General features: G+C 43.6%; 1 protein-coding gene across 4 annotated transcripts; it reads right to left on the bottom strand.

The window, feature by feature from the left end:
* Nucleotides 1–168,632: 168,632 nt before the first annotated feature.
* On the bottom strand, nucleotides 168,633–278,652 carry LPIN1 (lipin 1). 4 transcript variants are annotated; one of them, XM_048498772.1, is made up of 23 exons: nucleotides 278,159–278,652; nucleotides 236,139–236,195; nucleotides 202,770–202,970; nucleotides 201,725–201,820; nucleotides 200,427–200,755; nucleotides 198,989–199,096; nucleotides 197,396–197,503; nucleotides 192,262–192,391; nucleotides 191,001–191,316; nucleotides 188,490–188,583; nucleotides 187,197–187,387; nucleotides 185,425–185,518; nucleotides 185,128–185,197; nucleotides 182,249–182,326; nucleotides 182,014–182,106; nucleotides 180,670–180,725; nucleotides 180,076–180,220; nucleotides 178,347–178,495; nucleotides 176,776–176,862; nucleotides 175,285–175,437; nucleotides 172,655–172,769; nucleotides 171,703–171,806; nucleotides 168,633–169,602 (listed from the first exon to the last, which is right to left on the bottom strand). In XM_048498772.1, exons 1-23 carry the CDS (start codon nucleotides 278,216–278,218, stop codon nucleotides 169,443–169,445), a joined length of 2,994 nt encoding a protein of 997 aa, XP_048354729.1. In that variant the 5' UTR covers nucleotides 278,219–278,652; the 3' UTR covers nucleotides 168,633–169,442. The 4 variants fall into 4 exon arrangements, with proteins under 4 accessions (XP_048354729.1, XP_048354702.1, XP_048354711.1 ...); XM_048498745.1 differs by lacking the exon at nucleotides 182,249–182,326; XM_048498754.1 differs by lacking the exons at nucleotides 182,249–182,326; nucleotides 197,396–197,503.
* Nucleotides 278,653–288,358: the final 9,706 nt, after the last annotated feature.

Here is a 288,358-nt window from a genome sequence, read left to right as displayed (position 1 = left end):
ACATTTTATTTCTCCTGTGCCATTTTGAAGCTCTCATTTTCATTTGTCTTCCACTTGCCACCCACCATTTTCTGCCACTTCTTCATGCTGTCCACCATTTGCTGAAGTATCTTACAGATGCTTTCCTATACCTATTATCATGGCTGCCCACCATTTCTGTCATTGCTGTGCACTAATAAACTCAATATTACCTGCCAATTTCCATTTTTAAAATTTTCTTTGAACCTATGAAGACATGAGAATCAGCAAGGCTGAAGAGAATTTGAGTCTTTGAAGCTTCAAAGATATGATGTCCTTTTTAAAAAAGAACCATTTTCGCCTGAAACGCTGTATTTGTTGTCTGATCTGTGGACAAAAAAAGCCAAAACAGTTATTTCCAAACCATTTGCACAATATTTTAAATGTTCCGTGCGGAAAAAGCCACAGTCAACTAATGGGACACACAATAAACAATGCACTGGGGTTGTAGAACCTTTCAGATACTCTGTGAAACAAGATATATATCGTATCTAGATGCTGAAAGATGTGCCAGCAATTCTTTCTGTAATGTTCACCTTTTCCTTTCATCAGCTTTCTTAAAACTCTTATTAACTGCTGTGAAAGGTGTTCAGACCAACTGACCACTCACACCCCTTGAATTACCTCCAATGAAAGTTTGTAAGTGCTGAGCCAATTCCAGTGCTCAAGAGGAAATGTGGTGGGTCATTTAATGAAATCTACAAGTTTCTCCCTGAATTTTAACTCCTCCCAGTAGTCCTAATAAGCCAAATACATCAACTCTCTTGCTACAAGATGCTGTTCTTGTAATTGTGACATTATTATGATCCTGGTTTATGGAGGCATATGCACAATGATCAGAAAAGTGCCTCGGAATCTTATGCAGCAGTGAGGTAATTCATGTACATATGTAGGCTTCAGTTTCATGCACTTCTGGGAAGAGCAGGTGTAACCTCAGCTTGTGGGTTCTGTGGGGCAGAACTTGGAATTTTAAAAACAAAATGGTTTACTTTCTTAACATATAACATCAACATTTAACATCACACTTCAAGGTCCTGTTCAGGTTGCATTTTCAAGTCCTTCTAGTTACAGTCTTGTAATGCCAAGTCCATTTCTTCTTGCAAGTGGGTTGGCTCCTGAAGACTCCAAGGGCTTGGTGAACAGGATTCAACATGGTGAAGGTTTCCAGGAGAACTCTCACCCATTACAAACATAAAAAACCCCTGAAACAATAAACTCCAACATTTACAACATAGCAAAAACAAACAACTACCTTCCCAGTAGTTCCCAACAACATTGCAGTTACCTTAACAAGGTGTTAAGGGCTTATAGAAATCAAGGTCCGAGTCTGGTAGCCTTGTCTCCTCCAAACTACATGAGCTCTGCAGCCTCTTGCTGCTTTGAGTCTCCACCCCTTACTGGGTCAACCCATTCTGAGCATGGGGGTTACACAGGCCTGAACTGGACTCCCTCCAATGTCCCACCTTCTGTCAAATCTTCATCCTCAGCACAGTGTGAGCCAAGTATCAGTTGTAGTTTGTTCTGCATTTAAACAAATTTGCCTTCCTACCAAGATGCTGTTTTATGTCTTCTAAGTCACCATATCAGCAATAGACACAACACAAGATGGGGATATAAGGCAGGGTTGGTTGGTACTAAAGAATGTTTTCTTCCTGCTGAGTCTAGAATAATAAAATCAAAGTTGACTATCCAACTGGATGCAAAGAAGGGTGTTTTCCCCCTCCAGATCAACTGTGGGATTGGAAAGCGGGAAACTGGCTTGTCTTCTGCTTTTGACATGACTCATGTGTTGAACCATCTGGGATTATTTTCTTAAACGATTTCCCTCTTTATCTGGCATACTGTACTTTGGTTTCTTCTGCTTTTTGCCTGTGAAATTATAATAGGTATGACATAGCATAATCTTCTAGTCATAAAGGGTGTGCTCTGATTCTGAATCCAATCTTTTGTTCACAAACATATATATTGTATAATGTTATTAATGAAATAAAACTGGTAAAACTGGAAGACAAATACCACCATCTTTGAATTGCTGTTTCTTTGTTAGATGTTTCTCTTCGGACCTCCTCGTGTATAAGTTCAACTCTGTATCCACTATACCACCACACTGCTTTTTTAAAACCTAATTTTTCAATCACCAGTACATAACATCCAGGCCCCTTCCGCACACGCAAAATAATGCGTTTTCAAACCACTTTCACAAATGTTTGCAAGTGGATTTTGCCATTCCGCACAGCTTCAAAGAGCACTGAAAGCAGTTTGAAAGTGCATTATTCTGCATGTGCGGAATGAGCCTCAGATTCAACAAGCCTCACTAAGTCACCGTCCCAGATAGAGATATCCCTGGCATTTTTAAAAAGGAAGAAAAAGAAAAGAAGAAAATCTGTCTGGAATCATTTTACACTTCAAATCCCCAGAGTAGGCTCTGAAAGGAAGAATAAGGAAATTGCTTTCTCCGTTTTGGCATGTCATGACCTTTTTGTTTGAATAAATTCCATACAATGAGAAAAAAGAAAGAAAGGAGGAATCACATTTATTTAAACAGGAAGTAAGTGAAGCCAGTTAAATATACACAGAGCAAGCAATTCAATGGTTTCAAGGGCATGGATCTGTGCCTCAAATGTAATATCTATTTTTTCTGTCACTGTGAGCAAAAAATAGCATGCATTCTTTTATCAGCACACTATTAGTAATGAAGATGCCTCTTGGGAAAGAAAGGGCACTTAAAATAGGGAGATTTCTGTATCTCTCCGTGTTTTTTCATGCCTTCTGATAGAAATGAACACTATTGGTGGGTTCCATTAAAAGTTGCATTAGAGTTATTTTATTATTTGCTACTCAAGTTCCATTCACAGCTTTTCCCTTGCTTTCAGCCTACAGATTACTGAATCAATAGCTATTAAAGCAGATGAGACTTTATAGGAGAAAATGAAATGCCTTTGCAGAAATGTGTCTTGGCTCACTGCATTCAGTGTAAGTATATCTTTAAGGGAAGCTGGATTAAAAACGAAACCTGGATTCTGTGGAGACCCTTCCCCTACCAAAAAAGGAGCAAGCCTTCTTTTGTTTCATTTGGCAATCCCTAATCTTTATGTACGTATTTTAATTATTTCATGTATGCATTTCAACTCTGTTGTCAATACTGTTTTTAATTGTTTTAGTGATGTGTGTTTGGGAAGGGGTTGATTTCAGTGGTTTTAAAATGTAATTTTATCATGTATTAAATTGTTAGCCATCTTAGTGGCCCTTGCGAAGGCAGAAAGGCGGAATAAACATTCTGTAGATAAATATTATGGTTTAGTGGGAAGATTCTAGAGAGGTTTTAGGGACAGGTTCAAGGTTTACTCTAGGGGTCATTCCGCACATGCAGAATAATGCACTTTCAAACTGCTTTCAATGCTCTTAGAAGCTGTGTGGAATGGCAAAATCCACTTGCAAACAGTTGTGAAAGTGGTTTGAAAACGCATTATTTTGCATGTGCGGAAGGGGCCAAGGTTACATCCAAAACAGAAAACCAAAAACAGAAAAACTAGACCAACAAACACACAAACAAGCAAACAAAAACCTTCAGAATATAGTGGAACAGAAAACAAAATAATGTAAAGTGCTTGTCAGAAAAAAGGTATACATACGTTAAAACTGAACAAATAAATAAGGACTTTTGAGGGGAAGTAGTAATTGGAACTTGGATCTCCCCATGCCAAGCATTTTGTATCCTTTCCTTTTCTTCTCCATAAGAAAAAAAATAAGAACATTGAATAATATTCCAATATATATTCCAATGGCTATTTTTTAAAAATATACCAAATTTCCTGACTTCTTTCTTAAACCATGGACTATTTATTTCATCTTCCTGCTTACCATTTAGGTTTAAATTTGCATTAAATGATAGTTCTGGGAAGTTTTACAGAGCAAAACTCTGTAGTCAGCAAAAAGGTCTTGGATGGATGTAGTTCAGAGTATAATGGGCAGAAAGTCTGAAATCACTCATTTTTTTGCTCCAGGCAACCAGGAATAAGTAATGATATGGAAGTCTAAATTGATGGAGAGACTGCTTGTTTTACATATAGATATTAATTACAGTGCAGAATGAAGCAAGTGACCTAAAAATAATTCAAATTAGGAAATTGCCCATTGTACATGTTCCACAAACTGTGACTAGAATTATAGGGAGACTGTGTTTTTTGAGCAATTTTGTTTTATTTATGCAAAGGAAAGAGAGATCCATGGTCTGCTGACTGCTGGGCTTTTAAAAGGCTTATCATGTTCAGTGGGACCACATAATTAAGGTTGGGGGTCCCTGCAGAATCGGAACTCAAAAGCAGAACGAGGCAGATTGCCATGAATAAAACAGTGATAAGAGTTTCCCCTCGTTTACTTGTTCTTTGAATTTTCTTAGGCCATCAATTACTGCTTTCCATAAGACATTTTTTTCCCCTTAATTTGATTGGGAAATTGTGGATTTTGCTCATTTTTTAAGCCTTGTGGGCAGTGAGCAGGGTGGGAAACGGTCTGTTATTGTACAGGTTTATATATAAGTATTCTGATAACATCTCAATTTCAAGTGCTCCTGGCTGATTATCACTGCAGAGAGCCAGCTTTTGCCACAACATGTAACTTATGTAGTTTTCACATGTTATGTTTTAATAATAATTCTGGTTTTTTTTAGAAAGAAGAAAATCAAGCTCCATATACATAAGATGAGCATAATCTGATATACCCTGTTGCACATGATAATAGCAGCTTGTACTGTAGAACTCACAGGAAAAGACAAAAAAAATTGAAGGCAACAGGAAAAAAGAAAGACTTATCAAGGGAGGGATTAGCTCAGAACTTCTGGTGGAAGGCATTTTACTCTAGTTGAGCCTTCCAGTGCTCCCAGAGTACACGTTGCTGATAGGGGCTATTTTGCCAGCTGCACACCACGTTTTTCTTAGCTCTCACCTCCTCAGATATTAGGGACGTTAAAATTTGGCAGGTGAACTGCAGAGGACTGGATTCAGACCCACCAGTTCTGGAAAAAATCTAGAATCAGCAGTGTGAGTGAGCTACTGAGCTTTTGGAAACAGCTTCCCCTCCTCCTCTCCCTTTTCTTTGTTTTTATTCTCATTAGCCTTTCCTTTCCTTAACTTTTCCCCTTTCCCCCCTTGTTTGTTTTTTAATAACAAGTGGATCTGCATCACAAAAGATGGATTGACTCTATAAAGAAAGCCACAACATTCACTTTGCAAGGCAGAAGTAAGGCTGTTAACAATAGGACATTTTAGAGGTCATTGATTCAAAGGATTGAAGCACTTAACACAAAAAATACTCTCTGGAATCACCAATCCAAGTACAGTTTTCCCAGTTGACCCAAAGTAAACAACAAATTGCACCCAAAGGCTTACTTACAATTGTCTTAAAGAGACAGTGGCACGCAGGGCTAACAAAGGTAGTTGACCTATGAAGTCTCCTCACTACGTGGGAAGTTTACAATCAATGTGTCACACAGTAAATTAACAGACAAACAAGTATGTAATATGAATAATCATACATAAAGTAAGACAATGATAGTATTAATAAACACAAACATATAATGCCAAGAATAAAAATAAACAATCAATTGTCATTACACAGAAATCTCTATCATGAACCCAAAGTTGCACAAATAGTTGAAACTGACCTGGATAGACTCTTCCAATCTGTGAGCCAATAACTTTAATACACAGAAATACCTACAGATAATATCAGTGAAACTAAGTTATTGAAATGCAGCTTGAATTGCAAGCAACGGATCCACTGCCAGTTCACAGCATGTAGTCTGGTCTAACCAGAATCTGGTGTACTCCGGTCTTGGGCTTGAACCCTTCCAATTGGCCCAAGATTCTGCATTCACAATGTAAAGAAAACTAGAGTGTGCCCCCACAGAAATTAACGAAATACAAATGAAACTTTAGGAATTTTTGCAAGTTTATTTCAAGGACCCATTTCACTTACATCATCACAGTTCTAACACTTTTCTAAGTATCAATTGCCCTTCAGGGACTGCAGATTTCTGTGGAGAAAATAAACTAAGATAAATTCTACTCTATCTGTGAAGTGTGCAAAATCCATATCGTAGTTCAAACAAATATGAGAAATGTTTTACCTCTGGGGACAGCTTGCTCAGTTAACCTTCAATTCAGCTGACGTCCTCCACTCCGCTAACTGCTCGCATGCATGGCTGTCTCTCAGGTGTGTTTAATTGAACTTCCAGTTCTTGAGTCATAGAAAGGCCCCTAGTTCTAAAGACTGGTTTAACCCTTTGAGTTCCTTCATCTGGAACCTAAATATTAATTAAGATTCTAGATGTTGTAGTTTTTATTTTGTATTCACTTGTGTGCTTTTTTTCTTCCACAGTGGCATGTACCAGAAAGCACAACAAATCTTCTGGATGTTTGTGTTCAATAAAATGATTAACGAAAGATGCTTCCCTGATTTGATGTTTTATGAGTGCTCTAATATTTTTGTTTTTGTTGGAAGTTTGTCCATGATAATATTTGCCACAGGGACAGGTAATAAGATACACAGAATTGCCGGGAGTACAGTTTGTGAATCTAGAAAGTTTTCATTCCACCCCTGTGGTAGGGAAGAAAAAGGATTTACATTCAGGAGTCAATTTACAGGCAGCACAATTACCATACTTGTAATGCCCAATTATAGATTGCTTCTTAAGTTCCATTTGTTAACATCTGCTTTAGTAATGATGTTGCCTGAGAGCCACTGAAAAGGACCAGAAGACAACTGAACAGAGAGCAAAAGGTGAGCTCAGTTTTGGGGGAGTTAATCTTCATACCAAATCTTTAACTTTGGGTATTTTTGATGGCTTGGGAGGGCTTTTGTTTGTGTAAGTTTTTTTCCCCTCGGTTTTTTTTTGGGGGGGGCAGTGGTGGGATTCATATAATTTAGCAACTGGTTCCAGTGGTGGGATTCAAATAATTTAACAACTGGTTGTTTACAAGCACCACTTTAACAACCAGTTCTGCCAAAGTGGTGCGAATATGCTGAATCCCACCACTGGGGGGGGGGGCGATGTGCTTGCCCCAGGCTTCTGAGAGGTGGGACTTCACCAGCTCTTTTTAAGTGCCATTCAGGTCTTTTGAGCAGTCTCTGAGAGCTTGGTGGATTCCGCATGGGTCAAAAACAGTGGTGTGAAAACGATGTAAAAGGGTTTACAACAGTGTAAAAAAAGTTTACACCATTTTCACACTGTTTTCACACTGCTGTTTTTGGCCCAAGCGGAATCCACCCTTGTGGAAGGGGCACAAAAGGTAGCTGAACAGAGAGCAAAAGGTGAATTCTGCTTTTATTGGGGGGAGGGTTAACTTTAAAACCAAATCTTTAACTGTTTGTGTTTCTGGGGGCCTGTTGTTGTTTTTTGAAGACTTGGGAGGGCTTTTGTTTATGTGGGATTTTTTCTTTCTTTTATATTTTGGCCATATGCTTGCCTCAGGCTTCTGAGAGGTGAGACGGTGCAAGCAGTTTTATCAGTAACAACCAATCTTTCAGGGGAGAGTAGAAGGTAAGTTACATTGGGTGCGGAGGTTTCATCGGCTAGGTCTCAGTCCCTGCAGCTCAGTGAACAGGGACTTTGCTAAATATGATATAATGTGCATCACTGAAACCTGGTGAGATGAGCCTCATGATTGAAATGTATTGAGGGGGTATAACATATATCAGAGAAATAGACCAACTGGATTAGCTTTATATGTCAGGGATGATTACACCTGTGAGCAGGCCGATTACTTAAATCCTGGAAGCTAGGTTGAGAGAATCTGGGTAAAAGTGAAAGAAACAACAGTAATCTTGCAATAGACCTCCAAGCCAGACTGAAGAGTTGAATGATGTCTTCCTGGGACAGATGACCAAACTTTCAGAGAAGAGAAGTGGTAGTAATGGGAGATTTCAATTATCCTGATATTTAGTGGGAGTCAAGTTCTGCCAAGACTATATGGTGCAACAAATTCCACACTTGCCTTGCAGACAATTTCATGGTCCAGAAGCTGAAACAGGCAACAAGAGAACTGACTATTTTAGATCTTCTAACCAACAATGATGACCTGGTTAATGAAGTGAAAGCGGTAGGATCATGCTGTCCTGAAGTTTATTATACAGTGGAAAGGAGAGGCCAACAGTAGTCAGACCCACATTCTAGACTTTAAGAGAGCTGATTTCAGTAAACTTAGGAAAATACTGGGTGTGATCCCATAGCTGAAAATGCTAAAAGAAAAGGGGAGGGAGGGAGGGAGGGAGGGAGGGATGGAGGGAGGGAGGGATGGAGGGATGGAGGGATGGATGGATGGATGGATGGATGGATGGATGGATGGATGGATGGATGGATGGATGGATGGATGGATGGATGGATGGATGGATGGATGGATGGATGGATGGATGGATGGATGGATGGATGGATGGATGGATGGATGGATGGATGGATGGATGGATGGATGGATGGATGGGAGTTTCTTAAAAGTGAGATTTTGAAAGCACAATTTTAAACAGTTCCAATGAGGAGGAAAAATGGGAGGTGTCTAAGGAAAACAGGATGGATGTCTAAAGACCTTTCAACTGAGCTAAGATTTAAAAGGGACATATAGTAGAAATAGAAAAGGAGGGAAATCACCAATGAGGAATTTAAACAAATAGCAAGGATGTGTAGGGAGAAAGTCAGAGAAGCTAAAGTACAGAACAAGCTCAGGCTTGCCAAAGAGGTTAAAAACAATTTTTAAAAGGCTTTTAAAGTCATGTCCATAGTAAAAGGAAGAAAAATGATATGATCGGGTCACTGCATGGAGAAGATGGCAAAATGCTAATCTGGGACAGAGAAAAGGCAGAACTACTCAACACCTTCTTTGCTTCAGTATTCTCCCAAAAGAAAACAATGCTCAATCAGGGAGAAATGGAACAGAATATGCAGTAGCGGGAACTCAGCACAGAATAAATATAAAGAGTTAGTACAGGAATCCCTGGCTACTTTTAATGAATTCAAATCTCCAGGGGCTTGGACTTTCCACCATGTTATTACCATGGCAGCACCCCTCCACAGAGGAGAGACAGGCTTGCTGTTTTTTTTTCCACGTAGATTGTTATTCTAAGGTGAAAATGCAGTTCTGTGGGTCAACAGAGCTGTAGAGGTCAGCACTCAGCTTTGTTTAGGTGAATTTGCAGGACAGGGAGCTGGGAGAATCCCAATATCAATCGTACCTTCATCCACCACAGAGGCGTAGCTACAAGGGGACCGGGGTGCACGTTGCACCGGGGGGGGGAGCAAACATTTCAGGTTTGTTTTTTGTATTTTTAGTGTTTTTCCATTTTTGGCCTGCAGGGGGCACAGTTTTTAGGCTAGCAGCACCAACATTTCAGGGAGTTTTTGGGGGACTCTTCTGATGATATCACCACCCAAGTTAGGTAAGGTTTTATTCAGGGGGTCCAAAGTTATGGACTCCCAAAGGGGGTGCCTCATCCCCCATTGTTTCCAATGGGAGCTAATAGGAGATGGGGGCTACACCTTTGAGAGTCCATTGCCCATAATCAGGTTGAGAGTTAAGAGGGTTTTCTTCCCCTGTCCGTACATTCTTTTTTCTTTCATGAATAATCGTGGCAGATCTGGTCCACAAATTGGTTCACCGTCACCACATCCAGTTTTAAGACCAGAAGTAATCCTTTGAAGTTAATTGCTGGTACATTGAGTTAAAATTAGATGAAGTGAAAGAGACAATCAGATATTTTATGCTGGAACCAATCCCATGTAGATCAGCGTCTTGATTAAATCCGGTGCACCTGTTCCCATTTATGCCAGTGGAAAATCTTGACCATTACAGTAAATCTTATGTGTTGGTATTTTTCCAATAGCTTGAGACAGAGCGTCAGTTGTACAGCTTGCAAGCAAAATTGCTTTTAAAAAAGGAGTCGTAGTTCTGCTCCCACTCCTGAGGAAGAGACTGTTACTATTCCACTCATCCTCTCCTCTCAGCTAACGACAAACCGCTTGAAGTACAATCAAAAGGCTGCCCACACATGTACTGGCTGACTTGCTTTACATAGACCCAACATTCCTCCTCCACATTAGCAGCAGCAGCCTCTTTTTAAATGACTAAACGTGAGAGAACTCCACAGTGCACAGCACTTAAATTTGAAAGCACTGGTATTTGAAGGAATCAAAAATTTACTCAATAGGTTTATTACCTGAAGATCTCTGTATGCTGTCATCCAGAGAGATTTTCCAAACCTTTAAAAGCAGACTTTTAGAATAGGAATACAATATCTTGTTGGAGCAAGCAAATAAATCATGCTCACCCCGCTCTGTCGGAATAATACCGGAACAGGGGCACATAGCCAAATATCTTGAATTGTGGCAGGGCCCCAACAGAGATGGATTATCTAAGGAGCCAGAACCAATACCTTCCCATCGGCCATTTCAAAGATTCATTACGCGTCCATCCCTCTCCAGGATTCGAGGTTTGTCCACACTGTAAAATGAAGTGGAGACTCTTTGCTCACATTATTTCGACTGTCCGGGAATATGTGACGTGAGGAATTTCTCTCCGGGCTGGCCCTGAACGAATCACTAGAAGAGATTCTGACAGTTCTGTTGTGGAGCTTCTGTTAAACAATACAGATGTTTTGCTCTTGGAAAAAGTAGCAAAATTTCTTTTTGACAGAACTTTCTAAGTAATGTATACGGCTATATACAGTCTTTCTGTCTGCGTTTTGAATGTACTCTAGATTTGTACTTCATAAATGTCTGGTAACGCTCTAGTGCCTATTTAAAATGCCTAATAAAGGTTGTTGTTGTTGAAAGGAATAGTACAGGCAATTTTTAAAAAATTTAAAAGTTTTTTAAAAATAGTTTCATTTTTTATTTCTGCCATTGTATGTGTCCTATCGAATATCCCCTCAATAGAAGTTTAGCACATGTAGGTCGAATCCCCACTACCGTCTTAGCCAGATTTCAGAACACAAACTAACCAGGTTTGAGGGATGACCTCCCCGGTAGAATCCCCACTACCGTCTTAGCCAGGTTTCAGAACACAAACTAACGGTCGTTTGTGTTCTGAAACCTGGGTAAGGCGGTAGTGGGGATTCGACCGTAGAAATAAAATTAAATGCAGCATGGCTAGATTGAAATCAGTAGGGTGAAACCCTTATGTCTGGGATGTGATTTATGATAAACATTTCATGGCTGGGGTGTAATTTTGTGATTTATGATAACTTTTAATGATTTGTGATAAGAAAGTAAATGGTGGTGGTTAGTTATCCTGGATTTTTTGGAAATAGAAAAATAATGTACTGGTCATATTAAAAAAAACAAAGCACTACGGCTGTGTCAGGTGTGATCTGGCAGGGTATCATGGCTTAGGGTACAAACTATGACACCCCTAATTCAAATCACAACTCTGGCATGAACTCTCTAGGTTGCCTTAGACAAGCCATCATCCCCTCAGGGTATACTGTGGAGGTGATGATAATAACAACAGGGTTGACCTGACTTACAGAGCAGTTGAAAGAATCACTATGGAAAACTAGGGTTGCCAGCTCAGCACTGGCACCCAGTGGGAGATTTAGGGGTTGGACATGTTAGTAGGCATCACTGTTATACCACAACAGAGTTTCAATGGTTGTTGTGGGTTTTCTGAGCTTTGTGGCTATGGTATGGTAATTTTATCAGACCATGGCCACACAACCTGGTAAACCCACAACAGCTTCCTAAGATGTTCTTTGGCTATATGTGTTTTGCATTGTTTTGGTGTTCATTAAAAATTTAATTTTTAAGATTATTTGTATTTCAGCATGCATATCTTTCCGGAATTTTTTTCACTTATCTACATAATCATCTCAGGTGATAGGAGGAGGAGCTATCCACTTCTTTACATTTCCAGGATTTTCCTTTATTGTCCTTATTTATCTTCTCATTGTCCTTTGGAACGATGTACCAATGATTAAAAAAAATCTTATACCAATTTTCTCTCAATGTTTGGCAGGCTGTAAATTTTATACTTTTGTAAATGTTATACCTTATTTGAAAAGATATTTCTTCTTCCTCAAAGTTTCTTCCTCAAAGTTTCGCATCCACTTGACCATACATGTTTTCACTTGTTCAGTTTCTGTATCAAATTGACACAAAAGTTTGTATATTCATTCTAATAAATGTTATTCTACACAGTTTCCTTTTCACATTCTGTTAATTCTCTTACATACATCTCTTGCTGAATTAATTTCCCTTTTTAATCTTGGAACTAATTAATATAAAAGCCACTGTAATTTTTATTTACCTTCATCGTTTATTTTTTTGCCAAGATTTGATTTCTCCTTGAGTATCTATTCATGTCTCCATATGGTATAAAATATGTATTTTCATCACTTTCTTATAATATGCTTCTACAGGTGACCAGATGCTTGATTGTATAGCTCAGTGGTGGCAAACCTCTGGCACGGGTGCCAGAGGTTGCACTCAGAGCCCTCTCTGTGGGCATGTGCAAACAGAGTCCCCCCCCCCCACATCTAGGCTGGCCTGGGCCACTGGGCTCGATTATTAGCATTAAACCTAAGACCTAGTTTTGGGGAAGCAGTGTAGGTAACCCTGTTAAGTGCTGGTAAACCCCACTGATTTTCATGCGAAGAACTAAGCGCAATCCTTTATCTGGGAGTAAGCTCGGTTGCTGGCAATGGGACTTGCTTCTGAGTAAACCCTCCTAGGGTCATGATTCGCCCGTTGGAAGAGTTGCATGGTTGCTTCAAAGCAAAGCCACCGACTACCACCACGCTTACTCCCGAGTAACACATGCCTTGGAGTCAACTGTTTTTTCTAAACTAAAACTTCAGTATTCAGGTTAAATTGCACTTCGCGATAAATAAGTGGGTTTTGGGCTGCAATTTGGGCACTCTGTCTCGAAAAGGTTTGCCATCACTGGTACAGCTTGATATTAGGTACTGCCAGTCTTCCTCTCTTTTTCTCATCTTTTAAAACTTTAAGGACCAAATTCAGATAGGGGAGGGCAAACTGGCTTTTGGGAGTGGCAGAGGCCCATGTTGGTGCATTTGCCTACTCCACTGGTGTAAGGGGCACCTACACCAGTGGCAAGAGCAATAACCCCAGCATACAGGTACAGTACAGGTTTGCAATGTTCAAATCTGGAAGTGGCCATTGTGTGAAAGCTATGCTGATGTTCAAGGGCATGCTGGTGCAGTGGAGGGTGGGATGGGGGTGTTCCCAGGGGTGGAGCCAACTGTAATCAACTTTTACTGGGGTTTCAGCCTGGGAACACCCCCCTTTGTGCCCACAGACTTATGCCACCAGAAAGTGTGGTGTAAGTCTTTTTTTTTTTTGCAATGGGGCTTTTTGGATGGCAGGAGGGTTTTTAAAAATTTTCCTTCTCACCACGCTGCTTGAAGCCCCTTTGGAGACAGCAAAGGCACGGCCTTTGCCATACTGTCCTTGGCCACCACAGAGCCCCCCTCCAAATCTACCCATCTATTCTTAGCTTCTTACCATCTCAAATGAATTTGTTTATCTGTTTCTGCTGTTCTTTCTGGACTCCCTGCCCCACTGCCCCTCTTGTGCCCCCCTGCAACCCCATTTACTGTATTTAAAAGACTTTAAAGCTGTTAAAAAGCCATTTAAAAGTTAAAAGAGAAGCCTGGCTGGGCCTCCGCCGGGCACCCAGCCTTTGCCAGGGTGCTCTGGGCTGCAGGGCGGCCCGAGGGGGAGGAATGTGGGGGAACAATTATCCGTTCCTCCCCCATGCTGCCACCCAGGGTATTTGTCAGAGGTGGGATCCAGCAGGTTCTCACCAGTTCCCGAGAGTGGGTTACTAATTATTTGTGTGTGCCGAGAGGGGGTTACTAATTGGGTCTGCTTTTCCGTTAGAAATTCCATTAGGTCCAAAAATCATAAAGTCCTGTTGTTTCCTATGTGGCTGGTTAGCAAAGGTAGAAAACGGGATAATTCTCCCTGTTGGGCTGTTTTAAAAACATGTTTTAGGAATATGGTAAAGTTCCTTGTTTAAGGAAAGTATCCTTCTTTTGATTTCTAGAAACAAAATTAAGTATTTGAAAGTATTAAGTATTTGACAGGCAGTCAATTAGAGAACTAGTTGTTTCTGTTGGCAGTAGACAATAGGACTTGCTATAATGAGTTTAAATTATGGACAGAAAGATACCAGCTGGAAATTAGGAACTTTTTTTTACAGTAACAGAGAAATTATTAATGCCCCGCCCCCAGAATGCCCAGCCATGCCCCATCGTGCCCCGCCCAGCCCTGTTACTAAAAATTTTGGATCCCACCACTGGTATTTGTCCCCCCCTCCCCATGGTAGCTCTGCCTATGCAGTGATGTAAGCATGTTTTGGCTGTGGGGCAATTCAGGTAGCAAGAGGGGTTTCAAATTTCTTTCCTTTCCACACCACCCAAAGCCCCCTTGGAGGTGTCTCGGCTCCCACAGCACCTCCTTCCATCTGGACTGTGCTGTTAATTATTGAGTCTGCTCTGATTTTAGTGGTCAATATTTCTAGTACGAGAATAAATAAAAATAGCAATAATGGACAGCCTTGACATGCTTCTTTTTCAATTTGTAATCTTTCCATTTACTCAATTTACCAAAATCCTTGCATGTTGGTTTGAATCAATACTTTGCATTTAGTTCAGAACTCTTGAACTGTGCTTTTAAGTTTTCGAGGGCCTTTAATAAAAAGGCCCAAGCTGTATTATCAACGCTTTATCTGCATCTAAAAAAATAAATGCTGCTTTCTTCTTTCCCCAACTACATGTTCTATTGCATCGGCTAAAAAAAAATGAGTGTTGTATTTCATGTATCTTTTCTGAACACGCCTTCTCTGATCCTCAGGTATTAATTTTGCTATACTTCTTAATCTTTTTGCCATTATTAGAGTTTATAATCCACATTTAATTATGAAATGGGTCTACAAGGTTGTGATAAGGTTTCCTTCTTCGTAAACCAGTGTTATATGAACTTTTTGTCAGGAAGGCAGCAATATTTTCTCTCTGCTAATTCTGTTCATGACTTTTTGAAAAGGTAAAACTGAGTTCTCTTCCATGCATCTGAATATATGTTGCTGTAAGTCCATCTGGGCCTGGCGCTTTGTCTTTTTTCAGTTCTCTTATGGCTTGTGATATTTTTTTGATTGTGATAGTTTGATTTAATATATCCCTACATTCAGTTATAAACTTGTCAGAAGGTATCCCTTTTATCTATTCTTTAATTGCTTCTTCAGCTGAACTTTCTTTTTTTATTTAAGTCCAAGAAAAAGGATGCAAATTGTTCCTGTATTTTTTCTACAAGTGTAATTTTATCTCCCCTTTTCACTGCCTTTCTGCCCTAATCAAGGCCACTAATAGCCCAATCCAGTTCTCAGGGGTGGCCGGGGATGGCTTCCGGGAAACTTGAAGGGGAAGAAAGGGGGGAAGCCCCACCACCCAGAAGCCTTCTATAGGGCTTCATGGGGTCATGCCACCAAAAGAGTGGCATACCTCTGAGTCCTGGGCCATAGTGTTCATGGCCCTAAAATCCTGGGTGGAAGCCAACTGAAGTCAGCTCCTCCTCTGGGAATGCCCTGGGCTGCCCCACCCCCAGCATCTGAGCAGATGCCAGCATTGCTCCATGGTGACATGGACTTCTGGGTTTCACTGTCCCAAAATTGAGGAGCAGTCGGGTGCCATAGTCACTTGAGAAGGGTTGGAAGCAGTAGATGACAAGGACTTCCTATAGGCTTACCAGAGTACCAAGAGTACCAGCTATGACATTTCCTTTGACCATTCCCTCCACTCAGAACTCTGGATTAATGTTTCCTAAGTGGTTGCAAAAAATGGACTGGAAGGAACAGATGACAAGGGAAAGTGTCAGGAGAGGGAAGAATTAAGCATCCTACCTGCTATTGGCATTAACATTACCTGAGACATAGATTCTCTGGAGTGACATAGTCGATTTATGGCTACCAATCTTGATCCTCTTTGATCTGAGATTGCAAATGCCTTAACAGACCAGGTGCTTGGGAGCAACAGCCGCAGAAGGCCATTGCTTTCACATCCTGCATGTGAGCTCCCAATGGCACCTGGTGGGCCACTGCGAGTAGCAGAGAGCTGGACTAGATGGACTCTGGTCTGATCCAGCTGGCTTGTTCTTATGTTCTTATGTTCTTATGAAATGGCCAGAAGAAATTGGTTCCATTTTATGTATCAGCCAGACAAGCACAAAACTGAATTTCAAAATTAGGTGGAGAAATTTGCATTGCAAATGTTTGAATTGGGGATGCTGCTTCAGTAATTTTAGTGTGTGGGGGGAGGGGGGTGGAAGTCAGAGCAAGAATCAAAAATCAGCCATTGGGTATGTTTAAGAATCAGTTATCAATAAACAATGTGTTTTCAAGGCATTTATTTCTTATTCCTCATAAAAACAAGAGGTTACGGAAATAATGCTAAGGAATTATTTCACATGGCCGGAAACATGAGGTGAGGTAGAATTCCCCTGCCATTTCTGTAATTAACTCTGTGAATTTTAGCACATAGCATGAGTAGGGTTGCCATCTCAGAGCAAGGAAGTTTCTACAGATTTGGGGTCAAACTTGATGTGGGTTAAGGAGGAGAGGGAACTCAGCAGACATAATGCCATAGAGGCAATCCTTCAAAAGTCTGAAGTCCTGTTGTATTTCTGGGAGATTTCTAGGCCTAGCCTGGTGGTTGGTAACCCTTTGGAGTTATTTATTAAAAATGAATTGCTTCTCCAAGATGCATCACTGACCAGCATCAACTCATAAGCTATCATGCACTCTTCCTCAGAGCACTTAACTCTTCCTCAGAGTATTTATTCAGGGGTAGCTATCACACAGACAACAAATATTTCCCTATGAAAGGAATTAAGCAACCAAAGTTGCAGTTTGGAAGTCTGGAAATTCTTTCTTTGAAATTTTTAAATATAAGCAGGTTTCAAAAAAAAAAGTATTTGTTCAAATGCAATTTAATATTTATTCTCGTTTTTCCATAAAGCAATGGTTTAATATTTTGCTGTATGCCATGTACAAACCATCCTCTGATTTTCATGGTCACAGCTTTCTGATACCACAAGAACAAACAAAGCCCATTTGCATTCTGTACAAACCAGTACAACAGATTTGCCAAAGAAGTCATACCCTTTAGTTTGTGCTGCAGTTACTGATGAAATGAATCAATAGGTGGAGTTAACATTAACATTTACAGGCAGGAAGACCAGGAGTCAAATGGCTTTTAGTTTAAGCAGATCTAATTGTTCTGTGGGTAGCTCATTACCACTCTGTCTGCATCTCAGTTCTAAGGGTTAGAGGCTTTGAAAACTATCCTGCTGTATTAAGCACTACTAGAGGGAAACATACCGTTTTTATTTATGCCCTGATTCTAAGAATGCAATCCTATCGGGGAGGGAGCTGAATTGAGCAGTGGAGCATGGGACTGTGCTGACACATTTGCCGCCCTCCACAGGCGCAAGGGCACCCCTACCAGGAGAGGGGGCAGAGGCTCTGGCATCCAGCCACCCCTCAGCTCTGTGGCAGCGAAACCAGGTAGTCAGGGCCGCTGTGGAGCTATGCTGGCATCTAATCAAATGCTGACACAGGGCGGGCAGGCCAGAGTGTATCTGGGGGTGAAGTTGATGTTACTCAGCTTCCACTTGAGCTTTGCAGCCTGGTACTCCATGGCACAGGTGTTACCCAGAATGCTGGGGTCTGCAGGGGAACTAGTGAAGGTCAGACTTTGCTCAGCTAGAGGTAGGCAAGCTCAGAATCTTGACTGCCAACTTATATGGAGAGTTGCTTTTGCCAGAAATCCATAAGAGAGTAAAGTAAAATTAACAATTTTTTCGAGGGGGGAAATAGTAAAAATACAAGCACACAATAATCAAAACAGCAGAACACATACAGAGTTTTAAGATGTATATAGAGTTGGGTGGATTTGTTTGGAAGAGCTGAGAGATTTCTGGGGGAAAGGGTTATACTACCTTATCTTAGAGCAGTCTTTTGTTATGTTTTCAATGAGGTGCCACATAAACAAAAGAATGGAAGTGAACATAGAGGTTCTCAACTAAAAAAGATGTCTACAATGTTAGTCCCGAGTTTTTTTTCCCAGAAAGGGAATACTGCTGCCCATTCCCCATTGCTGCAGCATACTTACCTTTTCTGGGGAGATTCAATTCAGCTCAGTGTTATTCTCTGAAATACTGGAGGAAAAAGTATTATTCTCTGAAATACTGGAGGAAAAAGGAAGTGGATATTCAGCTTCCTTTTTATCTCTTTCTTTGCTTTTTTCTTGTTGGGGGAAAAAACCTAGAAGGAATTTCCATGTTTCCTTGTGGTTAAAAATGTTGTGGTTCTTGTGGTTAAAAATGTTCTCGTGGTTAAAAATGTTGCTATATTCATCATCCAAATATTCAATAGCTCTAATATTTTAATGCACAAAAGGAATGAATATCAAAGCATTTCTTTTGAAATATAGCAGATATATTAAAGTTCAACATCAGAAAGTGAATCAATGAAAACAAATCTTCCTTTGTCACTGAAAGCAAATCCCCATCCTAAGACCTAGCTAATTGTGATGATATAACTTGTCTTGCATCTATGATTTGATGCATAGAAGGTTTTTTTCTCAACTATTAAGATGCCAATCCTCATGTGATTAGTGTGTATTTGCTGTGAGTTATTTGTCTCTGTTAGATCATTCTTCACATGATCATTTTTTGGAGAGAGATTCTATCACAGGGCCCATTGCTGTTCACCCAAATAATCATTGTCAGTTTTTCATTATCTAACTTTTGAGGTCAATGGGGAGGAAGAAAAAACACACTGGACACCAAATAAGGAATGCATTTTGCATATAGGAGGAGTTAGTTTGATCTCCAATTTAAAAGTATCTCAGCCTAAGACATTCAGGAACCTTGGAGAACCACTGCCAATCAGGGTACTATACTGGCCTAAGTGATTCAATATGTTACAAGGATGCTTCATAGGTCATAGATATGTTCAATCCTAACACTGATGTCACTCAGATAAAAAAAAATCAATGAAAATTTGGTCAATGAAAGTGAATTCAACCTCAGAATTACAGAAAACAGTTACTTTGTTCTGCATGCCACAAGGGGAAAATTTTGGGATTTTACAAGTGTCTGTCACAACTCAGTTATAAAAGGGTTACTGGTAACTGTTCACATGTAAATAAGTTGCTGAAGTCACTGTTTATGACCTGATCTATTGATTAGCTATTGGTCAATCAGATAGCCATTGCTTACCTCTTAGTGAGCATGTGCATCTGAAGTTATAGAGTTAAATCTGTTTCTTCATTTGAGCAGACACGACACCAGAGAGGAGACACGAGGTGGACGACATCATGTGAGACAGCAGATAGGTAGCAAGATGTAACCAAACATACAGTAATGTAGATGTGAAACGGGAAAGAAAGCATTTCTTATTTTATCTCCATGTAACCCTCCCTTATAGTTAGTAAACTCACTTGTAAAAAGCAACTGAGAATCTGTCTCTTCTGTTCTACTCTACTAATGTACCCAACAAAAAATGAGCTATTCCTAATAGCGCAACGGGCCACACAGAAGAGTAACATTCCAAACCAGAACATCTATGTAGGATATTCTTCTGATGAAAAGAAGGGATAATCTTCTGAAACATAGTAACAGCCTGCTGCTTATTACACTGTCAGGAAGTCAGGACTGTCCCTTCTGATTTCAAGTGTAACAAAAGGTTGAATTAAGAACTTTAATCTCATCTCTTTGTCCGTGAACAATTTAACCAGGCAACATTTTCTTTAAAAAGTAAGAGAAATTTCAAAAAAATTAGTAATATCCAATCCAAAAATCCATGCAAGTCTTATAGGATGGTGGGAATTGAAAAGGATATCTGGAGTGAGTTTGATAATTGCTTTTTAGTGTCGATGTTTCTTCCCAGAGCTAACCCATCCTGCTTTATCAGTGCAAATCCTACTTCTGACAGTAACATTCAAAGAGAGCTGAATGCTTTATATATGATTCTAACTTCATTCTAAGCCTCTGTCAAGCACTATTATTTCTTTTTTGCATTGCACATCATGGTTCTTAGCAAATTTGCCAGGCAACTCCATAGAAATCAGGAAAGTTACTGAAGGCATGAATTTGCCCTGACAGTGCTTTAATGGCAAATCCACATGAATGTTCAACTCTTGTGTCTTCATGATGACTCATGTTTCTTTGTTTTAGCCGTTGGACTAGAGTAAAGCATGGAGAAGGTGTGCCCTGAGGAGAAGGAAGACCACATAAACATGAAGCTTGTTAGCTTGTAGAAAAGCGCTGTTTTATCTAAACAAATATTTTAATGAGCAAGAGCGGAAAAGTCATACTTTCTGTATTAATTCAGCCCATTCGCCCAACAGTTGGATGCATCAACAACTGAATTGCACATCTGCCATATAGCAGATGTTTTCCATGCATGTGTTAAGGACTCTTGTTTTCAAAATCAACTTTGGTTCCAAGTAAAAACAGCTTTAAAGAAATACGGCTTTTTTTCCTTACACTGCATCTCTTTTGACTTGTGAGAATTAGTGATTGCTTTATCGAATTAGCTTATTTTATGTGACTTTACTTTCTTTGATGGTGCAAAGTATATTCCAGGGTTTTTTCACATTCCTGTCAGCAGTGACACTGTAGGCTTTCCTGGAGCTTGGCAGTAGCATTCCAGCTATAATTTGAAAAGCCATACGGTGATATGGAAAATAATTACCTGCTGCCATTACCCTCATGCTGAAAAGTAATTATTACTTTTGAATTCTCTATTTGATTCACTAATTGGCTCTAAAATGTTGGTCGGATGTCCACATCTTGAAACACAACTTGCATTCCCATAAACATAGCTGTCATGCCCCTAGAGACACCCTTGATGTTTTCTTTATTTAAGCTTCGGTTATACCAGGGGTAGGGAACCTGCGGCTCTCCAGATGTTCAGGAACTACAATTCCCATCAGCCTCTCAGCATGTAGCCAGTGGCCCATGCTTTGGTGAGACTGATGGGGCTCTCCCCTATTTGTCTACTTTAGTTAGAATGGGCTTAGTTGTTTTTTGTACAGTTTTATGTGGGAGGGAACCTTAGTTAGACCCTGTCCCTTTAAGAAGCCCTCTAGAGGCAAAGTACTATAGCATTCTTATTGGTTAGTTTTGTTTTTAGTTCAGCTGTCTGGGAAAGGCTGGAGACAGCAATATCTCAGGCATTTAAGGTGTAAAAGATCCATGATATTTTAAGTAATCCAGCTTCAACACAATTGCAAGGAAACAGAGTCCAAGTAGAGGACACCGGGAGATCTCAGAAGCAGTACAAGCAGCACAGGTTTCCTTAGGGTGCTTCCGCATTGTCGTGCTCGACCTGAGATCGACTAGAGTCCGACCCGAGTCCTCCGCACAGACGTAGCGTCGGACTCGTGTCTGACTCGACTCACCTCCCTCTCACCATTGAATTTCTCGACTCTACTGGGGAGTTGAGTCGACTGGCGGACTCGGGTTGCACTCGAGCCGAAGCCGACGGAGTGCGGAATCTCCGTCACTCGACTCTGCCATGTAGCCAATCACAACTAAGTATTTCGCCCATGCGCAGAAGGGGAGACTCGTGGCGGCGCGAAAAGCTTTGGGCATGCGCAGAACGGGGGACACAGCAACCAATCGGAACGCAGCACAGGGAGGTGGTCCCGCCCTCTGAGCTCGGCTCCGGAGACACGAGTCGGCTGCTGTGCGGAGGAACGGGAGGACTCGAGTCAAGGTAAGACTCCGCCGACACGAGTCAAACCTGAGTCAACTCGTGTGTCCGGAAGGGCTCTTAGAAGCAGTTAAGGAAAGAGTTGATGATTGCAAGTTCTTCAAACCATCTCCAAATGTTTCCAGCATTGCAAGTATTTTTTTAGCATGCCGTTTCTGCACTGGTGACAGAAGCAGCTGGCCACTGGCATAATTCATGCCGGTGGAGCAACGGGACCATTTGCATCGGACCATGCGGGCGGCCCTGAAGCTGCTGCAGGCTGCAGAGATGGCTCCACATGGAGTTGCCTCTGCTCTGTGTTGTTTGGTTATCTTTTCTTCCCTCCAAGGCTACAGAGGGAGGAAGGGACACCCCCAGGCTGTCCTCTGACCCCAGGGGCCAGAAGGCAGAGGGGGCATGTTCCTTCTCACTCTGGAGCCTTGGAGGGAAGAAAAGGTAAGTAAACAACACAAACAGGCAGCGCCTAAAAGTGGCACTGTCATGCCCCCACAGAGGCTTTTGTTATTTCCCCATCAAGTTTCAGTTTCCCCATAGTTAGCATGGGTTTAGTTCATTGTTAAGTCTTCTAAGGGAGGGAATTTTAGTCAGCCCCTGTCCCTTTAAGACATTTTCCCAATAGGCAGTCTTCCCTTTTTACCCAGCAACCCCCTGTTTTAGCTCTAGCCAGTCTGTCAGAGCGAGGTGCAAGGATAGCTGGAGACTGGAATATTTGTGATGTATATGGTGGTCCATAGTAGTCTATGGTGTTAAACAGAACACAAGTTAAGGTTATCTGCAATTAGAACCAAAGACTGAAAGACTGAAAGGAAGCAAGACACAGTGGACTTTCTTGAAAGCAGCCAAGAGAAGACACAGGGTACAGCTTCAAAGCTGCTCAAGACAAGCAAGTACTCTGATTTAGACAGATCTAAGGGAGGAGTTAGGGTCTTAATTCTCCTAAGTAATTCAACCTATTGTTGAACTGTTGAACCTGGCTTGTGTCTCCCCCACTCTGTCCTAGCCAAGTACAGGGCACCAAAAACAGATTCACTTGGGGGGCAGAACAGGCACCCAGTGGGAAGATGCAGCTTTCCAAATAACTCGTTCATTTAGCAAGTTAGGAAAGGAGCGTTTTCCCACCGTTTTGCAAACAGCGCCTTAGGGATAGTGTTTTTGCCGTCCCTAGGGCGCTGTTTTTAGCCTGTGCAGAAATGGCCTTAGATGGACTTCATGGGAGGAGTCAGAGTCCTAAACTTTCAATATTTATTAAACTGTTTTTGAATTGTTACTTGTTTGTCTGTGGGTCTTACACTCTGTTCTGGCCAAGTGCAAGGCACCTGATTTTTCATTTGCTTAAGGAACAGAACAATAGCCTAGATCACAGTTGTCAAACTTGCAGCCCTCCAGATGTTATGGACTACAGTTCCCATCATCCCCTGCCAGCATCATTCTGGCAGGGGATGCTGGGAACTGTAGTCCATAGCATCTGGAGGGCCGCGAGTTTGACACCTATGGCCTAGATGCATGGGTTACAATCCTCAAAACTTACCTTGTACATCTGGGACAGCACTGCATACACAGTCAGGATTTAAAGGTTTTTCTCCAGCCACTTCTGTGACTGAATGTATATGCCTATTTTAAACTAAAAAGTACTTTTCCTGTTCAGCTGTGAAAATGGATGCAGTAAATTTTTCAGAGAGCTTAGTTTACATGCATATTGTTATTTCAGATGTGCAGATATCATTTTCAAGATTATATATCCATTTTGTTTAGAAAATGATATTTATTTAATTCGAAAATATTTGTATACCCTGCAGCTCTGTGCAGCAGTTCTGGGGGCAACACCAGAGGCAGATAGCCAAATGATTTGATTGCCACAGACAGAAGGAAAGCTCAATGACAAAATGTAAAATTAGTATCAAGAGCTAATTATATGATTTCCTTTCAGTTGTTTTCTCTTTTTCTCCTTGCATATCTTGAAGCTTTTGTATTTGTTTGTGTGTTTATCAGATTTTAACTAGTTTATCACAAAATAAACACACCAATTTGCCCCCCAAAAGCCTGGCAGCGAGATAGTCATCATGTTAAATGTTCAAAAAGATTATTTACATTAAGTAAATAGCTAACTGTAGCAATGTCCATTTATGGAACAAAGGATATTCTTCACCTGACCATTTAATCAGCCATGGTTGAAATGTAAGCACTGCTGTCTCTTACCAGCAAAGTAGCGTTTCTGGAACAGCAATATTCTTCCTTCTTCCTCAGGCGAGACCTTAGGGGATGATGTCAGAATACTGTAATGTCCTTGTTCATAAGTGATAGTATGGATGTCAAAATATACGTGTAGTCACTGGGCAAAATTATGCAGGGAGAGAGAGAAAGAGAGAGCTCAGTACCCACAGGGAACTCGAGGACATACTGAATATAATCCTCATTAAAATTATGCTGTAGAGTAGAATGTATTCTAAAAGCCATTTGCAGTCTTAAAGCACAACACTTTTGCATACACAAATCTAAATATTACTGAAAATTACCTTATATAGTTTTGCCTTGAAAGAACTGCTGTTGAAGTATTTTTTGACAGCCGTGCGGTTTATGCTGCACTTTTTAAACATTCGATCTTACGGTATTTTATACACTCAAGGCCATACTTCTTTGTCCTTTATCCTCCTAAATAATGCAAGCATAAGACATTTATGCATCTGAAGGATTTGGTCTGTTTAAATTAAAAGACGAGTGACCCTGATGAGAAAACGATGCTGCCTTTGGCATCTGTTAGGGGACAGGAAGAGCAAGTCACCCGTGTTTCCTCTTTTGCCCTTCTCTTGGGAAGCCCTAGGTGGCTTTGAACTTGACTTGTATTAAACTATCTGATGTTGTGGGATTGCTAAATCCAAGAATTATTGTGTGACATATATTTTTATTCAGAAAAATCAAATAACTGTGTGTGTTTTTGAAAGATTTGCATGTATCTTTAAGACCCAGTTCTTTATTGACACAGTTATTCATGTTAGGCTGGAGTGAATGCTTGTCCATGAAGACTGCCAAACAGGATACTTTTCTTAAGTTTGGCGTTACTGGAGAAATCCCAGACCCCAGATTTCCTGTGTAATGGACTAGTCATGAATAGATACTAGTGGAAATTTTCTAGAGTTATTGCCTTAATTCAAAAATAAATGGCTACAGATGTAAAACCTATCATAGATTGTGGAAAATGTGTTATTTACATTTTACATCAGTAATGTTTAATGAATCTTGGCACTGGCTAGGAGAATAAATATGATTTCCACAAAATATATTCTCAAGAGTTCTGAATGACCCCAGTCATATATTACCTATTCCATACCATTTCTTGATGCCTTGAAATATAGGGACATAATAGCAAAAACATTCGCTACTACAGAATAAAGCTGTTCAGTTAAAAAAGAGATGTTCAAATGCATGTGATCAAAATGTGGGACTTGCTCAATTATGTATCTGCATGCAGAGACCTTCTCTAAAGTTGTATTTAATGCTCAGAAAAGGCATTTAAAAAGCATGTACTGCAGGCAAACTACATAGTCCATTCTGCACAGCACAAATAAGATGTTTTGAGGACATACAAATTATGTAGGTAAGAACATAAGAACAAGCCAGCTTGGATCCAAGCCAGCTTGGATCAGACCAGAGTCCATCTAGTCCAGCTCTCTGCTACTAGCAGTGGCCCACCAGGTGCCATTGGGAGCTCACACGCAGGATGTGAAAGCAATGGCCTTCTGCTGCTGTTGCTCCCGAGCACCTGGACTGTTAAGGCATTTGCAGTCTCAGATCAAAGAGGATCAAGATCGGTAGCCATAAATCGACTTCTCCTCCATAAATCTGTCCAAGCCCCTTTTAAAGCTATCCAGGTTAGTGGCCATCACCAGGTTAGTGGCCATGTAGGTAATATATAGGAATGGCTTTTGATCCCTTCCAGTCCGGCTTTCGTGCTGGGCATGGGACGGAGACTGTTCTCGTCGCTGTCACAGATACGCTCCGTATGCAGCTCGACCGAGGCGGATCAGCGCTGCTGGTATTATTGGATCTTACCGCAGCGTTTGATATGGTCGATCACGACCTTTTGACCCACCGCCTGGCCGCTTCCGGGGTGCGGGGTACTGTCCTTCAATGGATTGCCTCATTTCTCCGGGACCGGGGTCAGCAAGTGTGGTGTGGGGACCAAGCCTCTCAGAGGTGCCCGCTTCATTGCGGTGTGCCTCAGGGAGCGCTGCTGTCCCCGCTGTTATTCAACATCTATATGTGACCCCTTGCTCAGCTGGGACGGAGCTTTGGGCTGGTGTGTCATCAATATGCTGATGATACCCAGCTCATTCTGTCGATGGAGTGGGGAGCAGCCACCGCCCCTGCGGCTCTACAGCACTGTTTGGAGGCGGTTGCTGGTTGGTTGACACAGAGCAGGTTAAAACTGAATCCAGCAAAGACGGAGATCCTTTGGCTAGGCCGTGGGGGGGGGAGGATTTCACGCTGCCGGTGTGGGAGGGGGTCTCATTGGCACCGACCCCCTCAGTTCGCAGCCTGGGGGTCCACCTGGATTCGTCTCTTTCGATGGAGACCCAGGTGGCCCAAGTAACCCGGGTTGCCTTTTTCCATCTTCAGCAGGCCCGGTGGCTGGCCCCCTTCCTCTCCCAGGCGGATCTGGCCACGGTGATCCATGCAATGGTCACCTCCAGACTAGACTACTGCAACTCGCTCTACACAGGCCTGCCCTTGAGGTTGATTCGGAAATTGAAACTGGTCCAGCATGCGGCGGCTCATCTGCTCGCGGGAGGTGCCATCAGAGACCATATCATGCCCGTGTTGCGCCGCCTGCACTGGCTGCCAGTTGAGTTCCGAATCGTCTTCAAGGTATTGGTGTTAACCTTTAAGGCCTTACGCCGTCTGAGACCTTCGTACCTAAGGGACTGTCTGGCCCCACATGTCCCACGTCGGTCTCTGCGTTCGGCAGAGGCCAACTTGCTGGAGATTCCCGCCCCCTCCATGATGCGGCTGGCCTCTACCAGGGCCAGGGCTTTCACGGCCCTGCCTGGTGGAATGCTCTCCCTCCAGCTGTCCGGCCCCTGCGGGACCTAAATGAGTTCTGCAGGGCCTGTAAGACTGAGCTATTCCGCCGGGCCTTTGGGGAGGCCGGCTGCTGATTATGCCCGTTAACAGCTTGGACCCGCTTTTCCCCCTCTCAGAGGCGTTTAAATGGTCATACGCCATCTGTATTTTAAATGGTTAAGAATTTAAGCGCTGCATTTTAATATTTAATATTTAATATTGTATTTTATCCTTCCACTTGTTTGTATTAATGTTGTAAACCGCCCTGAGCCCCTCGGGGAAGGGCGGTATATAAGTGGAACAAATAAATAAATAAATAAAATAAACATTACTTTGCATTTTGTTCCACTTTAAAAATATATGTAGATTTGGTGGTATGAATGTTCAAATTTGCAGTAGCATGGTAGCACTTCTCTTGATTATATTCCCAGAAGATGCAGCATGATGACTCATGCCTTTTACTCCATTCTGTGGGCCTGTAAACATCACCCTTACCCTTGATGTCTGGACTAACCAACAAAACCCACAGTTTATTGTTCATCAGATCCCTCCCATCTCTCTTGCTACAAAACGTCCACATATGGAATGGCTGGTGATCTATGGCTGCAGTCTCATAATCTATGTCTGCATCCTCCTTTGCCTTAGCAGTCCCTGTGACCTATGGCACATGGCCTGAAAAACCCTGCCCTAGGAATGTGTGGTTTTAGGCCTACATCAGCTCTGACAAGAGCTGCCACAAGACTGGGACAGTTGCTGAGCTGCAAACCCTGTGATGTAGCCCTTCGAAAAAATCTGAAAACAGCTGTTGCTCCTGCAAGTGTTGCTAAGGGGGCAGCACAGTGCAAGCCAGATACCATTCTCAAGAAGAATTGGGAGTTGGATGCCCACATAGCTGAAAAAACTGGCACAGCTCCTTTGAGCCCTGAAAAGGGCTCTTGGTTTAGCCAGGGAGAGGCAGACAAAAGCGGAAGGCTCTCCAATGCCTCCACTGGATACCATGGCTCCTTCACCGCCACTACCACTGAAAGCCCCAAATGTCTGCTGCCACATATTGCCTCCTTCAGCTTTTGTTATGGTCCACCCAGTGTTGTCTTCTCTTCCTAGATCCCTGAAAGTCTGTATCTACAACAACTGATACATAATGTGATTGCCATGCCAGGGAAACAATTTTACGCTCAAGGGCAGACAGAACAAAGAGGAAATTCACCATCTGAGATTAGGGTCCTCAACCTGTGGCTCTCCAGATGTTAATGGACTACAATTCCCATCAGCCCCTGCCATCATGGCTGTGCCAGGGGCTGATGGGAATTGCAGTCCATGAACATCTGGAGGGGCGCAGGTTGCAGACCCCTGGAAGGCCTTCATCAAATCCACCCAGCCAGCTTCTTGATTGGTTGATTTGGGAGCAAGGGCACAGCATAAATATTACATACCCAGGAAGTGGTGTCCAGCCCCAGCTCATTGCTCCACTCATGCAGGGTGCAAAAGCAGCTCCAGGTAAGTCCAAGGCTCTGAATTTATTGCAGATATGGTCGGATCTAGAGGGTTTCATCCTCTAATGCTCATGTCATCCTTTGGGACAAAGAGTCTTCCTTCAGCACAAGGAATCTTCTACCAGTGGAGCACCATTCTTCCACTGGAGGAAGTCTCTTGCACTTGCCATATAATTATTTTTACTGGACTCACATAATATCTATGAATATTGACTCTGAAGTGGGTCACACTTTGTTCCATGGGGGATTTCTGAGGAAATTTGCATGGAGTTGTTTATGAAAACTTTCAGAGCTTTTGACTGGTTAGCCCTGCAAAACTGTGTGCAACAATGGTTGAATTGTGTTCAGTTGCTAGACTAGTCAACTAAAGCTGATGCAACTTAGCATCTAAAACTGTGAAGACCAACTGTAATGGATGGGTGTTAGAGTTTATTTTTTTCATATTTTATGCAAAGATATTGTCACTGTGCTTTTGGTATAACCAGTTGTCAAGCCCCAAAGCTGAAGGGTTGATTTTACAAGATTTGTGACAAGATTTGAGAGATGACAGAATCAATCGCTAATAATTAAGGTAAAACGTTAAGACCATTGTCGCATATGATCTGCCTTTTCCTGTCCTTGAGTAAATGCCAATGTATTTATCCAAAATCATTTTGCTAAGACTGACAGGAAAAACAAAGGGGGAGCAGAGAAGTGTTTCTGCCAAATTGCGTTACGAACACAATAGCATTTTTTTCCAGAGGAAATGTAGAGACAATCTGATTCTCCACTATCCCATTTTGAATTAACACCTGCACAACCCAACTTACTTCAGTAGAACAAAATCAGGATAAATCTCCCCCCCCCCCGCCCCGCCGCCCCCAGTAACAGGGAAATGTCTTGTTGTATATCGTCATTCATTAATATATGCCACAGTTCATCCATGCATTTTTAATTTTTTTGCAAAATGGCAAATTTTTGTACCCTCTCCGTCGGAAACAATATATTTGGCTTCCTTCATTATTGCTGTCTCATGCCATTCTTGAATCTAGTTCATGGACTGAATTATAAAATGTGGAGGTTGTCATGCCCCCACAGAGCCTTTGTTTATTTCCCCTTTAGTTTCCCCACAGTTAGTATGGGTTTAGCTATGTTTTGTACAGTATTCAGTGGGAGGGAACCGAATTTAGTTCTGTCCCTTTAAGAAGCCCTAGGGCTGGTGTTCTATGGCAGTTATTACCCAGCAACCTGTCTGATTTGGCAGTTAGGGGCCAACGGAAGCTGGGTGACAGCAGCAGTTAGGTGCCAACGGAAGCTGGGTGACAGCAACAAGTTAGACAGTCCAAGATGTTATAGGCTCACAGTATTTAACAGTCAAAGATGTTATAGATTCACAGTATTTAAGTTAAACAGTTATAGATGTTATAGTCTCACAGTATTTACAATAAATTCCAGACTCCAGAAAGTTTCTGCAACAAAGTAACCTTTATTTAGTTAGACCCGGGAGGAGTCAGGGTCTGTCAACATTGTTACAATTAAAGCTTTAAGTATTGAACTGTTAACTGAGTCAGTGAGTCTTACATTCTGCTTTGGCCGGGTGCAGGCACCTAAATAACCACCTGGGGAGCAGAACAGTCTAACTTGAATGTTTCCAGTTTCCAAAAGGCCGAATTGAAAGTTTCAGTCGGTGAGAAGCAAGGCAGGGAGCCTTTGCAGTAAAGGAACAAAGAAAGTCTGCCTCGCAACAGTAAGAGATTGGTTCCTATAAGCCCTAAAGAAGCTGGGCATAGGAAAGTTGAAGTCTTCTTTGCTAGGAGCACTGGCAGAAGAGAGAGATTGGTTCCTATAAGCCCTAAAGAAGCTGGGCATAGGAAAGTTGAAGTCTTCTTTGCTAGGAGCACTGGCAGAAGAGAGAGATTGGTTCCTATAAGCCCTAAAGAAGCTGGGCATAGGAAAGTTGAAGTCTTCTTTGCTAGGAGCACCGGCAGAAGAGAGAGATTGGTTCCTACAAGCCCTAAAGTAGCTGGGCTTAGGAAAATTGAAGTCTTCTTTGCTAGGAGCACCGGCAATGCAAGAAAGAGAAGAAACTCACTCAGAGTCAACAAGCTCTATTTCACAAAGCAATGCTAGAAATAAAAAGCCCACTACCAAAATGTTAGCATCTTTGCAAGATCAGGTGAATGTATTGCAGCTCAAATGCTCTAAGGCGTGGCAAGACCTCCTAGCAAGTTATCAATCTGGAAAATGCCTTGTACAAGAAGAAGAAATATTAAGTTGTAAGGAGACCTTACAACAACGGTACCTTTTATGGAAAGGTCAGCTAGGAGATACGATTTCCCTCCTAGAGCGTATGAATACATCAGAAGCCTTGAATATCAAGACAAAGATGGAGAAGGATCAGAGAGAAAAGGCAAACTTCTTTAACAACATTATGTGTGGTTTATCCAGCAAGTTTCAGGGATTGCAAGCAAGTCAACAATCAGAGATCCAGCACGCGCAAGAAGAACAATCCACCAAACCAACTGTAGACACTGCATCCCCACGCAGAGGAATAGGAAGAGGAATGTCACCTCACATTCCAAGAAAGGTTACACCTGAAGTGCCAAGCAAGTGTGGCAGTAAATCTGCAACTAAAACCTCGTCTTCCCACACATCCCACAGAACAAGAAGCACTAAGTCAGGCTCAAATTATAGCAGTGCCTCTTGTCGTTCCCAAAGAGTGGCTATGGAAATGAAGATCCTGGAAGCCAAAGCTGATGCAGCGGCGGCTGCAAAACAAGTAGATTTCTTAAAACGAAAAGAAGAAATCATTGAAGAACAAGCGGCTCGTCAGGCACAGTTAAAAGCCCAGGAAGCGGCTCGTCAGGCACAGTTAAAAGCCCAGGAAGCGGCCCGTCAGGCACAGTTAAAAGCCCAGGAAGCGGCCCGTCAGGCACATCAAGCCCAGTTGAAAGCTCAGGAAGAGGCACATCAAGCCCAGTTGAAAGCTCAGGAAGAGGCTCGACAAGCAAAAGTAGAAGCAGCCTTGTCAACACTAAAACAAAGAGCAAAGGCAGAAAAGCTGATAATGAGAGCTCAAGTTTTGGAGCAAGGCCTTAAAGAGAGTTTATTTACCTTCCGCTCTGAGGAAATAGAGGAAGAAGACCCTAAGATGAAGGTATCTTCCTATTTAATCCAACAGACATCCAACCTTGAAGAAGTGACTGCTGATTCAGAAGAATTCAGAGTGACAGAACAGCTGGCAGCCGCAGAATCAGCAGAACTAGAGTTCCAGAGGTCCAACGTGCAGCAACCAGCTACATTGATGTTCCAGATGCCTAAAGTACAGCAACCCGTGCTGGTGTTACAGATGCCCAAAGAGCAGCAACCTGTGCAGATATTTCAGAGGCCAGAAGTGCAATACCAAGCAACTTACTTTCAACCACAGCCTAGTGTGGTGATACCAGAGGTGACCAGCCGACAGGCAGATCTGTGGAACAGTCTACCTCAAGCCAAAGAGAAGCAAGATTGGCCAACAAGCTCACACAGCGTGACAAGGTCAACATACACCACTCCAGTTGCAGCACATACTTTCAATCCTGCAGTTCCTAGACAGGGACCAGAATTGCCTAAGATGACAACTGTTCCTGCAGTAGCATCAACTCCACAGCAGGCTTTTACCCAGCCAAGAAGCAAGTTGCCAAATAATCACGTTGTGGCATTACAGCACCTGAAAGTTCCGGAGAGTGAACTAGGAGAAAGGTGTAATGAGAGGTTTGATGTACCCTTGCATAGTACTGCTATGTCAGTGTATGAAGATGAAAAAACCCAGTATTTAGAGCATGATGAATCCATCAGTAATTCATCAGATAACAGTGGACCTGATGCTCCTGTGACCATCAGCAGGGCAGAAAAACAAAGTCATGCGTACAGAAAAGCAAAAATCAGCCTGGCGAAAACGCAAGGCGCGTGAGAAGAGATGGTACTGAATCAGAACTCCGAGATAGATGATTTAATGCTCTAAGTTGATTAAGTTGGCATCCTCTGTGCAGCAAGAGGAGAGATGTGCACCAGGAAAGGAGATAGAAAACATCACAGATCCAGCGACATCTCATAGTAAACAGTTGGCACTCCCAGAGTATGCGTTCCAGACATGTCACAGAATCGAATGTTGTTCTGGACAAGCCCGGTGAAAATAACAGGTCAACACAAACAGGAAGTAAAAATGAAAATATCTTCTCTCAGAAACACAAAAGAATTTCTAAAGCAGGAAGGCTGCAAATGGCTTTTCAATCCACCACATGCGTCCCATATGGGAGGAGCATGGGAGAGAATGATAGGGATAATAAAAAGATTCCTGGATGCTATGCTTTTGAATGTTAGCAATCTTTTCACACGAAGTCTCCAGTTTACATTGATGGCAGAGGTAGGCTCTATAGTCAATAGTCAGCCTTTAACGCCAATTTCATCGGACCCAGAAAATCCAAGCATTTTTTTTTAACACTAGCAACTCACATCCTAAAACTCTAGAGTGGACCGACATAACTATATAGCCTTTAGATTTAAAAAGGAATACACACTACAAACAATCGCAACAGGTGCAGTCTTTGCATAACGTATTCTGGAAGAGATGGAGGAGAGAATATTTACCATTGTTACAAAAAAGAAGCAACCGGGAAGAAAACCCTAACCAGATCTTTCAAGTAGGAGACGTAAGCCCGATGAAGGAAAAAGCAGCACCACGGAGGTTCTGGGCTATTGGACATTGTGGTAGCGAAGTTCCAGGAGAGGACCACAGAGTGCTTAAGGTTAAAATAAAGCGACAACTAAAGCAACAGGTGAAGAAGAGACTTTTAAGGAAATCGATAAGCCACAGTTCAGCTTTCCAGGATAGGTCGGAGATGGCTGCCTTCCTCATACATGCGATGCGGCAGCTCAACTCAACAAACATATTCTGTGAAATAACTCTGAAAGCTTTAGGACTCCCCACAGTGTGGCAACAGACAACGTGAAAGGAGAGACTCCTCTCTTTGTAGCGGTGGATAAATGTCTTGTGGAAAACGTCCATTCTCTTAAGTTACCTAATGACTTTAACCCTGATTTTAAGAATGAAGATGGAGATTCTTCTTTATTCAGAGTTCCTGAATGTTGAACTTCAGTGAACCACAAGAAGTTTGAATTCTGCAATCAAGATTGTTAGTTTATAGTTAGCATAGAAGTTTATAGTTATAGTTAGTCTAGAAGTTTACAGTTAGCATAGTTGATATTATGTATTAGTGATAGAGAAAGAATAAGAGTAGCACAGTAAGAATAGTTAAGCATAGTTAATGGAAGTTGATAAAGGAAAAACTTCCAGAGGAAGTTTTAGGCGGGAGGTTATGCCCCCACAGAGCCTTTGTTTATTTCCCCTTTAGTTTCCCCACAGTTAGTATGGCTTTAGCCATGTTTTGCGCCAGTATTCAGTGGGAGGGAACCGAATTTAGTTCTGTCCCTTTAAGAAGCCCTAGGGCTGGTGTTCTACGGCAGTTATTACCCAGCAACCTGTCTGATTTGGCAGTTAGGGGCCAACGGAAGCTGGGTGACAGCAGCAGTTAGGTGCCAACGGAAGCTGGGTGACAGCAACAAGTTAGACAGTCCAAGATGTTATAGGCTCACAGTATTTAACAGTCAAAGATGTTATAGATTCACAGTATTTAAGTTAAACAGTTATAGATGTTATAGTCTCACAGCCAATAAATTCCAGACTCCAGAAAGTTTCTGCAACAAAGTAACCTTTATTTAGTTAGACCCGGGAGGAGTCAGGGTCTGTCAACATTGTTACAATTAAAGCTTTAAGTATTGAACTGTTAACTGAGTCAGTGAGTCTTACATTCTGCTTTGGCCGGGTGCAGGCACCTAAATAACCACCTGGGGAGCAGAACAGAGGTGAATGTACAACCCATCATTAGCACTGCAAGACTAAACTGTTTATCATGGGATGAATCTCACTCGCTTAGTTCTGGGCCTATCCTGCTTCATTTGAACAGGGTAATCAGGGTGATCTGCTCTTCAAAAGGGTTGTGGAGTTTCTATTTCCAGATGTTCAAAATCAACCCATAGTTAATGTCACTGCTGTTGTACAGTGCTAGTACTATAATTTATTGAATTTATACGCACTCTACCCGCTGAAGCAGGCTCAGTGCTGCTACCAACACATACATACAATATCAATACAAACATAAAACCAATAGAACAATAGAAATGCCTTACAGTCAAATTCAGTGTGGTATGTAACTATCCATCATGGAAAGAGATGAAAACTTAGGAAAGAAGAGGGAAGGCAAGGGAGGCCAGTAAGGTGACTGAAATAGTTGCAGCCCTCTGCTATGGGCCTGGTGGAACCACTCTGTCTTTCAGGCCCTGCAGAATTGAAATAAATCCCTTGGGGCCCTGGTCTCACTTCCAGGATGGGGATGGGGCTGAAAAGGCCCTGGCTCAAGTCAAGGACAGCTGGACACTTTTCAGGCCAAGGATCATCAGTAAGTTGTTATTAGCAGAGTTCAGGGCTCTCTGGGGAACATACTGGGATTCAATGGTCCCAAACCATTAAGGGCTTTTTATTATTGTTGTTGTTGTTGTTGTTGTTGTTATATTGATACAAAAACAGTTATACACAGCAAACAAGATCAATATGCTGGATTTTGTGTTACATCACACGTCGGATACTTCCCTGCCATCTAGGACTGTGTGATGTATCGACGAATAATGCATGCAGAGCCGAGTAGGGTGGCCTTTTGCAGCTGACATATGGTGATTTTGTCAGCGCCGATTGTTTTTAAGTGCCGTCCAAGGTCTTTAGGCACTGCACCCGAGTAAAAGTTTATCACCACTGGGACCCCCTTTACTGGTTTTTGCCAGCTATTCCTTGTAGTTCAATCTTTAAATCCTCAGATCGTGTAAGTTTTTTCCCTTGTTGCTTCTCATCAATTCTGCTGTCACCAGGAATTGCAACATCAACTATCCACTAATTTCTTCTACCCACAATCGCGGAGGTTTCAGGAGTATTGTGTTCCAAAACTTTGTCAGTCTGAATTCGGAAGTCCCAGAGTAGTTTTACTTGTTCATTTTCAGTGACCTTTTCAGGTCTGTGATTCCATCAGTTCTTTGCCCACAGAGCAGATGGTAGTTGTGGCATAATGTCTCCAGTGAATCATCTTAGCAACAGTATTTCATGCCTCTGCTTGTAGTCCGCTCATGCTAATCTTCTTGCAGCAGCTAAGTATGTGATCTATTGTTTCGTCTGCTTCCTTGCAGAGTCTGCACTTGGGATCTGTAGTCGACTTTTCAATTCTGGCGATTATTATTATTATTATTATTATTATTATTATTATTATTATTATTATTATTATTATTATTATTATTATTATTATTATTAATTCGGACAGATTAGACCGCCCCCACCTCGGCTGGGCCTGTTGTGGCGGTTTATGGCAGGCAACTAGACACAATACATTGTACCTAAAACAATTGAATAAATCCAAAAATGCCTAAATGCAACAGCCAACAGTAATAATAGAACCTTGAACTGGATCTGGTGCTCCACTGGAATCCAGTGCAGCTTATTGTGCTACAGTCTAATGTGGGACCTCTTCAGTATGCCTGTAAGGACCCATGCTGGAGTTTCTGGATCAGACCCAAGGCCAACCCTGCATAGGGTTACAGCAATCCAATCTGGAGGTGACCATTGCATGGATCATTGTAGCTAGGTCGGGGCGAGACAGGTAGGGTGCCAGTTGCCTGATCTGGCATAGCTGGTATGCCATTCTTTTCTGGTTAAGCTGATGCTCCAGAGTCTAGATGAAATTGTCGAAAACCAAGACACACTATTGGGTCATCTGAACTGGGTTACCTCTTCAACATTTTCAGAGTGGCTGTTTCCTGGCCCTTTGAATTAAATATTAGAACCTTTGGGTCAGACAGCATGTGCTATTCTTAGTGGGACCCAGTTACTAGAAGTATTCTGGCCATGATGATGTTTTATACAACTACCTTGAAATCATTTTTCTAAAGAAAATTTTCTCTTTACTCATTTAAAACTTCCACATCAAACATTACTCTCACACTATGGTATCCCTCAGGAAGCATCTAGTACAATAAAAATGTAGTTCTCTACAAAAAACCTCAATCTCATTAACATCCTTTGGATGAATACAGGCTTAAGCTTTTATCTTACTCCATGAAGATTTGTCTTGCATGTTACCCCTGCATTCCCATGGCAAACAAAAAATACCAATACAGTGGCATAGTTACTACAAAGTGACTTCCTTGGTTTATTGATCCATGCTCACTAGAATTCCTTGGAATATTTCTATAGAAAGAACAACACAATCCCAATGATTGATAGGCTATTTTCTGCAGAACTTGAAAAAGTACAGAAGACGTTGCTCAAAGCGATTAAGGAGTTGGAACAACTTTCTTATGAGGAAAGGCTGAAGAGTTTGGAGCTTTCAGGTCTGCCAGAAAAACAGTGAAGGGAGGATGTGACCAAGGTTTATAAAATAATGCATAGAGTGGAAAATTTGATAGGGGTAATTTTTCTCCTTTCCTGTATAATTTGGGAGCACATAGTGAAGCTGATGGATCATTTTTACACCTAGATATGTTCCCAATTCTGTACTCCTCCCTTCACTACAAAGAACACACATGAATCTGCCACTTGTCTTTCATGATCAGTACTGTCTACTTCCATGGGCAGCAACTCTCCAGAGTATCAACTATGTCTTTCATATCATCTGTTAACTGGAGATGGGGACCATTGAACCTGGAACCTTCTATATGCAAGGCAGATACTCTGCTACCAAACCATGTCCCATCACCAGAGCACTATTGGGTTTTTTCCCTTTAATACAGCTTTTTGATCCCGCAGCAGTTTCAAATTATATACCTATATATTTTAATTTACTTTTAAAAGCAACTGGTAATATTATTAGATCCCAGTTAGTGTGGGCACTTTAGCATGTTTACCAAACAGGTTTGCCAAAACACATGCAATCCCATGTAGTGCGTAGGAGGTTAAGAGCTCGTGTATCTAATCTGGAGGAACCAGGTTTGATTCCCAGCTCTGCTGCCTGAGCTGTGGAGGCTTCTCTGGGGAATTCAGATTAGCCTGTACACTCCCACACATGCCAGCTGGGTGACCCTGGGCTAGTCACAACTTCTCTGAGCTCTCTCAGCCCCACCTACCTCACAGGGTGTTTGTTGTGAGGGGGGAAGGGCAAGGAGATTGTAAGCCCCTTTGAGTTTCCTGCAGGAGAGAAAGGGGGGATATAAACCCAAACTCCTCTCTTCTTCTTCTTCTTCTTCTTCTTCTTCTTCTTCTTCTTCTTCTTCTTCTTCTTCTTCTTCTTCTTCTTCTTCTTCTTCCTCCAAAGCACAGACACACAGCCAAGCTGTTTCTTGTTCATCCTTGTCCCACACACCAAAGTTGTGCAGAGGGACACTGCCTATCAAGGTCATATCCTGACAGCATGACTGCACCTAAAATGTCTACTTTGGTTACATCTCCCTATCCCAAAATAGCTCAAAGTGCTTACCAGTTAAACAAACTTAACTACCAGCTCACACTAAATATGCCGTCTCTATTAGGGTTTGCCTACCCACGCTTATCAGGTCTTTGTAAATAAACCTCCACTCACTGAAACTGTATGAAGCAAGTGAAAAAAGGACTTTCACAGACAGTTCCAAACAAATTCCTGCTCAGCCTCAAAACAACCGGCTAATCCCACAATGTAAAATAACTAATACATAAACTTGATAATATCCAAATAAATGTTCACAATCAGATCAGGTGTCATGATACTGTAAGCCACCTTAAGTTTCATCCCAAAAGGCAGCTAACAAATATTTTAAATGATGATGATGATGATATTTTACACCAGAACAGTTTAACACCAGTTGTAGAAGTTTAAATTCAAAGTCTTCACTATACAGACTTGAAGGCTCTGTTCCAAGGAAATCAAGGACCGCCTGACTGCTGTAATCCAATCCCATGTGTTCTCAGTAGGGCTGAGTTTTACCTTTGATTGACAACAGCCAGCAGCAAACATCAAGAACAGCTGCTAAACTCTGGAGAACTGGTTTCAGATTTTTTCCAAATTCTTCTAAGGTTTAGCTTCTGAACAGTCTGCCTTCTGCTCTCCCAACTTCAGGCCATAGTTAGTTACTCTTTACTGAAACAAAAATATTAATCACATAACTTAACAACCCATTGTGCATGGACTACTTGCCTCATGATTTGGAATCAGTCAATTTGCAAACTTTTATTTGCATTCTGTTTTGTTTTTTTTCACCATCCTTTTTTCTCATTGGTAATTGTTTCCTGTATTGAGGTGTATTTATTTTGTGTATCTAGTGAAAAATCAGCTTTTGTTTTGGGGGTGTCACTGGTGACCTGGTAAGAGGGACTGTTCCTTGTTTTGGGTGCTGTGTGGTTTCCAGGCTGTATGGCCGTGTTCTAGCAGCATTCTCTCCTGACGTTTCACCTGCATCTGTGGCTGGCATCTTCAGAGGATCTGATGGTAGGAATGGAAAGCAGTGGAGCAGAGACTGTGAGGTCAAAAGGGTCCTCTCACCTTCCAGAGGAGCCTTCACCTTTTGGACCTCACAGTATATACTCCACTGCTTTCCATTCCTACTCAGATCACAGATCGTAGGGATCTTCCGAGATAAATTAGGACCATAATTCCCATCAGTTTTCGTCAGCATGCTAAACCTCCAGCTTAGGGCCGATGGGAATCTGTAGTTCCCATGAACATCTGTTTGACAATTGTGCCGTGCTGTGTTGGGGCAGTCTGGAGGCTCAGCCCCTGGTATCTCCTAGGCCCCTGGGTCACCAGAATCCCTTCCTGAAGATGCCAGCCACAGATGCAAATGAAACTGATCAGGTGGACAGGAATGCATCTGTAACACGGCCATACAGCCCGGAAACCACACAGCATCCAAGTGATTCTAGCCATGAAAGCCTTCGACAATACATTGTTCCTTGTTTTGTTTTCATGCAAAGGTTCTATTGATGCTGCAATGCTGCACTACGATTGGACGTTTGCATCTTCTTGGCTCAGTGTAGCCCCATACGTGCTTGTGTTCCCCTGTTCATTGTTCATCCGTCTTCCATTTTAGATGTTTCCCTCCCCAAGTTTTCCCAGTAGAAACATCCATTTGGGGCAGTTTTCCTTTGTAGTTTTAATTTTTTAAAAGAAAATTCGCTGGCACCAGACTAGCAATAAAACTCTAATCTTAGAATGGAAATTTACAGGGCTCGATTCATAGGTCACACAGTCAGGTCCCTCTCCATCTTACTTTCCTCTTCCTCTCCCTTTTCCTCTTCCTCTTCCTCTTCCTCTCCCTCACCCCCTCCCCCTCTCTCTCTTCCCTCACAAAGGTAGCAGTGGACAAAAGGGAGAGAGGGTGCCCAAACAATGTGGCCTGCAACCCTAAGAATACTTCCTGGGAGTAAATGACACCAGATAAAATGTGCCTTCCTTCTGAGCAGACCTGTTTAGAATTTCTTCCACAGTAGCTGAGTACTGGGATTTCCCTGCCACAGAAGTGCTGACTTGTGATGGGGGTGAGGAGAGGTTTCCCATGAGAAAGCAATTCACAAGAGATGATTTAGAAACAAAAGGGGGAAAGGGAAAGGGCTTCCAAGATGCCTGCGTGACTGAGGAAGCCCCCCTCCCCCAGTGCAGGTAGGATCAAAGGGAAACAGCAAGCGGAAAAGGCTCCAAGAAAAATAAAACTTCATACGGTCAGGTGTTGTGGACAAATTTGCTCCCTGAATCGAGGCTTGTTAATTTCACTGAAGTTCGGCATTCTATTGCTAGTCTGCTGCTAAAAAATAAAATTCAAAACGATGGTGAAAACCTCCAAAAACCTTCCGAGCATCCCAAAACAGAGTGGAATGGCAATGAAGGGGGTAGGGTGGACAGGAAAGAGCAGTCCTGAATCAACGGGGCCCGCCATTGCTGCCTGGGATGGGCACTGCAAAGAGGCCCCACCATGCCTCACCTTAGAAGAGCAGAAGGCAGGCGGTAGCCATGTCCATTATGGGCATCAGCGTCATCAGGAGGGGCGGCCTGGAGCCTAAGATGAGCAGGGCTTCTAAACGCCACCCTAATTGGCCCCTCCCTGGAGGCAGGAGTGAGCCGAGTTAGCTCTCACACTAATCTCCTCCAGCCTTTGGACAATGTTAATGCATGCGTATGCTGTCACAGTCGAGCTGGCGGTTGCGCATGGGAACTAATCTGATGGTGAGGGGAGTTGCTGAGCTAACCCCCTTTGGCGGAACCTCCTTAAGAGGTTTGAGGTGGAGCAAGCCGTGGGTCAGGACGCCCAGCTGGGGGCTACTGAGGCTTGCACCCCTTAGCAGTAAAATGGATCTTCAGACAGGGGCTTGGTGCCCACCTCAATTCCACTATCGCTGCGCTGTACAAAACGGATCCCCAGAAAGTGGCCTCCGCCCGGCTGGGTTCCACGGTTGCTGCACAAGGTTAACGGTTTCCTCTCCAACAGGTGGGTTGGAAGAAAGTTTTCACTGGGGGACAGCACTCGGGCTGCCCAGTGTTCAGATCCGATCCCATGCTGCGCCTCACGCTTCTTTTCATCCTTTGTCAATAAAACTGTTTGGCTATGGCCAACTTTTTTAACCCACAGACAAGAGTGTGGTGTCGTTATTTTGGTTGGGAACTCTGAGCAGTGCCAGCCCCGCCCTCGAGTGGCAATGACTGTAGTGTGGGGCAGGGGAAGATGTGGCGGGTGGAGGGAAAGGAAGGAAGGAAATCTTTATGCTTCTGAATTTCCTCCACCTTCGCAGTGAAGGAAAATAAAGTGTGTTTTGTGAGCATTCACAAAATGAAGGGAATAACAGTACTGAAAGTGGGATCGGTGCTGAAGAGGGGAAAATATGTGTATATATATATCTTATGGAAAGCCAAATGGGAACGTACGCTGCAAGCAAAGGAGAACACACATACCTAAATGGCCAGTGTTGCTTACATGAGCTTCAATGCTTATGTTGCTCCCCTGTTGCAAGCCTAGTTATACTTCCTGGATTAGGCTATGCCAGAGGTCCATGAAAAATGGATAGGGAACAAATGCACAGGCAGCGCAACACAATAGGGATTGGCTGGTTACTATGGCCCCTTTCAGCTAAGCAATAAATAAACACATCATACAGTTCCTTCTGTGAGGCTGAATTAATGTTAGCAAGACAAAGAATAACTTCAAGGGAACTATGCATCAATTGATTATTTTTGCCGGTGCACTGCTTCACTCTTATTGTACTGCTTATTGCTTTCTATAAAGATAAATGTTTCCTTCCTCCTTTGCAAGAAATGTAACACATTTGTCTTATTGAAATCAGCACTGCTAACAGCCACATTTGTTTTCCAATTAAAACCACGAGAGCAAAGGCAAAGCAATAAAAAAAATGTACTTCTCTTTTTGCTGTCTTTAAGGGAGGTATGAATAAGTGATCCTCCTCTGGGGGGAAAAAGAATACAGGTCCATTCACATAGTTCTTCAAGGCTATTATAATCACAATTCTGTCTGAGATTTCGTAGAATTTGCTCTCCTATATTTAGATCTCTCACTACCCATCTGGTCTACTTAGCTATGGAAGAACCTGCAGCCATGTTCTTATTCTTATCATTTGTTCTTAGAGAAAGGAGGGAAAGAAGGCTAGAAAACAGGGAAGACATTATATCCCACATGTCTTCTGCTTCAGAAACACAAATACGTTTCCCAAAATAGACATCAAAACTAATGAAGTAACAGTAAAATGCAGTGGGAAAGTGCAACATAGGGTTTTTGCTGATAGAAAGAGGGGTGAATTCCCTAATTTCCTCCTCTTACGGTTCCAAGGAAGTCCCCATCCCCAGGAACAGCAGAGGAGAGGAGACATGGAAGCCATACAGATATTCTCCCATCAGTGGACATTTTCAGCAACATCCAACAACCCATATAATTTGAAGGTCCACAGGTAGGTATATCCACACAAGACTGGTAGGAACATTTATATATGTATGTGGTGAAGAAAACTAATCTAGTGCCATTCATAATTTTGGAAACCTAAATTATACCCTGCATAATCTATATATATAAAAATTTATCAGTTCGTTTTTCTGCTGACAGGTAATCTCCCAAACTACTGGACCGATTGCTTTGAAATTTTCACACAACTTCGCATTTGCGTGTGGCCAGGTTTCCATACTGTTTCCACACCTCCTGTTGTGTACATGTCACAACTGTGCCAGTTATTGTGTACATGCCACACCTGTGACAGTTGGAACCACAGTTCTGTTCCGCAACAGCGCCATCTGCTGGCCGTCAAAGCAACACCCTCTTATACAAGGGAAACAACCATGCCTTCTTTAAAAACTGCTGCCATCTGGAGTGAAAAGGATAGGGTCTGCCATCTGGACATGGTCCACCCACCCTAGCAGAGGAAGGGGAAGATGAGGGAGGGTCTGGGGGTTTGCTGGACCAAACGCTCTGAAATTTGAACACAACGTACCTCATGCCTCCCAGAGGTTTTAAGCTACTTACCTAGCACATGTACCACACTGGCCAAGGTAAACCATGATAACAAGCCACGTTCCGCCCAGTTCTCCCCTCACACACACACATAGGAACCAAAAGCCAAGTAGAAATGGATAACCTTTCATACTCACATCTCTTAGGGGTGCATTTCAGCCAAACTGTGAGAGGTATTGTGTACCTGCCACACCTGTGACAGTTGGAACCATGGTATGGTTCTGCAACAGCACCATCTGCTGGATGTCAACAGCAACACACTTCGCCTGCAAGGGAAGGGAGTGAAAGGGACAGGGTTCACCATCTGGACATGGGCCACCCACCCTAGCAGAGGAAGGGGAATGTTAGGGAGGGAGGGTAATGGACAGAGGGGCTTTCCATGAGTGAGGACCCTGTGCAAAACAATCAGCAGAATGCCTCTGGAGGGTCATGTATAACAGGGAGGGTCAATAGATTACCAGTAATCACTTCTGTGTAGAGTTACCATGTGTCCGCTGGGAGGTAAGGTGAGAGATCTCCCACCCCCAGCATGCCAAAGCAACTTACAAACTCCTTCCTTCCTCTCCCCACAACAGACTCCTTGTGAGGTAGGTCTTCGAACTGAGAGAGTTCAAACTTAGAGATCTGTGACTAGCCCAAGGTCACCGAGCGGGCTTTGTGTGGAGGAATGGGAAAACAAATCCAGCTCACCAGATTAAAGTACATCGCTCGTGTGAGGAAGTGGGAGATCAAACTTGGTCCTCCAGATCAGAGTCCGCTACTCTTAATCACTACACCACTTTTTCTAAGAAGCTATAATATAACCAATCAAAGCAGGGTGTGAAGGAATGGATGCAGTCCCTCCTCTCACTGTCAAGTTGCTGCTGGGCTGGATTTCTGCCCAGCTGCTGTGGATGTACTCCATCAGACTGGGTACATTATCATATCCCTTGTTTTCCTCACCAGCAAGGAATGCTGCGGAATGCTGCATGAATTTGAACCTCGAGTAAAATTAAGGCATGTCTGCAGTAGCAGTGAATTTGACTTTCATGTCCTTGAGTCAGGCACAAAATACATCATTTAAAGCTGAATGTTGCTGCCGTGCCATTCCTTGGGTAACCAGCTGCCACCCTCACTTTGGAAAAAAGAAGCTGAAGCAATCATTTAAATTCAAAGAATCATTCATTTTGTCTGTCCAACAAGTAATCTCTTCTACAAAACAAATAAAACCGAAGCAAGCGATGACATTACCTTTCAGGGGACCAAAGATAAAATTGGTTTGAGAGCTTCTGAAAGAAGAAAAAAAGCTTCCCAAAGTTAGGTAAGTATATAGAAAATGTTCTGTGAGCCTATAGAATCCAGCCCATTTTGATGCTTATTTATTTATTTATTTATTTATTTATTTATTTATTTAATTTCTGGTCTGTTCCGTTGTGCTGCTGCTAGTTCTTGGATTTTGATGCCGTTTTATGGTTTTGAAAATTATTTTTAATATATGTTATAAAGAACTGCAAAAGCATGATTATATATATGTAAATCTGTATGGTTTAATTTAATTTAAATTAAATTAACCCCCCCCCCCTTTATCAACTGATTATATCTTAACATCCTACTAGCGAAGTCGGCCAAATCTTTAGCTACTGAAACCCAGTCACCGGAGCTGTGAATAGACAAGACAGACCTTTCTGCAAACCTGAAAATGGCCCTGGGTTTGCAGAAAAAATGTGAACTCAAAAAAGTGGGGGAGGGTTTAAAAAATCCTAAAATGATAAAAGGAGCACTTGTAGCTTTAAACGACATGCTCCTTCAGTGACTGTTGCTAGAAAACCACAGCATTACAGGCTTCTGTGTCTGTAAGTAAAAGGCAGGGGAAACGGGCAGAGCTCTTTCCAGGCCAATTTTGACCTTTGAAGGATGACTCACTGGCCAGACCTAAGGTTGCCAACTCCAGGTTTGGACATTCCTGGAGATTTTGTGGTGGGTTTGGGAAGGAAAGAGCCCTCAGCAGAGTATAATGCCATATCCATACTCCAAAACAGCATTTTTTTCCATGGGGGAAATATCACTGTTTGAAGTTCAGTTGAAATTCCAGGGGATCTCCAGATCCCACCTGGAAATTGGCAATCCAAGGCCTGGCAGCAACCTCTGGGTGTCTTTACACCACCTGACTTGCATAACTCAACTGGACCTGGTTGCTTGCTAGTATTCAACTGCAACCACCCTATGAAAGTCAGTGCCGTGCAGTAGTAAGAACTTCAGAATATGATCTGGGAGACCCCGATTTGAATTCCCATTTTGCTGTGGAAGCTCACTGGGTGATTATGGACCAGTCACATATTTTCAGCCTACCAACCTCACTGAGTTGTTGTACAGATAAAAAGGTGGAGGGGAGACTAAAATCAACTGCTTTGCCCCCCCCCCCCCCGGTGAAGAAAATCTGTTTTCCAAGGTAGAGGCTGCAGGGGTGGGGGAGGTGGTGGAACTCTTCAGACATTGGGACAGGTAAAGATAGACTGGGTGTTGGGTGGGGAGGAGATAGAGTTGCCAACTCCAGGTTAGGAAATTCCTGAAGATTTGAGTGGTGGAACCTGGGAAGGGTAGGGCTTGAGTATGAGGAATACCTCAGTGTGGTATGATGGCATAGTCTCCACCTCCCAAAGCAGCCATTTCCTCCAGGGGAGAAACTAGCATTGCCAACTTCCAGGTGATCAATGGAAATTATAGTTGTTCTGCAGATGACAGAGATCAGTTTCCCTGGATAAAATGGTTGCTTTAGAGCACAGGTGTCAAACTTGCGGCCCTCCAGATGTTATAGACTACAGTTCCCATCATCCCCTGCCAGCATGAGGCTGGCAGGGGATTATGGGAACTGTAGTCCATAACATCTGGAGGGCCGCAAATTTGACACCTATGCTTTAGAGGGTGGATTCTATGGCATTACATCGTGCTGCGGTTGCTTCTCACCCCAAACCTCACCCTCAAAAGGCTCCACTCTCTAACCTCCAGAATTTCCTCAACCTTATGGGGGAATTAATCTCTGTAATCTAGAGATCTGTTGTGATTCCAGGAGATCTCCAGACCCCACCAGGAGAGAAGGTAGCAGGAAAAGGGGAGAAAGAGGCTATGGAGGTTTTAAGGAAAGCAAAAGAAGAAATGGTGTGTGCGGGGGGGAGGGGAGGTTTGGTAGGTTCTTCTTGTAGGTTCCCAGTTGTGTGCTCTCTAATAAGTTACTACTTGGTAACTGACTGACTGTATCTGCCCTGTAATCTAAGAAAAGTACTGTGCAGCCCTAAGCAAAGCTGCATCATTATAAATCCATTGACTTCAATAGGCCTTGTAAGGTACAACTCTGTTTGGGATTGCACAGTTAATGTACTGTATTAACTGTCCTTTGGAATATGGCTGATTTTTACGTGTATCACTAATAACTATTTGTGCATGCCTTTGCAAATACAAGACAAGGAGAGAAAGGTATATTTGGATCAAAGAGGCATTTCCCCTAGTGTCCAGTAACCTTGAGGCAGAGACCATTTATGCCCTTGCGGTATGCTCCACAATGACACCACATTCCTTTGTGTCAGATTCTTGGTTGAACACATGTCCCCACTCCAAAACTCACTTCTCTGCAGATCAGAGAATCTCCATGGTTTTAGAAAGTGGGTAAAGTGTAACTTTCCCCCCACCTTTGAAGGGACAGTGAAAGAGATGGCTATGTGTTACTCTTTGGGTTTTCTAGCTCCTTCCCTCGCCCTCCCAACAGCTCTTCCAGCCACACTGTCCTATTTATTTTCACGTTGTTGATAATTCAATAGACCAGTGAAATTGACATGATCCGGTGAATTGTCAGTAGATCAAAGACCCTCCCCCCCCCAAAAAAAAAAGGCTACAGGAAACTTCCCCAGAGGGAGGTTGCATGGAAAGGAAAGGAAGTGGCATGTGGGCAAAATGGCAGATTGGATTGATGCGGCTGGGGACACTTTGCAGCAGACTTCCCGTTTAAATGGAAAATTACAGAAAAAAACCCACTGCAAAGCACATAAATGACCTCTGTGTTTCTTAACTTACAGGCTATCAACATTTTACTAGCCTTTTTATCTCTACCTGTAACTGTAGTCGACCCACGTGGTCAGCGCAAGAACGAGACGAGACGCGGAGATGACATCTGGTGGAGATCGCCAGCAGCGGGAGCGCGGAGGTCCGTGTTCCTAGCGAGTCTCCCGCGGGCTGGTTCCTGGCACCTTTTATTGTGATTCTATCGGGGGCGTGTAGAAGGGAGGAACGGGGGGAGTTCCGGGAGAGCGGGAGGTCGGGAGATCATCATGTGATGCATGATCTCACCTGGCTACGTGCGGAGAGGAGCGTAAGCGTCTGAGCCTAATCCTCACCTGGGGGCAAGACCATTGTCCCTGCGCCCGGTGACTGAGCCAGACAGTTCATGACCCATGACTCATAGGGGGATGAGGAGTGGGGGTGCGATGCGACCAGAAGGCCGTAGGAGCGTAGGTGTTCCAGCGCTCGACCACGGTGCTGCTGGGTCAGCGGTGCATTACTACATCTCCTCCTTTTTTACATTTTAGAAAGGGAGGCCGAAATGCTGAGGGGCGATTTAGGGGGACGCTTGTCTCCTCCGCTGTTTGGTCGAGTTGACCGAGCTGCTTGTGCAACATTAGAACTTGGTTGCGGGGCAGGGGAAAGTCGAGGGGCTTCTTACACATGTTACAGGCAATATTAGATACACATTGAACGAAACAAGACCCGACGATGAGGCATACAATCAAACCAATGCAGAGCTGTATGATAGCACTCAACCATCCTCCCGGCAGCCAGCTCCAGAGGGCTGACCACCAATGGGGCAATACGTCATACTTCAGACTGGATACAACTTTTTGCAATTCACGCACTTTCATATGAATCAATTGGGAGTTATCAGAGAGATTAAAACAACACATATTATGTACATTCTCACAACCTTGGTGATGTAATAACAATAAGTAATCAATAGCGGCACGATTATCTAGGGTCGCTTGACGAAGTTCCTGCTGCTCGGAAGCCAGGGCATCCAGAGCGATGGAGGTAGAGTTGATGGACTTCGCAAGGGCACAGGCCAGCCGGCCAATGGTCTTAGCGTTGTAGGAAGCGAGTCCGGGGACTCCCACTAGGGAGGTTGTGAGGGAGACGAACTCCGCTTCAGAGAGGGCAACCGCATCGCTCCGGCAAGAGGGGTCGAGGGGCAGGGTGGAGCGGCGGCGGCGGCGTCCGGGCTCCTGGGGTGGAGCCTGAGGCAGGACGATGGTGAGGCGACTAAGGCAACAGAGAGTCCCGGCAGAGAGCCGAGCAGGGATGTAGCTGAAAGTTCTCTCCCCGCAAGTCCAGAACCAACCCTTCGGGAGCAAGATGTTCCCCATACACGGGGGGAATGTCCTCTGTGTGCGTGCAGTTCCAGTTGGCTGAACCGGTGAATGGGCCCGGGTCGGTTCCTCGTCTCGTCGCGCCGGAGATGCGGGCGCAGGTGTTGGACTCGTGATTAGCAACAGTCTTGGTGACAAGGGAGAGAGCGCCGGTCGGGAGGGTTTGGACGACGGGTCCCCAGTCAGCGCTCATAGAGTACTTGATGGATGAAGCGGCCTTAGAGGGGCGTAAGCCAGACTCCGCTAGGAAGTCTCCAGGGGCTTTGCAAACGGGGAGCAGGCAGGAGCTTAGCAGGCTCCCGACTCCTAGGTACTGGCCCAAGCAGAAGGACGAAACGTTGGCAGCGGCAGCAAATTGCTCCCAGATGTTGGTCTGGTCAAATCTCGTCAGGGGGTGGCCGACTGCCACCGGCAGGAGGCAGCAGAGCAGGCAAAGGATGGTGGCCGTCGAGTTGGCAGTGATGATTGCGAAGAGGGCGGCACAGAGGTTCTCGGGTGTCTCGGGGTGGCCTTGCTGGCGCAGCAGCTCTTGAGCTTGGCTGGCGGTTGCTTTGACGTTTCCCCAGGTCATCCGGGTCTTTGGACCGTCTGGGCGTCGGCGTCGGCGTTCCCGTTGAGGCCGCTGGGCGGGATCCTTCAGAGAGATGTGTTCCATCTCTGGGATGGGGTTGGTTTCCTCCTGGCGCCATTCCATGGGCTGGCCCGTCATGGCGAGTCGGAATCCACAGGAGCCTGTAGGAATAAGGACTGAAACACACCCCCTTCCCCAGGTTATGGGAGGGGGCCGGGTCCCGCCAGGCTCGGTTCTAGAGCGGGTGGCGGGAGATCAAGATCGGGTTTTTTATTTGAGTTGGAGTTTAATGTGTGAGGCTATTTTGCAGACTGCGTGTAGTTGAAGGTTGCTTTTAATGCAATTCTGCTGGGGGCCGCCTATCCCTCTTTCTTAAAATTATTTGACAGGGAGGGCAGGGGGTGGGCGGACCCTGGGGGAATTGTGGGTATGCATGCTTAATCAGTAGTACGAAAGGGGCTTTTGGAGCTCTTTTGGGGGGATGGGTGCGTCAGGGGAACAAAGCATTCAGGCGGTTGGAGGCAGAGGACTCCACATGCAGAGGGGGGGGGGTTTCCTTGTAAGGGAAATGTACTTACCGTGACCTTGGTGGCCAACGCAGGGGGGCTGGATGGTGCTAAAATTTGTGATCGAATTATCTTGGGGAAATGCCGCCCGCTGAAACCACTCCTTAAGGGGCGGTTTCGGCCAAGCGTCTTAGAAGTGATGATGGTGCTATAATACCATGACCACTGGAGGCGCCAAAACTGGTTTGTGAGTGAATTTGGTGCGGCAGCCTCCTTTTTTAAACTGGGGCCTGTCCTGGCAGTGCTGCGGTATCAGGACGGGCCCAGATTTTAATCCAGGGAGGGCCAGTCAGCCAATTGGCCCTCCCGCCTCTGCTGGTTGAAAGATAGAGGGAAAAGAAAAGAGAGAAAAGGGGGTGGTTTCCCTGCGGAAGTTCGAAGGCAATTCGGAGGTACAATCGGGATTAGAGATCTGCGTGATGGATTTATCCATCCCAGACTAAGGTCGTTTTGACCTGGCTCATGAGGTCTCTTCCCCAGAGATTAACATGGATGTCCAAGACGATGGGACGTACCGTGAGCTGTCGCTCCAGTCCTGGGCTGTGGACCGTGAGCGGGTGGATGCTCCGTCTCGCAGTTTGTTTCCCCCCCACCCCCCAGATGTGCGGGCAAGCTTCGGTCGGCCATTGATCAGGCCACTCGGCTGTCCTGATGACAGTCACATCAGCGCCGGTGTCTACCAGGCCCTTAAACATGCATCCCTCTATAGCGAGCTCCAGGTACGGGCGGGAGCTTCCGATGGGTGTTTCCACCGCCGCGATGGTGGTGCTGGCTGCGCCATGTTGGCTGCCGGGGCTTGTCGCCTTTATTGGGTCGGCAGCGGGCAGCGTGTGGGGCAGGAGGATCAGCTGTGCGCAGCTGGTTCCGGTGGGCAACTCCTGCGGGATGTTCGTCCAGATCTGGAGGTGGATGGGTCCCTGGTGCGTGGAGTCGATTACTCCGGGAATGATGAACACTCCCTGCTCGGCGGCGGAGGCCTTAGGCAGCACCAGCCCAATAGTCCTGGTAGGGATGGGGTCGCCATACTGGGTGGGGGCGACAAGGACCTCGTGGGGGAACTTGAAGGAGATGGGCTGGGTGCACGTGAGCGAGATGCCACGAGTGGGGGGTGGTTTGGGCGTGGGCCTTGGTGTCTGGGTCTGTTCTAATATTCTCCTCCTTGGTCCTGGGCTGGGGAGACGCCCGGGCCCTTGAAGTTTCCCGACGGGCAGTCGCTTCTCCAATGGAAGGCTCTCTGGCATCGTGGGCATCGGGTCTTGGGCGGCTTTCTCCTCTTGGGGGAGGACCCTCCTCCATCGGGGTTGTAGGCCCCCCCACCGGGCTGCCTACATTCCCTTCGGAAGTGTCCGGGTCTGCCGCAGTTAAAGCAGTCATCCTGAGGCTGCCTCCCGCCAGTGGAGAGTGCTGCGGCGAGGAGGCTAGCTTGGTGGGCGGAAGATCCGATGTCCTGGCAAGCCTTAAGCATGTCGGCCAGTTCAGGATCTTTGCCCAGGCCCGTGATTGCTCTGCGGCACTCCGTGGAGGCGTTCTCCTTAGCGAGGCGCATGAGGAGCTCGTTTTGGGCCTCTTCGCTATCTACCTGCCTCTTGAGCGCTTCCTGGAGCCCTGTTCACAAACTCGGCATAGAGGCTCTTGGGGGGCTTTTGCCCATTATGCATGAGAAGCTCTGTGTGGGCTGGCCAGAATTGGGGACCTTGACAAACGCCTTGTAAGCGCACTCAGAAGGCGACCGCAAGGGTGGCCTCTGGCAGGACAATCTGATTGTTGGGGTTACTGAAGGCATCTAAGCCGTAAAGCTGTGCTTGGTGTAGGCGCCGCCGGAGGCGGCTGCCCTGCTAAAGCATTGCTGGCGGAACTCGCTCTCCCAGATCACAAATTGTGCAGGGAGCTCAGGAGCATGCGGAAGGTGGTCTTCCAGTCGTCCGGAACCATTAAGTGATTCCTAGCGATTGCCTCTAGCATGCCTCTCACGTAGGAGCTAGTGATTCCTACCGCCTCGCATCGCTTTGCGGAGCTCAGTGAGGATGTTATAGCTTAAGGGGCGGTACTCGACAACCAGCCGAACAATGCCATCCTCCCCTCGGTATCTGTGAAATGGACGGGGCACAATGCGAGAATATCGGCATCGTCTTCCGTCCAGGGTTTCTTTCTTTGCAGATCGTGGCTAATACGCTCTGCGAGGTTTTGAAACCCGCCATTACGATGGCGCTTTGACGGAGGTGCGGTGGCTTCGAAAATGAAGGCGGAGCAAAGGGAGGGGCTGAGCAGCTGGAGAATTTGAAATGGGCGGAGGAGCAAGGGGGGCAGAGGGATGACAGGCGTCCAATTTAGCGGATAGAGAAAATTCCGGGGTTGAAATTGAAGGTGAAAGATCGAAAGGAGGGCGGCCTACCACAGGGAGCCATAGGTCTGCAGGCTGATACGACATAACATTGTCTCCACGTCAGTAGCAGTGACATCGGCGCTTGAGGCTCTGTAAGAGTGCGCCCGATGTTTTCCCAGTCCTTAAGATTCAATGTCCCCCCTTCTGGGTACCATGGACATTGAGCTTCAATCTCCTCAACCAATTTGCGCAGCTCCCCTCTCTTTACGGAGACCCTGCCGCATTTCGCTAACGCTTTCAGTTCGTTAACGTGCTTGTCATAAGCCCTGCTTTTGCAAGCTCCCATACTCACCGGTGTTCCGTCGGACGAGAGAGTGTCCTAGGACGCGTGTCTCTGGATGCGCCGATCCAGAGGACAGGCGATACCGAAACAGTGGTCCCTGGATGCGCCGATCCAGCGGGACTTCGGGTACCACAGCCCTTTCCCAGGCTGACGGTGAGCAGGGTGGAGGTTCGAGGATTCCCGGGTTTCGGCACCAGCTTGTAGTCGAGCCACGTGGTCAGCGCAAGAACGAGACGAGACGCGGAGATAACATCTGGTGGAGATCGCCAGCAGCGGGAGCGCGGAGGTCCGTGTTCCTAGCGAGTCTCCCGCGGGCTGGTTCCTGGCACCTTTTATTGTGATTCTACCAGGGGCGTGTAGAAGGGAGGAACGGAGGGAGTTCCGGGAGAGCGGGAGGTCGGGAGATCATCATGTGATGCATGATCTCACCTGGATACGTGCGGAGAGGAGCGTAAGCGTCTGAGCCTAATCCTCACCTGGGGGCAAGACCATAGTCCCTGCGCCCGGTGACTGAGCCAGACAGTTCATGACCCGTGACTCATAGGGGGATGAGGAGTGGAGGTGCGGTGCGACCAGAAGGCCGTAGGAGCGTAGGTGTTCCAGCGCTCGACCACGGTGCTGCTGGGTCAGCGGTGCATTACTACATGTAACAACAACCCAAGATTTTTAAAAAATAAAGCGAGGTTTCCCCATCACTTTATGCTAAGGAAGCTATATAATTTCTCTCTTTTTTAAAAAATGCTTTATTTAATCAATTTTACTTAGAATATTACACAATTAAATAAATTTTAAAAAGAAAGAACATTCAGTGATATACAAGCTATATAATTTCTTAATGGCAGGCCTAGATGAATGGCCAGGGGGAATGTTGGCAATCCTATATAATGAGTAAGAATGACTAGGTCGGAATGGGCATCTACTACAATGTGACTTATGTCCAGGGCAGCTAAACTCCGATTGGAGTTATTAAAGATTGCTATGGTTTCATTAAATCTATTTCAAGTCAGCTTGTAGATCCTGTCAAACACTGATACCATGTGGTAGTTGTCAGATACAATCAAAAGTTGGCATCTTTTGTATGTCAGCTGTCATGTACTGCCTGCTAGCTGTCACGTACGGTCTGCTGCCATATTCCAGCTCCCAATACTCTCAGATGATATTTTATTTATTTTATATGAAAAGATTTATATGCTGCTTTTGCTGCCTTATAAGCTTGAAAAAAGGCATAGGATAAAAAGCAAATTAAAATTAAAACAAAATAATGCCATGGATTAAAAAATGATACATTCAGAAAAAGAAAAGGGCTTGCATCCTATGACTTCATTCCCCTTGTACTTCTCTCCAACTGTTGCAGAGGCATCTTCCGCTGAGGCCCGTGCTTCCCCTGCCTCTAGTATTTCTGCTTGCACAACATTCCTTGAAATTCAAGACCTTATGCAAGCAGAAGGGCTACTAGGCAGTAGCAGAGGGGCTGAGTGCTCTAATGGAGAACAGTTTCCACTGTGGCTGAAGAGAAATGCAAAAGGGGAAATGGGATAGGATTCAAGCTGGGATTTAATGAGATTAAAATCCATTAAAACTGGCAGTAATTAGTGAAAAGATTGCTGGTAACTTCATCATTAAAAAGGCTCAGAGAATAAAAAGGTTTTCATTTGGCACCAAAATGACATCAAGCTTGATGCCTTCTGAACTAACAGGGAGAGCTATCCTTGATAAGGGAATGAGAATAGTTCCAGTAAGGGTGCTAGCACAAAAATGTGATTAGTACAGCAACATTTCTGGATCTCAAATATTCACAAAATATTTGCATATGAAGTCAATATCTGGGCAACAATTTTGGCATCAACAGTTAGAAAAGGCAATTTCAAGAGAAATCTTTGCGGAAAATTTCAGTCAAGTCTAATGTTTATTTCCCCCAAACCCAGAAGAAAAAGCCTTTGGACAACCATTCACAGGCCACATAGACTATGTTGTAAAGAATAATTCCCACCTGAGCATCATAACTGATTTTCGATTTTATCTACTTTGATACAGCAAAGAGGTTTTCAGATTCACTTTATGTGTTTGATCTGCATGCAAATTGTGCTTCTGCTCTTGGGTATTAGCAGCATAATTCATGTTGACCATTGTTTTAGGAACTGCTCTTGAAGCTAATTTGAAAAAACGATACAAATTCCCCATGGGAAGATTTGTTGTTCATTATTTGCTGTCTGAAATAAATCTTAGGCACAAAAAATTAGCTGATTCCAAAGGAAGGCAGGAAGCCATATCCTGCTGCAATTATTAAGAATTCTTCTCCATTGGTATTACATATTCAATTATTTTTCACTTCATATAAATAGCACATTTTATAATAGTGCTGTTCTAGAGATTCAGCAGTTCATATCCCCACAGAAGTGCAACTTGTTTTTTCCATAACTGCTGATAAATATTTAAGATGTGATCCAAGGTTGGGAGGCCTTATGAGAGCAGGGGGGTTTTGCTGGGAAATTGGGCATGGGGAAGGAAGATGGCATGCTCTAGCTAGCCTGATCTAATCAGGTCTTGGATAAGCAGGATTGATACTTGGATGGAAAGCCACAAAGGAATGCTCTGCAGAGGAAAACAATGAAAAACCACCTCTGCTTCTCACTTCTGGTTTCTCCCATTAGTTGGTTACAATGTGATGGCACATATGTATGTAATTGGGACACGATATCCTTGAATGGCAGTATAAAACTATGTCACAGCAAGTAGGAAAAAGTTTAATTCCTACGTAGTCCTGAAATGTCATCCATTTTGGAGGCTTTCCGCACAGCAGAGGCGACCTAGGTTCGACTCGTGTCCGCGGAAATCGTTACCTGAGCTCGACTCTGCAGTTACTCCGCACAGCAGCCGGGTCGTCTCTCCGGAGCCGAGTTCAGAGGGCGGGATTACCTCCTCATGTCTTTCGCTCCTCATTCCCGATTGGCTGCCATTCTATGGCGGGAAACGTGAGTGCGCGCCCTTTTTTCGGTTTGCCACCCCCGTCAGAACATGCCACCAGATAGGAGAGAGGGAGGGAGGGAGGGAGGGAGGGAGGGTGGCAGGGAGTGTGTTTGATTGGCCAACCCACAGACATGCGGGATAAATGTTACAATTTCTGGCCATTGCTTCGTGCACAAGAAGGGTTTTTTTAAAGGTGCGCTTCTCGCCACCGCCACAAGTATCCCGTTCTGCGCATGGCCAAAATAGTACACTGTGATTGGCTGGCCAGGAGAGTCGAGGCGAGGGAGATTACGCACTGTATCAGCTTCGGCTTGAGTGCAACCCAGGTTCGCCAAAAAGTTGTACCTCCCAGTCGAGCTTGAACATTTGAAAGTGGGGGGGGGGAGCAGAAACAGACACGAGTCGAACTCGACGGCTGTGTGGAGTAGTCGGGTTGGACCTACGTCAAACTAAGGTCGAATCCTACAGTGCAGAAAGGGCCTTGGAGGCACATTTTTCATGTCCACTGGCACCATAGAGGCCAACAAGGTTTTCAGAGTATAAGCATTCAAGAATCAAACTCCTTTCATCAGATACCACAGGAAGGGAACTTTGGCACTCAAAAGCTTGTTCCCTAAAAATCTTGTTGGTTTCTAAGGAGCTACTGGACTTGAATCTAAATATTTTATTGTAGACCAGCACAGCTACCCTCTGAAGCAGCTTTCCTAATGATCATGGTGTACAGATCATGTTGTACAGATCATGTTGTATAGCTGAACATTTCCTGTACATGGTGTGCTTTTATTTGTTGCACATGCAATCTGATCCACAAACCAATTCACACAACATAAATGAGCCTAACCACATTTATTAGCAAATAAGCACCGGTAATTTCAAACAGTAATGCTGCAATCTTCCCTGAATCACATTATTTGAAAACTGAATTTACCCAGACCACAATGTTGTTTTCTTTTGAGTCAGTGTAAGACAAGCAGTGTTGGAGGCATTTGTCTTTGCACTGAGAACAATTAGCAGCTGTTGGAATTTTTCAGAACCTATAGAATTGCTGGTAGGGTTGCTAACTCCAGGTTGTGAAATGCCTTGAGATTTGGGGCCTGTGGCCTGTGCAAGGTAGGCCTGTGGAAGGGACCTCAACAGGGTTTAATGCCATAGAGTCTACCCTCCAAAGTAGCCATTTTCTACAGGGGAACTGTCAGCTGGAGATCAGTTGTAATTCTAGCTATCCAGGTCCCACCTGGAGTTTGGACACCCTAATTGCTGTATATGCTGCAAATGGGAGCTTGTTACTATTAACAAGCTGCCATTTTTTTATGGCATAATTTAGGAAAACTATAGTTCCCACCAACTCTGGAAGGAAGTCATAAGAACATCAGAAGAGCCCTGCTGGATCAGACCAATTGTTCATCTAGTCCAGCATCCTCTGTTTCAAACAGAGGCCTACCAGTTGCTCTGAAGATCCAGTAGAGTATAGGGCTGGGCCTTCCTCTGATATTGCCTCTTGGCACTGGACTTCAGAGGCTGACTGCTTCTAAATTTGGGGGTTTCTTTTAGTCACCTGTCAGGGGACAGCGGAGCTGAACAGTTTACAGGAAAGGCTGAACATTTTGAAATCATACAGCTTTTCCTTGTAAGGTTTGGTCTCCAGGCCCCTGACTATCCTCATGGCTCTTCTCTGTACCTGCTCAATTCTGTCCACAACTTTTTCAAAGTGAAGCCTTAAAAACTGCACTCAATATTCCAGATACAGATAGGATCACTAATCATAGGCTGATTCCCCACAGGGAAAATATACTGGGATTCTCATTTTAAAAATCATATTTTGTGCGAGGACTCCCCACAGCTCCCATGTCTATTCCAGCCCTCCCCTGTGCTATCCCCCTCATCCTGGGATTTTCAAAAGTTGCCAGAAAGGTGGATCTTTTTGAGAATCATGGGCAGAGGCAGGTATCGTGGGGAGATCATTCAGGACAGCCATTCTCAACCAGGGTTCTGTGGTATCCTGGGGTGCCGTGAGCATGTCCCAGGGGTACCGCGGCAACACTACCGCCCCCCCCCCTCATTTTTGTGGTGTCTCCCACCGGCGCCCGCAAGGACATGGAGCTGGCCCATGGGGCAGGGCCTGCCACAAGGTCAGCAGCCACCACCACCCCCAGTGCTTCCCTTCACCCTGGGAGGGGAAGGTGGGGTATGTGGCAAGCAGGGGCAATGGGAGGGGAAGGTGGAGGGTGGCGGCAGGGGTATCGTGAGATATGAAGAGTGAGGTCAAGGGTACCCTGACCTTGAAAAGGTTGGGAAACACTGATTCAGGATCAGAAATGGTTTATTTTTCCCGCCCTACTTGCCCAACTGTTCACTCAAGCTGCCAGTCAAAAAACAGCAGCCAATCAGAGCACAGTGGACTGGGCATGCTCAGAGCACATGACTCCAGGCAAGCTGGGATGCCTCTTTTTTGTTTTTTGTAATCGTGTGCTCTGCGTGGCTACGAAGCCACCACCATGAAAGGGAGAAAAAGAGCACTTGCATGGCATGGCTATGTAGCTGAGCAGCCGTAACAGTGAAAAAAAAGGTTTCTTCCTCAAGCAGAGGGGAGGGGATGCGCGTTCACTTTCCCGCCCCAAAACAAACAGCCAATCAGGAACGAGGAACAAGACAGCCGCAGAGCAGATTGCGGGCTCATGGAAAGGGAAGTGGAGGTTTTGATCCCGGCATTAACTCGACCCCTCCACAGATGCAGGGAGGGAGAGAACAGGATAAAAAGGTATGGGATTTTATTGAATTGGGGGAAACCAGCCATATTTTCACCATGGGGATTTATTGGCCACAGTTTACTAATCTCAGCAAAATTTACTTGCAGGGGTTTTAGAGTCCATCTCAGTGGTGGGGTATATGTTTTGAATGCAGATGATTCTAGGTGGGCCTCAAGAACAGCCTAGGACCCACAGCCATATATCCTCAGAAACTCTTCCAACAATAATGTAAGGGAAGTTAATAGTATTATCCTTATATTTCAGGCATCCTAGAATCAGAACCGGGCACTTTCAGATAAAATATCGCTCTCCTGAACACCTTAGAGAGATGCTACCTGTCAGAGCTGATGTATCAGTGATTTGTACAGATATATGACTGCTTCTCGAAGTCGATCACTTATGCAGTTTGAAAACTACGTTTGAGTCAGCGCTGGATTTTAATATTTTAAGTAGCCTTTTCACAAAAGAAAGTCCGCTTATTTTTGCACCAAACTTTTACAATTAACAAAGTTTGTTTTTTCTGCTTGTACATAATTGGACGCACTGAGTTAAATATTCCTCTGTTCAGAAAACATATTTACCCTGTTGGATGCTTACAGTTGAATTATTTAATACATATACCCTTGTTCAATTTACACTTTGGAGCTTTTCTAAAAATCAAACCGAGAGATGGCACAACAGGCCTCATGTGTATTCTAAGTATCAACTGGTGGGGCTACCAAACTGCATTAGATTTTTATTATAAGGTTGATTCAGAAAGAGTTTTGCTATGTACTCTAAAGTGAGAGTCATTTTTGTTCTCTTTGGCATTATTGAATTGTTCTCCAGTTTCTTACAACACAGCAGGAAACAGCTAGAAATCACCAGCTTTCTTATTTGACAGGGAAAAAAAATAACTTTCTTTGAATGTGTGCTATGTTATGAGTTGCAAGCCTGCTGGCAACCATTCTGACTCTATCTAGGGCTTGTATTTGAGGCAGCAGTTCTTCTTTAACAAATAGTCAAAACTCAGGAGCTCTGTGCAGTACCAGCCCAGAGCGGCAATATTTTCCTGCTGGGAGAATGTTGCTAGGCAGTTTAGAGACTCTGATGTGGATCTACACAACGTTTTGTGGATATTGCAAATAATGCGAGTTGTTTTGTAGAACTTTACTAGTTAACAAATAAATTTACCAGTGACATAGGTATAGATTTTTAATTGGTGGTGGGGTTTGGGGGGGCCACGCCCCACCGACCCCTGGGGGTGTGGCCACACCTCCCCAAGCTCTGCCCCTGGCCTAAGTGCTTATAAAACCAACTCTCTGAGGCCAGGGATGGCAGACTACCCTGCCCAGCCCCCCAGGCCCTCACCCGCTGGAATCATGTTTTTATTATAGGTGTGTAATTTTCCAAGCTGAAGACTGAAGCCTAATTTCTGTGATGTCCAGTTTGTTCCTTTTTTTCAAGAGGACTGCATTGGAAGACTCTGATGGAACAGCTATGCTTTGCTCACCACAAAGCTGTATCAAGCAATAACCAGTTGGTAACAGAATTCAGAGACATTTTCTGTTGCCAGTGTCTCTTTTCTGACACAACTATTAGTTTAGCTATATAAATCTTATTCTACTGTTATATATGTTGGAGGGTTTTCATTTAAAGGTTTATTTAGCTTATACTATCATACAAGTTGTTTCAAAGGCTTTCATGGCTGGAATGACTGGAGTGTTGTGGGGTTTCCAGGCTGTATGGCCGTGTTCCAGTAGCACTTTCTCCTGACATTTTGCCTGCATCTGTGGCTGGCATCTTCAGAGGATTACTGCAAAGAATGCACATGGCAGAAGTTATACAGGCATCTAAACAACGAGTGCTTAGCTGACTTCAATCTCCCATCAAGCATTAAATATTGTCCTTACAATGGGATTCTGGTCCTTGAGATTGTGTGTTCTCCTTTTATTCATTTCACGGCAAAAATAATAATATTTTCTTCAAAAACAGCAAAGCACTAAAAACTTGTATGGATTCCCTCATATTATTACCTGGTTGGAGCCTTTTGCTGAAAGTAACCTGCAATTTCTGCTGACGGGCTGCAGAAAGGCTCTGAAAAGCCAAGAAGGTTCAGTTGAGGTGACAAAGTAAATGGAGAATGATGCTGCACATAAGCTGTGCAGAATTTCAACTCACATCTTTTGCTTCAAGGATAATAACTGTGAACTCCGGGGCAGGCTTTCCTTCTAGGGAACTAATGAGTTTTTGTAGCTCCTCAGAACATCCTGTACCCAACTGCTGAACCCCAAATTAAATTATGCCAGAACAAAAGTAACTATCATTTCCTCTGCAGTCTTCCGGTCACAGGAGTTACCTGCTATTTCATGGAAAGTCATTTTCCTCCTATCTGCAAAGTCTTATCAATTCAGACATCAAGGAGCAATGGACCCAATTCTCACCTTACAACAATGGAAAATGGAAGTAGAGAGGATTGCAGTCATTGTGAAAAGCTAGATTTGGAGCAATTTGACACTAGAAACCTGGGCCACTTGTTTGTTTTTCATAAAAGAGAATTTCAAACAGGCCAGATTTATAGCATGACCGTCAGGTCTGCCCAGTGGTGGGATCCAAAAATTTTAATAACAGGTTCCGATGGTGGTGGGATTCAAACAGTGGCGCCACCACACACACGCACCTCCAGTCCCTATTGGGCAGGGAGGTTGCTTTAGTAACCCCTTCTTGGCACTCAGAAAAAAATTAGTAACCACTTCTAGAGAAGTGGTGAGAACTGGTTAGATCCCACCTCTGGGTCTGCCCTATTTACCATCCATTAACCAAACACTTATCAGCCCCATACTGTGACTTCCAGTGTGTTTACATGCATTTTTGCATCAAGGCAGTTTTCAAGTAGGCTTTCCAGTTGCTCACTGATGTTTGGCAAACTTCCACCTACAATCCTCAGCCCCCCCACTCCCACAGTGGAGCAGTAGAGAGAAAATGGGTGGAAAACAACACTGTGTGGTATGGTAGTGTTACCTCCAAGACTTCATGGTGCCAAGGAACTCTCTAGGAATTTCCCCAATGTCTACGCTCTTTACCATAGAGATTATGAGAATTCCTGGAGTGTGGTACAGTGCTTTCTCTCCCCACATCCTACTTTCAAAAGCTCCTGTGATTGCCAATCACATGCCTTGCAACCATGTATTGCAAGAGCCTTGATGGATTCCACATACGGATTACAAATTGTGCAGGCATGGTGAATATTAATGCCACAGAGTGAGATGGGCATGCAAGAGTAGACTGGGCTAGAGATTCCACAAACTTCACTGCAAACAAGCTTGGCAGGCAAAGATACCATTTTTGAGAGTCATGCTCACTTGTGATCCAAGCCTTGGATTGCCTTACCACCATCTGTCTCAAGCAGTTGTCCAAAAAACTTGTGGCAGTGCAGTAACTGTGTTGATGGCATGTAATTTCCTTCTGCCTTGTGGCCTCTTTTGTATCTACACACTAGGGGAAAGTGATTCTGTCAGGATTATGGATGCTTGGGGCAGGTAATTAAATAGCATGCAGGGAATAACCACTCCCATAAGGCTGTGTGAAAATACACGTGCTGAAAAGATCAATAACGCAGAGTTGGTTGGATACCAAATTGTGAGACTTTTTATAACATCTGGCTGACTGACAGGCTTTCTTACTCTGGGGAGTGTGAAGACTACTTGTAATCTATATCCATATCCTCCTTGGGTTGTAAAATCCTGCAGAGAGGCATTAGGTCCTTTGGTTCAGAGTATGACAAATGCCTGTCTCAGGAAGGAGTTTTTCCAAAGCCCTGAAAGAGGCAGTTATTGGACCTGTACTCAGTAAGGCATCTTTAGATAAGCAGATCCTGGCCAGTTATATACCAAGGTGACCAGACCTCCCGCTTTTGGCGGGACAGTCACGCTTTTGAGCAATTGGCCCCGCGTCCCGTGGGGTTTTTTAACTCTCCCGATTTTTGGAAGGCTGCTGCACTGCCTTCTGGGGCGCTCCCCTGTTTCGGGAGCTCCCCAGAAGGCAGTGTGGCAGCCTCCCGCGCATGCAGCTGCTGGAGCACACTGCCTTTTGGGGCGTTCCCTGGTTTCCCGCCCTGTGACAGGGCAGGAAACCGGGGAGCGCCCCAAAAGGCAGTGCGCTCCTGTGGCCGCGTGCGCGTGTCCCGCATTTAAAAGGTGAAAATTTGGTCACCTTATTATATACCTACCTCACAACTTACTACTTTGGCAGAGATTGTTGAATGAGCACTGGCAGAGCAACTCTAGAAATACTTTGATGAGACATGTACCCTTGGTCCTTTTCAGTCTGGCTTCAGGCCCAGTTATTTTTAACAAACTTGCTTTAGTGGCGCTTGTGGATGAACTCCAGATGGACAAGGGAATGCATTTCTGTTGTTGCTATTAGATCTCCCAGCAACCATTGATGCCGTGCACCATGACCTATTGCTGAGGGACATGGGAAGTGAAGTGGATCTGGACAGAACAGTATATTTCTCATCAGACTGTTCACAAAAGGTTGTAGTGGGAGACACTGAATCATCCCCTTGGGGGCTGACAGCTCCATGTTTGATATCTGTTGCTAGATATCTATAGTCTTCTTCATGAGATTATCTGAAGTTTTGCTGCAGGTTGTCATTAATATGTTGATGAAACTCAGCTATGTATGAATCTGAATATGTATGACTCTGAACAAGCTGGCAACTGCTGCTGTGTCCTGGCCCAGAGTCAGACTGTGATGGTCACATGCCTGAGGGAGAACAAAGAAAGTAAATCCAGATAAGATACATATAATGCTGGCTAGAAGGGCTACTGCTTTAAGTGGGTTTGTGCTTTCTACCATTAATGGTGTGCAGTTTTTGCTGAAGGAGTCTGTTAAAAATGCTGGAGTCTTGTTGGATTTCTGGAGAAACAGGTGTCTGTGACAGAGAAGAGTGCTTTTTTTCCCCTATCTACATCTAGTTAGTAAGCTGGCTTTGTTTCCAGACACCTGATCTGGCTGCACTGATCTATGCTTCAGTAATCTTGAGGCTAGATTATCCTAAAGTTCTCTAAATCAGGCTCCTCTTGATGTCAGTCTGAAAACTGCAGCTGGTGCACAACTTAACAGCCAGTTTGCTCCCTGGGGCCAGCTAATGGGAACTTGTTATTCTTATTTTGAGATCCTTTCACTTGCTGCCAATTATTCTCCAGATCCAATTCAAGGTATCTGTGCTCATTTTTAAAGACTCCCGTGAGACCCTTTCACTTGGAGGACTATCTTTCCCTGCATTTTCTCATGCTGCAACTTCACTCTTCTCAGTAAGATCTACTGTCCAAGTTACATTTGACAACAGTCTAGGTTCAAGTGTTTTCAACAGCTACCCATTGCTCCTAGAACAGCCTCCCAGAATAGATGGGGGGTTGGGTTGTCCCTAGCCCTCTACGGTTTTCAAAAAGGTTATACAACAGCTTTTCTGGAGAGCTTTGGGGGCAGACTAAGGCCCCTTCTGCACACACAAAATAATGCGTTTTCAAACCACTTTCAGAACTGTTTGCAAGTAGATTTTGCTATTCCGCACAGCTTCAAAAAGCACTGAAAGCAGTTTGAAAGTGCATTATTCTGCATGTGCGGAATGAGCCTAAGCTCATGCAAAAAGAGAATATCATTCTGGTGTGGGCATAAACTGTTTTAGTGTGTATTGTCAAAGGCTTTCACAGCTGGAACTGACTGGTTGTTGTGGGTTTTCCAGGCAACATAGTCCAGAAAACCCACAACAGCCAGCTGTTTTAATGTGTTTTTTATCAAATTGTTTTGATATTGTTGCTACCTGTCTTGGCTCTCAAGATGCCCAGGAGAAAGGCAGGCACAGAAACATTTTAAAGAAATAAAATTAAATAAATGTTTAAACAATTGGCCACCGAGTGACATTCAGTCACAGAGAAACTAGGATTCCCCCAAGGCTGTGTGAGATGGTGCATATGTGAAACCCTTCCAGTACTATACCAGTGGTTCTCAACCTGGGGGTCAGGACCCCTTTGGGGGTCGAACGACCCTTTCACAGGGGTCGCCTAAGACTCTCTTCATCAGTGTTCTCCATCTGTAAAATGGATAAATGTTAGGGCTGGGGGTCACCACAACATGAGGAACTGTATTAAAGGGTCGTGGCATTAGAAAGGTTGAGAACCACTGTACTATACTATACTGTTTAAATATGCAAAAATTAAGCTACCGACCAAATTCAAGCTGCTCACGGACAGCCAGCCTGCTTTATAAATATCCCTGTTTGCAACTGGTAAGCAGAATGTCAGCCAAACCAGAAGGTAAGAAAAAGTAACCAGTAAATGGAGGGGAAGCACAGCAGGGGGCTGGATTCAAACTATATCTTCTGCTATGGTAGTTTTTCACTCACAGGGAGAGTTTCCTTGTATATGACTTTCCATCAACATCTACACATCTGAAGTGGTGCTATGTGCTCCCCCAAGACAGCTGTAGATGTGCAATTACATGGAGATTACACTTGTAGTTTTGGTACCTATGTCTTAAAACTGTTGCCATCATATAACCCTACTAGCAGGCCCGGCCACGCATTGCTGTGGCTGAGTCTGGTGAAGTGGAAAAGAAAGAAAAGGGAAAGCGAACGGTTTGAACATGTGTCATTGGACAATGATTGCAAGGGAGGGGAGGGGCAAGGGGCCCCTCACTCCCCTCCCTATCTCCCATTCCCTTGCATGGCAACCCGTCCCATCCCTCCCTAACATTCCCCTTCCTCTGCTAGGGTGGGTGGGCCATGTGCAGGTGGCTGGCCCTGTCCCTTTCACTCCTTTCCCTTGCAGGAAAATTATCTAGCTTAAAACACGCTGGGAGGCATGAGCTACATTGTGTCCAAGTTTCAGAGCGTTTGGTCCAGCAAACCCCTGAACCCTCCCTCACCTTCCCCTTCCTCCGCTAGGGTGGGTGGACGGGCCATGTGCAGATGGCAGGCCCCATCTTTTTCACTCCAGATGGCAGCGGTTTTCAAGGAAGACAGCCCGGAAACCACACAGCACCCAAGAAGACATGGTTGTTTCCCTTGTATCAGAGGGTGTTGCGTTGACGGCCAGCAGATGGCGCTGTTGCGGAACAGAACTGTGGTTCCAACTGTCACAGGTGTGGCATGTACACAATAACGGGCACAGTTGTGACATGTACACAACAGGAGGTGTGGAAACAGTATGGAAACCTGGCTGCATGCAAATGCGACGTTGTGTGAAAATTTCAAAGCAATTGGTCCAGTAGTTTGGGAGATTACCTGTCAGCAGAAAAACGCACTGATAGATTTTTATATATATAGATTAACAATAGCCTTAAATGTCTGGCATGGCTTTGTTGTTCTAAACATAAGCTTCAATGGTATTGCTGTACTTTGAGCTCCTCAAGACCAAACCATTTCTCATGATGGAAAGTGCAACAGTAGCACAGGTTTTACATGAACAAATTATGATAGTTTGCAGCTAAAGATTACTGAGCATTATGAGGCAAAGAATTTGTTCTGAGAAACAAAAAAAGGAAGATGGATGGAGCAGAAGACAAACAACGGGGCTGCTGATATAGATTCATTTTATAATACTGTCATGGCAAACCGAACACTCCATATTTGGACTTTACACTTCTGTAAATCAATCTTTTATGGGGATATAAAATCAAATGCCTACCAAGTAAATAAGGTAAAGGTGCTGCTTTCTTAAATGTTGTAAAGTGTTGCTATTGTACAGTCAGGGTCAATTATTCAATATACCACAGGCACTGTCAAAATGTGACCGTGACTTTAAATTTAAAAGGTTTATGGGCCAGGTCAGCACTATATTGCTTGCATCTCAAATGTTTGCAAGGGAGAACAAGTGGGCCTTCATACCCCAGGTTTTTGAATTTTAGTATCAGGAAAAGAATGCTGCTTAATTGAAAAGCTGGAGGTTCTTTCTGAGTCATGTCATGTATTGAGTGACTTTTGTAGATAATGTTTAGAGCTCCTCACCCTTTCTTTTTGCAGAGCTGCTAGCAAGTAAAAACCAAATTGTTCAGCTGTTTGTAGCCTCAAAAAATAACTGGCAGTCAACAAATGATTAATGCACTTGCGTAGAGTCCTAAAAAAGTCTCACTCCTTATATGAACCCATCAACCCTGTGGCAAACAGTGACAAAATTTAAGAAGACCAAAAGTCAATGGTCTTGATTCTATCAACTCTACACAGAATGTATTTCCAGAGTGGTTCTCTCTGCCTTTCCCCTACACCCTCTGTGAAAAGTTGCTTCTGCAGATTAATGAAAGGCCTTTTTGGGTTGAACAGGTTACCACAGATTTTCCCAGTGGTCAAACCTTGTGTATTGGAAACATTTTCTATTAAATCATTCTGTATGTTTCCATTCCCCCTATTGGTTTTCCCCCTGGTCTCTTCAGTTGCATTTGTTCCACATGCTATTGCTGAAAGCATATTATTCCTAATAGTGATGGGGTGTCATCTGTGATCCATAACAGCAACCCTCCCCTTCAGCCATTTTCTCTCCCCCTCATCCTTTGTTTTCAAAAGGATTTGTTTAAATAAATAGTTCTGTATCACTTTAGTGATGTAATGGAAAAGCACAGACACAAGCCAGGTCAATTGTATTACCTTTGTCAATTTAATCCCCAATGAGCAATGTCACATTAAGGCAAAAATATAATGTGTCTGCTGTTAGGAGCAAGTGAAATTGACAAAGGGAGTTGCTTTTGCAGGAGGAAATTGACCATGGACTGCATTCTTACATTCTTACACCATGGTGGCTGTAACCTCCAGATCAGACTTCATCAATGCATTTTACATGGAATTCCCCATGAAGAAAATTCATAATTGGCAATTTGGAATGTTACAAAATGCCACCAGTCTGCTATTTGGTTAGTCAGCAAAGTCACATCTTTCTGTTATAGAAATAGATACATCAGTATGTTTACAGACCCAACATGTGGTGCTGATTGAAACCTATAAAACCACTCAATGGTCAGGGCCATGCATAACTCGGTACCCACATAATTGTCCCCTGTAGTTTTAAGATCAGCAGGAGAAGCTCTGCTTCAAGTACTAATTTACTTAGCTATAAGATTAGCCTTAACACAAAGCAGTATGTTCTCTGTTGCTAAGTGAAGAACTCTTTGCCGAAAGTTCTTCACCTGCCCCCCTTCTTTCAATATGTTCTATAAAAAAGGAATCATTCTGTTCCAAGTAGCATTTTTTCTATGATATATATTGTTCTTACTACTCCCATTTTTATTTAGCTGTTTATCTGGATTTTGTGATGTTATCAATTTTTAAACAATGTTTGTATACTGCTTTAAAAAATGGTTAAAAGGGCTTAGAAAATCCATCAATCAATCAATCAATCAATCAATAAATAACAAATTGTCAGTCAGGTACCAAGGTAAAAGTAATAAAAACTGCAATAGAGCAACAAAAGGGCACTTTAGATCATTTTGGAAACAAGGAATACAGGATATTAAGACATTGTCCACATTCTTCTTAGCAGAAACTTTTCTGAGGCAGTGTTTTTTTTACAAATCGCTTTATTAGCCCATTCTTGTCTCAGATTAATGGAGAACTATGTAATTATTGTGATGTATGTGGAACCCTTTGAATGTTCCAAAGGCCAGCATCAATGCTACATTACTATGTGTATAAATCTGATCTTGCAGTCATCCCCTCATAAATTCAGAGTGACATTCATCAGTGGTCTATAGTCCAACAGTTGGCAGTGAAACTATGGGCAGATACTTAATCAGGAAGAATGATTTGAATAGTGAAGGAAAACAAAATACTGTTCCCTAAGAAGGGCTCAACTTTCCATAGCTTCTGTAAAAACCTCAAGGTGGTATTCTTCTTCCATAACAATAATTCTGCTTTGTGTCTGATAAGAATTCAAATCATAAGAATCTGCACCTTTCAAAGAGAAGAGAGAGAATATTTATGTGTTCCAGTTTTGATAACTGAAGCACTCTGGGTCTAAGGTCGCTTCTATAAATGCTAATGAAGATATAAAAATAAGAAAGGAATCATAAATGTTTTGTGGTTGTTCTTCTTATATCCATTTGAAGCAGTAGGAGATGCACAATGGAAAAATGCGCAGAGACAGCATACTCCACTCTAGGGCTGTCTTCTTCCGGTCTGGCTCTTGCTTTCCATCTTTGCTTTTGCAGTTTAGCCAGATAAAAATAATATATATACATTTTAAAAGTCACTGATGGATAATGGTGTCACATCATTTCTGAGGAAAACATGGAATGTCAGTCTACTCCAGAAATTCTATCATTTTACCATAGAGTTTCCTATGATTCCTAGATAACCATGACTTAATTTCCAGGTTACCCAGTGGTCCCTCATGTCCTTGCTACCAGACTCCCACCATTGCTAGGCAATGCCTACCAACCCTTAAAAAATAAACTTGCATCTCCTACTACACTTCAAGATCCAGAGGTGATTGTAAAGGCCTCATAATTCAGAAATATTACAGCCACTATTTTTTCACTGCATATTTTTTTCACCATATGGGAAGGGTAAATGTGCCAAATGTTCTGCAAACATTTTATGCTTTCCATGTTACAGCCTGAAGATCTGCACTGTGGCTTCAAATTTCCCAATGATATGGAAAACTGCTTATTCCTTTCCAGGTTTTCTAACGTAAGGCTGAACACACTCAAACAAAGTCATCTTAATAAAAAGGAACAAACTTTATTGAACTATGTCGCCCTAGCTACAGGGTCCTGGAACTGAGGATTCTTGTCCTCAGTTCCAGTATTTATTCTATTTACAAAAACAGACAGCAATCAATCAACTTTTCCCTCCTCCCAACCCCTGGCCTCTCATTGGTTCTGAAGCTCCGGCGGGATGTAGCTTCTCAGTTTGTTTTCCCACTCTTTTTGGAAAAAGGTGGGAGCCAGTGCATGCTGGGAGTTGCAGTCCTGACATCTAATGCATTTCCTCTGCCCATGCTGTAGTAGACATCCAGACCACAAGTGAAGGAGGGGGCTGGGCAAGAAAAATGGTAACGGGATGAGTCTAAAAAACTCTGGCTACACATTGTTAGCTTCACATTGTTAGCTTCCATATGCTCCTTCCTACCTGAGGCTGTGGCTGTTCCCACACTAGAAAATTACATAGGTCACATTCCATGAGACTTCCTTATCCTATGACAGACCACTTTGATAGCAGCAACTCCGGGGGAGGGGGGGCATCTTGTTTTCTGTGATGGCAGCAGCTCACCAGGGTTTCAGGTCTTTTGCATCTCCTGCTATCTGAACCTTTTAATCAGAAATGCCAGATGTTGAACCTGGGATTCTCTGTTTGCAAAGCAGGGGTCTTTCCACTAAGACCGTGGTGGCGAACCTTTGGCACTCCAGATGTTATGGACTACAATTTCCATCAGCCCCTGCCAGCATGATCAATTGGCCATGCTGGCAGGGGCTGATGGGAACTGTAGTCCATAACATCTGGTGTTCCAAAGGTTCGCCACCACTGCACTAAGACATGCCCAGTTCAAAAATGCAAACATTCTGACCACATGCTGTTGTCATAGAAATACAGAAAAAGTAAGAGTTATTTGTAAAAGCAGCACATTTCTTCTCCGGCCAGTATCCCGGGAAGTAAAACTTATTTCTGTGAAGCAGACCCGATGTAGCTCCAGAAGCTAGCCTACCAGAAGTATACCTCTCTTTTCTTGCCCAAATACATCAATTCCATTTAAAGCAGGAGAAAAAGATGAATACATTTTGATTTTCTTCTTTCTAACATGGGATCAAAATAAAGTTTGCAAGTGATACACTATATTTTCATAATGACAGTCTGTAGGCACAAGGTAAGATCAAATTAGAGCCAGAAAGTGTTGGAAAACAGAAATATTCTGCCGGAGTAATTCTACCTCTTTTTGCTACTTGCATTCATTATATAGTGAGCATAGTTACAGCTCTAATGCCCCCATGAAACTGATACAGTCGATGACTCAAACATTCTAATGAGTGACTCATCAGTACTGAGAACAGCTATCAAAGGGTCACATTGAGGCTAGAAGAACCCTCTCAGGAAACAGATGGAATAGACATTCATAATCAGTTCCTGCCTCTCCCAAAGATGCTTTTGAGTTTCACAAAAAAAAAATCCCAAATGTTGATATTTATAAAAGTAATATAAACTAGGAAACCCTTGTGCCTTTTTTACGGAATTACGATTATGAATTACATGGAAAACAATACTGAAGGTGCCTATCGGTGCAGTCAAAAGCAAAGTTGCACACTTCTAAGCTGATGGGTTTCAGTGAAATTAGAAAGGTGCAATGCTTTTTCCGTTTTGTTGTATAAAAGCCAGAGCACATATACAATTTCCACAAATTCCCCCATACAAGAGTTGTGGGTACTCAGTACCAGTGAGTTCTGTCACATATAGCAAAAACAAAACACAACACCTCCCCCCCAAAAAAACCTTGTAAGGGTTAGGACTGTAAATCACACATCTATAAGTATCCTAAACATGGTCAGGCAAATAAAATATTTAAATTACATGGCAAAAGATGTTAATGTATATGAATATTCTTCTGTTGAAAGACAAGTCCATCAAAATGATAAAGAAAGCTGCTAATGTATGGATGGAGAGACATAGGAGCTGCATAGAAATAAGTGTTGATACTTTTCAAAGGAAGACAGATGGTATCATGCAGGAAAGCAAAGCAATAGAAGCACAGGATGCATTATTCTTTATATATTTTAAGCTGCCCCACTTATGATACATATTGCTTCTCTCATGAGGGGTTGTACAGTCTCAAGACTGCGCTCCGTAGTGTGCCAGGACAATGAACAAATGTGGGTCTGATAGTAATATTTATCTTCAGTCCCACAAACGGCACAGTGAGCCAGTTTGCCTTCTGCTTGAAAATGCTGTTCATGTCAGCAAGTCTGCCAACCACCATCACTGACACATTTTGTTTTTCCAGGATGGGAAGGCTGTGAACATCGGATTCGCACGCCGTGACAGACTTTAATCAGTGTCCTACAATGACTCTTGCTTTGTAAGAAGCACCGGAACTGGTTTCTGGTGCCAAGCCATGCCAGACAGTAGGGGAACATGTAGAAAGCACAAGTACTGGTCTAATCCTTTTACATTTTCAGCAGCAATGACCACAAGGAAATGGTGAAAGAAATTACTCACAAAGTATAAAACTAGTGCCAGACAATTATGCTAACTACAGTGGAGCAGTAAATGTTTCCAAGGAAATCTTCCTATTTCAGTCCAGCGTCCATGACCTTCTGCAAGATGTCCGCTCTAGCCAGGAAGGCATCTAGATAAAATATCTACTGTTATCTACTTCTTTCTTTACATAAGACCAAATTTAACATTTGCTTACCATTAACAAATTTAACATTGCTCACTATTAGAACATAAGAACATAAGAACATAAGAACAAGCCAGCTGGATCAGACCAAAGTCCATCTAGTCCAGCTCTTCGTTACTCGCAGATGTCTCACCTTGCAGTGCCTTGTCGAGCTCACATGTAGGATGTGAACGCACGGCCTTCATGCTAAGTTGCTCCCGGACACCTGGTCTGTTAAGGCATTTGCAATCTCAGATCAAAGAGGATCAAGATTGGTAGCCATAAATCGACTTCTCCTCCATAAATCTGTCCAAGCCCCTTTTAAAGCTATCCAGGTAAGTGGCCATCACCACCTCCTGTGGCAGCATATTCCAAACACCAATCACACGTTGCGTGAAGAAGTGTTTCCTTTTATTAGTCCTAATTCTTCCCCCCAGCATTTTCAATGAATGCCTATGTTCTAGTATTGTGAGAAAGAGAGAAAAATTCTCTGTCAACATTTTCACCCTGCATGCATAATTTTGTAGACTTAAATCATATCCTCAGTCACTTCCTCCAAATCCAAAGAGTCCCAAACGCCGTATTCCTCATAGGGAAGGTGCTCCAGTCCCTCAATCAACTTTTGTTGCCCTTTCTGCACTTTTCTATCTCCTCAATATCCTTTTTTGAGATGCGCGACCAGAACTGACACAGTACTCCAAGCGCGGTCGCACTAATTGCTTTATATAAGGGCATGACAATCTTTATTTTTTTATTATCAATTCCTTTTCTAATGATCCTTATTGTAGAGTTTGCCTTTTTTCACAGCTGTTATGCATTGAGTTGACATTCTATGGAACTATCAACTAAGACACCTTAAATCCCTTTCCTGGTCTACAGACTGATAGCACTGACCCCTGTAGCGCAGTATGTGAAGTTTGGATTTTTTGCCCCTATGTACATCACTTTACATTTTGCTACATTGAACTGCATTTGCCATTTCTGGTCATACCTACCTAATTTATCAAGGTCCGCTTTGGAGCTTTTCTCAAGAATCCTTTGTGTGTTCCCACCACCCTACATAATTTGGTATCATCTGCAAACTTGGCCACCACGCCACTTCCACCCCTACTTCCATGTCATTTATGAATAGGTTAAAGAGTTCTGGTCCCAAAACGGATCCTTAAATAATTCACTCCGCACATCTCTCCATTGTGAGAACTTCCCATTTACACCCACTCTTTGTTTCCTGTTTCTCAACCAGTTTTTAATCCATAGGAGGACTTCCCCTCTTATTCCTTCATTGCTGAGTTTTCTCAATGAAGTCTCTGGTGGAGCAACTTGCCCAAAAGCCTTTTAAAATCCTGGCAGACAATGTCCACCGGTTCACCCCTGTCCACACATGCCCAGCTATTACACTGCTCAAAGAACTCTAGTAAGTTTGTAGGGAAGATTATGGGATTTTGTTCTGCAAAAGTTTTATGCTGACTCTTTTTCTCAGCAGGTCTTGCTTTTTCTACATGTTTTATAATTTTATCTTTAATGATAGATTCTACTAATTTACCAGGAACAGATGTCAAACTGACTGGCCTTGTAATCTCCTCGGTCCCCCCAGATCCCTTTCTTAAAGATTGCACATATTTGGCCATCTTCCAGTCTTCAGGGATGGTTCCTGACTTCAGGGATAAGTTGCACACAAAGTGAGAAGATCTTCAATGGGCTACTCTGAGCTCTTTAAGAACTCCTTGGGTGACGCAATCTGGGCCAGGGGATTTGGTAACATTTAGGCTTATCAATGGCTGCCAGAACTTCTTCCTTGTCTTCTACCATCTTCGCTAGTTCCTCGGATTCCATTCCCTACAGCTCGGCCTCAGGTGCAGGAATGTTCCTCACCTCCTAAGTGAAGACACAGATGCAACACCATCCAGCTTCTCTGCAATCTCCCTGCCATCTTTTAGCACACCCTCTCTTTGTTCCTTTTACTCATCTAACGCTTCCACCGCTTCCCTTGCTGGCTTCCTGCTTTTGATGTACTCTTGAAATAAACTGTTTGTTGCTGGTCTCCATGTTCGCAGCCATGCGTTCCACATAATCCTTTTTTTGCCTCCCTTACAGCTAACTTGCCACCGGTTTTGCCACCATTTGTGTTCCCTCTCATATTCTTCATCAGCCAAATCCGACTTCCATTTTCTAAAAGACATTTTCTTTTTTCTGATAATTTCCTCAACCTCTCTTGTGAGCAACTATGGCGGCTTTCTTTTGGACTGGGTGCTGCCTTTTTTCTAACCTGTGGAACACATTCCAGCTGAGCTTTTATTACTACTGTGTTTTTAAATAAACTCCAAGCATCCTGGACAGTTTTGACTCTCTTGATTTTCTCCTTTCAGCTTCCTGCGCACTATCCCCCTCATCTTTGAGAAATTTCCCTTTCTGAAGGCGAATGTAATCCATATTTCAGTAGTTGCCACTTGTTCGCGATGCTGAGATACTGAATCTCGACAGCATTGTGGTCGCTGTTCCCTTTCATCGGCTCAACAACACTGACTTCCTGCACCAGGTCCTGGGTCCCACATAGAATTAGATCTAGGATCACCTCTCCCCTGGTTGGTTCCACAACCATCTGCTCTAAGCCACAGTCATTTAGCATATCCAGGGAATGCTCTCTCCTTACTATGCACTGAACATGCATTTTTTCCAGTTTATATGGGGATAGTTAAAATCACCCATTACTTCTACATTTTTGTTTTTGTTGGCCTCTCTAATTCTTTTTTTTCCATCTCAGAATCTTCTTGTGCACTGTGGTCTGGTGGACGATAATATATTCCTAATATTAAACTGTCCTTCACACCTGGTATTGATATCCACATTGCAGTGATTCTGTAGGGTAACCAGCTCCCCTTTGCATTGTCTATTTTATGTGACACTCTGCTCTCTTTGATGTAAAGCGCAACTCCACCCCCGCTGCGCCCTGTCCTATCCTCCCTATAGAGCCTGCTGTAGCCTGCATAACAGCATCTCACCGGTTCTCCTCATTCCACCATGTCTCTGTAATGCCCACTATATCAAAGTCCTCCTTCAAAACTCTGTACTCTAGCTCTTATTTTAGGTCGCACGCTTCTACTATTAGCATAGAGACACCTTGTATACCCTCTGTCTCTGTCCTTAACCTGGAATTTATGTGCTTTACCCTCAAGTCTTTTGCAGAGGACGGTCCCTCGTCACATGCACGTTGCTATGTTCCTCGCTTGTATGTGGTTGATTTAGAAAAACCTCCCTCTCTGTCTGCATCCCCATAGATACCGTATTCCAAACCGAAGTCACCTCAGTTCCTGGGTCGGCTTTCCCCCCAGTGATCAGTTTAACAGCTGTTCTGCCCCATTTTTAATGTTGAGTGCCAGCAGCCTGCTTCCTTCTTGGTTAAGATGAAGCCCGGGCCCCGCTTGTACAGGCCCTGCCTCTTTGTCCCTAAAAGGTTCCCCAGTTCCTGACAAATCTGAAACCCTTCGCCTTACACCACCTTTCTCATCCACGCATTGAGACCCTGTATCTCCGCTTGCCTAGCTCGCCTCTGGGCGCTGCGGAACGGGTAGTATTTCTGAGAATGCCACCTTGGAGGTCCTGGACTTCAACCTGTTTCCTAGCAGGCCTAAATTCTATTTCCAGAACCTCCTGGCTACATTTCCCAATGTCGCTTGGTGCTAATGTGTAATCAACCCCTGACTCAATTCCCAGCACACTGTCTAAAAAAAAAGCCTATCCAGACGAAGCGTGACATCCGCAACCTTTGCACCAGGCAGGCAAGTCACCATGTGGTCATCACGCCTCTCCCAAACCCAACTCTCTACATTTCTAATGATCGAATCACCCACTACGAGGAGCCCCCCACCTCCCCGAGGGGTATCCTCAGTGCGAGAGGATAGCTGATCACCAGTTAAGGAAGGGATCCCATCTAAGGGAGCATCTTCCCCCACCTCAGACTGGCACCCTCCATCCCCAAGGCCTTCATTCTCCATGACATCTGAAGAGATGTCACCTTGGGAGTGGGACCCGGCGGTTAGGTCCCTGAAAGCCTCGTCTGTCACCCTCTCTGCCTCTTTCAGCTTCTCCAGGTCTGTTAAGAGTTTTGAGACTGTATATTATTGTTGTTGCTACAAGGAGTTTATTGTTGTATATACTGTTTCGATGCATTGTATTAGCTGTGTATTACTGTTATATATTATTGTTTGATGTTGTTCGCCGCCCCGAGCCCTTCGGGGGAGGGTGGTATACATATTAAAAATTCCATTCCATTATTTCAACAAGAATATGCGTATTAATAAATGCTGGCGTTTGGGCATGTATAAAATCACTTGGAGAGCGCTCTACTCAGCAATTCTGTTCACTGACCATTAATGGTGGAAATTATGTGGAGATGTAGATGACCGGGGAAAGCAATGGCAAACCACCCCATGAATATAGTGATGTGATGTCACCCCATGGGTCAGTATTGACTCAGTGCTTGCCCAGGGCACTTCCTTTACCTCTTCTGGAAAAATCCAGATGCCAGTTTGAATTTCAGTGGGCTTGGGCTGGTGCATAAATCTCCCAGGGAGTTTTATAATTAATAAATACTTCCTGATCCCCCTACCATGGCATGCAGAGCCAATAGATTTTTTGGCTTCTCGGGTATTCTGAAGCTGCTGAATACATGGATTGAATGTACTCTTGATTTGTACTTCACAAATGTCTGGTAATGCTCTAGAGCCTATTTTAAATGCCTAATAAAGGTTATTGTTGTTGTTGTTGTTGTTGTAAAATACATGGACATCACATTGACTTTTATGAAGTCAGTCAGTCAAGTATTTATTGTTTGAGCCGTTGGCTATAACAGTACAAAGATACATGCAGTGAAAACAGTAACTTAGTTAAAACAATAATTTAAATTAAAACAATAACTTAGTTTTACATTAAAATATGAATTATTAGTATTCGCAATCTCTAAATTAAAATGTCCCATCAAATACTTTCCACGTCAGATGTTTTTGCAGCTTCTCCAGCTAGTCTAAGTTAATCTCCAGTACTTTTAAACGATTGTGTCTGTGTTCAAACAGCGCTTCAAATGGTTTTGTTTCCAGAATTTCCCAGCCGCTTGTGGGCAAAGAGAGCCATCTTGTAAAGAAACATAGGGAAACACACGAGATACGTTGAGAAAATCAGTTTCTCATCATCGGACAAAAAAAGTCCCAGGTAGTGAAAAGCTTGAAGTTTGACCATTTGCTTTATCTGCACGGTGTTGTATGTTCTGACTTTGGATTTCCAAGGAAAATGTCTCCCATCGTTCCAGACCACTGCTACTATCTATTGCTTGGTCCTTTTAACTGGAGATGCCTGAAGTGAACCTGAGCCCATCTACATATGAAGCAGATGCTGTACCACTGAGTCACAGCCCTTCCCCTGAAGGCTAATAGCACAACTCCTGGCAGAGCAGCAGAATTTAGTCTGACAGTCCCATCTGCCATCAAGCTGCCCCACAGGGTAGAAAAAGTAAAGTATAGAGCTCTGCTGTTTGCGTCCCATTTGTCCTTACATTTTCACGGGCTGATCAGCTGTTCTCCCCGAATAATATTCGCTTATTAAATTATGAACTTCATTTATAGTCTGTTTTTCTCTGTGAGGTTCAAGTCAGATTATGTAGTTATCAAGCTCTCATGTTAGTTTATTTTATACATCTATATTCCTCCTCATCCACATTGCTGAGCATGGTTCACATGCTATCAGGACAGAACTCCCATGAGATATCAAATCCTCTGAAGGATTAAAAAAATCCAAAAATGCCCAAAATCCAAAAATGCCTATTAGTAGCGAGTAAGATTCTTAGGGACCCGTGAGGAGAGCCTATGGCACTCCATAGCCTGAGGGACTTGAGAGCCATCAGCCCCTGCTGGCCATGCTGGCAGGGGCTGATGGGAATTATAGTTCATGAACATATGGAGTGCCATAGGTTCGTCACCACTGCCTTAGACTGTAACCAGAAAAACCACAGATCATAACTTTAAAATGCTCAGTGAATAGGACGAACCAGAGGCATAGCAAGGGGGGAAAGTGCAAAGTAAACCAAGTCTCCCATCCCCAGTGGAACACCCCTTTGAACGCCCCTGCCAAAGGCACTGCTTTGTCCTGGCTTTGCATCATACACCCATTCACCCGCCCCCTTGGAGCTATGCCTCTGGGGCAAAACAGCCAGCACTTTTCTAAGCCATGAAGCCCAAACTTGTTTACCTGGTCAAGAAGCACAGACCAGAGTTTCAGCCTCAGACTGTGGCTCAGCTGTAATTGTCATTGCCTGGCTGAATAGCAAACCCCAGAGAATCCCTCTACATAGATCTCAAACATGAGTATGCTGTAGGGAGTTTAATGTTTCCAGATGGGACTCCAGTGAACCCCTGCACCGCAGCCCACCTCCTGACTTGCAGAGATCATTTCCCTTGGAGAAAATGGGACGCTTTGGAGGATGAGGCATTCCAGTCCCTATGAGTCCTTCCTAGAGGCCAAGAGGATTGTGAATTCTATCATCCCCTGCCAACATCATGCTGGCCATGGACATGGTCCAAGCTGTAGCCCAAGGCTGATCCGGAGGGCCGCAAGTTTGACACCTGTGCTTTGGAGGGTTAGAACATAAGAACATAAGAACTAGCCTGCTGGATCAGGCCAGAGTCCATCTAGTCCAGCACTCTGCTACTCACAGTGGCCCACCAGATTCCTCTGGGAGCTCACGTGCAGAATGTGAAAGCAATGGCCTTCTGCTGCTGCTGCTCCTGAGCACCTGGTCTCCTGGGCTCCTGGGTTGGCTCTATTGTACTCCACTGAGGTTCCCATCCTCCCCAGGCTCCACCCTTAAATCTTCAGGAATTCCCATCCTGGATTTGGCAACCCTAGGATGTTCCCTGAAGCAGGACATCATGCATCTGATGAAGTGGACTCTGATTCATAAAAACTTGTGGTAGAGTAAATCCTGTTAGTCTTTAAAATGCCACCAGACTCCAGTTTTATATCCTTTAGATTCCCAAGGTGAGTGTAGTTTTATACATATCACATTTTGGCTACTCTTGAAAGGTATAATGTCTAAAAATCACTCCCCCTCCCTGCAAGAAGAATGCATTCCTAGATTTTGCTGCTCCATAGCTTCTAAAGAGCTAATTTCTAAATTCCCAGTTTAAAAAAATAGCTTCTTAAGAGGCTGATAATGCATGGGACATTATTTACTACAGTGTCATGTGAGCAGAGTACATCGGTCATATAGAATTTTTTTATTTTTTATTTTTTAATCAGTTTTCAAAAATTAAAATACATGAAAATAAGTTGAGAGAAAAAAAGAAAAATACAAATAATATTGAATAATCAGAAGCTACCCATAAGTTCTCCCATTCTTCAATAAGGGAATTATACAATAAAGAAAAAAAGTCACAAAAACCCTTGCTGGTACATGGGTCATATAGAATTTTCCATCTTATTTTGACGGTGCAGTTAAATTGGTTGAATCAGAACAATCTTTCTCATTCAGTACATCCTACTGGCACAGGCTGATAAGGGCATTCTAGCAATCTGCCTTGGTACAGGTGATATTTTTCCATCTCAACTCAATCTCAATTTTCAATCTCAATCTCCATTCATTTACTCATCAAAGCTCTGTAACTTGTGTTTCTAGGCCCTCAAAATGAAAACACAGAAAAAATGGAGAACAGAGAGTTCATGAGAACATCTGAAGTAGAGACTGGGTAATTGAAGTGTCCTGCCAGAGGCAAAAAGTGTTTCCTACTGTATTGTACACAGGCTTGGTAATTTGGTAAATCCGAATGGGGGAAAAAACCCTCATATTTTCCAGGTTTTTAATTTCCTCATTTAAAAAAACCCAGGCTATTTGGCAGAGTCAAAAAGCCTGGGAGCTGATAAAGTCAAGCTTGATTTGGATCTTTTGGCTTTTAAAGTAGGGAGGGGGAGAGAGAGAGAGATCAGATCTTCCCACCATCTGTGGGCTTGGGAGATGGAGATGGATGAAAGAGAGAACAGGGAAGAAATGACGTGATCCTACATGTGGGGCTAAGCAGCCCCACATGCAAGATCACCCCCACCTCTGTTATCAATGCCCTTTGTGGCTTGAACAGCAGGGGTGGGGGAGAGCAGGTATGATCCTCCATGTGGGCTCATCATCCCTTCATGCAAGATCACTCCCCCACCGCGCCCGCCCGCACGCACGCACGCGCGCACACACACACACACACACACAAAGACCTGCTATTCAAGCCCTTTGGGTTTGGATGGCAGAGGCAGGGGGAGAGGAGATACAGTCCTCCATGTGGGAATCGGCATGTAAGATCATTCCCCCACACACACACATACACACATACACATACCCTTCTGCTATCCAGGCCCTGCAGGCAGCGAGCATAGACTGGATCCTCCAAGATGTAGATCAGCCCCACATGCAGGATCTGTCTCTCCCCACCAGCATTTCTCAAACCCCGTGGATGTTGAGAGGCACCATAGATGAGTTCTCTTTAATTTGGGGTTCAGTGTTTTTTTTTACCTGAATATTTTCAGTTAGAGCCAAATAAAGCTGATGGATGGATCAGCCAAATAGAGCTGATGGATGGATATCAGCTCTATTTACTGAGTTAAAAAAACACTCAAACCCGAAATTTACCTTCAGTTTCTATCGGTGCTGAAGACTAATTGTGCGTGCTGTTAACACTGAAGTAAAGCAAATGTTTACTGGGCAGACTATGTTTTTAGGGTGGTTTGCCATTGCATTCCTTAGTCGTCTGCACTTCACCCCCAGCAAGCTGGGCACTCATTTTACTGACCTTGGCAGGCTGGAAGGTTGAGTCAGCCTTGAGCAGATTATCTGAGAACCACTTCCATTGAGACTGAAAGCAGTGAGCAGAGCTTGGACCGCAGCACTGCAGCTTTCCATATTGTGCCACAGGGCTTCTAAATATTGAAGTGACCTACATTTAATCCGGTGAAATGAAACTCTGGCTAATGAAAGTTCAGGCCACATCAGATGTGATCATTTTTTAATGTGCCATTGGGGTCTCTTTTGTTTTTGCTACATGTTGTGTTTCGTTTTAGCAACATTCTTTCCCACATGTTTTCCGTAACGTGAAAATATGATGGTTCGTGTCCAGCCAGCTTTTCCGCTGGTGAAAAAAAAGGAATAACTTTCACCACCCAAAAAAAATATGCAGAGGATCATGGGACTTGCGTGGACAAAACCCATGCAGGGCAGGAGTTGTAACAAGAAGGGGAACTGGGAAATGATTGAAAAACCACTTCTGCCCATGCAAAGGGAAGGAGATTTGTAATGTATTTATTTAGTTATTTTTAAATTATATTTGTAGACCACCTCGCCCCCGAAGGGTTCGAGGCGGTTCACAGGTTCAGCAATAACCAGTGCCACAGCATATAAACATAGAGTAACCCCATTAAAACAAAGATGCATCAGCAAATACATTAAAATGAATAAAACAAAAATAAAACAGCAGAACATCAAACAAAAGAACAGCGCCTGATCAAAAAAGGCCGGGAGGGGAAAGGCAGGACCCAAGACAGAATCACGGCCCTGCCAGAATGGAAATGGCAGTCTCATTGGGATAGCTTTTCCAGTCAAGTTGCCATCCTATGCTCTTCAGCTGTACCAAGAGTCCCCTGAGCCTTGAAAGCAGGTTTTGGGGTAATGTAAGTAGCTGCAGAAGAATTGGGGAGCAAGGAAGTTTCATTCCATGAGTGAAACTCCAATGATGATTATTTGCATCCAAGTAATTGTCTCACTAATCATGAGAATGGTCTAACTGGGAGACCAATAACTGTTGGTAGGGTTGCTACCAAAAAACCCTCCAGAATAAGGAATGTGTTGTAAGCCCCTAAGGGCTTATATGATGTTTGTGTCTCCAGATACTTGCTTAGGCAGCCCACAAAAGAGAAACAAGACCCAACAATCATACAATAAAATAATAAAACATCCCATAAAAACTGTCAATTTATAATCAATGCATAAGAGATATATGGCCTCCAAATTATCTAAGGTGGGTGAGAAAAGGCAGGGGGGAAGCAATATGACCTCACAGGAAGGGGGAAAGTTGGAGGGTCTTAGCTTTGATCTCAATGTGACCTCACAGAAGTGACATCGCAGGACATACCACGTCTCATTTCTCTCTCCTCCTCAAAGTCTGCCTTCCTAGGCACCACCCTCAGGGACTACTGCTCACCAGGACTATTGTTGGACTTTATATCATTGTTTAAGAAACACAGATGGCAAATTAATGGGGCAGTATACCTCTGAATGTCAGTTTTGGGAAGAGGGGGTAACAACAAGGGGATACTTTGGCTTCCGTCTCCCTACTTATAGGTATTCACGGGCATCTTATTAGTAACTATGGAAAACACAAGGTGTTCCAGAAGGCCCATAGATCTGATCCAGCTGGTCTCCACCCCTGAGGACAGCTCAGAATATTTATGAATAAAAAATAGAGGACTTCTGCATCACACATTTTTAATATTACTGATACAAAGTAATTCTTTCTGGGATCCAGCATAAGATCACAGATAGAAGAATTTTCCTGAGATGAAATTAGTTCAGACAAATCAATCATTTTGCCATTAAAAAGACTTCAATGCAAAAGATTACTCTTTTTCAAAATTCCTTTGGCCATTGTTGTATTGATTGATTTTAACACAACAGCCTTATATTGAGAGAGAGAAAGCATATCCTCTCAAGTGCAATAGTATAGAGTAATTTTTTTTCTACTCATCTCTCAGAAGATTGAATTATTGATAGTGGGAGAAAAGGAAAGAGACAGAAATCATCACCATCTCTATAAGCAGCCTAAAACACATTCCTGTGAAGGAATTCCCACTGGTGAGCAAGCCATCTGCACCCCGACTAAGTTAGAAACTTAATATAGTAACAAATGCAGGAATTTACAAGTAAGGAGAAAATATTCAATAGAAGTCTATGGAATTAGTCTATAGTTGGTTTCTAAAAATTATTGCACCACTGCAAATTATTGCACCACAGGGGGTGGGTTTTGTCACAACTGCTGCAATATAGTTCTTTTTTACAATGATAGTTGTTTTTACTGTTTTATTGTTTTAATACGATAGGTTTTTTAATAAAGTTTTATTTTATTCAAATCAAAAATATTACAATAAATTCAACCATAGAACATAACAATGTGTTATCTCAATATGATAGGTTTTTAAGGGGATTGAATGTTAAATTATTGTATTTCTTCATTGTTCACCACCCTGAGCCCTTTGGGGGAGGGCAGTCTAAAAATATAACAAACAAACAAACAAACGCCCTCCAATGCTAGCAAAATGCAATAACCTTCTGAGCCATTGGTGGATTTCACACAGCATAAATAAAACATCCTTAGGAAATTATAAAAAGTGTTCTGAGGAAAAAGTTTGCACAGCTCTCTTCTGCAAAACATCTTCAGAATGTTTTATTTCTCTCAAACTGGGTTTTAAAAAAATCAATTCAGGGGAGGGCAACTCATAAAACAAACAAATAAATAAATAGATAAATAGATAAATAATAGCTATATTTCCCCCCAACCATGGTTGAAGATGTTTCCTGCCTGCTGAGCGAACATTTATTTCTCCCACCCAACCTGCTTGACCTATCATTTCAACAGTATGTCACTATGTCAACATTTTAGCACCTTTTTAAAAAACTAAGAAATAAAGTCATTCATCCTCAGAGTTAGGGAAGGAGAGAGAGAAGTTTGAAAATGACAACAGTCCAATAATTGAAAAGTGGGTTACAGGAGCATGGGAATAGGCAAGGATAAAGAAACCTGACAATAAGGCGGATTCCACATGGGCTAAAAACAGCAATGTGGAAATGGTGTCAAAATGGTGTCAAAATGGTGTAAAAAATTTTTACAGCATTGCAAACCCTTCTACACTGTTTTAAACTATTTTACACCGTTTTCACACCGCTGTTTTTGGCCCATGCAGAATCCACCTAACATTATGCATGAAGGAAAGGCAACTTAAAATCAGGTTCCAGAAAAAGATCACAGTAAAAGTACTCTTAAAATGGGAAATTCTGGGGAGGTAGGATGTAAAAAGCTGAAATTAAAACTAAAGGCACAAAAATGTGTGCAGAAAAAGAAAGAAAGAAAGAAAGAAAGAAAGAAAGAAAGAAAGAAAGAAAGAAAGAAAGAAAGAAAGAAAGAAAGAAAGAAAGAAAGAAAGAAAGAAAGAAAGAAAGAGTTCCCAGTCTGCATGATTTTTTCCCCTTTAAAGAGGGCAAGGGTAGATTATAAACCAAGTCTACCTACGATTAGCATTCGTTTGAGGGGCCCAGTTCATATTGCTCACTATCCTTGAGAGAAACCAGGCTGCATTATCTCAATGCTCTTGTAATCTTTCCTCAGGCAAATATATGAATTAGGGTATAGTTTGTACCTCAAACAGCATAATCACAAATGATTTGAAATACTGAGCTGGGAGAGTCCCTACCCCCCACTCCTTCTAAATGGCTTCTTTGATATATGTATGAAAAAGATTTACTGGAGGTAGATTTAGCAATAGTGACATGAAGGATCAGATCATCAATTGGGGTTAATCATATCAATTGTCTTGTCCCACACAGTTTTATGACTGAACTCTGTCACCAATTGCTATTCAACACTGGGGAACTCCCTGACCTCAGTGTTTTGTGACCATTTCCCCATCTTAGCAACATTCGTTTGAGCTTCCTTGATAAAATATTGGCATTATAAATGTTCTTAATTAATGATTAGCAGTCAATTTAAAGCACCTAGGGTGAATTTAGTTGGAAAGAAAATCATGCTGGGTGTGAACTGCTCCTGACTGTTAATGATTTGGATGTTGAATCGCGTGCTGTAGTAACAGATAGCTAATGCCATCTAGAGCTGAAGAAGTGGCAAGCTTCTGTTCATTGTGAGCATAGTCCCCACTGGGATCAATTTACTTCTTCATTCACACCACACAAAAGAATGTGTCAGTGGCTCCAGAGATGACGTCAGTGCAGTCAGCTGCAGAAAGAGCTATGAAGAGAACAAGTCCTGTAATGGAAACAGCCAGAGGCAATAGACTTGCCTCTCCAATTTCAACATTTTCATTCAAAATTATGAGGCCCTTTTATTAAACATACATTAATGAACGGCTTAATGATTTTGCATTCTCTGCAGTACACAAGGGAAACCTTAATATAAGGTTTAGCTGGTCTAGTATCATTACAGTGCAGTCCTAAGCATGTATACTCCCATTGTTCTCAGTAGAATTTATGCTCTAGTACAGTGTTTCCCAACCTTTTTGAGGTCAGGGTACCCTGCCCTCACTCTTCATATCTCACGGTACCCCTGCCACCACCCACAACCTTCCCCTTCCATTGCCCCTGCTTGCCACACACCCCACCTTCCCCTCCCAGGGTGAAGGGAAGCACTGGGGAGAGGGGGTGGCTGTTGACCTTGCGGCAGGCCCTGCCCCATGGGCCAGCTCCATGTCCTTGCTGGCGCCGGTGGGAGACACCACAAAAATGAGGGGGGCGGTTAGGGTTGCCGCGGTACCCCTGGGACATGCTCACGGCACCCCAGGGTACCACGGAACCCTGGTTGAGAATAACTGCTCTAGTACATATGCTTAGGACTTGAGCCTTAGATAGAAATCCTAGGAATATTTTCCCTGGAGTAAGCACTGTTTAGTAAAATGAGACTGATTTTGGAGGAGATCTGCTTAGGATTGTTATAGTCTGCTTAGAAAAAAATTATATTTTATTCAGTGGGGCTTACTCCCATGAAAACGTTCTTAAGATTGAAGTCTATAAACTACCCATAATTCCTCTAAACCACCTCTAATTATTAAGGGTATATTATTCCTTGCATTTAAAGTTGTTGAAGATGACTCAATTCATATTTACTTGCAAATGATCTCCAGAGATGTAATAAGATAATGAAGGTTAAGTGTCAAAATATACATTTTTTGATGAGTTGGTTGGGTACTGGTTCGGAAAGATGAGCAATTATCCCCCCTATCATTTTGGCTCAGGAAAATGTAGCAAGGAGGAAGGCAAGAACCCTTCCTCCTCTAGTGCCATCATCCCAAGCCTATTTGGGCTCACTGGGGACTTGAATGCCAGTTGGTCTATGACTATGGGAAAAGCAAGTTCAGTTTGGGGAGTCTGGTCCCAGCTCATCAAAAAGGATAATACAATTTGGTTCTAAATCACCTACTATTTTATGACATCACTGGAACACTTTTGCAATTAAACATGGATTGAATGAGGCTCCACAACTTTAGGAAAACATATTAATTGAATAATTGTATCATTAACAACAACAACAATCCCTCCTGCCAGCCATGTCAGCAGGCAATGGTAGCTGGGGGTGGGGGATTCCCTTCCCTAGTGGAAGGCAGGCAAACCTTTGTTTTGTGTAGTTTTATCTAACTACAATTCGATTTTGGTGTAGGCCTGTAAAACTAGCAGGGGAATCCTAAGTAAGACTTACACACTTTTAAGCCTATTGATGTCACTGGATCTAGAAGGGTATAACTATGTAGATTAAGGTGGTTATAGAAGGGGGTAATTCTGTTTAGGATGTCATTGTAATCCAGACTAACATGTGTGTATTTTAAAATATCTATACTTGGTATTTTACAAGCTGTTTTCAAATGGATGTTGAGTGCATAGAGGCTTACTATTTCACTAGCCTTATTCCCACATAAAGGAAATTTGTGATTTCCTGGCAATTGCGGTACCACCAATAATGCTGGTTCTTCTTCTATTACTACATGATCACCAGAAGTCAATCTGAAGAATAAGTGATGCCCATTTTCCTCTTCTGAATTGTTTCTGTTCCTTTTTATCCATGCCTGCATTGTTCTAGCCCAGCATGCCTCATCATCTAAAAATAACATTTAGATTGAATGTATTTTGGCTTCAAGTGAATGAAACACTTACTAATATTCTGCTCAGTTTAAACCATCAAGAGGGATTGTGGGAGTACCATTTTATTTGGGGGGGGGGCGTGATTTGAGAGAGACACTACATATTAAATGTTATCTTGGATATATTTGTTTAAACTGCAAAAGTGTATACGAAGAAGTTGTTTTTAGTTGTAACTATTTTTCTGTATTCCATATGAACCAAAATATAAATATTTATGAGGACTAATTTACATGTGGTCTGACACAAGGGTGTGTGTCAGAGAGAGAGAGAGAGAGAGAGAGAGGACTGCCTTGGCAGTGTACTTACAGGTTACCATTTAACAGGAATCCTTTCAGCATTTTCATTATGTTGCAGAATTCCCAATGGTACTTTTTCTTAAGGTTCATTCCAATTTAAAATCAGCCTTTATGTGAATGCTGCCGGCTGCCGCGTACCACATGCTAAGTTTAGGGCTGATCAGCTTTTAGCATGCTTTTAGCTCAGCATGCCACAGTTGGCTTGAAGACAACTAGCTCAGCGCATGGCATTATCAACAGAAGTCTACCCAAAAGTGGCTAAAAATAGTCAATCTGAACCTTATTCACTAAGGCCGTTTCCGCACGGCCAAAAGCAGCGACGCGATGACGTCGCAAATTGCGACGCATCCCAAAAAAAGCGTTCACACAGACAGGCGGAGCTGCGGGCGTCCGCAGCCCCGCAGAAATGTGACGGTTCGCACGGAAGCGCTGCGGAAGCGGCGTCTCGCGACGTTGCGCCTGCGCGACTTATGGGCTTCGTGCAGGTCTGACGCCATTTTTGACGACAGCTCTGGTATGCCGGGCATTTGAAAAGTGCGGCGTCGATGCGTCACATGGGGAAAAAGAGTGGTTTTAAGCGTGCTCTGGATCACACCGTCTTCAAGGCCGTTTAGCGTTTTCGCTGACGGCGCGACTGACCAGCATTCCTCACGCCAGCTAAGGCTGCAAGGTAACGCTCTCGCTCTGACGCTTCTTTTTCCGTTGCGACGACGTCATATTTTGCCCGTGCGGAAACGGCCTAAGTGAATTGTAAAAAAAAATCCCCCAGTATTAATGCTGGCTTGAGTGGATTCCATACCAGCCATTTAAAATGCAGTCCTAAGAACTGTAGCCTTGGAATAAGGCCCGTAGAGCAGGATTCTGAGTAAAGCTGCTTAAGATCTCTGAGTTTGCAATTGCTATCATTTGTTCATTCAGTTTCTACCGGCCAGAAGATGCTGTGGTAAATCTCCTGCATTCCCATCCTGCCATGTCATTGTTGGCCTTGTTTATGTCACAGTCATTGATTTGCGGTGAGAATAAAATGGGAACAGAGAACCATATAATAAAGGGCAGGATAAAAACACACGACATTGATTCAAGTGTTTTGTGGGATTTCTCCTGCCTTTTTCTCAGACCTTATTGGCGGGGGAGGGGGGGAAGTCAATCAAAATTCTATTGCAACATCAGGGGGTTTGATAGTGTGTTAGCATACCCTTTAAAATAAATGGAATTATCATCCTTGCCAGTATAAATCAATCAGTGTAATATTTCACACTTTTGATAATTACATTCAAATGAACCCAGCGTAGGCTGGGGAGGGCGGAGTATCAAATCAAATACAAATGGTGATATTTTTCAACATTTACCAATTTGAATACAGAATATATATATATATTCTCTGTTGAAGAGTTGATTTCAGTGAGATAAAAACTATTTGAGCATATCCTCTTTTATTCCTTTTTAATCCTTTTTGTTTTGCTATTTTCTTTCATACTCTTGTATCTTTGAGGTTACTAGAAACAGAATGTATTCCTGGTTTGTGTAGGCATGAGGCCAAATTCTGCAAAATAAGACCTGATGTTTCGCAAACTAAAAATACAACTTTTCCCTTTCCCCCTTAAAACCAGCCCCTCACAGGAACTGAATGTGTTCTTCACTCTTTAGCTATGTAGAAGATTGCAGCTATTGTATTTCCTTGTATGTTAAAAAGTGTGGCCAATGTTGAACATGAATTTTGAAGGCCTGTGTATAAAGCTTTGCCCACCTTGCAGTGGCATAGCGCCAAGGGGACAGGGGGGTGCGTGACACACCGGGCACACGCTGGTGCAGGGGTGTGCGGGGCAGGCGGGGGTGGCAGGGAGTGTGGTAGGGGCAAGACGGGGCAGGTGGGGTGTGGCAGACGCGCAGGCACACGTGTGCCCCAGGCGCAGTTCCCCCTCACTCTGGCCCTGATACCTTGAACCTTGGTTCTTTATCTGTAAAAAAAGAGAAATTGCTTCACAAGATCATTGTGAAGGTGAGCAAGTTACAGATTGTAAAACTTTTTTTTACATTAAATATGTTGCATAAATTATCTGAGCACACCCTTGAGTGAGCCTACTTGGAGAATGTCATATTTGGGGGTTGAAAGCCAGTGTGGTGTAGTGGTTAAAAGTGGCAGACTCTAATCTGGAGAATGATTGATTCCCCACTCCTCCAGAGGAAGTCTTTCAGGTGATGCTGGGCTAGTCACAGTTCTCTCAGAATTCTCTCAGTGCCACCAACAAGGTGCCTATTGGGGGGTGGAGGTGAGTGCAAGCCTCTTTGATACTCCTAATAGTAGAGAAAAATGGGATATAGAAAGAAGAAAGTTTATTCCCAAACTGACCATAGGCAGATAATGCAAATATAAATAATGCACAACGAATACAAATTTTATTTGAAAATCTGATTTTGTAATTTTATATATATATAAAATTATATATAAAATATAAAACTCTGTTCAGTTAAAGACACTGTAAACACACACACACACACACACACACACACACACACACCTTGAAACCATTTTCCCAGAGGTTTGCCACTTTTACTTTTTATTCAGCTTCTGACTAAAATGCAGGAACCGTTGCTTGGCACTTCTAAACAGGTGCCCCAATAAGGTTCCAAAATGTACAGGATTGGGGAGGAGACCAAATGTTTTCTGAAAGTCTCAGCTTTTGCTGGACAATACAAATGGCAACTTCAAGTCATTCACAGTTAAACCGAAAACAAATAGCAGAAGCGGGGGCGGGGGCGGGAGTAATATGAAAAATTCCTTGGAGTGCAGAAATTATAACTTCTTATGACAGCTCTATGGGGAAAGCAAACTGGGCTTCGGACTTATTTGTGCAAGTGCATCCCAGAATGTGCAGAGTTCCTGAGTTTGTACAGAGTAAAGTCACTCATAGCAGAGGAAAGGCAGGAGCGGGTTGCCCCCTCGGTAAGTGCTGTTAACCCACCAACAGTTGTCTAGACTAGAGCCTGTCTTATTTGTTCGTTAACTGGGCTTTTCTGCTAGTTACAATATGATAAGTATGAACCAACTTATCTGTCCAGTTAGGGTTGCCAGCCCAGTGAAGCTTTGATAGGCAGAACCCTTAAATTTGGTATGCATTGAGTGGTCACTTCTGACAAAAATCCACAGATGACATCACAGCCATAGCTGCCATTTCCTCCAAGGCAACTCATTTTCATGGTATGATCAGCTGTAATTCCAGTAGAATTCCAGGCCCCATCTGCAGTTTGGTAACCCTTGGTGCCTTCGCCCAAATGCCCTTTCGTATGGAATTCTCCAAGGCTTGTAAATATTAATGTAACATTTTTCACATTTCCCCCTCCATGTGGAAAGCATTACATCGTGAGGCTCATCCCTGAGGAGTTTTCTTTTTCAGAGCTACGTCTGTAGATTCTCTCAATAAATCCAAGGCCGTGGTGTTTGGAAATTTTCCTCAGGTGAGTATTTGAAAATCATACTCAAAATTAGAAGACCAGAGTCTCCTGTTTAATAATGGCAGCTGTTGTAATTCTGCTATCCCATGCTCCGAGGTGTCCAATCCCATCTGGAAAAGAGATTTCCTCTTTATTGACAGTTTTTGGGAGAGGAGGAGGAAGATATCCTTTCAATTAGGTAAGATACACCCAGAACATCTGGCAATGGAAAGAAAACATTTTGCTTCTCTTATTGTACCAGTTATGATATATGTGAGAGGGCTGACTTTATGTTCAGGTTGTCCCTGGAAATGATATCATCACACCATTGGCCCAAAGCCATTTTTATTTTTTTCCTGCCACTGGAACTGCAATGTTTTAAGTTGTAATAGTTTTAATGGTTTTATAGTTATGTTGTACACTGCCCTGAGCCCTTTGGGGGAGGGCGGTTTAAAAATCGAATAAACAAACAAACAAACAAGTTGAGAGGAGAGTATGTCATCCATATATAATATATACCTTATTTATTTTTTATTTATTTTTATTTATTTATTTAACTTAATATACTGCCCCATCCCCGAAGGGCTCTGGGCGGTGTACAACCTAAAACCATAAAACATAAAACTTATAGCATCATGTACTGTTTAACTTAAAGTGTGTCCACACATTGTTTCAGAACATGGGTGTAATTGAACTGATCTACATGTTCAGAAATACAATTTCAGAATTAAAGGAATTCTTTGTATATTTGAACGTGTCTGCTGGTATAAATTCTTTGCACATTTAAAAGAAAGCTAGTATAGAATGCTACTCTTTGACATGCTAGTTTTCTGTGTACAGCAATGGCAGACTGAAGGCTTTATTTTAATGCTTTGTTTATATCTTTATTGTATCAGCTAATTTTTAAACATTGCTGTTTTAAAGCAGAGAAATGTGTAAATAATCTCAGCCTCAAGAAACTACTTTGAACTCACCTATTCTCTGCTGGCTTCACTCCGCTCATTTTCAACAGCAAAGAGTATTCTCTTCTGGATGACTAACCTAGGGCTTTCTCAAACAAAGGCATGACCTACATCAATCATCCAAAGCGAGTCTGAGATCACAAATTCCCATGTCATTTGACAGCTTAATATTTTGAGCAAACAAGCAGGTGCCTCTCTTTTACACACCATTTACTGGTATACAGACAAGCCACGTTTGACTTCTCTTGACATTGTTTAAGGGGAAGAGGTGTTTATACGACAGCTTTAGCAATACAGACTAGGGATGTGCTCCACAATGTTTGGTTAATTTTAGTTTTATTTTCTTTTTGCTATTTTTAAAATCTTTGTCATAGTGATTAGGCAACTTGTAACAATTGTACATTTGTTTTCTTTATTATCTTCCCGTATTCGTTTCCACCGGTTTCAACGCGAAACACATTTCTTCCTTCATTTTTATTTTCCTTCCATTCAGTTGGAATATTCCTTTCAGTCAGATAGCAGAAAGCATCCTGGTTTGATATGCAGTGAATGTTCTCAGTTGTGGAATGTGCATGGAAAACACGACACACTGGTATATGAGTTTTTCCTTCAACCCAAAGGCAACATGAACTAAATCCTCCATCCCCTTTTCACCACCATCAGACCAGTGACCTACCAGTGACTTACATTGTCAGGGCATTCTCTCTCTCTCACACACACACACACAGCTTTCTTTGCAGCATAGGTGTACTTACAATAGGATTTTCTCATTTGGCCCTTCCCCACGCCCTGCACTCCATCAGCCCTGAGATCTCTATCTAAATGTTGGGTACATGACTGCTTTCAAAGAATACCAGAGACATTAAAAGATGCAAGAAATAGGATGTAGAGAGCCTTCTCCTTTTCTCAGATTAGAGGAAGGATTTGGGAGGAATATTGGGCATGCCCAGTAGGCATTCAGAATTGGAGGAGTGCCAGAGGATGTTTACTCTCTGTGAGCACTCCATTTCTCTCTCAGTTCCTTGTCAGATATCCAATCCTTCCTTATCATGTATTTCTCACAATAAACTGAGAGGAAGTAGGAAGTCTCGGGCTCTCACTGAAGAATCTTTGATCTTTTTATTGGGCATATTTGGTTAATACAGCAGAGTTTTGCCAAGTCATGGAAGTGTGATACTAAGTGCAGTAAATCAATCCACCCATGCAGATTCTGTTCACATTCTTGTTGCAGTTGATAGGAAGATAGAAACCTAATCTGAAGAGTAAATTTCCCTATCACAAGGATGCCAGCTTTTCTGGCATCACATATGTGCAAGTATGAGATATGAGACACTTGTTTCTGCCGGAGAGACCTGCCAAAATGTCTGTCTCCATTGCCGACCATGTGGAGAAGGGAAGACAAAACAATGCTCCCAAAAGAGAAGGAGGAGGGTTTGGACATCAATTGAGTTGCCAACAAGGCTGGTGAAAAATGGTCTGGTCTCTTTAATAGGGGCTTAATATCTGGAAATGGGCCTGTGAAGCTTTGCACGGCATGGAGGTCAGTAAGAACACTTGGTAAATAACTTTGCAAACTTTATTCCTATAAGAGTTGCATGTACAATACAAAATTGGCATTGTTCTGTCCCCCAAGTAAAACAATCTAAAAGTGCCCTGTTCTTGGGTGGAACACAGTGGGAGACACACATGCAAGGTGTAACAGTTCAAAACAAGGTTTATTGCTTAGAACAGAACCTGTGTTTTCAGGGAATCCATACCCCATCAGTTTTTCTGTCAGCATGGCCAATTGGCCATGCTGGTAGGGGCTGATGGGAATTGTAGTTCCTGAACATCTGGAGAGCCACAGGTTCCCTACCCCTGGCTTAGAAGATTTGAGACCCAGGGTCTGACTAAGATAGATTACTTGGTTTACTGGAACAGTTTGAAGCTTCAGACTTTTGTTCTTTCTTTGACTGCTTCCAAGAAAGTCCACTTTGTCTGTGCTTCTTCGGGGTTCCTTGAGTCTTTTATCTGGATACTACTTTCTGTACACCTTAACTTTATGCTATCTGTACACACTATAAAGGTAACAGATATTGCAGCCTTCCAACTATCCTTGGCACCTTAGACTGACTGACTGACTGAGCTAAACAGGGGGATTACTGGGTAATAACAGGAAGACTGCCTTTAGTGAGATTTCTTAAAGGGACAGGGTCCAACTAAAATTCCCTCCCTTGGAACACTATACAAGAAACTTACTAAGCCATTATAACTATAGGGATAACTGATGCTTAATAAGAAAATAACAAAAGCTTATTTGGGGGCATGACAGGCATAGTAGTCCCTTCAAATATGTATGAAATATAATTTAAAAATCACATTTTTTTCTGTCTGGTAGCAGATTATGTGCCTTCATGAAACTTAGCAGGTCATTCCCAGGTTGCATTTATTGTTTCTAACAGAATTCTAGTTTCTAGTCTATAAAATGGGTTAATAATATTGACATAATTTACAGTTCTGTAGCAAGGACTACTGTGATAAATGTATGTGAAGTGCTTTGAAGTCAGACAATGTTCAGAACATTGGCGAGGTTCCAATCCAACTCATCTTCCAAGTAGCCTTCCTCCAGCCTAAGGAGTCTTTGTCAAACTGAAGTGACTTTTTCATTGGATTCTTTCGGAGAGAAAAGAAGAATACTAATATATAAATAAATATAAACAAAACATGCAAATAAATAAAATATCCAGCACTATTATTAAAAACAATGTAACTCTGAATACTGGACATTTATTTATTTTATCCTGCCTTTCTGTCCTTATTAGGGCTTCCGAGGCAGCTGACAATTTAAAACATACATGATAGAACACATTATAATGCCATTAAAATAAACCCCTTTCCCAAAAATACCTCATTAAAATACACTTTTAAAGATTTTTTTAAAAAAAAATGAGTTAAAATATATATAAAACAGTTGAAATATATATAAACCATCAAATGTTGATTAGGAAGGAAGGATCATTGAGGGAATGTCAAATGAAATTTAAAAATGCCATCTACTAACAGAAGATGGCAACAGAAGAGGGCAGACAATTCTCCCTGTGGAGAAAGTTCCAGAGCTTTGGTGCCATGACGAAGAAGGCTCTCTCTCTTGTTGCCACTTGCCTAATCTCAGAAGAAAGGGGCAATTGAAACAGAGCCTCCATAAATGACAATAATGGTCAGGAAAGTTAATAAGGGATTAGGCAGCATTATTACTAAGCACACACCCTGCATACTGCATATATTATACAGAACTAGGACTATGCATTCAAAAAAAGCCAAACTGAAAAATAAAGAAGAAGAAGAAGAAGAAGAAGAAGAAGAAGAAGAAGAAGAAGAAGAAGAAGAAGAAGAAGAAGAAGAGGAGGAGGAGGAGGAGGAGGAGGTTGGATTTATATCCCCCCTTTCTCTCCTGCAGGAGACTCAAAGGGGCTTACAATCTCCTTGCCCTTCCCCCCTCACAACAAACATCCTGTGAGGTAGGTGGGGCTGAGAGAGCTCTGAGAAGCTGTGACTAGCCCAAGGTCAACCAGCTGGCGTGTGTGGGAGTGCACAGGCTAATCTGAATTCCCCAGATAAGCCTCCACAGCTCAGGCGGCAGAGCGGAGAATCAAACCCGGTTCCTCCAGATTAGATACACGAGCTGTTAACCTCCTACGCCACAGCTGCTCCCTGAAAAAGCTGTTTTGTTTTGTTTTTAGTTTATTTTTGGCTGAAAAAAATGGTGGAAATTTAAGGGAGCCCAAAAGTGGATCCCAAAACTGCCAAATTTTTCCAGCATTTTTCCAGCTGCTTTGGCTTTGCTGCCATTTTAAAAAATGGGGGAGGGGTGGGGCAGGGCAGTACAAAGCTGAACTACAGGGTCCCTACACTCAGATCTCCCAGCTGCCTCCCAAGCCCACTTGGGTTTTAAAGGCAGTCAGACAGGCAAGAGAACTGAATGAAGGGGTCAGTTTAGCAGATCCCTGCTCTGAGCTGTCCCCTGCTGCTTTGTTTGGGCTTTGGAAGTGGTGGAGCTGGTGGCAGAGTTGAACAATCCCTGCACTCAGCAATCCCCCACTTTGGAGGGCTTTGGAGGCAGCAGGGGAAGGTGGCAGAGAGTTCAGCTCAGATGATCCCTGAATTCAGTTCTGAAGCTCAGAATTTTCAATTCAGTGTTAAAAGACCAGGAAAAAATTGGAAAAAGACTTTAAAAAGTCAATATAGAGGTTTGGTTTGGGGGGCTTTTACAAGCCATTTATGGGTCTTTTCAAGCCCAAAGCCCAAAATACAAGGAAAAAATGATGCACACCCCCTGTGCAGAACATGTTCTCGTCATGGAAAGTTTAACCAGGACATCCCAAATGTACGTATTGACTTACAAGTGTGGCCATTTTCTGGGGAAAAGTGTCAGTTCAGTCATGAAGTACAAAGCAACCAAATATGGTTGTCTTCCAGCTTTGCTGAGCAAATCTCTCTCTCTCTCTCTCTCTCTCTCTCTCTCTCTCTCTCTCTCTCTCTCTCTCTCTCTCTCTGGCTCTTACTCATAAGCAGACTTTCCAAAACAATTGAGCTACAGGAGATGGAATTATAGCTCTGCCTTTAAAAATAATCAGTCCAGCGAGCGGAATTCTTTCTGAAGCTTTGTCAGCATTAGAGGGGAAAACATGCCTCTACAGAGAGGTTTAAGAGGAATGGACCGGGAGGAAACAGTTGGACAGCAGCAGCTGCTATGGGATTCTCAGAGGCAAAGTTCAGGTGCTATTAAAATCAAATGAATTGCTGGTAGGGCTTGAAGAATCACTTGCTTAAAATATTGTTTAAACATTGCCAGCGGGGCGGATGGGAATGAACAGAGGAAATTTTGCACTTGCAGAATCTTTGATATAAAACGTAGGCATTTGTTCTCTACAGCTGAATTTATCAACCTGTTTTGATTTACCTGTTCACACATGATCTTTTCAATCTTTCTCTTACTTCCCCTGGCAAGAAGTCATAAGAACATTAATCAACTTGAGCTAGTTTTTTTTGTCTCTTGAAAACAATGTGCAACACTGTAAATAGTCTCAGGCTCTAATCCAACTAAAATTAGATTTGATTTGCAGACTAATTTGATGAATACTTGTTCAAACATAAGCACTACTCAGTTCAGTGGGATTTATTCTGAAATAGACAGGCATAGAATCGCAGCCTTGAGGTGAGCCCCATTGGATGCAGAAGAAATTGCTTTTGTGTTAAGAGTCTCTTACTACTGAGACTCAAGAGTGCGCATAAACCATCAGCAAGACTGCAGTCCTAAAAAATTTACTAGGGATGATATCCAATTAAACTCAGTAAGACATACTTCCAAGTAAACAATTTTAGGGTTGAACTGTTTGTTTAGTCAAAACAGAGCCTACCTTTATATTTATGTATTTATTCATGTTCACTTTGTTTGTAGTGTGTCCTTGTTGGCATACAAGGCAGATTACAGGGTAAAGCAATGCAATCAGGCACCAATGAACAATTTATAGGGTTATATGATCAGTAAACAGCTGTTCACTATTCTCTACAGATGATTGTTAAGCCTTATATCTGAACTTTTGTCACCCAAAGGTAATTTTCAGCTGCAGCTGAGCTAGCTCTTTTGCTATACTTCATTTTGTTTATTTCAGTTTTGCTTTCTTAGTCATTTTTTATTTCTAAGTCACTGGCCAGGCACCATCAAACTGTTTATGGGGGGGGGCGGGGGGGGAATAGAGGTTTCTGTTGCATGAAGGTTTGAGATTGCATGAACTCTCTGACTTTTACTTAATTAGCCAGAATTGATTGCACATAGGTGTATTTGCATACTGTGAATTTCAGGAGAAATACCTCCTTAGAAATGTTGAAGAAAGAAGACAATAAGATACACTTACACTAACTACTGTTCATTGGAGGAAGGAAAGACTTTCCCCCCAGCCTATTCTCCAGTGGTGATGAAGGTGTCACAGTTACCTACAGACCTCTTCACCCTCTCACCTTTCTCAGAATAGGCCTAGGCTTGAATCTATCTAATTCCCTTCTAAAGCTGTTTACGCTTGTGGCCATTACCTCATCCCCTGGCAGCGAATGTCACATTTTAGCCACTTGCTTTGTATAGAAGCATTTCGTTTTGCAATATAATTGTGAAAGTAGCCAAGTATTATTATGGTTTCTGTGAATGAAAGCAAATGTTCTTGGAACCCATGCGTTTCCGAAGACACTACATTTCCAGCCAGACAAGCAAACAAGGGCAAAAGAGATAATGGATGGGCTGTGATGATCAGGCGGGATAATTTTCATCTGGAACCCATTGATCTCAGAAAGCATTAGAGAACTCCAAGGCCATTTTCATTCCTGTGAGTCATCCTCATTAAATTCAAAGGACCCCAGAACATCTGTGGAACTGTAAATTGAATTTTAACACTCAAATGAACAGCAACTGAAAGCAGTCACCTGCGCCTGATAGGAAACCTTGTGCGCTGTATATGTGTATGTCTGAGCAGAAACACTATGTTTGAAGACTACTTGTGTTTGCGGGTGGTGGAAACCCACAATATTGCCTGAATATTACAATTTGAAATAAAATCTGACTATATTTGGAAGTGGAAGACTAAAGAGCCAGAAGGTCTGAAATTTAATGTCTGGCATGTGGACATTCTTTTTAAGTTTTCCCAAAGCTATAAGAGTGTGTTGATTGGTGTTAATCTTATTAAATGTATTATTATTTGTTATTAATAAATTTATTATTATTAATAGAAGAGGAAGAGGAGGAGGAGGAGGAGGAGGAGTTTGGATTTGTATCCCCCCTTTCTCTCCTGCAGGAGACTCAAAGGGGCTTACAATCTCCTTGCCCTTCCCCCCTCACAACAAACACCCTGTGAGGTAGGTGGGGCTGAGAGAGCGCCGAGAAGCTGTGACTAGCCCAAGGTCACCCAACTGGCGTGTGTGGGAGTGCACAGGCTAATCTGAATTCCCCAGATAAGCCTCCACAGCTCAGGCAGCAGAGCTGGGAATCAAACCTGGTCCCTCCAGATTAGATACACGATCTCCTAACCTCCTACGCCACTGCTGCGCCGCTAACACCCAATTAAATAATTGGTGTTAATCTTATTAAATGTGCTACACAAGAAGTGGAAAAAATGACATAGAAGAGGGACTTCTTTCTAAATATTCAAACAGTAATTAGAAGAGGAAGAGCATAAGTTTATTTTCTGAAGAAGAGGAGGAGTTTGAATTTATACCCCACCTTTATCTCCGGTAAGGAGTCTCAAAGCAGCCTACAAACTCCTTTCCCTTTCTTTCTCCACAAGAAACACCTTGTGAGGTAGGTGGGGCTGAGCGAATTCTGAGAGAACTGTGACTAGCCAGGAGTCTTCGTATGTAGGAGCAGGGAAACAAATTCAATTCATCAAATAAGAGTCCACTGTGGAGGAGGAGGTAATCAAACCTAGTTCTACAGATCAGAGTTCACCTGCCTTAATTACAACTCCATGCTGATGAAAGCCATCAGAAAGAGAGAGAGAGCAATATTTCTGACACCATTATTATCAAGTTGAAAGGTTCAATGTAAACAGCAAATTAAATGTCTAACATAGTAATAAAAGTGGATCGGTTCATGTAAATAATTATATTAATGTTTGAAAGACAAACAGCCACTGAAGATACACAGAGTCTAGAACTCTACTATAAAATAAAAAAGGCTGGCTTCTGATTTCTCTTGTGCCAAATATAAACAGAATTAAACATGTACCACTTCCTCTGCAGCGGCAGATATAGAAATAAAATACAGTTAGTTCTTATTTGATTATTACTAATTAAATGTGAATCACTCTTGTCTCTATTATATTCACTTTTTTTATTCTCCCAGTCCTCAAATCCACAAATCATCAGATTTTTTTTTCTCTATTTTAAGGAAAAAGTCCATCAAGGCAGGGCCAGGGATAGATGTGGGTGGGGGTGGAGAATATCTGAGAGAGGCAGGGGAGACAACTAATGTGACCAGGGAAGGGCAAGCTTGGCCCAGACTCGAGGCCATGACTGGTGAAGGGAGTTGGGAAGGTGGGAGGAAGGCTATATAAAGGAAGGGGAGGCTCAAGCCTGATCTCCAGTTCCCAAAGATGGGAAAAGTGTTGATAGTGAGGGAGAGGCAGCAGGTGAGCCCTCCTGCCTCACGTCTGAGGCTGAGCCAAGGACATCAACACTGGTGAGTCCCACTGAATGGCCAACATAGGGAGATGCCCAGCCAGTGGGTGTGCCACAGCTAGCATAACATTGTGTTCAATGAAATAATGTTGTAAGACTTATTTTAGAACCTTCTATAATATATAAGGTACACACTAGCATATAACAGTTTTAATTACCTTTGGTGAAATCTGTTTGTAGGGTTTTTTTTCCTTTGCGGCAGGCCTTTACAGCTCTGGCCCCTGCCTGGTGGAATGCTCTACCTCCAGCTGTCTGGGCCCTGTGGGACCTTGGTGAGTTCCGCAGGGCCTGTAAGACAGAGCTATTCCACCGGGCTTTTGGGGGGACTGGCCGCGGCTCTACCGCCCCACACTGAGGCTGCCTGTCTTCCACCTTGGCTGGGCCTGATTCCATATCGGGCCCTGCCTTTCCCCCCTCCCTCTCTGGCCTTTGGATCGGGCGCCTGTTTTTAACAACTTTTGTTGTTTTAATTTCTATTCATTCAAAGTAATTGCTGCTATTAGATTTTAATGGGGTTAAGTTATATTTTTGTATTTATTTGCTGTCATTGTGAACAGCCATATTGTGAGCCACCTCGAGCCCTTCGGGGGTGAGGCAGCCTATAAATCGAACAAATAAATAAATAACTATGATCTTGCAAGATTCACCACAGTTGTTTGTGACTAGTAGAGACTGCAAGTATTGAATCTGCCAGTCTAAGGCTGGCAAGGAAACAAATAAATACTCAAAACCTTTCCTAATCAAGTTCAGATTTTTTTTTTCCAAACTGGAAAGCAGACCAGTTCACCAAGACAAGGCTGCCTTTTTCAGCCGATTCTTCCTCATCAGTATGGTGTAGGAGTTCTGGACTGGTATCTCGGAGCTGATAGGATAAAATAAACTGTTGTGGTGACTTGGTGGTGGGGGCATGGAGAAGTACCCATCACTCTTTGCAAGAGTTCCTCTTTTCTATCAAGGTCTTATAGATAATGTAGCTTCGATCTGAAAAGAGTAAGTAGAATCCAGGCTCGGCTTTAACACTTCCAAGGGGTAGCTAGGTTGTTGTACCAAAATTATATACATCCCAGACTAGTAAAATGTATTTCAGCAGGAGCTTTCACGAATCAGAGCTCACTTCCTCAGATGCATAGAAGGGTCCATTAGACTTCATTATATACTCCGCAGAAAAGGCAAGGGAGAATGCTAAGGAAGGGAACTCTGACTCATGAAAGCTCACTCTGAAATAAATTTTGTTCATCTTTAAGCTGGATTCCTATATATTTTACACGTAACATTCATACACTGCTTGAAGGTGCTCATGAGTTAACACTGACTTTTATATGTTTATATTGTCAGAACTGTGGATCTGCTCTTGGTCCAATTCACTCGAATCTTTGGGGTTCTTCTGTGGACAGGCAGCACCAGCCCCCACTGCAATGTGGATGTCAATTGGTTGAAAAAATGCTCCTCCAGCTCTCTAAAAACATTCCCTATAGACTAGAATAATGGATCACATAATTTCAGAGTCACGACCACTAAAAGAAAAGAAGCCTGAAACCAAATACTGAACCAGTATTGGTATAATCTGCAATGACCTCCATCAAATCGAGATCTGAAAAAATACCAGGATATTTGTATCAGGAGAGGTAATAATGGTATACCTCTCTATTCAGAACATCCATATATTTCTGTATTTTTATTCGCATCCATTTATTTACAGTTATCAAGACTAAGGCCCCTTCCGCACACGCAAAATAATGCGTTTTCAAACCACTTTCACAACTGTTTGCAAGTGGATTTTGCCATTCCGCACAGCTTAAAAGAGCACTGAAAGCAGTTTGAAAGTGCATTATTCTGCATGAGCGGAATGAGCCTGAGATTATGGCAGTTTGCTTGTGAGCTGGTGGTAAAGTTAAGCTCTGAACTTGTGGCTTCTCTTGGTCCACAACTCAGTCTTGCAGTCATTATCTTTAATCACTCATATTTATTCCCCTTTTTCCTGTTAGCACATAATGTGCAAAAGTGAAAAAGGAAAAGGATAAGGTATCTCTAATTTGTAAAGATAGGTGCTTCTTGAAAGGCAGTGATGCCGTTGGCTCCATTTATGCTTAGGCATGTATGTTTAAGGCTCTTGCTTTGTTCTGTTCCCTTTTAAGTTGTTGTTGAGTGTCAGGAGATGTTTGTCTAAGGATTATGTCGAAATCGACCTTAATTTTCCATTCTCTCTCCCACATCAGTGAATAACAATTTTCCAAATTAACATTTGCTCTGTTTCCTCAAAGTAGAATGAAAGTCAAATAACCCTGAATTTTTATTCATTTGCTGGTGGGTTTGCTGCAGACTATTAACTGCTCCAGTAGCACTCTAGATTATGCATGCATATATAATCTACGTGCAGTTTATTAATATTTATGACATAATGACTAGGTATGGCTAAATTCATCAATAAGCTATTTTGGAACATTTTACAAAATATATTAGTAATGAATTATTAACAAGCAGTAGCCCATAACAACCTGCTGCATAAGATACTGTAGTGTAGCAGCCATTATAAAGTAACTAGAAACACATTAACAAGTGAAGGCCCATTAGTTTAGTGGTACAGCACATGCCTTGAATGCAGAAGTTCCGTGGCTCAGTCCCAAGCAACTCCCACGAAAAGAACCTCAGTCCACAGGCTATGAACCTCTCTTGCCTATGTACTTGGCAAACCACTGTGATTAAAAAGACAATTCAGGGCTAGACAGACCAGTGAGCTGTCTTGATATCAGGGCCAAAGCAAGAGGGAACTGTGCCCAGGGCACGCGTGCACCCCTGCCACACCCACGCCACGCCCCGTAACACCCCTGCACTGGCACGTGCCCGATGTATTGCGCACCCCCATTCCCTTGGCGCTACGCCACTGCTTGATATAAAGCAACTTCATATGTTCATGTAAATTTAAGGCTCAGAACCTTTCAGGTATTCTGGCAACCATTCTTTGATTAGCAGGTTCAATTCCAGATGTCTTGGAGAATAAGGTTATAAAATATTGCAGAGCAGACCATAAAGGGCAGTATATTTGTCATGTAAGAGTGAACCTCTGGAATAAATGGAAGCCCAAAGGGCCCAGGCGGACTATAAAACGGGTAGTGAACCTGATAGGTTCTAAACAAAACTATCCATTCTTTTCAAGATAATGGCTTAAGTTACCAGGAAGGGGAAAAAATGTCGGTGACAGAATGTACGTGTTCTCTGCATTGTCACATGAACACAGACATTTAAAGCCTAACCATGTCACCAGAAAAAAGCATTTTTAACTGATTTCACCTTCAACAGCAATGCCCCATTTTGCCACATAGGGCTCTGGGAGTCGACCTGGAAGCACTATTTGGAGGGTACACCAGGTTGCAGTGGTAGGGAGAATGAGGGAAAGTTTGTTCATTGGAACATTGCTCTATTCATGCCAGGTAACGCCCACATAATAGGCTACAATCTAGATTTGTGCATGCATTTCATCAAAAGTCCAAAGCCAATAAAATTTGTAATAATTTTGGGATAGAGTGATCAACCGGAAATCTCAAAAGAGCGTCAATAATAATGAGTTGTTTTTTTATACCCTGCTTTTCTCTACTGTTAAAGAGTCTCAACACATTTTACAGTCACCTTCCCTTCTCCCCACAACAGACACCTTGTATGGCAAGTGGGGCAGTGAGAGTCCTGAGAGATCTGTGACTAGCCCAAGGTCACCCAGCGGGCTTCATGTGGAGGAGAAGGAAATACAAACCCAGTTCTTCAAATTAGAGTCCGCTGCTCTGAACCACTACACCACACTAATGAATGGGGGGGGGGTGTCTCTGTATTGTCACCTAGTTTTGTTTAAAACAAAATTCAGGACCTTCCTTCATTTATTCCCAGGCTTCAGAAGGGTTTATTACAACCAACTGTGGATCAAACTGGCAACAAGAGTGGATGCAGTATTTGTTGCAGCTCTCTCTGTTGGTCAGGATAACTATTTATTGTAACATCCTGTATCCAATTGTGGCCTCAAACCACTGTTCCTTCCGAATTGCAAACAAATTGTGCAGACAATCATGGGAGGTGTTTGACTTGATGGGCATTATTGAACAAGATAAGTTTGAACAGTGCTCACTATTTTTTGTGTAACCTACAAATTCAAAACTTGTTATACAGAGACACTTCCTGATGTAGTGGGTTGAACTTCAAAAATCTTACAACGGGAAATGGGAGCCAGAGCTCTCTTGAAAACTGCAACATCAGTTTTACTTTACCACCTCTCAGAAGTAAGCTTTAACATGATCTCTTAGGTCATCTCCTGTTAAAGAACTCCAACAGGTGACAGGGGAAATCTTGTGGGTGCTTCTTTTCGTTTCCATGCTGCATTTTCACTTAACAGTAGCTGACTTAAGAGTGCTGAATTCCAGAAATTGTAAACCTGCCAACTGTCACATCTGATATGGTGATATATTCCTGCATCTCTCTTGCTGCTGACCCTTTTCCGTTCAACTCTGAAATGACGGCAGAACACGATTTTCATTTGCAGCTAGAAAAACCTACCATACATCTGCAGAGAATATTTAGATTCTAATTCTTCTTTCCTATTAAACCAAGGCCTCTCCTCTAAACTTAGACAAAGGGTTACCATTTCTCCTCACCCTAACTTTATAGCCACAAAGCTAAAAAAAGGTTGCATCAGTTTGAAATCCAAGAACTCAACAGTTCTCAAAATAGCAGAATAGCATACTAAGCCATGGTGGTTTCGGCACAGCACACTAATAATGTGTGTCGCACATTATTAATGAACCCAGTTTCCCCTTTTTGCCTTCCCACTGGAGATTTCATGCCTTCAGGAAGCGAGTGCAAATACCCTGTTTCCCCGAGTATAAGACATCCCCGGAAAATAAGGCATAGTAGAGGTTTTGCTGAAGTGCGAAATATAAGGCATCCCCCAAAAGTAAGACGTAACAAAGTTTTTGTTTGGAAAGCATGGAAGCATGCCGGATGAACAGAATACAGAAATATAAGACATCCCCTGAAAATAAGACATAGCGCATCTTTGGGAGCAAAAATTAATATAAGACACTGTCTTATATTCGGGGAAACACGGTAGTCAGAGTCGCTGTGGCTCCTTCAGTTCCTCCAAAAAGATCACTAGTTTAGCAACGTTTGTAAAACCCAGATTGAGGGAAATATAAGTGGCTGAACCCATTTTGGGGAAGAGCCCTGTGCAAAGTTCTTACTGAAAACAGGATAAATAGCTTCCTCAGATGTTTTCCCCACAGCCAATATATTCTGGGACAAGGAAGTGAACCATCCTGGTTTGTCCATGAATTCCACATGGCTTCTGGGCCTAAATCGGGCCCGCCCCGCAAGATTTGTCTTATCCCATGGCTTTCAAAAAACGATGAACTTGGCGGTTCTTTTGTAAAAGCCCGCACTGATCCCGATCCCACTCAAACACCGCAAGAGACGGGCCAGTTTATCTTTCCGGCTTTGCCACCTGCTCTTCCCGCCCCTTAGCTGCAGCCAATCAGAACGTCAAAAAACCAGAATCTACATAATCTACGTAAACTACGTAAACGTATGCAAACTACATAAACGACGTAAATGACATAAACGTAAATGTTCATGTGGAAAATGAAAATAAACCGAGGGCTCATGCATAATTCACTGGAGTTCTTCCTCCCGGCCTGAATGCACTGACGGGCAGCTGTGCAAAGGGAGAAACCAGGATAAAAACACCCTGGGATACATGATCTCGGGTCTATCCCAGGATATTTTGTCCGTGGGGAAAACACCTCAGCCCGTTATATTTGGGCTGTGTGGAAATCACCCATGATATTGTGAGTATAAGCCCAGTTTCAAACACAGCCCAATGCAACAGTGCAATTCTATGCTGAATTACTCCAAATGTAGTCCATTGACATCAACAGGCATAGACTGGAGTAACTCTGCATAGGATATCACAGCCATTTTTTCTGGTTAGCAAGACTTTACAAAAAGCACATACTAGTATTCATCTTCTCTCTGCAGGTAGGACATATTTGTTTGTTTGTTTGTTTGTTTGTTTCTGTACTGCATGAGGGAGTCAAAGAAATGAAGGTATAATTTAGACAATCACAACAACAGAAATACACAATACAACTCCAACTCCTGGGCTGGTCCAGGATCCCTATAGGTTGCAAGCAGTGGTCTAAAAACCAAGAGCTTTGACCTTCAGCTCATGACAAAAGATTCATACCTCTGGCCCAACTAGGTTAAAGCATCTAGGTTTTAGGCAGACTATGAATAAAGACTATGAATAAAGATAAATAAAAGTGAATTGAACATAAGCTGATAATTACTCAATGTACATATAAAGAAAAATCAAGTGCATACCATACACAGACTGAGTGAGGCACACTGTGCACAGATTGTATATGCATTCATTATAACTTGTGAAAATGGTTGCTCTGTCTGCATCAACTCCTTGTTAGATATTGCACTGTGCTGTTACAATCACTTACAAATGGATTTTCTCATGTGGGCCAGCTACAGAGTTTATGATAGAGATCAGGTTTAAGCCAGTGACCTCGAAGATCATGTCATTTTGCCAGCCAATATTCCCCATTAGTGGTCATTGTCTATTAAGGTTACCAATCTCCAAGTGAGGCCTGGAAATCTGAAACTACAACTAATTTCCACACTACAGAAACCAGTCCTCTTGGAGAAAAATGACTGCTTTGGAGGATGCCCTTGATGACATTACATCCCACTGAGTTCTGTCTCCAAGAATGTCCAGTTCAGAATTAGTAACCCTGTTGTCTATAGCAATCACAATGTGTATTACTGTTAAGAATTGGACTATAATGCAGAATTGGTCTATAACCTCTTGGTCTATAACCTCTTCAGCAGCGGAACCAATGTTGCAGCCCATTCAATTCAAGCCCCTCTGGGGAAAATAAAGCCAAAGACTGCTATTAATACAATAGCTTTTTAGTGGCCTTCTCTTCATCTCAGAACAACTGTTTCGGTTTTTTTGTTTTATTTTTATCCCTTGACTCCATTGTTCAAGATTTAGTCGAGGCAGAGTTTTGAAAAGCAGATGAAACAACTGATTCAGTTGTTTTCCTATTATCTTTTTTGGGTGTACAAGAAAACATCATGACCCAAGCCTATGAAATGCTTTTTGGTTTCATATTAACCCAAAGCAAGCTGAAAAGGTTGAGGTCCTGTTGTGGGTGTGAGGAGGTCACCCAAACATGTAAATTTACCTGGATCAAAGAGAGCTAACCCCCTCCTCAGGATAAGATTCTCTGTGATGGCGGAAGGGAGGTACAAATGCTGTGAGGCCATAACAGAATCCACACTCCACAAAATCTGCAGTAACAGAATCGACAAAGTCTGCCCAGCTCCTCACAGTGTGTATTATGGTTATTTTGTAAAAACACAATTAGGAAGCCTCTTGCCTTGCTCCAAAATGGTGAGGTTTTTGCGTATATAGGCCTAATTTAGAATTGCCATTCTCCAGGTGAGGCCTGTAATTCTTCTACTGATCTCCAGTAGAAAATGGCAGCTTTGGAAGGTGGACTCTTTAGCCTCAAATCTTTGTGGATCTCCCTCCTTTCCAAGTACCACCCTGCTGGTGATCCAGGAATGTCCAGGAATTCCCCAACCTGCAGCCAATAACCTTAGCTTAATTACATTTGTAAATATCTTGAGATCATGCTTTCACGTGGGTTCTCAAATATCCTTGGCTTCCTATTCTAGTCCCCTTCTGCCTACTTTTTGCCTATGCATTTCTTTCCCCTGCTTTTTCTTCTCTTCCAGCCTGGACAACCACCACCTTTTGCATCTGCTTGCTCACCCCTTTGTATCCCATTTTCACTTCTTCCTCTGTGATATTTTAAGGGATGGCCCTGTGAGAGCAGCCAGAATCAGATCTCTATCACCCTTAATTCCCTGAAGCTCAATCTGGGTGGTGATGAATTGACATAAGTCAGGCATGAGAGTTACTAAAGACTTTGGCTGATTCCGCACACGCAGAATAATGCACTTTCAAGCTGCTTTCAGGGCTCTTTGAAGCTGTGCGGAATGGCAAAAACAGTTGTGAAAGCAGCTTGAAAGTGCATTATTTTGCGTGTGCGGAATCAGCCTTTCCTAGAAGGTCAGACTTGATATTGTTGACAAGTGGGCTGGACCTCAGTGAAAAAAACATCCAGGACTGTATCACAAACATGCTATATCGTCTGAATTTCTGTTGTTTTTCTAAATGCCTGTCTCAGCAACTGCTGATTATCTAATGCATGCTCAAAAAAATTGTACTTCAAAGGCAGAATTTCTGTTTTCAAAAAACCCAACGTATTGCTCAATAAATTAGCAGCAAACAGTAGATGAGCAAAAATGTCTCCATAGCTGCGTTTTCTTCCTAGTTGTAGTTAAAATGAACAATTTAAACTGTACGTGAACTTGTATAGTAAATGTGGGGAGCTGGCTCTAATAGTAGAAATAGAATAAAAGGAACTAATTGTTGTGGGTTCTTTATACTGAACTACTTCCCACATCCTCAGCTGCATGGAAACATTTCTAATACACATTTCATGTGCGGTGAGAAGCTGAAAGTTTCTTGAGGTGCACTGCTTCCTCTTGTCCCTTTCTTTCCCTTGCAAATGAGAAGTGGGGAAAAGATTCATTTTTCATCATTGCCTACTCAAAATACTGCTGAGAAACAAGGAACAGAGTCTGGGACTTACTGAGCAGCTAACAAAAAATCTGGACTGAGCAAGGCAAAGATCACCTATTAGGAGAGTTATTAGAATGAACATGAAAGGGGCTTAGTGAAGACAGTTTTTACCCTGGGTCAGGGATGGACTGAACTTTTACACACCAGGAAAGTTCTTGGTAAACTGCTGCCCAGAAGGTCCATTGGCAGCTGGGAACAAACTGAGCTATGTAGGCCTGAGGTACAGGCAGTATGTCAGCTCACATCCAAGCCATGGCAATGATAGTAATGAGTGTCAGCTGCAGCCCAAGTCAGAGCCACATGAACCCTACTGTGCCACCTGTGCCACAAGGTCTACTTGTCCCAGCTCACTTAATATCCCAAGACTCTCTTCTGTTGAGGGGAGGCTGTGGCTCAGTGATAGAACAACTGTTTTACATGCAGAAGGGCCCAGATCCAGTTAAGAAGAAGAAGAAGAAAAGTTTGGATTTATATCCCCCCCCCTTTCTCTCATGTAAGGAGACTCAAAGGGGCTCACAAACTCCTTTCCCTCCCCCCTTCACAACAAACACCCTGTGAGGTAGGTGGGGCTGAGAGAGCTCCCAGAAGCTGTGACTAGCCCACGGTCACCCAGGTGGCGTGTGTGGGAGCTGAATTCCCCAGATAAGCCTCCACAGCTCAAGCAACAGAGCAGGGAATCAAACCCGGTTCCTCCAGATTAGAATGCACCTGCTCCTTACCACTACGCCACCGCTGCTCTTCCCAAAGAGGATTGGGTAGCAGGTTATATGAAAGACCTCTACTTGAAACAACGGAGGACTGCTTCCAATCACAGCAGACAATATTGACCTTGAGGGACCATTGGTCTGATACAGAAGCTTCATGTGTGCATGTATTCCTGCCCTGGGACTAGGAAACTGGTCAGAAAATTCAGTTCAGTGAAAGACCTTTGTAACATGTAGAAGGCATTGTCTGTAAGTTTCGGTTCCCCACACTATATCATGGAGCATCTTGCAGAGTTGTGTGAAGTTGAATAAAATCAGGACATGCCATAATTGGGTCACCCTTCATAGGGATTTGGTGGAAAAAAGTTTTTGCAAAATGTATATCCCACCTTTCTGCCCTCACAAGGGCCACCAAGGCACCTAACAAATTAAAACTTACATAACAAAAACAATTAAAACCAAGCAAAAGTAACAACACACCATTACAATATTCAAAAGCAAAGCTAAAATGCACGCAAAGACATAAAACAACCATTAAAACATGGAGCAGGAAAGTAGGATCACAAAAAATAAACAAAAATCTTCACTTATAGTGGAAGATGGAAACAAGAGGGGATAGATGAATCCCTCTGGACAGAGTTCCAGAGTTTTAGGGCCAGAACCAAAAAGGTCCTCTCCTGGGCTGTCACCCATACAATCACAGAAGGCAAGGCACCTGGAGTCTGAAGATGACCATAGTAGTTGAGTGGGTTTACAAGAGAATAGGAGATCCCAAACTGTATAGGGCTTTAAATGTCAGCACTAGCACCATACATTGTGCCCAGACCCAAATTGGAAGCCAGGGAAGGAAGGGAGGGGAAGGGAACGCATCGTCTGGTCGAGGCCTACCCACCCTGGGGGAAGGGAGAGGGAGGGGGAGAGGAGAGGGAGGGGAGAGGGAAGCGGAAGGGGGCATCATCTTGTCAAGGCCCACTCATGCTGGGGGGAGGAGGGGGAGGGGCCAAAACTGGAATGATAGGGTCCCTACAACCCAGTCCAATAAAATCCTAGCGGCAGCATTCTGAACCAATTGAAGTTTCTAAATACTTCTCAAAAGCAGTCCCATGTTGAGCACACTGCAAAGTAATCTAGTCTACATGTAATCATCACTGCTGCCCAGGAAAGTCTGCAGCTCTCTAACCAGCTAAAACTGTTATACAGGCACTCTCTGGGTATATGTGTGAGTGATCTCAGAATAAACATGGTATTGGAATAGAAAACCACAACTTATCCTGCTCAACAGAATGCTTGACTTGTGCATCCATTTGCTGGTGCTGATGACAGGTTTATAGAGAAGGCTGTGAGGGGTCTGGTACCTAAGCATGCAAATTGATCACCAAGTAACCCAACCTCCAAAGTAGCCTAACTTATTCATTTAAGGGGCCGTTGTTATTTCCAAATTAGAACAATGTTGAAGGTATGCACAGTTTTAGTCATTCACTCTGTGTCTCTCAGGGAAGCTCATTAAAGGTCATCAAGTTTCAGAGGCAAGAAAGGGAGGGTCATTTTTTGTACCATCTCAGAAGCCACATGGTAATCTGCAAAACATTAGAAGTCATACTCCTTTATGCCTATGAAGAGCGAATCTGGGCACAGGGGGGAGAGGGATTCTAACTATTCTCCGCTAGGCATACACAACTAAACCACCTCCATGATACTTGCTTTGATGAAGTTCATCGTGCCTTTCTGATGATGGCTTCAAAGTGAAGAACTGCCAAGGCAGGAATGAAGAAAGCCGCCTTTGTGTAAAGGGCAAAGAAGATCCAAGTTACTGGCATTAATTAAAAGAGAAATATCTGAGGCTCATTCCGCACACGCAAAATAATGCACTTTCAAGCTGCTTTCACAACTGTTTTTGCCATTCCGCACAGCTTCAAAGAGCCCTGAAAGCAGCTTGAAAGTGCATTATTCTGCGTGTGCGGAATGAGCCTGAGCTTCCTATTGGTTGGTGGTATTGCTTATTTGGCCATTAAATGTAGGTTACTTATTGCTTATTAATGTGTGTTGCTGATACCATGTAAATAGTCTATGAAATGTTAAGTGTTTTTTTGAAAAAATATTTTAGTCAGAGAAAGGAGAAGAATGGAAATTTCCTCATATGCTTCCAATAAATGTGTAGTTTACATTTGGAGCCCAGTATTGCTAATATTGGAGAGAAATGTGTTTGCATGTTAACTTGGAGAAGTAACCCATGAATCATACATAAATGTTGTCCTTGCAATGCTACCAACATTGCTACAATCTCATGTTTCTAAGTACACAAGTGTTGGCTGTGTGAATGCAGAACTTGCCCACAAAGTAACTCCTACAGCCAACTTTCCAAGAGCTGTGTGTTTTCAATCTGACGAAGCTCTCAGGAGACTTTCTTTGAGCACCTACCACTATGTCAGCTTGTTCTCTGTTTCCTGAAACACTAAGGTCCCAGAACCCAGTGAATAAACCATGCACACAATTTCAAGTTCGAGCCGTTGCATCTCCAGTTAAAAAGATCTCATCTATGGAAAAATACTAAGCTAGATGGATCTAACTCAGTATCAGGCAGTTTCATATGTTCATCATCATTAAAGGCTTTCTATCTGCCAATCATTTTGTCAAGTGCATTTAAGGTGGTTGTTCCCTAGGTTTCCTGGAGTTCTCCCTGAATTCTGACTCATTTCCAGACTAAAAAGATCTGTTTCCGTGGAGAAAATGGTACTTTCAGAGGTGGGTTGCATGATATCACATCCCAACTTTCTCCTGGGATTTCCCAAGCGAAAGAGGACCTGTACTAGTATTTCACTTTCAGTATTCTTGCAGTGGATTTTCTTGCAACATTCCAGATGACAGCCTGCATGGTATAAGAGTTAAAATGCTGGACTAGCATCTGGGATACTCAGATATGAAGCCCTACTCTGCCATGGAAGCAGACAGGTCTGCGGGCTCACAAGAATTGTTATAGGTCCGAAGTGTAGTCCACTGGAACAGATGCTACTTCATCAGATATTGTCACAAATATTACACCCATGCGTACTCCAACTCACTAGGTGAGTAACATTTCAACATTATCTTACAATCATAAATATACAAGAAAGATGGATGAGATCCTGGATGAGATCACATGAGATCCTGATATCCAGAGAGAAGGACTATTTAAAGAAGAGCCATTCAAGGGAAATTTGAATTCAGTTTGGAAATTATCTAGTGTAAGAAAAAATAGTTGTGCTCCTAGAGGAGTAAGGAAAAAGAATACTTTATACAACAATTATTGGCTTGACAAAGGACTGCCGAAATAAAAACCTAATCTAGAGGTTTTATAGCCATACCTGACGATGTACTGAGTTACAAAAATCTTTCTTGTATATTTATGATTGTAAGATAATGTTGAAATGTTACTCACCTAGTGAGTTGGAGTACGCATGGGTATAATATTTGTGACAGTACCTGTTGTACACCTGCCTTGATTATTATGGTGACTTCATCAGATATAGCATGCAAACTAAGCCTGAAGGTTTAGAACAGAATAGATTAAGGCAAGCCTTTCATCAGAATGGGAAAACGGATCATTTTCCACTGCTATTGTGTGTTGACTTAAAATAAGTAGATAATTCATAAATGCACTAATGAATATAATAATTATTTGACAGGCTGATCAAATGATCTACATAATTGTCCTTAGCATTAAGTGGTGTTATGGACCGTTTGAAGAACACAAAAGTAATCTTTTCATTTTTCCCTCATGGAGAACAAAATTAATTGCTAGCATATTCTGAAGAATATGGTTCACAGATGATCATTTGCCCTAACTCTACTGATATCATGACTGTACTTAGAAGATCATCTGGACTTAATTCCAAATAAACATGTTTAAAATCAAAGGGTAAGGAAGAAGCATGCCTGAAACTTGTGCCTCATATTATCACTAAGTTATGCATATAGAATAAACCCAACTATGTTTTCTTTATTCATTGTGGTTTGGATCTACAGCACCATTAGTGGTTAGGCAGTGAATACTTAGCAGTAGATCTACCAGTGTGTGGCAGGGTGCCTCCCTTTGCAATTAACATGGATGGGTTGGGGATAGATTGAAGAGTAGCAGCTGGCTCATGGAGATAGGTCTCACTTCCTCTTCTAATCAGCTGGCTGAAAGGGGAATCTTTTGGCCATCCCATACTGGATAGGGGTGGTTGAACACACACCAGTTTGGCTCACATTCTCTTTGCTGGTCACAAGCAGAGAGCTGATTTTTCAATGATTAGTTCTACTGGCGGAGGCCTTCATATGTTCCTTTCTAACAATCCTGCACAGTGCAATTAGCTTTACACAGATGCATGTTCACAGTTCTACTCCCTCCCTTCCCCCACCCCTGTCCTTGTTGCGTCACTGTTCTGATCAACAAGTAATTGTTTAAATAGACAAGTAAATTAGCCATAAATCATATAAACAAGGCATAAATAAATGCTGTATTTAAAAAAAAATCCTATCCTTTGGTGTTCATCTAAGTAGTCCCTAGTGATGCTAGTGGCTGGTGGTCTGTTCGAATTGATAGAACTTTTGTGCATGTGCAGTTTTTCAAAAACCCAGTGCAAACCTGGTTGGCAGATGTTTGTGACTGTTCAGTGCAAACCAGTCTGGATGATAGGATCATATCTGAACAATTCCTTTGACCATGGTATGTTTGATTGTCAAACACAATTGTGGCAAGATTTTCAGCATCCTTAATGCTGTACCTGAAAGCCTTACATCTTCTCCAAGTGAACATCATGGCACAGTAGAGCTTGACAGAAGGTTTCCCAGCTGTTTCCCATCACAGGGGGGAGTGGAAGACTGAAGGGAATATCAGGAGCACAGCAGCAAATTGTGTCCATCATGGGCATAGGAAGCCCCCTTACAAGGAATGTGGCCATTGGACCATCACCTACCAACTGCCCCTTTTAACTGAAGAGCTGGTAGAGGACCTTCTACATGCAATAAAAAGAATTTACCATTTAGCCACAGCTAAATCCTACGAGCTTCTGTTTCATGGCACCTAAATGTGGCCTTTGATCAGTGGCATAAGCACATAATTTGAGAGTCTGGCCTTATTGGTCAAGGCCCATTGAGTTGTTCAAGAAGAAAGCAGCCACATGACTTTGGGCCCATTCATTGAGCCTGTGCGTTGCTGAATATCACTCCGAAATCCAGCTCCTGACAACACTGCTGCTTTAGATTCCAAGTGGTTCATAGTTAGTTTATTGTACAGCTTGGTGAAACTTTTGAAGTCTTCATCTGCTGAACTAATGGACACTGTTCTCTCAGAATTAAAGGTTTCTCAAGTGTGGCACCCATATCTCTGGCCCATTTGAAGATATCAACCACTGCTTTTGTGGCCTGGGTAAAACAGTGGAATGTACGTTATTTTTGTTTTATATTTTGTCTGCCAAGTTAGCCCATACATTGTATTTTGGTCTCATCTAATTCAGACTTATGAGGGCCTAAAGATGGTTTCACTTTACTCTAAATATGGGGTTGGACAACAGGCTTGGAGAGCCTGATGAACAATACCAGACAAGCTATTCACTTGCCAGTGCCACAAACAAGCCAAACCAAAGTTAATCTTTTGAATTCCAAAAGATAGGAAAAGTGGTCATTTTAAATGCAAAGGTCTTCTGTATAAATGCATGTGGTATCATTCCAAAACATAAAGGCAAAGAAAACAAACATGATTCATCCAGTTTTCCTGTTTGCATGTATAAACTGTTGCTGACCACAATCACTCAAAAGAATCAGCTAAAAAGAAGGGAAAATAATAAAAATGTATAAAGATACCTTACTGTATTGTTGGTATGTTTTTGGTTTTTTTATGTGGTGGCGTCTGAGAAAATACAAATGCAATTTTTCATAATAAAAGGACATTGAAAAGTTCAGGAATGTTCCCTAAGAACTTTCTGTTTTGCTAACTTTGGAATTTTATGAGAATCGCTTCCGCACGGCCACGCTGGGGGTTGGTCGGCGTACATGATGCTGAATAAACCCCCTGCCCCCCCCCCCAGGACCGTTCGCATGAACGGTCCCAGGAACGACAGGGAAGACGGCGCCGCGGAGCGCCATCGCCTGATCGACATATCTTCCCTACGACCGTCTGGTGCATCACCGAGGCCAGGGGACATGCCCCCCTGCCCTGCGCGACCGCTCCAGAGTCACAGGGCAGGGGGTGTGTGTCCCCAGAACTCAGCGACGCGCCGAACGGTCGCAGGGAAGGTAAGTCGATCGGGAAAGGGGGGAGGGATGGCGCCTTCTAGCCGCTGCCGTTTGCACAGCAGTGGCTGGAAGCCGCCGTTTTCCAAAAACCTCGCTCGGGGAGAGAGGTGGGAAAATGGCATGGAGGCGAGAGCTTTAGCGCAAAGAGCTATCTGCGAACAACTCCCTAAAGGGGCGGCGTTGCGTTGCCGTCCGAAGGTTCTGCATACTCGACCGCTTGGAAAGGAGGCCATAGCTTGTATGGAGATTCTAGAAGAGGAGGGCAGCTATTGTATACCCTTGACTGAAAAATAGTAAATGTCTTCTAATTGGGATGGTCATCCTCTTCCATCAAGAGCGCAGCTTTAGCAGGGACGCATGTGGAGCAGTGAAGAAGGTAGGAGACGCCCGCCTACATAACCAGATCAGCCAAATCAACCCTGGGGATCAACGGGGTGATAGATGTCACAGCCAGATTGCCCTCAAATCCCATAAAGGAGGTGGTTGAAACATTTACTTCTCAGTTTCTAAAATAAACACTGTTTCCAGGATTCAAAGTTACATGAAATGCTAAGGCAGTTGCAACAACAGTTTTGCTTTGCTTATAACATCAGATTACTAGTTCATAGTAGGCATGCTGAGAATTTCACAGCAAACATACCATTTTCAACAGCCAAAATTGCTCATGTGTTGAGCCTTGGATTGGATTGTCTCGCTTTCAGCAGAGACGAGCTCTGCATCCAACAGTTTTGCAACTGTGCAATAGTTGTGGTGGAGTTTCATTTCCTTCTGCCTTGTGGCTGTTTTTACATCTGTACACCAGAGTCAGATAATTCAGTGACAGAAAGGATGAAAAACTACATCTTCCAAAGAGCTGTGCAACAATGCAGATGTGCCAATTAACGCAGAACCAGACAATTTAGCAGTCACTAATGTTGATGGATGTCAGATGTACAAATATCAAACCGACAGACTTTCTTCTTCATTCTTCATTTAAACAATTGGTGCAGTTATGGTAGGTTGCAGCAGCAGCAATGGATTGGGTTCGCCTACTTTGAGTTCAGAAATACCTGAAGATTTAAGGGGCGAGTAGGATTTAGGGATGGAACAGATTAAAATAAGGTTTAATGCCAAACACAGTCCACATTCTAAAATATCTATTTCCTCCAGGAGAAGTAGAATAAATGTCTTACATAAACAAACAAGCAATATATGCAGCCTGAAGATTAGTTGTAATTCTGGAAGATCTCCAGCCCCCACCTGGAAGTTGGCAATTCTAGGTAAGAGGGATTCATATGAACTGCTTACAGCAGTCTGTATGTGAAGAAAGTAATTTAGTAAACAGACTCAATCCCAAACAACCTGAACTGCCCACTTAATAATTGGCTCTCTGCTTATGACAGGCAGGTTAGCAATGCAAATTAAATTAGCATTCTTTCAGTGGAAGTTGCCACCACAGTGTTTGTTTTATTCCCTCTCAACCCTCTTTCCCTGTGTATTTTTAATTTCTCCTCTTCATATCTGCACTTGGCTTTCCTCTCAGTGTGTGACTTTGCCTCCTGCAGCAGCTATTTTGTGTTTGCACCCATCATCTTCTATCAGAATTTTGATGATGCCCACAATCCCAGAAAGGCTGGGGACTCCTGGTAAAGTTTCTAGAGGTATAGAAACTTTACCGCGGTTCTATTGCCCCCCACTGAGACTGAGGCTGCCTGCTTTCCATCCTGGCTGGGTCCTGATTCCATCTTGGGTCCTACCTAACCCCTCCCTCTGCTGGCCTTAGATCGGGCGCCTGTTTTTACAACTTTGTTGTTTTAATCTGTATTTATTTTGTATTTGCTGCTTAAGTTTTAATAGATCTAAGTTGTATTTTTGTAATGACTGTTGATTTGCTGTCTCAAGAGAACAGCCATATTGTAAGCCACCTCAAGCCCTTCGGGGGTGAGGCGACTTATAAATCTAATAAATAAATAAAATATATAGATTAGACCGAGGATGATCCAGATTCACCTTATCACTGAGCCATGAAAGTTAATGGGTGATGTTAAGCCAGTCATTCCCTCAGCCTAAATTACTTCATAGGGTTGTTGCGAGGAGAAAATTAGTGGATCAAAATGTATTCCATGATGAGCTCCTGGAAAGAATGGTGGAACAAACATCAACTAAATATTAAACATGGCTAGATGAAATCATCAGAAGAGAAGGAAAGTGATTTTGGTTATCTGGAAATCAACAATAATTCTAGGAGGAGATCAGCTATAATTCCAGGAGATCTCCAGACCCCAACTGACAAACCTAGCTATGTGACTTCCTGTCAGATGTTTGCAGCTCAGTGGGTTCCATTCCACCATCTGGTGTTAAAGGTGTATCTCAAGTCATGATGTTTTGCTAATAAATCCTTTTATTTAAATGCAGGTAATAGGATACATAGTTAGAAAGATAAATGATCAATAATAAAGCACATGGGCTAAAAAGAACAAAATACAAATATCATACATAGGGAGCAGCAGTGGTGTAGTGGTTAAGAGCAGGTGCACTCTAATCTGGAGATACCAGGTTTTATTCCCCGCTCTGCCACTTGAACTGCGGAGGCTTATCTGGAGAATTCAGATTAGCCTGTGCACTCCAACACACACCAGCTGGGTGACCTTGGGCTAGTCACAGTTCTTCTGAGCTCTCTCAGCCCCACCTACCTCGCAGGGTGTTTGTTGTGAGGGGGAAAGGGAAAGGAGTTCGTAAGCCCCTTTGAGTCTCCTTACAGGAAAGAAAGGGAGGATATAAATCCAACTCTTCTTCTTCTTACTTTTCTTCATTATAAAATTAATAAAATAAATAAAAATTGATTAAAATTTAAAATCATAAACTTTGCATTAAAACATTCCTAACAAACTTGTATCAATTCTGCTTGCTGTAGCAACATTTGTATACTATTACACAAAACATGGCCACCAGCTTTGTAGTTTGCAAAAATTAATCTGTAAGGAGAATATTTGTTTTAGTTGATTTAGGGTAACCAGAACTTTTGTTCAATAAGGGTCTCAAAATCTTGGTTTGACCATCGCTATAAAACTTGCATCTAAAAAGGGTATATTCTAAGGTTTCCATTTTGCAGCCCCACATGGACAAAGCCTTTGGAGTGAGGAATCTTCCTGAATTTCCCTTCTAAAAAGACAGAAGGCAAAGCTGAACAGTGCACTAAAGTAAGGGCCCTTCTGCAAATATTCCTTTCCAAGGTTGTAAGATATGAAAGGAAGTATTTCGTACTAATTGGCGACCTGAAAGTAGGAACTCGGTCCAGCTCCAATTGTCTTTCTATATCTAAAATTTGTTTGCTTAAATATTGCTTGCTTAAATATTAATGACAACAAGACTTGTGGGGGAAATCCAGGCTGTTGAATTTTGTCTCTGATGTCCTTAAGCCAACTTTATAAATAATTATCATTCAAAATTAGTGGACGGAGATCATAGGGCATAAGACTCATTGTAAGCCATAGATGGAGTGATAAAACAGCTACCCTCGCCTCACCTTATTTGGTCAATCTCCAATCTAACCATCAAATTTGACGCCCATTTAGGAACCTGTAATATGGCTCCCAAAAACTTTGCTTACATCTGCTCAAGAGGAGCAAAGTGAGAAGTAGCTGGACCTAAAAGGAGCCATATAAATGTTGAGCAAGCATTTTTGCATGAAACAGCTTAAGAGCTGCAAAAATGATAAATCCTCCCTTCATGTGAAAGAACTTAAGGTTGTTACAACTGGTCCCTATTATCAGCCACGGAATTGCTATGTGCAATTTTGCAGTGATTAGATTATAGCACCATTCCTAAGTACTTAAAACTTTTGACTTGTTCATTTGTTTGTCCATTTATTGACCAGCTTCTAGACTTTGGACAGTTGCCAAAAACACATAACCTTAGTTTTCTGGTAATAGGATACATTTTGTATGTCCAATTCTTCCTTATCAAGAAGAGACATGAAGCAATGGAGTCCAGAATGGAGAATGAGAATATTCTCATTTCTAGATGAAAAAATAAAAAGTAGCTTTAATCCACCATGTGTATGGTTGGCGGTTTTTTCCCCTTCACTTCAGGTGCAAAAATGTCTGAGGCTGGCACTGATTCCAGTTTTAAATCCCCTGGCTCACTGTACATCTGCTATAATTCCTTGTATTACTCTGTGTGTATTTTTAGCTGACTCATCTCTCTTCATTCTTGCGCTCCTTGGAAGCCAGTTTTAAATCAGACACATATGGGTGAACAACACTGCTCTCTTTTATGCCTTACCTTCAGTATAAATAGGGATTCTTATATAATACATTCTTGGTAAGTTGCTAAAATAAGGATTCACACACACACAACCAGAAAAAAAACCCTCTTTTCTCTCCCTTTCTACTAAATTGCAATGGGAAAAAAAACCCTAGTTTCCAAACAGCATTTGAAAATTGTACTACCATTTTCTACCCATTACTAGGCAAGCACGATCCATATGCTCGTAAAATGTGGAGCCTCGCTAGAGAACAGGCACTTAATAAAAAGCAGTACAGCCATATTGTCAGATGTTTTTGTTCAGAAATATTTTAAAGATGTATTTTAGTATCTGTGTGTGTTTGGGGTGATAAGGCTTGCAAGAAGTGAAAGTAAGGTCTGAGAGGAATTTTGCTGGGATGAAGGAGACAAGAAAACAAAAATTAAACCAGAGAGAATTGGTGTAAAATACAATTCTGCAACCTTTTCCTGAACTAATTCCAATGGATGTTTCGAATTATTACAGAAAGAAATGGGAGGGCTAAGTACACAGCGAGGAATTCAGCTTCTGGGGGGGGGAAGAACTATCTAGAGCAGCCATTCTCAACCAGGGTTCCGTGGTTCCCTGGGGTGCCATGAGCATGTCCCAGGGGTACTGCGGCAACACTACCACCACCACCCCTCATTTTTGTGGTGTCTCCCACCGGCGCCAGCAAGGACATGGAGCTGGCCCATGGGGCAGGGCCTGCCACAAGGTCAGCAGCCACCCCCACCCCCAGTGCTTCCCTTCACCCTGGGAGGGGAAGGTTGGGGGTGTGGCAAGCAGGGGCAATGGGAGGGGAAGGTGGAGGGTGGCGGCAGGGGTACCGTGAGATATGAAGAGTGAGGTCAAGGGTACCCTGACCTCGAAAAGGTTGGGAAACACTGATCTAGAGAGCTTGTTGAGACTTTGTCCATCATCTTGCAGACTTCTTGCTGGATGGGAGACAAGCCCCAAGACTGAAGGAAGGAAATGTTATCCGCATTTTCAAAAAAGGGAGGAGGGAGGTTCCAGGAAACTACAGGGGGAAAACAACAATACACCTGTCAGGCGGGATCCTAGCATCAAGCAGAGAAGCACCGGGGGGGAGGGGGATGAACAAGCTGATGGCAAAATACCTTTGTTTTCCCTTGGTAACCAAGTAGAGGCACCCAGGGCCAGGCAGCATTATCTCAGTCTTCTGACCTTGAGTCCATCCTGCATTCCTGTCTTTCCTGCCTTCTGCAGTGTGGGATAGAACTAAGGGATAGGGAGGGGGGAGGGGATGCAGGATTGATATACTGGGTTTGTTCGAGCATTTCAGCAGAACTAGCTCTTTCCCTCCAGCCTTTGTTGTCTACCAATACAAACTTCTAAACCTTCAAGTTGCAAAGTCTGATTTGAGTCTCAGATCCGGGGCTTGACACCACCCTAATAGCTAAAACCCTGTACAAATGTTAACAACCAAATGGGCGAAAGATACGGTACCTAAGGTAAACTTTAAGGCTCATTCCGCACATGCAGAATAATGCACTTTCAAACTGCTTTCAGTGCTCTTTGAAGCTGTGCGGAATGGCAAAATCCACTTGCAAACAGTTGTGAAAGTGGTTTGAAAACGCATTATTTTGCGTGTGCAGAAGGGGCCTAATAACTCATATCTATTTCAGCATTGGTTTTTGGCAGCACCTAACAAGATGTCATCAGGGTACGAGGTAAGCAACAACCCTCCATTTCTCCTCCTCTCCATTCTAATATCCTTACATTTCACATTAAGCTAGAAACAGCCCTGCTGTACACATGGGATTGCATGAATCTCTTCTGTGTAATATTACTCTGTCCTCACATGATGAAAAATCCCAACTGCATGAGTGGAGCATTTTTCAACATAGAAGCAGAGCAAGTCCTCCATGATCACAGCTCAGGCGCCCATCAGACGCATGCTGCAGTGATAAGGTCAGTGCAATTATGTAAAAAATTGTTCATCGGTGAAACTTCCTTACAGGTCATGCATTTCGGAGAATATGATTCTCAGATGTCCAAACTCCACTGAAACTTATATTGCTGCATGAGTCATATTCCATCAGAGTATTTAATTTTGTTTTCCATTTCATTGAAAAATCATCTTGTACAACACATCAGTGGAAGCGTTCCAAAAGAACATTATGTCATCTTAATGCATTTCTGATCCAACACCTTCAACTGACTTCCGTTTCAGACTTGCTCGGTTAAAGTTTATAATATTCCACAAGTCTCCATTTGCATTGCCGGATGCTGGGATCTTGGTTTTCAGTTGTATTATTGATGAGATATGATACATGCTGTCTCAAGTAAAAACTTCTACAAAATATCAGTCCAGACTCAAGGTTCAAAGGAAATCTTTCAGGCTGTTGTATTTTACAGAGATGGCAAATATCCAGCAGAGTCAGAATATAGGCTGACATACATCATATACAGTAAAGTCATGCAGAGGTTATCTTGTATTCTAATAGCAAAGTTAGACAAATCTGAGGATATTTTAATCTAGTGATTGAAGTCATGAACAGACAAGAATGATTTTTCTACAAACCTGAAAAAGGCCCAGATTCACAACAAAATTTGACATTTAAAAAAAATAGGGTGGGGCTTAAAAACCCCAAAATGATAAATTGTGTGCCTGTACCCTTAAGTAATGGATTCTCTTGTGGCCATTGCTGAGCAATCACAGCATTCCAGGCTTGGTTCAATCTGTAAGTAAAAGGCAATGGGAGGTGGCAGGGTTTCTTCCACATCTGTTTTGACTTTTGAGGAAGGACTCACTGAAGCCAAACCTAGTGTTGCCAGTTCCAGGTTTTGAAATTCCCGAAATGTTGTGGTGAAGTATGACAAGGGAAGGGTTTGAGGAGGAAAGAAGCCTGATCTGGGTATAATGCCATAGACTTCACCCTTCAGAGCAGCTTTTTTCTCCAAGGATAAAAATCTTTGTCATCTGTAGGTCAATTGTAATTCTGAGAGATCCCCAGCTCCCAGTTGGAGGTTGGCAACCTGAAACCTGGGTCCAAATTCTATGTGAGTTGATACCGCCCCACTGGAATGACTCAACTAGCTCTGGCTGCTCACCAGTGTTCAACAGCATCCCACTGATGAAACCCAGTGTGGTGTAGCAGTAATAGCTTCAGAGTAGGGCCTGGGAGACCCAGGTTCAAATTCCCATCTTGCTGTGGAAGCTCACTAGGTGATTTTTGGACCAGTCAGATACTTTAATCCTAACCTACCGTATATACTCGAGTATAAGCCGACCCGAATATAAGCCGAGGCACCTAATTTTACCACAAAAAAACTGGGAAACCTATTGACTCGAGTATAAGCCTTCGAACTTGACTCAGAAGCTGTTAAAAACAGAAGATTTGGGAGCAAGATGAGATAGAGTTGCTTAACAGAGTTTGCATTAGGGACGAGCAGCTTTCCAGCATTCTAGGAACACAAATGAACCACTGTTTTCCTCCAAATGTTGAATAATCCTGGGATTCATAGCCATGCCAGCCTAAACTTTGCTCCAAAGAAGGTCTTTGTCTTCAGCATTTGGCAGTAAACTACTATATGAAGAATTGTATTCATCTATAATGCAACGCACCAATAACACACCTTAGGAGAGAAATGCTTGTTCCTTTTAACACACACACACACACAACCTAGTTGTAATGCTATGCAGGCTGTCCTTACAGCTTGTTTTTATGGCTCTCTGGTGAATTAGAAAAAAAGCAGCAACATGCTTACCAGATCCCCACAGCAGCCCCAGCTCCGGCCGCCATCTTGGAATTACCGTATATACTCGAGTATGTTCTTCCTCATCTTGATTGGCTGTTGTGTTGTGTTGGGGCGGGAATTTTTTTAAAAAAACCTTTTTTGCGCAGCTACGTCACTACATAAATGTGTAGATGGAAGGACATTTATGCGTGGCTTCAACATTTTCTAAACTCTTTACCCACGCAGCTTCAGTGGCACAAAAGTCTAATTTCTGTTTGCAATTTACAGTTGGCACACAAGTCAAAACATGTTTCCATGTAGCCATGTTTCAGCGTAGCCTCTGCCAGCGTGAAACAACAAAAAAGGGGTGCGTGCGCTTTGCACACAACCCACTGCGCTCTGATTGGCTGGAAGGCTCCACGTCACCCCCGAGGCAGGAAAATAAACCTATATTCTGTCCCCTGAACTTCCCCACCGATTCTGCTTCGGAACGTTTTTTAAAAAAATGTGCACTTCCATGCTAGGTTTCTAAAAAACACATGATAAAGGGGAGCGCGCTCGCCAGAATTGGGATGAATCTGTGATTAGTAGTTAAGCAGTGGGGAGTTTTTGCTGAAACCTTGATATTTTGTGTATCATGCGATTAATTGACGGTGGGGGATCAACCTATGATGGCTTTCGAGAAAGGGAAAGAGTAAATAGTGGAAGGAAATGTTTCCACTGGTTTTACTTAATCTTCTTATCTGCTATCGAATTGTAGCAGGTATGTCGGACACAAAAATGCCTTGATATATTCATCTTTGTTTTCATCAGTTATATTTTGACTATCCATGCACCACGGAGTATACATTTTCATATGGGATTCAATTTTGCTTTCAATCCAAATCAAATGCAAATTACTTCTATGGCTGTTTATCAATTTTAAGAGCACTCAGAATCTCTCAAGATAGTCTTATATACTTGCAGGATTTTACTAAGGCAGTTATCTTAGTATTTTTGTTTACACTATAAACAATTTTCTTTGGGAAAAAAATCACATGCCCTCACCACCACAGCACTTACTTTTTCTAGTTCTCTTCTCAGTACTCCACCTGTATTTATTTAGTACCTCCTTTCCACCAGATGTGTACAAGTTAATATCAGATAAAGATGTGTACAAGTTAATGTCAGATAAAACAACTCCACTACATTCACAAAAAATCAAAAGGCATTTCAAAATATCCAGGACTAAAAAACAACAAGTAAGCTCTGCACCATTCATGACTCTCAGAATCTGGTCACATTGAAATGAATGGAGATGGTACTTCAGATAATACCATATCTTGTAGGGGCAAGCAAATAAATCATGTTCGCCCCTTTCTGTCAAAATAGTACCAGAACAGGGGCACATAGCCAAATATCTTGAACCACTAACTGAACCCCAACAGGGCCAAATGCAATACTTTCTCATCTGCTGTTACAAAGGGTCGCTACTTAACTCTCTCTCTCCAGGATCGGGTTTGTCCACACTATAAAAACCAAGTGCTCACATTATACTCGACTGCCCAAGATATGTGAGTATTAGAAATTTCTCTACTTGACTGGCCCTAGACAAAACTGAAAGAGACTCTGACAGTTCTGCTGTGGAGCTTCTGTTAAATAATACAGATGTTTTCCCTGAGATTTTCCTGGGAAGCCTTGCAAATGCTGCCTGCTTCTGAAATCTTCTGTCAATTAAAAAGGTGACTGCTAGATCAAGAGTTTCAAGTTCTGCAGGACAAGGCGAGAAGCAATTGCTCCCCCCTCTTTTTTAACATCAAATTTAAAATCAATCACATGGCAGATTATTTGAGTTTACTTCAGGAACCCAAGCATAGATGGATAATCACTAGGGCTCGTTGTAACTCCTTCCCTTGCTCTATGTTACAAGGAAGGTTCCGAAAAATCGACCTGCAAGAGCGGAAATGTCCTCATTGTATCACAGCAATTCAAACCATGGAACATATATTGCTTTCGACTGCCCCAAATAGGGGATCTAGGACCAGACTTTTGCTCTTTGTCCTGTAATCTTTAATGAATACTCTGGGTTGTGGGGACGATTACGTTTCCACTAAACAATTCCGCCTCTGAGATTTTAACTTTTGTAGCTAGGTTCCTTATAGAAACTTTGAAATGATTACCTGCAATGGTTCTCATGTATGGGATACTTGCTTGGACAATGGATTCTATGCCTAATAAAGGTTTATCTATCTATCTATCTATCTATCTATCTATCTATCTATCTATCTATCTATCTATCTATCTATCTATCTATCTATCTATCTATCTATCTATCTATCTATCTAATACAGATGTTGTGCTCTTGGAAAAAGTAGCAAAATTTCTGCAAACATCAAAACCAGCAACAAACAGTTCTTCAAGTACATCAAAAGCAGGAAGCCAGCAAGGGAAGCGGTGTGAGGCCCAAGTTAGATGACAAAGGAACAAAGGGTGTGCTAAAAGATGGCAGGGAGATTGCAGAGAAGCTGAATGAATTCTTTGCATCTGTCTTCACCCAAGAGGAGGTGAGGAACACTCCTGCACCTGAACCAAGAAACTTCTTAGGAGGCCGAATCCGAGGAACTAGCGAAGCAATAGTGGTAGACAAGGGGAAAGAAGTTCTTGGCAGCCACTGATGTCAAACTAAATGCTACTCTCAAATCCCCTGGCCCAGATTGCATTCTACCCAAGAGTTCTTAAAGAGCTCAAGCTAGCTGAAATTGTTGATCTTCTCACCCTTTAATATGCAACTTATCCCTGAAATCGAAGAGCTCCATCCCTGAAGACTTGAAGATGGCCAATGTCACACCAATCTCTTTAAGAAAGCGATCTAGGGGGACCTTTGGGAAATTACAGGCCAGTCAGTTTGACATCTGTTCCTTGGTAAATTATTAGTAGGAATCTATCATTAAAAGATAAAATTATAAAACATGTAGAAAAGCAAGACCTGCTGGAGAAAGAGTCAAAGCATGGCTTTTGCAGAGGAGGCAAATCCTGTCTTACAAAACTTACTAGAGTTCTTTGAGGGGTGTAAACAGGCATGTGTGGACAGGGGTGAACCGGTGGACATTGGTCTACTTGGATTTCCAAAAGGCTTTTGACAAAAGTTCCTCACCAGAGACTGTTGAGAAAACTCAGCAATGAAGGAATAAGAGGGGAAGTCCTCTATGGGATTAAAAAAACTGGCTTGAGAAACAGGAAACAAAGAGTGGGTGTAAATGGGAAGTTCCTCACAATGGAGAGATGTAGGGAGTGGTGTCCCCCAAGGATCCGCGCTTTTGGGGACCAGTGCTCTTTAACCTATTCATAAAATGACCTGGAAGTAGGGGTGGGTATGCGTGGTGGCCAAGTTCTGCAGATGATACCAAATTATGTAGGGTGGTGGAGAACCACAAAGGATGTGCATAAGAGCTCCAAGCCGGGACCTTGATAAATTCAGGTGAGTAAAGGCTCAGAAATGGGGAAATGTAAAGTTCAATGTAGCAAAATGTCAAGTGATGCACATAGGGGCAAAAAATCCAAACTTCACATACACGCTACAGGGGTCAGTTGCTATCAGTCACAGACCAGGAAAGGGGATTTAGGTAGTCTTAGTTGATAGTTCCAATGTGGAATGTCAACTCAAATGCATGGGCAGCTGTTAAAACGGCAAACTCCCTATGCTGGGGATCATTAGAAAAGGAATTGATAATAAAACTGCAAAAGATTGTCATGCCCTTATATAAAGCAGAGATGCTGACCGGGCGACTTGAGTAAATTGTGTCCAGTTCACTTGGTCGGCCGCATCTCAAGGATATTGAGGAGATAGAAAAAAGTGCAGAGGAAGGGCAACTTGAGGATGATTGAGGGGACTGGAGAGCACCTTCCTATGAGGAGAGGCTGCAGCCGCTTGGAGACTCCTTTTTTTTTTTTTTTTTTTTTAGTTTGGAGAGTGAGGCGGACTGAGGGGGGATATGATTGAAGTCTACAAAATTATGCATGGGGTAGAAAATGTTGGACAGAGAGAAATTTTTCTCTCTTTCTCACAATACTTAGGAACCAGGGGCATCCATTGAAAATGCTGGGGGGAAGAATTAGGACTAATAAAAGGAAACACTTCTTCACTAGAACGTAGATTGGTGTTTGGAATATGCTGCCACAGGAGGTGGTGGGATGGCCACTCTCACCCTCCCAGGGGGATAGCTTTAAAAGGGGCTTGGACAGATTTTATGGAGGAGAAGTCGATTTATGGCTACCAATCTTGATCCTCCTTGATCTGAGATTGCAAATGCCTCAACAGACCAGGTAATCGGGAGCAACAGCCGCAGAAGGCCATTGCGTTCACATCCTACATGTGAGCTCCCCAAGGCACCTGGTGGGGCACTGCGAGTAGCAGAGAGCTGGACTAGATGGACTTTGGTCTGATCCAGCTGGCTTGTTCTTATGTTCTTATGTTCTATTACAAGTGACAGAACTCTCTAAGTACCATCCAATGCTAGATACAGTTTCTATGTCTATGTTTTGAATGTATTCTTGATTTGCACTTCACAAATGTCTGGTAACGCTTCAGAGCCTATTTTATATGCCTAACAAAGGTTGTTGTAAATTTGGCTGTAGCACAAGTACTTCAGATATTCCAGACCTGTACTATTAAGGGTCTTAAAGATCACAAGGAGCATCTTGAACTGCAACAAATGCAACAGAGCAGCACTGACTTGACATGACCATCATAAGGCATTTCAGTAAAGTCTCTTACAACCAGAAGTGAATGGCTCCTTGGGTGTAAACAGAGAAATGTGAGGAGACTACACCACAGCTCCACTGCACAGCTAAGAGCCCCAAGGTAACCATTCCATGTATAATAGGCCATAGTAAAATCCAACTGCAAAGTGGATTTAAGTTAGGCTGAGCAGACGTCCCGCTTTTGGCAGGACAGTCCCGCCTTAAAACAATTTGTCCCATGTCCCGCGGGTTTTTTCAAGTGTCCCGATTTTTGGAAGGCTGCCGCACTACCTTCTGGGGTGCAAGGCAGTGTGGCAGCCTCCCACACATGCGGCCGCAGGAGCACGGCCTTCTGGTGCACTCCCATTTCCCGCCCTGTCACAGGCCATGTGCTCCTGTGGCTGCACGCACATGCACGCACCGCCCGTCCCGGTTTACAAAGGTGACCTTAATCTAAGTGCATTATTCTGGTCACCTTAATTTAAGTGCATTATTCAGCATGTATGAAGGTGCTGTTTTCAACTGCCAAAAGGCATTTTCACTGATTCCCATGCAGATCCCACCCCTGCTGTCTATGCTGTTCCTGGGATTCCACTGAACCACAGAGGCAGATTTCAGGGGGCACAGAAGGCTGTGGTATGAAGGGGAGGCCGTTCTCTGTTTTCATTGAGTAATATCCAAGTCAGCTATACTCATTTTGCTAACTGTTGAGTGACCAGATGCATTCTTGTCCATTTGCTTTGAGACCTGTTAAGAATGGCGGTCTCTGTGGTCTTAACACATGAGTTGTTTGCACTGGCATGAATGCTGTCAGAAATGGAGTTTTCCCTCCACAGCATCATTGTGCTTATGTGTACCTTCCAGACTTTCCCCAGCTTTTCTGCATTTTTCCCAAAACCTGCTTTACTTCTGTGAACAAGAAAGTCTGGATCTTTCCTATACCTGTACACATCAGTGTTATTTTCTCTGTTCCAGCGCCCATGACTATCTTTCTGCTCCTCACACTGCCTACCAAAAAACCTACCAGAAACCCTTGCAGCTGTGAAGGAGATTACTACACATTATTATATACTGTTTGTATCACACACAAGTGGGCTACAAATCTAAATAGCTCACCTTCAGGTCTCATTGGCAAATAGCTATAGGCAATGAATATTTTGAACAAATCAGAGATCAGGATTGTATCCACACACAACTGGATATTACATTATCTTTCCACCATAGAATTTATCTAGATTTTGTACACAGGAAACCTTAGTTGCAAATGACTGCTACAGTGTAATGACAGTGTGATTTTAAAATGGTGGATGCAGTTTAAGTTGTGCAATGGAGTCCACAGAAGGTCCATTCTGTTGCCAGATTAGATTTTCTTCCCATACAGCTTATTACACACAAGATGCAGGTTATATGCAAATTATTCCCTTAGCAGAAAACAGGTGTGCAGTCCATTCAAACTTCCAGAGAGGCCTGCATGAAATCCTATTCCAATGATGTTTACTACAAACTACTGCAGTCAGAAAAAATGCTTAGTACAGCTTGAAATAAATAGAAAGTAGTTCATGGAGCTTGTGCATTAATAGGAAAGAGTTCCTGGGGCTTGTGTAGTAATAACCCTCCTATGGTTTCTTTCTAACTTGTTGAGTGACTGAGTGTAAGCAATGTGTGCTCATTTTTCCCAGTATGTGATGAAGTTGGCATGCATACGAGTGATATTAATGGACAGTTCACATTGCAAGAAACACTTACTTCACCACAAACAAGCAGGGTTGTGTGTTTTTTTTAAAAAAAAAAAGCCCTTACGGATGTGTCTGATAATAAATTTCCCTCTTACGATGCTAATATTCTCTCACTGTCGCTCACGTTTCTTCCCTTTCCTATTTCATCGCTGGACCATTTTCAGGAAACTAAATTCAAATTGGTCATTTTTGTCTAATGAGATCAGATATGTTGGGTTGTTGATTTTTAAGCTGAAAGGGAAAAATTATTTGTCTGTTTGATGGCCTACAACCATGGAACCGCAGAATGTATGAGCCGGGGAGCTTTCTGCCATTTCCCTGCTGTGCTTGATGGCAACGGAGAATATGTCCATTAGATTCTCAGTGAGTGAAGTGACACGAACGAATGAAGTGACACTGCATGAAACGTTGCCATGAAAAGCAAGTGCTTGGTGAATCATCCTGTTTGCCAAGCCAATGTTGTCCTTTCATGCGATTCCGAGTTGACTCCGAGCAAACAGCTCCTCAATAAAAGCTTCAGCTGAAATTCCCCATTTTGTCCTTCCATGCTCACATTCTCTATGTCAGCCACTGGCTTGGAAAAACTGTAAGCAAAAATTAGAATAAGCAATAGATGTACTCAAGACAAAATTCATAGACTGTTAGAATGCGGAAAGTTCAGGGGAAGGTTCACAGAAATCCTGGTGATGAGATTCTAGCAGAATACTATAAATTAGGCCTAGCTTACTCAGGTAGGAGCACCCCATTTCCTCAAGCTGTGAGAAGCTCTGGGGATAGTTAAAAATGTATGGTTAGAACCAGAGGTGGGATGCAGCCTATTCGCACCTATTCGGTAGAACCAGTTACTAAAATTTTCTCAGTTCGGAGAACCGGTTATTAATGATTAACTCCACTAGGGACAAGGGGGTAATCTCTGTCCCTGGGTACAACAAATCTCATCAAGTGGGGGATGCAAAATGGTATCATCAGGGTAGTCTCTTAAAGACACCCTGAAATTTTGATGCTGCTAGCCTAAAAACTACGCCCCCTGCAGGCTTAAAACTGAAAAACCCTAAAAAAAACTCAAATGAACATGGGGGGCAGCAAAACTCAGATTTTGAACCGGGCTCCATTTTCCCTAGCTACGCCTCTGCCTGGGCCAGAATATTCCAATTGCTTTCATTTTTTTGCCCTGGAATGCCCACAATTATCCTGAAGCTGGTGGCCAATTTTGGCCATTCTTCTGAGTGTCTTGTTTCCCTCCGTAACCTTGGATTGCTTTTTTCTTTGTCCCTCCCAAACTTTTTCACATAATACTGACCTTAGCTGTATTCTGGCTGGGTGGTGTGTTCTTGCCGGTAGGATTCTCAAAATGTAATGGACCATTTAAAAAGCATTTTCAAGACCCTAAAGAAACATCTGCTGATCATCCACAAACAATTGAGTGTAAAAGACACTTGACATCTGTTACACTACAATGGATCACTGGTTCCCTTCCCAGGAGTGCTACTACCAAAACAGCCTTATTTCTAGAGGAAGACAGTCTTAACACTATTGTCTGAGATGTCCCAGATTGAAGCCATTAAGAACTTTGAAGGTCAAAATCAGCACTTTGCATTTGCCATGGAAACAAATGAGTAACCACTGAAGGTCATAATGAATCAATTTGTAATCACTGCTGTGACACTCTCCAGACTGCCATGTACAGGCACCATATTTAGGACCAGAGACTTTTTTCAGCTGTTTTCATGAGCAACCCCATTGAATATGTACTCTTGGGAACTTGCAAATGATGTCCAAATTCTGGAAATCCACCAAATTTGCTTAGGTTGCCTAAATTGACATAATTTATTCTGCTTCAGCAAAGGGCAATGAGCTTTACAGAGCATTGGCTCTTGATCATGAAATTCTGTGGACTTCCATTTGGTCTAGGCATATGACTCTGCTTGTAGGGGCAGTCATAGCAACTGGGCAACAGAGGCAGCTGCCCCAGGTCCTGTGCTTAGGGATCATGACTACCTATTGCCATCAAACAGACATAACCAACAAACCCAGGCCCTTTCCACACGGGCCATATACGGCGCCCTGGGGATGGCAAAAATGCCATCCCCAGGGAGCCGTTTGCACAGGGGGCGCAGCTGCTTCGCTGCCGCGCCGCCCAAGCAGCGCGAAGCCGCCATTTTCCACCCTCGCTTCCCCAGCGAGGTTTTTGGAAAACGGCGGCTTCGAGACACTGCCGTGCGAACGGCAGCAGCTCGAAGGCGCCCTCCCCCCCTTTTGCGAACGGTCCCAGGGGGGTTGAGTCGGCATTGTATACGCTGACCCAACCCCAATCGTGGCTGTGCGGAAACGGCACCACTCAGTAAACCCAAATGACTGTGGCTGCAGTCCACAGAACCCTTTCCTGGAACTAAGCCACGTTAAATAAAAAGGGATTTACTTCTGTATGGATTGCTTAGAACTGCTTTCTATGTATTTTTTTAAATGTTTATGACCAGTTGGCATCAGAAATGTATCTGCTAAGTGGAGACAGTTCTTTTAAGATTCAAAAATTATTTATTTACAATTATTTATGTATAAATAATTATTAAATAAATAACTCCCTGAAGCTATCCATGACATCCTTTTAAACACCCTGCCATGCTAACAGTCACAATAGTTAAGAGGTTTTTTTAAAAAAAATAAATTAAAGGATCACTTCAGGGTGAACATAATCTTGAAAAAACCGCCCTGAACGAGGCGCAAATCTTTAGGCAGGTCAGATGGGTGGATCTTGAAATATCATCACTTGTGGAGTACAGCTATCATCCTAGATTTTGTTGAACCAATTGTTTGTCTGACATTCTTGCTACAACTCAACAGTTGATATGAAGACTGAATAATATAACCCTTACGTGCCTTTGTTCCAGTGAATTTGCTGAGGCCATTCACCAAAGGTGTAGCTGGGCCAAACTGCACCCAGTGCGCAGTGTGTTTTTAATGCCCCCATGCCCACCTGTGATGCCTCCTGCCCCCCCCATGGCGGCGCCCCCCCCACAGCACACACACCCCACATCCCTGCCCACACTTACCTACGTTCCTTTTCTATTTCTAGTACTTTTGGAGGCTGAAAAAAACCGGCCTCTTCACAGTTCAGGGGAAAAACTGCCTGACGAACTGTACTTCCCAGGAGACCTTGTAATCCCCAAAGTCTCCTGCAAACTGTAGTTCCTCAGGCAATTTTTAGCCTGAATTGTAAATAGGCCGCTTTTTTCAGCCTCAAAAAGTACTAAAAAAGAAAAGGAACGTAGGTAAATGTGGGAAGGGGGGCAGGGGTGTGTGCCATGAGGGGGCGGCGTGGGGGAGCTGCATGGGGACGGGGGAAAGGAGGAGGGGCCATGGGGCGATTTTCTGCCCCTCCAGGCATGCTCCGGGTGCAAGATGCACCCCCCTTCCCCAGGGCGCTCCGCCACTGCCATTCACTCACTGGTCCCACCATGAGTCTTGCCTGATATCTAAAGAGGAAAATAAAAATAGACAAAAATTGATTGCTACTGTAGAAGCCTTAACCTCTCAGAGAACAGCAGAAATTCAACTTTAAAGGATTTTCTTTTCCCCAGGAAGACAACGTCATGGATCAGGAAAGCTTATGAAATTTATATCTGTTCATGGAAACAGAAAGCAAAAAACTGTGTCAAAAAGCCACTTTGCCTTTGTTTCTGAATATAACCTTTTGCTTGAGCCTTGTTCAAGTACACAACACAGAAATGTTTTGTTATAGCCATAGAAGAGAACATATTGAAGAAAGAAGTTATATAAACCTCATTTTATCTAAACAACTCCTTGCATTTCGAGAACCCCAAGATGTTCCTTAAATGTAGGAAGCAGTCTGCAGATTGGCTTTCCTTTTTGTTTTTTGCTTTTAATTTTAGATATAAACTTTATTATTAATTAAAAGAAAATAAAACGATTAGATGGTTACAGTTATAAAAAAGAAAAAATATAGTATGATCGTTAACAATTATGATAAAACAAGATTACATTGTCAGGCTTTCCTTTTTGTTGAATTGTGAATTCCTAAATTCACTGAAGCTGTTCCATTCATTTATTCCCGGCAATTACAGAAATGGTTGTTATTTTCCATACAGCCATCAACCAAATCTGCCTTTTACCTAGATACATGTCTATAGATGTGCATATGTGTTTGTAAACGCAGTAATATTTCAATAAGGTACTTTTGAGACTTAGAAAGAAATTTAATAAGAACCTCATTGTATAAGATTAATCTATCTACTATAGCATCCTGTTATCTACAGGAACCAGCAAATGCCTATGGAAAATCCACAAGCTGTGCATGCAGACAACAGCTGTTGCATGATGTTCCCTCCTAACATCTGGTGTGTAATGCTGCCTCTGAACAGATAGCTCTTTAAGGATGCCATGATGGCAGGTATTCGGTTGGGTCAATGTTACCTGTAAGCTGTGCGGCCATATGGACACCATATTGGTGCTGCGCAAGTCAGGCCGCTGCTGGCAGAGGGCGCTCTGGCTGGCCGCTCACTTCCAAGAAGAGGTAGGGAACTTCTGCGCAATTCCCTACTGTGGTTAGAGGAACTGTTGGGTGTGGCCAATGTCAGTTCTGTCCACCACTTGCCATCTTTCTGTCATCAGCCAACCAGCTAGCCTCCCACCTCTCTTCCTCTCTGCCTCTGGCCTGCCCACCTGCTACCCTGTGTAGGAACTGGTGGTCTTATTTTTCCTTAGTCTCAGCAGCAAGCTGTGCATTCCACTGCCTCTGTTCCTCTACTCTCACAAAGATATGGTAGAGCAACCAAACTGGTAGCCAAACTGGCTTGAGAGGAAGGGATCTTGTGAGAGTCGATGCATTGTTCTTAAAGAGGACTAAAGTGAAAAAGTAGCAGAATTATCAACTCTGGCTCCCAAGTGAGGAACCAGGCATGGACCCAGTGGCTGCTGCCTCAGAAAAATATTTTGTACACCATTACCTCTGAACATTTAGCCATCATGGCCAGTGGTGAGATTCAAATAATTTAACAAACGGTTCCGTTGGTGGGATTCAAATAATTTAACAACTGGTTGTTTAACAAGCACCATTTTAACATCCAGTTCTACCGAAGTGGTGCGAACCTGCCGAATCCCACCACTGATCATGGCTAATAGCACCAATAGATGAGCTGATTCACCTCTCTAAACTCCTTGGAAGAAGGATGACAGGAAGCTGGTCAGACTTCCTAGGTATTATGAGCACTGTTGCCTTGAATTGCATGTGGGAAGAAAGGTGTATTCTAATATTCATTGCCACCATGTCCTACGAAGGGAGATCTTAATACTTTCTATAGTATGTGAAATCTCACAGTTTGTAGTATACTGTTTGCAGCTGTTAGAAACATGACCTTTTAAAGTGAGGAAGTAATAAAGGCATCACAAAAAAGCTTTGTCTGCTAGAACTGACTATAGAAACCAAAAACATTCCTGCACAAAAGCAAGTTATAATTTTTCAGTCACTTAACAGCTACAAAATAATCTTTAGAACTGGTGCACAGAGGAAGTAGGCTAGGTCGGGGCTGTGGGGAAGGAGGATGTAATTTGTGAAATCATTGCCATGTGCTCTTGTTCTTTCATTTGCTTCAATTGTGTATTTATTTGCCATGCCCATTACCACCGCAGTGGCAATCACAAAGTGGAAATGCTTTCCATCTATCATCCTGATTCTAACAAGAAAAGGAAGCAGACCATTTTAGTTACAGTGCATTAATGCTCATTACTCTCCTAATGAAGATTTGTGTTGCTTTTTCAAGAACCTTGAAGCTAATTTGTAACTTATTTGTGGCAATTCAAAGCCATCCGAGAACGGTTGTTCTCTTGAATTCTGCTCCCTATGAACAGATTGTACGGCATCCCTGAAATACCAAAATTCATGAATGGATCACATCAGAATCCACCTTATAGTTAGCGTAAGGGGGAACATGTAACATGTGGAAGACCCAGCTCAATAGAGGAATCAACTATATAGAGGAAGCCCTGGCCCTCAGTTTGGAAGACCAGAGCAAGGCTGTTAACAGTAGAACATTTTGAAGGACATTGGTTTATAGCGCAGGTTTGCAACCTGTGGCCAGCATTTAACATACACATTTGCGTATGGCCAGTCGGTATTGCAGATGGCATCAAAACTGTGCTGGGCATGTTGTGTGGGCATGCCGCTTCATTACAATATTTTTGCAAGCTGATACCACCAGCAAGGCCTACCATCCTAGCTGAAAGCATTATCATTTTGGATTCCCACTTGAAAGCCTTTTCTCTTTTTATTTTTCACTTTCTTGTATCATCCTCCTTCTCTTGTTGCCAAATTTCAGGCTCAACCTAGACTCAACCCTCAACAGAGCATCAGTTTAAGCATACTACAAAAGTCTTCTAACTATGGAAGTGCAACTTCCCTGCCTCCCTGTTCCCACTACAGCCTGACATATCTCTTGCAATGCTGTTTCTGAGAAATAGGGAACATGCATTAATGCCTTAGGGGCACAGAAATTTCAGACAGGATCCAATCATGTGCTTACTATCTTTAACTTATTACATGTTGATTTTCTTTCTTCCCAATCTCACAAGACTATTTTTTCACAGTTAGAATTTAGCAGGAGCCCTGAATTTGGGTTATCTTTGAATTATCCCTGAATACTTACTGCCCAATCCAGATTGTGAAGGGGGGGCGGACCAAAACTTTGTTTGGGAGCAGTAAATAAATAAAGAGAGAGAGAGAGAGAGAGAGAGAGAGAGAGAGAATGTTTCCTCAACTAAACTATTTCAGGCAACATATGAGAGATCAAATGATTCAACTCTTCTCACACTGAAATTCCCTTAACAAAATGTCATGGATATTGCCAGAAATACAGGGAATAGTCACTGATATCAACAAAAAGCCTCATGGAGGATGGTTCTGCAGGCCAGAATTAGGGCTGGCCTGGTCCTTCAGCTAAATACAGGGATATGTCAAATGAGGAATCAAGAAACCTAAAAATAACACAGCTATATAGAGAAACAAAGAAGAAAGGAGTAACAGGCTAATATGGTCTCTAGTAGATTCAAAACAGTATAATTAACAAATGGCAAACCCTCAAGAACTTCATTGTTACCTGTATCCCTTTCTTCTGTATTCTGGCCCACTATTTCTACTTCCTGTTTCCCACTCATCAACCAACCATTCGTTTATCGGCCTCCTGACTGATTTATTATTTGGGTGCTGTGTGGTTTCCGGGCTGTATGGCCGTGTTCTAGCAGCATTCTCTCCTGACGTTTCGCCTGCATCTGTGGCTGGCATCTTCAGAGGATCCTCTGAAGATGCCAGCCACAGATGGAAGCGAAACGTCAGGAGAGAATGCTGCTAGAACACGGCCATGCAGCCCGGAAACCACACAGCACCCAAGTGATTCCGGCCATGAAAGCCTTCGATGATTTATTATTTATTTACTTCATTTATAACCCACCTTTCTCCTCACTGGGCATCTAACCAGCTCACATCATTCTCCTTTTCTCCATTTTATCCTTACAGCAACTCTGTGAGGTAAATGAGCCTGGGAAAAAGTGACTGGCCCAAAGTCACCCAGGAAGTTTTCCTGGCTTAGTAGAGATTTGAAACCGGGTTGCCCAGATCCTGTTTGACACGCTGTCCACTGCACCACACTCTGGCTCTCAGCTTTCCTTCCTTCCCTACCCTGGCAGCCTCACGCTGGGAAACGTTTGGCCAAGTTGCAACATGGTGGCCACCAGTGCCAGGCCAGATCCAATAGCACAATTTATACAAATCACTCAAGTGAGTTGCGTGATGGCTACTGGAGTGCTCTGCCTGATTAATTCCTTAGTTTTCCACCAGCATCACTCTCATCTTCCAATCCTCTCCATAGCCCCAGTGCCCTGGTAACCACAAAGTCACTGTACCCTACTTCATGTAATTCCATACATTAGGATTTGGGAGAAACCATTTGGAAAGAAATTATCAGCTTGCGTGTATCAACTAATACAAGCTAACAGGAGTGAACCAGAATTTTTTCCTCAGGATTAAAAGGACGCTCTGTTCTCATACAGGATTATATTTGATGCTAAAGATCTTCAAATTACAAGGAGGGAACCTTTAATGTAATCATTTATTAGTACTCTGTGTGTTTTTGAATGATTAAACTTTAAAGAGACACTCTAATGAGACTAATGGCTATCAAATTACTTCATTTCGAAAATCATTTTTTTCTCATTTGGATTTCAGCTTGGCTACTGAAATTAATAGCCTGTATTTGCATATAGAGATTGCCTTCGTGGTTATTTCTGGAACATGGAACATGTCAGTTCCAAATTACTGATGAAACTTCTAATATTCCTCCCCAACAATGAAGTGGCTGATTCTTAACTGGGTGTATTTGCATAAAAGCCCTATCACTTACCTAATTCAACATTGTGTTAATAACAGCAACTATATTGTGAGAATTATTTATGCTGCATAGAAGACGTGCTTCATGCATTCTTAGAAACAGAAAAATGCTTAGGATTTAAAAGTAGATTATGAAATACTTTTGAAACTTTTAAAAGCAATTCTGGGTGTTTTTCTATCCCTAATGTGCTAGTTCGACAGCCTGGGAGATGTACCATTATCTCTCTATCCTGCCACCTACTCGAGACAATTTACTGTCTGTTCTAGAGAAGATTTCAAGAGGTAAAATTAGCACTTAGATGCCTAACTTCAATTGTTGGACTTGATGTCTAAGTATCACTTATTCCAATAAATAAATTTTCCCTCTACCTTGTTTTGTCCAGGCTCAAAATATTGTGGGAAGCATTATTACTTTGAACCCAACTCTAGTACTGTTTCCATAGCTATTATTTTCTCTCAGCTATTGCTCTCTGGTATTACTTCAAGAGACCTATGTTTCCCAGTAGGCATACTTAAATATCCACCAATTCAGCTCACATCCAAGTGTTTTTATGTAAATTGCAGGGGGCAAACTGAAAAGGAAGTGTCTATTAACTTGATTTTTTTAAAAGAAAAATCAGTTGTATCAATGTGTATGCTTTCTGTTCAATATAAGAATGTGGAACACTGTATATATTACACTGATTACATTTTAAATACCCATTCTGTCAATTTCTGTAGGTGCACAAGGATATGTCTGGATAACATATCCTGTCAGATTACATTTTATTAACACTCACAGATGAACAAAGCAGACCTATTCCTGTAGCTGTGATGCCTTTTCAGCATGTTTCATTAAGCAGCAGATCCTGCTTTACACTTAAACAATTGTTAAAAGAGAACATCCCCCCCCCCGACATATGGAAAGCATTGTTTCCTTCAGTGTATGAAATCAACATTGACACCATTTTGAGATCCCTCACATATGTCCCAGTGTAAGCAACTTTCCATGTACAATCTTTTATTAGCTGAAGAGCAAGCAAATTCAGATCTTAATCAAATGAAGTTTGTTGAAACAACAAATTTAGGAAATCTCATACAGAATAGGAACACTTAGAAAACATCCCTTGAGGCATTTCAATGTACATCTGGCCCAAAGAGGCTCCATGAATAGCCATACCACTTGTCAACCTGTCATGAGGAGACGGGGACAGGCCTTCACAATGAGGAACCAAGTGGCAATTTGTTACCATCTGTCAAAAGAAAAGGAGTGACAACTGGGCATTTTCCAGTGACATGGCTGAGATATTCTGACCATTGGTTTGGCCCACTCAAAATGGACTTTACCTGTGGCCAGTCCACTTGATTAATGTGTATATATACAAATAATACATGACAGTTTTATACAGCCCTTCTTTCAAGGAGCTCCCCCTTCCCCATTTTTATTGTCATAACAGCCCTCTGTGATAGGTTAGACAGAAAGAGACAGAGAGACAGAAATTGGCCCAAATTCACTCAGCCAGCTTCCATGGCAGATTGCGGATCTGAGCTCAGACCTCCCACATCCAACACTCTAACCACTGCATGACACTGTCTGTCTATCTTCCATTGCATGATCACTACATGCCACTGTCTATCTTCCATTATATATATATATATCTATATAGATATAGGACTGCAGCCTTAAACTGTAACTTAAAGTGAGATACATGCATTCTGTCAGGGACCTCCCTATGTTATTCTTTGAACAGTTTTTAGTTAACTGTTAAACACTCAATAAATACTAATTGACCTTTCTTGCTTATATGTCTGACAGGATCAAAAACTGAAAGTAACAAAGAGAAAGGAATAAATTCAACATTCCATAATCTTCTACTGCTTGAACTGGGCCTATAATACAGCATTACCAGAATGATTGATTTGATTTCTATGTACAGTGTCAAAATGCAGTGTCTGTCCTTTGTTACATACTGAAGAATTTTTAAGGAAATCATTGCCATATGTGAATATCCCCCCCACCACAAAAAAAATATTTTTCATTCTTTAGAGCATGAAGGACCGTTGTTTATCTTGACTTACATTTATGATCAGTTCTTCAAGGATTGTATTTTTTCTGTCATTTTGTGTGAATTGAATGTTAATAGTTTCCATAATAAACAATGAAAAGTTTCTCAGCAGGGCTGAAAAACCTGCCTCCCCTCTCCTCCCCTTGTTACTGAACCCTAGATGAAGCATGAATTGTTAATGAGGCCTTTGGGTTTGTTACACAAATCTATACTTTCCTAGCTTGCTTGGTAAACACCAGAGTCAATGAGCAAGTCACTATTTAATATAATGTGTAGGATAACAATGGCTTGGGTCCACTAGAGCATTTCCACAAATTGAAAACCTTAGGCTTCTTACCTGTGAAGTGCAACTTTATCATCTTGCCTCCTCCAGCTGCAACCCCAAGTACCCCCAAATGGTAATCCTAGTAGGCCCCTAAACCATCAGGAGTTGCCTTCTGGGAGGCATTTGGGACTGCAAAGGATGGGAGAGGCAAGAAAGTTGTATTGCATAGGCAGAAAGCCTTCCTAGATTTTCTGGATCTAAGGAGGAGGACACGTTTTGCCATTTTTTACCTTTCCATGGGAGAAGTGTAATTCCCTCTCACCAATCGCTTCTGTCCCCCAGGAGCAGCGCTGAGGGGGACATTTTGAGGTGCCATAGGGGGATTAGCAAACATTGCCCCCTCCTTTTGCTCGTGGAAATTCTAGGTGAGATCTAAGCTAGAGTTGGCATTTCCCATGACCAACCAATTCAAATACAAATACAAATACAATACCTTTAATGGCATATAAAAAGTGGTTGGGGGGGGTGGGGGGGGGGGGGGGTGGGGGGGGGGGGGGGGGGGGGGGGGGGGGGGTGGGGGGGGGGGGGGGTGGGGGGGGGGGGGGGTGGGGGGGGGGGGGGGTGGGGGGGGGGGGGGGTGGGGGGGGGGGGGGGTGGGGGGGGGGGGGGGTGGGGGGGGGGGGGGGTGGGGGGGGGGGGGGGTGGGGGGGGGGGGGGGTGGGGGGGGGGGGGGGTGGGGGGGGGGGGGGGTGGGGGGGGGGGGGGGTGGGGGGGGGGGGGGGTGGGGGGGGGGGGGGGTGGGGGGGGGGGGGGGTGGGGGGGGGGGGGGGTGGGGGGGGGGGGGGGTGGGGGGGGGGGGGGGTGGGGGGGGGGGGGGGTGGGGGGGGGGGGGGGTGGGGGGGGGGGGGGGTGGGGGGGGGGGGGGGTGGGGGGGGGGGGGGGTGGGGGGGGGGGGGGGTGGGGGGGGGGGGGGGTGGGGGGGGGGGGGGGTGGGGGGGGGGGGGGGTGGGGGGGGGGGGGGGTGGGGGGGGGGGGGGGTGGGGGGGGGGGGGGGTGGGGGGGGGGGGGGGTGGGGGGGGGGGGGGGTGGGGGGGGGGGGGGGTGGGGGGGGGGGGGGGTGGGGGGGGGGGGGGGTGGGGGGGGGGGGGGGTGGGGGGGGGGGGGGGTGGGGGGGGGGGGGGGTGGGGGGGGGGGGGGGTGGGGGGGGGGGGGGGTGGGGGGGGGGGGGGGTGGGGGGGGGGGGGGGTGGGGGGGGGGGGGGGTGGGGGGGGGGGGGGGTGGGGGGGGGGGGGGGTGGGGGGGGGGGGGGGTGGGGGGGGGGGGGGGTGGGGGGGGGGGGGGGTGGGGGGGGGGGGGGGTGGGGGGGGGGGGGGGTGGGGGGGGGGGGGGGTGGGGGGGGGGGGGGGTGGGGGGGGGGGGGGGTGGGGGGGGGGGGGGGTGGGGGGGGGGGGGGGTGGGGGGGGGGGGGGGTGGGGGGGGGGGGGGGTGGGGGGGGGGGGGGGTGGGGGGGGGGGGGGGTGGGGGGGGGGGGGGGTGGGGGGGGGGGGGGGTGGGGGGGGGGGGGGGTGGGGGGGGGGGGGGGTGGGGGGGGGGGGGGGTGGGGGGGGGGGGGGGTGGGGGGGGGGGGGGGTGGGGGGGGGGGGGGGTGGGGGGGGGGGGGGGTGGGGGGGGGGGGGGGTGGGGGGGGGGGGGGGTGGGGGGGGGGGGGGGTGGGGGGGGGGGGGGGTGGGGGGGGGGGGGGGTGGGGGGGGGGGGGGGTGGGGGGGGGGGGGGGTGGGGGGGGGGGGGGGTGGGGGGGGGGGGGGGTGGGGGGGGGGGGGGGTGGGGGGGGGGGGGGGTGGGGGGGGGGGGGGGTGGGGGGGGGGGGGGGTGGGGGGGGGGGGGGGTGGGGGGGGGGGGGGGTGGGGGGGGGGGGGGGTGGGGGGGGGGGGGGGTGGGGGGGGGGGGGGGTGGGGGGGGGGGGGGGTGGGGGGGGGGGGGGGTGGGGGGGGGGGGGGGTGGGGGGGGGGGGGGGTGGGGGGGGGGGGGGGTGGGGGGGGGGGGGGGTGGGGGGGGGGGGGGGTGGGGGGGGGGGGGGGTGGGGGGGGGGGGGGGTGGGGGGGGGGGGGGGTGGGGGGGGGGGGGGGTGGGGGGGGGGGGGGGTGGGGGGGGGGGGGGGTGGGGGGGGGGGGGGGTGGGGGGGGGGGGGGGTGGGGGGGGGGGGGGGTGGGGGGGGGGGGGGGTGGGGGGGGGGGGGGGTGGGGGGGGGGGGGGGTGGGGGGGGGGGGGGGTGGGGGGGGGGGGGGGTGGGGGGGGGGGGGGGTGGGGGGGGGGGGGGGTGGGGGGGGGGGGGGGTGGGGGGGGGGGGGGGTGGGGGGGGGGGGGGGTGGGGGGGGGGGGGGGTGGGGGGGGGGGGGGGTGGGGGGGGGGGGGGGTGGGGGGGGGGGGGGGTGGGGGGGGGGGGGGGTGGGGGGGGGGGGGGGTGGGGGGGGGGGGGGGTGGGGGGGGGGGGGGGTGGGGGGGGGGGGGGGTGGGGGGGGGGGGGGGTGGGGGGGGGGGGGGGTGGGGGGGGGGGGGGGTGGGGGGGGGGGGGGGTGGGGGGGGGGGGGGGTGGGGGGGGGGGGGGGTGGGGGGGGGGGGGGGTGGGGGGGGGGGGGGGTGGGGGGGGGGGGGGGTGGGGGGGGGGGGGGGTGGGGGGGGGGGGGGGTGGGGGGGGGGGGGGGTGGGGGGGGGGGGGGGTGGGGGGGGGGGGGGGTGGGGGGGGGGGGGGGTGGGGGGGGGGGGGGGTGGGGGGGGGGGGGGGTGGGGGGGGGGGGGGGTGGGGGGGGGGGGGGGTGGGGGGGGGGGGGGGTGGGGGGGGGGGGGGGTGGGGGGGGGGGGGGGTGGGGGGGGGGGGGGGTGGGGGGGGGGGGGGGTGGGGGGGGGGGGGGGTGGGGGGGGGGGGGGGTGGGGGGGGGGGGGGGTGGGGGGGGGGGGGGGTGGGGGGGGGGGGGGGTGGGGGGGGGGGGGGGTGGGGGGGGGGGGGGGTGGGGGGGGGGGGGGGTGGGGGGGGGGGGGGGTGGGGGGGGGGGGGGGTGGGGGGGGGGGGGGGTGGGGGGGGGGGGGGGTGGGGGGGGGGGGGGGTGGGGGGGGGGGGGGGTGGGGGGGGGGGGGGGTGGGGGGGGGGGGGGGTGGGGGGGGGGGGGGGTGGGGGGGGGGGGGGGTGGGGGGGGGGGGGGGTGGGGGGGGGGGGGGGTGGGGGGGGGGGGGGGTGGGGGGGGGGGGGGGTGGGGGGGGGGGGGGGTGGGGGGGTGGGGGGGTGGGGGGGGGGGGGGGTGGGGGGGGGGGGGGGTGGGGAGGGGGCGGGGTGGGGGGGGGGGGGGGGGGGGGGGGGGGGGGTGGGGGGGGTGGTGGGGGGGGTGGTGGGGGTGGTGGTGGGGGTGGTGGTGGTGGTGGTGGTGGTAGTGGGGGGGGGGGGGGGGGGGGGGGGGGGGGGGGGGGGGGGGGGGGGGGGGGGGGGGGGGGGGGGGGGGGGGGGGGGGGGGTGGGGGGGGGGGGGGGGGAATAGATGAAGACCTTTGACCCTAAGGAAAATAGTAATTGAAAGCATTAAGCAATTTACAATAAATTAATGCATTTGAGGACTAGTCTGGATTTCCATCTCTCCTTTTGTTTTCTGGTAAATGTCCTGACAAATCGGTCAGTGATCTTAATATATGTCAAGTGTACCAAAAAAAGTGATATCAAGTAAGGATGACAGCATCAATATGTCCAGCTGGTTACCCGAATTAACTCCAAATTAATGGTTCTAGGCCTTAAATGTATAATATAATATGCTGCTTTTTGTTGAATCATAGCTCACTTTGGGCCTGACTATACTCGGGCCTAACTATGCTCTGTTCAGGATAAAAATGACAGGAGATTTGTTAATTCATCCACCAGTTTCTGGACGGTCTTTGTCTAAAATGCTCTGCTTGGGTCCTAGTGCCTTGAGGACAGAACTAGATAGGCACCAGAACCCAAGCAGAACCTCTTAGAACAAAGACCGTCCAGGAAATGGCGGATGAATTAACAAATCTCCTGTCATCTTTATCCTGAACAGGATATACATGTATTGTCGAAGGCTTTCGCACCAGGAATCACTGGAGTGTTGCGTGGTTTCCGGGCTGTATGGCTGTGTTCTAGAATGCTACTAGAACACGGCCATACAGCCCAGAAACCACACAACGCTCCAGGGTATACATGATATACAGGCCTTGGGTCAAGTATGGGTTCCTCTGAAGGCCATTAATATGTGTGTTTGTGAATTCCACAAAAGGAACTTGATTCCTGGATGCCGGGCTTCCTATTTTGGTTCCCCTGCATTGTTTCCAACCCCACCCCCCCCACCGCGGGGATAGCTATTTATTCCACTGAGGAAATCCTTAAGTGGCTTATCTACTCCTATGAATCTACCAACAACCCACCTGGTCGTTCACAAAGCCCTTTCAGGTTTGGAAAGCAGCTTAGAAGTCCCTTCTCCCTACAAAACATGGTCCTAATCTAAATTGAACACTAGGGAAATGAATTCCCACCAAGTACACACAGATCAAGCAGACCCAGGCATGATCCAGCAAGTACACGCAGAGTTCTCAACAAGCACACACAAATCACGCAGACCCAGGGTAGGAAAATGAAGCATATAGCTAGCCTCTTAATCCACCCTGACTTGCAGCTTGTTCCAAGGTTGTTGCTCATCTCTGCTGCTCCAGCTGAGAATTTGATCTCAGCTCATTCAAGCTGGTACATCCTACTTGAGGTGCTTTGTGCATACAGGTTATTATGATGTTATCCTCTTGAAACCCCAGTACACATCACCAGCCATGGGGGAAAGTCCTGGAAATGCAACCCCTGCCAATAAAAAATCAGCACATCCAACAACAAGTCAAGGTTGGATGGGGCATAGCTGCCTCATAAAATATTTGCAAGAAACAATCAAGAGAATTAGCCTAATTTGAGACAATACTTACCAAACCAGAGGCTGTTTTCTTGGGTGGTCTGACTGCCGTTCACAGCAATCAACCAGACTTTAAATATGAGCAAAGGCTTAATGTCCAGGAACTTTTGTGCCAGTGCCTCCCAAATGGTCTGTTGGACCTGCAATGTTTGGAATCTTATTTTTGCATTCTGAGCCAGAGGAAAAACTGCATTTGTAATGCAGATGAGCATTGAAAGCCGGACATTCTTGGGTTCTGAACTTTGACAACACCCTAACTATAAACAGAAAGCATATGCTTTACCAGTGTGTGGTAACCCTTCCCCTAATTGGCCCCAATCGCATTCAATTTGGACTTCCGATCTTGGCTGTTCATTTGTTCCTGGTCACCTATATCAAAGGAGTACACGACACAATTTGCTGCAGCGGTGGTTCAGTAAATAACGGCAATTGACAAACAGAATCTGTGCAGATACTGTTTAAAGTCTTGAAATGGAAAGACCGTTTCATAATTCTTGTGCACAGTTTGAAATTATTATAATTATGGAAATGTAAACAGGATGCATGTCATGTGTTTTTACTTAGGTCTTGGACAAGTTATATTTGGCAGGGGAAGGCTTGGAGGCATCTTGGATGTGTAGTTTTGACACAGACTCATCATTGTGTATCCGAAGCTCTTCCAGAGATGATACACACTAACAATTGGTTTAATGGCATCTGACAATGTGAACATTTTTTTTTCTTTTCCACTGTAAGCTTCTTCTGTATTTTATTATTGATTAAAACAATGGTAGAAAATGCAGTCTGAATGAATAATAGGTACGGGTTACATCTGCCAGAGGCATTAAGTAATTTACAAGTAGTCAGGAACGCAAACAGTGTGGTAATTTTGAAAGATACATGATGAAAAGGACCACATTCCTGAGTTACACAATATGTTTCTCATTATCCCACAGTTCCTTGAATGGACTCAATAAAGCTGATATTTTGTCATGAATAGTGTAGACAGTTTACTGTATTTCACTGCAATAATATGAGCAGAAAGGCCCTCTTGCCAAAAACAGATCAGTCCGCAGAAACAAACACTTGGATTTAATTTGGGGGTGGGGGGGGAGAGGTAAAGAAAGAGCACACGCTTGTTCCCTCCAGCAAGTATATTTACTTGGGAATGTATCAGTAATATTCTTTGCATATATGCCATGTGGGTGGCCATCAGAAACATAAGCACATAGGTGGGGCTTTGTTCCGAGTGCCTCTACAAGCTGCTTGAAGGGATTTCAGCTATTCCAACACAACACCTTGGAAACGAGGGGTTGGGCCAGAATTGTTGAAATCTGCCCCAATTTGTGTGGAAGTCTTCCTGCAAAATCATTTACTGTCTTGTATTTATGAAGTGTTATAAGGAACCACTCATGCAGGGCTGGATTAATGCATACTGAAGCTCCTCAGCATTAAACTGGGGGAGGGGGGTGTAATTCTAACATTTAAATTCTACCATACTTTCTATTCAGAGGCTCCTTTCTTCATAATCTGAGGACCTAAACTGAAGCTCACGTGTGTGTGTGTGTGTGTGTGTGTGTGTGTGTGTGTGTGTGTGTGTGTGTGTGTGTGTGTGTGTGTGTGTGTGTCGTGTGTCTTATAGAGTCAACCCATCTCATTCTCGGTCTTCCTCTTTTCCTCCTGCCTTCAACTTTTCCCAGCAGCATTGTCTTTTCCAGTGACTCTTGTCTTCTCGTTATATGACCAAAGTACAGCAGCCTCAGTTTAGTCATTTTTGCTTCTAGTGACAGTTCAGGCTGATTTGATCTAGAACTCATTTGTTTGTTTGGTGGTCCACTGTATCCATAACACCACATTTCAAAGGAATCTACTTTCTTCCTGTCAGCTTTCTTCATTATCCAACTTTCATACCCATACATATTAACAGGGTATACTATGGCATGAATTAACTTGACCTTGGTTGCCAGTAACAGATCCTTACATGTAAGAATCTTAAGAATCTTTTCTAGGACCAATTACTCACTGACAATCTGGTGTGCGGTAGGACACTGAGACGAGAAATCTTGTTCCGACTCCCTCTTTGTGACATGCTGAGAGGGGGGTGCATTGGAGCAAGATTACTTGTCTCGATACCCTTCCTCTTGCCCCATGTGTGCTTCTCGTTTTCCGCAGGGAAAGCGAGAGCACTTCTGGTGCGACTTTTCACAGCAGAGTGGGGCAAGGATAGAGAACAGCCTGGGGTGGGTCATCAGCCTAGCTCCTCTCTGCAGTCATGTATCCTCACAAAATACAGAAGGGCTAATCTCTCTTCTCCACCTATGCAGAGGTGGAGCTTCCACAGGGATATATGGGAACTTTTGCCTCAGGCAGGCTGCCATTCGGTCACATGGGGACGGAAAATTGCCCCCCACAGACCTCCTCCTCCTTCCCTCGGCCTGGCCCCACCTTCCCAGGCTGCTCCTTCAGCCAGCAGAGCCTCCGCCAGCTGAAGGAGCAGCCTGGCAGGGCTGCCGCTGGACATCCCTCGGCCTTGCCCCATCAGGCCTTGCCCTGTCAGGCTGCCCAGGACCACCGCCACCTAAGGTAACTCGGGTGTGGGGGGTGCAGAGGGGGGGTGCCCAGAGCAGGTGTTGTCCCGGGCACCATTTCCCATCGCTACACCTCTGCACCTATGCAAATGTCATTTAAATGTTGCTCTGCGTGACCTGATGCTATCTCCTTGGGTACAAGCTTCCCCACCCTCTCCCCCCTAATACAGCTTTCCATGATAAGCCTTGCATGGAGTAATCCCAGAGGTTGATTTCATGTGACACATTCTTATGAGGACACAGATAGCAAAATGACCATTAGGTCAGACATTAAATAAATGTTCACAGCTGTTCCCCATGTTTGGCCAATTTAGAAGAGAAGAAGAAGAGTTTGGATTTATATCCCCCCTTTCTCTCCTGTAAGGAGACTCAAAGGGGCTTACAATCTCCTTGCCCTTCCCCCCTCACAACAAACACCCTGTGAGGTAGGTGGGGCTGAGAGAGCTCCGAGAAGCTGTGACTAGCCCAAGGTCACCCAGCTGGCATGTGTGGGAGTGCACAGGCTGATCTGTATTCCTCAGATAAGCCTCCACAGCTCAGGCAGCAGAGCTGGGGATCAAACCCTGTTCCTCCAGATTAGATGCATGAGCTCTTAACCTCCTACGCCACTGCTGCTCCAATTCCAATTTTACTATGGTATAAGTACCTTCAGACAGACCTCGACAGTGAGCTGCATCATGCGCCGGGTGATCCAGCACAGATATTATCATCTAAAAAATTAGTTTTTAAATGTTAAGGAAAGTAGCTGAGCTTGTTCATTGTTTTTTTCCAGCCCCAAAGCTATTAATTTTTCCATATGGCATTGTTCTTCAACATGTGTTGCAACCTTGATGCAATTTACAGATGTGATCTTAACCATTATAAAAAAAAACTGTTTAGCTTGTTTTAAATTATGAAGGTGGAGAAGGAGAAATCTATTTGAATCTAATTGAGTATATTATCTAATTTAATATATACTGTTTTGTGCCAACAAAGCCCTTCTACTACCTACAATAGACAAACAGGTCAGTAGCTGTAGGAGAGAATCAATAAATACAACTCTGACAAAAAAAACTTTGCAACTTTCGAAAACCAGCGAGGGAATATTTTAATTTTCCTGAGCATAATGTTACCAATCTGATGTCTCAGTTCTAGAAAAAACTTTTAAACGGAATGTTTAACATGAATATGTTGAATTGGAACATAAGGACTTAAACACTACCTGTCATTTTGGCTTAAACTTATACTTGGATTTCCTTACTCTCTACAATCACTAATAGTTCTATAGGAACGGCTTTTTTTTAGAAACCTTAAGTGGTTGCTCCTAACGTGTTTTATCTTGAACGGACTTCAGTTGATTTTCTTACACTTCAAAAAAGTTCTTCGTAATCAGCTGTATTTATCCTACATTATTTTGTTTATTTGTACGAAGTTTAATTTCCCACTCCTCCACACGAGGGGTGGCCTGTTATCTGGTTTACTGGATTTGTTTCCCCACTCCTACCCATGAAGCCCGCTTGGTGACTTTGGGCTAGTCACAGTTCTCTCAGAACTCTTTCAGTCCCACCTACCTCACAAGGTGTCTGTGGTGGGGAGAGGAAAGGAAGGAGTTCGTAAACCACTTTGAGATTCCTTACAGGAGAGGAAGCTGGGGTATAAATCCAAACTCTTTTTTCTTCTACAACTTTGTAATCTACTGTATCCAGTCACTACCCACTAAATTCAAGGGTAAAATAGATATATATGGTTCAAGAAAACTCCAAAAAGCAGATGTTTAAGGTTCTGACAAGGTTGACAGTGACTTTCAAATGGCTCAGGATCAAATCTGTGAGGCAGTGTTACAGATTTGATAGTCAGCTGCAGAAAAGAAAGAAAAACCAAAGGCCAGGCCAACTAAGCTTGAAAGCTGAAACTTTCACTCAATTTAAATATTTTTGCAAATGCATGCAAAATCCAGTGGCAATATATGCAGTGGTGTCTGCCAGAGGAAGTGTTCTCTTTCCATTTTGGAATCAGACATAGCCAGACTCCACAGCAAGCTGCTCAACTTGTCTCCATCTAAATAAAGCCCCTGTCATAATTAGCCCTGCTGAAAGAGCTCTGGGTATCACATGGGGAATGCATTTTTTTTTTGGTGGCGACGTATATCCGGAGGGAACAAGAGCACTAGCCAGAACCACAGGATATTTCAGTCTTTTGGGGGAGGGGAGAGGGAGGAAGAGGGAGGGGAGCGAGCAACGGTGCTGTGGAAAGTAGCTGGCATGTCTCCAGCTTCCCTGAGGCCACTCAGTCATGAATATCCTGCCTTGGCCACAGAAGGCCTGTGGAGGAAGCAGCCGAATAATAATTGGGAAAGGTTTATAACCGCAGGAATTGAGTGAATGAAGCCAAGGAGCCGCCAAATGATGCAACTCATGGAAAAAAAATATCTCCCGCTCCTACACAAGAGCATTCATCATTTGCTGTGACCTTCCAGGAATGTGCTGACAGACACAGAGTTCTGCATGACATTCTGCCAGTGAACTGGAATGACTGCTTTTTCGGGATTGTTTCCTAGCAGCAGGGCACCACCTTCTGGAAGCCACACACAAAAACAATGTAAAGAACATACACACCCACCTACAAACCCTTGGTAGGTGCAAATATGATCACAGTAAAGGTCGTCATTGGCCATAAACATACACTGACATTAAAAACTTTAAATAAATCTTGTTTGGATGCAAAAACAACATGAATATCAGAACCATGTTATAAGAACCACATTGGGCGATTCCGCACACGAGTAAAATAGGTTCGACCCAGTTCCCTGAGAAGGGTACTAACCTAGGTCGAAGCCATTGTTGTTCCCCACTGCAACCAGCTTGATCCCAGCTCGGAGGGCAGAATCATCCTGTGCCTCTTCGCCACTCCGTTCCGATTGGCTACTGTTCTACGGCCATGTTCCGTCTATCCCCACACACGTTATAAAAAAAATTGCCACAGGAATGGAGGGACGAAGGTGGCATTTTTTGATTGGCCAGCTGTACACATGCCCGAAACACTCAGCTGTGATTGGCTGAATGGGGGACTCCTGGCACCAGAGATTCTGCACTTTACTGGAATCGAGCTGAGTTCAAGCGTGGTTCCCTGAAAAAGTAGTAGTTCCCAACTGGAGTTGGAAATTTGACCGTTACACGAGGCGAAGCTGGTACAAAACCACGTCGATCCCAGTGGTTGTGCGGAGCTCTTAGGTCGAACGCAGCTCAAACTTAGGTCGATAACGCAAGTGCAGAATTGACCATTGAGAGCCAATGTAGTACAGCTGATAAAGGGTCAGACTAGGATCCTGAAGGCACAGGATTGAATCCCTGGTCTGCCATGGAAACTTGCTGGGTGACATTGGACCATTCACACACTCTCAGTCTAACCTACCTGAAAGGGTTGTTGTGAGCATAAAATGGAGCAGGGAAGAATGATATCATAAGCTACTTTTAGTTCATTCTAATGGAAAGTTCATAGTGTTGCACTAACAAACAGTATCAAGTTTATGGCTCAGCCTGCCCTTGGGAGACTGTCCTTGAAACCATTGTTGTCCTACACAGCTCACTTAAAGAGAGTGTTTTGAAATCACTTTCTACCAGGCTTGCTAAACTGGAAAGCGAGGAGCAGCAGAGAAGCCCAGAACTTATGCTTTACGAAATTTATCAATTCTTGGAAAGGACAACTGTTTAAAGACAAGTTAGAATAACACATATGTATTTTTTGCTTAAAATTCTCTCTTTAGTTCCTGTGGGGAAACAACACTAGCCCTCCTATAGTTCAGTCACAGATTTAATACTGATAATAATGTTTAGCATTGGTCAGTATTATTCACTGCCCTCATCTTGCAGTCTGGAGACAGCAGCTCATGTTTCAGAAGAGACTCTCAAAGAAAGAATTTCCAAGTCACATTCTTAGCTACCACTGTACACCGACTCTGATGAAGAAAAGAACATTCGGTAAATGAGAAGAGTCTGAATAAATACACTGTAATGGCATCATTTCAAATAAAGTTTGCTGTTAAGCGTAGTTGGTATAAGTAAAAATAAATCACAGTTAAGGGAACTGAAGTAGCCTTGGAGAACATTAGTCTTCATACGAAGGATTTTTTTTTTCAGAGATATTTGCAAAATACTTGCTAAATATCATGGTTCGGTCTGCGCAGTTTTGGGGCAGGCATTTTTTTCTACTGCAACGGGAACATGATTTTATTTTTCTGTTTAGTGTACTTTTATTCCACTTTTTTCTCCAAAGAGCTCAGGGTGGCCATACATCAGTCTCCCTACCTCCATTTTATCCTCACAACAACCTTGTGAGATAGGTTAGGCTGAGAGAGAGAGAGTACCTCACCCAAAGTCACCCTGTGGTTTTCCACACAAAGATGGACTTATGTGGTTTCCCTGAATTCTCAGTCCCCCTATTCTCCTCAGTAGCCAGTCTCCCCTGCGTCATCATGGGGCTTATTTGTTTGTTTTTAATTGGCAACTGAGATTTCATAAGAAGAAGAAGGATTTGGATTTGTACGCCACCTTTCTGTTCTACAAAGAGGCTCAAAGGGGTTTACAAACTCCTTTCCCTTCCTCTCCCTCCAACAGACACCTTGTGAGGTAGGTGAAGCTGAGAGAGTTCCAAGAGAACTTTGACTAGTCCAGGGGTAGGGAACCTGCGGCTCTCCAGATGTTCAGGAACTACAATTCCCATCAGCCCCTACCAGCATGGCCAATTGGCCATGCTGACAGAGGCTGATGGGAATTGTAGTTCCTGAGCACAGCCTGGAAAACCTGAGGTTCCCTACCCCATGAACTGAAGGTCAAATCAGCAGGCTTCATGCATCAGAGCTGGGGGGAAAATCCAATTCACCAGGTAAGAGTCCACCTCTCATGCAGAGAAGTGGGGAATCAAACCTGGTTCTCCAGATCAGGGTCCACCATTCTTAACTATTACACCAGGCTGGAACTTTTCTACTGTTGTAACAATCTGTCTATCAATATCTCTGTATTCCTAGCTTTCATTTTTTTAAAGTAAAACTCTCCCTTTTGGATGCCAAGATAGGCTCTCAGATAAGATTAGATCTCAGTAATCCAAACGGTTTGAAACCTCTTTTTTTAAAAAAAAAATCTGGGAATTCAGAGAACCTGAAACATACTAGCACTATAAGTCCATTCTAGTTTTTCAACGCCCTCCAGTGGCAAGGGAAATGGCCGCTGCTGGGGACTTGCAATTCAGTTTGGGGGGTAAGTGCTCCAGCCAGCGGCAGTGGCAAGACAGTAGTTCTGCACCGTCTCCCAAGAGGCTTCGGGTGATACAGAAGGGAGGGAAACTTGAAACTGCTCCCACGCTCCAAATCGCCTCATTGCTGCCAATGGCTTATGTGACCCCTATGTTCAGAATAGGATGGCCCAGAAAGGGGTGGAGACTGAAAGCAGCAGAAAGCTGCAAAACTCATGATGTTGGAAGAAGCAAGGCTACCAGGCTGGGCCCTTGATTGATTTTTATAAGCCCTTAACTGTTTAAGGCAGAGGTGGGATCCAGCAGGTTCTCACAGGTTCCCGAGAATAAGTTACTAATTATTCGTGTGTGCCGAGAGGGGTTTACTAATTGGTGATTTTGTCACCTGATTTTTGCCTTAGTTACACCCCTCCTCTCAGCAGTAGCACACAGAACTTGAAGCAGTCTAGCAGGAGGTGCATCGGCGTGCGTGGCAGCCTGCGTGCATTCGTTTCCTGCCCAAGGAACGGCGCAGCGGCTGCGTCCTTGCCACAGCCCCGCCCAGGAACACCCCACCCCAGAATGCCTGGCCACACCCCCATCGTGCCCCGCCCAGCCCCATTGGCGCTACGCCACAGTTTGAATCCCACCACCATGGGAACCTGTTACTAAAATTTTTGGATCCCACCACTGGTTTAAGGTAACTGCAATGTTGTTGGGAACTAGTGGGAAGGGAGTTTTTTATTTTTGCTATATTGTAAATGTTAGAATTTATTGTTTCAGGGCTATGTGTGTGTGTAATTGTCTCGAATCCAGTTCATCATCTCGAATCCAGTTCACCAAGCCTCTGGAGTCTTCATGAGCTAACCACCAGCAGGAAGAAATGGACTTGGGATTGACAGGCTGTAATTAGAAGGACTTGGAATGAAACTTGAACAGGACCTTCAAATTTAGATTAAAATTTAGATTAAAATTTAGTTGTTGCAAACTCCTTCCAAGTTCTGCCCCACAGAACACACAAGCTGAGGTCACATTTACACGGCACTTTTTTGTGGCATAAGTTCAAAGAGATGAGGGTCAGTGTTCTCAGATGGGAACACTGGTGAAAGCCAACTAATGGAGCTCCACCCCCAGGAACACCTTGGGCCAGGTCCCCATATATCCAGCTGACCACAGCATCACCCCTTGTACTGGCAGAGGGGTCAAAAAACTCAGCGTGGCCCTCTGCTGCTCCCTGTAAACATTCACCTCACCCTCATATGGATTGGGCTGTAAAGCATAGAAAATGGTACCAATGCAAGTGAAACCAGAAAAATCTGGACTTTCCCATCCACATCGACACCATCCTGACTTTGTTGTGGCGGGAAAAGCTGGACTGGGAAAGATTGTAGGAAAGACAGGGAATACACAAGAACTGAACAGATACTCTGTGATACTGTAGGGAAAGAGCAGGAGACCATTTCTCAATACCATCTCAAGCCAGGACAAACAATCTATGTGTAAGTGACCCTAGTGACCATAATGGCTTAGTAGGAATTTGAACCTGGATTTCCCCAGCTCTAGTTCAACATTTTATCCACTACACCAAGCGGGCTCTTCCAGGGGGACTGAAAAATTCACCTTGTCTTGAGGATGTGCAAGTACTTTGTAAAACTACAAGACATAATGACAATGTTCGTCAAGTTTGGGACAATGTCTATTACTGAACACAAACGTCGTTATGGAATTTGCCCTGGTCCCCTGACTGCTCATATTTCACCTTTCAAAAGTCCATTCAGCCAGTGTCATTGTAAATTGTATTCTGGGCACACAGTGGAGAAATCAGTCAGTGGGTTACCATGAATTCATTGTGCGCTGATCATCAGCAACAAAACCATATTTCCCTGCCTTTGTTGAAGATAAAGATTGAATACAGACGGGCTTCTGGTTTTCAACCTGTGTTACGCACTGGCACCCAGTGGTCAAACGGTCAAACTGCAGATAGCAAATAAAACTCAATTGACAAAGGCTAGAAGAAAAATATAAAGCTGCCTTATAATGAGTCAACCAATTGGTCAAATCAGCCCAGTATTGTCTACTCTAATTGGCAGCAGTTTTACCAGGATTTCAGTTCAGGGTCTTTCTAATACCTGCAACTTGAAGTCCTTGTAACAAAAGATGTCAGAGACCAATCCTAGCTATTCTTGCTTGCAAGGCATGCGATCTGCCACTGAGCCATAACTCTTCCCCTGTATAGAAAGATGCCTCTACACTGATCAGTCCTGTTTCTGGTGCTCCTCCCCCCTTATCACGGGATTTTCCAGGACCTGCTTGTATATGAATCTTTTTTAAAAAAACATTCCAATGGGAGCTAATAGGAGATGGGGGCTACACATTTGAGGGTCCATAACTTTGGCCCCCATGAACCAAACTTCACCAAACCTGGGTGGTATCATCAGGAGGGTCTCCTAAAGATACTCTGAATTTTTGGCGCTGCTAGCTTAACAATTGCACCCTGACAGCAGGCACCCCTTCCCACAAGGGGCAGGGCTGGATGTCTTCACTAGAAACATGCTGCAGTGAGGATGTTGGAACCTGGATGAAAAGATGCTGATTCTTTTGAAACTTGGTTGTATCTAGATTAAATTTTCAGTGGGAATTCGGCCAGTGTGGTATCAGAGGGAATCTGTATTTGCTACTAATACCTGGCATTGCTGCTGAGAACCAGATGGCGTTACCTCCAGTATTGTGTGATGGATGGGCTCTCTTTTCACCAGCATGCTATCACTTGCTTTGGATGCAGATGTCGGATTGGGACAAATACCCTCCTTTCTTACCCCTTGGCCTTGGAAGCTGATAAACTAATCCATAAATGTTAAGAAACATAAAGTAGTGGACTTGGACCTGAGCACAAATGAGAATAATAACATTGGTCTGTATTTTTGTCATTCCTGGGGCCAGGTCCCAGGTGGACGTTGTAACGTTGAGCAAATATCTGATTCCTGGCCCAAAGAAAGTACTCTTGGTTCAAACCTCCCATTACATTTCCACTTATTCAGCAAAGCAAAATCTTGGCTTACGCTGTACTGGCTCTCAAATGCAAAGTCAAGCCAAGCTGTTCTGTTGGATCTGATTTACTTGGCTCTGTTATTATTATTTCTTGGACTCAGGTGCCAGTGCCCTTTTTTTCAACAATGGCACGATGTGAACTTTTACACTCACAAACTTACTGCTGTTGGTAGGCAGCTGATGCTAGTAGACCATCTTCCAAAGCTGCCCACCCCATGTAGCCATTGCTCCAACCTGGATGTAATCAGGACATGGAAACCCTATGACCAAGTCACGCCTCTCAAAGAAGGACTACGGTAGGCACGCCAACCAAGGCAAGACTCATCATGGGAACTAGCAGCACGGACTGACATATGAAGCTGATGTGCAGAGGAAAGAACATGGCAGAAAACACAGCTTCAAAGACACCCTGGAGCACTGATTCATAGCCATAATAAATAGTAGCCAATTTGATGATAAATATCTCTGTTAACACCAGTATGTTCAATTGAGGAGACTGAAAATGGGTGGTTATCCTGTCTGTACACATCAAGTAAGTACGTGGTTGTTGGTTTGCTATCTCCTCTTGTTAAAAATATTTCTATTCCCTTTTTCTGTTTCCTTCTGAGTTTTTCCCCTTCTGACTTCCCAGGGGATTGTTCTATGAGACCCAGTAGTATCTCTTTCCAAGCATAGCTATGCTGTTGGGAACAGATACTTAGATCAAGCCTTTCTTATCGGGACAGATCCTGATGCAGTGACAGCTATCGATGCCATCATAACACAGGGAAGGGCAAGAGACAGTGCCTGGACTGAATGAGGTGGTTCAATTTTGCTTTTTGGGTGTAATTTGAGGTGTTGGTAGTTACTTTTAAAGCCCAACATGGCGGGGGCCCAATATATCTGAACAACCACCTCCTCTTATATCTTCTTCCATGGTTGCACCCAGTGGTGGGATCCAAAAATTTTAGTAACAGGTTCCCATGGTGGTGGGATTCAAACTGTGGCGTAGTGCCAAAGGGGCTGGGCGGGGCATGACAGGGGCGTGGCCGGGCATCCCAGGGGCGGGGCATTCTGGGCAGGGCTGTGGCAAAAACGCAGCCGCTGCGCCAGTCCTTGGGCGGGAAACGAATGCACGCAGGCGCAGGCTGCCACACACGCTGGTGCACCTCCTGCTAGACTGCTTCAAGTTCTGCGAGCTACTGCTGAGAGGAGGGGCGTAACTGAGGCAAAAATCATGTGGCAAAATCACCAATTAGTAACCCCCTCTCGGCACACACAAATAATTAGTAACCTACTCTCTTGAACCTGTGAGAACCTGCTGGATCCCACCTCCGGTTGCGCTGCTCTTCATCAAGTGGTTCATTAATGCACGCAGGGCTGCCATGAGCTGCCATGCGCACGCTGGTGCACCTCCTGCTAGACTGCTTCAAGTTCTGCGCGCTACTGCTGAGAGGAGGGGCGTAACTGAGGCAAAAAAATCATGTGGCAGGAAATCACCACCATTGAAGTAACCCCCTCTTCGGCGCACAATAATACAAATAATTAGTAACCTACTCTCTGGAACCTGTGAGAACCTGCTGGATCCCACCTCCGGGTTGCGCTTGCTCTTCATCAAGTTGGTTCATTGAAAATGCCGCGCATGAGCGCAGGCTGCCACTGCACGCCGGTGCACCTCCTGCTAGACTGCTTCAAGTTCTGCGTGCTACTGCTGAGAGAGGAGGTAACTGAGGCAAAAATCATGTGGCAAAATCACCAATTAGTAACCCCCTCTCGGCACACACAAATAATTAGTAACCTACTCTCTTGAACCTGTGAGAACCTGCTGGATCCCACCTCCGGTTGCGCTGCTCTTCATCAAGTGGTTCATTAATGCACGCAGGCGCAGGCTGCCACGCACGCTGGTGCACCTCCTGCTAGACTGCTTCAAGTTCTGCGCGCTACTGCTGAGAGGAGGGGCGTAACTGAGGCAAAAATCATGTGGCAAAATCACCAGTTAGTAACCCCCTCTCGGCACACACAAATAATTAGTAACCTACTCTCAGGAACCTGTGAGAACCTGCTGGATCCCACCTCCGGTTGCGCTGCTCTTCATCAAGTGGTTCATTAAGCATGCCAGGATCCTGTGAAGTCCATCTGTCTTCCACCAGGTCTAGAGCATTTTTGTTGGCAGCTCCTTTCAGGTAGAATGTTTGCCGAGAGAGATCTGTACCCTGTCAGATTTATCTGCAGGTCTTGCAAAATGAAACTCTTTTGACAGGCATTCCTTCAGGTTTTGGCCACTGGCTTGGTCTGTTACCTTCCGTGTGACAGTTGGCCAATCGGATGCTTCTGACTCATAGTGCTGAATATTGGAATACTGGAATAAGTGTTGGGTTTTAATTTTATATTGTTGTGATATGCATTGTATTATAAACCACTCTGAGCTTTTGAAGGGCAGTGTAGAAATCTAATTAATTAATTTTCTTTGTCCGACTACTGGTACTTGCATTTAAATTGCAAGTGGGCTAGTTAAAAGACCAGCCAAGTGGAGAATTGTCACTGTTTTTATCGATCTCGCTTTCATACTCTGACAAGTAACCCAAGAGGTAAAAACTACCTGGAGCTATTAACCATGGATCTTGATATCCAAAAATAAACCTACATATCCCAGTAATGTTTAGCAGTTTTTAAATATTTATTGTCATCATTCAAGATTTTTTTTTTTTTACTGATGACATGTTTCGTGAAAAGCGGTTTGCTGTTTTAAATATTTAAAAGCTGATTATGGAAACAACACATTTAAAAAACTTGACCTCTTTGGTGCTTACTCCATTCCCTTCTAGCAGTCTTGGAAAAAACGGATGTTTATACAATTTGCAGAAGAAACCTGAACAATACTTGCAGTCTGTTTCCATTACCGTCTGCCAAAGAAAACAGTCTCCTTTGTGAAGGGTCTGGCAGGCCAAACCTAAGCCAAGCACCAGGGTTCTCTTTGACTGTGAAACTGAACACCACCGCAGACTCCTGCTCAGAAAACAAATGAATGAGTAACCGGAAAGAGCCACTCACTTGCAGACCTCGTTAAAAGCAAGACAAGATGGATTTCCTGAATCAATAAATAGACTTTTGTCAGTACAGAGAACACCTGACTTTGCAAGAGCTTTTAGAGATCAGACAGAGAGCAGGCCATAGGAGAGTCAAAATACCCCGAAACAGAACACTGGAGAGAGCTCCATGGTCAATTATCTCCAATAAGATGTGCCAGTGGGTTAAGAGAGAATTTTTTTGTTGTTGTGTGCTAACAATGCTGATTCAACTAATCAATCAATCAATCTACCAAAAGCCACATAGCTTTATGTGCGCATGGCACTTAGTAGAAGCATCTCATGTTTCAAGAGTGATTTTGTGAAAGGAAAAGTTGATATGAAACATAATGTATAGAGACTTTGTTTTGTTCAATTTTGTTCCAGGATAAACTTTTCCAGATGAGAGCTCACTTCTTCAGAAACTATGAGTGCATTCTCATGATGAAGTTATTTTATGTAGGTTTGGTAACAGGGGGACCAGCAGGGCTATGAAATGCAGGAAAAACAGGGTGAAATGTAATTGTGTAAAGCTGGGACGGAATGCAGGAAATGCAGAGTGAAATGCACTGGCGTTCCTGCCTAGGGACATGGGGTACCCCTTGTCCCCAGGCGCATCGATTGAGGTCACGTGGGGGGCGCCAAAACATCCTCTTACACAGCGAGGGATTGAGCAAGCCCTAGCAAGCAGGCACTGAAGCAGCGACTGCTCCCAGTGCCTGTTGTAGCCCCGCCCACTCTGTACGGTGGCCTGGAGTGTCCAGGGGGCGGGGGAGAAGTCCCACTGGGCTCCCAGGAGCAGGACTGGGGAGCTCCGCCTCCCCTCCCTCTAACCCAGCATGCCTTATTCGCCTTAAATTAAGTGTGGCATTTCTCAGAAGCCTTCTCCCCCCAGCAGCAGGCACAGGAAAAGGCAAGCTGAGCAGGGAGCCCAGGAAGCAGCAGCAAGGAGACTGAAGATGATGCTGGCCGTTTGCTTTGGTAAACACTTCAGATGGGGGGGTGACTTGTGAGAGATTTACATGCTTATTGTAGCGTTAATTCCCCTTGCACTGGCTTGGAGCTGTTTCTCAGGCTAGCAGCCTACCTCACAGGGTTGGTGTGAGGACACAATTAGGAAAGTGGTGGGGAGAGAGCCATGCCTGTTTTGCTGGGGGTAGGAGGTGATTTGTGAGAGAGATGATGCTGATGTTTTGCTTGGTAAACCTTCCAGACTGGGGGGGTGACTTGTAGAGAGATTTTACATGCTTGAGACAAATTTAATTCCCACTTGCACTGGCTTGGAGCTATTTCTCAGGCTAGCAGCCTACCTCACAGGGTTGGTGTGAGGACACAATTAGGAAAGTGGTGGGGAGAGAGCCATGCCTGTTTTGCTGGTGGTGGGAGGTGTTTTGTGAGCTGGTGCAAAAAATCATTGTTTGGTCGTTGTGGGGGAGGGTGGTTGTCCATACCTGGGGTGGGGGTGGGGGGCCACCAAACTCAGTTTTGTCCCCGGGCTCCAGTTTGCCTAGATTCGCCCCTGGTGAAATGTAATTGTGTAAAGCTGAAATCTAGTTAGGAGAGACACAAAGACAGAAACCTAATCAGGAAAAATAAAGGAATATCATAGAGTTGCCAACTCCATTGCAAGAAATTTCTGGAAATCTGGCGGCAGTGATGAGGGAAGGTGGGACTCAGGGAGGGGAAAGAGATCAACAGGGATGTGATGTCATAACTGTCTGCCATCTGACGCTGCTGTTTCCTCCAGAGGATTTGGTCTCTGGGCCTTTCCCCACTCTCTTGGATCCCCCCTATGCCGCGCGCTGCTCTCAGCGCGCTGCATCCCAGGCACGTGCCCAGGCATCCCCACGACCCCACGCTCTGCGCGGGGTCGTCAAAAGGCGCCCTTAAGAAGAGCACCTGGGATGCCGCGCGCTGAGGGGGCGCAACAGCAGCAGCGTCGGGGCGGCTGCGCTGTCGCCGCCCCTGTCGTGGGGAGTGCCGGGGGACCCCACACTACTCTCCTCAAGTAGCGCGGGGCTTAAGGTGAGTGGGGAAAGGCCCTCTGTTGCCTGGAAATCAGCTCTAATTCCAGAACTTCAACCCCCACAAGGAGTCTGTCATCTAAGAGAAATAGAATTTATTCAAAACTAGTTGGTTCCTGTAAGTGGTGGGGAAGTCAAGTTTTGCTAAGATAGCAGCGGTTACAGTGAGATAAAAATCCTAAATCCCAGTTTAACCAAGGGATGGAAGGAAATGTGGAAAAGCAATGTTAGACTTTTAGGCCCCACAAGATTTTTTGCTTATTTGTATTGCATCCGAGTTAACATAGTTACTTCTCTGGTATTACCGACATAAACAACCTCTCTGGAAAGAATATGTCAGTCAGTGCATTACTTCATAGACTCATTCAGGACATAGCAGCAAGCCAGCTCAGTGCAGAAAAGCAGTGAATTCAAGTTTCCTGAAATGGATAGGCGAGCTAATGTTACAGTTAAAGTCCAGTTCTGACAGAGGTATTTCATGCACTTCTTGACAAGACATAGGGTTACCTACTCAATAAAACCAGAAAAGGAAGTGCAGTTGGTTTCATGTGCATGTACGACTGTGGGCACACTAACAGAAGCCACATGGCTGGGAAGAGCTGGGTCAATATAGGGATTACAGGCAGCTCCTGGCTCTTGATAGGGCTCAATTGTCACTGGGAAGATGTTGGATATATGGCTTGATGCCTCACTTTCTCTGGACAAACAATGCATTTTTGTCTTCAACAGGCGCTATTTCCGTCAAATCTGGCCACAGTGATTTAAGCCATGGTCACCTCCAGACTAGACTACTGTAATTTGCTCTACACGTGCCTGCCCCTGAAGATACTCTGGAAGCTTCAGATTATCCAGAATTCAGCTGCTAGGCTTTTGACCAGTGCATCATGGTCAACGTACATATAACCAATACTGAGGCAACTGCACTGGTTGCTGATTGGTTTATGGATAAAATTCAAGGTGCTGCTTTTAAAACCTGAAAGAATCTGGGACCTGTATCTCCTATTATGATCCCCTACATGGCCTGCATTCTTCATTATGCAATCTTTTGGTGGTGCCAGGCCCTCAAGTGTCTCATCTCTCTTCTACCAGGATAAGGACCTTCTCTGTGATGGCCCCATCCAGGTGGATGCCTTCTGGGACCTGATTAGCTTCTGCAGAGCTTGCAAGACAAAGCATTTCCAACAGGCTTTTAATCATTCAGCACATATCTCTTGCAACTCTTGAATTGTTTCCACCAGATCTTCTTACTGTTGTGTTGTTGGATGCAGCTTTGTTTCAATAAGAGATTTATATATTTGATTTTAGATTGTGTTATATATTTATTATATATCTATCTATTATTGCTTTAAATATCGTCTATTGAATTGTATTTTACTTTGTTGTAAGCCATCCCAAGACTTGCTTGTCAAGGGGGTTGGTGGGGTTTACATTTGATTTTCAGCACATTACTGATAACCCGAAATGAGAAACCAACTTGAAGAATATGATTCAGAACCAGTTAAACAGTTGAACCCCTATCCATTTGATGCCTTTGGCATACATCTTTCTCACTGAAATCAAAGATTCTAGAGCAGCTTCCTGTGAATTTTGTCTTGTATACATGTGTTTTCAAAGTCACAGCCCAGAGAGATTTTTCAGAACATTGTCTTTAATTAGATTGCATTTATTACAATATATATTCTTTGCATTCAGTTCATCATCAACATGAGATGCTATCTTTTTTTTCCCTATTGCACTAGTACAATACATATACAGAGGAAACAGGTTGATCAACAGTCTGAAAATAATAAAAAGTAACCCCCCCCCCCCCAATCTTCAAATTCCATCAACATTATTTGATTTTCAACATGTTGTATCTTTCACATAGCACTTGTGGGGCTTAAATGGCCATCAAATGTATGAAAATAAACAAGGATCTACTTTTTGCATATCTGAGTTTTGAAGGTAGGATAATATATAAACAAATTATATATTGGTTGTGTCTGTGCATGTAGAAAAAGTACTTTTTCTTTAACAGAAAACCACCAATACACTGAAGGCAAAGTTAAGAGAATATGTGTTCTTTCATAGAAAGAATAAGAATTCATTTCACCATTTCATGTTTATTTAGTTCTCTGGGAAGTCAAGAGTGCAGGTTAAAATGTGTGAAATAAAAGCTGCTCAACCAAAGTAAATCAGGGTACCTGCAGCGACATTTCTTTAATCTTTAGAAGCAGCAGAACTTAAGAATTTCTGAATGATCCTTCCCAGTGACCATCGCTCATAAATATTATCTGATTGAAATCTACCTGCAACTTGTTTGTTCAAACACATTCAAAGAGCAACACAGTTGCATATTTCACATGATATATGCTGGAAGGTCTTCACATTTCCTTCAATTAGCCACTGAAAGCCTATTACCATAGCTATACTTAATAATTATAGTTTATGAGGTTTCTGCAAGGTATTTCACATGGACCAGCAGAAATTCACAGATACATTCAAGGAATACCCCAGCACCCTAAGAGCAAGTGGCGATATTTCTGCATTACTCTCAAAATGTATAATTCTGCTATCTCTTTTAAATTTGATAGACCAGAGCTGCTCAAAGGCAATGCAAGAATCAAATCTCTTTGGAAATTTTATGAGTATTCACAAAACATGGCATAAAAATAAGGATAAGCACTGACAAACCTTCATGTTTTAGAATTTCCTTCTGAAATGGTTAGGAATTTTTATGCAACTTTTTTTGTAATTCAACAGGTTCTTAATGAGGCATCAGCACATCAAAGAATATATTAACTGAATTGTGACTATCTGCAGTACCATGAAGTGCTACTGTAACCCCTATGATCAGAATGAGTTGACCCAGAAAGGGGTGGAGACTCAAAGCAGCAGAGGCTGCAAAAACTGGTGAAGTTGGAGGAAGCAAGGCTACCAGGCTGGGACCTTGATTTAATCCGTTATAAGCTCTTAACACCTTGTTTAAGGTAATTGCAAAGTTGTTGGGAACTAGTGGGAAGGGAGTTGGTTATTTTTGCTATAATTGTAAATGTTAGAATTTATTGTTTCAGGGCTTGCTATGTATGTAATTGATGAGAGTTCGTTTGGGGACCTTCATCATCTTGGATCCCATTCACCAAGCCTCTAGAAGGTCTTCACTCAAATGCCAAACCACCAGCCAGTGGAAGAATTGGACTTGGCATTTATCAGTAGATTGTCAAGATAAGGACTTGAAATGCAACCTAGAAGGACTGTAAATTGTTAATGTTAAATGTAAATGTTAAAAGTGTTATTTGTTAAGTAAACCATTTTGTTTTAAAATTTAGTTCTTTGCAACTCCTGCCAAGTTCTGCCCCACAGAACCCACAGTTAGAGGTTACACTACTTTAAAATTTGCTATCCTTGTGTATGGGTTTTTCCATGTTAAAGTTTCTGGTGTGAAGCCGCAAATTGTGGTTCTAAATCTGAACATGGACTTCTGCCAAGCCTCTATTTTCTCTCATGTAGCCATTTTGACAACTAATGTGAAAAATGTTAACACCTATCCCAAGCAGAGTTCACCTCTGCGAGCCCATTGACTTAACTGGACTTAGAAGGTGTATTTTGCACAGCATGTTGGACCGCTACTGAATCAACATCTGTTCTTCAGCCAGTAAAGCTGGTTTATAATGTGTCCAGTATTTCCCAAAATACACTTATGTAAGAATCTGTGGGGGGAAATCACACCAATTCCTACAGTCGATGTTGGTGTCTCATGAAGCAGAATTATACCATTCTAAGCTCAATGGTTTCAGTGGACTGAGAGAGATGTAAGTCTACTTGGAATCTCACTGTTTAGCTAGGCCCATCACTCTGTGGCCCTTTTCACACAAATCTCTGAAAATGTTTCTAAAATGTTTTAAACCCCTCCCCCCCTTCACAATGATTTATGTCTACACTCACCCCCTCCAAACCATTCCTGGCCACCATTTTGTGATTTTTGCCTTTTGAGTTTGTCATGTGGAATCACTGCTTCAGTACTTCACAGCTGCCATTCTCTGTGCTTTCTACACTCAAAAAGTAGCCCCTCGAAACTGAACAAACTCTGCTCAAATGCTCCAAAATAGGTGAGGGTGAGGAGGGAGCACACAAAATGAAGCCAATGAGGAAGGGAAAGAGGCTTGAGAAATATCTTAAAGAGGCCACACAGGCAAAGGAGGCCATTTTTAAAACATTTCAGTCAGAGAATCATTTTAAAAGGGGATTCATTTAAATCATTTTGAGGCTGCAAATAAAAAGTTTTGGTGTAAAATCAATCCACAGAGGAAATGTTTTATTTCCTGACTCAAAACGTTTTAAAGTGATGATGTAGAAAGGGCCAAAAAGAAGCAAGACTGTGTAGGACCTGCACATTTGGGTTCCATTTCTAATTGAACAGCTTGGGGAGGAACGCACAGTGTCACCTGAAAAAAATGCTTGCATTCCCATGGAAACTGTTCAGAAATGGGAGTGGAATTTTCCTTCTCTGCTAAAATGGCTGATTACCACTCTACATGCCCATACTATTTCATTGGCTCCAGGTGCTGGTAGCTGGCAGAAAACAATCTTCGGAAAGCAATCATTCACATTCATAGGTGATACAAAAAAATACACTGAGAATTAAGTATGAATGTAAATCTGCCTTCTAATGAAGGCCTCAACTGAACCTGGAACAAGTCACATTACTGTACAGTAACTGACAAATACACACAACTACACTACCACAACTACATTGAAAAGGAAGTCCAAAGTTGTTTGACACACATATTAGGAACATGGAACATTAGAAGGATGAATCAAGGTGAGCTTGAAATTGTAAAACAAGAAATGGAACATTCAAACATCCTAGGAGTGAGTGAACTGAAGTGGACTGGATTAGGGCATTTTCAATTGGAAAATTACAAAATGTTTTACTTGGGGAATGTTTAAAACAGAAGAAACTGAGTTGCTTTAATAGTGAAGCAAGATGTAGCACAGACTGACAGAAGTTATAATGCAAAGTGTAACAAAATAATATCAATATGACTTCAGAGAAAGCCTATCATCACCATCATTTAAGTTTACGGCCAAACTACAAATGCTGATCAGGAAGAAATTGAAAGTTTTTATGCAAGAATTTAGGAAGATGCAAATGTGACTTGACAGCACTTAACACACACATATGCTACCAATACCATCCTCAGAAGAGTTACAGAAGGCTACAACTTCACAAGAACTTCACAAGTGTAAAATCAAAACCTCTCAAGACAGGAAAGCCTAGGGATCAAACTTAGTTCTTTGTATCAAGAACCAAAGAAGATTTTTGTAAAGATAATAAGTTAGTACAAACACTTTGTCCACAGGACTCCATTACTGCTTGTGGCTTAGGTAACTCTCAAAATTAACCTAAACAAGTCCATTGGAATCAATGGGATAAGAAGGGTGAAACACTGTTTAGGATTGCATTGTGTCCCAGAAGAAAACATTAAGATAACTTCACTGAGTTTCTTATGTCTTAGAGGCACTGTAAAAAGTTAGCAAATCATGGCATTAATCTGATGGAGAAGGCACTACTGATGTTAACAGGGAAGATAAATTACAGCCACAGCTCAGCAGGCATGATGACCTCCATGGTGTTCAATGGGCATAATTAAGTACACCTAATTTTGCGTTGGACTGCAGCCATTGTCGCCAATCTAGCAGAAGTTCATTGGGACTGAGTCACAGTGATATCAATGGAACAAAATCAGTTGTAACCAACCAGTCCCACTGATATTAGTCACAACTCACTTGATGTGGCTGTCTTTATAGGAGAGGATAGCAAATTTGAAACAGCCACCATGAAACATAAGATTCTGAAATGATCTGAAATGATCACATTATGTCTACACATTTAGCTAACCTGTTAAAATGTGGGTCATGCAGGATTTGTATGACATGGGTGTGTGGGGGTGGAGGGTTGACGCTTTGAAGGCAGAGGATTGCTAAATCCTCCCCTACTTCCCATTCACATGGTTTTCTTTTGCAGAAATTTTACTTCCCTCATGAGAAAATGGCAAGGTGAGGAAGAAGAAGAAGTTTGGATTTATACCCCCTTTCTCTGCTATAAGGAGACTCAAAGGGGCTTACAATCTCCTTTCCCTTCTCGCCCCTCCCCCCAACAAACACCCTGTGAGGTGGGTGGGGCTGAGAGAGCTCCGAAGACTAGCCCAAGGTCACCCAGCTGGCATGTGTTGGTGTGCACAAGCTAATCTGGTTCACCAGATAAGCCTCCACAGCTCAAGTGGCAGAGCAGGGAATCAAACCTGCTCTTAGAGTGCACCTACTCTTAACCACTATACCACGCTGGCTCTCCCACCGTGCTGGAGGGGGAATAAAGCATCCAGCTCCTGCATTTGAAACTACCTCCCCATGTCAGCCTTATGAGGATATGGTAGTGATCTAACTCAAAGACATGGACTTGAATCCTAAGAAGCACATGCACAGCCATGCTAGAGAATGGCTACTTTCCATACACTTCCCTTGCAATATTCTATGGCACTCAAAGTTGTGTCCTTGCAGGTCAGTGGAGCAAACAAACAGAGAGGACCAGACTCAGAATTGGGAGCAGGAAGGAAGGAATCAGCAAAAATCTACCTCTTCTCTGCAGTGGACAGAGGCTACTGCTGCACAAATGGGACAGCATTTCACAACTCAAGATGTCATTTGCTGCCATCCACCTTCCTTGCCTTTCCCTGTCTCCCAGACGATACCTAGACACAAAATCTAAGAGGCCTGCAACTTGTCCCAGTAGAGCACAGGTGTCAAACTCGCTGCCCTCCAGATGTTATGGACTACGGTTCCCATCATCCCCTGCCAGCATCATGCTGGCAGGGGATGATGGGAACTGTAGTCCATAACATCTGGTGGGCCGCGGGTTTGACACCTATGCAGTAGAGGGATGGAAAAGGATCTCCCGTATTAATTGTTAACACATGCTGTTGTACCTTTCAGCAGTCAAATATGAGAGGTGACAAAATCATATTAACATAAAGCTAGAAAAAATTGCAGCACAAGAAATCCAAAGAAACCCCCAAACCAGCTGAAGAGTTCTTATTATAACTACAGCGAGTACAAAGAAAAGTTCCTCAAACAACTCAAGAACTTTTTTTGCCCTCAGACACAGATCAAAACAAACCACAATTCAGCTAAATGGACAGCCCAAATAATCTGACTGCAGTAACGAAAGTATAAAATGTAATCAAAGCGTTTCAAGGCTGAGACACTGGTTAGCTCGGGTGCTTTTGAGTTTAAAGAGACAGCAACACCCTCACATAGTACAGACATCAATATCTTTGTTTAGACCCTCGTAGTTTGCACATACCTTACATATTTTAGCAGTCAGATCACTGGCACAATCCATTTCTGATTCGTGGCTTATTTTGATTTCCATTTGTGTTTACACAAAAAGGTTTGTCTTTTTTGTTCTTAGATATGGGGCAGAACGCTTGTCAGATGATGCAAGACCACCATCCGTCTTTGTAAATACACAGAAGCAGCAACCAGGAAAAACCTTTGCCTTGTATACTGAGCACGCTAGGTTTGAAAGGACTTGTGCTGACTCAAAGCATACGCTGTAATCGCGAAACCAGACCTTTGTATGTTGAAAAATAATAATGACATAGATATGGCAACACAAAGCAACCAGTGACTCTGATTATTCCAGAAGCATGACTTTCTGGGGACAGTGCAACTAAGTATGAAACAGAAGCAGAAGATCCACAGTGTACAGTGAGCAGAGATACACCCTTTTGACTTCAATGGATTTAGAACAGTATAACTCTCCTGAATACTGCACTGCCAGAAACAATCCTTCCAAATCATGACCATAGCCCTTTCCCCACTTACCTTAAGCCCCGCGCTACTCTCCTCAAGTAGCACGGGGTCCAGCTGCACTCTCCACTTCAGGGGCGACGAGAATGCAGCCGCCCCGATGCTGCCTCTCTCGAGCCTCCTCAGGGCATGTAATTCCTGGTGCCTTTTGAAATGGCGCCTTTTGATGACCCCGCGCAGAGCGTGGGGTCATGGGGAAGCCGGGGCGCACACCAGGAATTGCGCACGCTGGGAATTGCGCGCAGCAACCCTCGGACAAAGGTGAGTGGGGAAAGGGCCCAAGATTCAGATGAGCCAATGGCACACGTGTATCAGATACATAAATAGATATATCACTATTTTGTTCAGGAATAACATCAACAGTTAAAAAATATATATCCTGTGAGTCTAGACAGCAGTTTGGCAGTTCTGCACCATATTGATCTGGGGGATGCTAAGGAGTATGCCTCAGACTCATCCAATGTGAACTAGGACAGCTTTTAAGTGACTCTTACTGTACCACGTAAATGTCAAACATATGAAGACTACATACCAATGGACTTGAGTTCAATAGATTTGATCATTTTGGTTGATCAAATATTTATCTTGGGTTGGGGCGGGCAGCAGTTGTCTTATAAAAACGCAGTTCAGCTCAGAGTCTAATATTATTTTGCCCTTCTCCACCCTGAATAATAACATCATAAAGGCCTTGGTGATGACTGGCATGAAATGGAAAAACTAAAGACCACAAAGGATTTTGCTTTTGAGAAGCCCGGTACCCTGGCACTCAGAGACGTCCTTCCACAATAAGACTATATGGTGCATCTTGAGCATGAAGCTGGAGAACAGCTAGGAGTGCAACTTTCAGAAATATTACTTTCAAGCACAAAAAATAATTTTCTGAACTGACATTACAAAATGTTCACTACATCCCAAACTCCAGGTGAACTATTGTGGCAAATTCCAGCAGTATCGTTTAAGTGTAAAACAGTTGATCCTTCAAACTGTTGACAGGAAAAGCCAGAAGCAGTTATGGTGCATTAGAATGAATATCCTGATTTTCAAAAGGGGGCAGTGGTTCCCTCCAGTATGTGAACTGACTGTAAGTATCCGAACATGGGAAGTCAGAAGAATGGCTTCTTTTCAGCAGAGGAAATACATGATCTACCACTTCACAGAGTCTTGCATATCTGGGAAAAAAAGAACAGATGTATTAATTGGTGCACTAAATACACTGATTAAAAAACAGAAATAATGTTCTCACTTTGCCCAAATTTAACACATAATAGTTGCTAGGAAAAGACGGAATCATAGAGCCCATTACCCTATCTCTGAATTTGATATGTGTGACTGTTACGTTAAGGCACTTACAATAAAATCCAAAACAAAGTCTAAACCCATTGAAATCAATTAGATTAGAAGAGTGTAACTCTGTTTAGGATTTCACAGTTAGTAGGGCAGGACAGATTTGGTTCATGTCACAAATGCAACCACCACCACCACCACCGCCCCTACCATTAACAGGCCTTGCAGATGTGCAAGAAAATGTATAGACATAACATGGCCCGTAGTTTTTTTTTTTAATCTACTGTTCTTTTATTAATTTATTTTATTTACAAAATTTGTAGGCTGCCTTTCGACTTAACCAAGTGAATCAAGGCGGCTAGCGGTTAAAACAGCATATTATGAAAACATATCCAATAACAATTAAAACCCAAACTGAAATGCATATTAAAAGCACTAAAAAGAGTGATTAAAACACAGGGCAGGAATAACGAATCACTGAGGAAATGGTAGAACAAAAGTCTTCATCTCCTGGTAGAAGACAGTGACAGAACGGCTCAGACAAACACCCCTGAAGAGACTTCCATAGTCTGGGTGACATGGCTGAAAAGGCTCTCTCCTGCCTAATCTCAGAAGGTGGGAGCTTCTAAAATAGGACTGTAATTGTAGCAGTTTCACAAGAGAGTAAGCCCCCTTCAAATATGCTGGTCCCAAGTCACCTAAGACCTTTACAGGGCAACTATCAGCACCCTGAATTGGGTATGGAAACAAATCTGGATTTGCCAAGGCTGAGTGATAGGGGCTCTCTAACCACAGTTTCAGTTTAATGTTTACTGTTGCACAGTTCCTGCTTTGGTTTGCTGAAATAACTGTGTACCTATTCTGAGTATGCCCACTTTAAGCACACCTGGACATCTCTGAAGTGAGTGGTGGGGACAATTTACATTGTTCATGGTGTGCGTCCATTTATACTAGAATAATTTTTTGTTAGTAGCTCTCCAGCAATTATCCAGGGAAAAAAAGGCCCCTATGATGGAATATCATCAAAACAACTGTCACGTAGATGGGTCGCTGGTTTAATTCGGCATTAGACAGAGTTCTTAAGTTCAGACGCAGGGTGGACAGTTTGGGAAATACAGGGGAATGTTTGTTGGGGAAGATGAGAGTTATACCTTTTCCTCATGTCCTTTCCCTTCCCTCCCTCCCTCCTTTCTTTCTTTCTTTCTTTCTTTCTTTCTTTCTTTCTTTCTTTCTTTCTTTCTTTCTTTCTTTCTTTCTTTCTTTCTTTCTATCCAGTACATTTTCCCCTCAATGATGTAGCTTTCATCATCTTCTATAGCCGTGAAATTGGTTATAATCTGAATTGTAATGCACTGTTAATCAGTTTTAATCTGAATTGCATATTGCTATACAGATTGTAAACTGTGTTGTGTATTGTTAATGTTGGAAGCAAATAATTATAATAATAATAACAATAATAATAATACGGGGTGGGGGAATTAGCAATTTCTTCCCCAGGAGTTTTAAACTCTATGGTTCTGTTACATATGTAAATGGAACAAAATCTCATGCTAACAGTATCTTTTAAAATGTCTGCAACAGAGCCCTTCAGGAGTGGGCGGTATACTAAGTTTGAATAATAATTTTGTTTAAGTAAACAAAATAACGATTGATAAATGCTGTCATTCAATTAATACCATATTATAAATCAAACACAGATTACTGAATTAAAGTAAATCTTGGTGATATATTGGTAACATGGATCACAACTGATTTTGATACAGACCAGTTAATTCCTCTCACGAACTGTGGCATCAGAGGGTTTACTACGGCCCCTTCCACACATGCAGAATAATGCCCTTTCAATCCACTTTCAATGCATTTTGCAGCTGTGTGGAATAGCAAAAACAATTGTGAAAGTGGATTGAAAATGCATTATTCTGCATGTGTGGAAGGGCCTAAGCATGAGCTATATGACCTGTCATCAGGAGGTAGTGGATACTCACGATGAAATGTTGGTCTTTGCGTGTTCTTGAATTAGCTCTCCTTTAGGATTCACAGTGAATATTCTGTTGAGTGAGACCCCCACTTGCTTGTATGAGTACACGTCCTAAACACAAATTTTTAAAAGGTGGGTTTTGCTTATCAAGATAAAACCAAACTTGATTCTCCTGAACATGGGCATATGCATTAAAGGCTACTTGCATTGGAGGAGCTTCATGAATTATCGGCCATCCAATGATGAACAAGACCTACCATATTAAAGAAATACTTGTTCACCAACATACTCACACTGATTATCTCTTTTCTTTTCTTTTCTTTTTTAAAATATTTTTATTCTATAGTTTGAAATAATCATTCTATTTACATCTTTCTGATATAATTTCCAAACAATACATTTTCCCCTTTTTTCCTCCCATCCTCCCCTAATATTATGTTTTACTTTTCTTTAACCAAACAGCAGTAAGTTCATTCGTTGTTGTCTTCTTATCCATATGTCTTCTTTGACTCCCGTCTCCTTCATCCAATTCTCATAACTTGTCCATATCTTCATTATTTCATTCTGTTTTTCTTGCCATGTTTTAATCTTTGATAATATTTCAAAAATGTCTAATGTCACTTGTTCCCATATATATTCCAACCATTTCTGAATCGTCCATTTTTTCTTATCTTTCCATCCAAACGCTATCACTGCATGTATTGCTCTAATCAGCGTTTTATGATTATCTATTTTCTCTCACACAAACACACCCGTTTGTGTGCATCTGTACCCCAATAAGAACATATCTGATTTTCTGAGGAATACACAAAAGAAGCTATCAGCACGATCCGCTCAACTGCTGTTGACACAAAGGTTGCTTTTGTCATGGAAAGAAGACATTTGGGTAGCCAACCAAGATTCACAAAACCATAAAGACATTTGTACCTTCAATAAATAATACCACGCGTGGTACTTACAGCAGGTCTGTTGCCAAAAGCAGCATAAAAAGGTTCTGAGTTGGGTTGAAACAGGTTTTTGATGTCTGTTAGACACTGAACTTTAAACTTCTCTGGCTTCTTCTCAATCACCTCTCTGTAATAAACCAGTTCATAAAAGAGGCAATGTTGTAGAAGTATGATGTATTTCCAGAGTTATATTTAAAAAAATACAGTGGGCAGCTGCCCCCATCCCCAAAGAAAAATAACTTCATTTAAAAATAATGGCTTCCCTGGGAAGTTTCTTCAAACTTCCATAAAGGTATGTGAAATATTTAGTCTTAACCCTGAGAGAAACAGATTTTCTATGACTTTGCTCAGGACTGGCCAAAATGCATTTTGGAACTGAAGAGGGGAAAATGGCAGGATTCCCCTATCTTCCATTATATACATATTGTGTACACATCTTCGGGACTGCATCTCCCCATATTGCCCTACAAGGCCCCTCCGCTCGTCGGAGGGGAACTTCTTGGTGATCACTGGCCCGAGAGTTATCCGGCTAGCTTCAATGAGAGTCAGGGCCTCTATGGCCTTGGTTCCAGCCTGGTGGAACAAACTACCTGATGATGTCAGAGGCCTGTGGGATTTGTGTCAATTTAGCAGGGCCTGCAAGACGTGGCTATTCCACCAGGCCTTTTCCAACTAGCCAGCTGGATTGATTGAATGTAGTAGAACATGTTTTGGTCTCTGGGAGGAGGGAGGGGGTGAAGGAAAGATGACTAGTAGGAATGACTAATTTATGACTCCAGCTAATTATTCATCCAGCAGTTTTTAATATTTTAATACTGCTAGTTGGTTTTAAATATTTACATTGAGATTTATATTTTAATGTAATTAAATGTTTAAGTTATGTTGTAACCCACCCAGAGCCCTTTAGGGATGGGGCGGGATATAAATCCAATCATAAATAAATAAATTTGCTATCAAATCATAGCTATGGCAATCCCATAGGGTTTTCAATGCAAGAAATGGTCAGATATGCTTCCATATCATGACATTGACAATTTAACACCTTTATGGCTACCACAAAACTGTGATGTCTGGTCACTCTAATTATAGGGCTGAACCATTTGAATCTTAGTATGCAACTCATTCCATAGTCCAGGAAGGGGAGAGCGGTGACAGAGGATGCTTGTTCATAAGTAGCATCAGCCTAATGTTAAAAGGAACTCTCAGTGAGCTGGAAGGAATGTGGTGAGAGGATTGCATTCATTTAGCATCTCATGGCAAAGGTATAAGGGACTTCAAAGGTAATCATCAACATCTTGAGTTTATCTCAGAAGCAACCTGGCGAACAGTTGGGCTCACTTTGAATTGCTATCAATGGTGCCTTGCTATCAACGGTGCTGGCCTTGGAGTTCCGTGGCTGGGAAGAGCCTCCAGGCTGGACACTTCTAACTCTCTTTGTTACCATGTGGGGGTGGGGATTATGCTATCCATGTTATCAACTGCTTGGAGCCTTTTCGCTTGAACTGTCTTCTTCTGTCTCTTGTATGTCTTCAATAAAATCCTTGAAAACCTACAAGTGTTTTATTGTCTGAGCGGGGGCCTGACATCTAGTAAGGTTGCTACAAAATGACGGCAAGTCCCATCACCATCCTCCCCTCACGCTGCCTATGTTGCTCTGACAAGACTCAGCCCATGTTCCCCACACTTCCCACCCCCACCACTGAACCAGTTTGGCTGAGACCCCAATCTCCCGTGAATGACGGTGCCCCTCTCCACATGAAAAAGTCCAGAGCAACCTTCCAGTCCACCGGTGACCCAATCACTTGGAATGCCAGTGGACCCCACACAAAGTGTATCATATCTTCCACAAGATAACTCAGAACTATCTTGTGATAAAAACGTATAAGCTCTAGGGTGCCGTATGGCTTCCGGGCTGTATGGCCGTGTTCCAGAAACCACACAACACCCCAGCGATTCCGTCCGTGAAAGCCTTTGACAATACATATAAGCTCTACATCAGTGATGGCGAACCTTTTCGAGACCGAGTGCCCAAACTGCAACACAAAACCCACTTATTTATTGCAAAGTGCCAACACGGCAATTTAACCTGAATACTGAGGTTTTAGTTTAGAAAATACGGTTGGCTCCAAGACATGCGTTACTCAGGAGTAAGCTTGGTGGTAGTCGGTGGCTTTGCTTTGAAGCAACCGTGCAACTCTTCCAATAGGTGAATCACGACCCTAGGAGGGTTTACTCAGAAGCAAGCCCAACAACCGAGCTTACTCCCAGGTAAAGGATCGCGCTTTAGTTCTTCGCATGAAAATCAGTGGGGTTTAACAGCGCTTAACAGGGTTACCTACACTACTTCCCCAAAACTAGGTCTTAGGTTTAATGCTAATAATTGCTAATAATGCTAATAATGCTAATAATTGAGCCCAGCAGCCCAGGCCAGCCTAGATGTGTGGGGGGGGCACTCTGTGCGTGCCCACAGAGAGGGCTCTGAGTGCCACCTCTGGCACCCGTGCCATAAGTTCGCCACCACTGCTCTACATTGAAAAATCTTAAAATATTTCACACTAATTTAAGAGAGAAAGAGAACAAGCATCATCACCTTTGGTTCAATATTGCCTTTCTGAGAACATTTTATAGGTAACCAGACATACCTGTGGAAAGCTGAGAACAAACTGCTGGGACTCAGTAACACAGGGCCTTGAGGTAGCACAGTTCCTCGTTCATTGACCCAGTGTAAATATCCTCGGGTCATATCTGCCATCCCTATAGCACGAGCTGAGCAGTACAGGAACTTATATCCATTTCTGTCATAAACAGAGAGGAAAATTTGTCATCCATATCATGAACACATTGAAAACATTTTTCAAAATAAAACTGCATGGGATTTGAGCCAAACCATGGAGATTATCATTCATATGAAACCTGCAAGCTGTGCGCTAACATAGCTTTTTAATATTTACCATGGATCAGTTCCTACAGACCATGAACGGAGACTGTGGGACGCTCTTCCCTTCCTCTTCTCCCCAGCAGCCCCCCGGAGACAACTAAAAAAGATGTACTGAAATGGGGGAACAAGACAAAATTGGCCCCCTCCTCTTTTGCCAATGTTACTTCCACCAATGCAAGAGGATCTGCTGGTGCAAGAGGAACAGGGCGATTTCTCCCACTTCACCCTCGTCACTGTAGGTCCCGCACCATGTGGTATTCTATTAATGAGCCTCTTATGATTCCTAGCATCAGCCTTCAGGAAGTCTGCTGAGGGAAGGGGGAGACAAGGAAGAACCTGGGCTGATACATGGTGTTGGATCCTGTTTGTGGTTTACGGGATCCAACACCATGTATCATACTTGTGTTAAAGATGACAATAATGCTTTCTATTGTGGGAATGTCTGGAATACTAAAGCTGCAATAGTGTCAAACGATTTGTATGCTGCTTTGTGTCCCTATTGGGGGGGAAGTGGGATATTAATAAATACCGTCCACGTATAGATGTACAGGTGTCCAGAGCAGCCACTACTCAGGCATGACTGTGCATGTGACGTAAGCACAGGAAATGGGGGCTGTCCCAGTGGTGGGATCCAAAATTTTTAATAATAGGTTCTGATGGTGGTGGGATTCAAACTATGGCACCGCCGCACACACGCACCTCCAGTCCCTATTGGGCTGGGATGTTGCTTTAGTAACCCCTTCTCAGCACTCAGAAAAAAATTAGTAACCACTTCTAGCGAAGTGGTGAGAAGTGGCTGGATCCCACCTCTGGGCTGTCCTATCATTAGGCAGGTAAGGCAAATGTTAAGGGTGAGGCAAATGTTAAGGTGCTATTAAATAGCAGCAAAAATTATCGTTTGATACATATATGTTAGTCACCATGGGAGACTGCAGGTTTCAGTTCCTATATCACAGCAGGACACAATTTAACGAAGTAATTACCGATGGAACCCAGTTGGTCCCTCCTGCAAATTTCTACAGCCAAATTCAAAAATAAAACAAGCTCCAGCGTTACATCTTTCCAAAATATTCCAAGTGTTCTTAGCCTGGTTTGAAGCAACAATGCTTTTGTCAAACAGTGCTGTGCACTAGCACTTGCAATCAGAGCAAGCAGAACAATTTAATGTTTACAACAGATTCATTAATGTACTCACTGGCTGACTTTATGGTACAATTTGGCAATGCCTTGATGTGTCCAGTCTTTGCCAAGGGTGGGCAAAATATGGCCTAAAGTATCTGACCTGAAAGAGAAAAGCAAAAAAGAAGAAAGGAAAGAAAAAGTGGGGAATTGGAAGAATTAAACCACTGAGTTTTAATACACTAACAAGTTTTAAGTCACACATCAAAGTCACACACATTGTCTTCCTGTTCCCTTTTTTAAAAGCTCTGTTTACTTAACAATAGTGTTAGAACTGCAATCTTGATCCTATAGTTATTCTACACGAGACCTGTATTCAACGTGACACATAATTATACAAAAACATAGCAACACAATGTAATAGAAGAGAAGAAGAAGAGTTGGATTTATATCCCCCACTTTCTCTCCTGCAAGGAGACTCAAAGGGGCTTACAAAGTCCTTTCCATTCCCCCCTCACAACAAACACCCTGTGAGGTAGGTGGGGCTGAGAGAGCTCAGAAGAACTGTGACTAGCCCAAGGTCACCCAGCTGGCGTGTGTTGGAGTGCACAGTCTAATCTGAATTCCCCAGATAAGCCTCCACAGCTCAAGGCGGCAGAGCGGGGAATCAAACCCGGTTCCTCCAGATAAGAATACGCTTGCTTTTAACCACTACGCCACTGCATAACGCTTTAAAACAAATTAAAATATTTAACAATAAAAATACATAAACTGAATCCAAGGATGCAGATGAGAAAAATAACGACTTTCTGTGCTATGGAATTCCAGGGAACATATCTGAACTTATGACAATTTGGAGTCTATAGTAAGATCACCCTCCATAGCTTCTGCAACTTAAGATACATAAGAAGGCATGGAAGAACCTGGTGATGTCCTTTCCTCATAGAGCAGCCTTTGCATGGTCTACTTTTAACAAGATGGAAGTAGATGTCATAATACCCCAAAGTACACTCTTTCCCATGATACTAGACCCTGGCAGCACCCAACGAGCAAATGATTCAGGATGGACATTCACTTTATAATTAAACTGTGGAAATCGCTGCAACTGGATGTAGCAGAGACCTCTAATATAGATGACTTCAGAAGGCGATTAGACATGTTCACAGGGGATGTCAATCAATGGCTACCAGTTAACATGATTAAACAGAACCTCCACGTTCATAGGCAGTAAAACTCTAAACACTCGTGTTAGGAGGCAACATTGGGAAAGTTGACCTTTATGCCCTGTTGGTCCTTTGGGACCACTGGCTGGCTATGATGTGAAAAAAGCTCTGGAGTAGAAGGTATGCTGGTCTGATCCAGCAGGATCTTATGTATCTACAGGAAGCCTATAATCAATACATTATCTAACAATATTTTAAGGTACAATTGGGCAAGGCGCCAACACTATGTCACTCAGCCTGCAGTAGAGTATTTGATGAACGTCATCTTATGAACTGAGCTTGGACTCGCAGACCAATGTCTGCAAGATTCAATCATTTAAAAAGTCCTTTAGATAGTGAGAGCCTTCCATCATTGTGCACAGCTCAAAACTCTGTTGGTTTCCTCGGCAAAAGAAAAAATTCCCTGACAGCAGCTGGGTCTTACCTAGTGATTGTGCCATCGATGTCAGAAATAACGACCTTGTCGTCCCAGTCCCACAAGTAGATGGTGCCTTCACAGCGACATGTTCCTTGGTATTGCGTTGTGACGCTAAAAATCACATCATTGGGACCGTTCTTAAGATTTAGACTTTTCTGTTAAACGCAAAACAAATCCAGAGTTCAAAGCTATGAGCAGGACAAACCAGACAGCTCAGAATAATGTTAAACTGAATCTTTAAAGGGCACACAGTAAATTGCTCTAGTCACACATGTTTAATCCTCTCTGTGACATCTGAACAAAGAAAGCAGCATTTGACCTGCGGGTCACCTTACTCCTTCTCCTATTTGATGTATAACCCAATGAAAGTAATAAGGAATCCTATGTTATAATTAACGGCCTGCAATGGCCTGAAATGTACAAGTCAGCAGAAAATATAAATAAGGCAGTTCACAGCAACAACAGAATCGTATTACTTGCCCTTTGCAACCAATGAATGGTTCAGTTCACTGAGTGACTTCATATTGATTAATAAATATTGACAGGTTTATTGCCTTAAAGCAGGGATATTTCTTTAAAAAACAGAAGTTATATTTTCAGACATAAATGCCACCCATATTTTATAATCTCCATAGATGATTGTGATCATGCTAATTCCCCCACCCCTGAATAAAGACATATTAGGAATTGCCACCTTTAAAAAGTGATATTAGTGAAGCAGATCTCTACAAACAAGGAAGTCAAGCTGATGTATTAATCAGATGGCCCTGATGTTTAGGAGCTAATGTGCTGTAGTAATTACAGACTTCAATATGGGCAATTCAGATTCAATTCAATTTCAATAAGCCTTTATTGGCATATAACACGATAGTATAAAATACAATTCCAGTTAAAAAGGTAAAAAATAAAAGACTTTGCGTTTGTCATACATTCAGCTTACAAACTTCTGGCAAAAACTTTGCCACTATAAGGCAACAATGAAAATCCTGACAATTTAAAAGCATGACTACTTTATCTGATTCAGTATAATCAATCATGGAGTCTATAACTTGGGATAACAAACTGGATCAGAGTTCTTGGTATAATAAGCAGTTCAGGAGAATGTGTGGGATGGAATCCAGCTGTCCTATGCTACAGGGACAAAACCTCTTGTCCCTTGGAAGACCTTTAAGTCTTCCTCTATGTAGCGGAGATGGCATGATGTTAAATCTAGCCAGCATATGGGCTCTCCTGTGTATAGGGTTTGTGAGCGCTGTAATATAATAGGCTGGGTATCCCTGCATGAAAGGAATTGACATATTCGTTGACAATTCAGATTCAAATCCCCACTCAGTCATGGAAGCTCCACAGGCTGCCTTCGGTCAGTCAAGCTCCGTCAGCCTAACCTAACTCACAGAGTTGTTGCTGTGAACAGGAAACACAGAAGGGGTTTTGTAAACTGCTTTGAATCTCCTTTAGGGAAAAAATGGGGCAAAGCTATCCAAACAGGCAAACAAAACTGGCTCATTGGGAAAACCAGAATGTGTAGCTCTAAGTGTAAAAATGAAGAAGCTAGAATTCTCAACATCTATTTATGACCCTGGAAGACACCTTGCAGTGGAGGCTGAAAATACTGGGGCTACGTATACCAATTCTTGGCTCCTTATAACAGTGGAGCTCTGTAAATGGGTTCAGGAGACCAAGCTCTTGTTTCCAGTGGCCTGAGACCCAGGGTAAAATTATGAAAATGACTCACAAGCTGTTCTGAAGTGAGCCGAAGAGTCTTTTTATAACCGACTCCAGGCAATAGCGAGAGATGACCAAAGCTTGAGGATAATGATCCACTGGGTTGTTTTGCAGCTCTGAGGTCTTCATCGCTTGAAGATGACTCATCTTTGATTCTGAAATGGCAAAGTACGCACATATATAAAGATAGGATCATTAGCAAACGCATTCAGTAGCTTCTGAACATTTCTCTAAAGTCAATTTAGCTAATTGACTGGTTCAGTGACAATGTTGCTAACTCTGCAACTCAAAACAAAGTTCTGGTGTCACATGATTATTTTGAATGTGTAGCTCTAAGTCGCTGTTCCTTTTACCACCACTCGCTCATGTGCAAACACTCATAAACATAAAGTTGCAGGCCCAGTTTCTGTTTCATCTTTATCCTGTTTTCCTTATTTTATTGAGAGCCACCCTCTGAGACCTGCTGACAGGCAAAAGGCCACATCAATTACTCAAGTATCAATAAATACTCCACTATTAAAATAATGAGATGTTCTTCTCTTGCTTTGCAGGATTACAAAGAGGATGATGTTAAGGGACCCTGACACACTGGGGAAATAAATACCTGTCTGCAATATCCACAGCTTCTTGCCCACTCAGACCTGGAACCGGTTTTGCTTCCTGGAGATGAAGAAATTGAACAGATTTTGAAGATAATTTGTGCTTTTGATGGAATTCTACTGGCACAAGGATAGAGGGGGAAACTGCAACAACTTCATAATAAACAGAACATTAGGCATGAATGAGAAAATCAAGGGCATGAAGGGCAAAGACCTATCAACCTACTGTTGATAACTGGTACTGTGTACTGACCAGTTGACATCGGAAAACTCATCTCTATATAATTAATGGTGGATAGGTCATTAGGTGAGCCACTCATCTATGTTCAGTGATAGTATACTTCTGGATGCTAAAAAGGAGATGGCCAACACCATCACACATAGCTCACTAGCTTTCTAGAGTATCAGACTGGCTACTGCTAGTCACAGAATGTTTGGCTAGATCAGGGGTCTGCAACCGTTGGCTCCGGAGCCGCATGCGGCTCTTTAAGCCTTATACTGCAGCTCCACGTGGCCTGGAGGTCAGAGGGTAACATGGGCGTGTCCCTCCAGCCCTCCAGAGCAGCGCTGGAAGGAAAAGTGAGTGGAGGGGCCTCTCCGGCTTGGTAGATCTTTGGGGCCGTGGAAAACGGGTCCAAATGGCTCTTTGGGTGGTAAAGGTTGCTGACCCCTGGGCTAGATGGACCTTGCTTTCTGATAGTGGATATCACACCATCATGAGAAAATATATGTAAGGTTGTGTGTCTGTCATGGTTTGGGAGGGCTGCAAATTAAGTCCTGAAATGTGGCACTAGATGCAGAGTTTAGTACACTGGGAATATCAGCTTTCATTATACAATAGTTTCTGACCATCACAGCTTGCAAGGACGTGCCTGAAAGTATGTAGCAATGCCAAAATCCAAAAGGGTGGGAAAATAAGGTGGTTTTTTTAGAAGTTGTAGGCAAGGCTTCACTGGCATATCTCTTAGACCAAGGGTGTCAAACTCACAGCCCTCCAGATGTTCATGAACTACAATTCCCATCAGTCCCTCCCAACATGAGCATTGGCTATACTGGCAGGGGCTGATGGGAATTGTAGTTCATGAACATCTGGAGGGCCGTGAATTTGACACCTGTGTCTTAGACCCTCCCATGATGAATAGAAGCAGAAAATGTATGTGGAAGTCAACATTGCTAGGCTAATTATGCAAAAAGGGGCATATTTGCATAACTTCTATAGGCAGCAAAATTCATCCTTTCTTTCTACCTAATTTGGATTGTTCAGCACAGAAGTGTTAGTTTGCTTTTAAATTACGGATGGTCTATAATTCTGGAAGGAAAACGCAGCGCATCTAGTTTTCCAAACTTACCTCCTTGATAGAGCTATTCCTCCCTCGCCATGAAAACCACCATCTTCCACCTTTTTTGGGCATCTTATCCCTCATTATAGAATCCACAGTGGCCTGTGATAAATGGATGGTAACATAAATAATGGAACTGAACCAAAAAGCACTCCAACTCGTGCAAATGGAACAAAACAAAAGGAAAAAACACACGTACGAACACAAATTGAAACTCAGGCAAAGAGAGTTAAAGGAAACGTACTGTCTGCTGACCACATATCTTATCAAAGCAAAACCTAATGGTATCCAGAACTACATTGAAGAAATTCAAACAAGAATACTTAGGGAATTGGAAGAGAAAAAAAAAAAGAAAAAATGGCAACAAACCAAAAGGAAAAAAGGAAAAAAGAAAGCATAAGAAGGCATTAGTATAATGTTTAGGAAAGGTAGGGAGAAAAATGTCTCTATTCCATGGTTACTTAGTAAAAATCATAAGGGGTTGGCTGGTAGGGTAGAAAGGTGGTCAAAGTGGTAGGCTCTCCTTGCTAAATATTAATGAAACTTTGTAGCATTGTTTAGTGTTTCTTGGCCACTCAACCAAGGAAGGTGTTAACTGAACCAAAAGCTAATATGACAGCCAAATGCTCATTAGCCATTCTTAAGGAAAGAGTAGATTTATTCGTATAACAAATTTTTGACAGTGAATGCTCCTAAGCATAGATGTCATCACAAAAACAAACGCAGCACACAGTGGTAATGAATACCCAAACATATTTCAAATACATATGGATCACGGTTCCCTGCCATTTAATGATCAGTTTTCAAGACCGAGCAGTCCTAAAGCTTTGCTGTCTGAATACAAGCCAGCTCTTCTGCAGGCAAAGCCTAGAAAATGCTAATTTATATCTCAACAACGCTCACGGGAACTTAGAGTGCAATTGTAAACCACATGACACCCTGCTAAGATCGTTATCTTCAATAAACCTAGAAGGGCCTTAACTCTGCTTAGGACTGTATGGTCTATGCAGAGCCCTTTGGGGATGGGGTGGTATATTAAATTAAATTAAATTAAATAAATAAATAAATAAATAAATAAATATAAATAAATAAATAAATAAATAAATAAATAGAAATATAAATAAATAAATAAATAAATAAATAAATAAATAAATAAATATAGAAGAACTAAAGCAACCTCCCTGCCCAATAGGGACTGGAGGTGCGTGTGTGCGGCGGCGCGGTGCCACTGTTTGAATCCTACCACCCATCGGAACCTGTTATTATTAAAATTTTTGGATCCCACCACTGGATGGGGCCATTAGGGATATAGGACAGAAAAAAGCCAGATGGGAAAAAGCAAACAGAGGTGCAATTAATTCACTGGTCTTTTCTGCATACTCGACTAACTCCTGATTTTCTTTGGAGTCAATCTACAAGCACTGGAACCAGTTTTGGCACAGTTCTTCCACATGTGTGCCCTCCCTGTGCATTTTTACAGATTTAGAGTCAGTTCATTTTCTCCCACGTATGCCTTTAATGATGAGGATTTTTAAGGGAGGGTGTGTGAAAGGTTGCCCAAGGCCGGGTACCTTACCAGTAACGTACCAAAACCAGGGTTCTTTTTCCAGATATTCTCAAACAGCTGAGATTTAAAAAAATTTATTAAAAAGAAAAGAAAAGAAATAATAAAATCAGTTCTCTCTCAGCTCTATATAGTTCCAAGTATAAAAAACAATACAATACAAGGCTATTCAGCCAAAGGCAAAAAAATAATAAGAATAAAGACAAGAACAACTAAAGAGAAAATCTCAAGAAGAATCCTTTTATGAATCTCTCTTTCTAAAATGCTGTCAGGGGTTTTATAGAATTGGCTCATCTAGACCATTTGATCAGTAATTAGCCAATTGGGTGTCGAATAGAGTAAAATCTTCAGGATGATGAGGGAGATCACCCCCACCTGAACATTTTTATTTTATTTATTTATTTATTTCTCAGTCTTATAGACCGCCCAACCCCCGAAGGGCTCTGGGCGGTGAACAACATAAAATAACAGTTACATAATAGACTGTAAATAATTTAAGTTAAAATGCAGCAATTAAGAACGACTAATAACAGCAATGCCCGCAACAATCCCTGTTAAACTCTCCCAGAAGGGGAGAAATTCTTGGAAATTAAGCCCTATCTGTTCGGTTTAGAATGTAGCCTTGTAAAAGCCTGTTCTGTTATCTAAAAAATAACACCACTTAAACTAAACACAAGCACAATTTACAACATTTGTGAGGCCAAATGGTTGCATGTAAACAACCTAGCAAAACTAATTGGTTGCCTCATAAAAGACCCAATATACAAGATAAATGATCTCTAAGTAAATTTAAAGGAATATAGACACCTTCTTTGCTGCGAGGTGGTAAAATCACCCGTGTCACTATAGGTAGCATTACAGCACCCCTCTTATCTTTAAAAAGACCAGTACTAAAACACTGATATATTGATGTAATGTTCTAATAAAAGTATAAGCAGGTTCTCTAATTCCAAACATTCTTTTTTTTAAGTAAGTCTTTAGCATTTTTTTTTCACAGAGATAATGGCTTTCCCCTTACATCTTTAAAAAATGATCCCTTACATTTTTTAAATGAAAGCTGAGAATTCAGAAAGCCTACTTAAACTATCACTACAAAGTTACATTGATATATCAATATTTGAATGTCTTTTTATAAAAAAAAGAAATCACTTTTATTCAGGGTGTGGGGAAGGAGAGAAAGCGGTTTGATCACAAAAGTCTAGTCACTGAACAGTGGGCTGGAAGTGGGTGGGGCAAAGAAGATTAACCAAAACATTAAGCACGAGGAAAAATCACTCGGTTTCCAGAAAAGGACTGGGATAAAAGTGCTCCCAAAAGTACTGGAAAAAAACCCTGGGGGACAACAAAAAAACTGAAGTGAAAACTAAAGACCCCAAAAGAAATCAGGGGATAAACCAAAGCATTATGGGCCTAGAACCAGTCCCCCCACCCCCCAAAAAAACATGTCGAGAAACCGACTCAGAAGACACCAGCACTGTCAAGCATACAGCAGCATGCTTTGACAGGTGGTTTTGGGAAGAATAAGAACTTTCTGAAATGCCTTCTGTGGTCAATCTCACCTTTGGCAAAGGTTTCTGGAACGCCTGCATTGCCAGCAGTAGAGGAGCTGCTGTCGTCCAGTTGTAGTATCTAGACGATCATAAAAGATGACGAGCCATTATTAAAATCCACAACAACCATCTCATGACACAGCCATAAATGTTAATTCCAGCCAGCGGGTTTACTTCAATGGCATTTAGTCTGGCCCGTAGGTTAAACGCAATGGCATTGTCAACTGCCTCTGAGACAGCATCAAGATCACCCAATTGTGGTTTTCAGCAAAATATATACAGTGCTTTCCATGGAAAAGTACTTACTTGGTTCCAATCTTCACCACAAGGTTGGGATCATCAATGATGGCAGGATTTTCCACAAACTGCTGATAGGACACTTCTTGGGCTAAAAACGTTTCTGTGGAGGATACACAAAATGAGGGCAGGTGTGAACATACAGGATGGGGCAAGGTAATACTGAAGTAGATGGCAGAGAAATATAATTTCTTCACTGCTGGAATAGAATGTTCTCTCATAACTATAGAAAACGATCCCATGTAAAACTAATGCACCCATGAGGGGCCACCAACTATACCTGGGAAGCGAAGGTGTATCTTGGAGGAGGACCACAAATTATGCAGCCTTGCCTTATGGATTCAATCCAGAGGTGATATGGAACTTTCCTACAAGCTATCTCTAGAAACAAATTCTTTAGTTCAGGCCTTAAATTCTGGAGTGCTACCATCTATGTGAGAGTAACAAGCTTCATGTTTTCTGCCAGTTGAAAAACACTTTTGTGAATATGACCAGTGCATTATGACATCGGGGGCCTTTTAGCCTCTTGTTAAAAAAAACCTCCCTCAATTAATTGGATAAGTGTAGACCAGGGGTAGGGAACCTGCGGCTCTCCAGATGTTCAGGAACTACAATTCCCATCAGCCCCTACCAGCATGGCCAATTGGCCATGCTGACAGAGGCTGATGGGAATTGTAGTTCCTGAACATCTGGAGAGCTGCAGGTTCCCTACCCCTGGTGTAGACAGACTAAGCACAGAGATTTCCACAATCATGTATTTGAACAGAACACAGATCTGCAGAAATCTGTCAAAAAGTGAATCTTTTCAGAATTTAAGTGTGCATGTATGGTGTTTGTTTAAAGCACAAGAAACCAAGTTCACTGCATTGTATACAAATGTACACTTCCCTGCCCAGTTCTGAGTTCAGAGGAAACTAGTTCCATTTGTTATTGGCAAAAGCCAGATGTGCATGCCACTGAAATCCACTAAATGTAATGCAGCCACTGTTTTGCCACTCATTGGTGATTCTTTGGTGACCAACGGGTCCAGAGCCACAGATGGCTCTTTATAACAGAAAATGACATCATTAGGGTATACCAGAGGAGTAGAGAGACTGCTGGGAGGGGAGGTGACAGGATATAACCCAATGCCATCAGACCTCAGAAGCTAAGAAGGGTCAATGCTTGGAAGGGAAATCACTCTGCAATGGCAAACCACCTCTGCTTCTCGAAAGCCCCTTGCTGGGGTCGCCATAAGTCAATTGCAACTTGACAGCACTTCACACACACAGAGACAGAACATCAGAATAGCCAGCATGTGAAAAATGGCAGGAAAAGACATTTGTGGCATTAAAGGACTTTTTAGAAATGTGTTACAGCAAGGCAGACGATAGAGATGAACAGCTGGTAGAGATGCAAATGAGAACCATGTTTAGACATATGCCAGTGCACTAAAATTATTGTGCCGGCATTCCTGTATATATGTATTACTTCCTGTTAGACTCCTAGTAATGGACTCACAATGATCAGTGTAGAAACATTATGGATGATTAATTGACATGTTGTTCATCAATAATGTTAAGTTGTAAATTTTCAGTTGTACAGGTGAGCTGTCTTGGACAGGCTCGTTGGTCTCTTACTGTGAATTTCAGTGCAGTTTGGCTCTTATAAAAGGGCGCTGACCCCTAATTGAACTTCACTTAGGAACACCACTGTGAGCTTCCTTAATGCCACTAACAACCACAAGAGGTCAGTGTGTCGTTTTCTAAAAGAGGATCCCAGCATTAATAAATGGCACATACCTTTCGAAATTTCTTTGTTGTCACTAAGACCCCCGCAGAGTGAAATGGCAATGGACGGCAAGTCTCGGATCCCGTCAGAGGTGCTCTCCGTTCCGCTATCTGCTCCGGAACTTCCAACTGATTGAGGAGACTGATTTGCTGAACGAGGTTCGTTTTCACTTGCATTCTTGAGATGGGCAATATGATCATCGCTGAGGAGAAGAGAATGATGAAAACGTTTCTGCTGCTTTCTGATCACACCACTCAAAGCTTTTGTCAGCTTACAACTCAGGGCCTTTCCCCATTTACCTTCAGCCCCGCGCTACTTGAGGAGAGTATGCCCTATGCCCGGGCGCAGCGCGCGGCATAGGGGGAATCAGGGTGAGTGGGGAAATGCCCTCAATTACTCCCAGTCCCTTAAAATTAGCAAGTTGATCTCTGTTAATTCTCCCCGATCTCTCAGCAGTCCCATGATATCGTGGGAGTAAAGGGCACTGTGCTTCCACTGTTAGTTGACCAACCAGTTCCAGAAAGAGACGCTGGGGACTGTTGAATTTGTATTATGAAGTCCTACAAAATTTCCTATTATCCTCCATGCCACTTAGCTTCTGCATGAAACTGCTGGGTATAAATTACAGGTATAAATTATGGGTATAATTTAGTGGGTATAAATTACGGGCAGAAAAGTACCAGCTGGTCATTAGGATTTTTTTTTACAGTGAGAGTAGTGTATCAGTGGAAATAGCTGCCTAGGGAGGCGGTAAGGTCCTCCTCTCGGGCAGTCTTCAAGCAGTGGCTGGAAAACACTTGTTTGGGATGCTCTAGGCTGATCTTACATTGAACATGATGTTGGATGAGGTGGCCCTTCCAACTCTTATGATTCTAAGATGTAACCTTTAACAACTTCACTTATGCACATATTCATTGCACAGTTTATTAATATTAAATTAGTAAACTAGTAAGTGGCACCAGCAACCCAGGGGGCAAACAACAGCAGCACTGTCTGGAACTCAGCAAAGCTATTACCATAGTATTTGCACCTTCCAATTTTACTATATAGGAGTAAAGGAGTACCTCTGCCATATCAAGAGAATCACATCTTCAACACCTAACCACCTTACCAAAAAGAAACTACAGTGTTGGCATTATTTGTAGAACCAGGTCCCCTGACTGTTTTCAATTTTAAAAACCCAGCATAATAAATCTTCAAAATAAAATTGTTCACCTTTACAAAGCCGCCTTCCGGCATACATGTTTATGAAAGTTGTAGGATCAAGAACATAAATTATAATAGCTAATCTATACGGTGCGTACTTTTTAGGGAAGTACAGTGCAGCAACCTCTGGATCCATGTCTGTGAGGTCATCTAAATATACTCCATCCGCCCCAAGATGTCGACTCCGCTTATCTGTGAAACACAGAACAAGTATTAATAGAAAGTGCTTTATCCAAACACTGGAGGTTTTTTTTTTCTTTTACAGGAAGCTAATGCTTCTCTGCTTGCCTCTGTTTTTGCTGAAGAGTACACACTGGCAAGTAGCAAGTACTGCTCCTCAGTATCACCTAACAATCCAGATCTCCAACAAGGACCTTCATGCTTGGGTTCACGCAGTTTCAAATGTACCCTGACTTGTACGTTTTCCTAAGCAATATGGCCATTAAAAACAGAGCAGTGCCCTAGGCAAGTCCTTGCTCTTATCTTGTGATACACGCCTTATTGAAAAAAGTGAAAAACAGCTCTAAAAGGAAATCCCACGTAGTGACATATGAACTTCATGCCAACAGCACACCTGGAGAGAAGAATATATGGACAAATTTGAAAAAGGCCCCGCCCATTCACTCCCTACTGAAGAGTCATTTAGCTCAAAAAACACTGGTTAGTTATTTTTCATCACAGACTTCACTAAATGAGATTGCTACCTTTTGCCTTTATATCATGGAGCTACATAATCATAATGTTTCTATTTGGGGATGAAAGGAACTAAAAACTAATAAGAAACTTCCATCAGTTTCATGAAAGTTATAATTTCTTCCGCACAACCTTCTGCAGAGAGCAAAAAAGAATTCTATTATACAAAAGGCTGGCTGTGGTGGCAACGACTAACTTCCAGTCAGTCACCATGCATACACAACTTGGGGATGGGGCTTACACAGCTCAGGTAAAAAATGACACAAACAAAACAGTAGAATGGAGTAATTACATTACACTCTCGTGCGCTCACCCTTCTCCTGCACTGATGAATAAATACAGTCACTGTACCATCTGCAGCTGCCAGAGGAGGGGCAGGCGCAGGCATTAGCCACTCCCTGTGGGAAGGCATGACTGCTGACAGCTGCAACTGCGCCTTTACAGCCCTGGCCCCTGCCTGGTGGAATGCTCTTCCTCCAGCTGTCCGGGCCCTGCGGGATCTTGCTGAGTTCCACAGGGCCTGTAAGACCAAGCTGTTCCACCGGGCTTTTGGGGAGGCCGGCTGCTGATAGCCCCCCCTTTTTTATAACACCAGTGGACCCTGCCGTGCCCTCCCCTCTTAAGGGGTTTAGGTTGGGTTAGGGGGACAAATGTATACAAATGTAATTAACAACAACAACAACAACAACAACAACAACATCATCATCATCATCATCATCATCATCATCATCATCATCATAATAGTTGAGTGGCAATACAGGCTTCCGGGAACAGAAGCAGGTAACCAGCAAGAAGAGGAGAAGGAGGAGGGAGATGGTGATATAGGGCCAAGGGGGAGGAAAGGCAGGACAGGTTGGCCCCCTCAGTGGCCACTATTGACTCTTGCAACCAGCGCGGGTGTCTGGTAAGAAGAGGAGGACGAGGAGGGAGCTGGTGACATGGGACCAAGGGGAGAGGAAAGGCAGGAGAGATTGGCCGCTTTGCTGGCTACCAACAGTTTTCTTGTACAATGGGCTTTATTGCTAGTGAAATAGAAAAGGAGAAATTGCTGTATCCTTTGAAGCATGTGAACAAAAGAAATTCTACAAAGGACATCAGCAGATGTTTCACAGCACATGACCACATAAACCAAAAAGTATAATAGATTCCTGTGATGTGAAAATCTACAATTTCCTAGAACAGCTCTGCAGAGATGGTTCTGAGAAGCCTCTTCGCTTTCCTTTTGAGATTCAGGCCACCCTTTTACCTCAGAACTATCCAGCATCTATAGGTGTACATGTGAGTGTATGTGAAGTGTTTTATTACAGCCTTTAAATTATGCTGCTGTATCATATCATACAATTCTATGACAGGGTCTTTTTTGTATTCCTAATTGATTTAAAGTAAGATTAAATTAGGAGCCAATTTAGACAAAACGGCAGAAGAGTTTTGAAGGTAATGAAACATTTTGACAAGACTAGGGAAATTTTTCACAGGGAAGTGGGTGTTACCTATCTTAATGGTCATCGAATATCACTCAGAACACAGTTTGGGGACACTGTAGTCCGTGCTGCTCGGACAAAATATTCAGAAAAATGTCAAAAGATTTTGTCTGAAATTTCAGAGGTAGTTTTGTGTTTCCTCTTGACACAATTGTCTTTCCACTTTGGGAAAGCAACCCCTCTCACATAGCTTGCCTCCCTCAATTTTGCAACCTTGGACCAGGCTAATAAAACAATTTCTGCCTCTTCGTTCCTCAGTGAAAGGCCTCTCTGTAAATTAAACCCCAGTTAACAGTTGTTTACACACACGACAAACTGATTCCTTCAGGATCTCTGGAAACATTCCAGTTAATTAATCTTTATGGAGTGCCAAGGTGCCAAAAGGAAAAAAAAACTACCTCATAAGCACTGCAGAGAATAAAGCAACCTCTATACCTTTTTTCTTGGAGGGAGAATCTGTTTTGCTCGCTGGCTGCACAGAGCAAGTTGCAGTCTGCTTTATTTCCTCATTGACAGGGAGTGGAGGTGCAGCTGCCCCTAAAGTGTCTATATCTGGCTCATTTATCTCAGCTGCCACCACCCGCAATTCTGCGTCTTCCAGAGTCACAGCATCCGGCTCTCCAAGGACCGGTAAGGGAGACAAGCTACTAAATTCCTCCGAAGTGTTGCTCTGAATCACTCGAAAGTGAGTGTTTTCAGAAGAATTCACATTCACTGTGCTGGGTTCTTTTGGTCTGAGAAGAACAGTAGACTATAGAAGAAAAACAAAAAGATACTAGTTTTTTTTAAAGTTCCCTGAAGGGAAAAACAACAACACTGAATGGTGAGAATCTGCTGGGTTTTTTCATACTGCATTGCACTATTTTCATGATATGCTACTCAAGTCAGAACCATTTCACATGTTAAAACTAACCCCACTGAGGTCTGAATCAGATAGACCCACCAAGTTTCATGATCAAAGCACTTAGAATGCTCCACATCCAGTAATAAGATGCAGTAAGCTCAATTTTGAATTGGGCATGAATAGTTGAATTGAGCAAGAATAGTTGAATTGTGCATGAATGCTAATGCACCCCCCAGGCCGTTCGCATGAATGGCCTGGCTGGCTCTGCAGCCAGCGGCGCAGCCTTTGCACGGGCTGTCCGCTCCCAGAAGCCTCCTACCCAGAGGTGGGATCCAGCAGGTTCTCACAGGTTCCCAAGAGTAGGTTACTAATTATTTGTGTGTGCCAAGAGGGGGTTGCTAATTGGTGATTTTGCCACGTGATTTCTGCCTTAGTTACACCCTTCCTCTCAGCAGTAGAGCGCAGAACTTGAAGCAGTCTAGCAGGAGGTGCACTGGAGTGCCTTTCCACAAAGTGATGGAAAGTGGCAGGAGGTAGGAGGCGTCCGTAAGCAGCACAGGAAATACGCCAGCTTCCACCCGGTGCCATTTGCTCAGCACCATATGGAAGCCAGCGTTTTTCCAAAAACCTCGCTCGGGGAGCAAGGTTCAAAAACGCCATTTTGGGGGGGGAGAGGGCAACGCCACATCGATTTGGCAACGGTGCCTGTGCAAAGGCTCTACCCAAAAAACGGTGTGTTACCAGGCCATGCAGAAACAGCCTCTGTCACCTAACCATCTTTCAAACTAAGGTTAAACGTTAAAGATATTTTATCCTAATCATTTGGAGATAATTGGATTTCTTTTCCTATACCTTTGTGGCTTGAGGTAGTTCTCCCCAGTCCCAATGCATCTGAGGATTGTTGTTCTGAATACCTCTTTCCAACGGTTTGCTGACTAATTCAGAGTCACTTTTAGGAGTAGGAGGCCGTGAACTTTGCCGACTGTAAAAAGCAGAGGGAGAGGGATAGAAAAAGGCATAAATAGAAATATGTGCAGAATTTCATTCCAAATTATTATATGTCTGGTGTATCATTCAAACTAATATCCACTGAATGCACCAAGTACACTTCGCCACTTGGACGACTTTAGCCTGGACCGAAACAGATAACCAAAACTGGATGTTTAGACAAGACTACAGCAGATATCAAGCACCTTGGTTCTCTACTGCACTATACTTCAGGTGCCTGCTTATTCTGATAACCCCTCCCACACATACCTGACTCCTGAATGCTTTAATTTCTGCTCAACATTATGTCCATATTATACCCATAGAGATGAATCCTGGATTGTTATTAATACCAAGTGCAGCAAAATAAGAAAAAGGTTGAACTCCATGTACATCACCAAATAGCCTATCAAAATTTAATGAACATGTTCACTCAATGCTTAATGCAAACATCAATCAGGAATTTGTCAGAACATGCCCCCCCCATCCCAATAATTGTAGCTAAATTAAAGTGACCAGATTTTTCTTGTTAAAAAGCGGGGGGCGCCCTTCTGGGGCGCTTCCCTGTTTCCTGACCGGGGAGCGCCGCCGCAAAAGGCAGTGTGCTGCTGCGGGCCATTGTCCCTAATCGGGGACAATGGCATAATGACTTGACGGGATCTTTTGCTTGGGGACACTCTACGCAAAAGCATGCCTTGGAGGTGTCCCACCTGAAAACTCAGGACTGACTGGTCACACGTAAGCTAAAATATTGAAGTGAGCAAAGGCTCTGGGCCTGGGTGGCCCAATGAGGTGAAGCAGCTGCCAGGCCACTGGCCCACCAGAACTTTTCCTGGTGGCCTTAATGGCAAAACAGCCCCTGCTGATCTCTCTGTACTGCCAAAGCACTAGATATGTGGACAAGAAATAAGCAAGATAGCAGGATCTAATAAATAGCCCAAATGTGCTTATAAATTGCATTACAGAACAAGAAAAAATATCTGTCCTGCAGAAAATGATTATTTATACTGCAATCATGGTTTCCATGGAGAACATAATCCCTTTCTTATAAATTGTCCTGGAACAAGTGAAGTCCCTGCTTAGAGTTTAAAATTTCAGTTGGGAAGATAACAGTCAATGAGGAAAAAAACACCTGATTTTTTTAAGAATGAAAAATAATAACAGAACTTCCTTTGTTCTTTGGTCATCTGGACTGACCTGAGACTAGAACTGAAATATGAAACAGGAGCGGGGAGGGAATGTTCAAAAACTGGCAGTTTATTTTTCTCAAACTCATTTTGGCCCCGAACTGAAAAACAAACAGTCTGGGGTGGCTTAATCTCCTGAGAAGCCTCCAAGCCCTTTCACATACCTGGTGATATCATGAGCCTACCAGACCCTCACAACTCCTCCAGTCTGGAGAACCATTTCACAATTAAATTGATGTTCCCAAAATAACAATGAACTGTGACATATACCAGCTGCCTTGAAGGACCTACAAACTCTGATACTGCCTCCTAATTCTGGTATACAGAGATTTGTAGCTTGCCTAATTGGAGGGCCTCTTCATTCATCATGGCTAGTAGCCATTGATGAACCTATCATTTGTGGCTTATAATCTATTATTCGCCTAATCCCTTTTAAAGCCATCTTTGCATGAGACCACCACACCATCAACCAGCAATGAATTCTACATTTACTCAATGAGAAGAAAAGTATTTCATTCTGTCCCTCCTGAATCTATTGTGTGTCAATTTCATCGGGTGACCTTGAGTTACAGAATTGTGGGAGAGGAAGGAAAAGTTCTCACTGGCTGATTTTTCATGGTAAAAATGCCCCGTTGTTAGCACGGAGAATACTCTGGTGCAGCCGGGAGTTCCTCATGGCTACCAATGCTGCAGCGTGTCTGCCATGTTGTTGCCTTGGCACCGCCCCACAGCATTGGCTTTGCTCCGTGAATTTCCAAAACCGCCAAATGTGAGGTTCTTTTGAAATGCTCCTTTGTTGCTCCGGTGGCTTCCGTTGCGGTGCAAAACTCCACGACAGCAGAACCAGGGGCATTTTTCCTGCCTCATCACTCTGGCCCGCCCCACCAATGAACTGGCACTGAGAATTGGTGCCCTCCCCCTCTTGCAGTGAAAAAAAAACATGGAGGGAGAAACCTTGGTTTTTAGACAGAAAAGCGACGTGTGCAGGCACCGCAAATGGGAGGGCACCGATTCTCTAGCACACGCAAGGATTTTAGACAAGGGGAGGCCCCAAGGATGCCGATTCTCAACGCCTGTTTCCTGTTCAGAGTCACTTTAAAAAATAGTGAAAGTGAGCGGGGGAAACAGGTGGAGATGCAGCCAATCAGAATGCAGGAAGCAGAAGTTGTCCGCACATGCGTGGAAGACATTGAGGAAGAGCTCGCAGTGCAAATGGAGAAGCACTGGGCTGATGAAGAAACAGCTGGGGCATGACGCACCGGCCCTGCCTCAAATCCCAGGAAGAACCAGGGAGCAGTGAAGAACCAGAAGCAGGGCAAAAAAGCGCCACGGCAGGTATGCTCCCAGATCTACCACAGGGCATTTTGACAGGGAAAAATCAGCCACTGCCTACTTTCTTTACTCTGTGAAAAAAATCATGAATTTCTAGTCGTGTCCCCTTGAAACATCTTTTGTTTTTCTAAACTGCAAAGCTCCACACTAAGGGCCTTTCCCCACTTACCTTAAGCCCCACGCTACTTGAGCAGAGTAGCGCGGGGTCCCCCGGCACTCCCCACGACAGGGGCGGCGACAGTGTGCAGCCGCCCCGATGCTGAGAACAGCGCGCGGCTTAGGGGGGATGGAAGAGAGTGGGGAAAGGCCCTAAGCTTTCTTCGTAGGAAAGGCCTTTCAGTACCTTAATCATCTTGGTTGCCCTCCTCAGAAGCTTTCTTTTTCTTTTTACCCATTGAAAACAGTGAGCAGTAGCAATCAATGATTACAAGAAATACCTCTCAAATGTCAACCCTAAAGAGAACTGTTTAGTGAATTTCCTGCAGAGTTAATGTGCCTCAGCAAGTGTCTGGTAGCCTTCAGAACCAAGAAATATATTGTTATCTTTTAAATCAGAGGCAGTGGAAAACCAAAAGCAAGTAGATGCCTTTGACTGGAAGCTATGAACTTACAAAAGTACAATACGGCCATCTTTGTCTTGGAAGCAGCTGACAGGAAATAAACCTGGGATGAACCCAAGGCTCTTGGTTTCCTTTCTACACTTACTATATGACATTCATTGCAAGCCTGCCTTCACCACTGGTGGTGAAAAGTGTTGGCAAGTTACAGCTGATTATGACAACTCTGTAGGGTTTTAAAGGCAAGAAGTGTTCTGAGGTAGTTTGCCATTGCCTGCTTCTTCGTCATGACCTTAGTATTCCTTTGAGAGTTTGCTAGCCAGAGCTGACCCCATGTAGCTTCTGAGATCTGGTGAGATCAAGCTAGCCTGGGATATCCAGGTCAGGATGTCTTAATCATTACTCAACTACATACATTCCATATTAATAACAAAGAAAAGATCTCCTCCACTCAACACCAGGGGTTGTTCAAATCCCAACTATGGGATTACATCTGGAAGCAATGCACTTCTGGGTCGTCTCCCCACTCCACCCCCTAAAAATCACATTTAGTTTTAGAAATAAGAAGTCAAAAACTGAATAATCAAGATAATTCTTTGTGTGGGGCACATTGTAGGCAAAAATATTACTGACCTTAATTGTTCCTATTTACTAATCAAATCATTCAATAGCATCTTGAAATCACCAGTCTGAAAATCCCTCCATTCTCCAGAACCGAAACAATTCCTTCCTCCACCAAAATCTTGAGGATAACTGTTGCCACCTTCCCCACAGATATTAAGCCCCTATCTAACCAAGTAGAGGAGAACTTTTCTTCTCCTTGCAATAGTTGGCAAGTGCTCTCTGTTTCCTTGCCTTCCTACACAGCACCCACAGACTGAGGTCTCTCTTCAGTCAAATGCAGCTTTATTTCCTTTCTCCAGTCACACTGAGGGTCTAACTACACGATAAATTCTCTTAGCCTACCAATCAGTTGGACTGTTGGGATGTAGGAACATGGGGGAAGGGGAGAAGTGACATTAGTGATGTCAGCTACATTACTACATCACTTCCAGGTAAAACCATACCGTTTCCAGCAATTCCTAGAACTACCAATTGTCACTTCCAAGTTCTAGCTGAAGTGATGTACTGACACAGAGGCTGGCAATTTTTTTGTTTTATTTTTATTTCTCCCACAATCATTCAGAGAGCTCCACTATTAAAAAAAAATAGTAAGAATAATGGAGTTACAGAGATATCTCTTACCCTACCCATGATTCTTGTCCTGAGACAGATTTTTTGGATACTCTAATAAAGGCAACTCTGCATTCACATCACTTTTGTAAATGCAGAACTGTTCCTTTTTCTAAAAAGGAATGGGCAAATCTTTAGAGGCCAGGTGAGCACAATCTACGAGATCCCTGCGCCATATATTTTTCTGCTTTAAGTTGAACTGCCCTGTTGTCATGGCACAGCTTGGCTGGCAGATGAAGACCTAATGCTGGAGATGATGGACCCTAACAGGTCAGCAATGGGGAGTTGATACAGTACAGTAAACCTTTATTAGGCATAAAGGGAGGTTGATACTTAAGTGGGAGATGAGAAAGTCGTGGAAATGGAAGGAAGGGGAGAGGAAGATAGTCTAGAAGGAAATGAAAGACATCCATGGGCAGATTTTGCATGTAAAGACCAAATTGCATTCTGTACCCAAAACGAACCAGCCCAATCATTGGCTAGGTACATACACTTTCCATAAAATTAAAATTGTTACCACCCCACCCCCTTAAACTCCTCTACGTCATATCCCCCAATTTCATGTCAAGTTACTAGGTTAGTACTAAGTGGTAGTCTGGTTAGTCTCATCAAGTTTGCATATTGTTAGAAGAGTTAAAAGGATTAATTGCCATTTCTAAAAAAAAATTGGGGAAAGAGTAACTGTTCTACCTGTCTGAAGCAGGATACTGAGAAGACGGCTGCGGACAAGAACTAGATAGCGCTCCCTCTGCTGGAGCGGTAAAATGAGAGGACTTCCCTGTGCAAGCTATAGGTTTACTGGACAAGGCCACGAACAGTAAAAGAGAGAAAAACGAGGCATGATTATTCACAATATGCTCCGGTTGACATTTGCTTGTTGGAATGCTCAGATGGCCCACCGGGAAAAAAAGGAACACAGTTTTCACAGCAGAGCTGAGTTACCAGGTGTCGAAGCCAAGAACTGTCACAGGCAGACAAGCAGAAGGGCAGAAGTACAGTTCAAAAGGCCACCAAACACCACACGCATAAAAACGCCTAACAAGCCTGTGCTATTACAGACCTCATTCTGGTGTGTGGGAAATGATAATTAACACCAGGAAGCAAGGTGTTTTCTTCTGCTGCAATACCACAGAAGTTGAAAAAAAAAATGACAGAGCAAACACACAGCTAGACAGATGTTAAATTACAAAGCAAACAGACAGATAGGGGTAATCTAAAATATATAGGCAGATTTGCCACTCTGCCACCATTTAAATATTGATTTAACAACAAGGTTAAGGTGTTGTACATATCAAATTCAACAGAGCTCTACAATTATTTAAAATTATTTTTTGAAAACAAGTTTGAAAATGAAAGAGAATGTTTCATTTCTTTGGCTCATGAACTATCCCGCTTTTCTACACGTTACCCTCAGCTCAAATCTTTCTGCTAGAATTACAACCACACTAATCAAGGAAAATTATTCTAAACTAGCAATAAAGCCCGTTGTCTGAAAATATCCAACAGGCTCTAGAAAACTAATCCTCCCAAGGCAAGACGTGTATGGAACATATCTACAGGAAATAGCGCCCGGCGCAAATGCTGAAATTGTACCCCCCTCCAAACATCCCAGTGTTGCCAAGCAGGGACAACAGGGTATCCCCCCCCCAATCTTAATAGGCACCCCTCATTTGCAAAAAGCTGGATCCAGCTTTGCAAGTTAGGAGAGAGAGCCAGTAGGGTGCCTGTGAAGATGGGGAGAGTTCTCCCTCTCTTCACAGACACTCTCATCCCCATTAGCAAAGATGGATTAGCTTTGCAAATCTAATAAAATAAAATAAATATTGCTGTGTATAGTATGTATAATCTGTTTGTGGTATGTCCTGTTCTCATTGCTTTGTTTTTATACTTACATGACAACATTTTTGCATTAACAGATCTCTAATATTAAGTCTTGTTTCAGACTGCTGTAATACTACCGGTAGTCCTATTATATTATTTAATAAATGTTAACTGCATTAACAGGCACTATGTAATCCATGTTGAGTCTCAGAGTAAAAGGCAAACTATAAAAAAGTAATAATAATAATAGTAATATATCAAAAAGTTGCCACCTTAATTCTTGAATGTAATATGCAAATTGAGCCCTGATATGCACAACACTAGAAGTATGGTGCAATCAACCACATTTCAGCTGCTTAAATCTGTTCATACTAGACAATTGGGCTGCCACAAATCAGGCCTGTGTCCACCATAATGTCTGACCTGTTTGGCCCTAAGTCAGGCATGTAAGATATTCTGTACCTTTGGATGGGAGACCATTCTCCATCTGAGTGGTGGTGAGGAAGTACACTGATTGAAGAAGAATTTATATCCGGAAGTTCATCTCTGTTCAAGTCAGGGACAGATGTTCTGAGCATAAAACAAACCAAAAAAAATCCAAATGTTTTTTAAATGGCCACCACTTCTGTCTTTCTTCACAGCTAGAACAGTATGTCGATGTTTAAAAATGACCCCCAACCAACTTACACTACTGCCTGTACTGTTAAACAGAATGCCAGGTCAGAGACAACGTCCAGGTTCAAATGGGGACCCAAAGAGATTTATATTGTTTTCTCCTCCATTTTTTTCCCACAACAATCCTGAGGTAGGTGAGGTGATTGACTAAAGCAGGGGTCCCCAAACTTTTTAAACAGGGGGCCAGTTCACTGTCCCTCAGACTGTTGGAGGGCTGGACTAAAAAAAACTATGAACAAATTCCTATGCACAAATGATTGTAAAATGTTTGATTTCACCTTTCAGCCTTTCTGTCATGGTCTATTTTTAGAACAGTGACCAAAGTATGTCAAGTACAGGGTGGGCTCCAAATATTGTTGGGGAGGCTGTGGAATACCTTCCCCTGTAAACAAAAAAGCAGAACTTTCCCAATGAAGCATTCCATCTAACCCAGGATCAGGTATCTTCCTGGGCTCTTTCCTCCCTAGCAGCCAGTGATCGATTCGCCAGCCTGGCTGATGCCAATGGGAGTGAGGCGGAACAGAAAGCCTGAGAGCAGCACATGGAGTAGCTGAGAGGGAAGGGCGGAGCAGGCGTTGCCACATGTAAGTTTCCAACTCTGGGTCAGAAAATTCATGGAGATTTGGGGGTGCCATCATGTAACTGCAATCAACAGCCATTGGAGCCGATTCCTCCTCTCCCTCGAGCCCCCACTGCATTGAATGGAGCCATCGCCGCCATGCCTGGCGGGCCGGATAAATGCTTTCAGGGGGCCACATTTGGCCCCCGGGCTGTAGTTTGGGGACCCCTGGACTAAAGTAACCAAGTCAACCAACTGACTTCCATGGCAAAGTTGGGATTCGAACTTGAGTTTCCAAGGTTCTAGTCCAGGAGTCTTCAAACTATGGCCCCCCAGATGTTCATGAACTACAATTCCCATCAGCCCTGCCACTTGGCCATGCTGGCGGGGGCTGATGGGAATTGTAGTCCATGAACATCTGGAGGGCCATAGTTTGAAGACCCCTGTTCTAGTCCAACACTGTAACCGATATACTATCTGTCCACTACATTTTTATCATGTCATTTCTCTGCATAGCTTTCTCTTCTCTTTTTTTTTACCTCCACAACAACCCTGTCAGGTAGATTAGTCTGAGAGACTACCCAGAATGTTTCATGGCAGAACAGGGATTTGAACCTAGATCTTCCTGATCCTAGTCCAGCCATGTTATATATTACATCACAATACCTTGCATTATCTAGCAGCTCATTTTCTTCATCTGAACTCAGTTCTATAGAAAACATGTTTTCTTCTTCCGTGGTATCTATATTGCTATCTCTTCTTGTAATGTCTATCCTGTGGGTGGATTTCCTCCTCCTCTTTCTTCGTTTCTTCACAGAGCTGCCTGAAGAAGTGGGTTCCAATGTGGTTGGAGAAGCAGAGTCCGCGGCTTGGGTAGGGCTGGATAAATCCACATTTCGCATTCGGTCGATGGAATTTCTTTTCAACTGCGATTCCATGAGAGCTGCTCCATCAGATAGAATGGGAGATGTAGCCAGGTGGTACGGAATTGTATCCTAGAGAAAGGAAAAAACAAACCAGTGCCTTACTTTCAGAGGCGTAGCTCCAAGGGGACAGGGGGCGTAACGCACTGGGTGTGGACCTCTGTGGGGGTGGGGCAAGGGCGTTCTGGGGGTGGGGCATTCCAGGGCGGAGGACGCACCGGGCGCTTTCCCCCCTTGCTATGCCTCTGCTTACTTTCCTATCAGTGGAAATCTGACATTTGTGCAGAACAATTCTGTTCATGCAGAACAACCCAGAAAAACTCATATTTATCTGAAAGGAAGACTACAGTTGTCTCTACACACGCTGTCAATAAATAGAGGGGGCTCTCTTAAATTCACACAGAAGTGATGGTTATGTATAAGTCATGAAAAAGCTTTAGTGTATAATCCTTTCGAGGAACATTCAGGGCTGTCTTCCTTTCAAGTAAATATGATAATAAAGACTTATGCTCACATACTCACAATAGATTTTAAACAAGAAATTCTATTGCAAAATTATGCCTTTCTGGTTTTACAGGACTTCAGGATAAATATAGACTCATGACGTGTCCCTAATTCTGTTTCTGTGGAAGCTAAGTCTCACTGATGACAGTGGATTTATTACCAAGTCTGTAAGCAAAGGCAGTAAAATTCTATACAGATGTACTGCAGTGTAAGCCCAGTGGGGTAACTTTGTAGGACTGAACATTCCACATACACAGGCTGACCACTCTCTACGACAGTGGTGGCGAACCTTTGGCGCTCCAGATGTTATGGACTACAATTCCCATCAGCCCCTGCCAGCATGGCCAATTGGCCATGCTGGCAGGGGCTGATGGGAATTGTAGTCCATAACATCTGGAGCGCCAAAGGTTCGCCACCACAGCTCTAAGACAACGAGCTACATCCTCCTCACATAGCACAGCAGATATCCCATAATGAATGCAAAATTATTACCATGTTTCAGGGATCACAATGTCTCATGAATGTTAATGTGCTCACCTTGTCATTACATGTTTCCTCAACAAAAAAGGCTTCTCCATTGTCCCCTAATTTCATGTGCAAATCTATGGCTTCTCCATTAATTTCTATGTCCACCTAGAACAAAAGACATTTTAAGAAATATATTCATAACTGCAATTACCTGCATAGAACCAGGGGGAAAGGTTGTACAATTATTTAATGTAACCACTAGATATCACTGACTGCTAAACATGACGCTAAAGATTTTAATGAGCAAGGACATTGACAATGAACTTTTATACATGTGCTAATTCATACAACAGCAATGCTTAGCATATGTGCATGGGTCAAGTAGCCATAACTCTTCACATATATTTTCTTATCCCGCATACCAGTCATGCAAGGTAGGTCAGGATCTTCATACCTCACTATCACCATAGAAGGTGAGAAAATGGATGCTTATCTAAGACCATTCAGTAGATTTGAGGATGAGGCATGATTTGACTTTTCCACTCATAATTGCATTGGGACAAGATCCAACCGAACTTCATTAACTAACAACTCCTGAGGGTCAGCTAGTCAAAGATAAGCACTTTGAAATCCCCTTATAATCAATGGGAGATTAAATATATGACTAATCCTATTAAATTCCCATTGAATCCAAGGCCCTTAGAAGTGCTTAAAATGGCCATTAATAAGCGGTAAACTCAACAAACCGACAAATTCGTATTCATAGCTCAATGCTAGGTTTGTATTTTAATAGATATAATAATCATACAATCAACCTGCAACATAATGGCTTGAATTCACCACTAGGAGAATTTCCACCAGAATGAGTATCAAAAAACTCTACAGAATGCTGTTCCTGGAGGTACTTTATGCCTCCCAGAAGCCGAGGATCAGCAAAAGAGGGATATGAGAAAGGCAAAAATCCCTCTGTCCGTGACCATTATCACCACACTGGGTTTTGCTGTTTGGAGAAAAATCTCAGACTACTTTGTTAAAGATGCACAATGCCTTTTCACAAGCAAGGACTGCAGAAACTTGATAAACAAAAAATGCACGAGGAGACTTCTGATCTTACCACTTTTTCCTTTGAACGCAAAACTCCCATCTTTCCAAAGCGTACATGAAAAGGGGAACAGTGAAGATTTCCATCAGGCTGGCGGACAACAATGATGTCAATACACCCAGACAACGTGGCAGGATTTAATCCTTTATAGAGTTCTTTCACGGTCACAAAAACCTGGCCCGCTAACTGCCCAACGTAATTCATGGTTTGTGCCTGCAGAGGGGAAGAAAGACAGAAAGAAGAAACACTTTAGAAGCTAGAAACTGACTCCTTCGCTTACTTAGAGATGCGGAAACTCCTTTTCAGAACTAAGAGCAGTCTCTCAATAGACTCTGGAGTTCTGTTTGTTCTTGAAATAATTATACAATCTAGAAGAGGGATCTACAGTCTAGATGTCTGCAAGCTCTTGGCCCCAGTCTGACCATTTGAGGGATATGATCTAGCTTCCCAGTTACCAAATCAGAGGCAAGAACAGGGTGTGAAAGGAAAGATCATTTATACTTCAGTGGGCAACTCTGTGGCTAAGATAGAATCCTTGATTGCATTATCAAAGCAATCTGGGTTATTGACTGAGGAAATGGGTGCACAAACAGCAGGAAAATCACGGGGTGTATTAAAATAGGTGAGAGCTACACAAGATCACTGCCTTGCTTTTGGACTGTTTGCTTTCATTTCAGTGGGGCAGGCACTGGGGATTGGGGCTGCAAAAGACTATGACAACAGTGTAAAACACAAAAGCATAATGTTACAGTACTTGAAGGTCCTGACTTGCGTAACCAAACACTTGGCAGACAGACAGGCTCACTCACCAATGACAGTGCTGCACTCAGGAAATGGGAGGGGGTAGGAATATTAAATCCTCATGGCATTAAGTTAAGGACATGACAGTCAGCAGCATCATGAACCAGGGAGGTCTATTTCATAGCTGCTATTTTAATTTGTGATTATTTTATGTTGGTTTTTAAACATTTCTTTATATTGCTTTAATTGTCTTTAAGACTCTGCCTGTGCTTTTTCTGAATAGATGGACAGCCTCTGACGTCTTTACTTTCTGGAGAGCACCTAGAATAAGGTGACCAGATTTTCACGTTTTAAACGCAAGATGCGCGCGCGCACGGCCACAGGAGTGCACTGCCTTTTGGGGCGCTCCCCGGTTTCCCGCCCTGTGACAGGGCAGGAAACCGGGAGCTTCCCAAAAGGCAGTAAGCGCTCCTGCTGCCTAAATCTTGTGAGTTGCCGTACTGCCTTCTGGGGCGCCCCCCTGTTTCCCGCCCTGTAACAGGCGGGAAAAGGGGGGTGCCCCAGAAGGCAGTGCGGCAGCCTTCCAAAAATCAGGAGAATTAAAGAACCCTGTGAGACGCGGGACAAATTGGTCAAAAGCGGGATTGTCCCGCCTAAAGCGGGACGTCTGGTCACCTTGACCTAGAAGCCACCTCCTTTAAAGACATAACCCAGAAAGGTTGTTTTGGGTGTCTGGAGTGAAAAGAGGTAGCCTTTTTAAGACATCCCACACATGTCTTTTTTTTATGCTGTGAAAAATGGACCATTAAATCTAATCAATAAATAAAAATAGAATGCCATCTATTACTTGGCACAAGATTATATACCGATCTCTCGATCTCTCTCTTTCTCAATTCAACAAACATATGTCTGCAATCTCACTCTAGATATCAAACATCTCCAGAAACACAGGAAGTAGCACCATCTATCTGGAGATGAACCCATGGACTTCAATGGACTTTGGGCCAAACTAGATGATACATGTGACCTAAGTTGTGTTGGGGTTTTCTCAGTCCAACTTGTAACAGATGCCATTGAAGAACTAATGTTCCTAAGCATGCCAGAGCCAGATTTTGCTGAAGAGTACAACACAGAGGAGGAGATGCTTCAGCCTTCTATCCTGTGCTTTTTCCCCCAAGCCAAAATGGCTGATGTGAGGACCAGCATGCCCCACAGCATGTGCAGCCCCACACACTGCAGCATATGGAGCCCACAGGGTGGGGGGGGGCAGAAAGCCCCATCATGGTCATGTCAGCCATATTTTGTTTGGCCCTTAGAAAGTTTTAACTTTGTTCATGGTTGCAATGTGCAACCGCAGCTCTTTGGACTCTTTTTTCTCCGACTTCCTGCTGTCTACTCATGGTCATGTGTGAAAGGTACAAAAAGAAGCCTGCTTTCATTAGCAGGCAAGAGAGAGAGAGAGAGAATGACAGGATCTGGCAGGAAGAGTCTTTTCTCTGCTTGAACTGAAGGCAGAAAGGCAGCACTTTTAAAAAGGATACTGCAGCGTAATGGCCAGAAACTGGAGGAAGATTAGACAAAGCTTTCAAGGTCCAAAACAGGAAAAGATATCTCTTTGTACCTTTCATAATTTCCTCAAGAGGAAGAAAACAGAGAAAACCAGGAGGAGGATAAGGACAGCCAAAGACTGAGGAGAACTCAACTCCTTTGTCTACCATTGTAACGAGTGATCTTCAATATAGTTGCCACCAACACCATCCCTGGCCAGGGTGAAGCAGCAGCAGGAAAAATTGAAGCAACATTCACAGACCTCTACGTGATATTGGGAGTTACTGGTGTCATCAAATATTGATATGTAGTATTCTCAGAGCTTTGTGGATGTGTGAGCTGCAACCTCATTAACCCTGATGACCAATAGTTAGTTGCAGACACAGTGGAATAACTATGAACTAGCAGTTAACTTCCTTAAGGCTCCATTTGTTCCTTTATTATTTTTTCTCCTCACGAAACCAGATGAAACACACAGCCGAACACCACACAAAGCAGGGTTTTCCCCCAACCTGACCTGTCACAGGTGAGAGAACTGCCTGAACCAGCTGATCTTCATTAAGAATGTCCCCTCTCATCTGACCTCTTGGCCAAGAAACACAAAAACCTGAACTTTGAACATGCAACAGCTTCAACTGAAGAATCCTCCCAAACTTTTACACAGGCAAATCTGGCTTTGCCAGGGAAATATAAACTTTTTCCAACATTTCGGTCATGTGAGCTGGGAGCCTGCCAACTGTGTGCACAGGTACAGGGTGCTGCATGTGATTCTCCCAATATATATGATTGCTATTTTGTCTGAAAGGGGCAGCACACATTTTCAGCCTCAGTCCGTTAGAAGGCTATAATGTAAAAGGGCTATACACAACAGGTACACCCAATGAGTCCCAATTCCATGAAGTTTGCAACTCAAATGTGTCCTCACTTCTTGTTCATACTTCTGGAAAATGCTCTGTTTGCACATTTTAAAAAAATAAATATTCCAGCTTTTTAGTACCCAGTCTTATCTTGGAAAGAAATAATTGCTCAGGGGTAAAATGCACATTTTCCATGCAGGAAGCTCCAAGTCCTGGCCCCAGAATCCAAGATTAAAAGCATGGCAGGTAGAAGAACTGGGAAATACCTTAGGAAGCTGCAGCCAGCCAAAGTAGACAATAGCTATCTAGACAGACCAATGGTCCAACAGACATCCCAATCCAAAATGGGGGGCGGGGGGGCAGGGTGTAGAGCAGTGTCCAGGGATGGAGCTGCTGTGCCGCCTCCAGAGGCAATCAGTGGTGTAGTTGCCAGGGAGAAGCCCATAGCAAAAAATGACTTATGCCACTTGTTTTGGTGGTGTAAGTCTGTGCTGCTGTAAGGGGGCGTTCCCGGACCAAAAATGCACTGATAACACCCCTCCACGCCAGCGCAGGCATTTGCCACAGTGGCCAGCCACTACAGGACCCAGCTTCCAGGTTTGGGTGCTGCAGTGGCTGGCGGCCAGGGTAAATCATTCAGCGCCAGCATCCATGCCACTTTATTTGGAATGAGAGGCACAGATGCTGGCACAACCCTTCCACCACTTGCAATGCAGCTACAAAACCCGCCCGCCCCCCTTTTTAATTACATAGTAAGTATAAGTCACTTTCATATGTTTACATCCAAAATGGAAAATTTCCATCAAGCTAGCACGAAGTCTATGCAAAACTCCATTATGAAAATAGATGATTGAATATGCTGGGCTTCTGCATCCCACCTTCATAATATCTGGTACAGGTAAATTATATGAAAAACAAAAGGTAATATGGCTGTGGTGCAGCTAGAAACAAATTCAAGCTGAAGCTTAGTACTGTATGGTATGCAAAGCATATGAATCACACTCATTTGCCTCTAAAATAGGGTTGCACAATTTGTGCCTCATGAGCCATTTATTATGGACTACCAGTAGCTTGATAACCCTGTTTTTTGTAGCTTGAGGCACACAGCAAGACAGTAAATTTGTATTACTTACATCCTGTTTTTCTCCCCAGTGGGGATCCAAGGTGGCTTACAACACCATCCCTCCCTTCCTCTATCTTATCCTCACCACAACAACCCTGTGAACTAAGTTAGGCTGCAGAGAGTGACTGGCCCAAAGTCACCAATCAGTTTCCTTGGGGGTGGGGATTCAAACCTGTGTCTCTCCAATCTGTACAGCACTGCAGCTATGACATCACTACCATGTTTCTGGTGAGCTACCACATAAGACTGGCAGGCTGCTTTCCACTTACTTTAATCTAGTGACTGCTCAGCTGCTCTAGCACCGAAGGTTGGAAAGGCTGCAACTGTCTGCATGCAGTTGGAATGAGCAACTTAGCATGTCACTATAAGGGTATATAAGTGATATCTCTAAGAGTACATAAGTGATATCTCTGAAAGGGGATATTCTTCTCTTTGCCTGAACCTGGGAGTTGCCCTCTGACCCCTCTTCTTTCCCTGTCAGTAACCACTGTTTCTTTGCCTCATTTCCATTGTTTCTTTGCCTCATTTCCCAATATATGCACCCAATATATGCAACCTTACAGAACAGAGTGTAGGCAGCCACAGTGGCAGTGGTGTACCAGGCACTGGCCCCCCATGTGACAAAATGGTGTGAGCCCGAGTTGCACACCGTTGAGCCCTGCCCCCTGGCCTCCCTGCAGGTGGGCTCCTGCTATCCCCAGGGCCTGGGGAAGGCAGGAGCCATCCTGCAGGGATGCCAGGGAGCGGGGCTCGACAGTGTGCGGCCCAGGAGCTGGCCTGTTGCTGCGGCGACCGTTCGAGCCCTGCCCCGCTCCAGCCCTGCTCTTCCCTGGCCTCCCTGCTGGCTCCCTAGCACCAGTAAGTGGGGCAGGGGCACAGGGAGCCAGGTGTGGGGCACGGGGATGCGGTCATGCCCCCAGGTGCAGTTTAGCCTCAGTACGACACTGCACTGTGGTGAAGTGGTTAGAAGAGGGGTCACCAACATGGTGACCTTGACACCCTCCAACACTTTCCTGGTGCCTGTTTTTAGAAAGTGGGGTTTCTACTCAACAGGGCTTCTGCTTGGCCACTGGAGATCTGAGAGAATTAAAATAATATGGTTTTGGTGCCAGCTGCCAGAACAGTGTTAGTTTTATTCTCTCTCTCTCTCTCTCTTTCTCTGCTCTTTCCCAGTGTAAAATTTTAAAATTACTGATCTTGTCTCTTGCACTTGGGCTTCTGTTGTGTGTGGCTCCGCCTCTCACAGTGGCCATTTTGTGGCTGGACCCATCACTTTGGGTCAGAATTCCAGAGGCACCCACAGTCTCAAAAGGTTTTTGAGTAGGATCTGAGAGAAGAAAACCCAGCTTGAGTGTATCCTGGTCTAAGCCCACAGTCTGCTTGCTGTGCTTTCTTTCCATAAAATCAATTTCACTTGAATTATTAAACAGGAGCTCTTCTACAAGCCTACTCACTGGTGCTTTCCTGTATCCACTTTCACTGCCAAGGGAAGCCGTAGCTGATTCAGCATCCTTGATAGATTTATGTGTCAAAGTGGTGATAATGGGAAGGAAACGCTTTATTTGAAAGTTCCCTGGATGAATATTTTCAAAACGATGATTAAATACTGCTATGTTTGGGCAGAATCTGCCATCGTAGCTGCATCATTCAACTTCCAAGAGTTCATACCCTTAAATTCTCAGATAGCATTTATGAATCCCTGGTCATTATTATCAAAACAGTGGATCAAACTATCACTTCAGATGTTTTAAAACAGCAGATTTTGGTGTCCAAGAGCGTCTAATGGGCAAAAAGTGGGGATCCCATTACATTCACCTAAGCACAGAGCATTTTCCCAGCACAAGAAGGTCTCCTCCAAGCCAAGTGGTAGAATCCAACCCCTTAATGGATTGTGTTTTGTCAACATGACCAACAAAAAAACTCACCCAAGAAGTAAAATGCAGTTACGTTGTTTACAGTTTGCTTAACATTATGAGAGTTAGTGGGGAAAAAATCATAGGAGAGTCACTTCAAAGAGATCACAATCTACAGAAAGCTCCTCAGATTATGCCATTCAGGGGCTTCATTTGCAGTGTTTTGGTTTTGATGTGTCAATGCTTTGTAATGTGGAAGCACTCAAGGGTTTTCCATATTACACAGCCACAAACCAAAGCTAGAAAGGGAATGTAACCAACAAGCAGCTACAGCAAACCATGGACTTCCACTGATACCAAAATTTCCAGACTTGTGTTTCTCTCATTCACATTTTCTATTTTTTATTGGAAAGTTAAATAAATCTTCGGTATATATCTCAGAAACTATAACATGTGAACCATCCCTAATGCCTCTTGTACAGAATAGTAGGTTGAAAGAAGGCCCAAATCACCAGGCACTTGTACATACTTTTTAAAAAGCCTGTCAAAAAAAAAAAACACCCACCTTCTTCAACTTTGTCTTACAAATTGTAATGTTTACATTAATCAATTTATTGAATGCCTTCGTGCCCCATTTATTTTATTTGTACTAGAGGAAATTTCACTCAGGGTAACATACAAACCATAAAATAAAGCTATAATACCGTTAACAGAAATATGATAAACATAAAAAAGAAGCTGGGGAAAAGACTGTATCATTTAAAGTGCTGCCGAAATAATCAACTCTAGTCACAGTAGGCAAGTAGCCAAATTCCAATATCACATTTTATAGTGCTATGACTTTTTTTCCATTCTAGTAAAACAATGGACACAGTTACAGATCTGCCTGCTTCACTGGAAGAAAATCACTGAGGGAATACAGATGGCCATTAACAGAGCAATAATTCACCTTACTGTGCAACTGACCATGTAGCAGCAGTGGCGTAGTGGTTAAGAGCAGGTGCATTCTAATCTGGAGGAACAGGGTTTGATTCCCAGCTCTGCCGCTTGAGCTGTGGAGGCTTATCTGGGGAATTCAGATTAGCCTGTGCACTCCCACACACGCCAGCTGGGTGACCTTGGGCTAGTCACAGCTTTTCGGAGCTCTCTCAGCCCCACCCACCTCACAGGGTGTTTGTTGTGAGGGGGGAAGGGCAAGGAGATTGTAAGCCCCTTTGAGTCTCCTATAGGAGAGAAAGGGGGGATATAAATCCAAACTCTTCTTCTCTTATAGAACAGCTGTGTTGATCACTGCTAGTTTATATAGTTTTAGGCTGATTCATGTGATCTGTCAGTGGCTGTTACCCACAAGAGCTACATAGTGCCATATCCAGAGGCAGTATAACTGATACTCAGATGTCGTAGAAAAACACAGGTCATGAAAGTTGCCTTTATGCTCTGTCTGTGAGGTTCCCCAAGACATCTATCTAGGGCACAAGCAGAATAATGCACTTCCAATCCACTTTCACAATTGTTTGCAAGTGGATTTTGCTATTCCGCACAGTAAAATCCAGCTGCAAAGTGCATTGAAAGTGGATTGAAAGTGCATTATTCTGCTTGTGCAGAAGAGGCCTAGCTGCTGCAGATCTGAAGGACATTTGTTCTAATCCAGCTCAATGATTCAGTCATCTCTATCCCCTTGGTCACATTTCCATACTTGATGAGAAATACAGGAAAGTAGAGGAGTTTAAAAAAGCAGGACTGGATCCAGCTGAATATTTCCACTGAAGGAAAGGAGACAATTTTAGGAGATTACCCTTCCTCTGCGGATCCCTCCCCCCCCACCCCCCCACACTGATCTTGAAGTCACCTGCACATCAGGAGCAGCATTTGTGACTGTAGCAGGAGGGAGAAGGTAAGGAAGGTCTGGTCTACTGACAGAAATCCCCTCTGTCAGCAGAGAGTCTGGGGGGTTCAAACCATCTCTTGGTATCCATACAAATGCCATTTTACCACACATCTGTACCACATGTGCACTCTGTAGTAAAAAACTGTTAAACAGAACGAAGAAAACCATCAAGCTATTCCCAAAAAAGAGGGATCACGGCCAGCTTGCCACACAATTACATGAACAGCATGGTAAGTGACCACTTGGTAAACAGTCTTAAGGGTGTTGACTTAAGGGTGATTTACCACCCTTATTGGCTTAAGGGTGATTTACCACAAGTGATAGCCAAAGGCATTAGCTATGAATATTCAAACTTGGGATGACGCAATCCCACCTGTAAAGGTTTGTGTAAATGGTATTATTTTCTTACAAGTGGCATTACATCCTATGAGCCACTGTTAGACTACTGATCTATATAATCTCTTCAAGATCATCAGTGCTATAACACTAACACCATAAACAGGCCACAGATTTTTTTTAAATGGTCCTAGATCTCAGTAATCAGTGGTGGGATTCAGCAGGTTCACACCACTTCGGCAGAACCGGTTGTTAAAATGGTGCTTGTAAACAACCAGTTGTTAAATTATTTGAATCCCACCACTGGAACCGGTTGTTAAATTATTTGAATCCCACCACTGTCAGTAATGCCTCTACAGCAGTCCCAAATTGTGTACCTGGAGCAACTGATGCACCACAAGAGGGGTGGAAGCATACCTTGAAAAGTTCAGACATGTGCTGTATACAACCACCACTCCATTACTGTCAGGAGAAGGAGGCTCCATTCAGGATGGATTGCCCCATGCTCTGCCCCATGAGGCATCCCACAAGGAAGGAGGAAAGAACCCCTGGATTTCTTTGAGACAGTCCATTTTACAACCAATAGGTGCAAGGAAATCCCAGAGCATCATGGTTATTGAGAAATAGAAACGCTATCCTAAGTCTTGAACCGATTGATTGGGCAGAGCGCGGTGTGGAGAAGTGTGGTTATCAGGGTTTCTTGCAGCTGCAAGGGGAATGCTCCTAATTGTTCTGGGAAGTATCTGAGAAAACAAAAAACATTTATTGTTTGGAATGCTAAACGAAGCATGCCCTAAATCGGGAAGGGTGACTTCCGTATCAAACATTACGGAATAGGTTTTAAAAGATCAAGACAAACTAAAACCGACAGAAACAGGAAGATGAACAATGTGTGACATCTCCAAGCCAGTGGATTGAGGGGTTCATTAGAGGGGGAAGTACTCTAATAGTAATAGCATTACTATTGGTTATCTAAATATGTATTTATTCAGTTACTTGATATTCCCATCCTGTCACACAGAAACTGATGTGACAAGAATGAAACTAGGAGACACAACCAGGAAGTAATTGTGTAAAGTTTCTTAGGAGTTTTAAAACAAACCAAGAAAACTAAATCTTGAAATTGCCCCATCTCCTCAGTTTCAAGACGCTCGGCCAGTTAAAAGGAAAGTCTCATCAAACCTGTCCCTCCCGTGGAAAGGAGTCCTTACTGCATCCTTTCGCTCTCACAAAGTATATGAAAGCCATACAGGATTTTCCAAATCAAAAACAACTGTTCACTGGTACAACCAGGTCTATTTATCCAGCCCAGTGAATAAGGGCGTGTTTGGATTTTATAAATACAATTACAGACTATGTGACACACCAAGGCAATCTGGTTTTTTTTATTGCTTGTCCCACAGAATAAACTACTGTTTGGAATAAATTGGGGAGATTATACAAATGGAGACCCCCCCCCCCCTTCCAAAAAAGTGAAAGGTAAGGCAAATAGAAGAAACTTTCCTTTCTTTTACCATTTCTCTTGACTTCCAGTCCACACTGCCTTGGTTCCAGTTGAACTAAGAAGGTCTGGAAGGGGACTTCTGTGAACATATGACTTGATCGATCGGAAAATGCAAGTGTATATCAGATGCAAGTACAGTTGTGGTAAATCTACACTGCTCTGCTTTCTAAGGAGCGTTTCCTTGGATTTGAGGGCCGAATATGTGGAATACAATACAATGGAAATAAGAAACATCATGACGAACATTTGGTTTGGCATCTGATTTACACCTGTGATTCCTGATCTAGCAAGTGAAATGCCAAAAACTCACTTCCAGGTACAAATCTCCCAAGTCAGATAGGGCAGGCACTTAACAGAACTTCCCCAGCAACCACTGTGGAAGTGACAAGAAACACCCACCATGAGTTCTTGACTCCAAGAGGTAGCATCTAAGGCAGAGGTGTCCAACTCTGACACTTCAGATGGTCATGGACTACAATTCCCATCAGCCCATGCAGGGGCTGATGGGAATTGTAGTCCATGACCATCTGGAGCGCCAGAGTTGGACACCCCTGATCTAAGGAGATGGAATCTCTTTGCCCAATTCTTCCCCATCTCAGTACTTTAAATGCCAAGTTTATCTGTTTTGGTAAACAATTCTCCACCTTAGCACACCCCATTTTGCTGTGTAAGGGACTGTGAGAAGGAGTAATTGAACTGAGCAGAGGACACACATTTATCCTCATAGGCATGTATCATCACAGTCCAATTCTCTCCTACCCTCTTTTAAAGACATATGTTGAAATGAAGCAAGTGGTTGAAATAATCAGAGCAATACGGTTACACAGCTCAAATCCTGGGAAAACTTCCAGGTTATTTCTGTACTGACCCATCTCTAAAACTAAAGCATGTATCAAATAAGAATGTCCTTGCTCAAATAAATGCCAGCATTCGTTTGCTGAGCACGATAGAATAAATACAAAAAAAAACATTCACAGACCCGCTTGGAATTGCTATCATTTTCAAAACTGCTAACATTCTAAAAGAGCTCCTTGTGTGTCCTTTTATCACGAACAGTTGCGCCAAGAATGCTATCATGTTAAAACCAAACTGCTTTAAAAGTCATCAAAATGACAAACAACTGTAGAATGAAAGGTATGAGCAGCACTAGTCGCAAAACAGTCTCCACAGCAAACCTATGATTTCCAAGAAATCTTGGGAAGAATCAACAGCTGGCAAACTCCATCCTGGTGCTCCTCCAATGCAAAACAGAGCATGCAATATAAATTCACATAAACACATTTGGAAACACTCTGTCAAAATTGCAAGAAACGTAGTCACCAGTTCAATGACCTGACCAATACAATTTGCTGATGTCAACGATGTCATCTGATGTGTCAATCATTTGAATAATCATATCCAATCGTTCAAGGAAGAGTCATAATCATTTCTCACCTGGAATTTTTATTTTTGCATGAGAGTCCATTTCCAAGAGCCCACAATATGTAATGGCTGGGCTGTCAGGCTAAGGGGGACCTAGCTGGGTGAGCTTGGGTCACATACCAAGCTTCCATGAAGTATGCTGGGTGAGCTTGGGTCACATACATTCAGACTAGCCTACCTCACAGGGTTATTGTGAGGATAAAATGGAGAAGATCTATGTAAGCCACTCTGGATCTCTTAATTGAGAGAAAGTCTGGATATAAATATAAAAGGAAACCTGAATGTTAAATATAGTTTCAGAGGGTAGCCATGTTGTTCTGCAGTTGAAGTTAGATTTGAACCCAGTGGCACCTTAGAGATCAACAAGATTTTCAGGGTATAACCTTTCCAGACTCCAACCCTTCCTCAAACAGTTGTCACTTCTACTTGTGTTTGAGAGCTTGGACTCTCAATAGCTTGTACTGTGAAAATCTTGTTGCAGGGGCGTATTTGCCTAGGGACGAGGGGTACCCTCAATCTCTGGACGCCACTTATCTGGTCACATGGGGGGCGCAAAAATAGTACCCCACGTGACCAGGAAGATGGCAAGGCAGCAGGATGTCCTGCTGCCTCATCGTCTTCAGGCACCCTCGACCCTGCCCATGTCGTCATCGACATGGGTAGGGTTGAGGGCACCCAGCTGCCTGCTGCCTGCTGCCTCCTCCCCCCCTTGCTACCTGCTCCCAGCCAGCAGCCAGCAGTCCCTTCTGCCCTCCCCTCCGGGGAGGCCAGAAGAAACTGCCATCACCCAGCCTCCAAGACCTGCTTTTATAAGCATGGAAGCTGGGGGTGGGGCTTGGGGAGGCGTGGCCATGCCCCCAGGCGTGGCCCTCCTGAGCGCCCCCCCCCCCCCGGCCTCAGTGCTTATAAAAGCAGCTCTCGGAGGCCGAGGGACAGCAGTTTGACTCCGGGTGCCATTTCTCCTCGATACGCCTCTGTCTTGATGACTTCTCAGGTGCTACTGGGCTTGAATCTGACTGACCTCTATAGTATCACTAGTTTTCCAGCTGAGCAAAAGACTACAATCACACACACCATTATTTAGGAGGAAGTAACCACAGAACATACTGAGACATTTCCAAAGAAACATCTTAAGGATCAAGCTGGACAACAGACAGGCCCTACTGAAAAGAAGTTCGTTGACTTCTTAGTTACCATTACCTTGTTTCATAGATTTCAGCGAGTCTTAAACATTACTTTCTCTGGATTCTAGAGGAGTAGTTGTATTAGTCTGCTGCTGCTAAATCAACAGAAATGATGAACGCATTTTATCCCATAAAAGCTTTTAAGAGTTCTGACTCACAAAGGCTTCGTCTCGCAATAAATGTGTCAGTCATTAGGTGACAAAGACACTGTTCTGTGGACATGCAGCATAAGGGTTTAAATCATTTATAGGCCATGACTGCAATGTCAAGACTGAAAATGTATTATAAAACAGAAGCTACAAATAAAAGCTTGTTAGCTACCTATCAACATTATAGAGAGATATGTACATATCATGATTGTATATTATCTCAGGACATACCAATCATCAAATTGGCCGGAATGTGACAGTGAATGTGATTTAATTTTTTTTATTGCAAACAAATAAATGCAGCAGCAACAGGAAATATATTTTTGTTTTCCTTTCACTGAGAAAGAACCAACTTGTTAGCAAAGCAGTCCATTTCTCAGGTTCAATTCTCTTCTGGTTCAAGGCCCAATTTTCCCAAACGGTCAAAGTTAAGCAGTTTTAAGGTCCAGTGATTCCAGTGGTACAATCAGGCATATGTTTGACTGAAATGCTTTACACAACTATAGCTTGATCATGCCCCAAAATCTTTTATAACATTATAGTAGAAACAGGGACACCATGCAAATGCTTAAAAGTGCTCTGATTATATTTGCCTTCTGTGGCTCTGAAAATGGCTTTAAGTGATCCACATTTAAAAGCCCAAGAAACCAAACAAATAATATTAAAAGATTAAAAAGATCTGGAAAACGTTGCTATGAATTCTAAACACACAGATGGTCCCCAACCAAATCTCAAATGGTCTCTGTGGCCCATATATTTGTCTTTATTATATAATTCCAAAAACAGAGCCCACTAGCACAGATTTTCTTCAGAGGACATTCACAGAAATCAGCAGCAGGGTCAACAATTTCAGCCCATTCTCACAGATCAGAAACTGTAACATCATATTTCAAACTTCAAAATAGCCATGTAACACTCTACTAGCCAGGCCAAAAAAGTCTTGTCTCCTTCCTACACTAAAAACAGCTCACTAAATGCCAAAACATAAAAGACAATGTCTGGATTTACGGATAACCATTTCCTTCTCACAAACGAGGCTCCACTAAGGCCTCACATCTATACCGGGCCTGCAAACCTTTGCCTTTTACTATCACCCAAAACATTAGACAGTTGTTGGGGGGGGATCCCCCCTCATCAGTACCTTTGCAAAGCCCTACACCACATATTATACCTGCCACACAACAGGTAGGAACAAGTTACTCAAACACCATGATATTTTAATATCCGAGTTGCTCTGGAAATGCAAATGAAGACACAATCCTGGGTGATGGATGGAGAAAGAAATCCACAGAGCTCCAGGCTGGCAAAGAGGTACTTTTTTTGGAAGATGTCATTTGAGAAGCCTGCCCCAGTGAAGAAAGAACAGACAAGACACAAAACTGCACCTTGATCTTAGCTTAAATGTTAAAATAGCTGAAAGAAAGAAGCCCACCTTGCATTTAAATTCATCAGCTGCCAATATGGATACCTTCTTTTCGCCCTCCAATCCCACCTGGTTAGCAGACCACCGCCACCCCCAGCATAGCAATCATCTATTGTGTACCTCTCCCTGCTCCTCCTGTCAAAGGGCAGAAACATCAGCAAGTTTCTTCGGAGAGAAGCAAAACGACAGCCGTTTCTACCATGGATGTCCTCTCCAGGGCACCGAAGGCTGTTTGCAAGACGGGTGCTGAGGAAAGCCACTTTCTGGCCAGAGCACTGCTTTTGTGTGCCACCAGGCTGCAGCAAGGATGTCAATTCATCCCACACCGCAGCCTGGTCCCCGCCCTGGAGGAGGGATCTAGAGAAGGCAAACAGAAAGGCAAAGGGGGAACTTAGGGGAAATTGGGATAGCATCAGAACCTTTGCAGCTGGCGTTATTCACACTATATACAGATCTTGGATCTGTCCAGAAAGATACACCTTCACACTTCCCTCAAATGCACCTACACTACTATAGCTCTTGGTTGGTTGGTTTAAGTTCTTTTGCTGTATGAATGTGTGTGCTACCTACTAAATCAAGCACAAGTAATTTGGTAATGTCACCGGGACTTAGCCAAACATTCAGAGTAGAGAAATGTGGATCCTTAAAAGTGCCCCAAACTACAGTGATAGTTATCACAGAAAAAGATAGAGAAATTATTTTGCAAACATATGTCAGCGCACTGGATTTCATTTATTTACCTTGGTACAGCGTGTTCAGAACACAAGATACTACTACACAAATGACGCTGTTAATTCATTAGCTCTTTTGTCTACAATTTGTCGCTTTGTTTCTAGAGAAGAGCTTGCAAGTGGATAATTATTGTTGGCGATTTTCTTCTCACTCTTTTCCTTTTTTTAAATCATGCATACACTTTTAATGGAAAATAAAAGGCAAGTCTGATGAACTCACACAGTCATCAGCTGGAGTTGCATTTCGCACTTTCTTATATCACTGTATCAAGGTTGGTGAACTGTTCTTGGAAACCATCTGTCTTGCACTCTGGCGTTAGATAGATACGTACTGGACCAATATGTGCCAAATCACCTGGAACAGTCACATCAGCTTCAGTGTATGAAAAAGAGTTGTAGAACTTTAAAAAAAAATTGTATTTTGGATCTGCTGTACACTACAAAAAATGGGAAAGGATTAGATGCCATGAGTGCAGTGCACTCGGGAACAGCGTAACTTATGTAACAGACCCAAGCGCAGAGCTTTGCATTTAACAATCTGATCCAAAATGACAGGGCCAGCCATACACACAGCTTGCCAAACATGACACCGCCAGATGCTAAAACAATATTCTTCGAGAGCAGTGTATATAGCACAAGTAATGTGACCGTGCACAGTTACACACCAACCATGCTATTCACTAATAAGATATGGGGCACTGGTTAATGATCCAATCCCCTCAGAATGCCACAGAAAAGGAGACAGAGGCCCCTTCCGCACACGCAAAATAATGCGTTTTCAAACCATTTTCACAACTGTTTGCAAATGGATTTTGCTATTCCGCACAGCTTCAAAGAGCACTGAAAGCAGTTTGAAAGTGCATTATTCTGCATGTGCGGAATGAGCCAGAGAAAGACCACGGTACAAGAGCTTCACCAAACAAGGGTTCCCTATCAACGCTCACCATAACTAAAAGGACACCAACCTGTTGATATGTATGCAGCCAAAGATGTCATATGGGTCATGTTAGGCACCCATAGATCTATCTGCAACTGTAGAATAATTTCCCTGTTAAATGTGTACCAGAGGTCCTTTGCAGAAGAACGTTTTCTTTATTTAACATTTTTATTCACTTCACTTATTTCCCACCTTTCTTCCCCATGGCAATCCAAAGCAGTTTACCTCATTCTCCTCCTCTAGAGTGTGACTAGTCCGGCTTCCAGCAAGCTTCCAAGGCAGAGTGGGGATACAAACCTGATCCTACTCTAATGCTCCAACCATTACAAGATACACTATTTTTTTCTTTTTTTTCTTACCTGTTGGAATAACAAGTTGGCTCAGAAGTTGTAATGTAACAATATTGTAATACTGTAATGGCCTATGGCTTTCAATAAAATTGATGATGATGATGATGATTGGCAAGATACATCTCAATCCTCTTTTGTAGGCTTGATAAACCTGCAGCTTCAGCAACACAAAGGCTCAGCTGAATTTTTTAAAGTAAACAGGTCATCGGAGCTTATGTTTTTTTGCTGCAACAAAGCAACTCAGTACTGCAGGAAAGCATGTTCTTTCAACCACACAATCACCTCAAGAAACACTAAGGTTGGAGCGTCAAGGGAAACAGGTAATATCTGCATTCTGCTGATTTCAAGACAATGTGTGGTGGCAGCAGGTCCATTCTTTCCTTCCCCCGCTGCACCTTGCCCACAAGATATTGGGCTGCCCTTAGAAAGGAATCCATAGTAGAGTTCCACAAGCCACACATTCCGCACATTCTGGGTTTTTCATACATGGAAGAAGATCTAGTGGTTAGTACCCCTTGTTTTCCTTAGAGAGTATATTCTCATTTCACACACCAGGAAGAAGGAAAATATTACATGTCAGTCATTAGACTGTGTCTTGCCCTGTAGACACCTTGTCTCAAGCCATTTCACATGCTATTCATAGCTTCCACCCAAGTACAACAACAAACCATGGTTTGCCTTTATAAAAACAAACTTTAGACTCCTTGGTCAGAAATGTTCCTTTCTCATCCTCCCCTCCCCCTTCTGTGATAATAAAACACTTAAACTTTTTGGGAAAACATAACTGTTACTGCATCTCAGCCACAACCTGTGGTTTATTTTCTGTACTCCAAACAAGCTCATGTTCAATATTTCTCCCTGGTGGGACAGTTACATATAAGAAATTTTTTTATAAGGAGAGCATTAAAATATATGACACATACCCCATACTCATTCAGCTCTGTACAAAATTGTACCATTTTATTGCACACTAAGCAGAAAATGTGTCTCGTACTTTAATGAAGCCACTGTTTTATTTCTTGGAATAGCCCTTTCTCACATGCTTTTTATCATTTCTTCCATTTAATGTTTGAGAGCAAGCCTACCATTATTGCTTTGGTAGCAGATATGGAGAGATTTACACCTGTGACACTCAGTATAGCAAAGTGATCAGAGTGATCCGTATCTGAAAGACTCAGGTTTGAATTCCCACTCTGTCATAGAAGCTTGCTGGGTAATCTTGGACCACTCACTGTCTCTCATGCTAATCTACCTCACAGGGTTTTTGCAAGGATAAAACGGACGTGAAGAGAACAGGGTAAGCCTCTTTGATTTCCTAATGGAGAGAAAGTAAGAGTAAAAATGAAGCAAAAATTAAAATTAATGTTTTAGCCAGAAAGCCATTTTTTAAATTGTCAGAAGTGGATTAGGGAAGAGTTGTCAGTACAACATATGACTAATGCACCTGTAGGTATGAAATGCATCCCAACAAATGCATGAGGCAACTCACAGACTCTGGGCCTCATCTCCTTGATCTGTAAAATGGGACTATCATCACCATGTTGTAAAATTATCCAGTGATCAGTTTTAAAAAATGTTTCAGAGCAATATTAATGAACACATGACTTCTGCTTGAACTGACTGATGTTCTAGACATATTATGAGCCCAGTATAATGGTATTGTAATTTGTAACCTACTTAAGTATCTGCCAGATTCCCTCTTTTAACACTGCACATCTGCTGATGGTCTAATGGTGGAATCCTCCTCTGACACTGAGGCCCCATTCACACAAGCAGAACAATGCACTTCCAATCCACTTTCACAATTGTTTGCAAGTGGATTTTGCTATTCCACACAATAAAATCCAGCTTCAAAGTGCATTGAAAGTGGATTCAAAGTGCATTATTCTGAATGTGTGGAAGGGTCCTGAGTGTTCTACAGCCCTTAAACTAGATTCGTGGGATTTGGGTTATGGCTACTCAGCCATGAAGCAAAAGCACTCTACCCATGCCCAAGACCATACTCTCCTGTATTCACAGAGCTATATTTGGGCAATACTGTCCCAGAGCGAGGCTGCAAATGAATGAAAGGCACAGCGGAAAGCACTGGGAGGAATTTGTCCGAGTTGGCCGTCGGCGTGCCCCCTCGAAAGGGCCCTTCCCTTACAGGTTTGTATGTCCTGTGCTTGGCTGTTGCATTGTGACTCAGCGCTCGGAGGAGGAGAACTGAGGTGATCCCGAGGGCCAATCAGGGCGCCGCTTGGCCTCAGCCGAACACAGCAGGCAGGAAAAAGGCGGATCCAGGAAGCGGCCGCGAGTGCAGTGGGTGGCGCGCTGGAATGTTGTTTGCATGAGTTTTCCAGGCACGTGTTGTGCCAATAGTGTTGTCCCTCCGGCAGGCTTTAAAATTCGGCACCCTCCTTGGAACTGAGCCCAGAGGCGCAGGCATCTGCAGCCAACATGCATCACGTTTTGGAAAAGGGGGGTGGGGGAAATCCCATTTCGTTTGCCAGAGAAGGGATGAGGGCTTGGCATGAATGGAGTTATGTCTTGCTGGCATTGGCATGAGAAACAAACAGCATCAATCGCAGTCTTCCCTTGACGCATTTTCATTGGGACCCCAGACCCACAGTCTAACCTTCCGCACCCTACCTTGCAGGGTTGTTTTTTGAAGAAAAGGAGCAGGAAACAACTTCGCTGTTCCTAAGGGGTAAAAGTGGCAGTCTAAAAAGAAATGGGGTTTTGTCAGTGGCGATCAACAACGACACTTGGGGGGAAGGGGTTTTTCCAAAGAGGAACGATTGTTCATGGTCTGTTTCAAGAACTTACACCGGATCAGAGATTCTTACAACACCTGGGCGCTGTTTGTTGCTTCACTCTGCAATGCCTCATTTGAGCAATCCTTTCCCTTTGTAAAAGGAAGCCAACACCCCTCTGGGAGTGGTTTGAGGGGTGGACTGCTACAGCAAACAAAAGCTGTTGTAATACCTTTCCACAAAACCAACCAAACATAGGGAGTGGACAAATCGTTCAGGCCATGGTACTCTATGGTCCAGCTGGTTGCTTACTGTCCTTATAAACTTTTGAAAAGATTCCCAGGAATTGGATTTCTGGAGCAACCTGTCAAAATTCTGTGGCTAGCTTTTCTATTACCATTTTTCTGTCAATCATTCTTATATATAAAGATAGTTTCAGAAAGTAGTCATATTGATCTGCAGTAGAAGAGTTAGGTTTGGGTCCAGTAGCACTTTGGAGATCAACAAGATTTTGGGGGTATCAGTTTTCAATAGTCAAAGCTGTCTCATCTGACCAAAGGAGCTTTGATTCTCAAAAATTGCCACCCCTAAAGTCTTGCTGATCTCTAAGGTGCCTACTGGACTCGAATCTAGCCTTCTCATACTCATTTACAGAGAGAAGTCCAAGGTTTATACCCAAACACTGTTATCAGACATTCCTGGCAAAAAGGTCAAAAACATGAACCAAAAAACTCAGAGAAATAAGCTTTTTGATCTAAATCATATTCTGGCCTTAACGACCCAGATCACATCCACAAGGATCCAACATGACTAGATTTATGTATATAAAGTGAGGCCACTGGTTTATCTTGACCAGTACTGTGGATTCGGATTTGGAGCACATCTCCAAGGTCTCAGGTCAAAGACATTCCCAGCTCCCTTTGTAAATAAACTGCAGGTTGTAAATATGGTTCCTTCTGCTTCAAAAGCATATATATTTATCTCATGCCCTTTGGAGAGATACACAAGGGCCCATTATGCATGGAGCGCTTTCCGCAACGTTCTTCACCGTGGGGTCGCAGGGGACTCTCCTCATGTTTCCTTGGTTACACACAAGGAAGTGCTCCACTGCCTGCTTGCACAGCTTGCCTGCCTTCACTTCCAGGTCACTCCTCATCAATTGCAAAATTGCCATTTTAAAAAAATCCATTTAAATTTTATATTTATATCTATCTTCTTCACATTGCTATTGCGATGGCTGTCATTATTTTAAAAAATTTCCAAAAAAGCTGGCTATCAATTCCCTAGAAATGCTTACTAAGAGTGGTGGGGGGAGAGACCAAAGGAGCAGAAAGTCCCAAAGCAGGGAAACCATTGTGGTTTGCCTGCCCTCAGGAACTGTGAGGCTTTCAAGATCTGTGGTGCCATAAATGTGAGTGCGGCCACAATGATGATGATGAAGAAGAAGAAGAAGAAGAAGAAGAAGAAGAAGAAGAAGAAGAAGAAGAAGAAGAAGAAGAAGAAGAAGAAGAAGAAGGAGGAGGAGGAGGAGGAGGAGGAGGAGTTTGGATTTATATCCCCCCTTTCCCCCTCTCCTACAGGAGACTCAAAGGGGCTTACAATCTCCTAGCCCTTCCCCCCTCACAACAAACACCGTGAGGTAGGTGGGGCTGAGAGAGCTCCGAGAAGCTGTGACTAGCCCAAGTTCACCCACCTGGCGTGTGTGGGAATGCACAGGCTAATCTGAATTCCCCAGATAAGTCTCCACAGCTCAAGCGGCAGAGCTGGGAATCAAACCCTGTTCCTCCAGATTAGATGCATGAGCTCTTAACCTCCTACGCCACTGCTGCTCCTTAGAGTGCTCACACTCTTCCCCAAAGGAAGCGTACCCTCACTGTGGGGCAGAGCACCAAGGTATAATCGGCCAAGTGGTAAAAATACCACATTTTTACCACTACCATCTGGAGGGGGGGGGTCAAAGCAAAAGACAAGTGGTACTACTTTAGCCACTTCCTTACAGGTCCTCTATACCAGCATGCACTGGCTCGCTTTCAGCCCTGAGCCATAGTCACATAAGGGCTATATTTCTCGTTTAATTCACTAATCAATTTTCTTGGACTTGTGACACTAAGGGCCTATGAACTAATTCTGTGAATATCCACTGGTTGCTATCATATATTCATCATGATATCTAAATGGGATATGGTTTTCATCGAGGGGTAAAATTTCCATGTCTTCAAAACATCAAACGTTGGGGATTTAGACTTGACCCTGAACTCATCGAGGCAAACTAGACCTAGAATCTGCACACGACCTGCACCCACAACACTTTACGCAGAATGGTGTTGCGGTGGGAATGTCAGACTAGGTTCAGGCTCAGCTTTCCATTCTATCATGGAAGCTTGTTTGGAGACTTCAGCTAGCTTGTCAGCCTCTCTCAGCCTAAAATACCTCACAAACCTGATGATTTGAAAATAAAATGGAGGCAGGGAGAATGATGTTATAAGCCACTTTGGGTTTTCCAACTTCTCAGCACACAAGTTTAGGATTGTGGTCTTCTGTGTGCTTTCTCCAGGTCTGTAGCACTATGGTACAATCTTAGATATATACAGGCCAATGATGGACAGGGGAGCTTACTTCCTCTCTGGCCTGCCACAGCATCAGGTGTGCACCTGAAATGCTCTTGTTTTCCATGGAGAGCAAGAGCAGTAGGCACGTTGGTACAAGGAGGTTTGCCACACGCCACTTTTGCTCCCCACGTTTGGCAACTTTACTGACGTTCAAGGAAGTTTGCCTCGTGGCACTTCTCCTCTCCACGTGTGGCAACTGTGCTGATGTTCAAGGATTGGCGCGCCAAGGGGGCCTCCTGTGTAATTAGCCAAAGTCAGGATCCAAACAGATGGGCCAAACAAATTCTGCCCATATATCCGTTCAGTCATACATCCTGCATTCTGCTATTGCTACTATGTCAGGCAGAGAAATTACAAATGTTTCTAGAAATGATTTGCCTGGTTGCTCAAGATCCGCAGTACAGGAAAGTGGTGGGAAGCATAGACAGCTGCTGTTAGCACATAGCTTGAAAAATATAAACAAGCCACTTATAGGCCTTCTTAGAGGAGAAGGCGGATTTCACTAGAAATACATATTGGTGACACCAGTCTGCTCTGTTCTTACAGTGCTCACAGTTCCAAGGATCTTATTTTCCTGTAGCATGATATTCTCGAACATTTTTAAAGACATATTAACAGTCTTATGACCCACCAACGTTTGTAGGATAGCAGATACATCTTTCTGCTCTCTTCAATGAATAAGAACAGATTAAAGCAAAAGATACTTTGGTTTGGCATACAAACCCAATCTTGGCAACCTAGTACTAATACAGTGCAGTTTTTTGTCCTTTCACAATTGATCTATTCACGTTGCTCAGCTCCACTTCCACATCCAATGCTTAAATCACAAAGATGTAAAACAAAACAAAAGGTATGCAAAAAATCTTCAAATATGTAAACAGTATTTGTTTGATGATCCTGACTTGTTTCACATCAAAAATGCTTCTTCAGGGGGATCCAACCTTGCTTTCAACAACAGCTCAAAAAGTTTCTCAAACAGCAACCGTATTTGAAGATTTTCTGTGCACTGTGTGTTTTGTTTCATGTATACCTTGCTGGCACAACCCATCTGGGCAGGCCTTCAGTAAAGTCCCAAAGAACATTGTTTTAAAGAAACTGACTGGCTGGCTTGTTCGAAAAACAAGAAACAGGATATACTTAAGAGAACATTCTCACCTGATTCCTTAGGTATTCCATGCTGTGTCTATATTATTGGACCTGTTGGAGACTGTTGGAGACTGAACAGTTGGTTGGATTGGTCTTTGCTTGAATCCTGCTTGGGGGGATCTGACTCCATGTAGTCAAACTTCTTAGGGACTCTTCATTTGAACAAATCTACTGTATCACTTCTTCTCAGTGGCAAGTTGTTTCTTTCCCAATCTGTTATACTCTCTTTTCTTTATTTGCTCCACTTCTCCACGAACTCTATAAAACTCACTTCCACCCCCTGCTAGCTGCCTGCATTTTATGAAAATTCTGTTGTTAAAAGGTGCCATTGTTTCATCATCCTTCAGAAGACTATGACATTTTCAAAATGACTTTAAATCAGAATTGCAAGAGGGAAGGAAATGCCAGTGGAGAAAGGGATGAAATGAAGGGGAAATGAGAAGGCAGGACCCCAATTTTAATTCATTCTCTTGTTAGAGAATGCAAATACCTCCTAAGAGAATGGTTAAAGTGGGAATTAGCCGTAAAATCAGAACTAAATACTGATTATGTACGAATGTGGGGGACTAAGAGGGTTTCTGGCCTTATATCCTATGGATGATGGAACACCAAAAACTTCTTGGGTCTTCAGGAGCAGACTGAAGACCAAAATGGCCCTGGGGAAAGGGCCCTGCCCCTCCCCCTCCCCCTGCCCCCTTTCACTCTTCTGATGGAGGACCAATGGTGGGGGGAGAGGGGCTGAGGACAGCCATCTCCCTCGGGCAATGGCCTAGCATGATTTTTCCCAGTAACATAAATGAACAATCCATCTTCATTTTTTCCAAATATACAATTAGAATCTGCTGGACGCAAGTAGGTTCCTAGAAGCAGACTTCTAAAAACTGTTGTCATCAGATTCCCAGACAGCCTCTTTTGCAACATACTCAGTGGTGAAATAATTCTGAGCCATCTCCACCTAACTTTTTCAGTCTCTCTTCCTTTCCCAAATCCAAGCTGTAGAATTTCCAAACTGCTTGCTGACCAACCACACTCCCCAGTAGGAGGATGGGAGAGATTCTGCACTATCTGGTTTTTTGCTTATATCCCTGACTGCTCAATTGCCCAGCGGAAGGCCCGTTCATGATATTCAATATGGCCAGCATCTATTTGACATGCAGATTAAGATTACTGAGGTGAATCTTACCCCTATCCTGCCACCCCACTGAGCAAAGTTTAAAGTCTTCCTCCACACTAAAGAATCTCCTTCCAAACTGAGTAGTTCTCCCATAGAAGGCAGGCTCTGTAGGTTGGAGAAAACCTCCAGACTTAGCTCAGTGGAGTGGCAAGAGGTGTAAGATCCTCCTCATTATTACTGGATGGGATGGTTGTGAAATATAAATAATATTGAAGACATTTGTGTAATTGCACTTCACACACACCAACTTGGTGCCGTGGTTGACACACTGCACTAGGATCTGAGCAACCTAGACCCAGTTCTCCACTGGACCACAAAGCTTGCTTGGTGATCATTGTTCTGGCAAAACTTGGTCCCCATCACAGTCACAATTTGCCATGTTTTGACTATGTACCCAAATATATGCAGTCGAATCAGGCACCCATTCCAGAGAATGGAAAGAGAAGCACCAGCACCTCCTACGTACAAAACAGGATTGTGCACAGACAGTTATAATAGCTGTTGCTTCGCAATGCTTCCTCTTTCTCTCTATAACAATGGTGGCGAACCTATGGCACAGGTGCCAGAGGTGGCACTCAGAGCCCTCTCTGTGGGCACATGCAAACAGAATCGCCCCCCCCCCCACACACACACACACATCTAGGCTGGCCTGGGCCGCTGGGCTAGATTATTAGTATTAAACCTAAGACCTAGTTATGGGGAAGCAGTGTAGGTAACCCTGTTAAGCGCTGTTAAACCCCACTGATTTTCATGTGAAGAACTAAAGTGTGATCCTTTACCTGGGAGTAAGCTCAGTTGCTGGCAATGTGGCTTGCTTCTGAGTAAACCCTCCTAGGGTCGTGATTCACCCATTGGAAGAGTTGCACTGTTGCTTCAAAACAAAGCCACTTGGATCTACTCACCAAGCTTGTTTTCCTGAGTAACGTAGAACGCCTTGCGTACGGAGCCAACCGTTTTTTCTAAACTAAAACCTCAGTATTCAGGTTAAATTGCCGCGTTGGCACTTTGTGATAAATAAGTGGGTTTTGGGTCGCAATTTGGGCACTCGGCCTCGAAAAGGTTCGCCATCACTGCTCTATAATGGTCATATGGTGTTAGGCAACAAGGGGATCTCAAATATAATTGTGTGGGGAAAGGAAATCACAAGGAAATCACCTATTCTTTCTCTGAGGAGCTCAGGGTATCACATGTACCCACAATTATCCCGTGAGGTAGGTTTAGGTAATAGATTTACTCAAGTGAGCTTATTGGCAGGATCACTGGAACCCAAGCCTTCCCAGTACATAATAACAGCCCTGCTGGATGAGACCAGTGGTCCACCTAGTCCTGTATCCTGTTTTGTAGAGTGGTCAATTAATTGTACAAGCATGCAGTCCAAGGCCTTCCCTGAATGTTCCTTGCACCACTGGTGATCAGAGTTTTGTTGGTTCTGCATGTGGAGGTTCTCTTTAGTCACCATGCTTAGTTACCATTAATAGACCCGTCCTCCATCACCATGCCAAGTAGCCATTGATAGACCTAATCTCCATGAATCTGTCTGACCATTTTTAAAGCCATCTATGCTCATGGCCATCATCACTACATGTCCTGGCAGTGGATTCCACAATTTAATTACTCCCTGAGCAAAGAAGTATTTCCTTTTGTTCATCCTGAATCTATTGCCCATCTATTTTATTAGGCAGTCCCAAACTCTAGCATTATCAAAGAGGAGGGGGAAAAAGTCCTCTCAATCCACTTTCTCTACCACATGCAACTTAGAAATTTGTCATGTTCCTGAACCCACAACCTTTTTCTAAACTGAAAAGTCACAGACTCAGACTAGTTGCCACAAGAAACATGTACTACAGGAACTCACATAACTCACAAGGGGTATTCATGTGTTTCTAGGTCACATCGAAGTCAGATTTGCCTCAGTTTCAAACTTCAATGAGCCAAAAAATGACCCCTGGGTAGGCTGACTGTCTAAGTAAATGGACTGTGCAACTGTTTAGCAAATGGAAACCTACCTTTGTGCAACCCTGTGTTTATCTTCTGAATGAAAAAGCCAGATGTGAAGGACTGCTGAGGAAAAGTTAATTTAAAAATCTCCTTCTGTCAGGCCGTTTCCGCACGGCGGTGGAAATGGCTAGGTCGGCGCATTGTGCGCCAACCCGACGACGCTGGGACCGTCCACACGGACGGTCCTGGAAGCAGCCGGGCAGCCGGCGCCGCGGAGCGCCGGCGCCCGGCCGACCCGGCTTGCTTGTCCCTGGATAGCTCCGGCGTGCGGGGCCTGGGGACACGCCCCCCTGGCCCTGCGGCCTGCTCAGCCGGCGCGCAGGGCGAGGGGGGCGTGTCCCCAGGCCTCGGGCGTATCGCCGCTGGGAGGCCCATAGGGACAAGGTAAGTGCCAGGTGGGGGTGGCGGCGTGAAGCCGCTGCCGTTCGCTCGGCAGCGGCTTCACGGCGGCGTATCCCCAAAAAGAGCGCTTCCCAGCGCTCTGGGAATACGCCGGCTTCAGGCCGGGCGGGCGGCGCGAGGGCGGCGCGGCTGCGCTGCAGCGGTGCCCCCTGTGCAAATGGCGGCCTGGAGACGGCGTTTTCACCGTCTCCACCAGGCCGTCATTTAATGCCCGTGCGGAAACGGCCTCAGAGATATTATGGTTTACATTCAGAGTGAGACATGAAAGGCCTTAGGAACAGGAGAAGCCACCTGATTGGTTGTGGCATCCTACACTCTGATGGCTAAAACACTTGATGATGTACAGAATGGGGAGGATGATATCTCCCTTTGGAAAACTATTTGAGGGAATCTTGGGGTGAACAGTATTTGGCTCAGATGCCATTCATCTGGATCATGTAGGGGTCATTTTGGTCCCCATCCCTTCCTTCCCCCCACTGCAGGATAGGAAAGCCCTTCTGATGCTGGAGGGGGGGCAAGTGGGAGACTAAGGGGCTTTCCGCACTGACAGAGTTGTACTGGTTTCTATCTAGGTTCACCTCAGTGTATCCGCACTGCAACCGAGCTCAATGTTGTTTTGTCTCAGTTCCCCCCACTCAGAACTGCGACATCCCTGTCGCAGTTATGAGCTGCACCTTTCTGCTGGAAAAAGGTTGATACCACTTCGAAGCTTCAAAGTGCGGACGCATCGAAACGACACCTCATTCGTTCAACCAATCAAGAGCTGGTTTTGTGGCATGCACAGAACGGGAGAGTCGTGGTGGGCATGTAACTGTAAACTGCAAACTGTAAAAATTGTAAAAAAAAAAAAGAACGCTCCCACTTCCTGTGGTAACACAAGCTCCAATCACGATCGAGGAGCGAAACAGGCACCAAGATGATCCTGCCCACTTAGCTCGGTTCCAGGGGGCCAAGTAAGTTGCTGTGCGGACAGCCTGGAATCGCCCCCCACTGAAGGGAACCAAGTCGACCTTAGCTCCCTTCTGTAGTGCGGAAAGCCCCTCAGAGTTCCACCAGCTAGTGGAGAGCCTCTTGCCGGGACAGCTGCACAGGTAAACTGCCCTGCGGGCATCAGGGTCCCAGCCCTCCCTGTTCACAGGGCCCATCGCTCATCCAGCAGCCACTCACCTGCTGGCTGCTTGCCACTCACTGCAAGGAAGCCGGGTTTCCCAAGTTCCTGACCACTGCCTGGGCCCTCTTCCTTTCTGCCTCTACCCCATACTCAGAAGGCAGAGCAGCCACTCCTGGGGAGCCAAGAAACTGAAGGCAAAGCCAGGGCGCTGGGCTCTGGTCTGCTGAGGAGCTGGCCACATGCACGTAAGGTCACTTCAATTCTCAAGGTTTGAAGGAGGGTAATAAATGAAAGGCTAAGGCAGTGGTGGCAAACTGTTGGCACTCCAGATGTTATGGACTACAATTCCCATCAGCCCCTTCCAGCATGGCCAATTGGGTTAGGGTTAGGGTTAGGGTTGGCCATGCTGGAAGGGGCTGATGGAAATTGTAGTCCATAACATCTGGAGTGCCAAAGGTTCGCCACCACGGGGCTAAGATGAAGTCACACTGTGAAGCTGTGATCCCTCAGCCATGGCACGGGGAGGGGCACCAGCAGCCACAGCATGAGGGGGCGCAGTTTCACTGCTTGCCCCAGGCACTATTTACCCTTGGTATGCAACTGGGTGTGCTGTGTGTGAAAGCAAATAGACTGAGTGAACTGGTGGAGGGTTATTGAGGGGTCAAAGCTGAAGTGGCCATATATATAACCAGGGAGAAATATATCTTCCAGAGAAAGGAAAGAATAATTACTGGGGCCAGTAGTCTGGAGTATTTGGGGTTTTGCTTTACTTTCATCCAGAGAGAGTAATCTATGTTTTATTTTAGCGTTTTCTAACATAATGAGGCTTCTGCGGGTACTGTGTAAAGTGCCAACCTGAGTGTATAACCCACTGGCAAGAATATCATAAATAACTGTACTATCTATGAAGCAGCAATAATACATCAAAGCTAACTATGAAACTGAACAAACTTATTAAGCCAGTACCTAAATCAAATTCTGAATTTCTTTGCCAAAGCTCTTTGGAAGTATATTTCTTCCGCCTTATTTTTTCCTTCCCTCCAAGTTATTTATCTCAATTCCCTTCTCCTCTCTGTTCAATCAACTTTGATTTGGTTTAAGTTTAAAATCTGCCTCAGTATTATTACTTTGTGTAATAATGCTTTATTAAGGAGTTTGCCTAGAAAAGTTATAATAATGGGCATCCTTTACCTTCTGGGTCAGTTACAGGGCTGAGGGAAAGTGCTTCACTTTCACCATATGCCATACTACCATTTTTTTTAAGCACCTCAGTCCCTGAAGGGGAAAAGGCAGGAAAAATCTGACATGACAGGCCTGAGAGTAGTTTCCCTGCCTCAGTGAGTTGAGTAGGCGAGGGGATCCATCACACTGGATTTAAATGTTCTAAGATAAACTAAAAATACCATGTTCAGTTATACCTACCCAAAGTAAAAAGTATCTACTGTACCATAGTTGCCAAACTGCTGGATTGGCCCTGAGGAGATAAATATTCAAATCTTTGCAATCTATGAAACCCACTGGATGACTGGTAATTGTCTGTCACTCTAACCTGCCTCATAGGGTTGTTAAAAAGGTAAGATGGAGGAAAGAGAACCAGGTATGCCACCTGAGATCTTTGGATAATGAACGGGATAAAAAAGTAGTAAGTACAGTGGCAATGTCCATAATATGACCCAAATGCTATCAAATGTTTCAGAAGCTTGCATAAAATCATAACTTTAAAAATCTTACACTAGGAAATGAAGGCATAGTAGGATTTCCTTTCTGCATGTTCTCTCTTCAGTCATATCTCGTACCATTATTTGAACCTAAGCCGGTCATTAAAAAAAAACCTATTGATAAGAGCAAAGCACAGGAAATCAAAAGTGGGAGCCACTGCAAAACATTCTCTGTTTACCAAGAAGTTCTCCTGCTGTGTTCTTACTGACACACACACACACACACACACACACACACACACACACACACACACACACACACACACACACACACACACACACACACACACACCAGTAAGACTGCATAGGATTGCAGCCAAAATCTTGTTTTGCTATCCCACAAGAGAAGTGTACCAAAAAATGGACCTCACAGTGTTCAGAGAGCAGCTGTTTGTGGAGTATATTACTTTTATTGTTCCCACAGCTCTCCCATGCAAGCAGATGCCTTAAATGCTTAATCCGGGATTTGAATGTGAGCATTTCTCTTGTGTTCACATTTTTACAAAGCAGGTGTGGTTTTGACACCAACTAATCCTAACCAGAGGGTTCTAATATTTTGTAGCTCAGTGAATTGCCATTGTTTCATTGTGAACTGTCACTTTCTGGCACTTGTGCATGTGTGATGTTTGTTGTCTGCCTTTCTAAATCCTCATTATATAAAGCAGAACTTTTTAAAAACACTATATAGTAGGAGGTTCTTTTTTTCAATGTTATCAAAGAAATGAGAAGGGAAGTTATGTGTGTATCATTTCTTTTCTTTCCCTCTATAATGCCATACAATAGAATAGCCTCCATATTTCTCAGTTCTTGTAAATATGGCTTACTGGTTGTTTCTGCAACATCCACTTGTGGAGGTTGCCTTCTGCTTTTTTGTCCCTGTTACAATTGTCTATCACTTCTGTGACAGACCTACAGTGTGAAGGAGAGGAGGAAGAGGAGGAGGAGCACCACCCCCACCCTCACTGGTTTCTTGAAATGCTGGCCTGAGGAGTGAACAGAACTGCTGCTTTGTGGGCAGGGAAAGGAAAAGAGGAACGGGAAAACCTGAAAAAGGCTGAAGTCACTCTGATCTATTTTGCTCTCCCTGCAAAGGGAGACAAAAAGTCACACTTTCACAGGTTTTGGAGAGTCTGCAGAGAGTCTGATGTGAGAATGTGGCGAGTTCTGAAGAGGGAGAAATGTTTGCGTAACAAAGAATCCAACCCAAAGGATTGGTACACTGAATGTGAAGGAGACCACATGTGCAAAAATACCAGTAGCTTTAGCCATGGTAGCTAATGGAACCTCTGGGTCCTAGTTGCTAGAGGCAGCTGGGGTGGGGGGTACAGATTGGCCTCTGTTTCCCTGCCGTGGAACTTCCAGGACTACTGTGGAAAGCAGGACACTAGAATTCTTCTCAGATTTGTATGGACAGATCTTCAACTGATGTAAATTAGCAAGATTCTGTTAAATATCATGGATTGCTATTGATTTAAATAACTCTCATTTGAACGTTAAGGGATAAAAGCAGGTCACACAAAAGCTGTTAGAAAGGAGCTATGTGAAAAAAATCTCAAAGTAACATGAACAAGAACACACAAAAAGAGTTTTTAAAAAGAAATACAAAGTCAACAATACAAATACCGTATATACTCGTGTATAAGTCGACCCGCATATAAATCGAGGCACCTAATTTTACCACAAAAATTGGGAAAACTTATTGACTCGCCTATAAGTCGAGGGTGGGAAATGCAGCAGCTACTGGTAAATTTCAAAAATAAAAATAGTTACCAATAAAATTACATTAATTGAGGCATCAGTAGGTTAAATGTTTTTGAATATTTATGTCAAAGAAAAACAGTAAACTAGCTCTGTAAGTGGAAAAAGGGGTCAACAAAAACAATATGGTCTCAACAATTAAAAGTACAAAAAACTTAGCTTTTTTGTAAGGAAGTGTTTTAAACAATGGATCTTACAATAAAAGCTGGAATGAACATGCCTGTTCACTGTGACTCAAAACTACCCTGCTTTTTAAAAGAATAGTTCATTATTTTTAGTGCACATATTTTTAAAATTGCACATGGCAGGTATCATTTTAGAAGGGACATTCACACAACCCTGTCAGGGGAGGAATGTTGATGTTAGCAGTACCAACATTTCAGAGTATCTTTAGGAGACCCTCCTGATGATACCACCCAGGTTTGGTGAAGTTTGGTTCAGGGGGTCCAAAGTTATAGACCCTCAAAAGGGTAGCCCCATCTACTCATTAAGCTTCCATTTGGAGAACAATGGGGAGTTAGAGAAAGCAACTCCATTTGGGGAGATCCATAACTTTGGGACTCCCTGAACCAAACCGTATCCACCTAAACCTGGGTAATATCATATCAAGGAGGGTCTCAGCTTCATACCACAAGTATATACAGTACCACATTCTACATCAGTTATAGATTTGCAGTGCAATTCTTAGTAGTGGAAAGCTTCATAATTATAAGCCACCTCAAGCAGGATACTGAAGGGGTGCCACAGAAATATTCTCAATAAATAAACTTACCCCACCCCACCATCCACATTATAAAGAGAAAACTATCTAGAAGAATAAAACTAAGCCATACCAATAAGTATCCTAGAATCATATCCATATGTTTACACTTGCTTCCCAGGTGAACTCTTCATCATAAGTCCAGCTCTCTCCCATCACCTCCACATTCTGCAATCTACATACAGCCAGACAAGCATCCCGAGTAATTGTTGTGGTGACGTCAGTCGCCACAGGCCTTGTCCTACTATCTCAGAATTCTCCCATGCAAAGGCAAGCACCTACATGAAATAACATGAGGATTGTCAACCATATGGATTTTCATTGGTCTGACTTGTTTTGTCAAGCAACCAGTGCTTTGACCCGACAACCTCTCTTCACTGTTTGGTCATTCCTTTTCCAGGATTAGCAGCATGCAGAATTACAGTGGAGATTCCACATATTAGTACAAACTGCACCACTGAAATGATGCTCCCCCAACATACATTTTCCTGTCTACACAGAGAACAGTTTGCTCTGACCATGACACAAGGTCTTCTCAATGTCCGCTAACAGCAATACAGGTATCCCTTACCTGTACTCATGAGGTGACTCTAGCAGATATCATTTGGGTTTGAAAGCCTTGCTTCTGTGGCTTTCTGCAACCTAACTATATGACCCAATGTTCCTTCATCCATTCCTGGGTTTTCTCCAGGTCCTGTCAAGAAGACATTCACAGGGAGTTTCCAGCTGCTAGTCAATTTCTCTGGTATGTGGGGACTGATTCAGATCCAGATTGCAGCACACTGTAGATTCAGATCAAGATTGCAACACACTTCCTTACCTCCCACCATTTTTCTGACTTGAAATGGCCACAGGGAACCACAATTTGTTTTGTTGGACAATCCCATCAGCACACATGAAGTTTCCCAAAGGACCAACTAGCAGCTTTCCAACTTCATTTCAGATTAGGGAAGTGACTCAGGAGAGGGCTTAGGTGCCTTCTCCCCATCACAGTCCTAATCTGAATTGGTCTCCATTTGCCTACAAAGTTTTAACTAGAAACTTCCAAAGCACACCAGCTTTACAGGAACCAGAACAGACCTGGAAACAGTGTATAGTGATTACTAATAGCGGCACATGTTGCTTATGTGTGCTCTTCCTGTTTAGACAGAGATACTTATTATCGAGATAATTTAATCAATTATAGTTTGATATTAATTGACCACAAAAATCAGCAGCTTCATATGATACCTTTCAGCTGCAGTCCATTTACAGCTATTATGAGGACCTCTTCCAGTCCTCTACTATGCCTTTTTATCTTTTTTCCCAAATAAACAAACACCGACAAAGATGTATTGATCAATCAAATATAACATGGTAGTTCCTATTGATGTCAAGTTACCTTTATCATAATATATGAGTCATTATCTGCTAATGACAAGCAAGAACAGCCTTTAGCTACCTGACTAAGGCTTCTCATAGATCTGCTTGCTGATAAAGCCATCACAACATCCTGTAACAACCTTCTTGATAGACCACATGACACGAGACCCAAAGCTTTTAAAAACAATAGCTGAACTATGAACAAAGGACTCTGGATATGCATAAATAAACTGACCCCATGCGGGAGTCACATGCGTAGACAAAGATGAATCATTTAGGGAGCAATCCAAACGTGCGGGCCTGGAGGAAGGGGGCATGTAATGATTCTGGCTTAGCCTTTTCTAATTTCTGATCTGCATGTTGCAATCTCCCAAATTTATGAACAATATCCAAGTGACATCTAAAGCAAAACTCTGCAAGGTTTTATGGGGAATCTGGAGTCTTTAAATTCTCAATCCGTGGCACATCTCATCAAATTGCTACCCACAGGTTGCTCACAGATGGATTCACCCAGAAAGGCTAACAGAAAAACCCCAAAAACAAAATAAAAACCCACACTCACATTCAGGTTACGTGTCCAGACATTCCGGATCCAACCAGGATCCTTCATCAGTGGAATCTGAAAGCAAAACAGAAAGAATAAAAATTACAACTTATTCATTATTCAAATGAGTTATCACACCAATCTGTTAAAACTCTCTATAGTCTCCCTGCTTTGCCACAAAATCGTGTTTCCCCTCTAGCATTGTTTGAAGTATCCATTTGCTAGCATTTGCATTTGCATTTGAAGTATCCATTTGCTAGCATTCGTCTAGCATCGTTTGAAGTATCCATTTGCTGCAAACTTTTACTACCATTGAGAATGGTTTCAGATATCCACTACAGCTGTTGAATCCCGAATTTACATAAAAACTTACTTTTTTTACTCTCAACAAATGTCAACTTTATGTACTCTAAATTACAGAAGATACTCTGACAGTGCCATCCAAAGCTGGTTTACTCAGAATCTTATTCAGATTTGTTCAGTGGATATCATCCCAGGAAAGTGTTCTTAGGACTGAATTGTGAGAGAGCGGACTTGTTTTATTGGATCTTACTTTCAAGAGGCCTCTCTTTGTAACATCACTCCCTGCTCTTTTGGTTATGAACATCAAAGTATCTGTCTAATGGGTATACAAATCAATGCACCTGATGAAAGGAACTCTCACTGGCAAAAATTTATGTTGGAATAATTTTATAAAGTTTTTAAAGTACTGCTAGACTCCTGTTTTATTATACTTCTAAACAAACATTAAGAAGTTTAGAATGCTCAGCTCACTAAAGATTGAACTATTTATTATTTATTATTATTATTTATTTATTTAATTTGGTATACCGCCCAATCCCCGGAGGTTCACATAGATGCAATTCTGTCATAAACCATGTAGTTATTGATACATACACAACTTTTGTTAACACATGCCCCACTTCTCAAGGGCTGAAAAGTTCCAGAGGTAGTGTTTGCCACCCGAGGTGGGACTGGTATTGTTCAGGGTCCCCAGACAGAAAACACTCAGCACTGTGGGTAAAAATTTTGGCCATAGCCAAACCATTTATTGACAAATATGCAAAGAAGCGTGAGGCGCAGCATGGAATCTGATCTGTAAGCTGGGCAGCCCAAGTACTGTCCCCCAGTGAGCCTTTCCTCCAACCCACCTATTGGAGGAAAATGTAAGTAGTGGAACTCGGCTGGGCAGAAGGCCACATGCTGAAAATCCATTTACTGCTCAGGGGCGCACGCCTCAGTAGCCCCTGCCTGGGCATCCCGACAGGCGGCTTGCTCCACCCCACAAAACTCTTACGGAGGTTCCCCCCAAGAGGGGTAGCTCCCTGGCCCCCCATCCCCAACAGATCAGTTCCCATCAGCAACCTGCTCATCTGGCTATGACAAAGAATACATGAATTAACATTGCCAAAAATAGGGAGAGGTGGGTGGAAAACTCGTCGGCAGCATGCTGGAAAGTGATAGCCGAGTCAGAAATGATTTATTCCATTTCTGATCTTGTTTTAAATAAAGGTGAAATTATGTTTTTATTTCTTCATAAATTGGATAGGAAAAAGCTATATTAGGTAGGATGTAGGAATTACTGTTGTGTTTTATATTTGGGTCTGCATGGAACCTCCTTTGCTCAAGGCAGGAATCCACCCCTGCTCCACCTGGGCATGTCCCTTTCATTTGCTATAACCATGAATGGACGTTGACAAAAGGGACCCCGGAAGAAGCGCCTCAATCTGCCTTAATCCCACCAGCAGGCAGATAAGGGTGCCGTCGTTGTTAGGTTTCATTTCCTGACCCCAAGCACCCAAAGGATTCTTTTGTGTTTTTCCCGCCTGTACCTATGTCATCGCCTCGCCCTACTTCGGCCACGAAATTCAAGAAGGGACTGCCCACTGGACTCTAATTGGTTCCTATGTATTTGTAGATGTATGATTGGTTGCTATGTATTTTGTGAATGAATGGTTGTAGGCTGTCCTGTATTCCCCCGGACTCCCGGGCGGGAGAACGTGTATAAAGGTTGTTGTAAAGCTGCTAGGCAGCGCAGTTGCCATGGTGTGGAGGTGCTAACACGTAGGTCAGCATCTCAATAAATTCATTTTTATTTTCACTATTCTTGCTGTGTTGGGTCCCGTTTCTGTTTCTCTGCGCTGGCAGAGTAAAAGTTACCCTGGCAGCGCGGTAACAAAAGGAAGGAGCAAGGGCCGGACAGTGTCTTATAAAGCAGCCAGCCCAGCACCTTCTGGTGATGTCACGACAGAGCAGCATCACACAACAGGAATGTCTGCCGCTTGCTTCCGCCCTTCTAAGGCTTCCCCTTCTAAGGCTTCCCCTTCACTGTGCCCTTCCCGGCCGGCAATGGCGGCCGCATTCAGTCATAGTTGCTCTTTACCTGCATTGGCTCCCTTGAGAGTAAGAGAGAGCACTGGAGGCATGTGGCATTTTTGTAGGTTGAAGTAGCATTACTTGAAAATACACAGAAAGTGAGGAGAGGGAGGCACAGTGGCCATTGCACAAGGCAGCAGATCTACCACCCTATATTTGACCCCAGAGAGGGAGAGGGAGAGATCCTGCATCACATAATGCTTCAGCCAACTCAGAGCAGTGTCTGTTTGATTCTTTCTCCGACTCCTCCAGGACTGCTGCATCTCCTGCTGCAGTGTGTTCCACAAAAGTGCGGGGGTTGTGCAACTAGAGCCAGCAAAATAAGCAAAATTGCACAATATACGGTTTGCAGTCAAACAGGACTGAATACTTCAACAGTTTGCTTTCGTGAAATTAACAAACAAACAGCGAGGCTAAATAACAAGCTTTGCCCCAACTGTTCCAATTACACAAGAAATGCTTGATTGGAATTGGAACAGTTTCTATGAAGCTTGTTATTTAGCCTCACTGTTTATGTTTGTTAATTTTACTGAGGTAAATTGTTGAAAAAATTGTTAATTTTACTGAGGTAAATTGTTGAAATCCTGTTTAACTGTAAGTTGCGTATTGTGCAATTTTGGTTATTTCACCTCTCCTATTGTAGCAGCAGATCATACAGCAGCAGCCTCCAACAGCCATTCAGGAGGGTACCAGGGAGAAATGCTCCAAAAATTGCCACTGGAGCAATGATGGGATGTATCTTCTAGGGAGAACATATGGAAGTTAAAAGATTGCATTTACATGGCACTCTAAGATTCACTGTAAACTCTATGGCAAAACCAGAAAGTTTCCAGTGAATCCTGGAGTGTCTCATCAGCACAATACTTTCATTTTCAGGATGTTGTGGGTTTTCTGGGTTGTATGGCTGTATTCTAGTAGTATTTTCTCCAGACGTTTCGCCTGCATTTGTGGCTGGCATCTATCCTCTGAAGATGCCAGCCACAGATGCAGGCTAAACATCTGGAGAAAATACTTCTGGAACATGGCCATACAACCTGGAAAACCCACATCCTAGTCAGAGGTGGGATCCAACCAGTTCTCACCACTTCTCTAGAAGTGGTTACTAATTTTTTCTGAGTGCTGAGACAAGGTTACTAAAGCAACCTCCCTGCCCAATAGGGACTGGAGGTGCGTGTGTGCGGTGGCGCCACTGTTTGAATCCCACCACCATCGGAACCTGTTATTAAAATTTTTGGATCCCACCACTGATCCTAGTGATTTCGGCCATGAAAGCCTTTGGCAATACACTTTCACTTCCAGGTTTGTTCTGGAAATGATGTCACACCATCACTCCAACAGAGCTCTCATGTCCACACATCAGTTCCATTTGGCAACCCTAGTCTAATCTGGAATCTGAACTGGACCTTTTGTTCAAATTCACCTACTCCAAACCTCCTATGGGTGCTTGGACTAAATCTCTGGTTAGATCTCACCTAGAGTATTCAGATCTGAACACCACAATTTAAGAAGGATATAGACAAGCAGAAACATGTCCAGAGGAAGACAGCAAAGATGGTGAGGGGTCTGGAAACCAAGTTATATGAGGAAAGACTGAAGGAGGTCTGTATGTTTAGCCTGCAGAGGAGACAACTGAGAGGTGGTATGATAGCTGTCTTCAATATTTGAAGGGCTGCCATATAGAAGATGGTGTAGAGTTGTTTTCCGTTGCTCCAGAAAGTTAGACCAGAACCAAAGGGTTGAAATTAAATCAAAAGAGTTTTCAGCTAAACATTAGGAAGAATGTCCTGACAGAGCGATTCCTCACCACTTCCTCAAGAAATGGTGGGCTTTTCTGCTTTGGAGATTTTTAAGCAGAGGCTAGATGGCTGTCTGACAATGAGACAACTCTACAATCTTTGCACACCATGGAGGAGATTTTCCCAGCAGAGACTGAGTCGCTTTTGGTAATACCCCACTCTTTGTAGCTATAATATTGTCCTAGCCTTAGGAAGATATTTCTCTAGCTTTTAGTTCAGCCCCAGGAACTACTGAAAATATGTAGAATGCCTCTTTTATTTCAAAACATACATACCCCTTTATAATGGCACTCGAGAATTACTTAAATCCAACAAAAAAATTAAAAATCGTTAGATAACAAGGATGGTATTAGAAGATTTTTTTTTCAAACAGTGGTGAAATGTATTAATGTATCTATGAACAATTTTCAGTTATTTTCACAGGCTTTCAAAAGAGTAATTAAGCATTTATTTCACAGTGTCTTAGTTATAGGAGTGGGGATATTTTTGTTTATTGGAACTATGATTTCATGAATCAGTTAGCTACTACTTAGAGCTTCTCAGAACTACTAGGTTCTTGAAGGCTGGTGCTGTTACTTCAGTATCCTGAGTCTATCTTCTGTTAGAAACCCAATTTACAATCTCATGCCTGAGGTAACCTTTGTAGGTTTCAAATACAAAAGACCTGGGAATTCTCCTAAGAATCCACTCCCCTTTCTAACTGGCTTAGGATTTTTCTTCTTTGGCCATTTGCACACTTGTGGCCTCTTTTGTATATAGTGTACATTCTCTTTGGATTTGATTCTCAGTTATGCACTTGTTTCTGCCATATTTTATTATTGACCGTAAATAAATTCTTCTTCTTCTTCACTTGTTTCCGCCACTTTGGCAGTCACCCCACCTTCAGATCAGATCAAAACCTGTGATTTCTGAAACCTCTGAAAGTGTGGCTTTTCCTCTCCCTTCACAGAGAAAGCGAAGAAGTTCAGCATGAATTTAGCTTTATTTCGTTTCTCTCACTCCTCTCTGCCTTTCCCCCACCCAGACAGCAGTTTCTCCCACTCCTTGGACCACCATTTCAGAAGGACATTTTTCTTTTTCTTTTTTTTCTTTTCACACTGAAGGTCTGTTGCTGGAGTGACAGACCCAATGAAATTGACAAGCAATTGACATGGTCTAGCAAACTATTGATAGACCCAAGAAGCCAGGGGGGGAAATGGTGGCAGGCAACTATTCCAAATGGTTGCATGGAAACAATAAGAAGGCAGCTGGTGACAAAATGGTGGCTCAGATCCGGTAGAGACACTTTGCAGGTGAATCCTTGTACCAAAAAAAAAAAAATCCCTGCAAGAAACCCCTACTGTGAAGCAAACAGTCATGAGGTAAGACATACATGTCACAAAATTTCTTTTGGCCCCAAAGAGGCATTCGTGGTCTGTCCTTCCTTTCTTTATGTGTTTTCTTTTGTTAAAGATATTTCTGTAAATCACAGGATGTGGAAGGTAATCTTCTGAGTTTCAAGTAATTTTGTAGAGTCTTGTGATTAGCAAGGGGCCAAGCTAAACCGGGGGAGGTGGGCTTGCATATGTGTTTCCAATAATTCAGGTGTGAAATATGTTCATCCGCTTGTTTCTTGTCCTTGGCTTGGTCCCCAGCAAAAATGCTAATTGGCTGCTCATCCGGGGGTGAGGGAGAAGGAGTGACCATTTGGCTACATGACATTGAAGTTTGCTTAGTCAGGGGGCAGGGACCAATCAAGTTCATCAGTCATTTTAACTGGATGGGACTAGTTTGATTGTCTTGGAATCAAAAAACCCCCCATGGGCTTTTTTGATAAGAGGCCAGAGGGGGCACACATAGGTGCATTCTGCAGACCCTGGATTGGGACCCAGGAGTAGCCAGGAGTGGAGCCAGGAAGCATGGACTAGAGAGTTGGCCTCAGCTTGCAATGATCTAACAAAGGGTAACTATGTGGAAACTGCCTGCCTTATTGTTCTGGGTTTAAGTTAATACTCAGCCTGGGGTTCAGAAAAGCTTCTTGTTTTTCAAAGGGTTTGCCTGTTTTGTCTGTACTTGCACTCAGCTTAAACAAACTATCATAAGTTGTGCTTTTTTGTGGTCACTGTATTTCAAGAACCCATACTCCACACTAGCCAGTAATTGAATTTGCCTACTCTTCTTAGGGCTAGCTGAGCAGTTCGGGTTCCCAACATTGGAGCAGAGCTGGAGTCTGGCAACCAGGAAGGGGCCCTGGCTTAAGGAACTTCCTGACAGTGCATGCATAAATTGCCTCTGTCTAGAAGATATATCTCCTTCCTTTCTACTTTAAGGAAGCTTCCTGGTTGCCAGGTTCCAGTTCTATTTTAAGATCTGGATGGTCAGTTACTCTGCAACCCTGCTTCTGCATTTCCCCCAAAACAATCTTCTAATTCACATGTCTGTGTACCTGTCAGGGCCCAACAGTACCACTGCTTTCAGCATGAGCTGACACTCAAAATACTTCAGTCCAGACTATTTTCCCGCTGACTGAGAATTCCCTCAGAGTAGATTTCTCACGCAGCTAAGGCTCCTCAAGTTCACAGGCAGGATACCCAAAACTGTTCACCTTCTCCCTCACAGAGTACAGTCTCTTCTAGCTTTTTTTGTCAGCTGTTCACTCATCCAGTCAGCGCATAGAGCAGCTTATCGCTCACAGCTGTCCATCTCTTTACTCTGTGGCTTGTTGTTCATGCTTGTGCTTTGAATCTAATTTACCTGTGCAGTCCATCACAGACAGCAATGCTGATTCTGTGGATGTAGACAGATCATGTGATGGAGGGCAGGAAGGGTTGCATCAGTGCTTGGCTCTCATGGCCTTTTCTTACATGCCCAGGATAATGTTGATCACCACTTTGGGATCAGGAAGTAATTTTCCACCAGGCTTGATTGACCAGGGATCCTGAAGGGATTTTTTTTGCCATCTTCTGGGAATGGAACAGGAGTCACTGGGATGTGAAGGGGAGGTAGTTGTGAATTTCTTGCATTGTGCAGGGGGTCAGGCTTGATGACCCTATAGGCCCCATCCAACTCTATGATTTCCTAGCAATTAGGGTCCATTGAAGAAATATCTACAATCATTAAGTATACTATCTTACTTTCCCCACCACCACCACCACCACCACCATGACCATATCCTTTCTTTCAAAGGTCAGGACACAAACCAAGTAACAAATACAATACAAAAATAATAATAATCTGTTAAAACCATTAAAACAATTAATAAGCTATTACCATTCTTATGTCATAGGCTCTGGTTCCCTCTGGGCATGCCTTGTTCAGTCAACTCATAAGAATCATTCACTTTATATTTTTTGCTTATGTGAAAGGTCCCTTTCCTTATTTTAAGAATATCGAGGTCAAGAAGAGAATAATGTACATGGCACATTTACCAAGATAACCTTGTAACCAAGACACACAACATTCCTCTCCTGTCTTTATGCTCCAAGGAAGTAAGGGACAATTCTCACACAACGGCTCAAAGTGAAGAGATGGATGGAAATGCTACACTTGAAAGCCATTTCAAGCTTATTACCGCTCAGATTAGCTGTATTTCCAGATAATCTCTTGAAGCACTGCACATTTCTGGCAGCTGCTGGGTTGGCAGTAGAGTCTCTCCAAGCAAATTGATCCAACTGGTTGAACGAGCAGCCTGGTGGGGCAGCCGCTGGGCCCCGCCCTGCCAGGTAAGTGGGTAAGGTAAGTGGGGCGCTCAGGCGGCCGCCCAGAGCAGGTTTTGCCCCCAGATGCCATTTTCCCTCCCTACACCTCTGCCTCATCCTGTCAACCTTGTGCTTTTGCCCTTTGGTTCCCACCAAGAATCCTGTGCCTCATGATGCTGAGCTGATGACAGACTACTTTTGAAATGCCTCAGATTTCAATTACCAGTTAAAGGCAAGCAGAGGTCACGGAATGGGTGGAGTTGAATATCTGTCAGCATCTTAGCCAGCAAATAAGGAGAGAAAACCTGCAAAAAAATGCTCCTTATTGCCCAATGGGGCTTCTCTGGTGAGAGCTTCCTGTTGAAATACACCACAGATTTCAGTTACCCAAAGTGACATAACCCTGGAATTCACTTCTCTCAGGGGAGGACAGATACAGTGTTCCATGGGTAGTCATAGCAGATTCTTCATTCACAGCAAGAACTCAGCCTTGCTGTCTGTGTTATGTTCTCACTGTATTATTTTGAGTACACAACGGAACAGAAGCTCCTGAAGCTCGTCATGCACCCTTTGGCAAGGGGCTGTCCAGCATGAGACAATGAGGGAAGATGGAAGGATTTGGAGATCCACCAACATTTTGACAAATCAAAATGGGAATACTTGGGTGGTTGGTATTTAAGAACAGGTGGTATAGATTATGGAAGTATATACTTGTGAGATGAATTATTTTTTAAAAAAAATGGTACAGAGAGAAGGCTTTCAAAACAACTTTTGGAAGTGCCAATGAGTTGGAAGGGATAACGATCACTGCAGTTATCAGTTCCACACACACACACTTCTGCATAGATTTCCTTTGAAAGACTGCCACATGCTATTGTTTTAACGCAACATTATCATCATTTTTACTGAACTGTGCTGTAGTCTCCTGAGAGAGTTACTAATTCAAAATAAGGAGACTGTGGCATTAAATGACTTGCTTAAGATTGTACAGGAAGTAATTTAGCCCTGAGTATCTTCCAATGAGACAGTAAAGAAGATAATAAATACAGTAAGGCTGCAGTTGAGCTATTGCACAAGGCTGCTAATTAGATGCTGTAAGGTAGTTATTAAGCATAATTGGGATCCTGCTGATCATTTTTGCAAAGGGGAGGCAATTTGCACCAATTCTCCACTCCCATGGCAGACCTCTGACTCCCCCTGCGACTTGCCCTTGAAGGGAACAACAGACACAGTTACTCAGTTGTGTCATTGTTGAGTGCAGGGAGTGCAGCTCCAGCATCCAATCACCTTTTAGATGAGGGGGGCAGAGACTATGGAAATTGACACTGTAGGATGCTCTACGAATTGGCCAGATCTCTATGGTTTTTGAGGGATACCTAGAAAAAGCAACAAAGACTTGGTAATTATACCCTGTTTTTCTCTATTAAGGAGTTTCAAAGCAGCTTATAATCGCCTTCTCTTCCCTTCCCCATAACAGGTAGGTGGGGCTGAGAAAGTTCAGAGAGAACTGTGACTCACTCAAAGTCACCCAGCAGGCTTCATGTGTAGGAGTGGGAACACAAACCTAGTTCACCAGATTACAGTCTGCCACTCATGTGGTAGAGTGGGGAATCAAACCTGCTCTAGGAATTGAGGCACTGTGCTCTAGGCACTGATTCAAACCTGGTTCTCCAGATTAGAGTCCACCACTCTTAACCACTACACCAGGCTGGCTACAGCATCTAACATCATATGCTACCATGATATCACTTCCAGGTACACAACTGGAAGTGACATCATAATATTCTCTGAAGCTGCCTCCCCCCTCCATTTCATCTCCCACTGTTTCATTAAACAGTAGTGGGTGAATGGAGAACAGGGGAAGGACCTGGCCCACCTTGGCAGGCAAACTGGCAGCTCTAGTGTCACCAGAGACCTCCAAATCCAGCTACCTCATCCACATGCAATCCAAGCACAAGTTTAGAAGGGTTTGAGCTTGCTTCTTCTTCTTTTTTTTCTGAAAGGCATAGGGAACAGCAGAACCTGGTTAGGAATGTCAGCAACAGTAAATGTGTTTAGCAATATGTTAAGTATGTTAAGCAATTCTTCAAGTGTTTCAAGCAATGTGATGTCAAACCTTTGGGAATAAAAACAACATTGTATACTCAAGTCTTGAAAACAACTTTCTTCATGTAGTGATATAACCAGCTCGTGATTATCTGGGAAACTAGCCAAGCATTTGAGGAGAGGACACAGTAGAATGAAAGTTGACACTACTTTACATTGCAGAGTTATAAATAACATTCAAATGCTATAACTCTTAGCCGTGGAAAAGCCACATAAACCACAAGTGAACTTTGAATATTATAGGGCAAAACATTTAATGTTCTGACCAAACACTGATTCACATTTGTAAAGTAAATTATCCAATGCCAAAATTAAGGATGTATGTTCAGTGCTGAATGTAACAGGATGGTGCAGACTCCCATAGGTCTCCCATACATCTTCTGCTATAAAAGATCCACGAAAGAAAAGAAAATGTGTATGTATGTGTCCATGTTCTGTAGGCTGACATGATTCATTAAATAATGAAGCAAAAAAGGTGCATTTAAAGGCAATAAAAAACAACAGTTTCCAGCTTTGGGCCACATAAATACCCCAAGAAATCAAGTATTTTGGTTTAAACTTGAAAATTACTGTTTTATTTATTCACATTTTAATCTCTCCCTTCCTCCAAGAAGCTCGGGGTGGCACACATTGTTCTGCCCTCCTCCATTTTATCCTCACAACAATCCTATGAAGGTAACAAGACAGAGAGAGACAGAGACAGAGAGAGACAGAGAGTAAAAGATGTGGTCCAAGCACTACACGTTTTCATGGCAGAGTAGGGATCTGAGTGAGCCTGAATCCCCCAGAATCCTAGCCCTTCATTCTAACCCCTATACTACACTGCCTCTAAAGGAAAAGGCTGGTCCAAATTCAAGGAAGAAACATGGAACTAAGGGAGAAAACTCAGTGGACAGCCAGAACTCTGCTTGCTGTTTTCATACAATTTCCATTGCTCAGGAGACCACCTTGTTTTTCAAGGGGCTTTCCCCACTGACAGAGTCGTACTGGTTTCTACCTAGGTTCGCCTCAGTGAATCCCCACTGCCACCGAGCTCAACATTGTTTTGTCTCAGTTCTTCCCGCTCAGAACTGCGACATCCTTTTCGCAGTTATGAACTACACTTTTCTGCCGGAACAAGGTCAATACCGCTTCGAAGTGGGGAAGCATCGAAATGACACCTCATCCATTCAACCAATCACGAGCTGCTTTTGTGGAATGTGCAGAACGGGAGAGTTGTGGCGGGCAGAAAGCGCATGTAACTGTAAACTGTAAAAACTGTAAAAAAAAAGAACGCTCCCGTTTCCTGCCGTAACACAAGCGCCAATCACGATCGAGGAGCGAAACAGGCACCAAGATGATCCCGCCCACTTAGCTCAGTTCCAGGGGGTCAAATAAGTTGCTGTGGGGACAGCCTGGAATCACCCTCCACTGAAGGGAACTGAGTCGACCTTAGCTCCCTTCTGTAGTGGGGAAAGCCCAGAATCTTGCCTGATTGGCAGTGAGTCTGCAGAAAGTTAAACCAAGGAAGATTTAGTCTGATGTTTAAGGAAATGGCTTGGGTGTGAGCAGGCCAAGCACACAGGGAGATTCATGGTTTGGCTCTCTGCACTGCTTCAAATTTCCTATGCAATTGGGAAACAATACCACATCCCAAATCCAGATATCTGTTGAGGATGATGCAAGCTGCACAGCAAACGGGTTCAGCTGGCCAGCATACAACATTTGACAGCTCCAGTCATTCTTGAGCTAAGGCTTGAACAACCTTTCCTCACCATCAGACAGCTCAAACAACTTCCAAATTGCTTTTTGTGGAGAGGCAGCAGCTGTAGTTAGGGTTGCCAGCCTGGGGTCTGGCATTCTCCCACAATCCTGGCTGACCTCCAAAATACAAACCTGTTTCGCTGGAGAAAATGCAAGCCTCAAAGGTCAGACTGTGGAATACCACAGATTTTAGGTGAAATCCTTCTTTCAGTTTCCCCCTCCCCAGGCACCCCACCCCCAAATCCCCAGGAATGACCCATTGGTGATCCTAGTTGTGGTGTTTCAGCTTCATGTCCTTCGCCTTGCAACTCACTTTTGCATCTATTCAGTAGGTGAAATTGATTTTCCCCCAGCTAAGTAAATGATGCGGGCAGGGCACTATGTCTCCTATAAGGCTGTGGAAAAATGTTCATGTGTGAAATAACAACGACAGTCAAAGGCTGTTAAAAAAAACAACATTTTCGTTTATAATAGTTGATTGACCACTTAATTTTTCAGTTATGTATTTATGCAATTGGCTCATGAGTGGCAAGAACAAGTATGTGCGCAAGGAGAGAAATTAGGACTACCATCATGCTGAATTAGGATGCACATGTGTGAATTACTGCTGGCTGCATTATACTGTTGAATATGTGAAAAGTAAACATAGTGATTTATAACTCATTCTCCAGCAAAAGGGACACTCCAGTGAGAAATGACTAAATTATTACCTCATGAAGATTTAGAAACGACTTGAGATTTTTTTCAGTTATTACAGCTGAGCAAAATGTGCGATTCCTTAGCCATCACAGCTGGCTTATCAAAAATTTGAGATTCTTCAACTATTTCAAATGTTAACTAGCTCAGCAAATGTAGAAAATGATGTTACCACTAATTATTGCTATTGAGAATAGTTACTGGGCTTTCCGTCATTATGTTTCAATGTTATCTAATTACATCTCACTTAGTACTTCCTACATTATGGTTCTGTGGCCCTGCTATTTACAACTTTCTTTACTTCAAAACCTGTCTACCTACTGAGGAACATTATGGCCACTCCCCTGGAAGTGGTATAATGTCTCTTAAAATCTCCTTTGGCATTCTTTTGTCAATATCCACTGTAGAAACCATTATATAAGACTGCTGTAGTAAGACTCAAGCTGCAATGCCAAGTCATGTGAATTTGAGAAGGTTCCAGAAAATGGACTGTGGGTGACAGTCTTGTGGTTGGCAATAGAAGGCTCTTGATTGCATAATATTCTTTGAATTTTTGATTTCTGACGTAGCTGTTCTATCTGAGGAAGATGTGGGGTATGAATGATGTCATAAAATCCTTGGGCAATCCACTTTGTTTGCTAGAACAGATTCAACATTGCATATATTCCTATCATATACACATGGTGCATTGGAGCCTGCAGAGGCAGATCTTTTCCTGTGTCCTCCTCTTCCGAGCAGCCTCCTCCATACCCCAGAAACCTATTACCCAAGCCTGAGAATCCTAATAAACAAAATGCACAATATACTATAGCAAATAGGAATAGGATGAAGAAGGAAATCAGGCAAAAATATGTCCTCAGCTCCAGTGGTGGGATCCAAAAATTTTAGTAACAGGTTCTCATGGTGGGATTCAAACTGTGGCGTAGCGCCAATGGGGCTGGGCGGGGCACGTGGCCGGGCATTCCGGGGGGCGGGGCATTCTTGGGTGGGGCTGTGGCAAGGACGCAGCTGCTGCGCCGGTCCTTGGGCGGGAAATGAATGCACGCAGGCGCAGGCTGCCACGCACGCCGGTCCACCTCCTGCTAGACTGCTTCAAGTTCTGCGCGCTACTGCTGAGAGGAGGGGCGTAACTAAGGCAAAAATCACGTGGCAAAATCACCAATTAGTAACCCCCTCTCGGCACACACAAATAATTAGTAACCTACTCTCGGGAACCTGTGAGAACCTGCTGGATCCCACCTCTGCTCAGCTTCCTGTTAAGCAAATAGAAATTAACTCTGCTAGGCTTCCTTCACTGGTGGAAGAGAGGAAGGCATTTTTTTCCTGATTCCCCCTTTTCATTGCAGTTCCCCATGGTGGAGTTTGTTTAGGAGGTTCTCCTGATCCTTAGTGGAGGGTTTTGGGGCATGCAGGGGCTGCTGAGGGGAAAGGAATTTGTAGAATATCTACCCCAGCAAAAAAAACACCTGCCTCTGAAGAAGAACCGGAGGAGTTTGGATTTATACCCCACCTTTCTCTCCTGTTAAGGAGACTCAAGGTCGCTTACAAACTCTTTTCCCTTCCCCTCCCCGCAACAGACATCTTGTGAAGTAGGTGGGGCTGAGAGAGTTCCGAAGAACTGTGACTAGCCCAAGGTCACCCAGCAGGAATATAGGAGTGCCGAAATACATCTGGTTCGCCAGATAAGCCTCTGGCACTCAGGTGGAGGAGTGGGGAATCAAACCCAGTTCTCCAGATTAGAATCCACCTGCTCTTAACCACTATACAACCCCAAACAGTTTTTACCATCAATTAACCGATGCCTCCTGGTTACTTTGCCAAATCTTCATGTGAATGGTGGCGGAATTGCGGAATTGGGGAGGCTGTCTGGCAATGAGCTAATGCGCAGCCTCACTCCTGGTGTAAAACTGGAATTTATGTCATTGGATCAGGGGGACACTCTACAGCCTTTTCTGCTCAAGTATTTACAATGTTATTTTGCTACCCAATGCTGCTTGTTTTCCTTTCAATTCCACATGTTTTTTCCTCTGGTTCCGGAAAAAAAATTATCTTCACATTTCCTCTGTTGTTTTCCTGAGCACTTTTACCACAACGTGCTTTTAAAAATCCATTTCCAAGCCAGCTTCTTTGTTTCTGTATAAAATGCCTCATGTGTCATCTGATTTAGGCCTATATATCCTGATCAGGCAAGCTGGACAAGTGAGCTTACCCCAAGTCAGTTTGCGTGTTTACAAGTTTCAGAGCACAATATTGAGATGTGAAATACTCACAAGATCTCTAGGCACCAGCTAAGAGCTGGAAACAAAAGACATTCATCATAACAATATCAATACTTAACTTGTCCTATTCTCAGAACAAACACAGTGAGCTATTTGTTACCGTGCACATGTTCTTTGTAATACATTTGGACGTAAACAGCAAAATATATCTCCCAGCCATGAATGTCCAAATGGCTTCAGTACTGTAACACTGATATCCTAAACAGAGTCACAGAACCCTTCTAAGCCCACTGACTTAAAGACAGGACTTAGACAGCTTCTGTAACTCTGCTTAGGATGCTACCGTAAGTCTTGGAAAAATTTTAAGTACCATATAAACTCGTGTATAACCCGACCCGTGTATAAGCCCAGGCACCTAATTTTACTGCCCAAACCTAGGAAAGCTTATTGACTGGGGTATAAGCCAGGAGGCAGAGGGAGCTCCTTATTTGGGCAGTGACATCAGGAGGAGTCACTGCCCAAATAAGGAGCTCCCTCTGCCTGCCAGCTAGCTGGGCTTTGTCAAACCCAGCAGGCAGGCAGAGGGAGTTCCTTATTTGGGCAGTGACTCCCCTGATGTCACTGCCCAAATAAGGAGCTCCCTCTGTGGGGTTTAAGGAAGCCCAGCCAGCCAGGGTGCCTCAGGGTTCCCCCTTCACCCTCAACAAGCAACTTCCCAGTGGCAGGGATGTTGTTCTGGCCCCGCCCCCAGCCTCCTTGTGATATATAAAAAATGGTGACTGGAGTATAAGCAGCGGGGGCTTTTCTCAGCCTTTAAACAGGGCTGAAAAACTTGGCTTATACGCGAGTATATACAGTATGACTTCACAGATTGGGCCATGAAGGGAATAAGGAAGAAGAAAAGGAAAAACAAAGACAATGAAATATCAGATTTTTAATAAAATAAACACCTGAACATGGCGTGGATGTTCTGAATAGGCCCTCACTACAGCATTTGTCAAATTTAGTTTTCTTTGATCTAATTATGACCATCTTCCACCCATTCTCTAAGTTCTTGAACATATGAAAATCATTGCTCATTAGGCAAATAGATTAAATGCAGATCAGCCGTGAGACATTTCACAATGTTGCTCAAAGGTCTCCGGGAAGGTAGTAGTGGTTCTCCAACAGATGGATCAAATTAACTAAACACTGGAAAAATGGAGGACCTTCTTTTCAGATTTCATCCATACATGTGGCTTGAGCTAATCTTATTTATTCAGGCATGTTTCTACCATCAAATGAGAAGAAATCATAATTTCATTTACAGAAAGATAAACAAAGGGATAATTCATTACTCACTATGAACTCTTAAGGAATGTTTGAACAAAAGTCTAAGATAATGGGAAGTTTGATGCTAGAAATTTTTGCGAAATGAAGGGATGCTCTTATTTTCTGCTTGGGGAGATTCAAAGTAAGGCCTTACTCCTGAAGATCAGTTTCAAGCCCCAATCACATTTTATATATCTGTGGGATAATCCAGCAAAGACAATATTCGAAAACAACTGTACATGATCCTGCCCATATGAAATGATGAGGGAATAGGCTAAAATGGGATCATTTGTAAGGAGACTTAAAGTGTCCTTTCCCACAACAGATTGTTTTATTTTATTCACAGAATTTATATGTTGCCTTGAAAACCTTAATGAGGAATTTTTGGAACATCTTATTTGCCTCATATTGTAGTTTCATGCTGAAATAGACAAAGTGCCAGCCAATGAATCAAGCAAAATTCTTGTTTGTGACAGCCCTCTTTCTGTGGTACATTCTTCTAATGTTGATATTTTTTCCTCAGCATTTCCCACAGAAATGACAGTTTAAAATCCTACAGTAACACAGCATGTACAGCCTCATGCACATTTTGCTGAGTCCACGCATAGCTTTTAAGTACTGCAAAATCTTATTCATGAGGGAGCTGTGGGAGAAGCTGTAGGAAGACAAGGATGGAATTACTCAGCTTAAAAGTGTTCCAAGCATAAGGCTCCTGTCCTCTCCTCAGATGACACCTCATTTTGATCCTCCGTGTTCTCTTAGTTGCTTTGAAGGGCACTCCCTTGAAAACCTAAGTGCAATGGGGATCCCTGCGAAAAGTTTTCAGAGAGTGCATCTGTTCTGCCACGTCCAGAGCACATTCCAGCATGGACACAAGAGTCACAGAGCATGCATAAGATGATCATGTCCCTACTTCAAGGGATATATTGTCAAAGCAATATGAACCATTTTCAGTTAATGGGCTACCTTTATTATCACTTCCAATCCATAAAATTAACTTAACATCCAACAGACTTAGGACTGACCACCAAGAAATTAGTTTTACCATTATTTTTGTGTGCATGTTTATTGGGAGGGGGAGGATAGTTTTATTCTTTGTTTTACTTGCATAGTTGTATTCATGATTTTAGAGCTGTACAGATTTGGTATGTCTCTAGTTGTATGTTTGAGTGCTGGTAAATAAATATATACCAAATACGGCGCCGTCCTCAGGGAGCTGTTCGCACAGCCGGCGCTGCTGAAACGCAGCAGCACCGACCTGGCTCCCCTCCACCTCCCCCAGAGCGGCATCAGGCCACCTCCAAAAACCTCCAGGAGGGAGGTTTTTGGAAAACAGCGTGTTCCCGCCGGCACGGTACAAACGGCACCGCCGGGAACACACTGTTTTCCCCGTCCCCCCCACTCACCTCGTCGTCCTGCGTCACTCTACTGGACTGCTGAGACCCTCCCTCACTGTCCTCCAACCCCTGGAGGTCGGAGGGCAGCGTGGGCGGGTCTTAGGAGTCCAGCAGAGCAATGCAGGACGACGAGGTGAGTGGGGGGGACGGGGAAGAGGCGACTCCATGCGGAGCCGCCTCTCCCGCGCCGGCCTCTGCGGGAGTCGCTCACACGCTCCCGTGCGAATGGCCCCCACCCCTCCACTGGCAGAATTTCTGCCGGTGCAGGGGCACCCTTTCCACAGTGCGGAAAGGGCCTCTGTTACTCTTTCTCTTGGGAATATTGTGCAGGAACAAAACTCATATACATTGACAAAAGATCCTTTGTTTTTGTTTTGTATTTGCATACTTATTTCCCACCCATCACTAAAGTCCCTCAGTGGGGTAAAATCTGGCCAAACATCCTGTAACAAACTAATTCCTCCCTCTCTGAGTCCAGTTGAGGTAAGGATCCAAATGTCAATTGACCTTCATTAAATTGCAAGCAATGAGATGTCTGGTTTTGGGTATCATCAAAAGATGGCTTCTGTCAGCTGTGTCAGAGCTAGAGAGCTCCCAATCCCATCTGGAACAGTGCCATTGCCTAATGATTTGTGAACTGCCAGCTCTTTCTTTATGATTCAGACATTTCATGGATATCTTATATTGATCTAATCTACCCTTGATCTACCCTTAATTTATGGCATAGTAAATACAATGAAAAGAAGGAATGGCTGCATCAATACATCCAGCAGCTTAATGCATTGTATTGTTAATAACTGTCTCTGCGCATTTTCTTTACATTGTCGCAACCATTATTTCTCAGTGTTCTATTATTTGAGGACATGACAGATACTTTAAAACCAGTACTTCCTTTAAACTGAGAGAATAGGGGAGGTGGAATCAAACGTGCAGCATTGTTAAATAAATGCTGCCATTTTGCCATGCATCCCCTCATACCTGTATGAACATAAGAAAATACGAGGTGACTTTGCAGTCAGATCTGTGGTCCATCTTGTCCAGCATCCTGTTTCACACAGCTGGCCAACCAGTTGTTGCGGAGGGACAGCAAGGCACAGAGGCCAAGGTTTTCCCCTGCCTCTTAGCAATGGGTTTCAGAAGTTTACTATTTGGATGTAAATGGCTAGTAGTCATTGATAGATGTGCTTTCCATTCGGGTAAGTACTCTCCTGAACCACCAAATGATGTGATGTCATGTCTTCTCTCTGATTCCAATTTAAAGCCTTTCTACACAACTTTTGTCTAACATCCTTAATCCTTATCCCCAACTGAAATACCTAAGAACATAAGAACATAAGAACATAAGAACAAGCCAGCTGGATCAGACCAAAGTCCATCTAGTCCAGCTCTCTGCTACTCGCAGTGGCCCACCAGGTGCCTTTGGGAGCTCACATGTAGGATGTGAACGCAATGGCCTTCTGCAAGGCTGTTAGTCTCCCGATCACACACCTGGTCCTGTTATGCATTTGCAATCTCAGGATCAAAGGAGAATCAAGATTAGGTAGCCATAAATCGACTTCCTCCTCCATAAATCTGTCCCAGAGCCCAGCGCTTTTAAAGCTATATCCAGGTTAGTTGGGCCATCACCACCTCCTGTGGCAGCATATTCCAAACACTGTGAAATCACTACCGTGCGTGAAGAAGTGTTTCCCTTTATTAGTCCTCCAGATTCTTCCCAGCATTTTCAATGAATGCCCTGGTTCTAGTAGTATTGTGAAAGAAAGAGAGAAAAATTTCTCTCTGTCAACATTTTCTACCCCATGCATAATTCTTTTGTAGACTTCAATCATATCCCCCTCTCAGCCGCCTCCTCTCCAAACTAAAAAGTCCCAAACGCTGCAGCCTCTCCTCATAGGGAAGGTGCTCCAGTCCCTCAATCATCCTTGTTGCCCTTCTCTGCACTTTTTCTATCTCCTCAATATCCTTTTTGAGATGCGGCGACCAGAACTGGACACAGTACTCCAAGTGCGGTCGCACCACTGCTTTATATAAGGTATGTCTAACTGAAATACAGCTGCATTTGTTAATATTCATCCCTTGTTATCTGTGCTATTCATCCTCTGTGGTCTCTTTTTTTACTGGGTCTGAATTTAGACTCAATGGAACTAGCACAATGCAATGAATAAAATGTTGGCACTAGACTGCAGAGTTCTGGATTCCAGCTCCCCAATCAGCTATGAAATTTACAGAATCAGTAGGAGCCAATCTTTCAGCCAAGCCTGTTTCACAGTGTAAGAGTGATAGAGCATGGGCCAAGTCTCAGCTGAGGCAGTTGTCAGAGGTGTAGCTTCATAAAAATGGTGCCCGGGGCAAACCCTGGATGCCGTGCTCCCCTCAACGCTGTGCCTTGCCCCACATTCCTTGGGAATTTAGGGTAAAGGTTCAGTTGAATGCCAGTAAACATGGTTTGCCCTGCCCGCATCTCCATGTGGAGATTGGGAGCACAGTCAGTTGGGCTCACATCGCCCCCCATCTCCACATGGAGTTCAGGTGTGGAGGCAGCTGGCTAGCCCCACCCTTGATCTCCACATGGAGATCAGGAACAGTAAGGGTTTGTTTGATCCTGGCCTCTGCAAGGCTTGGGTCCAGCTTTAAACTGCAGGCTTCCAGTATCAGATGGAGCATGTAGACTGTCCTGCTTTGGTGTTGTACTTTTGGCTCCACCCCCCAAGCTCTACCTGACTGGAGTGGAACTTGGGGGTGGAGCCAACAGTATAAATCTAGAGCTGGACAGACTCCATGCTCAGTCTGATCCTGGCCTCAATGAGGCTTAGATCGATCGTTTAAAGCTGGATCCTAGTCTCAGAGATCAAATGGGTTCTTGCTGTCCCAAACTCCACATGGAGACTGGGGGTGGGCTCCACACCCAAACATCATGGGGAGATGGGAGGGTTAGTCCAGTTGGCCCCGCTCCTGATCTCCACATGGAGATGGAGGTCAGGGTGAGCCCTGCTTGCTGGCATTCAACTGCACCCCAGCCCTGAACTCAACAAGGAGTTCAAGACTGGAGTGCAGTTGCTAGGTGGGGGCACTGCCCTGCAATGCATCCCCAGAAAGTGGTGCCCAGGATTGTAGTTCCCCCACACTCCCTAGCTAGGCTACTGGCTGTCAAAGCTGCCCAGATGCAGGAAGGGATCGAGGGTCAGCCTCCGCATCTCTGGTGCCCCCAGCGGCAGGGCCACTACAGGCCTCACTGGTGCAAGCGGGTAAGGTGGCTGGGGTGCAGAGCTGTGTGGCATGGCCATTTAAGGTCAGGTGAGGCTTCTGCCTTTTTGGCTCCACACTCTGCCAGCTCTATCTCCCTCTGATGCTCTTACAGGGCACGGACCTCTCTTTTGCATTTGTATAGTACAATGAGAGCCACGTGGCATAGTTAAGTGCTTGCACTGCCACTCGCACGGTCAGGAGTTCCAGCCTCCTGTGGGTCAAATATCCTGGCAGCTGGCTCATGGTCAACTCAGCCATCCATCCATTTCTTGGTCGGTAAATGAGTGCCTAGCTCATAGCTAGGAAGTAAAGAATAGCCGGGGAAAGCAATGGCTACCCCACAAAAGCGGCTTGCCTGTAAAATCACTGTTTGCAGTGGTACCCCAGGGTCGAACACGACTGAAGGGGAAACTTTATCTTTTTTAGTGCAATGAATGCCAATTGTGCAAGAAGAATCATAATTACAACTGGCATCTCTTAAAATCATTCCTTTTCAACTATTTTTCCTTCATCTCCCTTTCCTTTGCATCCCAGAAATTTCCATCATCATTTCAAGAAAGTGAGCGTCACTAAAAACCCAAAAACCAACAACATGCTTTTAAAAACCTTTACAATTGTTGAATTTTCTGAGGGTGTGTGACGTTGTTCTTGCTGAAATCTGTAGCAAATCTCTCAACTATTTCTACAGAACCAGATTATAGCGCAGGGGTAGGGAACCTGCTGCTTCGAGAGAGTCGCTATGCCACGGCTCTTCTGCCTCTTGCACTCGCGTTCCCACAAAGCCCGAAAGCTGCTGGCCCCATCCTGTCTATCGCGCACGCCTCTGCAGGCAGCAGGGTAGGGCGCAACAATTACCTCAAGCGGTCGGCTGGAGCCGCTAACCGATGGGATCCCCTCCTACGCCCACTCGGTTGGAGCGGGGCGGATGCTTTCCCTGCAGCCAGCGAGGCCGAGCCGCTGGCCCCATCCTTGCCCATCCATGCGCTTCTCAGAATGAGTGGAGTAAAAGGTTAAAAAGCCCAATATATACAGTGTTATCTTTATTTTAAATGTCAAAAATTATTTGCGGCTCCAAGTGTTTTCTTTTCCCGTGGAAAACGGGTCCAAATGGCTCTTTGAGTGTTAAAAGTTCCCTATCCCTGTTACAGCCAAAGAAAAAAGGATAAATATAGCTGCTGAGAGTAATTGTAAGATTGGGGCCACTGTAATGGATTTCAAAGATATGTAAATCAATATATGGATTTGATTCCCCCCCTCCCTTTAGCACACAAATAAACATGTGTGCCTTTAATATTGCCTCACATTTTTAAGATGGGAATATCCTATCGACTTTGTCTTGTGATCACTCATCAAAAACTATTCCAAGTTTATAGTGTGAGGCTGCTTAAATGCACTCTGCATTTTTTATGGACAGACTGTTCAGAACTGATTCTGAGAAATGGGTGGTGGCCCACATGAACCAATCAAAGCACACTTCAGCTTTACTTGCTGTTTAAAACAGAATAGCACAGTAGGGCAACCTCTGTCCTCAATTATGTCCCTTCTTCACGCACAAACACACACAAATGCTGATGCTGACTTACCTTCTGTCGTAAATATGTTTTTTCACCGTACTTTTGAAGGACATGAGTATGAAATAATCCAAGTACACAGACAAGTGTTTTAAAGAAAGCAAGATAAGGAAACTAATATGTTCTGTGAATCTATAACTGTGTTGTCACAAATAAATTCATGTTTCTTATCTGGATTATGATGGTGCAGTGCTGAAACACATATCTCCAGGGAAGATCTAGGTATTCCTATTAACTCCAGAACGACAGTGAGGTTGCATAGTCAGTTGTGTCTCTTTTAAAATGTGTGTGTTATTTAGAAGGGGACACTTGAAAACATACATTTTAGTTTGTGTGTGTTTGAGTTTATTACCCTGCACATCATTATAAGCAAAACAGTTAAACAGCAACAGTTAAATAGAATATGGAAATATACAGAAAACAAGCTTCCCTGCTGAGGAAAAACAGACCAGCAATACTACCACCTAGTGAGAGAATACAGCATTACCTCTACTTGTTAGTTTTTCAGCCATTGGTGATATTGCAGGAAGGAAAGGAAGAATGCACACCCCAAAACTGCCTATGTGAGACATGGAATTTTTACTATTTATCCCCCTAAAGTCTAGTTTAATTTCCATTCAAATAGTTTTTGTTTTCTGTTGAAAATACTTTAAAACACTAAGATATCCTTATCTTGCACTCTTGCCCAATCGTGTGTCTAGGAAGCAGAGGGGGCAGACAACCATTTGCCTGGGTCACATAGGGGGAGCATTTTGGCCACCTGCCCCCTCTGTCTGCCCTGTTCCCAACACACAGCCCCCAGCTAAACTCCCCCCATTCCCGCCATGCCCCCTAGATACACCATTGCTGAGGTGAGAAGGGAGGAACAGGCCTCCCTCCCTCCTGCATGCATGTACTGAACAGGAAGGCAGCCAACCAGTAAGTCACGGTGCACCGGCAGCAGAGGAGCATGTCCCAGAGAGCCTGCCGTTCCTAAAAGTACTATGGATGCCACTGTCTTGTTGCACAAGAATGGTGAATAAGCTGATGTCATGTGATATAGGAAAGCTAGATGATCTTTGCAGGGACTGCACTTATGCTGTTATAATCAGAATAGTGTGGTAAAATTACACATCTGCTCACATGAAAGTCAAAGTTTTGGAAGCGAGTTGTGTAGTTTGCACACAGATTTTCAGAGAATAGTTTTATGATAGCCTTTCCAGCAGAATAACGTCTGCAAAACAAGTTGCAGTAGTTCATTTTCAGCATGCCCAGTTGGGCAAAAGCCAACATAAAGATGGGCTGTCCTTGAACTAGAAAAAGGGCTCTTTCTTTTGCTCTTCATTAAGCTGAGGGAAGAGGGCTACGTGGACTGAATAGAGCAAAAAGATGGAAACAAAACTGGTAATTAAGATTGGGACCTTTGAATCTGTGAGACTGCCTCTCAAAATACACCCACTAGAGAGCATTTCACTCAGTGGATAACAACTTGTTGGCATTCCCTGACCCGAAAGACATCTAACTATCCTCAGACAGGGCCTTTTTAGTTCTGGCTCCAGCCTGGTGGAATGCTGTCTCAAATGATCTATAGCAGTGATGGCGAACCTTTCCGAGACCGAGTGCCCAGATTGCAACCCAAACCCCACTTATTTATCGCAAAGTGCCAACCCGGCAATTTAACCTGAATGCTGAGGTTTTAGTTTAGAAAAAAAACGGTTGGCTCCCTCTTCCTCCACCCCACCCGCTCGAGCAGGGGCCAGCCTGCTGTAGCCTCCAGCAAGTTCCACGCACACCACTCTGTGCCTCTCTAGCATCTCTGCCTCCTCTGCGCCTCTCCCCTCGGACAGCAGCCACTCCCCCACCCTTGGACAGCACAGGCACCAGGCCCGCCAGCCGAGTCCTCCCTGCTCACCGTGGTGCGCGCACGTCGTGCTCAGTGGCTCAGGCCAGCCTAGATGTGTGTGTGTGGGGGGGGTGATTTTCCACCCCCCACATGACGAACTCTGAGTGCGCGTGCCCACAGAGAGGGCTCCGACTGCCACCTCTGGCACCCGTGCCATAGGTTCGCTATCACTGATCTATAGGATCTATCACTGTTCTGCTAGGCTGAGAGCTGAGGGCAGCAACAGTATTCCCTAATAGCTAGCCTCCCTTTTTCACCCCTCTCCTCTTTTCCTTTCCCTTTCCCCTTTTTTTCCTCTCTTTCTTCCCTTCCCTTTCTCTCTCCTTTTTTCATTAATTCCCCTTAGGTAGTGAGAGATTATTTTTATGCTTTCCTAATGTATCATTGCTAATTTATGCTGGTACTTTAATCTTTGTAAATTGCACTGAGTCCATTAAGGAGAAGGGTGGTCTAGAAGTCAAATTATAAATAAAAATAAATCATTATTTCACCTCTCTCTTAATTAGCAAGTTTAGGTAGAATTTTTAGACCTAAGGAACAAGGACTGCATTTATCAGCCCATTAATTTTATCCTCAGTCAGCACTTTTAATTTGCTGCCCATTCCCCTGTCTCATCGCAACAGTGACCATGAATTCTTGAAAATGCAAAATAATTTTGCAAAAAGATTATCTCATATGAAGGAAGCCTATTTGTGATATTTAAAATATCTAAATACAAATTATTGAGGAAAGCAATTGTCTTATACATCTGAAAGTACTCATTTTGGAAAAAAATATTGCTAAAGAATCTTTTAATCAGTGATCAGACCATTACATCAGGAAACCATTTGATCCCAACAATGTGAACACATTTTATTTATTCATTGTATACCTTTTATTTATTCTTGTTTTATCACATCCTTTGGGGGGGGGGGTTATTGGGACTTCCATCCAAGTAAACATGTCCAGCCCTGTACTGTAATACTATTATTTTGCTGAGTATGTAGGACAAATAGTTCTTACCCGCTAACTTTTCTGACCTATTACCCATTGAGCATGCGTCACTGGACTTGAACTAGAAACCTGATCTGATATGGCTCCTGCAGCCTCATTAAATATTGGTACAGCGTGTCTGCCGAACGTCTATTAATAAATCACTTTTCCATCTCTTTTGTGGAGCAATGCCATGATCATTACAATCCACAGTCTTCCTCACATTCTCTTTGAAATTTCACAGAGTTATATTATCTCAGCTTATGAAATGTATGGCAGATCCATATCCACATTCCCTTCTTTCCAAATACTGGAAGCAATAGGTGGTTTGGGAGATATACCTTTCTCATACTGGAAGCAATAGGTGGTTTGGGAGATATATCTTGGGAGATATACCTTTCTCATACCTTAGATAACACAAGGGACTCCCCACAAACCACACATAGAGGTGATGGCTTTTGGGGGCATATTACTTCAACTCACACACTCACATGGTAAGTTTGCAGACAAATCTCCTGCTACCAGTTAAATATTTAGTATTAAAACACAGTCCTGTAATCAATTGGACTTTTTAATGAGAATAATGCTATGAGACTATAATTTGTAACTTTAAGGAGTAATTTTGGGGTATGTTGAAAAATTTCAACAAGTTTGCATACAGTAATAGAAAAAATGTATTCAATACTAGCGTGGCCCAGCCACGCATTGCTGTGGCTTATTGTGGTGAAATGGGAAAGGAACAGCAGCAGCAAATCAATTGCAGAGGCCAGCAGTAGGTGCTCATGCAAACACGCAGCCTGATACTGTGCGATGTCAGTGATGTGTGTGCCCGCATTCCTTTGGGGGGGGGGATGGAAAGGCACCCCTCCCACACATCTAGGCTGGCTGGTCATGATCCTTTACCTGGGAGTAAGTTTGGCTGGTGGCAATGGGTGTTGCTTCTGAGGAAACCCTCTGAGGGGCGCGACGCAGCCATTCAAAGTATGTCATGGTTGTTGTACCGAGCTTACTCCTGAGTAATGCGTGCCTGGTTTTCTTAACTGTAACCACAGTATTCAGGGAATCTAGGGTGCCTGGCCCCTCCCTCCTGTCCCTTGCATGTCGCCCCTCACTGTCTTCCCTCCCTCACTTCTCTTCCCTTGCATGCCTCCCCCTCCGTCCCTTTCCTCTCCCTCCTTCTCTTCCCTTGCATGCCACCCCTCCCCCTCCTTCCCTTCTCTTTCCCTCCGCTAGGGTGGGTGGGTCATATCAAGATGCTGGGCCCCCTCCCCTCCCTTGTATGCCACCTCTCACTGTCTCCCCTCTCTCACTTCTCTTCCTTGCATGCCTCCCCCTCCGTCCCTTTCCTCTCCCTCCTTCTCTTCCCTTGCATGCCACCCCTCTCTCTCCCTCGTGTGTATGTGTGTGTATGTGTTTCACTTCCACTCGCGTCACTGCCTATGTACTGTTTCCACTGCTCATATCTGGCCATCTGAGTGAACATTCTAAGCAGCACGAACATTCTAAGGGTGACAGTTACACACAGGCAGCTGCATGTCCTTCACCATGGAGCACCAGGAAAAAGGCATTTTACCTGGGCCAGGTGTGAAATTTCAGGTATGTGAACATCTAAAAACACTCTCGCCTGGCTGACTACAGTGGCTGGGAATTTTCAGAGGAATTGGCCCAGCAGTTACTGAGGTATACTGTCATCAACAAAAACACTGTTAGCTTTTTATATGTATAGATTTCTAATATAAACACGCTATGGATGGAAAGCCATTAAAGGTTTAAGAATTCATTCAACTGTTGTCAGAGGCGTTCCTCCCATTGGGCAAAGTGGGCAGTTGCCCAGGGCGCAGCCTTGTGGCGGGGCGTAGGTTCGTTTGTGGGATTTTTTGTATTTTCAGTGTTTTTTCCATTTTTGGCCTGCGGGGGGGGGGGCGTAGTTTTTAGGGTAGCAGCACCAAAATTTCAGGGATTTTTTGGAGGACTCTCCTGATGATATCACCCAGGTTTGGTGAGGTTTGGTTTAGGGAGTCCAAAGTTATGGACTCCCAAAGGGAGTGCCCCATCCCCCACTGTTTCCAATGGGAGCTAATAGGAGATGGGGGCTACATTTTTGAGGGTCCATAACTTTGGACCCCCTGAACCAAACTTCACCAAACCTGGGTGGTATCGTCAGTAGGGTCTCACAAAGATACTCTGAAATTTTGGTGCTGCTACCTTAATAATTGCACCCCTGACAAGCAGGCACCCCTTAAATTTCCCCAGATTCTCTTTTAAATCCACCCCCTTCCTGCCAATGCTTGTTTTCTTTCTTTCTTTTATTCTCTCAATGCCTAATAAAGGTTATTATTATTATTATTATTATTATTATTATTATTATTATTATTATTATTATTATTATTATTATTATTATTATTATTAAATCTATCCCCTTTGGCATGGATTTAAAGGGAGAATCTGATGACCCTGGTTTAAAAATTGAAAGTGATGCTGTTTCAGGGTGGGGGAGAATCCACTCCAAAACAGCATCACTTTCAATAAGTTAAACTAGGGAGCCCAGATTCTCCTTTTAAATCCACCTTAAAGGGAGAATCTGGGCTCCCTAGTTTAAACACCATTGAAAATAATGCTGTTTGGGGGTGGATTCCAGCATCACTTGTTTAAACTAGGGAGCCCAGATTCTCCTTTTAAATCCATCTTAAAGGGAGAATCTGGGGTCCCCTATTTAAATAACATTGAAAGTGATGCTGTTTTCCCCAATTGGGGGGATTGGATACAACACCATAAAATGTATTCATAGCAGTAATAAAACATTTCAAAAGCATTTTGAAAATGTTTTCAAAAAAATATTTCTGCTGTTTCTGCTGTGTTCAGATTTGTGAGTTGGGGCATGTTCTATAATGTGATGGTGACTTTGAAACAACCTGGTGGAAACAATCATTGTTTGGTTACCGTGGGAGAGGTTGGCTGCCCATGGGGGGGGCATCAAACTCAGGTTTTGCCCAGGGCTCCAGTTTTCCTAGGTACGCCCCTGACTGTTGTTGTTTTTTGCTAAAATTGCTCTCCAACTCTCTGCAAATGTTCCCACCAATGACCCATCTGTATATATTGAGTCATGATCCTAAGAATTCTATTCCATTTTCTCTTCACGATGTTAGTCACTGGGAAAAAAACATGAACATTCCCAAGAAAAAAGAAAACGGATTTTAAACATTAGCTATGCTTATATTGCTTACTAAGACCACAAGACTTATTTTTTGTTGATAGGCCACTGCTAAGAGGACTTTTGAATGTTTTATAACATCATATCAATTTAAACAATGGATTGCAGGGTAATGCAAAAAGTCTGGATGTTCAAATATCCACAACTCTGTGACATCATAGAAAGTCACTTAATGACTGCAGAGGATTCAGTCTAGCACATTTTGATAGGCCATTTTTAAATACATTATCATAAATGGTAACTTTCCACTAGCTGATACATTTTCAACACTTTTGCCTATCTACAATGACAATATAACACCCTATAATGGCATTGGTATAGGTAATGATACTGGAGATGAGGGCCATTTCCCCACTGGGAAATTAAAGCCGGATACAACCAGGTTTCAAAAGAAACAGCACCTTTTCGTTGTAGTTTCACCCTCCCCAGTGAAGCGAGTGAGTGATGAGGACATCGATGTCTATCACGATTTCAAATAGTGCAGCAATCCCCACAATCATGCAATCGAACGTGCAATCTGCTCAGCGGCTCTTTCTTCCTTGTTCTGATTGGCTGTTGTGCTGTGTTGGGGTGGAATTTTTTTAAAACTTTTTTTTGCGCAGCTACGTTACTAAGTGCATGTGTAGATAGAATGGTAACTGTTTTTCGTGCTAATCTACGTTTATGTGCGGCTTCGGCACTCTTTACCCACGCAGCTGCACTGGCACGAAAGTCTAATTTTAGTTTACAGTTGGCACAGAAATCACGTTCAACGCAGACACGTTTCAACGTAGCCTCGACCGGTGCGAAACAAAAAAACGGTCTGCGTGCAAATCGCGAACAGCCCACTGCGCTCTGATTGGCTGGAAGGCTCCACGTCACTCCCAATGGCGGGAAAACAAACCTACATTCACCCCTGAATCTCCCCACTGATCCGGCTTTGGCATGTGTTTTTTTTTAAAGGTGCACTTCCATGCAGGCTCTTTAAAAATACGTGATAAGGGGGAGAAGAGGCACCAGAGCTGGGATGAATCCATGGCCCCTTCCGCACACGCAAAATAATGCGTTTTCAAACCACTTTCCAAATCCAAATCCAAATCCAAATCCTTTATTAGGCATAAAAAAACCACTTTCACAACTGTTTGCAAGTGGATTTTGCCATTCTGCACAGCTTCAAAGAGCACTGAAAGCAGTTTGAAAGTGCATTATTCTGCATGTGCGGAATGAGCCCATGTTCGGTGGTTAAGCAGCGGAGATTTCTTCCTGAAACCTTGATATTTCACGTGAGTATCACATGTAATTGACTGTGGAGATTCGACCGAGGATAGGTAGAACCCAGACAAGTCAAAACCAATGAAAATCTATTTTTTATGTCATTTATAATCCATCTTTCTCACAGAGACTTAAGGCAGATTACACGTGATGAGTCAGCACAAACCAAAAAAATGGGATGTTCAATAACATTAGGAGATTAGAAGTCTGGAATCACCAGAAAGAAATAGAAGCATAGTGGAATATTAACCTTGCAACCTACAGTGATTCCCAACCAGGGTGCCGTGAGCACATCCCAGGGGTACCGTGATGCTACCAGCCCCCCCCCCCCCAGCTCCGGCTCCCGGGGCTTTAACCAAACCCACTCGGCAGAACCGGCCTTCTCGCTGTGCCGAAGCAGAAACCAAAACTCACCAGAGCTGCAAACTTCCACCGCACTTCCCCTCCTCTGTACTGTCAGCTCTCTTTCCAAGTCTGGGGGGAAGGGGGAGGGAGAAGGTGGTGGCTGCTGCTACTGCTCACACTGCCATCCTCTGTTTTGTGGCTGTGGCAAGCAGCGGACCAGAGGACTAACAGAGTAGCTGGCTGGCGGAGGGGAGAGGCAGGAGGGAAAGGAGGAGGACAGGACACTCAGAGGGGCTGGGGAAGGAGGAGAGCAGGGGGTGGTAAAGCATTAATTGACTGCCAGCTGCTTCTGCTTTCTAGTGAAGTGGGGGGATTCTTCACCCCCCCCCCATGATTAGAAGGTGGGGGATGGCAAGCAGGGGCCCTGGAAGGGGAAGGTGGACGTGGCAAGCAAGGGCACTGGGAGGGAAAAATTAGGGGTGGTAAGCAGGGGCCCTGGGAGAGGAAGGTGAGGGCGGCAAGCAGGGGCCCTGGGAGGGGAAGGTGAGGGTGGCAAGCAGGGGCACTGGGAGGGGAAGGTGGACGTGGCAAGCAAGGGCACTGGGAGGGAAAATTAGGGGTGGTAAGCAGGGGCCCTGGGAGGGGAAGGTGAGGGCGGCAAGCGGGGGCACTGGGAGGGGAAGGTGGGGGGTGGCAGGGGCATACTACCCATGGGGTGCCGTGAGATATGAAGAGCAAGGTCAAGGGTACCCCAATGTCAAAAAGGTTGGGAAACACTGTATTAAGATGTACCTTTGTTCCATTTAAGGCATCCAATACAGACCCTCCTCCAGACTACAGAAGACCAGTTTGGTCTGAGAAACTGGACCAACAATGCAAGAAAACATCTCTTCAAACAAAGCATTACAACTCCAAAACACTGTGAAGTTGGGTAATCCAACAATTTCAGCGATCATATCATATCAACGTTTTATTTCTGGATGAACACAAATCCTCGTAAAGAAATCCAACTTTTAAGGGAAAGTAATTCAAAGACTCAGGGCCTTTCCCCACTTCTCCTGCTGCTGCCGTCGCTGCACGCTGCTCTGAGCGCGCGGCTTCCCTGGTGCGCGTCTGGGCGTCCCCATGACCCCGCGCTCCACGTTTTCGCCAGCGCCAGGGATGCCACGCGCTAAGCGGGCGCAAGAGCGGTAGCGTCAGGGCGGCTGCGCTGTTGCCGCCCCTGACGTGGGGAGTGCAGTGGGACCCCGCGCTGCTTGCGGAGAGTAGCGCGGGGCTTAAGGTAAGTGGGGAAACGGCCTCAGATCAACACAGACAGCTGTGCAGCAAAAATTAACCTTGTGGCAAATATCCTCAAATACAGACAAAGCAGTGAGTCCAAAATTCTTCCACAGCTCAAAATCCTGAAACACCCTACAAAAATCTTTCTAATGGACAAAAAAGAAGAGCACAAAAAGATGGTGGGCCCCAGTTGATTCAAGCTTCAAAATCAAAGAATTCAGCAACTTCCTGGTGTCTAATCAAAGCATATCTCCATACAGAGCCCTCAAAGATAGGTTGCAATATCTTCCCTCAACTCTGGGAGTCTCATTTTTACACAGTCTTTTAATCTAAAACAGACACTCATAGTTTTCCAAAAAACCAACTATAAAGTCTTTCAGAATGGCCTTCGGTAAGAGATGAAGAGCTGGAAAAAACTAATAAACCTACTAGGACCTGTTAAGGCCCGTGGAAATAATATGATAACCCCAGAGATGATCAAGTCCAATACAGATTAGTGGCCCCAAATGCTTGCAGCTCTTTCCACCTACATTAACCAGTTGGGTCAGCAGCCCTCCAGATTGGAGCCTTGCAATCATTGTTTCACTATACAAAAAAGCAGAAAAAAATCAGACCTCACCAGTTATTGGCCAATTAGTCTGGTAGACAAGCATGCAGGCTTTATTAGAGCAGTGTCTAATTCTACATCACCTTGTGGAGATACAGCTCCAAACCAAATTGAGCCTTCTACACAACTTTTGCAGACTTTAAAGCCACATTCAACAACACATCTAGGACCAGGTTATGGTCAAAACTTGAGAACTTTTTGCTAAACCCAGGACTTTACTTATTTATTGCGCGGGGTGGGGATATGGGGTTTTATTGTTACAGGATGCTTAATTATGCATTGTAAGTCATTTGCACCAAGGGGAAAGATGGAAATATAAATTCTTAAATAAAAAAATAGGTTCATGAATGTTTATGGTAAATAAAAAAGGCCAAAGAACTGTGGTGACTATATGATGCTTGTGACCCATTTCACCTTCTTTTTTAAGACCATATGTTTTTGTTTAAGCTTTGAAGTGGAACTATGCAATCCAACAGCATTCACAGTTTTTCAGAGAGTGTATGGACTGCCTGAAAGAAAACAGCCAGAAAGATACCTCCCTTCTTCTGCTTTGAGACAATGAAGAGAATCAACATCAGCAAGACATTTAAATTACTTTCACCCCTTGCAGTTATATTTATTAGTCCAATATTATGCATCTAGATGAGATCAGTTGGAAGCCAGCTTACCAACATCCTTTATGAAAGTGAGATTACTTTTGAGAAATCCTTGAGGTGACTTCGCTGAGTCGTAACAGGTCCCAAGATTCTATTTTAATTCTTGTAGGTGCCTTGTTCACAGAAAGATCCAAATGCAACATCTAACTTTAGAGCATTCAGGAGGATCCACTTTCTAAAGCTTATCTCAAACCTTCCAGTCACTGTGATCATTCATGAAAGCTTCCCATTGCTGCTTCAGATCCAAACTGAACTCCAGAGTAACTACACATGCAAACAAATAGTGCACTTGTGGCCCAGATAAAACATTGGAGTGCTGCAAACATGACAAAAACATATATTCAGGCTTCGCAGCACCAGGCTGCAGTATTACCACATTGCAAGTCAAACATCAGAGATAGCTTCATGATGAAAAGAGCCAACTCTTTTAACAACAGCTAACTTAGATCTCATTTTTGTTTGTTGTAATCTTGTTGTAGACTCCTTGTAGTCTTATTTTGATGAAGTCACTGAGGTCAGTATCTGCAGTGATCTATTGAGTAGTGTTTAGGATCTTGAACCCCAAAACACACATGCAAAGAAGAACAGATTGGTACATCGCGCAAACAGAATCTGTGAACCTCACCTCCTACAAGATGAATTGAATCACCTAAACAGGGCTCTACAGGCTAATGGTTACTCTAATACAGAAATCAGAAGGGCTGCAAGACCAAGAACAAGCCACATGAACAAAGATAAAGAGCCATCTAGAGGGGAAGGTGTTCTTACCGCCATCAAGGGACGCGGTGAAGAAAACGACCTACAAACAATCTACAGACCCACTAAGAAAATTCAACGCAGATGCCCCTACGTTCGGCAAAGGATAAGAGGATCCTCTAGCGCTACTGCAGAGGTCTATGCATACCATGCAGCTGTGGACAAGTCTACATAGGAACCACCAAAGCGCTTGGCTGAACCGCATTATCAAAAAGAACGAAAGGCCACTTTGAAGCTATTTCAGTAATAGAAGAATGTAATGGCAGAACCACATGATAAACCAACCTGGACCTTAGAATATTGTTGAAAAAACAGAAATTCTGGACCTCTGAAAGCCACTCGTCCAGACTACACGGAAGCAGATTGAAATTGCATAAGCACATGGACGAACAACAGGAAGGAAACTCTGAGAAAGGAAATATGAACAGACGGCACTTGTTATTTGAAAAATACTAGAGGGTCAGAAGACTGTCAAACGCTCACACAAACTGGGACTAATACCATAGACAAAGAAGCAGGCGGAATACTTCTATTCCAGATGCTCCCACCAGTGACCTTGCTATCTACGGGGTTACTCCCAAGCTATAGTCTTCATTATTTGCTCATGCTTCTATTCAGATGCCCTCAACTATTGACCTGAGATTTACTATGCTGTTACTCATGAACAGAGTTTCCCACCACCGGACATACACACCCTGGACAGATATATACTCCACTTGCTTTTCCAACATCAGATCCTCTGAAGATGCCAGCCACAGATGCAAGGCGGCGTCGGAGAGAATGCTGCTAAGCTCTGAAGCCATACAGCCGGAAACCACAGCGCCAAGAACAGATTTTGTGGGCCCATAATGCCTTGCTTTTCTATCTGACTATAGCTACCTTTTTCATGTACACAATACTGAAAAATAATTACTTATCTATTATTTGGCTCATTTGTACTTATTTATATATTTATTCAGACACTACCTTTCTCAGCTTAGTGTCAGTACAAAGCAGTTTACTATATGAAAAACAGAAATCCAAAAATATCACAAATATTTTAATCTAGATTCGTCAACAATACATTAACCTACCATCAAAAAGCTGTCCCACTAGATGTTGAGTAGGGCTGCTAGTAAAATTAAAATGACCTTTGGGGATGATGGTGTAACTTCAGTTTGGGGGGAAACGCATAAGTGATGTCAGACCTCTCAACGAATCACTAGAAACTTGTGTGGCTTTACCACAGAGATTATGATAATTCCTAGAGAAATGACATTACTTGGTGTCCAATGTCCACCACCCCATATCCTTGCCTTTGCTGGTGTGGCAATCCTGGTGGTGAGAGAGTTTCATAACAAAGGGCCAGTACTATTATCACCATATCTTGTGGCAATGAGTACCTCAAGCCAACTGCCTGTTGTATGAAATACTACTTCTTTTTTTCTGCCTTGAATCTATTATAAGTTCCAGAATTATGAGAATGAGGGGAAAGCTTCTCTTTATTGACTTTTTCTACACTGTGCAAAGCTTTGTACCTCATGCTACCTCTCAAATAGCTTCACTTAGATGAAAAAAATATTCTCACATATTCTCTATCTCACACTCACACACAAAAAACCCTTTCATATCCCAACCAGCTCCTATCCCACCAAGCTCCCAATCACCTCTCTTCCTTCCTGCTCTCACACAAGCTGTCCTCCAAAATCTGCCCACTGCCTCGCAATTCCCTCACAGCAGACCTTTCCTCTTCCATGGTGTTCATTTCGGATTCTACTTACTTTGACATGCTCAAGCTGCCATACCACATACATATGCCTCCCACTGCACGCTGAATTCACCCACCCCCACCTTCATCTCATTTTGAGTTTGACACTATTTTCTTCCGCAGGGTGACCCTGGGCTAATCACAGTTTTCTTCAAACTCTCTCAACTCCACCTCTTCACAAGGTGTCTGTTGTGAGGGGGGCGGGGGAGGTGAGTGTAGATAAAAACAGGATATAAAAACCAACTCTTCTTCCACAAGAGAAATGAATCTCTTCTGGTGGACAGAACATGAGCTTCTAGGTGGGCTGGCTTGCTGACATCTGTTCTCTCTGGTATCCATGCTTCAAAGTGAAATGTGACCACTTTCTTAAACATGACTTGAAGTGTACTATAAGCATTAGGATAAATGGCAAGGATTGTATCAAAAAAAATTACAGGTTTTCACATAAAGGAAAAAAGGCAGGTGGGAAAATGTGCAAAACATGAACATATCTGAAAGTATTGCACTCATGCAAAAACACAACATTTTCATAAGTCTCTGGTCAACAGGTGTTCCAAGGAGCGGAAGCCTGAGTTTCCAACTGTGTAGGCGGGATCAGCACAACTGGTAAATAACCTTCTGTCCTTCAGGGGTTCTCCTCTTCCCCCAAGAGGCACAAAAACCCGCTGAGTTTTACTGCTGCTAGACTGAAGAGAAGCCGTGTTTAAAAGCCAACAAGGGCTGGTTTATGCAGGAATATTTCATTGGAGTACTAAACTATTAAGCAGTGTTTGATAGATTTCAGTATTTCTATTTTGCTCCTTTGCTGACTGAAGTCTCCAGAGTGGCTAATAAAAATCTTTTAAAACAAGCAAAAACCACCAGCAAAAAAAAAAAAACTGGAAAACTCCAGATAATCTTTAAAACGCAGCATTAAAAAAAAAACCCCAGTAACAGCAAAGAACAGCACACACGATACAATCCAGAAGCAGAAAGAACCAGCTAAATAAGGATCCCAAATGCACGGCCAAAAACTAATGTTTCTACCTGATCATGAAAGTGAAGCTCCTTAAAGCTGTTGACAGGGTTGCCACTTCTTCCTGGCTGTGTTAAACCTAGTCCTCTGGTTTACCACAGAGCAAGATGACTCCCACAAACCAGCTTAAAAAATGCAATAACCGGGCTTGTGAGGTAAGGGGCAGGGAGAAAGAGGTGCGTCTTGTTTTGGTCTAGTGTTCGATCGCTCCTGTGATAGACCTTCACTAGAAGTTGTTGGGGCAGTGCGGAATAACCTCCTGACCTTTTGGAACTGATGGATGATTAAGCAGGAGGAACTTGGGCAGGGGAAGACAGGGAGGAGCTTGAAACCCCAAAGAAAGTGTAACCTTTTGTGAGCTCCTGCAGTTCCCTGCAAACTGAGAGGGGAAAACATACCTAAACAGTTCTCAGAAGCTGCAGGGCTTCTCAGATCTGCTGTGGGGAGAGTGCTGAAGAACGTGTGCAATGGAAAATTAAACCTTCAGGGAATGCACACTCAAAGCAAAGGAAACCAGACAGGCACAATGAGCTGAGCAGCCCCATCCACAAGCCAGGCATCTGGCCCATGGTGCTGCAGCTGTGCCAGGCCACTGCCCCCCAAAAGGCATCCCAGCAGTGTGAGGAAGTCAGAAAGCCTCCCTGACTCTGAGAAGCCTCAGTAGGCCACACCAGAATTATGCCAGCCCAAAGATCCTGGTTGTGGCCCCAGCCCACCCTAGCTTTGCTGGCAGTGGTGCATCATTCAGCACTATGTTCCAGTGCCAGGGGGTGGCCGCCACCACACACCAGCGAGATCACCCCTCTGCTGGGGAGGGCAAATCTGCTTAGGCAGTGCTGCGCCACTCTCTGAAGTACACTCCCCTTTGGATGGGGCTTCAAGTCTCCTTGAATAACTCATCTGCGCTAGAGCCTGACTTCTAGAGTCTGACTTTGGTCCAAGTTGCGGGACAAAAATAGTTCTAACATTAGTTGATGGCTTCTCTCTGAGGCGGTTTCCGCACGGGGAAACAACAGCGCTCCAGGGACAGGAAAAAAACCGGTCCCTGGGGCACTGTTCACACAGAAGACACCGCTTCTGAAACTCGCTTGGGGGGCGAGTTTTTTTGAATACACCGATTGCCACCCGTTGCCAAGCAAACAGCAGCAGCTGGAAGCTGGCGTATTCCCGTGGCGCTCCCAAACAGCTGCCTACCTTTCCCCTGCCTTTTGTTGCTCTGAGGAGGGAAGGGGACACGCCTTCTTGCCTCCATCGCTTCAGCCATCGCTCTGGCCAGAGGCGTGTCCCCTTCCCTCCTCAGAGCGACAAAAGGCAGGGAAAAGGTAGGCAGCAGTTCGGGGGCTGCACAGCTGTGCGGAGCGTGCTCCGCCAGCCGCGCAGCCTGTGGGGCCGTTCATGCAAACAGCCCCAGGGCTTGCATCGGCATCAATCATGCCGATGCAAGCCCGCAAGTGCAGAAACCGCATGAGTGTAGACAAAGACCATACCTTTCTGTTGCTCTTACTGGATTTATCTGCATCCTTTTAAACAGTTAATAATCTGACTGATATACTTTCAGCTGGAAGTAGATATCAGGGGATGTTCCTTGATAGCAACGTATGGCAGCTCCGTAGAGTTTTCAAGACAAGAGATTTACAGAGATGATTTGCCATTGCCTTCCTCTGTTTAGTAGCCCTGGTATTCCTTGATGGTTTCCCATCCAATTACTAATCTGGTTCAACCCTGATTAGCTTCTGAGATCTGATGAGACCAGTCTAGCTGGGCCACCCAGGACAGGGAGCCAAACATGTGATAGCTGCTGTTTCTAAGGGGGGTGGGAAATGAGTGTGGCTGGCACAAGAAATAGAATGCTGACTGGTTTATAGTAGATGCCAAAGTCACCAAGGTTGTTTCTGCATGGTCCAAATATCCTGGGTTGAGCCAGGGAAATATCTCGGTTTGGCCAAGAAATTCGCATGATTTCCGGTCCTAAAGCAGGTTTGTCCCACAATATTTCCCTCATCCTGGGATTTTCAAAAATTGCTAATTTGGCGATTCTTTTCAAAAATCCAGCAGTGAACCCACTACTGTGCAAACACCATGGGAGCAGAAACAGTTTATTTTTCCCACCCAGTTGCCTGATCTCCCCACCCAATCCCCCTGAGCTCCTCACCTGAGGTCATGTCAGTGTTCAACTCTGCTGAGCTGCCAACCGTTGCAGCCCACCCTTCCCAGTTCCCCCAAGCACGTTTTCTGCTCATGGTGTCAACCGGGTGCCATTTCACCTAGGTTAATCAGGAGTGGAGTCCCAGAATGTCCCTGTTTTCTTTTCAGTACATGTACTCACAGTGGTGGGATTCAGCAGGTTCGCACCACTTCAGCAGAACCAGTTGTTAAAATGGTGCTTGTAAACAATCAGTTGTTAAATTATTTGAATCCCACCGCCAGAACCGGTTGTTAAATTATTTGAATCCCACCACTGCATGTATTGGTTGCTCAGAGTGCATAGCTAGGGAGATGTAGACTTTGAGCTGAATGCTATTGAGCATATCACGGGGGAGGGGGGGTCTCTTGTTTTCCACAAAAATATGAGAACATGAGTGGGAATGTGATGTGATGCTGTGCCACATTTTTTTTTTTTGCTGCAACTTGCCATATTGAGGCCTGCCCCAGGCCTTATCCAGAACGTTCATTCAAGCTGCTGCCCAAAAACAACAGGCAATCAGAATGCGGGACACCAGGGATGTTCGTGCATGCGCAGATACGCTTGCGGTATAAATACCAAAAACCTGGGCTTGTGTGAAACAAACTGGAGTATTTCCTTTTGGTCTTCACTCGATTTCTTCACTGTAATGGGCAGCCATGTTAAGGGAGAAACCGGGGTAAAATAGACCCGGATTGTAAGATACCAATTGTAATCTGGTATAATTGTGCTGTGCAGAAATGGCCTGAGTTGTCAGTAATGGAGACCTGGGACATTCTTTCTATGAAGCAAGGTGAAGTGGCTGATTTTGTAATTCCATGAACAGCAGTACTGAGCTGATTATTGAATTATGTTTATACTACCGGCATGGGATATTCACCCCCCCCCCCCAAATATTCTGAGTCCTTGCTAGTAGAAACTGAGGTCACGAGTGCATTTGTTGGGCATTATATAAAAGGGCAGTCTGAGAAAGAATTCCGTTGCATGAGAAGGAATGTGATTTAGGAGCTAAAAGACAGTGGTGGGATTCAGCAGGTTTGCACCATTTCAGCAGAACTGGCTGTTAAAATGGTGCTTGTAAACAACCAGTTGTTAAATAATTTGAATCCCACCACTGGAACCGCTTGTTAAATTATTTGAATCCCACCACTGCTAAAAGATATACGAAACCGAAAATATCATTCAGCACTGTGTCCTTTAGTTCAACCCTGATATTATGTTCAACCTCTAAACACCTCCTGGGCTAGAATCCCAATCCAGAAGCCAAATAAGAGGCACTGGCATTTAAGCACAGTAATGTTACTGTATTTCAGTCATTCTGAATCATTCAGTAATCATAAGTGACATGAATATGTTGAAAGCCTCTGGCTCCATCAATATTAGTCTGAATTTCAGTTTGAAACACCTGCAAGCTTGGTCACCATTCTCCTTAAAATCCTGAACACTTTGCAGTACAGAAGAAAGTAGGCTGAGGCTGTTCACTGGAATGGTGTTTTGATTAGTATCGTAGAACCGTCAAAGAGAAGCCTAATGCAGAACCTGTTCTCCAAGTTTCCAATCTATAACTCACTTTGTTTAATCCACTAAGCAAGTTTAAGGGTGAGTCTTTCGCTTACACTAACATCTTATCCGGCTCAGTCTCCTGTGCTTTTACCTTGGATAGAACAGTTTTATTAAGTAAAATAAGAAGCACCAGACTCATCTTTATTACTAATTCTCATTTCCACACCCACAGGTAAAATTCTGTGCTCCACTATGTCAACTCCATGTCATCCCTAAAGTATTTTATAGCGTAAGATATTCTGAAAAGCAACTTGCTTTTTAAAAAAAACAAAACCTGGCTAAACAGTATTTTAATTGTCCTCAAGTAGCATCAATGTCTGTGTGAATTTGGAGAAGGTCTCCTCACATAGGCCCCTTCCGCACACGCAAAATAATGCGTTTTCAAACCACTTTCAGAACTGTTTGCAAGTGGATTTTGCTATTCCGCACAGCTTCAAAGAGCACTGAAAGCAGTTTGAAAGTGCATTATTCTGCATGTGCGGAATGAGCCAAAGGCATCTTTACTCTCAATATCTGCAGTCTCTCAAATACACAGGCTTCCTCACATAAGCTGATACCTCTAATTTTAATGCATTTCTTTGTATCTTGCAGAAGTTCAAGATATTTTTTCAACCTGAGGACCACTTATGGATTTCCCCTTTCTTTTGAGGGCTCTGAGTTGGACCCCGGCTCTTTTTGTTTCTGGGACAAGCATCCTCAGCTCATGTTGCTTTCAGTGCTTCCCCTTATTTGCCACTAGAACTAGATATCCACAAAATGGTTGGTGAAGAACAGAAACCTAATTGTCGTCCTCTCTCCCTGTGTGTGGAACTTCCATTCACAAAATAATATTTTCCCCATTTTAAAAACCATCACACCCTTTACAGCTAGCACATGTGTTCCATCCTATGACAAAATGAGGCTTGTTTCTCCCTCTTACATGATTAAACAATTAACCATTTCCTGATCTTGTTTCCTTTCCCTGACATCAACATGTGCTTTTTTTCCCCCCCAAAGGGTCTTTGAGTCCTGCAAGTCCACATCAGCAGTATTGAAAGGATGGGAAAACAATAGTCATAATCTCTCATCCCAAGCACTCTGGATCTGGAATGTATGACCGGGCACTCATCCTTCAGGGTAAAAGAAACCCAACGTTTCCCCTCTCATCCATCCTCAGACTGGCAGGCATGACAGAGGGACCAAAGGTGAAACACTGAGGCTTCAAAGGCCATGAGGTCCTGCTATTGGGCTAGAATTGGGGAATCTTCCTAAGTATGAGCAGACCCAGAAAAAGAAGCAAGGTTGGCAGGCAGGAGAAAGTCACCAGTAGTTAGGGGCTGATGCTACCAAGTACAGAAAGTCTAGCTGCTGGCTGAAAGGGGAAGACTGAGAGGGGATCTGAGAGGGGATCCAACCTTCCTCCTCCTTAGAGAATCCATCCACAATTTTTTCATCTTTTAGCAATGCCACTCCTTCTGAGAGAGTAGGTCATTAGAGGGTGAATGAAAGACTACAAATGTACACCAAACAGACCACCTCCATTTCCACTGACTTGTTTGAAATGCAATTGTAAATTAACCTTCCTGCACTGCCACCAGTAGATTCAGAAACTAAATATAGTTTTAAATGGTAATGATGCCTTGGATCCACACACTGTTTTAAACCGAGCTATTAATGTGCTATCACAGGCATTCATAGAGTTGTTTACAGGAAAAGACTGGGGGTAAATGCATAATACAGCACAATAATAGGGTGACAGCCAATGACTTGTAGATCCATTCTTTCACACTTGCCCATGAAGAATAAGAAAGCTCTAAAACACTTCAAGAAGCATATATGAATTCAGTCTTAGAAACTCAACTATTTTCTAGCACATTCAGAATTCGGTTCTTTACTATCTAGATACACATCATCAAGTTCTCGGAATCCAGGAACCACCTATCACATCCCAAAACTTTCAATATTTTTAAATTTAATTTTGTATCACTCTACAGGAAGAAAGAACAACCACTCTACAGAAAGGAAAAACAATATAACACCCTGCTTAGCAAAGTTATACCCTTTTAAAAAGTTTTCAGACAAAATCAGGTAAGAAATCAAGTATGGTTTCAATCCAGATCTACACAGTAGGCCTCTTGCAGCAGCGTGGTTCCAATAAATCCCAATTTACAGTGCATATCCTCGCCCTTTTCAGCATCTTTCCCTGAAGAACAGCTTCAAAGACAAGAAAGAAAAATACATACAACTGTAACCCTGCAATTGCATCCAATTGGGAATGTTAGTTAAGTACTTTTAACACTTTTCCCACACCTAACACTATTTTATTCAAAAAGAAGAAGAAGAAATAACTAAATAAACAATCTGAGTAGAAAAAAATAAGCCTGGTAGATGAGAACTGTCTTTGTAAAACTCTTCCCCTACTTCTGAATGTTGTTTCAATCAGAAGACCTTACCCAGGACCAAGGTGACTCAGTATCTTCTGATGGCATCTTGAGATAGGCACTTTCCTCCATTGCCAGAGAATTGTGCTGTCAGGGGATACTAACCCCGTTCTAAGCTTCCGTAAGGAACAAAAATGCTGCCTTAAAGTAATACGTTGTTGACAACAAAGATCGAGAGAAAATAATTTGTCAGTGATCATGTTTGCTTGCTAATTTAGCCAGCTCATGTTCTTGGAACCTCAGCCAGGACAAGAAACATGAGCTCAATAAGGCCAGTGGGCACTCTGGCTTTGCAATTGACTCCTCAAGTATCCCAGTTAAGTCATAAGCCTCCCTGAAAGCAGAGGCATTTACACGCAGGGAAAACAGATTCCAGGAAGAGGTGTTTTGATTACACGATTCCAATAGTTATTCTTGAGGAGTACAAGATTGGTGTGTTGAACTATCAGAATCAAGCAGCATTTCGCTTGGACTTTTATCTAGGCAAATTGAGTGGCTTGTTTCACAATAAGCCTTTTCTCACAAACATACACAGGGCAACAAATCCCAACTTACTCTCAGGTATGCCCTGATAGGAGCGTTATACAATCCTAGCTTTCTGTTCACTGCACCTGCATGGTACATGACATGTGTTTGCAAATTGTTGGTTAAACTCCCATTTTACACTTTTAGGGATGATACTACTGTTGTTCACATGTTACAGCAAACATATACAATTCATGTGCACTTGATTTTTCTTGACTTGTGTAATTCTTTTGTAACACTCAACACATAAACAACTGATCGGTCACGTGTTTTAAACCCCAGATAATGGTCCCTGGGTTCGTTTGTATAGTGAATATGTCAGCTCTTTCTCACAAACAGAAATATGCAGGTACATGCAGTGTGTGTGTGTAACCCCCATGCTCAAAATGGGTTGACCCAGAAAGGGGTGGAGCAGGAGGCTGCAGAGCTCATGTAGTTTGGAGGAGACAAGGCTACCAGACTCGGACCTTGATTTGTATAAGCCCTTAACACCTTGTTAAGGTAACTGCAATATTGTTGAGAACTAGTGGGAAGGTAGTTGTTTATTTTGCTACGTTGTAAATATTGGAGTTTATTGTTTCAGGGGGTTTTGTGTTTGTAATGGGTGAGAGTTCTCCTGGAAACCTTCATCATGTTGAATCCTGTTCACCAAGCCCTTGGAGTCTTCAGGAGCCAACCCACTTGCAGGAAGAAATGGACTTGGCATTACAAGACTGTAACTAGAAGGACTTGAAAATGCAACCTGAACAGGACCTTGAAGTGTGATGTTAAATGTTGATGTTATATGTTAAGAAAGTAAACCATTTTGTTTTTAAAATTTGTTGTTGCAAACTCTTTCTAAGTTCTGCCCCACAGAACCCACAGATAGAGGTTACATGTGCATCAACTGAAACATATATTATTATATTACATTAAGTGAAACACTTAGTAAGAAAGTACTGGTAGCTACCTCCATTTTGTGGTCTCCAGTGCCATTCTTCCATCTAATATGTACTGAAGGAATGTGCAAATTTTTCACTTTTGAGGACTCCTAGTTGGATATCAGCTCTTCCTGATTCCAGCACACCACAGTTCCTTGTTACTTCGAGGTCCTTAATATTTACATTCAGGCAAACGGCAAGTCCTGGGGAGTTGCCAGAGATTGCTGTCTGTGCTACAGAGACCCAGATGTGGCTGATTCTGTCAGATGCAGATGGGAACTCTTCTCAGAGGATGTGCAACCACCAGTGTGGATCCTACCTTCAGCAGCCCTCTGAGACACCAGTGGGTCTAGTGGGTATGCCCTGCAAGATTTGTATATTCTGAAATCAGTTCCCTTTCCACTTTTATGTCCCACAATGAAGGAATCTTAGGACCAGAACAAATTGGATTTGCAAGTGGATCATCTCCTCTTGAACACTGTACAGTTTTATCCTTTTTAATTGAGAAATACCCCAAACCAGCAAGGGGCAAGCTGTTCGCAGTTTCCTTCGATTTAAAAACAGATTTTGACTCTATTAATCGAACTCTTTTATGGAAGAAATTAAGTGACCTTGGAATCAATCAAAGATTACTGCACCTACTAATGCAGTTACACACCTCGAATATGTGTTAAGTAAAATACCCAAAGGACATTTAACAACAAAGATTTCTATTACAAAAGGAGTCAAACAAGGCTGTCCTTTAGCTCCCTATTTATTTAACTTATTCTTACGTGACCTTCCAGCTACCCTTAATTCAACAGACAGATACCATACAAGACTTGCTACCCGCTCTACTCCAATATGCTGACAACATGGTGATCATGTCTAGAACAAAAAAAATGGCTTACAACGCTACATGACTGTCTTTAACCACCACCTACTTACTGACTTATTTATACATACTTTAGATTTATTTGCCGCTCTCCCCTGAAGGGCTCAGGGCGGCACACAACACAGTATACTATTTAATATAATATTTTAGCAGGCCGTACAATAGGCTTCTAAAAGCCAGAGATAACCAACCATGGCAGCAGAAGGGCTCAGATGTCAGACTGAGATGGTGATGAAAACCCTCCCTTCCCTCCCCCCACCCCCCGACCCACTGGAGGCCGGGATGATGGAACCACTCAGCCCAGCTGGTCAAATACCTGGCAGAACAGGTCCATTTTACAGGCCCTGCAGAAACTTGACAAGTCCCACAGAGCCCTGGTCTCCCTAGGGAGCCTGTTCCACCAGAGGGAGGGCAGGACCGTAAAGGCCCTGGCCCTAGTAGAGGCCAGCCAGATGGGTTTTGGGTCAGGGACCACTAATAGACACTCCTCCGAGGAGCAGAGGGTCCTAGCAGGGCAATATGGGAAGATGTGGTCCCTCAAGTATGCAGGCCCAAGTCCGCTTATGGCCTTAAAGGTTAAAACCAGCACCTTGAACATGACCCAGAACTCGATGGGCAGCCAATGAAGACGGTATAGGACCGGAATGATCTGGTCCCCACTAGACATCCCCATAAGGAGTCTGGCTGCTGCATGCTGCACAAGTTTAAGCTTCCGGATCATAGTCAAAGGCAGGCCAATGTACAGTGAGTTACAGTAGTCAAGCCTGGAGGTGACCGTTGCATGGATAACTGTGGCTAAGTCTGTACAGGAGAGGTATGGGGCCAGTTGCCGTGCCTGCCACAGATGATGGAACGCAAACTGAGCTGTTTGTACAACTGTATTGTTTGTACAACAATAAAAACTTCAAAATTGACTTTGACTTCCCTAAACCAATTTCATCAACTTGAAGGCAACCAATAGGTTCCAGCGGCTCAAAAGGTCTACTCTGAGATGATGATTCCAAAATTCTTATATGGTATTCCAATTTGGATCAAAGCCTTTTCCTCAAAAATAGAAAATATTCAGGCAGGATTCCTTCGGAAACTTCTGGGTGTATCAAACAGTCTCACCTATTTTGTAATATGCGCTGAAATAGGTCAGCGAAGACTGGAGACCAAGGCTTGGATCTCAACATTTCGGTTCTGGCTCAAAATTCATTTCCATGCCCAATCTTCAAGTTTAATATTCCACATGTTGAAGGATTTCTACCTGGCAGAAATTCATTCTGAAGAAACTCCTCACGCTGGGTCTGGATATAAATCTCTTAGTCAGTATGGAAGAGAAAACCATCATGAAACTCATCACTGAAAGATTTAGAAGACTAGGAAAGACCATCTTTTGCAGGTTTTATGGGGAAAAAATGTGTCCCCCTTTTTTGGCCTATCAAATAAGCACAAAACCCCTTCGCAATATTTTGCATTGCTGGTCCCTCCCTTGCATAGATGTGCATTTATGATGGGTCGATTTAATACTTTTCCCTCCCATGTTACCATGGGCAGATATCAAAAGATCCCATTTCAGCAACGATTATGTTACTTTGGATGCAACATTCCAGACTCCCTTACATACCGTGTTTCCCCGAATATAAGACAGTGTCTTATATTAATTTTTGCTCCCAAAGATGTGCTATGTCTTATTTTCAGGGGATGTCTTATTTTTCCTGTGTTCTGTTTGTCGGGCATGCTTCCAAACAAAAACTTTGCTATGTCTTACTTTCGGGGGATGCCTTATATTTCGCACTTCAGCAAAACCTCTACTATGTCTTATTTTTCAGGGATGTCTTATATTAGGGAAAACAGGGTATTTATTATTATTGTCCCCCAACGTGCTCTACTAGCAGAATATTTACAAAGGTTGGGTCTTAACAAGTTCAGTGAAGATATACAACTCAAGTTTATTTTAGCTGATGAAGATTCAAATGCAACTGACATCGTAGCAAGATATTTGGCAGCAATATATCCATATCTTATAGGAAAATGCAAAAACTTTTTAAAATGCCTTTCCTTATATTTTATACTAATTCATCCTATTAACACTATTAATGTGTATTCTTATTATGTCAATAAAGATTTTACAGACTGACTGAGTCTACCCTCTGAAGTTGCTATTCTCTTCAGGGGAAATATATTTACTGGTTCTCTGTGATACACCCCTGAAGATGCCAGCCACAGATGCAGGTGAAACGTTAGGAACAAAATCCACCAGACCACAGTAACACAGCCCGGAAAACCCTCCAGAACCAGTTGAATCCGGCCATGAAAGCTTTCGAGAATACATTGAAATATCTTTTGTTTATAGATCAATTTCAGACAACTCCAGGCCCCGCCTAAAGGATGGCAACCCTACTCCCATCTCAGTTTTGTTTCCCACTGCTTTCTCATGCTGCTTACTCAACTGAATAAGAAAAGGGCTTTTCCTGTCACTTTTAAGAGTGCTTCACACATAAAAGGTGGAATGATTAGTAAATGACCCAGAACTTCAGATGCTGAAATACCCTCACTTGCGATTCTCAGGGTATTTTTTGGGTTGTTTTACAAATTCTAAAATTAAGTCCACTAATCTTGATCTCTTCTGATTCATATGTTACTAATTCCACTCCGCCACACAACGACTCAATGAAATAAAATGCAGATAGCTGTACTAATCCTGACTGTTGCATCTGCTGTTCCCTTGTAAGGACGCTGTCTATCTACCAAGTTATATAACTACACTGACTATTTATAGCAAACTATTAGAAGCTGATTCCCAGAGACAATTTTGAACAAATAATGATGAACAAGTCAGTATTCAATCAGAACTAGGTAAAGTTCAGTATTTATTTACTCATTGCTGTACATTAAAGATTCGATATTAGAATATACTTAGACTTTACACAAAAAGGAAACTTTAAATAAAGCATTAAATGTTTTGGTACAGGAGCTGGGATGCATTTTTCCTATATACGAAACATGGAGGAAAGACTTCTAAGCAAATTTTACTAAATAGAATTGGTGTGCCAAAACGTATATTGTTCTAATTTAACAATTACCCAACTACAAATGCAGTCAGATTTAGTGACTGTATGGGGCAGAAGAGTGCCAACACATCAATATATTTAATTCTGAATGTGGCCAGATCTGTGAATACTTAAATCCAGAGATGGGAGCCATTAACAGTTAAGATCTATCTTTGTTCAGCCCAGGTTTGCAGAAAAATCTGAAATCTAACAACAGCTGCCATTTGTAGGATTAATCCAAAAAGGATAAAATACGGTAGCTTTAAGAAATAGATGCCCTTAGTGGCCATTGCTAGGCAACTGCAACAGTATTGCCAGTGTTTAAGCCTTTGGTTTTTTCCATTAAAAGGGTAGGGAAGGGTCTTTTCATGGTTCTTCTGAACTTTGAGGGAAGACTCCTTGGGGACTGCCTGCGTGACTTGATACTGTGCAGCTTGCATGACTCAAATAGGCCTAGCTGCTTGGTCCTGTTCAACAGCAGCCACCCCGCAAAAACCAGTGTTGTGTAGTTGTTAGAGCGTCAGACTGGGTTAGAATCACCAGTGGGCTCACTAAGGGATCTTGGACCAGTCATGTGCTCTCAACATAACCTACCACACAGGGTTATAGTAAGGATAAAATAGAGAAGAATAATTTTGGATCCCCATTGTGGAGAAAAGTTGGGTAAAGATGAAGTACAAAATATATAGCTGAAGATGGGGGGGGGGGCAAATAAAAGAGAAGGGGGATTGGAAAGGGGACAGAATATGGGGCTTGCCTGGAGGAGGGAAAGGGGAAATAAAATGGGGGAAGTGATGCACAAAAAGTGAAGAGTTCTCCCCCTGAAAGTCTTTGCAGGTTTTCCTCCTGTGCAACTGAACTCAGACTGATGGCCAGGACTGCATAACTGGGCAATAGTTTTCCCAGGAAACGGCTGTCCAGAGGGGGAGGGAGAAAAGCTGAGTGCAGGGTGTGGGGGCAGATAAAGGTAGACAGGTGTTCCCAGTCTTTCCTGTTATCTTTTCTAAACCTGCTTTCCTGCAATGTTTTGGGAAAGATTGTAAGAAACCCAGGGTAGCACTCATATTTGTGGGAAAGTCTAGATTGATCTAACTTACCCACATGAGTGCCACTTTCCTAGAGTGGCCACTTTCCCACCTGACACTGCAGGGCCTTTCCCCCCCTTCTAAATCAGAAACTGAATATTGTTACAGTTGTTATATCATTATAATAGTGTGTTTTCATGTACTTGGAGAGTGGGAAAGATAGAAATGAGCAGGAAAGGGTGGGGGGATATGGTAAAAGAAAACAAGAAATGGGGAAATGGGATATCCACTGTAAGTCCTTGTGGATCCCCTATTTTTGAAAAAAATATATTAATTTTTGGCTTCTACTGACTTAGCTTCATTGCTGTTTACATTTGATGATTCAGCTGCTGAGATATTTTCAACCTCTTCCACCCTCACAAGGCAGCACAGCCTGATGCTTGGCCCTAGATATTTCACTGTTGCTGAGTCTTTCCCTAAGGCAGGATTGAGCATTCACTGTTTTATTTTAATCCTGAAAAAAAAAATCATTACCCTTCAAGTAATTCACATGGCCATTTTTTAATGTAGATGAGTCACCACCCAGATAATAGAATGAAAGTGGATCTCCAGATTTTATTGTGTGCTTTCCCAAAGCAAAAATGTGAGTTTCAGTTGAATGTGCATTAGAGGCCCTTTCTGCGTGGGCCAGGGGATGTGGGGTGCAGCCGGAATAATTGATCCCATTGCAGCCCCGGGGCTGTTCACAAACTCCTGTGCAAGCGACCCCACAGCTGCCGCAGCTTGAAGAAATGCCTCCACACAGAGAGGCACATCCTTTAAAAAACACTTACCTTCTTCCCTGCGCAGCCCCGCAGGGTGAGGGGGCAGGCCCCTGTGGCCATGGCTGACATCTCAGGGGCCAGAGGGCCAGTCACCCTCTCCTGCAGAGCTGCTTGGGAGAAGGTAATTTTAAAAAAAAACTGCGGACAAAAGCAGTGGCTGCCACATGGGGTCCTTCTCACGGGCATGGCGGCAGCCTGGGATATTAAAAAATAATTGTGCTGTGCCATTTAACCCAGGGCAGGGTTGATTTAGGGGCAGGAGCTGTGCAAAGTTCCCACCCCAAGCGGTTTTAATCCTGGCCCTGACCTGGGTAAGATGGCACGTCCGGAAAAGGCCTCTGGCAGGTAGTATGCATTGTCGTTGAATTCAAATCCAACATGGCAGTCATGAATTAACTTTTGGTTAAGATTTTGGGGCCTACAAGGGATAGAAAATCAATTCCAAAAAGAAGGCTAACATTGTAGAAACCAAGGAGATCTGTCATGGTTCTGTTGTGGTAGCCACACTGAAGGTAAATATGGCAGCCACAAAGGGACAGTTGTGTGCATTGCTAGATCCACAGAACTGTTACACTGGTTTTTATTTTGACATGAATATTTCTCTCAAGAGATTGTTGATGAGCAACTCACCATTATTACCCTTAGGCAAACGTTGCAATGGAGTGATGGCATCAGTGAAGATTGGGAGATACAACTTGGAACCTCCGAGACACTTAATATGACTCTTAATATGAAGTCAATGATTAATTGAAATACACTGCAGAACTGTTAAGATAACAAGATTCTCAGCCATCATAGAAGAAGAAGAGTTGGTTTTATATCCCCCCTTTCTCTCCTATAGGAGATTCAAAGGGGCTTACAAACTCCTTTCCCTTCCCCTCCTCACAACAAACACCCTGTGAGGTAGGTGGAGCTGAGAGAGCTTCGAAGAACTGTGACTAGTCCAAGGTCACCCAGCTGGCATTTGTTGGAGTGTACAAACTAATCTGAATTCCCCAGATAAGCCTCCAAAGTAGAGTGAGGAATCAAACCCGGTTCCTCCAGATCAGAGTACACCTGCTCTTACTGCAGTTATTTCTCGACAAACTATTGACTTACATATGAATTGTTTGGCCTGGCTCAAATGCTATTGGGAAGTGTTTCTTTCCTGTTTCCCCACAGCCCTGTACTGCTTCTATACATCTTACAGATATTCCCAGTCTTTCCTGTTATCTTTCCTAAACCTGCTTTGGTCCAATGTTTTGGGGGAAATTGTTAGAAACCCACCTATATGTGTGGGAAAGTCTAGATTGCTCTAATTTACCTACATAGGAGCCATTTTCCTAATCCCAGTGCTCCATAGTGGCAATTTTCCCACCTGCCACTGGAGGGCTTTTTTGGGTTGTTTTTCTCAATCAGCAGTTGAATAGTGTTATAGCATTATAACAATGTGTTTTCATGTACTCTGAATTTACAGCTTTCTCTTTTTTAGAAAAGAAAATCTCAAGACCCTTTTGTTGTGGAGATATACCAGACAACTCTGTCCCCACATTGAAAACACCCTTGTTTTGGTTATCCTGCACTGAAACATTCAAAAATAGAACTATTTTTGCTTGGAGTGGAGCGTTTCTGTGGGCAGGTTCCTATTTGCAGAGCTTAACTTTCTCATGTTTACGTATTTATTTAGATTTAATATGCCACCCCACCCATTCCCGGTTCCTGCTTCAAAGGAGCAGATTGGGGAGGGTATTTTGTGCTGCAACAGGATAGAAGAGGTGAAAAGATTGTGCTTTACAGTTGAAAATCCTTTGATTCATGGAAATACTCCACTGGATCTAAGCCACTGATAGATCGTTTCTTTAAAAGCTGAAGAAAATGAAAGTGAAATCCAATAAGTTGAAGTGAAGTATCCAACCTCCACTGTGTTCAACTAGCTTTTCTGATAAAAATTAGAGATCTCCTTTGACCACAAGAAAAGACCTTCATATGTACAAAAGCCACATGGAAAAAAGACCTGTGGTATAAAGAAGAATTGGGCAAGATCCCATAGAAAAGCTGGCTTGATCTAACCTGAGGACATTAAATAGTTCAGCTATTCCATGATTTTACTTAGCAGATGCCAAATTGAGGGTGAAAATCTAAGCCTGCCTGAACACAGCTGGGAATAACTACAGAAGCAAAAGTTTCCTGTTTGCATGTGGAGAATGTGCAATATAATAGAGCCTTGCTTCCAACGATTAATAATCTAAATGCCAGTTTTGCTGAGGGTCCTATGTGTAGTTTCTGAACTCCAATCCCTGTCTTTAAGGCCTTCCCGTGAATGGGAGGGGCTTAGAGCACATGAATGACAGCTAAGCTTGTAACTGTGGTGCACACCTTCAAGATAGGCAGTTGGTTTTGCTGAGTGGGTGAGGAGTCTGAAAACAACTGAAAGCAGCATTGCATTGGTTTGCTGGTATTTGTCAAGGGGAAAGAATATGACCCAAATGCTATAGAGATGGCTGAGGCACTTCTTCCAGCAGCCTGTACATCTCACATAAAATCAGAGATAACGCCAATGATGGGAGAAGCACAGAGTAGTTTGGGTGAACAACTGTGGGGCTGAAAAGAAAAAGACATGAAGACATTTGTTCAATCCAAGAATTTTCTACTAAAGGTGAGTGGTGCAACCCAGTCTACAATCTAAGATTACTATACAAAGAGGAAGGGGAAGGAGCAGAAAAGCACATCACTATCACAAACTTAAAGAGGTTTGATAATCAATCTGTCTGCTCTGACATGTTTACAGCCCAATCCAGATTGGGGAGGGGGGGAGGGGACATGCATAGGAAGTGGCAGAGGTCCACACTGAAACGTTTGCATGCCCTCCAGTGGAGGGGGCAAAGGTGCCAGTAGCCAGTCACCCCTCAGCTCCACAGCAGTGAAACCTGGAAGTCAAACCCCATTGCAGGAGGGTGACATTCCAATGTTAGTGGAGCCAATGTTAGTCTGCTTCTGCCAGCATAAACCTGCGTGCCCTATGGGCTAATT

Source organism: Sphaerodactylus townsendi, linkage group LG01 (genome assembly GCF_021028975.2).
Source record: "Sphaerodactylus townsendi isolate TG3544 linkage group LG01, MPM_Stown_v2.3, whole genome shotgun sequence".
NCBI lineage: Eukaryota > Metazoa > Chordata > Lepidosauria > Squamata > Sphaerodactylidae > Sphaerodactylus > Sphaerodactylus townsendi.
This window is presented reverse-complemented; position numbering and strand designations above follow the sequence as displayed.

What these genes read in the sequence shown, in the direction of transcription:
- LPIN1 (XM_048498772.1), bottom strand. Translation starts at nt 278,218, where the DNA reads ATGGAGGAAAGTGCCTATCTCAAGATGCCATCAGAAGATACTGAGTCA. An exon ending in CAACAAAGAAATTTCGAAAG is followed by an intron (nt 185,519 to 187,196) that starts GTATGTGCCATT and finishes TATCCTCCACAG; the next exon opens with AAACGTTTTTAGCCCAAGAA. An exon ending in AGATATGTGGTCAGCAGACA is followed by an intron (nt 182,107 to 182,248) that starts GTACGTTTCCTT and finishes CATTTATCACAG; the next exon opens with GCCACTGTGGATTCTATAAT.